The sequence below is a fragment of the Patagioenas fasciata genome, chromosome 5, assembly GCF_037038585.1.
Source record: "Patagioenas fasciata isolate bPatFas1 chromosome 5, bPatFas1.hap1, whole genome shotgun sequence".
Lineage (NCBI taxonomy): Eukaryota > Metazoa > Chordata > Aves > Columbiformes > Columbidae > Patagioenas > Patagioenas fasciata.
The window spans coordinates 35,962,990-36,251,347 of record NC_092524.1 but is presented as its reverse complement, the minus strand read 5'-3'; the positions used below and the strand labels follow the sequence as shown (position 1 = coordinate 36,251,347).

The 288,358-nt window shown below is 39.1% G+C and overlaps 3 protein-coding genes and 1 long non-coding RNA gene across 15 annotated transcripts; 2 read left to right on the top strand and 2 right to left on the bottom strand.

Moving 5' to 3' along the window:
• The first annotated feature begins 119,460 nt into the window (after positions 1-119,460).
• On the top strand, positions 119,461-135,481 carry THBS1 (thrombospondin 1). Its single transcript, XM_065838548.2, has 22 exons — positions 119,461-119,623; positions 119,779-119,870; positions 120,588-121,165; positions 121,721-121,796; positions 122,034-122,230; positions 122,393-122,518; positions 124,062-124,155; positions 124,480-124,653; positions 125,040-125,216; positions 125,539-125,712; positions 125,899-126,026; positions 126,152-126,304; positions 126,827-127,045; positions 127,618-127,725; positions 128,106-128,265; positions 128,612-128,730; positions 130,399-130,633; positions 131,002-131,229; positions 131,387-131,658; positions 132,065-132,162; positions 132,263-132,402; positions 133,097-135,481. Exons 2-22 carry the CDS (start codon positions 119,804-119,806, stop codon positions 133,102-133,104), a joined length of 3,531 nt encoding a protein of 1,176 aa, XP_065694620.1. The 5' UTR covers positions 119,461-119,623; positions 119,779-119,803; the 3' UTR covers positions 133,105-135,481.
• On the bottom strand, positions 135,472-225,847 carry FSIP1 (fibrous sheath interacting protein 1). 12 transcript variants are annotated; one of them, XR_011739365.1, is made up of 13 exons: positions 225,582-225,847; positions 224,370-224,501; positions 222,937-223,012; positions 221,836-221,934; positions 220,077-220,249; positions 219,060-219,144; positions 212,780-212,880; positions 211,951-212,058; positions 206,268-206,432; positions 198,637-198,774; positions 144,999-145,545; positions 141,145-141,996; positions 135,472-137,857 (listed from the first exon to the last, which is right to left on the bottom strand). XR_011739365.1 is itself a non-coding variant. In XM_071809333.1 (13 exons), the coding sequence occupies exons 1-12, from the start codon at positions 225,687-225,689 to the stop codon at positions 141,974-141,976; spliced, it is 1,755 nt and encodes a 584-aa protein (XP_071665434.1). In that variant the 5' UTR covers positions 225,690-225,847; the 3' UTR covers positions 135,472-137,857; positions 141,971-141,973. The 12 variants fall into 12 exon arrangements, 10 of the variants coding, with proteins under 10 accessions (XP_071665434.1, XP_071665432.1, XP_071665433.1 ...); XM_071809333.1 differs by having other exon boundaries at positions 141,971-141,996; XR_011739366.1 differs by lacking the exon at positions 135,472-137,857 and having other exon boundaries at positions 140,973-141,312; positions 141,393-141,996.
• Positions 225,848-226,027: 180 nt separating this feature from the next.
• On the top strand, positions 226,028-231,678 carry LOC139828105 (uncharacterized). Its single transcript, XR_011739367.1, has 3 exons — positions 226,028-226,165; positions 229,923-230,068; positions 230,307-231,678. It is a non-coding gene; the product is annotated as an uncharacterized lncRNA (long non-coding RNA).
• Positions 231,679-232,569: 891 nt separating this feature from the next.
• GPR176 (G protein-coupled receptor 176) lies at positions 232,570-285,214 on the bottom strand. The gene is made up of 3 exons (XM_065839986.2): positions 284,074-285,214; positions 237,227-237,479; positions 232,570-236,174 (listed from the first exon to the last, which is right to left on the bottom strand). The coding sequence occupies exons 1-3, from the start codon at positions 284,300-284,302 to the stop codon at positions 235,067-235,069; spliced, it is 1,590 nt and encodes a 529-aa protein (XP_065696058.1). The 5' UTR covers positions 284,303-285,214; the 3' UTR covers positions 232,570-235,066.
• Positions 285,215-288,358: the final 3,144 nt, after the last annotated feature.

Sequence of the window (288,358 nt, the reverse complement as noted above, 5' to 3'; positions counted from 1 at the left end):
TATTTGTTTCTCCTGGTGTATTACATGGGGCCTACCCAACCACATCATAGGTGTAGTCAGCCTGACGCTGACGGTACACAAGAACTAGATTTGTTGTCCAGTCGCAGACCAAATATCACATGCAGGAACAACATAAACTTCCTTCACCTTCTCTTTCCAACATGTTTCCATGGGGTTACACAGGCCTCATTTCCAAAAGAAATTTGGAAAAGTAATTCAAACTTCAGAACTTAACCTATCTTTGGCCTTTCTGCTGAGGACTGCAGCCATTAAAGAGTGTATTTTATCATGCAAAGACAGGGACCAGGGATAAGAAGTGAACCATTGCTTGTCTTCTTGTCTTCAGTCCTAACTGAAGTGGAATAATTCTTTTTTTGCCACACACATCCAGGTGTTAATCTTGAGCAACACAAATTGGACCTAATCAGCTATCCTCAGGTGACTCCATGATACCTATCCAGGCTGAGATCTGGTTGTTTTTTGCAGCTGGAGCTCCGGGGCACATCAGTTTTCCACAGTCCATCCACGTGCTATGGGTGCAACATAACTTTGAAAGTCATAAATATTTCCTGCTGGATTGACCATTTGACATTTTTCACCAACATAAGCCTAAATACATTCTTGTGTTTTCATGTTGCCTGTCAGCAGCTAATTAAACAGTTAAGCACCAGGAGGATGCTTTCTAGTGTCAAATTGTGTTGTTGAGTTCTGCAGCGCCGGCAACACCGCTTATTAGCGGCAGATGTCTCCTGTGGAATTTGGTCTCGTGTACTCTTTGCCAGATCCCGGGTTTATGACCTTCAGAAGGCAACATAAATCAGCACATAATGTTTTGTTTTCATTTGCAGCTATTTGGGAGGTTCTGTATTTCATCTCAAAGTATCTGCAGCAGAGCTCTGTGATGTTATTGCTGTATTATTCTTAAGCTATTTTAGTGCTTCTCAGCAGGAGTTGTCAAAGTATTATCTGGTAGAAAAGTAATGAAACAAATAAGCCGACCTGATTTTTGCTACCAAGATAACACCAAGTTCTTGACACAAATTTAGAAGACATCCTTTGAATGTGGCACAGCATAGCAGGTTTATAAACGTGCTCTGTGTAATACTATTTCCTGACAAAATAGTAAAAATTTAGGAGTCAGTTGGACCACAGTACAGAGTCCAGCAGCTAACCTCTAAAACTATAATTATGATTTTTTCTGCTAGAAATTTGACCACTGTCAAGGCACAAACAAACACCAGCCAAAGCCACCCTCCCTCACAAGAACTCACAGAAATAATGGTAGGCAGTCTTGCAATTGCACATGCATAAGAAAAAATTTTGTTTATGACTGCGGTGTTTGCCAATAGTCTATCATCAGCTCTTCATGTTGCACTATTGTAGTATTTGAGTAAATCCAGACCAGAGATGGATTCATTTATTAAAGGAAAATCTTCTGAATTCAACTTTTTTTAGCCACAGAAGAACAGAGATTTTTGTTACAGAGCAGAGATACCATTTGGTAAAATGAGGTTCTTGCTTGTTACTCTTCTGTGATTCCTCGTAGAGACAAACAATACACAAATTATCTCATTGCTCTTCTCAGAAATGTAATAATGTGGCCTCACTGGTGAGCTTGCTCTGTAGTATTCAACAAACAAGAGTTATTGATATACAAAATAAAACAAAGTGGCAAAACCACAGTGGAATCTTTTCTAATCTAAGAACCGCTGCTGTGGGCAGTAACAAGCTGTGGTTTCTAGCACATCTCAGTGCTGCTCATCTAGACACACCAGAGAGTCATTAATATTTCAGTTTAATTTCCACTACAAAAGAAAGTTTATGGGTCTCACGTGAGAACCTTATATGTCCTAATTAAAAAAAACAAAACACTGCACTCTCTCTCTAATTCAAGACAACTGTCTGCTGTTTTAAACACAAGATGGGTGGACTCTTCAAGCAAAAATTGCAGTGCTCTCTTACAACAGCATAGGCGTTTCCAACACGAGTGATCTTATCTTAAAGGCACCCTTGTATTGCTTTCATTTGGCCCTTATGGTGACCAGCCCCGGTCCACATTTCAGGAAATGTCTTAATCCAGTCATTCATCACACAAGCAGGGGAAGGCTGAATCACTCACCCTTGCAACACTGAGAAACACAATGGCATCTGATGCACTGTTCTCAACACAGAGTTCAGGCTGAAGAGACTCAGTCTTTCAAAAAAACCTGCACACAGAGCTCAAAACAAGTTTAATCTTATTTCACGTCACTGGAAGATTGCTCTGAATTGTACACCTGAAATAAAATTCGGTTTTGTGGCTTTTTGTTTGAGACTTTGCCTGATGACTCCTAATATTATTTCCTGTCTCTGATTTTGCACTTGTTTTTGCTCAGGTAAGGAAACAGCCTTTGAGGGACAAGCTACTCTAAGGTTCATCATTAGGTAGATAGGAAGAAACATTTTTTCTGTATCAGCTGCAGCATGAAGTGAACATGGTTTGCAGTTGTTGGAAAAGAGCACACTCATTGCCTCTGCCAGGGTGCAGAATTTTTTAGATAAAGTCTTGGAGGGGTTCTCAGAAGATGCTCATTCTAGTTCCTCAACCTGTAAAAAAAGAAGACATCAGCCATAGGGAGCTTGTCATTTTGGGCTACCGGTATTTCTGATCTGCAGAGCTGATCTCTAGAAGGAAGGAAAGATGAGTTGTTAGACAAGCTGCCTGTGAGCTGGGTACATTTCAGGAAAGAACTAAGGTAAAGATTTATCAACATTTCAGACAGTTTTTGTTTATATTTTATCTGATCTGAACATGGAAAACGACTAAGAATAACCTGGCTGTGCCATTAATTCTCATTCCCCAAAAGGTTTTTCATTGCTAATTTTAGAAAATAAAATTATTTATATTAATTCATCTGCTTCCTTTAAGTAATGCTGAAATTTGAGAAAATCATAAGCACTATCAAAAGGAAAAGCTATAGTGTTTGAGGAAAGTATGCTATATAAAAAGATAGATTCCATACATTACAAATATATATGTTTCAGTAATCATGTAAGGAGAAACACCATACTGTTCTCTGTCCCTCAAAGAGACCTGAAAATTAGGTAGGGTTTACTTTGCTCTGAGGCACAGCAGGGCAAAATGATGTTGTCACACATACTACAGAAACCTACACCATGCTGATGCTTCCAATCTGAGCTTCAAACTGAGGTTAATTTTAATTGTGCATTTAAACAGCATTTGTCAATTGAAATTTTAAAAGATGTATTAATAGAATTTGGTAACGAAAATAGCACATAATATGGAAAGAAGATTTTAAATTAACAAATTGTACTATATGTTCTATGGTAGAGGAAATGTAAACTTGAGAGAAGTTTACTTCTGAGAAGCTCTCATTGTAATTATTCAAAAAAAGAATAAGCAATACTGATGATACCTATACATTTTAGTACAAATATACTTTTTCTTCATTTCTACCTGCTAAAATGCAAACATCTCAGTTACATAAATGTTTTCAGTTACTTTAGTATAAAGTAAAAGCAAATCACAATGCCTTTAAACTGAAAACCTGATCAGAGGCTCTGTCACATCTGTGTGATGCTGTGTCCTCTTTACTGTGCTCTGGCCTTCCAGACTAAAAATGAAAAATCCAGTTATTTATAGCCTAAAATGAGTGAGATTTTCAAAGATGTGTACTTCTTCTGAAGATTAACAGTCAACAAAATTTGTATGGGTGTAAAGAACAGGTTATGACCCTGCATGTCAGCAAGGTGTGAGTCAGCCCAGAAGCCAGGGAAGTACATTAGCATTACACTGTTTGACCCAATAAATCCTAATATATCAGAGACAGAGAAAAAAACTACCTGCGTACATCTGTGTTGGCACATACAATCAGCACTTTGGAAAAGCCAAGCTCAGGCTTAAACACCTTTCAAAATGCACTCCCATGTGGTGCTCAAGTGCCTCCTCCCAGGCCCCTGGATGCCCTTTTCGCAGCAATAAAGTTATTCTGTAAGGATGAACTTAAGTCTTTGCTCTCCCCACACCTGCCATCCGTAGCGAAGGAGGTCGGCAGTAGCTATAGGTGGGCTCCGGACAATCCAGCATTAGACTCGCTCAGCATGTTCCCAGTTTGGGGTTATACAAGGTATCCATGTGTCCAAAAGGATATTCAGTAGATTGCTATCATAACACTAACAATAATTATTTGTAAAAAGCATGTTGTCAAGTAATTTAGGTATTTATCATAATAGATAAAAATTAAAAAAAAAAAAAAAAAAAAAAAAACAACAAAAAACCCACAACACTATAGCTAATTAAGTAAAAGGATGTTTTTCTCACACAGCATTTGTCAAGAAACAGATAAAAGACCAGGAAGCATGGATTGCATTAGAGATCAACATTCATCTCTGTCTGAATGGCTACTAAAAGGCTTATATACCACACAACAGTGAATGAAACCTTAGTAGAGGGCTTCTAACCCTCCCTGTCCTCCTCAAGAACAGTCAAGCCCTGTATTTAATAACATAGAGCAATGAACACACCTTTCTGTTAAATCAGTGTCCACTCCAGCTCTAAGCTGAAGGCACAAAATGGTACAGTATAAATTGCCCCAGCACTGGGCACTAGGTAGGGAAGTATGCATGTTCTTGGTTGGGATTTTGTGGCTATGCACAGATACTATTCTATTAAACACACTAGTTTCTCAGTTTATGGTTATTGTTCTGAGATAATATGATGTGACAAGTTCAGATGTTTGAAACTGTTGCAGCAATTCACAGACTGGGAGCAATAAATTATGATAAAGGACATATTTAATTCAATTTATAGTGGATTTGGCACTGTCAGAGGTATGGAATTTCTAACTGTGTATAATACAGACAACATTACATGCTTTAGGGAACTTTGGAAGTGAACTAGTGCAAGGCAGAGGACACTGCTGGAAAGCTAGAATTGTATCTTGCATTACTATCACATGCTGAATTACTCTAGATGTGCCTAATCTTGGGATAATTAACAGAAGAATTCTTTGTGAAAAATTCACCAGTGTTCTGTAGACTTAAGCTCTTTTCACTCAATTTTGAATTTCAGAAATCCAGATCACGTGAACCTTTCGAGAACATGATGTGGACACAAGACCAAAGACATTACATGTTGCCCTAAAAACAACTTTTCTAAAGAATATGCAACTTTTACATCCAGTTAATCCACAAAGACAATCTATCTATGTAATAATTTAACTAAGTACACTTCATAAACCCGTGCACTGTAGGACCAGAAGACAACAATTTAAGTTTCGTTGTTACTAAGACTGTAGAGCCATAAATGTGAGCTGCTTGTGTTTTATCCTGATTAACAGGAATTTTCAGTGCCATTTCTAGGACATATAATTATTCCTATATATACACCTGCATATGTGTACATATATGTCTGTTCCGAGGTATGTCACAAATAAGGGCTTATTGAAAATGCCAGATCCACATGCATGCCAGGAGACACAAGAAAGGAGTTTAATTTTTATAGTGATGATCCTGCCCACAATCTTATTCAGGATCTGCAGTATTTTAGCTTCTTCATTCCCAACAGTTGAAAGGCCCAGTTCTATCATACAGCTGGGATGGTTAGCAGCACTATTCTACAGACTTGTTTATATTATTCTTCCATCTGGAGGGATGGGTATTATTATGGAATGAGACCAGAATTGTTCCATTACCTTTAGAACTTAAAAAAACATCTCACCACATCTCCCTGCCCTCATTTCCTTCCTCTGTGTATGAAGTGGTATTTACGATGACAATTTACCCTTGTCATTCAATAGTTATAAAATATAAGACAGACAGTGAACTGCAGAATAGCAAATTCAGTTTGTTATTCTGCACAGCTTCTTAGGTGCAAACAGGTTTGCTGATATTTTTAAAGCACTGGTGCATAATGCCTTAGTGCAGATCATTCAGATGAGCGCTGATGTTTACCTGCCTCAGAATCAAACTGTTCTGTTTTCTTCAGGGATGAGCAAAACAGGAACCATCACAAGTCTCTGCCTTACCTCAGTTCCTTCAGTACCTTGTAAAAGGTTTGACATCATGGAATGTTTTAGCAATAGAGAAAGTACGTATTGGTATTTGGAGTTACCCCAGTGGATGCATTCTCTACCAACATTTTCTTTGTAAAATAGCACAAATATTTAAATCGTCAGTGGCATTCACTCCCTGGCCACCATCAAGAGAGCCTAGCTTGAGTTCAGTTTCTATTCCAAAGTTTGAATCAGCACATTCAAATATTGCTTAAAAATGGAGACTAACTCCCTGAAACACTCAACCAGTTTAACAGTGAATCCTTAATAATTTCGCACTGAGGCAGCTATGCAACAAAACTTATGGGGAAAATATACAAACCTGACTTCTCTAGCTTAATTCTGAAAACTGATGTGGCAATACAGAAGTTGTATTAAGCTCAATATACTATACCTGCATCTCCATCAGGGAATTTCCTTTTAAAAAACAGAAAAGGGATGTTTACTGTAATGTATTTTTGACAAATTCATGCTTTTTATCAATTTATTATTCTCCCTGTTGTTACTAAGTAATATCTTTTTTTTTAGCATCTCTCTTGAAATACATGCTTACAAATGCCTGCCATTTCCTTTGTTAAATCATCCAGATTTTCAGAGATAGTTATTCACACTTCAGAGACTAGTTTTTTATTGACTTAAGTATGCTGCACTAATTTTCATTAGGCCCATGCAATATGACCACATTTATTTTATGTAGGCAACCTTCAACCTGTCACTTATGTATTCAGCATTATTGTTCTGTCTCCTTTTCAAAATACCTACATCATAGATTTTTAAACTACACACAATGTCTGATTTCACCACTTTTTCAGTATCAACTGTAGTTTGTGCTCCTGCCCTTGTAAATGAGCATTCCTTTTTCTTTCTCTTATGACTAATTTCTAGAACTTTGTTACATTCTTTTCTCTTCCTTCTCTTAATTTTCTGTGGAAACAGTTTACTCTTATACTTGTATGACAGCTGCTTTATTTAGATGACAGACCTTCTTCACTCCCTTCTCTGTCAGTTTGCCTTTCTAAAGGCCTTTACCTATTAGCTTCTCATGTTTTCTGAAGGCTATATGGTTTCTCAAGTATTTTTTTCGGATGTGTTTTCTTTATAGCTTCCTTACTTTGGAATAATAAAATATTCACTGTATAATTTCCACTCAAATTATCATCAGTCCATTCCTAAAGGAGCAGTCCCACTACTGGCATTAGCATCATCTCAGTACTATGGAGTTCATGAGGTACATCATGAAGTTCTACGAGATTATTCAATAGGGAAGAATAAAGTGCCTTGTATCATCCTGAAGTTGTAGAAAAGGTATCAACCTAAAGTGCAATATATTTCTATGAGCATTCTTCTTATCAAACTGTAGAATTCGGTATTCCTCAGAAATTAACTGTGTTAAACACAACAAGCAAGATGAAACTCAGTTTCCCCTCTGATATCCCCTGACTTATACCTCAATGCAACTTCATGGTAAGTTACTTCCATTCTCATCCTTCCCACTGTTTATGAACAGTGTAGAAAAAAAGAGAAATTAAAAAATAAAGAGACTCTACAGTCACTGAAGCACTGATTTTTACAGAAAAGTATGACTAGTAGCTCAGTCTCTTCTTGAGTTCCCCAGCAAGCCTGGCTATTTTATAACCTTGCTATCTGTAGAGAATGGCATACACTACAAATCAGAGAAAACCAGAAGTTATTCCCAAGTCCAAATGGCCACATTTGCACACCCATGACCATTTTCTCTTTCACCATGAAAAAGCCACTTTCTGACTGAGAGTTCAAGGATCGTAACTTCAGCAGTAAAGATTTTCATGCTCTTTCTTCTACTCTTAGCTCTCTTCCCCTGCACACATTGCCTTCAGCAGCACTTCTGAGGCAAAGGCTGAGCAAAGCTGTGAACATAACACAACATACCACTCACTGCCCCCATTTTGCCCCAGGCTACAGGTTTCTTCTTATCTCTTTTCTGATTAGCAAGCTAATTCCAACTGGAGATCTAACTATGCCCTTGATTAACCCTTTCTGGACTAATTATATGTAGTATGTGCATTGATGTGGGCATGTAAACAGATACTACCTATCTTGATATGTGTACAAATAAAGAAAGGAGACTTATGCACCTTTTGTATTGCATATCTCCCCCTTGAATCCCAAAGTATTCTGAACTCAGCTCTACCACACAGCATTCACTGATGACAGCTGTTTAGAGGGAGACTTTTTTTACTGTCCTCAGTTATGTGGGAGTGAGGTTTTCATTCTGCTTTGTGAGGTTGTTCTTCTGGCAAAGCTCTTCTGAAGTGTTGTCGCTCTGGCGCTTTAATGTCACAATGCTGTATCTGCTCTTCTTTTCTACTATTTCAGCATGAAACAAGAATTTGATGTTTCAGACATGAATTAGAGAATATCATGGAAGCAAACCAAATGACAAGTATTTTAAAATGTTGTTAAATTGACATTGTTATGGACTGAATTGTTGCTGACAGGCTACTACTACGTCAGTTTCTCTGTACCCCCCTGAAATCACAGTCTGTGTGACCGTAGACATGTTTATTACCTTCTTTATTTGCAAATGTGAATTCAATATTCATGAATCTAATTATCTGATTTGTCTTGCAGCTCAGCAATGTAAGGTGCAGTCAATCACATTCACAATCATCTTCATTTGGAATGCAAAATGGATGGAATTCACCCTGTTCAGAATACACTTTTCTTCTTCCAGATGTGCACATCATTACATGGTTTCATTAGGACCCCTTTAGACTTAAATAGATTTCTAGTTTCAAGCCTTCTGACTAATATCTTTGACAAACATCCTTTCAGGCATCAATGAAAGAGGAAAACCTGAGCAGGTTAAAGATGACTATTGGGCTTTGGAGACAAAGCTGAGGGGGTCAAGGGCTCATTTGGTGTTATCTTCAGTCTTTCTGGTCAAGTGTAAGAGGCCAGGAAGGAGCAGATGTATTTTGCTGCCAAAGAATGCACAGCTACAGACCTCATGTTATCAGGAAAGATACTTCTTTGATCGCGCTGCTGTGTTTGAGAAAGGAGAAGGCTTTCCAAAGATGTTCGTACGCTAATGCCCAGAACCTGGGGAACAAAGAACTGCAAGTGCAAGTCAGCTGTGGGGCCACCACATTGAGCAGAATCTGACAGACCAGTGGGATGCTGGAGTAGAGACCTCCAGTGGTCCTTTCTGACCAACATTTCCATCATTTCCATTATAACTGTATGAACCTTGCATAACTTTGCAGATTTCTTCTGTTATTTTTTTTCCTTTGTCCTTCAGCATATTCTATCCAAAACAGGTCATTAGGCATACCTGATAATTCAGCATCTCAGCCAAGGGAATGAGAACTGATAAATTAATATCTGCTAAAATAATACCTCACTATTGTTTGCTTGGGTACAAATAGTTTTTTTTTTTATCCTATTATTTTTTCTAGCTTTTCAGAAAGTAGTTATATCATAGCAAACTGAATTAAACTACCAACACAATTTCCATGTATCAAACTCTAACATTTTGCTACTGGGCTATACCAAGTTTAGTTACATGAACGATAGATGTGAAAAGGGTATTACTTTTTCCTGTTTCATTATAGTAGAGACTATTTCTGCACAGATGTGTTGGACAGTGCTTTTCCCTAGGGAAGATGGGGTGATTTTTGTACTAGGCAAAATCAGAAATGTGTTTAGAAAACAAGACAGGATAATGTGCAGAAAGGACAAGGCTGGAGCCTTTTTTCTGGCTTCAAGGATCTAATACTGCAGAACAACCCTCATTAGTAACGTTAAGAAAGCAGAGATGGCTTATTCACAGTAAGCCAATAGTATTGGCCTGAGAAGAATGGCATCTCAGATGCAATTCCAAAATATAATTATGCTTATACATAACCTCATGCTACTACTAGAGACCATGACCTGAACTTTCGAAGCAGAGAAGTTCACGAGGTTGACATGACAGCCTTTCAGGCAATTTGGCCCTGAAAAAGCATGTGAAAGTCTGCTTAAGACAGAATGTATAGAGGAAGCCTAAGTGGTGTATGCTTTGAGAAAGCAGCAGCTTTGAGAAAGTCTCTGGTTTATCTGGTGGCTTAACTAACTGACGCTCCTGGTGCGGTATGTCCACTATGCAGGAAATTCCAGCTCACTGAGGCTGATACCAATGTTATTATTGCATCAGATGTGTAAAAGAAGCAACTGTTTATGTTGTTTTGCATGAAAGAAAATGGTCTACGTATCAAATAGCAGCATGGGCAGATTGTTAAAAAATAAAGGAAATAAAGAAGGGGTGCATTTTCTTGAAAGGCAAACATAGGTACTGATTTAGAATCATCACTGAAGTGGGTCTCAGATTTACAAAATTTGTGAGGGAAAAAAACCAAAAAAACAAAAAAACAGAAGGCACTGGAAAGTGGCTAAATCTGGCCCTTCAAATTACTTTCAGCAGGAAAATCCAGTTTTATCCGTCAAATTATAAAGTGCACACTTCACCTGAAAAATATGAGAATAAACAAGGAGCACCACAAATTAAATAAATGTAGAAGCAGCTTTCAGTTAAAATTTATTTTTCTCCTGCATTACAAATATCTTCTGCATAACAATCTGGAATAAATTCCTAGACAGGAAAAACCTATTAGTAATTTTCTTCCTTAATCTCCACTTCACAAGAAACGGGGCAGGACTGGGTGTTGTGCAGGGGATCATTATCAAACAGCAAAGCTGCAGAAATTATTCATACAGACAAATTTATTACAGTGGACTATGATTTTTCTCACATGTACTAATTAGTCTCCACTTTCCTGCCACCAAAAGTGCAATTCCTATGGAAGCTAATAATAACCACAGATGTTCAGGTTCTTTAAAAGTCAGGTTTTCTTATCTTGGATGTTTCTGTTTACCTCCACTACAGTAATTAAGAGCTAGATCTTCGAAGATATTCAGGCACCAACATGAAACTGATGGAACATCAGTGTCTAAATATTTTTGCAGATTTTACTCTAAAGTTAAGCCCACATGTTTCAAGAGCATCTGTGCTTCTAGCAGTCATTTGATTCCCTACTTCCAGCCTACCAGCACTAATAGGCCATTCAAACATTCCTGGGAGGGGAAAAAAACATCAAAGAATTCATTTTTTGGAGGCCAGTACAACTCAATGTTTTAATACTGCATTATTAGTAAGAGAACAGATTGCAGAACATGGAAATTCCCTCGGGAAATTCTGATAAATTTACCTTAGCTTTCAGATTCAAATGGGTCTTGTCATTCATTAATACTTGCCGTCATATTTAATTTGAACACATTCGAAAGAGCTTACCCCACCAACACCACTCACTGGCTTTGAAATGAGTGGATGTGAGTACACCTACTTCATGATGGTGAATGAGCTTCACCTGATTGCTGCTCCTGCATGAGGGCCTCTACGTTGGAGTGTACAATGCTGTGGGAGCAGCTGCGTCTTGTGGCACAAACATGTGCTGCATTGACTCATATTATTAAGCAGGCAAAAGTTTCCTTTGCTTCTCCCAGTAAGTCTGTATTTGCATGATAATCCCTCAGAATTTCTCTCTATTTGATAGTCCCACCTTCTCAACCATGCTACTCCAGTCTTTCTCACTCATTCACTGGCTCTGCTATAGCAAAACTCTTAGGCAAGTCAGCTTTTCTCCTCTTTAGGGTTTGTATGCACAACTTAACATGTGTGTCTAGCGCAGCTGAAGATAATGTGGAGTTACAAATCAAACGGTAAGATATCGTGGTGGGTTTCACCTTGGCTGGACGTCCAGTGCCCACCAAAGCCACTCTGTTGCTTCCCCTCCTCAGGTGGACATGGAAAGCAAAAATACAGCAAAAGGTTTGTGGGTCAACGTAAGGACACAGAGAGATCACTCAGTGATTACCATAATGGGCCAAACAGACCCAAACGAGAGTAGGGCAATGAAAAATAAAATCAAATTTTAAAAATACCTTCCCCCTACTCCTCCCTTCTCTGGCTCAGCTTCACTCCCAATTTCTCTGCCTCTTCCCCCTGAGTGGCGCAGGTGGATGGGGAATAAGGGTTGTGGTCAGTTCATCACACATTGTCTCTGCTACTCCTTCCTCCTCAGGGGGAGGACTCATCACACTCTTCCCCTGCTCCAGCCTGGGGTATCTCCCATGGGAGACAGTACTCCATAAACTTCTCCAATGTGAGTCCTTCCCACAGGCTGCAGCTTTCACAAACTGCTCCAGTGTGGGTCCCTTCCATGGGGTGCAGTCCTTCAGGAACAGACTGCTCCAGCCTGGGTACCCCACAGGGTCACAAGTCCTGCCAGCAAACTTGCTCCAGTGTGGGCTACCCTGTCCATGGGGACACAGGTCCTGACACAAGCCTGCTCCACCATGGGCTTTCCACAGGGTCACAGCCTTCTTCAGTCCTCCACCTGCTCTGGTGTGCAGTTCTCCATAGGCTGCAGGTGGACCTCTGCTCCACTCTGGACTGCCATGGGCTGCAGGGGACAGCCAATCTCATCATGTTCTGCAGGGAAATGTCTGCTGCTGCACCTGGAGCACCTCCTCCCCTTCCTCCTCAGTAACCTCAGTGTCTGCAGAGTTGTTTCTCTCACATGTTCTCATTCCTCTCTCAAGCTGCTGTTCTGCAGCAGTTTTTTTTCCCTTCTTAACTATGTTATCCCAGAGACCATTGTTGATGGGCTCAGCCTTGGCCAGTGGCAGGTCCATCTTGGAGGCAGCTGGCACTGGTTCTATTGGACATGAGTGAGGCTTCTTGCGGCTTCTCACAGAAGCTCCTCATTACCAAAACCTTGCCACACAAACCCTATACTTATATATTCTGTGTTGATGGTGTGACTGGACAAAATTCTGCAAAATTCTGATTCGGGCAGATCTCAATGGGAAATTTGCCTCCATGGACTGCAGAATTTTACTCTCAATAAACTCAAGATTTCTTTAATTTACAAATAAAGGTATCTGACTTTTTTAAGGTGATGACATTTCACTTGGTCCATGGAGGGCATTTCTACAGCCACAAGCCCTGTATGTTTGCCATCAGATGGTTCAACTCATCTCTCAGAATCACATTCAGCTCGTATTAAGACAAGCACTTTTGGAAAAGCTGAGAAGACCTAACAGAATACAGCATTCTTAAAGATCTCTTGCACTCCATCTGCACACATTCTCATCTCTTGAACCAGGATAACAAACATTAGAGAGGAAATTCTTTGTTGACAGCAAAGGTGCAGTAGCTTTCCCATATCCTATGCCTCACCCATCATGCCTTATAGGTTGATCTTCACATCAGATCAAATATGCTAATTTAGTCTCCCTTTAGGTCTGCTAACCTCACTGTTTCATTTTGGGGGAAAAGCTTCAGCACTTACAGCTGCCACATTTTCACATGTTTGGTTTTAAACATCCAGCTAGATTAATATTTCCTGGAACCTCTCAAGCGTCAGAACTTCTTAAATATTTGCATAGTAAAACATGCCATCACTCATTACTACAGAAGGCTTTGTTATCTGCCAAAGAATTCAGAACTTTGTGCAAGCTGGGAAAAATTTATGCAAAGACGGGAAATGATTAATGAAAATATCACTGAGACTAATTAAAATATATTTCCAATACTCATCAAAAAATGTTTGATCATTCTTGTATTTTGGGGGTTTTATGAGTCATAACCTTCCTACCCAGAAGATGAACTTTAAGAAGTCTTTTCTTGGATGGGTACAATCACAGACAAGAATTTCATAACAGATAAGTATATTATACTGAGTTTCCACTGATCATTGTTCTAACTCGATGATATTAATAGGATGTTCTAACATAGTTTTCCTTAACTGGGCAAACACTAAACTGTGTATTATTTTACAATATGAAAGTATTTAGTCAACGGTGAAATCCTATTAGATACAATTGTTATCACAAGAAATCTTATCTCAATATTTGGTGTCATCACATGCAATGTCTGAAAGTATCAGACACAGAAAATATAGAAGTAGTATGTATTATTGCTAATTCAAATTGCATGACTCTGGGACTAAAATTTTGGGGGAAAAACCGTTAATTTCATAGCTTTTATTCACTCCTTAGTATTTTTGCCCTCTCCTGAGAACACCAGGACTAGAACATCACTGAATGAAAGCGGAGATTTTTCCATATGCACCACATTTCGGGATGGCACTGCATGTAACATCTGTAAAAAGGATCAGAATTCAGGTAGAGTACATTCTAGGACAAAATATTGAATTTAAACAGAAATAAAATCCCCAGACCAGAACCACATTCCTAATTGCTAGTTCATATCCTTATCAAGACAAAAACAGCATTGGTTTTCAGGTGACAGTTTCTTATGAAAACCAGAACCTGCTCCTAGCCTGGAATTTACTAAACAAATCCAGTGATGTCAACGAAGAGAACTAAAACTTAGTCCAGTTTCTTTCTTAACTATCAGCAGTAAATAAAACCCTCAAAACCCTGAGGCAAGCCCTCAAAGTCTGTTTTGAGCTTAGCAGAGAAGAGACAAGATCCCATGTTTTGGGAGGAACCCTCCACAGCTCCTTTCAACAGGAGAAGTACCAGGAAATTAAGATTTCCTTCAGATTTGCTGGTGTTATCAGACCACTCAATGGCACACCTCCTGTCATTTCGTCCAAATTTGTTGTCTACTTGTTGACTAGCATCCATAGAAAACAGAGAATCACACAGTCCATGTCTCCTCACCTCACTATCCCACTCCCACTGCCCAGCATGCTCGCCTTTACCGCTTTCCTATGGAACTCATCTGCCCTTTTCTCTTCTGCTCCCACTTTACTCCTATTCACTTTTCCCCTTAAAGCGCTCCATTCCCAAGTTTGCTTTTGCCCATAGCAGATTTTGGAAAAATCTACATCAGTATTTGAGACCCATTTCTTTCCAGATCCCTAGAATACTCTTCTCCCATCATGCAGACCAGGGATCTGCTGAACTATGGCCCCAATCACCTCCCAGCCTATACACAGGGTCTCATTTCTACAGGAATCAAGTATAGGCACAGGGGTAAGGACTGATGGACACATGGATCTGGCCTTGACATTAAGGCTGGAAAATGGAATAGGTCTCACTCTTGGATCAGAGAATTAAAAAGTATTCTCATAACTATACATTTAGACATTATTTAGAAAATAATTATGAGGATGAACATCCACAATGCAAACCCAATGTATATACTGCCCATCAAGGCTGCTACATAATACCTTCTACATACTTCCACCTGGAGAAAAACCTTACTGGTAAAGGGACAAATGAAGCTGTGATGCCTGCTTGGTTGTTTTATCTTCAGCTGAGAATTTTTTCCAGCTTTGAAGTTTCCAAATCTGCCCACTAAAAATAAGACTGCAATCAAAGTGACCCACAGTGTTCAATAACCTGTCATCTTCCTACCTCCTAGTCTGCATTCAAAAGTCAAGAGTAGAAAATACTCCATCTCCTTACGTTTTTCACCTATTTCATTTGTACCTAGAAATGGGAAGCAAAACAAGGTATAGAAGTCCATGCTAAGAGAAGAGTTTATGTTTGAGATCCCAGGTAAGTTCTGCTGTGTTTTTATTTTCTCTCTTGGTTTCCCATCACTTGCTGAGACAGACGAAAATTAGCAAGCCAGAATTATAAGGTCCTGAAATATGGAAACTACAAAAAAGAGAAATTTTTACTGTCATCTAGTGACACAGACTTTGCAAATAATATTACTTTACCTCAATTGCCACATAACTTACAGAATATATGATAGAAAAGAACTCAAAACAACACATCATACATTATTTGATTCCTATTTCCAGGAATACTAAGAGATAATCTTAACATTGCCATGCGTGTTTCAGCATAATGAATTTTGGCTTGGACTAGGATGTAACTTCAATTAGACAGACGCACAAAATGATGAAAATAAATCATGTGAGCAGCTGACAGAAACTATTGCCAACCTATCTCACATGTACTCTGAAACAGATCTGTGATAAAATACCAGCTACTACAGTAAAAATAAAAATAAAAAGGAAATATATCTACTGTAATATGTGTTATAAAAAGAAACATTCAAGCCTTAAAGTGTAAAGCAACAACATACTTCTTAGAACTTCCCTCCCAAGTGAAATTTGGCACAAAGAATAATAAATAAATAAACAAACAAACAAACAAACAAATTCATTCCTATATGCGGCTGGGTTTTAAAAACTGACCTTGAAACACACATGACACCATTTACACACACAGCAGTAGAATGTTTGTAACCTAGGGAGACAGTCAGCTATATACTGACTTCCCATGCCCAGCAGGAACACTCAAAAAGTTGCTTCTTTTTTACCTTCTGTCTTGTATGGCAAACTCCGATTCATGTTGGCCTTCTGGAAACAAGGGAATAAATTCTGGGGCAAATACCAACATTTCTTTGCATCTGTATGTCCTGAAAATTAGTCTAAGAGCCCACGCCAAAACCCGTAATTGAAATGAAACATTTTCAGTTAATTCTGTTTTGTGGCTAAATAAAAACACTGACAAGTGAAGACAAACATGAGCAGTCTCCAACAGAGATGCTACTGACTTCTCACTGTGAAAAAAACTAGACTCTGTAGCTTTATTATTTCTCGTAAGCGTATGTATGTATAAACACACACACAGACAGAAATCTGAAAAAGCTGGAGGACAACATCTTAAATCTGTCATCGCAAACCATCCTAGTTCATTCCTAACCCATTCATGACTAACAGAAGAAAAACAAAACAGCAAAATCCTAGCTTGGTTACACAACCAGCATTTCAGCCAGAGCTCTGTAATAAGGTGGCTGCAAAGATCAGGTACATGAACTATGTTTCTAGAGGAGGATCCTCCAGAAGGATATTAGCTTTGAAAATATTAGTTCACCTTGCAGATTGCTAGTTTTCCACGAAACACATAACTAATATCATGGAAATAAGCATATGAGTCCAGCTCCTTTTGCATGATTACATTTGAATCTTTCTCAAGAAAAGCTTAATTTTAGAAACATTTGTTAGCTTTGTTTAACTCAGTGGCGACAGAATAAGAGCGTGTTCTTGTTAAAGCAACTAAATGTTCTGGCTTCCCTAGGTCACAGAGCGGATCATCTAAGTTGGAGGCTAGCCTGAGAACCACGAGTCTAGGAAATCTGTGGGGAAAAGTCAGGAGATAAGTGGCCCTAACACTACGATCTATTGCTCAAAACTGAAAAAATCTGGACCGCAGCTGAGGAAAATAGGTCATTTCCATTTCACATTATGGCACATCTTCGGGGAATAAAAACCTGAAGAGTTATTCTGGCTGAGTTAATAAAAGGACTCAAACAGATGATACTAGAAGCAATTTGAGAGATGAGGGCATCTTTTGAAGTAATTTATTACAGCTGCACTAAAATTTTAAATTCAGTCTAAAGTTATGAACCTTTGGTCCCTCCCTACTGTATTGTATGAATCATGGTGTTCACATGGCCTGCATGTTCTGTTAACACTGAGACTACATGAAACAAGAATTTTGAGTTCGATTTCTAACTTAATGGATGAATTGTCTCAGACCTCTCAAGCAGCATCTTGCAGGGGGTTCATTTTGCCAGATAGGAGTCTCAATTATATTATTTTATTGTTACTGTGTACATTTGGAATAATTTTGCTTTATGCTTGCATGGAAATGGGGATTTATAGATCCCCAGAATATGACAGACAACTATTTGAAAAAGTTTACAGCTAGAGTTAGATCTGAGTCCCAATAATCTGGATCTAAATTCACATGCTCCTCAAAAAGAGAGATGATACTGTTCTTGTGAAATGGATGTTAGCTGTGCTTCATTGTCCCCTTTAGGCCGTCCTGACTTCCATAATGTCTAAGTTTTGCAATATAAAAAAAATATTTTCAAACTTTGTCACTTATGAATTAATGCTAAGGAAAAGAAGACTCATAACAATTTGTCACCAAGGACTCTTCTGTCATCCTGGGAATTTTAAAGAAAAAAAAAACTCCCTGGAGAATCTGTGAAAATGAAAATAATAATAATTTTTTTAAGACTATTGGAAATTCCCTTACATGATGTTATTTTAAAGACCGACAAGTCCTATATTTGTGTGACAGAATCTTCACTTGAAAACCCTCGAAACACTTGAAAAGGAACAATCCCACTCACTCTTTTTCCCACTCTTCTGCTTTGTGGAAGTGCTGGTGAAGAATAGCTGCATCAGCACACAGAACCAAAAATAAGAGTATCAAATTCTGCACACGGTTTTGTCACAAATAGCTGTGTAACACCTGCTACAAATTACAAATTCTCCTGGGTCTTCTGGCCCGTAAAGAGGGGACTATAATATCTTACTTTCAAAGACTGATATGATTGACCACAATTAGATTCAAATTACAGAGTCAATGGCACTGTGAAGGAATAATGCCCCACTATTCCTTTGAGTAAGTACGAGTAGGAAAAAAATTACATTGAGATCACATAGCTAAAGGACAATCTGGTGTCTATTACATGTAACTGCTAGCCTTGCAACGTGTGAGGGATGCATGTGAATATCAACACATCTGTAAAGTTCAGCAGGTTGGATCCTTCTTCCTTGTCAACATTTTTGAATATTATTTTTATTGAATGCAATCTGCTCTGTTTGGAATGTAGAAGCTAACTGCTGCTGGGAATTAAATTCAAGATTAAAATCTTTGTTGTCACCTCTGCCAAGTCTTCTGAGATGGAGCTTCTGGGCAGAACTTTCTGAAGCTCACTGTGGGTTTTATTCAGTGATGCTCTGTCTCTCTCCTCTTCAGGAAGTGCCTAAAGGAGCTGCTCCACCAACGTAAGAGAGACTCCAAATATTAAAATTCTGACTCCTCCAACAAATTAATGTTTCAGTCTGAATAACAGCTGTTTGTGCCCTTGTTAAGTTGAAAGGAATTTATTTTACCTGAAGGTGTACAGAGCAAAAGGGAGAAAGTGTTGATTTAACACATTTTCTCCAGCATCATCTTTGATGAAAGTCCTGCATATTTAGAGGTTACAAGGACACTGAAAACTTCCTAATTTTGTATTCTCAAGCAAAAAAGTACTATTATTAGAATGATAAAATTAACCTAGGATTATCACAGTTGTAGCCCTTTATCATTACCCAGGACACCATTTCTCTTGTGACTTCTTTAAAGGACATTGTAAACCTTTTCTAGAAGGTTTCTCAGTCAGGTCAGTGCTTCTATATAGTCGGATCCATCTTGGCTCTTCTCCCTTTTAAATCCAGCTTCTTCCTACTCTTTCAGTGTTGGATGTAACTAGGTAAAGTGAAGATCCTTGTTCACTGGCCCTGTTCATTGAATTTTTTTCTCACAATTTCTCAACGAATTGTTCAAGTGCCTAAGATAATCGTACGAAAAAAATCTTACCAGTACTTTTATACTGTAACATAAAATTGTAACTTGGTAAATTGCAACATACATAGTTATTCAAAACTACATTCAGAGTTCTTTTCCCACCTGAAAATACTGCAATCAAAAAAAACATTTCCAGCACTTCCTCTGTACCTCTCTAGCATCTGCCTTTCCTAGTTTAAAATGTTGTTGTTCTCTTTGAGCACAGCCCCTAACTTCTTCACTTTCACATCTGTAAAATGCTCATAAAAACAGTTGTTTACATGTCGAAATGTCCTGAGATCAGTGCATAGAAGACTACTAGAAGACGCAACTTTACTGCCTGGCTCGTTCCATCTTCTCTGGTTCATATCATGAACATTCCTTGCAAAAGTTTTATCTAAAATTTAAAATACACTTAATGTTTTCATTAACAGACATACTCCATCTGACAGGATTTAGCCTGATTGAGTTTACCTGCTGGCTGATGCACTTAAACCTCCTGTTCTGAGCACAGTCTGGGAGCCTACAATGCCTCATTGTTTGGCTTCTTATAGGTGATAATGAAACTGGCATTCAGTTCCCACTCCTGAATGGTTTCCATCAGACTTTGAAAAAGTTGTTTGCTATTCCTGGTATTATATAACCATCTTAGTTTCAGCATGCAGAAAGGCATGTTCTTGTCAAATACCTTATCTCCAGGGCTGCATTAATAACTAAACATGAGTCACACTGGGCATCAGACATGTTTGTGTTTATACATGATATACACTTAGGACTTATTCTAAAAACCAAAGGCACATCTGTTAGTTAAACACATTGTCAACGCATTACCCTGTGACTTGGGCAGCCCTTCATTTACTGCGCAAGTGTCCCTGATGTACTTCTGTCTACATACAAGCTAATGTTACACTGGAAACTGAAGAGAGGATCATAAGCAGATTGCATTACCTGATAGAAATCTTGCCTTGTCCACCTAAGCTTTAAATTAAGATTTTAAAACTGCATTATTGATGCTTAATAAGCCAGGCTGCTAAGCACTGAGCTTTCTGATCTTAGTTCAGTAAAATACTGAATCACATGCATAACCTTAAGGACACAAGTGGATTTCAGTGGTAGTAAGTATTTTAATGCCTATCACTTTCAGTAGCAACATTCGGGTCTTTGCAAATTCAGTCACCAAAGGAAGCTCATAAGCACTGAGCAAGGGATACAATGACCTTGAGTATATATCTACCAAAAGAATAACAACAAGTAACTACAACATAGCACTCTTCATGTGAGATGTGAGTGGGTTGAAAAAAACGGATAATATTTTTTTAAACACAGTTTAGTCAGAACTAGAATATGCTACTAGGAAAAAAAGAAAGGCATCTTGTTCCAGTAAGCCAAAATAAGAGAAACAAATGCTCTGACAAACAACTTAAAATATAGATGCATACTTTCACTGCAAAATATCTGACATAATCACAAATTTATTTTGTCCCTGTCAACTTAACAGATAGAAGCTGTGTGTGTGGTCCCAATACACTGAACTGCAACTATTGCAATGCTCTGGACAACAACATTGATATTTTATTGTTCTTTTCAGTTACATTTATAAGCTGGAAGTATTAAGAAATGCAAAGGAGCTCCTATGAACATATTCACCCACACACAAAAATCTTTGCCAGGTATTTCTACAGGTGATGAAATAAATTAAACCTTCAGTAATTTATTTTCATCTAATATGTTTGATATAATACCTTACCAGGAAAAACAGCTATAATGAGATTCTTCTAATCAAGAAATATCTGAAACCACAAACAATTCATCTATCTTCAGGCCTTCTCAGAAGGACCTTATTCTTCCATACTCTTTTGTAGTTTCTTATTTTAATATGGAATTATCAAACGAAGCCCATGTATAAGCTCATGTCCTTTTCTGCTTAAAATGGGAGTTTAAGCTTCTACTGCATCTCAAAATATCTCAGGCAGACATCTACCTTGTGTTCAAAGTGCCTGAAAACACTAGCACATCCTTTCTTGGCTCAGAATTTACCTACATGAGTGCTGTCTTGTGTCGTTTGCATTCCTGAAATATTCTGGCCTGGCCAAGGGATGTTACTCCCATCTGAGATCTCCAGAAAACCAGTGATGAAGCCACGTGGGACCTAAACCCAATAGTTGAACTAAAGGCACGTTGAGTTACAGGACTAGGCTCCTTGCAGATACACAGTTATGGTGCTGACTGACAGCACTTTGTTAATTTGCTGGATGAGAAAGTATCACATAGGATATGGAAAACTGGGATCAAACCGCTCGTGTCTGAGTTCAGTGTCTCAACTCTGAATTCATGCCTGAATTGGGTCTCAGACTCATGTCTGGATCAAGGCCTCTTACCTTCCAGATATGCTTTCAGGAATCACTCAGGCCAAGTCTCTTTCAGCCTCCTCTGCTAAAGCTCTGCTAATCTGTAAAGTAAAACAATTAGATTTTAATCAGGATGGGGAGCAGAACTTATGCCACTTCTCTTACAGACAAGCCTCTAACTGGGCTAAGGAGCCATTCCCTACCTACACTCAATGAACATTTTACTAGTTTGGTGCAAAAAGAATTACAGTTTTTGAGTTGTTGAAATTTGCCTTTGATATTGGACTACATTCTTAAATAAATGTGGTTATGATGTTATACATCGTTTTCGAGCTTTTCTCACTTTGTTTCTTTTTTGCTACTGACTTATTACTTGCTGTTTATTTTATTTTAGGCTATGGAAATTATGTTAGGCAAAAAGCATATTCAAATGATTTTCTTATTAGAGTTCAAAATGGGTTGTAAAGCAGTGGAGAGAACTCACAACATCAACACCACATTGGCCCAGGAACGGCTAACAAACATACAGTGGAGAGGAGGTTCAAGAAGTTTTGCAAAGGAGACAAGAGCCTTGAACATGAGGAGCACAGTGGCTGAGCATTGGAGGTTGACAATGACTAATTGAGAGGAATCATCAAAGCCAGTCCTCTTACAACTACGTGAGAAGTTGCTGAAGTCACTCGAAGTTGCATTAGAATGCTCGATGTCAATCATTCTATGGTTGGTTGGCATTTGGAGCAAACTGGAAAGGTAAAAAAGCTTGATAAGTGGGTGCCTCAGGAGTTGATCAAAATTTTTTTTAAAAATCATCATTTGGAGTGTTGTTTTCTCTTATTCTGCACAAAAACAACAAACCATTTCTCAATCAGATTGTGATGTGCAACAAAAAGTGGATTTTATATGACAACTTGTGATGACCAGCTCAGCGGTTGGACTGAGAAGAACCTCCAAAGCACTTCCCAAAGCCAAATTTGCACCAAATTTGCTACAACATTTTGCCTCATCCACCACATTCATCTGACCTCTCGACAACTGACTAGCACTTCTTCAAGCATCTTGACAACTTTTTGCAGGGAAAATGCTTCCACAACCAGCAGGATGCAAAAAGGGTTTTCCAAGAGTTCATCAAATCCTGAAGCACGGATTTTTAGGCTACACTAACAAATAAACTTATTTCTAACTGGCAAAAATGTGTTGATTGTAATGGTTCCTAGTCTGATTAATAAAGAGGTGTTTGAGCCTAGTTATAATGATTTAAAATTCACGGTCCTAAACTGCAATTGTTTTTGTACCAACCTAATAAATATCAAATATAATTAATACCTTCAACAGCACACACTGGTGTGTGTGTGTGTGTGTGTGTGTGTGTGTGTGTGTGTGTGTGCGCGCGTTGGGTTACAGGTCCCCAACTGCCGCATGCCATGCCAAGACAATGGACACCCCTGATGGATTCCAGCACATGGGCCACCCACACTTGTCCATAGACACCCCTGAGGGGTTGCAGTGCACAAGCAACATAGACAAGGGAAGAGGTGCTAACTGAAAGAGCAGACCACTAAGAGACTCAGAGCTGCAGACCAAAATTTGCACACGTCAGCCTCCTGCACTGCTCCTTGCCTCACCAGAGGAATTTGTACAGACCACATGTAACTCTGAATGAAAATGAGAGAATCTGATACTAGGAAGTAGGGAGGAGAGGTGTTTGGCTGAAATTGAGCCTGGGGAAGGCAGGGGTGCAGAGGGAGGTATTTCTTTGTTTCGTTGTTTATGTTCTTTTCTTCTCAATACACAAAACATTGGTCAGAAGTTTCTGTTAATGGGTAATAATTTAAGTACAAATTCCTCAGGTCTGTTTTGCTCATGGTGTCCACCTGAGCCAAAAACCACAAATTCCTCCACAATTGTAGATCCAGTCACAATCTACCTCCACAAAGCACTATCTCCTGAATGGTGACCACCAAATTAACCATCACTAACACAGAAGCACTGATGTACGCATTCCTGTCCATACTTGTAAATTGAGAAGTATTAACTTGATATATTCCCATAACAGAGAGGTGCAAGACATGTAGTCTCACTGTGGTGTTTCAATCAGGGTTTTCACACCACTGGCAACAGGAGGATAAAAGTGGTGTGCTGCCAGGAACACCTGTAAAGCAGGCAGGGCCACAGTATCTGAACTTGCCTATGACTTGGATTCATGCATCTATAGCCCACCTTCTCTTTCAGAAAATACCCTAGTATTGAGTGACTTCAGCTTTTCTCGGCTTCTTGATAAGATTCTCTAATTAAGCTTTATTGGGTCCTTTATTTTTTCTGTAAAACAAGAGTCAGTTATGTTTACTAGTTTAGTACTGACAATCATGGCCTGGTTTGTTTTATACAGTAGTCAGTATCTTCAAAACAACAACCACCACCACCCTTGGCCTCTCAAAATAAAAATTAGTTCATAAAAAATGATTTTTTTGCATTGATAGGAAAGTTTAAAGTCATTGAGGCCAAACAGCGCCCACCCCTGAGGTTTTGGCTCCAGAAAGTGACTAACTCCTTTTATGCAAACAAACAGACATCTATCTGTTCTTGCATCTAGACCTCAATAAAAATCTGTAAGCAGCACAGCTTAAAAACTCCTGTGAAATACAGCACGAAGTTGTGAAAAGCAACATACTATTCCACTTCTTGCAGTAATTTCAACTGCAGACTTCAGAAGCCCAGCTGTCTTATAAAAAACAAACCAGCCGAAATCTGTAATACCAAAACCATACAAGTCTGATCTGACTGTGCAGACAGTAGGCAGGCACATGGCTCCCCTTAAAGCATATTAAAGATTCTTGGCACCCTGATGCAAACAATCTGCAGTTAAAAAATATCAGCATGAGCAATCCTCCAAGCCTTGTTTGAGAATCCCTTCTTCACAGTATGATGAGTCTTTCTTGCTTCTTGTTTTGAAATGTATACAGTTATTTCCGTAGGTCTGAGACAGGGAAGAAAACAAAACTCTCTCACTGACAATATTTTCAAGCAGTTTTTCAGAAGTTTAATGCAAGCACTGTACCAGCTGCCTTTGAACAACACCACTCATCATGTGCACCTGCAGCTATACACGTCCATTTGTACATCTTTGTTGGTAGCTACTTGTTCAGTATTAGAATTAGAACTGTCATTTTAATGAAGGAAATGACCAGGGCAGTCAAAACTGCCCCAGCTTGAATTTGCTAAAAGCAAGCAGAGAAAATAACAGTCTTCAGAATAAATTTTTCTTTTATATAAAAATAAAGTTTTCTCTAGTGGGTGATTTTAGCAGTGTATCTTCCCCTCAAAAATCCATGTCTCTGAATGGCTCTGAGAACTGCAATAATGCCAGAAATGCTTTTAAAGTGTAATTATGGACCTTATTTCTATCTTGTTGTGCCAGACAAGACTTTTGGTAGTCAGCAGGAGTCCTGTACATCTAAAATCACCTCTGCAAAAGAACACACAACCAGTTAAAGATATTCTTCCAAGTAAATTTGAAATATCCTTTAAAAAATTTATATAACTGTAACTGTAAATAAAATTTGAGCTATCTAAAATACAGGTTATTTAAATTGCAGTACATTTCAAAAAATGGTGTTAGTATCCTCAGTGTTGAAAGTTATAGCCTATTTCTTTATATTAATAGCAATAATTAGTTGGTAATTCCTGCTCATTCAAAATAGGATTTTTGTTGGTTGTGTAGCAAACACTGCATTGAAGACTCTGTTTCGGAAGTCAACATTTCAGGTTTCTCAATCACATCCATTTAATTGATGATTAAGCTGCCACCCTATCAAGACTCCCCATTCATTTCCTTCTCTTCAAATTTACTTAAAAAATTTGTCAGGTTATAAAACCAGTATAATTTTACTCCTTAACTTTTTTATTCTCTGATTTCATGTGACTGCTTCCACAGACAGGTGGATCAGATGTCCTATTGTGGCCTCATCTAAACTAAATTATTCTATGATTCAATAATTTTGTCTTCCCTGGATGAAAATTTGGATTAGAGACAAGATCCACCAGAATATCCTCCATCTGCTCACAGCACATTTGTGTATAATTTGTCATGACATCATAAAACATGGTAGACATTCAGCTTTGAAAATTAAACTCTCAGTTATTGTTGCAGTAAATGCAGATGGCAAGTCTGTTGCAGATAGTGCTGGAGCATACTCTTCTGTTGATTTTGCTTGTGTGTAACACTTTTTACTATTAATTAAATCACATTCTGTATCAAGCATTTATTTTTTCCATGGCAATTCCTGGAAATATCATATCTACATATGATATATACACATATATTATATATAACCTGCACATAATTATAGAACCTTTTAAATAGTCTCATATGTCTGAAACTGACTCTTTCCTAGCACTTGTTTGGGGATAAAACTTGTCTGTAAAAGAACATATCAAAGATTCCTATCTTGCAGCTTTCTGAATCAGTTTTCCTCCAACATCAAATCATGAGGATTTAAAATGCATAACACATATATGCAGCTACAGGGAAAAAAAAAAAAAAAAAAAAAACTTGGCAATTTTTAATTATGTTTGGTTTTTATCTCCACTGATACATTTTTCTTGCCACTTCTTCAAAATTACGTCTAGTGAACTATAATCTCTTTCTTCTACACAATAAGCAAGCTATCGTCATCACAAAAAATATTTAAAGTGGAGGAGAGAAAATGACATAATGTTGCAGAAATAGTTTCATGTTGAGAAGCATAGATTTGGCTCAAACACAGAACACTGACTTGACTACTTAAAGATGCTTCATAAACAAAACACTTCCCTAAGAAACATTTAAGATTGCAACACAGAGAAAGTCCCAGAACTCCCAGGAACTGTATTGCTAACGCCACACAATGACTAAGCTTTCTAAAAATGGTCTCAAAAGAATGAAGGTCAAAAGGAACAGTAAGAAGACACAAATATCCTACGTGGTTTGCCTTTCCTCATCAATCAGTGCAGCTATACAGGCCCTTGGCAGATACATGCCCTGTCCCTTGTATCTCACCATATGGGGACAAGTTCTAGGGACATCACTTTCTCATGGCCTTCCAATAACCTGTCCGGCTTGTAGACCTTGCACTGTCTGACCTCCCAGGAAATCTCCATTCTGCTCACCAAATGCACTCACTCACGTTCCCTCTTCTGCATTTTCCCTGGTTCTTCTGACAGGAAACAAATGCTTTTCCATGACCCAGCAGCTGGATTTAGAGAGATCAGTTCAGATCTAGCCCTGTTTATAAGGACAAATAATGCTACTTATACATCCAAAAACAAACTCTTGTAGCCTCTTAGCCTTCTCCCAAAATTGTAAATTTTCTCCTCAGCAAGTCCAACAACAAAATGTGACCAAGTCATGTCAATGATATTATAAAGTCAAGAACAGGACAAGAATTAAAAAAAAAAAAAAAAAACAACAAAAAAAAAATTATTGCAATGACATTTTCAAAATGCTTCAGTGTTTATTTCAATCTGGTTACTGACCAAATTTCCCAGGGAAGTCTAATACTGAAGTGACAGAAGGTGTGCAAAGTCGTCGAAAGTTTGTTTTCTTTCTGATAACATCAGGGATTGTCTGAAAATTGCTGGCATTTGATGAGCTTTGCATTGAGAGTTTCTCAAAGAAAGGACTGAAAGCAGCCATGGGAGGAAAACTAGGCCTGAGGTTAAAGCAGTCTAATGGGTCTAAGGAGAAACAGGGTCACTTTCGCAATTTAGCAGATACATAAAAATGTCATTTTTATGCATGATCAATCTTTCCAATCTGTAGACTGAGGAAAACAATAGATCATCCATATCACTTCAGGTTTTTGTACTTCTGATTATTTTGTATTACACTTATGTCAAGTACAAAGAGTTTACAATCTCAGTTGAGACCTCCAGGACCTAGTGAAATATACACACACACATATAACACACCCATCAGAATAAGGTACTATTAACTACTTCAGTAAAAATTAAATTATTGTACTGAGGTAATCATTTAATGACTGAAATTACTAAGGCAAACTTCTTTATGTTCCTTTAGGATTGTCAAAGTTTGAATTACTTCTTGAAATTAACACTCCCAGCATTTCACAATCCTCTAATTTTTCCAGAATTCGGCAGATATTAACTCTTCTGGCTGAAATTTTGGATGCTTGCTTCAAAATGATTAAATTCTTACCTCCTGAGAGATTCTGACATGTACAAAACTTCATTTGAATAAGGCCAGTCTAACCTCTGAAAAAATATTGATTTTCTGATGCTGAAGAGAGATTGTAATAATACAACAAATCCTTTCCTGAGGATTCAGTCTGCACTGAGTATGCTCAGTCCTCACAGAGCATTCACCTTTTAGCTGAATTATTGCACAGGCCAGTATACTCTATTTCAAGTTTTAACTAATTTGATGTTGTTCCCATGCTTGCAGTCAGTTATCACTGTGGGATGAGAACAAGCAAAACAAAGGCAACTAAATGTTCACAATACACTACTTAAATCCTGTCAATCCTAAAGCCAATGAGATATCATATAAATTCTTCCTCCCGGGTTTAAACCTATTTTCCAGTTTTTTAACAATCTCTTCTGAGACAAGATGGAGTGTGCCAAATTTCAGGAATGCCAAGATTCTCTTTCAGCAGGATGTAGTGGGTGCAGGGGCGGAGATGGTGACAGAGTGTCAAAATTCAAATTTATAACAGAGTTGTGGTACAACGTTCAGTTACCGAGCGATTACTGTCATTCCTTAGTAACCTACTTTCCTCCTCATGCTATGCCATTAACATTCTGGAATATTAATTAGTGGCTTTGAGGCCGTCTCCAGCACCTCAACTATGTAAGGATTCCTCAAAATTTAGAAAGAAGAAACATGAACCTTGTAACATCATAGGACCAGCTGCAGAAATAGATCTGTTTTGATGCAACCACATCTTGGGGGGGAAGGTATTATATTATTTGCTCTCAAAATCTCTACATTGTTACCAAATATTTCAGCAAAATGTATATTTATCCCTCAGGGGAAGGACATTAGAGAAGTGTCCTCTCTGGTATAGAGACCATAATGGTCTCCACTTCACTGTGTGATCTTCAGGACAAGTATCAGATGAAGTAAGCACAGAAAAGCAAAAACTCAAAAAAAAAAAAAAAAAGGAGATATGTAACATAGACTTACAGGAAAAGCATGTGCAGAAGCATTACATAGGAACTATTTACCCATTTTTGAATAATTTCAGTAACAAAAGTAAGCCCTTGTATTTTCTTCCCAATCTTTACTTAAAAATAATCTAACAGCTCATACTCTATGACCTGGAAGAATAAAATCAAGCAGGACACTAAATCTGTATGCTCACTTCAAGTGTGAATTAACTTTTTCAGATAAATAATAACCTGATTTCATTATTAAATATACATATATATGTATACATGCATGATGAAGACGACTTCAGCACTTTCTGGAAATGAATGTTATTCTATCTGCAATTATTTGAGCAATTTCCCAGAAGACAGACAAAATATACATGGGTATTGAGAAAAAAAAATCCTTATCACAGTAAGTTTTCCTTGTAACTATTCTATTCACTCCACCACAGTTTACCTGATTTGATTTCGTGAGATCTGAAAATGATTTCACTCTAGTGTAATCTCAGCTGCTGAGTTACATATTAGATATTGTCCTGACAGGCTTAACCACTTTGCTTTACATAATTGTCATGAAATCGATCTGTTTTGCTCTAGCACTGTAAAGCTAAAATGTCTTTTCATGGAAATTCAAGAGAACACAGCACGAATATTACAAGAGTATAGTATAGAATTAAAATTCTGCAGAATTAAATAATACTGACTCGGTTTAAAAAACAATCCCAAACTGGGACAAATTATTAATTGTAGTAACCTCTGGCATCTGTATAACAAAAAAATGGCTGGAACCATGTACACTGATTTTAAATATAAAAATTAAAAACCTTTTCTCAGCAAGAAGTTACAGAAGAGAGATTTGTGACTAATTCCATCTATAAAAGCACATAGCTGAAATCACCTCCAGGTGAGAGGATAAGTTTGTATCTGGCTGGGAATGAAAGGAGTAACAGTTTTGAGGTCTTCTACTCACTGCTGAACACTTGCATAGCTGTGATAAAACTGTACTGGGGTTATCTCACAACAAACCACTCTTGATTCGGTAAAACATGTACAGATATGCTTTATTTTTAGCATGGACTTAAACTGCTCTGTTTCAATGAAAGTACTTATCATATATATAAATACCCTTATCAGACTGAAAGACAGTGCTCTGCCGAATACAGATTCTGCTCCCTATTAAGATTGAATTTTAAATTACATGAAGGACATATGCTGCTGCTACAAAATAAGTTTACAGCCCCTCCTTGCTCCCTATATCTTACGTTTCAGAAAATCTGTTAAAAATGAAAGGTTTCATTGATGAGCTACCAGCCTGCATCAAGAGCTTGGAAGGAACTGTTTTCTTAACCGCTGATTTGACTCAAATTTTGGCAGGAGGATGCAGCATCATATTTTTCAACCACACTTTTTTTTTTTTTCACTGAAGTATTTGAAATAAAAATCTCCTGAGCACAGAAAAAAAACTGAAACACAGGTTATAAAGAAACAGGATGACCCAGCTAAAGAATCTGTTGGGCGTTTTGGATTACACCTACATACTAAGCATAAAAAGAAGGAATACAGCTTTCTAGAATGAAGGATTGTAGGGAAGATGGCTTGAGGGGCAAGAAGAAACATTTCTCTACTTATAGAATTAGATCATATGCCAGAAGGTTGAAAAGAGTTGGAGGAAGACTAGGATTCTCTATACAACGTTCTGCATCATCAACAGAATTGTTTACTGTGGAACAGATCCACAAAGAGGGTTGAGCATCATTCTCACAACACCTTTCCACCACCTCAGGGAACTGATAGCTGTGAACAAGACCATTCTGTTCCTGTTTCAAGGTGTTGCAGAGTTAAGCAACTAAACAGGAGTTCCACAAAAGCAGCATATCATTTTGAAGGCATTTATACTAAAATGAAATGCTTACTTAGGATACAACCCTTCTCCAGGACAGAGGCTTCTTTTTTTTTTTTTCCTAAAGGGAGAACACGATTCAGAGTTTTCCAAGATTTTTCTTGGAATTCCAAGGTTGTTTTTTTTCTTGGAGTTCAAATGTACGTTAACGATTTCTCACAAACCACAACTAGAAGAAGCAGTAGAGTAACACAGGAGATTTTTTTTTTAAATGTTTACACTTTGGGTGTCAAAATTTGGCTTTCCTACAGAACACGATCCATAAATTGCAATGTTACAGTGATTCTCACAATCCTGAATGAATTGACCTGTTTTTGGGGAGAAACACTGTAAACTGAGCACACTTGAAAACAACAGGGCAGTGGAAAAGATGGGTCACTTTTTGAAGCAGAGCCGTACCATTTGAGAAAGCCAGTGTGGCAGGTAACTTGTCTGAATGTTTGGAAGGAAAAGCTACTGTAAATTAGTCTTCAGTAAGTGCATATTTTAGAAAAGGTTCCTTTTTTAATATTCTTCTAATCAATTAATTACTGCCAATTGCTTTTCACATCAGGCTGGTTCTGGATTAGGAAGTATAATGTAACTCTCAGTTACAGTCTCCTTCATCATTACATTGGATGCAATTTAAAAAACATGTAACCTTCAGATACCTGAATAAAAGTCTCTTACTAATCCTCTCAAATTAAGACTTTAAAGATTATGGCTAGCCAGGACATGTAATTACACTGAGGAATAGTCAAAAACTCTCACTCCTCCTTCTGCATAATCTGTGCAACTTCTGTGTGTGATGAATCACCCCACTCGGCGTCTGGAAACCTGCAGGGAAAAAAAAAAAATCACTTTAACAAACTACAGGCTGCAACTGTGTTATCTTTAAGATGAGACATTGTGCATAACTAGCTCGAGTGGCTGGAGTAATTATATCCCACCACTCCACCACACATTTCCTGCAGCACTTCCTTCTATCACACTCAATGGAATTTGGCAGAGATCAAAATCAGGTCACCTTCAGCTATGCCAGACCTGGCTGCTTGAGCAAGGAGTGACAAATTAACGAAGGAAACTCAAAGAGATCACATATGTCTTTCACTAATCAGAAAACAAACATCCTCTTCACTGTCATGATTTCTTAGCAGACTGTGAGTACAATGATTCAGTAAATGACACATCAGGTAGAATGGAACTCGGGAATGTGTGTCAGCATGCCAGGGTAAATGGAGACTGTGGGGACACCTGGACACATCTGCTTTGACAGCACTTTCCCTTCAGTACTTCATCCTCATCGTCTTTGCTAATGCCAGCATACACCAGCAGTACCTTTGTGGGGAGCTATATTTGGCTAGCACTCTAATACAGAGATGCCTGAAAATACAGCTACATCACAATATGGTGAAATTCCATCTTTGAGAAAGAGAACGGACTTCATTCTCTGGGTTATTTAATCTTTGATACCTCCCCCAAACTTACAACTGCATTTTGATTTTAGATAATTCAGAGTTATGCCAGGTGTTACTAAGTTAGAGTTGGTGAGCTGGCAAGAAATACACAAGAGGATCCAGCTGTAACCCTACAAAGACTACTCTGACTATATCTTTCATCTGTAGAGGTTAATCCTTATGTCCGTGTTCCTCCCCCCACATCTTGCAAGATGTGTCTTACGTGTAAGCCAAAAAGTGGAATGAATAACCTTCAGACTAAATAGATTTCCATCAGACTACACAAATATGAGCAAGTCTTGCTGGAAATTCTTTTGAGCGTTTCATTATCCCAGTTACTCAAAATTTAAGGCCCTGTAACTAGACATTATTTATGGCAGGTATTGTCACTACCTGGAGATTTGCATATTGCACAACGAAACAGATACAATCCAAACATGGGGCAAGCATGATCCAACGCTGCTGTTTAAGGCTTCTTGCATGGAGCAGAAAACTGCTGTAATCCTTTGGCATGGAAATCAGTTGTCACGGAGTCCCGATCTCCTCCCACCTCTTTAAGCAGCTGTTCTTACAGCCTCTCCTATGGTCACTCATTTCATGGGGCAGGAAAGATGGATTTGGAGTAAATAGTTCTTTTCCACACAGAAACACCAAAAGGATAACTGGTAGTAACTAGCAGTTTACAATGAGGACAAAAAAGAGTAAATGTGATAGTTTTATACAAGATACACTTCTACACAAGATTAATAAGCACACCATGATACTAAATGACTCTCACATATAACTTATTTATCTCACAACGTTGCAGCTTGCAACATCATGTAAGGCTCTATATACAGAAAAGGGGGGGGGGGGTGGGGCTCATTTCAGTGAAAGATACAAGAGAAAAGCAAAAAAAAAAAATTGAGTATTGTTCAATTAAAAAAAGATCTTTTTCATGGATCGCCTAAACTACATTAAATTACTGGTAATTCTACTGGTTTCTCATAGCTATCTAACAGGAAGGAACGACCTTACATGACATACTGCAAAACTGACGGTCTTTCCAAATATCTTCACTGTTGCCTACATAGCTGATCAAATAAACACACAAAAATAATAAATTCGTAGGATGGGGGCGGGGAAGAGAGATCATAAATGTAAATAATTATTCATATCCAGATTCTCTGACTCAGCTGCTTACAGAGAACAGAAAAGAACAACAGCATCTCAGACACCAGGCTGGTTTGGAAAGGGATTAAAAAGTGACTGGATATTTAACTTAGTCTCTTCTCTTTTTGGATTGTAGTAACAGTCAAATAGGTACTATGTAGAAACTCTGCAAATTTCATCATCAGAAAGTATTACCAGCTAAAGTTTTTGTCAGTGAGCTAATGATGTTATATTCCCTCTCTCCTTCTGATTATGAAGTGGGAATCATGTTATATCAGACCACATAATATAGATTGTTTCAGATACTAAACTACCTTTGAATTAAAATGGAGTCAAAACAATTTGTGCTCATTTGAACAGGACAACTGATGGGCCTTTTACCAAGCCAGGTCAACATTTCCTTGAAATTTTCAAACAATAAGAAATGTTTTGGGCTGCAGTACGTGAATTTAAATGAAGGCAAGGCTTCATCCTATGCATACTGCACACCATTTTATGCCTATTTTCAGACACCTGGGTCCCTCCATCACACAAAACATGATGTGATAAGAACCAATAGTGATTGATGTAAACTGTGGGGATGGGACAAATTTGTGCTGGTGAATTTGTTTGCTTCATTAGCTAAGGTCTAACGAAGAAGTACATTTGAAATGAGTCACTACAGAAGTGAGTAGTTCAGCTTCTATGTGTGATTCATTTCAAAAGAAGCTGGATGTCTGTACATGCCAAGGCCTCCTTTGAGAAAATAATGTATTTTGTGATTTATATCATTTCTCTATGTCAGTATTGGGCAATATTTTAATATCAAACAGATCAGTTTTTCAGACGTTAATTTACATTAACAGGCCAATAGATGCAATTCAGAAAGCTGTCCACCACAGCACTTAACTCAAAACAGGAATGTCAGATTATCAAGTACTCACATGATTTGAGCAATACTGCTTCTTTTAAAGTGTGAGTTATGGCTGTTGGAAGCATCTGTTTACTAAAATACAGTGTTTGGTAACCTTAGCAATAGTTTATTTATTTATTTAATGTCCCACAGGTCAACCCCTCAAGCTTGCAAAAAAGCAGTTTCTTGAACTGTAGTACAGTCTTCTAATAAAGAAAAATAGATCAAGATTTTTGTGTTTTGAATGGTGGTATACATGTTCAATAACAAAAAACTTCAGTTTCTGAAATGATGTTAATCTGGGAGATTTAAGCAGCACTTAAAGAAAATACAAAACAAAACAAAAAGCCCTTGGAAACAAAATTAATTATTCTGCTTGCCTAACTGATTGATCTAGGAAATTCTTGCCAAACATTCATGTCTTATTGTCTCTTCCAAATCTCCAGAGTTTTTAATCTTTTTTAGATTACTCTATAAAGTGACAAAGCACAGCATTATGTTGGATACCTCATCAACAGAAGAGTGTTTTGGGAGCCACTAAATTTAAAACTGTTGCATGGCATTTTGCCCTTGACCTGTATCACTCAGAAAGCCAAGCATGCACACATGACTGAGAGGCCTGGCAGTAAAAGGAACACTGAGCAACATCTCAAAGTAAGCTGCCATGATCCATGACTGATAACAGCAGGACACCTGAAACTTCCTTCTCTTGTGAGACACTTCCTAAAGTGCTTGCATGCTGGTAATTACTGAAGCTTTGGCATCTTTCATCCACATGTTGTGGGAAATAAAAATAAGTTTATTGATTTGATCTGCTTTACTTATCAGGAAATTGTTCTCCTCTTCCCTGCAGTTATTATCTGACTTTTGCTTTCTTTTAGGGCTTTGAAGTTTTCTTCTCTTTGTAATAACAAATTCAGGACATTTCCATTTTATTTAAAACAAACTCTGACATCAGTTAAAGACAGCCTGCAGAAAGGCTGTAGTCTGCAGGGGGCCCTGGGGCAGCAGCAGCTGATGGCAACAGTGCCATCATCCTGCCCCAGCCTGAGGAGCAGCGGGGCAGCACGTGCTGGCATGGGACATCGGCCTGGCCCGTGTCCTGGACGTGAGGTGCTCCAGCTGCTCCTGCCCAAACTGCACATCTCTCTTGACAGCTGACATGATTCCTCCATTCAGGACTTCTGAGGCAAAGGTGTGGAAATAGCACTGGCTGGACAGCTGGCTTAGCACAGACAGCAGAACAAGCTGTGGCGGATGTCCCTACCATGACAGGAATAGACAGGTCACTCACACTGCCAGAAGAGTGGCTTTTCTCCTGCTGCAGGAGTTCCTCCACTACACCATACTCTGTCAGCCATGAGGGACGGGCAGAGGTTTTTTTACTCTTCTTCCCTACCAGGCCCAGGAGAAGCACAGCTGAACCATGAAGGAAAGGCAGAGCCAGAAAACTGAAAGCTCTCTCAGTTATCAAGGTTTCTTTTATGAGACCCTTTTATTGTGACTTACAACTGCATTTCTCGTAAGAATCTACTCAAATTCGGCCAAAATAAAAGTCCATAGTTCACATGTCCTGCATGGGAATGCATATAGGAACGCATAGCTCAGCAGACACACTCCTGGGTACAGTGCTCTGGACGTCTTCAGCCCTTGTGGGACCTGACACTGCAAAGGCGCACAGTCACTGAATGCAAACTGGTAAGAAAGGTCAACATTAAAATTGGGCAAGAAACTCAGCATGAGAATTTGGAAGTGAGATTAAACTGACCTGGGTGGTTCAGAGGGAGGTAATACATAACAAAAACAAATCAGATTGTTATGACCAGGCAAGGGCTGGGACCAGAACAGAGATTTGGGTTTGCATGAGAGATCTACAACAAGACAACGATGAGAATGAGACTGAAATGAAGAAACTGGAAAGCTGAGACTGGGCCTGACTAAATGAAAGGAATAGGACTGGACAAGGAGTTGTAGTAGGGGAGGGACTTGACTGTAATGAAGACAGGCAGAAGAAGATGAGCAGCAGAGTTGAAGCTATCAAACCTGCAGAGAAAAGCAAACATCTTCTCAGGAATGGTCCTCTACAAGATGTGCACTGGAATGCTGGCCTCTGAATACCACTGTTTCTCTGATTTCTGAACATACTAATCAGCAAAAAGCATGCAAATCGTATAGGTATTGAGATGACAGAATAAAACATTTCTATATTTCCACTCTGCTTTACAAAGAACCTACTTCAACCCACCCCTGTCAGATGAGGACTACATTCACCTGTAGGAAAAATGAAAGAACATGCCACGTTCTCAAACTCTGTGCCCAAAACAAGTGGAAAGTTCTGATCTTAATGCTTCTACGTTGCTATTTCCTTTCTCTAATAATAGCCTCCTCCCCTCTTATCAAGATACTGTGAAAACCAACGAAGCATTCCAGGACTACATTTGTAGACAACAGAAAAAATCCACTATGAAAACAAGCACTCAGTATACACAATAAGATTTCAATAGTGTACACTAAAATAACATGGGGCCATCTATTAAACCCCAAAGTAAGAGCAAAATTGAAAATAATCCTCTGTTAAAATGAAAGTCATTTAGATTTTACTGTGAATGAGACTGAAAGCTTCTGGAGAAAAGAACCCATTTCCATATGATTAAAAAAATGTGCATATGCCCATGCATTTGGAGATTGAAGCTTAATTCTGGCATCCTCTAACTTCTGCAAGTGTCATACTGCTCTTTAACATGAGACATTCTGCATATGTGTACATGTTTAGACTTAGATGAGTGACTGTGCAAGTCCACAATGAACAACACAAAGCCGAACTGTCAATCTTTTGAGGCCTTGTGACTAGCAACTAATATTACCTCTTAGTTTTCCAGTGGGGAAAAAAAAAAAAAACCACACAACCAAACAAAACACACACACAAAAACAACCAACCAAACAAACAAAAACCACCACCCCCCCAAAAAAAAACCAATAGCAACACCAAAAAAAATGACACTTATAACAAAAAGACCAAATGCTTGAAGTGTCAAGAAAATACACAACGCTGAAAAGCTTATGCTTACAAACAGATACTAACAAAGTGTTTGTAATACTTGTAGGAACCAAGTGACATTTATTGGCTAGTAACCTTTAACCACAGGCAGTTAGGATGGACATTCAAACAATCTGTGATTTTAGCACGTCATAATTATCTGCAAAAAGTAATCTTGAAGATGAGGATTTATTTCCCAAAGAAAAATATTAACTATTACAGAATAATAAAACTATCTATAAGCCTGGGGTTATTTTTAGCTGAAAACAATTAATTCTAAGGAAATGCAACCAGATATGCACCAAGAATGATAAATGGAATGGGGTTTTATATGCACCATAAATGTGAAGAAAAGATTGTACTCTGATGCGATAACGAAGGGAGATTAAATGACTATACTCAGATGTACCAGTAAATCCACTACAGTTTCCTGTACATTAAAGTTCAAAATATTCTAAGGTCATCAACCTTGACAAGATGAAGTAAGTTTTTCAGCATTTTCAGTAGATGAAAAGGTAACATCTATTAAAGAAATTCTTGCACCTGGTATAAACGTCACTCCAGCAATACAACATTTTTGATTAAGAATGTCGTATGGAAGCCATTCAGCCAGAATTGTATATGCTCTAGTGTAGTGTTTTAGATACATCTCTATAGCATCCTACAATGTTGATAAAACATTGTTTTTAAATTGATCTGCATTTTTTATTCATAGTGCATATTTAAACAGTTCAGCTTCAAAACATCACACTCAAACAGAAAGCTTTTGACCACACTGGAGTTAAATACATATTCCATAATTCTTATAATAAAAGTGTGGTATGAACTTTCATTACAGGGATAGTTCTACAAGGTCTGTTATAGTTGATTGGAGATGAAGGTGTTGAGGCATCCTCCAGCAAGTCACCCAGAGAGGGAAGGATGGAGGTAATTCCACATTCTGCACTCTCATTTCTAAACAGCCCCATCAAAAAGAAGTAAAATCCACTGTGCTCTTAATCTCCGTAAAACAGTTACTGTAAGGGCCCGGTTGAGGGCTGGTTTGTCCCAAAGCTGCTCCAGCTGCACCACAGCCTTGTCACAGGCTTACAGCCTGTACCTCTCCAATCTAGACCTCATCCCACCCCCAAGCTGACGTCCTGTCCCAGCCTCAGCCCATCCCTGTCCCCAGGGAAGTGCCCATGCCTGGGGCTGGAGCTGCCCCTGCTGTCCCACTCCTGGCTGGGGGACAGCCCTGCCTGCCACGTCCCGCTGTCCCCATAGGGACGCCCTGTGGCTCCCAGCTCCCCAGCCCATGGGGAGCAGAACCCTGAGAGCTACCACATAATCTCTGCTTACTTTATGCTTTGGGGCTTTTTTTGTTTGGGGTTTGTTGTGGGTTTTGTTTGTTTGTTTGTCAGGGCACTGTGAAGGTGATTTCGTTCCAATACCATATTAGTGTGAAATGCCAAGCAAAGCAAATATATGTTTTTCAGCGAAAGTCAATTTTCGTTCTAACCAAAAAGAAACATCCTTTTAAAAATGCTTCGTAGAAGTTGCCGTTTCAGACATTAGACCTCCCTTTCTCCTTCATGGCCCTGTTTGTTCTGCTTCCATGACAAAAGCAGCACAAGAGCCTCTTTCCCCTGTATGTATTTGTCAGGGGAAACAATAATTATAACCCATCATGGGAGACGCAGTTTCACAGGCAATTCTGGCCCAACAGAAAAAATGGGGAGATTAACCCTTAGACTTGCACGAGAATTATCCCGTCTGATATAAATGTTCCATTTCTAGATGAATAATGAACAACTGGTGATCACGTATCCTGGATTTTGAGACGGCTTTCCAACTCTTTGAAGTATTTAAAGATGTTAAAACCCTTTTCTTCTAGTCTTGAAAACAGCTACTCTGGTTAGCTAGTGTGAAGATGCACCACATCTCCAAGGATAGTGAAAACTCCAGGAGCCAGAACAACAAAAATTTTAAAAAGCAAATAAAAAGAACCAACTGAAGAAAGGAAGAAGTTGCCTACAGCAAGTTAAGATCACCTAAGGATTGCTGCCGCTGTTTCTTCATTCCATGTACAGAAATTTTAGCTAACAAACAAGTACACTGGAAAAGAGATTTGAAAGCACCAAAGTTGCAGAAGAGCAGCTAGTAGCAACCTAATGACTACACAAAATGCAGTATGCATGGAACAAGTGAATTTCCAGGTCACTGCAAGTCAGAAATTTGGGCAGGACCTTTCTGGAGGCTTGTCAGAACTTAAACCTGGGTTACCTGAAATAGCTGTGTCCATGGGCTTCCTTCTGAAATCACAGGTTCACCCTGAGAGGATTCCTTCAGGATTCAATAACTGAAAGATTTGCACTCCTGCAGCTTTTTTGTGTTTTTGTTAGAAGAGTTTTTCTCTTCTGTATCTCAGCCTCAAAATATAAAAGTGAAAGGAAGAGTGGAATAATGCTGGAATTGCTGATGGCTTCTGCGGTAAGATGGTGTTTGCACTTCTAGAAATTCCAATGTCACCATAAAGAAGTGCAACTCTTCAGCCAAACCTTCCCTCAAAAGTGCACCAAAATAGACCATGCATTTTAAAAATGTAAAGGGATCACCATATGCCTTTCAAAATACCAAAGTGTCCATGAATTAATCTGATATGGAATAAGTGAGAAAAAGGAACCTGATTTCTGCAATTTTTTGAATGGAAGAAAACAAACAAATGAACTTTTTTTTTCTATTTCAATAAACATCTGCACAGATGGTTAGAATTTTTTGTTTGGTTGGTTGGTTTTGGAAAGAGGTATTATCTAAAACAAAAACTTTAATTTTCCTATGAAAATGAGTCTTTTTCCATACAAAGTCTCTTACCTTTCTTGTTACCATACATGATAAAGAAACAAATTGAAACAAGCTTGACTTGCATTTTATATTATACACAATAAATACATAGAAACTCCAGATATAGGTGGTGGGGTGCCTCTTTCCATTTATCAATTGCTACTAATAGAATGCACTGATGACAGCAGTGGTATTACCCTCTACACTATTATCCTCTATTTTTTTTTTGTTCTGACTGATGACTTACTTTCATCTGTTTTCATTGTCTATGAACAGCATCTATACAGTATCAAATATGTCCTTGGCTTTTAAGAGCATCTCCCTCCTGGAGAACCAGAGTAAATTCTATCTATAGATGGCTATAATAATAAAAGGTAATGAAGAAATTTTGGACCTCTATTAGTTACCAATGGATTAAGTGTGAGATTAATAAAACCTTATCAGTTTCTTGCCACTGACTAATTTAATATACTTTCTTTAATTCCGTGAATTCTACTTAATGTTTATGAAACTCCAATATTGTACGCCAGTTACCTATGTTGCTACTTATATTTCTGCTATGTTTAAACTATAGTAAAATTTTTACTTGTTTCATATTTCTTTCATTTTAATAATAGTGAGGCAACAAACTGATTCCCACTGATGTCAGCAATTAGAATCCCCATTTGTGTCATCATAATATTTTGATTGTAATTTCTCAGCAATCTCCTTAGTTTTCGTTGCTTTGTTTTGCTAAGTTTAAAAATCTTGAAAATGCTCTCATTTGAAGCTGTTCTTGAGATCTGCTCTGCAGAACATATAAAAAGACAGGAGCAAGCCTTAGAAAGAGCTCTCTCCCTTCAGTCTGTTCTAACTGTATGTCCTTTCCCCTTCAGATCAAATCCAGATGAATTACACTTCCAGGAGTTCTTTCACATTCTACATGTCATACATCATTTTCCAAAGAACCATAAAGCAGTTAAGTCTCTGACTACAGGCTTCACCTACAAAACATGGATCGCCTTCTGAAGACAGCTGTCTGGGATTGTAACAGCCTAAGTGCATTTGCTCAGTTTGTAAATTTGCTAGCCTGGCTAGCGACAGATGTCATCAGTCATTGGAGGAAAGATAAATGTATTTGTAATGATATTTAAAAAAAAAAAAAACACCCCACAAAAAAAACCCTACTTTCACTTCTATAAAGAGTCTCAAAGAAGCAGTTTAAATAACTTCTTACAGTTTCTATCCCAGAAGTGAAAATATTGACTTCACTATGATTCCAAAGCCTTCAAAAGATTAAGAGGGCTTGATTCAAGCTGATCTGATCTTTAGCAAAAATGAAGGAAATGTGCCTAGAAATATCAAGGGCCGAGAAACATTAGCATCATCTTTTTTATGTAGGAGCTAAATCTGGCTTCAATTCCTCCCCCATACAGACTTTTGAACAGTGAGTGGGACTGGTCCACAGCTCTGCAGCTTAATTAGAAAGGGATGCAAAATATCACCAGTGACTTCCTGGAAGACAGTTATAAAAGCTGTGTACATCAAATTAAAGACAAGACCCAAGTGTTAGCAAGTCTGCATAGATGGCCTAAAATCTACATCCCCAAAGCCCGAGATAGGTAGATTCATGTTCTGCAACTTTCACCCAACTACAATCTGAAAAAAGCTTTTTCCTTTTCCAAGAATCAACATAAAACATTCTTGCTTCTCCCAAGATATCATCACATTTCCTGAATATGATTTTAAGTCTGATATCCAATCAAATTTAAAAGTATGAGAAATAAAAATGTCTCTCTTTTTTTCTTCCAAGTTTTACACATTTTCCACATAAAAACATAAGCAGATATAATTCTGTTTAAAAATGAAAAAAGAAAGAAAGTCACAAATTCTTACCAAAACTCAGCTTGGAGTTTTAATTATATCAAAACCAGGTTAAATGTAACCTGCTTTCATATTTTGCATGTGATTGTCTTTCTCATGTCTGATATTAAAAACCAAAGCAAAGACCTTCTTAAGCAATCTTAGTCTTTATGCAAAACACCATTCCAGTTATTTAATTGAGGAAGCAATCTGAGTATTTTACTAGAGCGTGAAGTGCCCCAATCTTCCTCCCTTATCAGAACCCTCCTGGTTTGAAAACCCAAGAATTTTTCTGAAACAGTTGACAATTTGCTTGAATTTGTAAGTGAAGAACGAATGATACTTGACCAGTGCCGTCCTAATGGAGTTGTGGTTGGATTTTTACTTTTGCAATCTGGTTGCACTTAGTTTTATTCTTCTTATTTCCAAATTTAGGTTTATGGAACTAATCTATTTCCAATAAGATCATTCACTGAAGCCCCACCAAGAATCCTGCAGGCTGGAACTTTCAGTGTTGTTTAAACTAAAGTCACCTTATTTATTACTCATTCCACAAACCACAGCTTTTTGTTGTGCACAAGAAGTTGGAAAAACATGTTGAAAAAGCATTCTGCAAGTCAAGTTAACTGACAGTTCAAAATTTCTGTTAGCCAAAATTTAAGCCCTTTGTAGATATGCTGACAATGTTACAATAATTTCACTTGTGGCTGTTGGCTCTGACAAAGTAAATTCAAAATATGCATTTTGAAATTCTACAGCCTATAGAGACACCTACATATTGTTGCACATTAACCAGACTCCCAGGTGTGCCCATACAAGGTAGATGGCAAGTCAGAAAGCCATGTCACGAACTCCACTGAGCACATGGCTTTGACCACTTTGCCTGCCTTCTGCCAACAAACCCATTTTCTCTCAGACTTCTTCTGCCATTCCAGTCCTCTGACCCATTCTAAACAACCATTGTTTTCCAAACATCAGCATGCCACAAAAATGCTTTCTACTTTCACTTAAACACAAGATTTCTCTCAGAAAATAATCCTGGCTTGATGATGACACTGAGCAATATTTAGTCTTCCAGATCTAGAGATCTACGATGCCATTTTGTGACATGAGTGATATTAAGGCATTCAAGTGTAAGTGACAAGAACACTCTGATTTTCCAGTCTCAGAAGAAGGAAACTGAGTTTTCTGTTAGAGTTCAGCTCCATTAAAAAAAAAAACTATGACAATGACTTCAAATGAAAACAAATTCTCTTTTGCTTCACTGGGGCTATTTTTCATCCAGGAGTTGCAGCTCATTAGAACACAAACCTTATTAACAATGGTTTACATGACAAGCCTTTTCCACAAGCTGAATTCACAGAGGATGTGGCAACTCCTCAAGGGGTTTTGTCTACTGAATTATTCAAGCAGTTCACAGTTCCTTGCTTAATACCCTGTGGTTCTAAACCTAGTTACAGCCTAATTTGGTCTTGTTGAAAACACTGCTGTCAACTAATTTAGGCACATACAGAGAAAGATACACAGTAAATGTATTTAGCTGGAGAATAAAACAGCTATATAGTCTGTCGCACTTTTTAAAAATCTGCAATTCAGGTATAAATCTAGGAATTCAGTGTAGAAAAGAGGTGCCATAACTAGGAAGTTCACATCTACCAGTTTTATTACACCTGTAAATGTAAAATTGCAGACTATGGCACAAAGAAATAAGAACTAGGGTAAATGAATATGTTTTAAAGCATTTTTAAAAGACTTGGATTCTGAATGAGCTCTCTGACACATCATCATGAGAAAAAAATTAAAGACCATGAGAAATAAACAGGTATTGTCAAGGAGGTATGGCACAATCTTAGGCAAAACAATTAGCAAGGGAGTAGCAAATACCTTGTAGAATTGCTACTCCTGTAGTAACAGGGCTAGAAACGTTTAAAAAAAAAAAAAAAAGTATGGAATCAATATAGCTTTTTTGTTAAAGATTGACAAAAACATACTCAGGTTTCAAGGCCTGTACAGAATGATAGTTCAACATCAGGAATTTGGCATCAAGAAATTCCCTAGGCAAAATAGCCTAAGGTAAAGCAAAGTGCTTCCAATTAAATACTGAAAGACACACACAAAACTGAGCCATGTTACCTTCAGTCTGCTTAGTCTAATGCAAACTGGAAAATCCTAGCTTGAACATAAGAATTATTGAATATTATGGCCAGGCTAACGTTTATTTCTTCCAAAGTGTTAAGAATATAAAATAATAATGTCTTCAATAACAGCACAAATAGGTAACTTTCTTTCAAAATATACATCAATCCAAACAAACACAGTGAAAATGGCTGTGGTTTATTAGAAATGTGCACTGTTGGGAGAATGCTCTTCAAAATAGTTCAGAGTGTAGAGACAGCACAGTATGGGGATATTCATTGCTCCACAATGAGGAGAAGTAGATGTACGATACCATAAAAATGTCAGGAGACACTGCATAGGAGGTAGCGCAATGAGAAGGAGGAAAATACTTAATACACAGAAAATAAAACAATGAGATATTTTTGCTCACATTTCTTACAAAGATCACCCTGAAAAGCAAACGCAACATCAGGAAAATTCAAACACCAAAAAAATATCAAAGTTAGATACTAAATGTATAATACAGACTGCAACCCCTGGAATAGGTTGATTGTAGAGAAGGCCCAAAGAGTCTGACTTTTCAGAGCTGAGGAGTTATTCTCCCAAGCAAAATTAGGAGGGGCAAGATGGGCCTAAGTCCTTCCTAGTAAAATCCTGTCTTTTTCACAGTGGCTGGTTAAAAGGGGTGAAAGAGTTACCAGTCTGTAAATTAACTAGATGTTTTAAACAATAAAAATGAAAAAACAGTCTAATAAAAACATTATTAAAGATACAACATTCTGTGGTATTAGTGTACGAAAACAAACATGCATTTAAGAGCAAACTACCCTCAAGAGATTTAAAGAATATCAATAAAAAACAATGGATTAGACCCCGAAGATCCTACTTAGTTTGTCCTGAGGGAAAACTTTGAACAAATTTCATTAGAAACTCTTTAAAATACAACAGTTTAAGTAATAAGATCAAACCTGGCACTAGAGTGAACCAGTATTTTGACAAAGTTTTCATTTCAGAACAAAAAAGCAGGAACAGAAAGACTGTCTATTCTGTTAAAAGTTGTCCTTCATGGTTTCTGATTTTCTCCTCTATAGCATGGACAAATACTTGCCTGTATTTTACAGATGAAAACCTGAGGCATATGAAGGAAAAAGAGATAGTTTTCAACACTATTTAGATATTAAAAAGGCGGACTGTTGTATAAATAATATTAAAATCTGTCTCTACATGACTTGCTGTCAAATGGCTGTGAACACCGCAACCACAAGACCATGCCTGCTTCCATCGGCTCATCTCTGAGAAGAAGAAAGGAGAAGCAAGGAATAGCGACAGATGGAGATAAAAAGTAGATCTTAGCCTGCCTTTTTTTTTTTTTTTTTGCAAGCAAGTGAAACATGGAACATCTGGAGCACCCATCCTTTCCTTTTATATATATCAGTGTAGAAGATATTCTGATGACTCCAGTGCTGGATTGCTAGATAGATAATCGCTAAAGCAGCCAAACCAAGGCATGAGTAGCTGTCCAGGGAAAAAAAAAAAAAATCATCACACATTAATGCACTTGATATCCAGTAATAATGGTAAAACTTTTGCAAACATCCCTTTGTTCTTCAGCAAAAGAAGTGGCTTTAAGATTTTTGCTATATTTATTTCAGTAAGGGTTTCAACATCATCTCATGTTCAGGACTTTTTGGATGCGAGCCAGCAATGCGCCCTTGCAGCAGGGGCGACCAACAGGGTCCTGGTTGCATCTCCAGCCGGCTGGATGAGGTGATTCTTCTCCTCTCATCAGCACCAATGAGACCACATCAGGAATGCTGAGTTCAGTACAGAGTGAAACAGGAGCTAGTCCAATGAAAGGCCATGAAGATCATGAAGGAGTTGGAGAATCTCCCATACAAAGAGTGGCTGAGAGAGCTGGGACTGGTTAGTGTGAAAAAGAGCAAACTTAGGAGGGCATCATATCAATGTGTACAATCACCTGACAGTGCCAGTAAAGTTGACAAAGGCTCAGTGAAAGGATTTGAGGTAAATGCCACAAATTGAAATCTCCATCCTTGAAGATATTAAGAACCAGATGGACACATCCTTGAGCAACCTGCCCTAGTTGACCCTGATTTGAGCAGGAGTCGGACTAGATGATCTCCAAAGGTCCAAACTCAGCTGTTTATGATTTTTCAGGGAAAACAGCAGCAGGAAGGCACCCAGATCACTATGAACATATAAGTATCTTGGCGAGTTTCTTCACTGACCATCTAAACCCTTTGTTCCCAAATGACCAGCCTATTCCAGCTGGATGGAGCATTATACTCATGAGCTGTTCTATAAGGACAAAGCTAACAATAGAGGAAATCTTTATCAACTCCACAGCATCACTGGATAAGAAAAGTTGCTATTGATGCCAAGGTGGTAATTTCATTACATGAGGGCTGGATGTAGCAATTCTGTCTTAAGAGAATTCCCACACCTCAGCCTGCAACAACTGGTGTAACTTTTTGTGGGTCAACTCTATAAGCTGTTCAGAGAACATACCCAACTAAAGAAAACTGACAAAAAATAGGTTAAGCTAATATAGGAGCTGAATTCTCTTCATTGCACACACTGATTTCGGTCAGAAGCTAAGAAAATCACCACTGGTACACGCTAAAAGTTTTTCATATATAAAGAGGTATTATGGTCTTTAACATGAATGTTATGTGACACCTAAAATGTTGTCTAGTGCTCTGGAATTTAATTATGGACTTCTACTTTATTTTTTTGTTTCCCTCCCCCCATAATTAAGATATTGTCCCCCTTGTTTTTTCCTTTCCTGTCGTGCATTCCCATGGGGGAAAAAAAAAAAAAAAATCAGTAGAACTGAACAGAATATGACAGAATTTTGCAAATATTTGGTGACATCTTGTCAAATTTAAGAATCATATCATTGTATAGTACTTATAAATGGTGTAGGAAATGGCTCCTGAAGACATTCGAAATACTTAATAATGGATATGTACAAATAGAGACTTCATTATCCTTTAGAATCACTGAAGCTAACTCTTATTGCTGCAGCTGATTTTACAAGAACTATTTCCCATTAGTCATAACATCTTTACCTCAAAATATCACAAGCTCTGGAGTTTAAGATAGCAAGGGTATCAAAACAAAAATAGAAAGGAAACCTCAAACGAAAAGCAAAGCTCTGTCTTTCAAGTCACAATTAATTCTGGCTGCCCAGTGATACCCTTGTGTACTTCTGACCAGCATGAATTGAGTGAAGTTGCTCTGATTCAGTCATCCTTATCTCAGAATTACTTAGCTTTTGTTAGTTTCAGTCACCCCTATAATGGTTTTTTAAATTTTTAGAGTTTATTTTTGTTTAAAGAAAAAGCAAACAGACCCTTTTTTGTCTAGACAATATTGTATTTAACTAATAGCATCTGCTGAAATAATAGTAGCTATTGGGGATATATACTGAAATTGGCTTGTGTATAGCTTCTTGCATTTGGCTTTTTGCTGGAAGTGAGAACTAGGAAACAAAGATAAAACAGATTTATGTATCAATTCCCAAGATGTCTAAGCAAGGCATTCTCTTACCTAATGCACAGAGCTGAAGCAAATGAGTTCAGCTCACCAGGAAGAGTTGCCAAGTGAAAAAACACTCACTGCACACATGATTAGTTTCAGTATGCAGAACGACTAGGATGCTGCAGTCTGGTGTGTTTGAAAGTGGTTTTGTGGGGAGTTTGCATTGATTTAATCTCAGATTTGGTATGATTTGAGGGTTAAGAAGACTGTTGACTCTGAGAAATAAACACATTTAATGCCACCTACTAATTATGGTTTCACTTTCACAGGGCTGCCTGCTTTTGCAGCACAAAGGCTCTGAGCAGAGCCTTGACTTTTTCAATGCTGTTCTGTGAGTGGCTTGTTAGCTACCTCAACAGTTGTTCCAACAGACCTGGCCAGGGACAAGTTGACAAAGATTATATGATCATGTGAACATACTCCAAAGCAACACACTGCAAGAATTGTAGTAACACAGGTTTAGGAATTCTAAGTCCATCAAAGCCCACATCCAGCAATGTAAGATTTTTATGTAAGGCAGACTATTTTCAAGTGCAAATTCATGGACTCTTCCTATGAAAACATTTAGGATATAACACATCTTCATGTTTCTATCAAAAACTCATTGTTTAATGAAAACAAACTTAGAGCACGAGGAAGCAGAAAATGGTGGTGGAGCCTTGGCTCCACTGACTGGACTAACTCAGAGGCAGAGGACTCTGATCATACCTCTAAAAACAACTTAAAGATCTTCTGTTACTCCACATTATCCTTTCTTCACAGGGTTTTTAAAAAGTCTCACCCAACAACACCCAACAAGAGCTGCTGCCTGTCTACTTATACTTTTTTTTTTTTTAATTGGCTTAAATCTCCATTTCTTCCCATAATTTCAGGTGTTTTCTGCAGTGCTAGCACTACAGGAAAAATCAGGACATTCATGTCTTAGATAAGTAACTTATACCTGGATAAAGGTATCAAACTTTAGTTCCCTACTTTAGGACTAGGTTTTTCATAATCCCCTCATAATTTAAAATCCTACTAAACAATGAAAGCAGTAAAGGTAAAAGAACCAATAGCCAAAGGATTCTTGTATAATAGGTAAACAAGAGTGCAAGAAGGTTATACATAAATAAAGCACAAGGATCCTTTTAGCAATATTCTCCATTCAAGAATTTTGCATTTCCTGAGCTGTATCTATTTCTGTATGAGAGAGTCAAAGACTCCCCTTACTTCAGTAAGAGTTGGATTAAGCTCTCAATCAGGAGCTCAGAGCCACATCAAAAATACCAGTGTGAGTTGGTTTTAAAAAAGTATTTTTTATTGTGCAATGTTCCTTTGGACTTATAAAAGGAAAATGCTTTGCATTTTTGTCTTCTAAAAGAATAGGCTCCAGACACTTGGAAAATATCTGTTCTGAGTCACAGAAGTCTGCAAAGTACCCCTTTCTGCAAAGACACTCACCCTTCCAGTGTTATATGCATGTCAGTATATCAGATGCACTATTTTGGGTGTTCCATGGGCACTCCGAGCTCAGACACAGTGTTGGCAAACTTTGCAAATCATGTCTCAGCCTGACCTGACACTTCAACCTCAAAGTTGGAGCTCCTAAACGTTCCTATGTCACTGAGTGGGGATCTCAGCACAGACTCGAACACATCAAAGAATCCTTTGACTGCTGAGTTATGAGGAGACTCCCTTCTCCTAAGCGAAGGGGCCAGGCAGAGAGACAACATATTTGCTGTGTTAGCTTTAGAAGTCATATACTGTTTGCAGAAGGGGTTATCTTGTGTCCACACTCTCTGATCTAAGCTAATGTTTGTTTACAGAGACTGTAAAGCAGGAGGGTTGGAGAGCAGGAATGTTTCACAGTATTACTTGTGGTCTCCTCTATAAAGGGGTCTTTGAGTCAGCCTTTTAGGGTGCGGGGGGAGAAGTCACCTGTAACAGCCACATCAGGAGATGCTTATTTCCAGGAAAGAGTCTAACTTCTTTTGCAGGGTCTGAGTGATCATTTGGATGTATATTTTGCTTTCAATGCTTTCATACAAAAAGGAAAATAAACCATGAAGAGTATTATAGCTCAGTTCAATCATTTTTACAGCTGGTGAGCCCAATGCTCAAAATCAAACACTTCACGTCATCTAATGGTTCAGTGGCCCCTGACTAATTTTTTTGCTTGCTACTACTCACCTTAGGTAGTGTCTGGAATTTTTGGCCCATGTTTTCAAAGAAAAAAAAAAATCACACCCCAAAAGTCTTGAATAAGAAAATAGTGATACTTAATTCAAATGCTACTAGTATAAATGATTTCTTGACCACAAAAAAAAAATACCCTGCGCATTGTGATTTTCAGTTTCTACTTCCATAAAATCTTTGAAATTACTCCTTGCAACAGCTAAATTATATTTACCAGTAGCATGGATGTTATGTTGATTATTGTTAAATTCTAAACTCCTAAAGCATAAGACTGCTCAGGCTCCATTGGAGAGAACCTTTGGATCACTTTGAATTGTATATAACAACACGTGTTGAGTTCCTGAGATACTGATTATTCTATTACTGTTAGCCTGCATGCTGAATACAAGAATTAGAAAAATCTGTTAAAAAAATTGAGTATCAATAGCAGCTAGTCAAGAATATTAGAGCAGTTCTCAACTATACTAACAGGTAACAAGAATATTTTTGGAGTGGGGAGAAATAATGTTTTTACTCTAGGCTACCTTCCATTTTTGAGGTGACTTCCAAGCATCCAGCAAATCTGTGATATGCATAGCCCATTCAGTTTGTCACCTGGAAAAGATAACAAGGAAATGCTGCTTGTCTTGATTTATCAGTGATCCTTTACACTGAAGTGCAACCTGGAATACAGGTCCAGTCACATACTGGATGCATCGGGGCATAATAGAGCTCTCATGTGTATGGTTGCTTATCTTGCAACTGTATAAATCACACTTGACAGCCCTCAGAACCAAGGAAAGGCTACCATTTTTGCAGGCATGTGTGTTTTAATCAGGGCTTGGGGCTATCCTATTCATAAAACATCAATCGATGCCATGTTGTCCTGCAATTTTATATGTCTGTTCATAGAGGTTTAGTGTGCACACACCATGCTTCTCATAGCATGTGCTACTATTCAATCAGGCATAAACTTATAAATAGAGCAGGGGGGGTCTCAGTACTATTTTAGCAACGGTATTATTACCTGCTAACTGCTGTTTGTCTCTTTGGAATTTTTCTGTATTAGCTTCACTGGCTAGTTCATGAAGTATTCTGTGTGCTGTATCTTATTTGCATTGATTAGATTAAATTTCTCTGTGTAATAAGAAAAAGTCAGGTTACAATCTGTTGCATTTAATGATATTAAACATGGGTTCTTTACTTTTAGTTCTCCATGTCTGAACATTGGGAAAGCACCCTTGCTTATAAAAAATATTGCTTTGAGAAAATAGTAGGAAAAAACTGCTTTAAATTTTGTTTTACTCACAATAATGCTACATAAAGTTTCCAAAACATTTCCATTACTGTGAAGTATTTCAATAAAATCCCTGTAAAAAACATCATGAGGAGCTTCTACAGTTTCCTTTTTCAAGGACCATGCAGGCGCCATGCCCAATTTGGGTATAACACACTCGCAAGTCACTGAAAGGATGAGAATACAGCCACATCCGAGAACACTTAATACATTATGTGATCTCTTTATACTTGAAGCAAAGTTTTTGTGACAACTCCAACTTCGAGAACTGCAGACCACTCAAAGGGACGTGTCTGACAGTGCTTACAACAGACCTCTGATACGTATGGAAACTACCATCTCTGAAGACAGAGGGCTGGGGAGCTCCTCAGCAGCTCCATCTCTGGAGCTGTAGCCCCTGACTGCTGTTGACCTCAGGGCCTCTGTGGGGCTGTACATGTTCAGTTCATTACTTGAATCAAACCCTTTCCACAGACAGTGCTAAAATTGAATGTGGTACTCAGTTTTTCAGAACAGGATGCCTTCCCTCACACTTCCCTCACACTTCAGAGAAAGAGGACAACAAAAACACTGAAGATTTTTCCCTTGGCTTGTTTAGTATTGGTTGCCATGTAAATGAACTGGGAGTCCTGCTGTAATATAAAATTTAAACTGCAATAACGCAAAAATGCAAATGAAGTGTTAAACAATATTTCTCATTGCCTCTCATAACCTCATTCCCCACAATGAACCAGACTGTGTCCTCATTAGACAAGCACTCCTGTGAGACTTGGTGTTTTAGAGATTCCATAGTATTTTTAAAAATGTCGCTGACATCGCTTGGCTCCCAGACAGTTCTATTCCTCCTTTTCATCGGGATTGTAAAGGACACAATTTGAAGCTGTTCATCAACTTCATATTGCAGTCCTTCTGATGTGAGAGCAAGAGTGACATTCCTATGGATTTATAGCTTCTCCAGACTTCTGTGAACAGCATGCTTCAATTTTAATTACACTATTAACATAGTAACTGAGTTGCTCAGAAAGCCAGCTAGTATAACATGGAGTAAATTTATTGAAGTCAGTAGAGCTGTACTCATTTATGCCAATAACTTCAAATTTCATCATCGGTGGAGAATTTTTTCATTTGTTCTCTGCTGTCAGACATAATTTAACTTGAGAATTTCTTTATATACATTCAATTTTACACACAGTCTTTTGTTTTGCATTTTTTTTTTCCATTACTGCCAGTGTTCAATTTATTTACATGTTCCTCTATCTGTCTCATGACTTTAGAGTCTGAATATCTTCAGTGTTGGATGTCCTGGTGGTCCATGGTGCCCATGGCCCGAGTTTCAACTTATTGGCTAGATTTTGTTTTACTGTAGCTTTTGGTTTTCTCAAAACACTAACCCTACTCATAATCTGAGAACTATGCCAGGGGCCCCATGAGTCCTAGAGTTGAGGGCTGCTTGAAGAGGAATTCTAGAAGTATACTTATTTTAAGAAATTGAGAAAAATACTCCAGTAAGCACTGTCAAGATGTGAGAAGGCATAGAAACATCAGGCACCAGGTTTCTGCAAGAGTCAAGGCCATCATTCAACAACTAGCTGCAGCTGGTTTTAGCAGTCCTTGCAACACTGCTCCACATATGAATCAGTTCCTTGACATGAGTATGGAAATCTAGATTATGTCATCTATTGGTTTTCTGGGTGAAAATCAACCTCTCCTGTACTCACCTATTTCCCAAGGCTGTCTCAACCTGCATGAGTTTGATGATCTGGAACGCCACACACACGTACAAAGAGCTCAGCAAGCATAGTGCAGAGGCTGGTGGAGAGGTAACACAGATTAGGTTCACAGCAACTGCTTAGGTTCAGCCCCAAAGATGAAGAGCCTCGAGTTGTGTCAGAGAGTTTGGGGAAACAGGTGGGAATTATTTAGATGTATATGCAACAATAAATTTCTTCAGCGCTTTAAAGATTCAGTCAGGGAGGTGCAGTGGGAGGCAGGGAAGTCCTATCTATACCTCAACAATAACAGGTTACACTGGTACAATTAAAATTTCAACAAACAATGAAAAATAATTGGCAAATTCCTAAATCTGTGCTCTCTAGAAATAATCTATCATTCTTGAACTACGATTTAGACACGGATTTGGGATCTGGGGTAGAAAGTTCATAGGATATTCTTAATTCTAGCATGCTTTGTAATGCCTTTCTTTCATCAGCGGAACCCATGCCAGACTGAATGAAACATTCTTAATAAGCAGTAAACTAACAAGCCCATTTAACTAGAATCCTGTCCCTTGAGCATCCTCTCAATTCAAACAGAAATCTTTGAACTGAGGAGATATGTTTTCTCAAGCGCAGAGTGGAATCCTTTATAAAGCAATGCTGATAACCAAGGTGACTTGAATAGTTCCAAAACCATAACTCACAAAGGAAATAAAAAGTTTCTTCTCTTAAGAAGAAAGTAATGTTTTCCATCAATGGGATAAAAAATAAGACAAATGTATCCTTTACAAAAGTAATTCCTGAAAAATCCTCATACAATACCAGAAGGCATTTAATCCTGCCTTGGATATATCCAATTTGATTTTTTGGGAAAAAAACAGAATGATATTTAATATGGTTCCAGGAAAAACATGTCTGATGCTGTTTCCATCACTAAAGATCAGGGATCTACATTTAGTTTATAGTTCCCTTCCATTTTTCCAATGTCCTACTTGTTAAAGATTTAATGTCATTCGAAGTGCAGGAATACTTACACCGGTAAGCAAATATCATTTTACATGCAGTGTAACAATTCAAAAAGGTTATGTATTTGTTAACAGTTCCAGAACATTTATCCTAACTTTCACTCTTGTGTAACAGTATTCTTGCCTTTTCTGCATAAAGCTGTAAAGTGATTATATCCATTTCCATGATATATAAAGTAGTTCTGAGATGGAGGTTTCTGTGGCTTAAATAATATGACAATTAAATAAACTTTTTGCTAGGCCCACACACAGCTTCCTAGCTAGGGCTGCTTTTCCCAACATTATGTTTCCGTTCCTGCAAAGCTTTTAAGCATGAGACCTGAAGAGATGTATGAAGTCCAAAAAGATGTCTCTATGTTTAATACTTTGAACTTTTTTATCCCTGCAATTTCTTTTTAAACAATCAATTCTTATTTCTCATTTTCTTTCATCCTTGCTTAGTTTCCATTTTTCTCTTGTTAAAATCTCCATACGGACTAGACTGTGGTTCAACATTTTTAAAGTTTTCTGCTCATTTCTGCTCATAGCCTAGTAGGAACTGGAAAAGTACTCCAAATTCACTCAAAGTTATTGGTTTTCTACTAAAAACACTGGGGTTTAGCATAAGCAAAATTTCAGATAAATTTTGAATACATTAGTTTAAATATACCAGGAGACCAAGCTACACCTCTGTAATTCATCCTGAATTCATCTTAACAAGACACAGACAAAATATATGATGTTGACAGTGAGTTCAGGTGTATTTTATTTAATTTCAAAAATATTTTACCCTTTTACCCAATCACTTGCAGCCCTGTGGAGAAGGACTTGTGGGAACTAGTGGATGAAAAGCTGGACCTGACCCAGTAATGTGCACTTGCAGTCCAGAAGGCCAACGATATCTTGGGCTGCATCACAAGGAGCGTGGCCAGCAGGTCAAGGGAGGTGATTCTGCCCCTCTACTCTGCTCTGGTGAGACCCCACCTGGAGTCCTGTGTCCAGCTCTGGAGCCCTCAGCACAGGAAAGACACGGACCTGTTGGAGAGGAGCCAGAGGAGGCCACCAAGATGATCAGAGGGCTGGTACAGCTCTGCTGTGAGGACAGGCTGAGAGAGTTGGGGTTGTTCAGCCTGGAGAAGAGAAGGCTCCAGAGAGATCTTATTGTGGTCTTTCAGTACTTAAAAGTACTTAAAAGACCAAAACCAACCAAACAAAAAAAACCACAAAAGACCCCACATGGATCTGTGGAGGGGAGTATACAGCCTCATTGTGATAGGCCACATCACATCATATCATTATCTCTGAAATACAGTTTAGGATTCAAGAATAATCAAGTTTAAAAATGTAATTTTTAGGCCTGTTTCTAAAGGCATCTGCAGAGGCAAGGCTGAAGTTTCAATAATGAATTAACACAATGAATTAGCTGTAGATTATTGCCAAAAGTATTCCTACCAGTCTCACTGTGTTGATACTAACGAACTGCAGCTGCAAATTTTAGTATGGGATTAGCATTCTGACAAATCTGCAAAAGTGGGAGACGATGGATGTTGACCAGTTTATTTGGTAGCATCCCACAGTTAAACTGGCATAAGCTGGTGCTGAAAAGCTTCTTTTGGCTGAGGACAGGATTAGATTAATTGACAGGCTGAGAGAGTTGGGGCTGTTCAACCTGGAGAAGAGAAAGCTCTGGGGACACCTTACTGTGGCCTTTCAGTAATTAAGAGGAGCCTATAAGATGGGGACAGACTTTTTTAGCAGGGCCTGTTGTGACAGGACAAGTAGAAATGGTTTTAAACTAAAAGAGGGGAGATTCAGGCTAGACGTGAGGAAGAAATTTTTTACAATGAGGGTGGTAGAATACTGGAACAGGTTGCCCAGAGAGGTGATAGATGCCCCAGAATGCCAGGCTGAACAGGGCTCTGAGCAACCAGATCTAGTTGAAGATGTTCCTGCTCATGGCAGGGGGCTTGGACTAGATGACCTTTAAAAGTCCCTTCCAATCCAAACTATTCTATGATAAGTTGTAGATAAACATTCCCAAGAAGGTCATGTAAGAGCAAAGGTCCAAAGCACAAAGTAGCATTTGCATGGTCTTCATCTTAACAAAAGTGAGTGTGCATTTAGGCCAACATAGATGATTTGTGTTGAAACCTGAAAATCTTTTGTTCTTAAATCCATCATTTTGCTCAGAGGTTTTTTACACTATGCAAGACCTACTTTTATTTAGAAAGACAGTGTAAAACAGTGCCTTGGGTTCAATAAGCAAGCTCTAAACTATAATTAATGAATAGTTATAGAAAATTGTATCTGTAACTGGTGATGCTGTAAAATTAATAACAACATTGTTCATGACCATACATTGCAGTAAATTGAAGAGTTAACTGAAGAGATTATATTTATTTGTTTTAAAAACAATGGCAAAGAGGTCATTTGTCAAACATAAAGGCCAAAATGACAAAAAAATAGTACCCATTTCTAAGAGTACTATAAGTATAGGTTGGCTTTAATGTAAAGGACTGGGGAATAGTCTAAAAATGGAATGTGAATAGTTTAAAACATTATAAGAAGGAGAAGCTTAACAGTGAGAAATGTATCGATCACCATTTGTAAGAAGCATTGAGATTAACAGACGTTTTCAGAAGTTTATAGAGTTTATTAGAAATACATTAATGTATGCTGAAGCCATTGTACATGGATTTAAAGACTTATTTAAATATGCATTATTCATGCTCTCATTGTTCAGCTCAACAATCACCTTGGATTGTACAGAAATCTCCATGAATAAAGTATTTTAAAAAGTTTCTGTTGTTTGCAAGTAGGTAGTTACTAGAAATTCCTAGATCTAGAAAACTGTTAGGAAATTCAACAGGTCCAGCCTTCTATAGAGATCTCTGTAAAAGGTTTTGGATTTTTTTTTTTACTTCACCTATGATTCAAGCAAAGCCTTTCTCACAGTGTTTCAGCCATTCATCATATTTATTTGCATTTTTACCATAAATAAGACTTTAAAGAAAAGGCCTAGAAGTCCTTATTATGAGCCTTGTGAGAGATTCTGCAAAAGGCTTAAGTGAAACTGCAGTATTCAGAGATTTATCATTTACATAATGAATTCTAGATTACTAATGTCCGTTCTATTTTTCAAATATTTAAATAGTTTCCATACAGACTTGCTCGAAATTTCTGAAAAGAGAGTTGATCTCTTTCCTGTTGGCTTCTGTAGCACAGGGCATTCCTGGAAAGGAGGAAAGTGGAGTAAAGCAAAGAAACATTTACTTCTCCTTAGTTCAATTTGGAAAGGGAAATTTGAACTGCTCCTTAACTTTCCCAAACTGATTTGTTCATACATCTTTGTAGTAATTTATACTATCTCGGTGGAATATCTTTTTCCTTACCCTATTTCACAATTGGTACAGGTAGGTGGTCATAAATTATTCTCTTACTATGATTATTGCGTACTTGAGGTTAGCTTTCTCTAGCTCAAGAAGTAGCCAGATGTCTTTAATTTGCTCTTTTTAGCCTTTTGTTTACATCTCTTTCAAAGTGCCTGAACTTTACTCTTTTTTTTTTTAGTCTTTTACAGCATGATGCTTCATGCTCTGAAACTGTGATTAACGGACTTTGTCAAATCCAGATTAGGAGTTGTCTGTAGTATTGCTGAGATCAGAAATGGAAATCTTTATTAAATTTATACATTCATAATGTGTACATATTCTGCAAGGAATCACAAGACCTCTGTAAAATATACTTCTGTCTCCTTTTTACTATCAGCATCTTCCTTCTTCAGTTATTAGTGCTGTTTTCAACTTCTTCCTGAGATGATCAATAATGGTTTCACAGAAAGGAGAACTGAAGACTCAGAGGCCCTCAGAGGCCTTTACACAAGTCACAGAACCTGCTGCTGCCATAGAGCCAAAGGTTCATTAGTTCAATGGGCAAATTGTGAGTCTCATTTTTCAGCACACAGGGATAAGACTCACAGGAAAACTTCATTTTGCTTCACTTCTTGGGCATGCACTCCTCTTTTCCTCTGCAGTAGCTGGACCAAATTTCCTGTATTTTACCCTCAGCAGCTGAGGATGAAAGCACTCCAGACAGTCTAGCTGATAGCAACAAGAGTTTCTCAGAAATAGCTTTGGTTTTATTCTGGAGAGCAGCCAGAAACCACTTCTGTTGCCTTTGTCTCTAAAGGGCAACATTCATACCATAACATGGAAGTACAGTTAAATCACTAACACTGTTAAATCTCATAAAGAAACATGTTAAAACACAGTTTAAAAAAAAAAAAAGTATACAGAAAAACCCATCTTTCCACAAAACTGTTTTGCAGGCAGTAGAAAAGCAAGTCTCCCTAAGCTACCACACCCTTAGTATGACAAACCACTGCTAACCTCCTACTGCACCAGGTCCTTTCCAGCACCAGTGCACGCCTCAAAGACCTTCTCCAATGGAAAGCAGCCTACGGTCTACGTTCTTGCCCAGGAAATTTGTCAAGAATATGCCAGCTGAAACATCAGTACTTAGCATTGTAGACTGTGGTGCTTGAAGACTGAACAGAGAATATCAGCTTAATCATTTTGAGATTAATTCAGCCACTCAGTATGAAGTCAACATCTCCCCCACATCAAAAAAATAAGGAGATACTTCCAGAATCTTAAAGGTGGCATTCATGGATAAAGGTGCATTGAACATCTGGGTATCCAAAGTCAAAAGACTTTCCATATCTTCTGCATTGCACAATGCTCGTTTAAAATACATTAGTTTGAAGTGTAACGCATGTCAATGGTTCAGAAGAGAGTATCCATACTGCTGTTTAATCTATGTTGATAGCTGCTTGAAGTAGTTCAAACTGAACTCAAGGAAAGGGTTTTTGCACTTTTTGTTCAAAGTACAGAATGTACTGGGTACATCATCAAGTTCTGGTGTGTCACTCAACCTCCACACTACCCCTAGCCAAAAAAGGGAATGGCTTATAAAGGCATGAGGTTTCCGACTGACAGCATTACTGAAATATGCATACCCTTTTTACATCACAAAAAACCCCAACTAAAATATATCACATCAGATCAAGTCAAGCAAGGTCACAGCAGGAGCAAAATGCTCAGTTATTAGCTTACATTTAGTATGAAAAAGCAACTTATTCTAGCGCAAGTTTCTTACGAAACTTGAGCATGTGAGATTTTGTATGCATACTTTCATATATTATACCTCTTTTGCTCTTAAATCTTTTCCAGTTTCTAGACGCTTCAACTTTTTTCAAGAAAGGCAAAAGTTTACTGTTACGATAAATTTAAGCCTTCTAATAGCAGTTAGGTGAGCTGGACTATTCACTAAACCAAACTCTTGCAGCATGAAGGACAACTTGGACAAGAATTCACCCAGCAGCATACATGGCAGCCACAGGCATAGCAATGAAACTCCTCACTTTATGACCCTAGAGTTGATCCTCTGTTTTCTCCAGAGTTCTGGTAAGCTCCATGTGAGACCATCTAGCATTGCCAAAATCCAGAAAACCGTAAGTAGAGCGAAGTGGCACTGCTAACTTGAGAAATCTGACTATGAACACACAGCCATTTTGAGAATGGGACATTCACAAAAACAGGATCCCAAACAACTGGGATATCACAGGTGGTACATGGTGAGTTTTTGCCCCTAGCCCAGATTTTCACAGAGTTTCTGTCATTGCAGTAGCCCTGTTCTTTCTAGTGTAGAAGTGTTGGCTTGGGCAAAAGGAGCAAAATCTGAGCAAATGCAGCACAACAGAAATGAGCTGGACCTGGATGTAGATGCGACTTGGTGAAAGACGAAAAAAAAGTGAGTGTGGGGAAATGTGAAGTAGTGACATCTTCAGAGTCAAGCATTTGGGTTCCCAGGGAAGATGACTCCAGGCTTTGGAGAAATCTTCCCTTGAGTGCAAGTGGACTTGATGAGCCAGAGCTGACTGGATGCCTTCTACTTTGAGCAGGATCAGAAAGCTGGTCCAAATTCCACAGTTAGGCTTTATTATATGCCATCACACGCATGATCCACATGAAGAGACTCCAATGGGCTTGTTCACAGGCTGATAAAGGTGAGAGATTATTCAGTTCCCACAAAGGTTTTCCCATCACTGCTGGTCAGTTATGAATGCAAGATATGCACACCCAAGATACCCTTACTATTAATTACAAGCCAAGGACAGATCACTCGTGCGGATCCTGCAGATCGAGAGAAAGGAAAAGTAAAATCTCTTTGGAATTCCCTAAAACTATTTCTGGCAATGGGTGAATGCTGAAATGAGTAGGCCTGTCTATATATTGTCGTGTACATTCTTAAGGAACATTGGCACCTGCAAACCAAGCATTGGTAATTACAGATCTCATGCCCAGCCGTCCCCTTAGTACATCCACTCTGGAGAGGAAAAGAGAGCACAGCATCACAGCTTTTAAGAGCTTCATCATCAGTCAATTTGTTGGTCAAAATCAAGCAATGAAGAAGCAAGGACATAAATAGCCATCACACCACGAAAGCTTAAAACAAATAAAAGAACAATTTATGGCCTGCATCAGTAAAGAACAAGAAGGAAGAAACATAGTTCAACATAAAAGAGGAAATGGTAAAGCCTAGTCTCATTTTTTCTCCTCCTCTTCCACTTGAGCTTACCCAGCAGTTCCCTGTTTAACCACACAGGTCTCCTGGCTCCCTTCTTTGACTTCCTACGTGTCGGGATGCTCTGATCTTGAGCCTGGTAGAAGCAGTCCCTGAACACTAACCAACTATCTTGGGCCCCTTTACCTTCAAGCAGCCTTGCCCATGGGATTTCCCCTAGAAATTGTTTGAAAAGGCCGAAGTTTGCCCTGCTGAAGTCCAGGATTGCAATTCCGCTTGCTATTCTGTTCCTGACACACAAGATCCTGAACTCCACCATTTCATGGTCGCTGCAACCAGGGCAGCCCTCAACCTTTACCTCTTCAACCAGATCCTCCTTTTTAGTAAGGATGAGGTCCAGCAGTGCACCTCTCCTAGTTGGTTCCTCCACCATTTGTATCAGAAAGTTCTCATCAAGGCACTGGAGAAACCTCCTAGACTGTGGCTGGCTGGCTGAGTAGTCCTTCCAGCAAACATCAGGGAAGCTAAAATCCCCCACAACACCCAGGGCCTGTGACTGTGAGGCTGCTCTCAGCTGACTGTAGAAGGCCTCATCAACTTCCTCAGCCTGATCTGGTGGCCTATAATAGACACCCACAGCAGTATCACCCCTGCCAACCTGCCCCTTAATTCTCACCCACAGACTCTCAACTCGCCCCTCATCCGTGCCTGGACAATACTCAATACATTGTAGTTGCTCTCTCACGTAAAGAGCAACTCCACCACCACGCCTGGCTAGCCTGTCTTTCCTGAAAAGGACATAGCCATCCATGACCACATTCCAGTCATGTGTGCTGTCCCACCATGTCTCTCCAATTGCCACCAGATCATAAACTCCTGCCCAAACACAGGTTTCTATCTCCTCCTGTTTATTCCCCATGCTGCACACATTGGTGTACAGGTATTTCAGAGAGTGAGCTGAGCACACCGATTTCACCCTAGGGGAGTGGGAGGCCTCCCAGTCTTCATCAACTCTAGAGTGCTTCCCCAATGGTGCAAGCCCAGCTGCAACTCCATCCCCCTTTGAGTCTAGTTTAAAACTCTCCAAATCAGTCCCGCTAATTCCTGTCCCAGCATCCTTTTGCCCCTGCGAGATAAATCTTTCCCACTTATCACTGTTCAGACTGGTGTCTTGTAAAACCAGCCATTATCAAAGAATTCAAAGCCCTGCCTGTAGCACCAGACTTGTAGCCAATCGTTTATGGACTGAATTTTTCTATTCCATCCCACAAGGTCCAGAGAGGTTCTCCTTCTCCTCTACTCTGCCCTGGTGAGACCACATCTGGAATATTGTGTCCAGTTCTGGGCCCCTCAGTTCAAGAAGGACAGGGAACTGCTGGAGAGAGTCCACTGCAGAGCAACGAAGATGATTAAGGGAGTGGAGCATCTCCCTTATGGGGAAAGGCTGAGGGAGCTGGGTCTCTTTAGCTTGGAGAAGAAACTGAGAGGTGACCACATTGAAGTTTACAAATACATAAAGGGTGAGTGTCACGAGAATGGAGCCAGGCTCTTCTCGGTGACAACCAATGGTAGGACAAGGGCTAATGGGTTCAAACTGAAACACAAGAGGTTCCACTTAAATATGAGAAGAAACTTCTTCTCAGTGAGGGCAACAGAGCACTGGAACAGGCTGCCCAGGGGAGTTGTGGAGTCTCCTACTCTGGAGACATTCAAAACCTGCCTGGACACCTTCCTGTGTATCCTCATCTAGGTGTTCCTGCTCTGGCAGGGGGATTGGACTAGATGATCTTTTGAGGTCCCTTCCAATCCCTAACATTCTGTGATGCTGTGATTTTTTTATTTCCTTATGGTAATAGCTTTTGGGCTTCCCAATACATGAAAGAGATTGATAAACTGCAGCAAGTTCAACAGAGAGCCACCAAGATGGTTTGGGCTGGAGTACCTGCCAGTGAGGAAAGCCTGAGGGAACCAAGCTTGTTCAACCTGCACAAGAGATGGCTTGGGGCAGCGGGGGAGGAACCTAACAGCGGCCTGCCAGTACTTGGAAGGGGAAGTCAGCTATCAAGAAGGGGTACATAGAGGGAGGACAAGAGACTTGAAGCATTATTTGAAACAAGAGAGGTCCAAACTGGATATAAGGAATGTCTTCACAGGACAGATGGGAGGACATCTGAGGACAGATGGGCAGTGGAGCAGGTTGCCCAGAGAGGCTGTCATCTCCAGCCTCAGATGATTTCAGGATGAGACTAAAAGCCCTGAGCTATTATACTTGGTTACTGATTTCATAGTTGATCCTGCTTTGAGCAAGAGATTGGACTAGAGACTTTCTGAGAACCTTTCCAACCTGAGTTTTCTTACACTTCCTTAAAACATGAGGGTGCATTATTATGCATTTTCAATTTACTGTGTGTGATGAAACACTGAACATCTATATGCAACACAGCTATCCATAATGTAGAAGTAAATTCCAAGGCAAATATGTTTACACGAATACCTAAAAATAGTAAGTGTTCTTGCCTTATTCAAATGTTCTATATTATTACTATATTTTTATAATATCTAATCCCTCCCCTAATTATTTTATAAAGACAGTCTTTTCTGAGATCTAAATCTACATGGCAGTTACCTCTTATATTGCTACTCAGTCGAGATTAAAACGTTCCCTCTGACTACTAGTCCTCCAAAAAGACTGAAACTTCTTTACATGAAAAAAAAACAAAACAAATCAGTCTCTATTCTGGTCTGGGGTTTGTATGTTTTGTTAGGAGGTGTTGTTGTTGTTGTTGTTGTTTTTCCCAGCATTTGGTTAGATCCAAGCTATGCCCTCAAGTTTCTCAACACTCCATGCTTTGCCTGTCAAATGCTTTAAGCACACGGATGAAACACAGGCTGCAAAAATGTGAAATTGAGTGAAATTTCCCCTTTTGACTATTCCAGTAGCTGGTTTTGGATACTATTGTAGGAAAAGTAAAACCAATTAGGCAAGCCAAAGAGAAGACTGTTTTTTTTCGCTTGCCCATTATCTTACCTCCACCTCCCTTCCCACGTCTCTTCTGAATAAATACATTAATAAGATATTTAACCTCAGCAACATATAACTAGGAAATGATAGCAGAAAAAGAGAGAATTTCCAAAGCTTCAGCTTTAGATGGGAGATTTGAACTTGCCTCATGACAAGAGAAGAGACAGCAAATGATCTTCTATTCCACTTGCCTGACTCCCACACTGGACTGGGACTTCCTTCAGTGTATTTCCTCACATCCACCCACACACAGAACAGTTTTGATTTGGCCCTCCATAGAGGGTTTGATATGAGAAGACATAAAATTTACTTGCAATCCACATCCAGATTCCAATGTCACACACACGTGCGCGCGCACACACACACACAAAAAGGGGGGTGGGGTGTGGGGAGAAGCAGAAAAAAAATAGCTGCTATTTGCAATCTATGTCCCTAAAAATAAGCAGGACATGGATTAAATTCCTTTTGCAGAGTGGGATGCATGGCAGCAACCACAGGTTTAAAGATAATAATTAAAGAATGATAATTTTTTAAAAAAGCTCTAGATGTTTCTTTTTTATTTCAGATACCTGTCAGTGCTTCTTTACCCTGAAATTCCTCAAAACAGAGCAAGCAGACAGATGTTGCAAAATGTTTTCAGCAGCTAGATGCTGTACATGCAGTATGGCTGTTAATTTTGCAAGGGACAAGAGAGAGGGTCTCTCAACTCCATTACTGCAATCATTTCCATTTAATGTCAGGGGCATAATGTGATCTTGAATATAAAAGTGAAGTTATCAGCCTAATGAAGGAGAAACACCAGCTAAGGTCTCAGTCAGGCTGTACTGATCTACACATCTAGAAAATCAGGCAATGGTATCCAGTTCTGAAGTTGCTGTAGTGTTTGCCAAAATCACATATACCTTACAGGAGTTGAAAACATTTAATCTCCCAACCACTGTCATAATGGGATCACTCAGACTGGAAATGAATACAACTGGGCTTTTAATATACAGCCTGAGGTGAATCACAGAATCACAGTGTTAGGGATTGGAAGGGACCTCAAAAGATCACCTAGTCCAATCCCCCTGCCAGAGCAGGAACACCTAGATGACGCAACAGGAATGTGTCCAGGCGGGTTTTGAATGTCTCCAGCATAGGAGATTCCACAACCTCCCTGGGCAGCCTGTTCCAGTGTTCTGTTGCCCTCACTGAGAAGAAGTTTCTTTGCATATTTAAGTAGAACCTCCTGTGTTCCAATTTGAACCCATTAGCCCTTGTCCTACCATTGGTTGTCACCGAGAAGAGCCTGGCTCCATCCTCGTGACACTCACCCGTTATATATTTGTAAACTTCAATGAGGTCACCCCTCAGTCTCCTCCAAGCTAAAGAGACCCAGCTCCCTCAGCCTTTCCTCATAAGGGAGATGCTCCACTCCCTTAATCATCTTCGTTGCCCTGCGCTGGACTCTCTCCAGCAGTTCCCTGTCCTTCTGGAACTGAGGGGCCCAGAACTGGACACAATATTCCAGATGCAGTCTCACCAGGGCAGATTAGAGGGGAAGGAGAACCTCTCTCGACATACTAACCACCCCCCTTCTAATACACCCCAAGATACCATTGGCCTTCTTGGCCACAAGGGCACAGTGCTGGCTCATGGTCATCCTGCTGTCCAGCAGAACCTCCAGGTCCTTTTCCTCTATGCTGTTCTCTAATAGGTCATTCCCCAACCTATACTGGAACCTGGAGTTGTTCCTACGCAGATGCAATACACTACACTTTCCCTTGTTATATTTAATTAAATTTTCCCCCTCCCAACTCTCCAGCCTGTCCAGGTCTCGCTGGATGGCAGCACAGCCTTCTGGCGTGTCAGCCACTCCTCCCAGCTTGGTGTCATCAGCAAACTTGCTGATAGTACACTCTATTCCCTCATCCAAATAATCGATGAATATATTTTATAGTACTGGTTCCAGTACTGACCCTTGAGGCACCCCACTAGATACAGGTCTCCAAGTGGACTCTGCTGCACTGACCACAACTCTCTGGCTTCTCTCTTTCAGCCAGTTTGCAGTCCACCTCACTACCCAATCATCCAAACCGCACTCCCTCAGTTTAGCTGTGAGGATGCTGTGGGAGACTGTGTCAAATGCTTTACTGAAGTCAGCGTAGTATCGGTTAACATGTGTGCCCTGTACAATTTGTAGAATAGCAACCTACCTGATACAGGTTGTTGTAAAGTGATCTCAGATCTGTAACACCAAGGAAAGCCAAAAGACTGCTGAAATACTTGGCTTTATACCCACTGGAACTGGTTGCTGCTGTCACTTAAAAATGCTGAAGTTCCTCTCAAATAGATTATTTGAGGAACATTCTTTGTAGCACTCAGCCACTCAAAAAAATCACTGTATACTACGTAAGTACTGAGTAAACAGAAGCCATGAATCATTTATTTGACGAATGCTCTGACATCTGATTGGATACTATATAAATTGCATCTACATTGATCTGTTTCCTTTCATCTCTTCTTTTGTACGAAGATAACTGATGTCATTACTTTTTTATTTAGTGAGTTACAGTAGAGACAGAGATAGTTGGAGGAGATTGTCCCACGGTGTAAACTGGCACAGAACCACTGAAGGCAATGAAATAATGACAAATTATATCCTCTGGCTACCTAGCCATCTTGAGTCAAAAGCATAATTCTTAAGCTATTTAAATTGGGCAATGTTTTCACACTAGAACCATCTTCATTTGACATCACTAGTAACCTGTCTAGCTACAAGAGTCCCTTTACCTTCCACACAAATACTACTCAAAGTTTATATTCATTCCTATTAACACTTAGAGTTCTGTCAAAAGACTCCAATCTCCAACACAACCAGGGAGATTTTGTATTTACCCAAAAATGAGAAAAAACTGAGGACAACATGAGAACAGAGAGACTTAAAAGTGATGCAGTAGGCTTGTTGTTTGTTACCAGAGAAAGAGTTTAGAAAACAATTGAAAAGATCATGCCAATTGTGACAATGATTGTCTTCAATACGTCTGCTGCACTTTGTGATGGTACTGCAAGTATATAAAATGAAATGGGAAAAAAAAAATGGATTCTGGAAGATGAGAAGATTTCTTTCTACAGATTTACAGTGGTATTTGCTCTTCATAAGATCTGTACCATATGATGGTGCTCAGAGGTATCCAGTTCTGAAACACTTCTGCTATTGTGCCATTTTAATGTCTCCTGAAGGAAAAGCAAAAGTGATGGTCACGGAAAGAAATTAAAGATTCGTGTTTTCTCATAAGTTAGCCATTTATGGAGGAGTCTTACAGAAGAGGTATTCTTACTAATTGCTGCAGAGCATGGAGACAACACAAGAGGAGCTGGAGGCTAGGAATACAATAAAACGGTAAGACTAGTAGACGTGAAAGAAATTAATCTTCGCAAACCAGAAGCTGAAATGTTATTGGGGTAGGGTGGGGAAGAGGAGGGAAGTTGAGGATGTCATGGAAAAACAAAGTCTGGTGGTCAGAACTGAACACGACCTTGAGGATGTTTTTGAGGCACTCCTCCCAGCTGCAGGATGCAGCACAACAGAAAGCATGAAGAGCACTGTATTAGGAAACCATTTATTGCATTGACTTATTTTCCAGTATACTTAACTAAGCCACACAAGAAATGACAGATGCACCTACTGCACTTCTGGCTGCTACTGTACTAAGTTGGCAACACATTCAGTACTGCACAAATATGTGTCTGGCTTATGCCATATAGTTGATTTTGTCTTCCAAAATGGAAACAAAGATAGTGAAAATTTCTCCAGACTACTACTAGATATTTACTAGCATGGAATTTGGGGAGCCAAACACTCTTGATCAAGTCAAAATCTTCTCTTAAATCTGCATTTAGGTCAGACTGATGGAAGGTTAAAGGGAAACAGTATTAGGCCTCAGTTTGCTTTTTCTTATTATTCTTAAGGTCACACAGGAAAGGAACATCAATATAAAAGGGTGAATACTTATACCTCCAGTGAAATAAACTTTCGCACCAAATACCCCATCTTTATTTTTACACAGCTGTCAAGAATGAAAACATGCACTAAATCAGAGACTCCCCTGCCAGTTGACAGCAAATTACTGGAGATTATCACTGAATTTAAAGAGATATATTGACATTTCTTCTAAATATAAAATGTGGTACAACACAAAAGATAACTTTCTGCTTTCCTCAGATATCTGAATCCTCCCTCTTCCAGTTTTATTCTTTCCAAACACCAGTTTCATGAAATACATGAGCTTGTACAAAAACAGACCACAGCGGTTTCCTACCAGCCCAACATTATTATAAATTTTTCAAGACCCCTTAGATACTAGGTAACATATATCCTGGATATCAACGTGGTTTTAGTAACAATCCTGGCAAAATTAGGACTTCTACCTCACCCTGCAAAACGAGAAACTCTTCAACTAAACCCAGCCCAGACCTGTTGCCACCAAAGTAAATATTACTTTCCTTCCTCTTCTTGAAAGACTGGACTGCTTTGTAAGAGTAGTAGTGACATCACCTTGAGTCAAAGTTCTTGACAGACAAGCACTAAACTCACAGAACAAGGAGGGAAGAAAGAGAGATAATATCAAAGTTCCAGAATCCTTTTACAGAGTAAAACCTTTGCCTGAAGCCTCTCCAAACAATCTGTTTCACCAAATTATTTTTAAACGCACATGAGAGAACATCTGACACAATCTCACATGCTGAGAGCACGTGTACAACATCTTTAAGATGTTTGGTCTGCTCACCCTGCTTTGTCATTCTTTGTAGACTCACTTGGCCTCATCACTCTCGCTGTCTGACACAACCCTGTGCCACACCATCTGCGTGCCAGACTCGTCCAGCCACGCTGAACCACAAACGGGAAGGACTGCAAGTTCTCCAGCGAGTGTGCTAAGGCACTGGTCCTCTGATGACCTACTTCAGTCAGTTGCTCCTGGAAATTATTCATTTTAAACAATGCAATGGAATCATAATGTCATTCATACAATTAGATAAAAGAACATTTCACTTCTGGGAAATAGTTATTTTACTCTTTGGTTAGGCAAGAAAAAAGGAGGAGTTGGATACTGGAAAGAGCTTGACCTATTTATCACAGCCTCTGTTTACTGCAGGTCACAGACAGAAGACTGAGTGTTTTAGCCATCCCCCATCTGGTTAGAAAGAATTTCCAGTATACTAAAATTCCTGTAAGAATTTTGGCATTTGTCTATACCTTCAGAAATTTTTTCAGTAAGTCTTACTGACAGAAAATTAATCAACAGACTAAAACTGAATATGTTCCAGCATAAAGGCAAGAATAGTCATTCAAAGGCAAGAGTCACCTCCGATGTCATCACAATCATCTGTCATGATGTCAAGACAAACAAAATTGGTATAGTTAGTGGAGAGAGAAGTTACCAATAACGAAGCCATGTGCTGTAAATCAGCATGGGAGGTACTTCCGAGAAGGGAATTGAACACAGAATCTGTTGCAGCATGAAGTAGAAGACATACAGATACAGCTGGTTGCAGACCAAGTCAGACAGTTTTAATACCCATATTACCACACAAGGTCTTTTTGAAGTGCAAAAACACACTAGTAACTTCAAAAAGTCTCACAAATGCTTCTATTATGCATGAAGGCTGCCCAGGGGGGATTGTGGAGTCTCCTACTCTGGGGACATTCAAAACCCGCCTGGACACATTCCTGTGTAGCCTCATCTAAGTGTTCCTGCTCTGGCAGGCGGACAGACTAGATGATCTTTTGAGGTCCCTCACAATCCCTAACATTCTATGATTCTGTGAAGATGGTGATCTTGGAGTCTTCTGTACACTCCTAGCGGTTAATCTCACTAGAATAAAAAAAGGTAACTCTGCAGTCTTTACTCGTTATACAACTTGGCATCAAGCCATCCAGGACCAAAGAGGCAGGGGAAGGCTTTGAGAACATTAGTGTGAAATGGACTGTTCTGCTGAATAAAAAGAAGCAAAGTTTCCCAAAATAACTTTGTTATTTATACCTAAATTTTTATGGTCATTCACAGGTGAAGTCCAGGTCCTACAGACAATAATTGTTAATTTTCTTTTCCCCAGCTACAACATGCAGTTACAAGGAGTTCATCAATGATTTGTCATGCATTGGTAGTCCCAAATATACAGGGTGTTTCAAAAAGATGGACCCAATTTGACACTAGGTTCATCTTTTTGAAACACCTTGTACATCTACATAGAACATGGATAAGTCAGGCCACGATGCATTCAACACAGATGAGTGAACACATTCAGCATCTTAAACGATGTATGTGGAAAGTTCTTCCTGTTCATTAATGACTAACATTACTCAGTCCTAATAAGCAGAACGAACGTAAAAAAAAAAAAAACACGTTTGTGACAATTCACTGCCCTTATTTATCTATTAAACAAAGGTTTCTTGAGTTCATGCTGTCTGCATGACATTGTTTTAGCCTTGGGTATAGGATTTCTTGTGGTTTTGGTTTTGTTTCTTTAAAATCACAGCTGTGATAATCCACACCCAGGAATTCACTAAGTCATGTTATCATACCTATCACTTAAATAAAAAGAGTATCTTACTAAAGAAAGCTGCAAGCAAAAAGACCTGATTTATCAGAGCATTTTACTTCTATTAAGTCACATTTTAATAAGCCACTATGAATCTTTTCATTCAGCAGCTCCACATTAGCAACATCATGCAAATAACAAAGATATCTGGTGAACAAATTAGATTCTGGTCACCACGCTACTCTAATGAACTACAGAAATTGTAGGAATCGGATAGTAGAGAATAAAAGATAAATTCAGTCTGAAGACTCAAATTTTCCATAGAAAAAGGGCTCTTCATTACCTCATAACTATATCACAGCATCATGTTTTGTTCAAATCAAGGTTAACATAGAGAGATATTTTACTACTTCAAATGATCATTCAAAAGTTTTACTACTTAAGGTCACGCTACATCTTGAGCTGCTGTACTTTTGTACATGTGATTTCTTCGAAGTCATGTTCAATTTACCAACTAAACTCTATTTTAGGATGTTTGGTAAGATTTCTATTTCAAGACAGTAATTTCCCAACGAAGTTGCATTGTAAAACATCCATGAAACCATTAAAAGATGCAGCTGTGCTACCCAGAGAAGAACTTTACTTAGTCACTGATATTACTAACATACAATGGTAAATTTTAGGCTCTGTATCAGATAAGCAATTAAGCCTGACTTTGATTAAATATACAATACCACTCAAATTGATTCAAACAGGACTGGGCACTAGCTGGAGTATCATTTTAACCAGGAGTGCTTTGCTGAACCAGACCTTGACACAGAGTGACAGTCCAAGCAAGCACAGTAAGGGTTTCTTAGTCTTAACACAGGACCAGGTGAGCTCTGTCAGAGGGAGCTCCAGCCTCACGGCCGTGCTCTTTCCACAGCAAGTGGTGGAACAGAACGTGAGCACTCACTTCAGCTTTCTCTGTATAAAGTCTGGCTGTTCCCTCCAAGCTGCAGAACTACATCATTCTCTCCCGCTGACCCTATTATCGAAACAGCAACTTCCAGCAGGCAATGGGAGCACTAAGGCTTTAATTTTTTAAACCACCAAGCAAGATTTTCTGCAGCTCATCTGTCAACACACTTATTCCTGTGACATTTGGGGTGACAAATGTGGTGGCCAAGAATTTACTGCAGCCTATTTCCACTGTTAGGCCATTCACTTGGCTTCAACACTTACATCCAAAGGAGTCCACAGCTAATATTTTCTTCTATTTTAAATTAGTAATCTCTTACTTCATAGATCCTTAATTAAAGGTTCTAGAATACCAACACTGCAGACCTAAGTCCTCTCTAGAGGCAGCATTCCGAGCCAGAAGTTTTCCCCATGGCATCTCCTTACATTTATCTTCTCTTAGCAGACAGGTTTTGCCTCTGGGGTAAGAGCAGCGGTTCAACTGTTTGGTCATCCCCTCCTTCTGAGCCGGACATGAAGAACAGCAATTACTTCCAGCTGAGAACAGACTGAGCGCTAGGCAGAGGTCATCAGTTTATTAGCTCAGCTCTAGGAAAAAAACTTTAAGACAATCAGACTGCAGTGAGATGAGATTTAACTAGTTCATTTGGAAAACACATCTAACTGAAGGAAAAGGAAATCCAGCTGCTACTTATAAATGACAAGCAGTCATCAAATCATTACTGTTGTCCTTTTATTCTTGCCAGTTCCTCAGTCACTAATCATTTCCGATCCAGTACAACAGCTGTAATATTGTATATAAAGGCATTAATGCTCTAGGGAGATGTCCTGTTTGGGAGAACACATATTTTTACACAGCTAACTTAAATAATCTTTTTAGGTTTTCTTTTTGTTATCTCAGTACTGATGATTTACAGATTTCGCAGGAAACCTCCTATCCGCCAAAGCATTACTGCACAACCAAAGAATCTCCATATTTCAGGGAAAAGTGTAGGCCAATTGTTTGTTGGAAAATGTACAGATGTAATCTGGGAATGCTCAAAGACTCAACTACGGTTGGATTATGTTTAGTTTTTTTGCAAATACTCTGCTTCCACCGGAACTGTGGCCTTATATGGAGAAACTTGGGCTGTAACTTCCTATGACGTACAACACGCTACCGTACATGCTCTCCCTTTAACTCATCAGGTTTTCCAGGCTGCTGCCCACTCTCTGATGAATGGAATGTCACTATGCAAACTACACAAATTCATTCCAGTGCTTGAGGCCTCACCAAATCTCACACCTACAAAGGCTAACACTTCAGTGTGTACTGCAGGGCAAATATTGCCATGGATTTAGGCCAGGAGAAATTTTTGGGTTTTTTTTGAAGATCTGATGCCTGAATGAGATATTTAAATATGCAGTCCCAGAGTATACATATCTCTGAAGGCTTCTTGAGTATGCTGCACTAAAAATAATGAAGAAAGCTAGCTCAGGGTATGTCTTATCATGATGATCAAATGATTCCAGAAGGGAACAAATAAAAATAAAAATAATTTTTAAAAAACTTCAAAAATAAAATCAAGAGCTTACAATTTGTAACAAATGAAGTCTATAATAAAGCACATAATTTTTGCTTTTTGCTCATTATCCTAATAAACACAATATTTCATCATATTCTGCTTTGGTAAATATTAAGGAGGACATTCTAATGGTAAATTCCAGTGGCTTGCTGTTTTAGTGCAATGCAGAAACAATCAACACATGCTGAATATTCATTTACTATTCAACTGTTATCTATTTCAAGAGACAAAGAAAGTAAACAAGTAATCCCCATAACACTTTATTACAGTATGATACCTAAGCTATTCAATACCGCAGGGGTGAACAGTCCTGAGAAGTTACAGACTTCAAAGCCATGCAGCCTCACTGGAATTCTACTATGCTAATTAAAAACATACTGGAAATCTGAACCTGTGAATGAGACATTCACATATGAGAAAGAAAATAAAAAATTCCGCCAGTGAATTAGAAAACAGAATTTAAAAAAAAAAAAAAAAAGTTTAATCACTGGTTGTTACATCATAAGCCTCTCAAATCAATACCCAAGGATACCCCTTCCTCTCTAATTTCCTCTCCAGACAGGATTCTTACCAATTCTCCTTCCGTCTCCTAATTATCCCTTTTCCTTTCCAGATTACCATGTCCAGATTACACATTTTATTTAAATCTTAGTGCAGGCTATTGGCAGTTCTCGAATGAACAGGTCAACCAAACAATCTTTCATGATTCAGCTCTTTGGCTTCTGCATTTTCTTAAATCAGGGTTCTGTAACCTGAGGGTTTTTTTCTCTCTCCTATAACTTCAGTTGGTTACTTTATTCCACATTAGCAAGACAAAACAAAAGGGCAGGTAAAATTTCATGATGTCTTTGTCATTCTAAAAGCAGTGAACTACTGCAGCCTCTCAAGTGCTGAGAATGAACTATGAAAACATAATGCCCAATAATTACTTTTGAAAGTTTAGATAGATAGAAAGACAGATAGATAGATAGATAGATAGCACTCAATCACTGAAGACTGACAGGTTCTATCTTGTGGAGCTCTACCTAATCCTGCATTTTGACTTAAAGGGGTGCTAAATAAATAAATTACTTAATTAATTAATTAATTAATAAGCAATTTGCACTAGACAGAAGTCTAGCTTGACGTTTCAGGCTTCCTGACACTGCAACTATTGGATTTTTGCAGTTTCTCCTCCACAGAGCTCACTAGGGAGTGTCATCAGATTTGTTCTTAATATATTCAATATAAAGTAACAGTAAATAGTTACTACTTATTGTGACAATTCTTTCTGTTCCTGGTGCCTCTGTTGGTGGTTGTATTTCAGAGGTGAAAGGATCTCAGGGTGAAGGCTAGTTCAGCTTACCCCATAACTCCACATAGAGACAAAACAGCTGTTGCAGATTTAACTTAATAATACCTTCACCACCATCTCACAGAGTTCTGGCCTTATTACTTATAAAGACAGTATTAGTTTATTTGGTTTTAAAATCTCTACAAGAGTAGGAGATCAAGGAGAAACAATTAATAGGGTATAAATTTTGTTTACTGAAGTTTCTGCAATTAAATCATACAAAATTTCTTACAACCTAGAAAACACTTGGGTTTTGTCCTTACAAGTCCCTGTTACTTTGTCTTGGTCCTTTGTCTGTATATACAGTGAGAGATGTAACCACAAATCCAGTCAGATAAAACAACCATTAAAAATACATGAAAGAGTACCTTTTTCTTCATGTTCTTAAGCAAGAAAGAAAGAACTAGAATGGGGAGAAAAAGATCACATAGCATCTATTCCAAAACATGATCTAGAGAAGCCATGCATCTTCCAGACAATATGAGGGAAAGAGCATTAAAGGAAAGGATTTTTTAGAAATAATATCACTGGTTTCTATGTCTGTTCCTCCATGAGTTCCTTCAGGCTGGAGCCTGAGGTGACCATATGAGACAGCAGACTGTGGTTGAGAACACAAAATCAAAGTTGTTGCAGTCTTTGTGCAGAGATACAAAAGCTGCCAGTCTGATGTCTGTGAGGAGCAGACAAACTGGCAGTCGTAAAGCTGAAAGCAAAGGACAATTCCAGTGAAGCACTGGTTGAAAAACAAACAAACAAACAAAAAACACCACACATGGTAGGGCTGCTCCAGGGCCCATGACAGGCTACTTCGTGCATACATCCCAAATCTAGCTAGATCATATGTTTTTCCCTGAAGCACTCCCCTTTCTGCTATTTGGCATTCCTATTGCATGCTTTATGATGGTTTAAATACATTAACTTCTGTTCATACACTTTTCTGTGAAGCAAAAACCACCTCGTTTAGATACCATTCAGTGCATCTCACTGTGTACTCTTATCTAGTAAACCACAGCTTCGAAGTTTTATGTTGAATTAAAAGAGGACCTTCCAAAAACTATGATGTGTCTCTTTCCTGCACTTCGCACACAGATACCTGAATGATGAGAACCCTGAAGGAAATAAATTGGCTCAGTTTAAATTCCCAGAAAATGGTCTGGACAGAAGATGATTACTTTCTGGTTAGCACATCACATTCCAGTCTAATCATTAACAGAAAAAGGGTACCTAACCACAAAGCTTCTCAGGTTAGGCAATAGCATAAAGAAACCTCTCTCTTGCATGCGCTTACATACCATTTCCTTGAAAATACTAAAACTTTGTTCTACATGTGTCGAGGTTTTGATTGCGGGGTGACAATAAAACCCTGGTAGATGTATTGTTAACCCCATCTCCCCCTGTTTCACCCTTCAGTCCCTCCCTCTCCCCCCTTCCTACTCAGGACAGGTGATTGGGAGGGAAAAAAAGACCAAGAGAAGAGAGTTGGAAAAGTTAAAAATGTTTTACTAATGCTACTACTAAGAATAGAGAAAATAATACAAAATACACAAAGCCAATCTTGAGAGTCGCAGCAACTGCAGAGCCAGCACCCAAAGCTCTGGATTGGACTCTGCAGCCAACCAGACCTGGATTCAGTCTGTCACTAGGCCTCAGTTCGCAGGGACGACCAGCAAGGTCCTCTCCTAATGTTGGCCATAAGGAAAAGAGACGAGATCCTCGTGATCTCCCACTTTTATATGAAGTATTCACGTGACTGGGATATTATACTCCGTTGGTCAGTTTCTTGGTCACCAGTTTCTCATTGCCCCTCTTGCAGGATGTGCATCAGTCCTTATCAATAACCTCGCATTCCATTGCTAGGTTTACCAAAACATGTATCTGGTTCTCCAGGAAAATGCAGCTAATATGAAAGCTTTAGCTGACAGGAAAATTCACTAAAAGAGAAACTTGGTTTTTAACATAACCAGGACAACATGTTAAACAGGAGTTATTTTCACTCTTAAAAAAAAAAAAAACTGAAAAACCATTGTTTTCAGAAGCACTCTGGCAAAATTTTATCTAGCACTTGACTCAACTTGTATCCAAAATTCAAACATTCTTTAAGGTTTTGTTCACAGGCTACTGCTATGAATGCAGGTAACCAATTCATAAGTGTCTGCCTGGAACTGCAGTAAACCTGAAACAGCTCCCTATACAATATTTATAACTTTATGAACAATCATCACACTGAAGTGACCAAGCAGTTTAAAATAGATAAAAAGCCACTTCTCTCATAAAAGTGGCATAAACTCCCTTCAGTTACTTGAAGTGGGTGTTACATGCAAGCAACGACTACCTGTGAACAGGCAAAGGCATGGATTTACCAAAGGTGAATAATACCTGATCCATCTGATCATGTTCTATGATAAGGTGACTGGACTTGTGGATGAGGGGGAGCATGGATATCAGTTACCTCAACTTTCACAAGGCTTTCAGCATTCTCTCTAGCAATATTCTTGTGCCCACGTATCACACAGAATCACAGAACATTAGGGATTGGAAGGGACCTCAAAAGATCATCTAGTCCAATACCCCTGCCGGAGCAGGAACACTTAGATGAGGCTACACAGGGACATTACTGTGTGAATAAATGGATGGGTGAACAGCAGAGGTCTATCCTGGCATCATCCTGTTTGACATCTCCACCAATAACCTGGAGGACATGATGAAATGAACAGGTTTATTGTCAAATTTGCAGATGGCACCAAAACAGTGGAAACCACTCAGCATACTTGATGCTGCCACCTGGAGAGACCTCAGCAGGCTGGAGGAAAGTACTCACAGAAACTTCATAAAATTCGGTGAGGACAAATGGAAAGACCTGCAGCTGGGAAGGAAGAGACTCTTGCACTGATGGAGGCAGTGACTGACTGACTGAGAACCAGCACTGTTGAAAAGGATCTGGTGGACAGGGAGGGGGCCAAGCAGTACAGGAGCCAGCAGCATGCTCTGTCAGCAGAGAAAGGCAACAACACCCTGGGCTGTATTCACAGGAGCAGAGCCAGCAGAGCAAGGGAAGCGATCACCCCCTCTACTCAGAGCACTTGTTAGACCGTACCTAGATCCTGCATCCAGTTCTGGGCCCTCCAGTATGTGAAAGCCATCAACAAGCTGCAGTGAGTTCAGCAGAGAGGCAGCAAGACCACTGGGGGCTTGAGCACTTGACCAGCAAAAAGAGGCTGAGGGAACTGGCCTTGTTCATCCTCTACAAGAGATGGCTTTGGGGGAACCTAACAGCAGTTACACTCTGTGTACCTCTTCTGAAATCAAGCTAATAAAATACTTGTGATAAAGACTAAAAAAAAAAAAAAAAAAAAAAAATCAGCAATTAACAATAACAATCGCATTGATTTTACAGAAAGCCACAAACATTCTTTGTATTCTGAGTACTAATTCTGTGAGTTCACAGCCAGACATGCACAGGTCCACCCTCAGACAACAACAGGCCCCCAATTTTATTACCAGAATTTTACCTTTTTCTTCTAAATTAATTTGCTCTTCCCCAGACCCTCAGAGTCCAAGTTCAAACCAGGACAGGGACTTCTTGCCACATACACCTATCTGAAAAGGCAGACACCAGTTGTTTTCAGCTCTGCCAAACCCCTACGAGGGTATGTGGCAGAGCATGAACTAGCTGTACCTGCAAGTGGCAACAGGTCAGTCAGCCGCTCCCCGGTTCCCGCAGCTGTGAGACACATAGCCTGCAGTCACCACAGCCCAGCTCCAGCACAGTACATGACCTCAGAGTCCCATGACTTTCCTCAAAAACTGGGCTCTGTTGAATTACTTGGGTCACCTACAACTGCTAGGATTCCTCCCCTTCTACACACAGGTCCACTTCCCTCCTACCATGAGAGTCACATAACAAATTTCACTTTTCCACAACAAGAGGACATAAGGGATAAGCAAAACTACTCCAGTCCACCTATGGCCCAGTGAAAGCATCACTGCAGATTATCCACCTGTGCAGTGGGGTAGGACCTCAGAAGACATAGATGTTCCTGGAAATTTCCAGGTGTGTCTAAGATTTCTCTTCCAGACAAGAAAGGCTGGACCAGATGATCCTTGTGATCCCTTCCAACCTCATATTCTATGATTCTTTCCTTCAGAAACAAGATCCCACTTCAATTCACCCAGGAGTCTCTCCTGCATACTGGCTGTCATCAATACTAGAGAAGACAGTAACTCATCCCAGTAAGCGCAGGCACACCTGCTCCCCCAGGTATCCCCAGCAGCCATCTGGCCCCTCCCCTGCATGCATAACACCTATGCAACTACCAGCCACAAAAACTCAGTCAGAGACAGGAGCTCATGGGAAATCACCAATATTTATTAAATCTTGCCATTTGTGTCTTTGGTGTAGAAAATTAGGCTTAAATCAGGCAAAATTTTCTCTCTGCTGTGATTTGTCCTATATAATAAAAAAAAAAATGCTTGGGCAAAATTTGTGCAGGGCACCCATGAATGTAAAATAGACAAAGGATAAAAAGTAGAGATCAGTAGCAATCAAGGTCTATGACTGGGCTCGTGATTGCCATCTGTTCTGCCTTTGTTATATTAAACAAAGGAAAAAAAGGCATTTTCACCAGAGAACAAAAGGTGCCCTGAGGTGTGCTCAGAGGATTGTTAAATCTAAGAGGGATTTTTGCATGTGTTTTCATCTGCACCTATTACAGAGGTGCTCTTTTGTTTCCCCAAAAATTACTTAATGTATCATAGATATTGACATTTGGTACAGGAATCCTGCTCTTGGGGCACTGTGTATCTTCAACTCTAGCTAGGGTAAGGCTTTGCCACTGGATTGTTTATACTATTTGTTGGCCTGCTGTTACTTTGTGCACTACAACGACATGTGTTTTTCCCACCAGGTTATATGCAATTTCGCAACACCATACTACAAGCTTAAGGAAGGGTGTATTGAAACAGACACCTCCTACAGATATGATCTGTTTCTCTCTTGATTTCTTCGCATGGATGTAATATTTTATTAAGGTTCCTGTAAGGAACCAGAGGACCTTGAGGCACACTTTCATGTTGTAATGACCTCTCAGAATTAAATCCTAGTGATCAGATGTTTGAAAACTCATGGGAGGGGTCTTCAGATAGTGTCCCTCCCCGTGGCTCCACTGACCTCAATAGGAAGCCTCCAAGTCTCCAAGAAACAAATCAAAAAGTTGTTAGGACCACACAACACAAGATGCAAACCCAGCACACTGATGAAAATAGTTTTAGAAAACATGGGTGCTTTTGCAGATCAGTGCTGCTGGGGCTCTATCTGTTATTCTTTTTCCATTTGATCCATCTTTTTCCCCTTTTCCATCTGTCTTTTAATTCCCTCCTCTCCTTTTTTTAGCCTTTCTACTTATCTCTTTCCCCATTCCTCTCTTCACTGCTTTCTCAAATCCTTACCTTTTCTACCAGCTGCTTGCCAGTGAAAAGTGACACAAGATGGGAATCCTGGATGACAGAGGCATCTTTGATCCTTCTCTTGCTAATTCATTGAACTACACACAAAGAAAAAAGCCCACTGCTGTTCTTGCCACAAACTCTCTAAATCTGAAGAAACACTAGATCTTAACAAGATTATTATCTCAATAGACCTACTCATTCATTCTTTGTTCTTGCTACCATTTTTTTTTCTTCACATTTATACACTTCAGATAAAGGGTTTGATCCTGTTTTCTATCAACAGAAATAAGATCAGAGATTTCCTTCCACTTGTATTTCCTCCTGAAGCATATTCTCAACACCTTCTTTCACCTTAGCCCTCGACAGATATTTTGCATTCTTTTTTACAAAGATTAAAAAAAGGAAAGGAAAGGAAAGGAAAGGAAAGGAAAGGAAAGGAAAGGAAAGGAAAGGAAAGGGAAAAGAAAAGGGAAAAGAAAAGAAAAGAAAAAAAGAAAATAAAAGAAAAAAAAAGGGAAAAAAAGAAAAGAAAAGAAAAGAAAAGAAAAGAAAAGAAAAGAAAAGAAAAGAAAAGAAAAGAAAAGAAAAGAAAAGAAAAGAAAAGAAAAGAAAAGAAAAGAAAAGAAAAGAAAAGAAAAAAAATCCCATCACTTTTGTTCAACTCTGTAGACACTATTGTTCTCATGTAACGTAATTTTTTTTCCTGGAGTTCAAAAACTTGCCATTCCTCAACATGCAATAATGCAACACCATGGATAACTCATTTTCAGTCTCTCCCTTGATGTTTTTGGAACAGTGTGGCAGCTGTGACTGGCATGATCTGACATAAAGAAACTTAAATGAAAGCTCTTTCACTCTTCCTTCATATTTCTCTTGAGTTTTTTAGTCAGCAAGGTCAGGGCAAGACATATGCTGTAAATGCTGAAGCTCCATTACCATACCTTACAGCAACTCATGTGGTAGTGAATAAATAGCAAACAGCTACTGAACAACCCATCAGCTCTGCGTGTCACATAAGTGGGTGAATACTTAGCTGAAGTCTCTCTTCAGTACTGGATGAAGTCTTTGTTCAACAGCGCACAAATTGAAAAAAAAAATCACCCTGTTCATAGGAAGCTGGCAAGCAGGAAACACGACTAAAACCACTACATGAAAAACCTATGTAAGATAGTTTGGCTCGCTGTTCTCATGATGCAATCGCAGCCAGTGGAGTAAAATCCCTTGTGTGCTGCTCTGTGGTCCTGGTTGTTTCTGATAAGTAAAGTTCTTAGCAACATCCAGTCACCTATTACACTTGTGCAAATATAACATTCACCACAAGGTTGGAAGCAGGAGGAGGCATGCTAAGGCATGTTAAGAATGTCGGGCAAGATCTGCCTCTTCTGTCCTTGACACTGTCTTTTCTGCCAACACAGGTGTCTCAATGGACCACAAGCATACATGTAGGAAAGGGCTATGTTACACACTTACGCAAACAAGCCGTGTCACACTCCAGGAAGAACGTCATCCACACTGGCCTAAATGCTTAGATCAGAAGGCTCTTAAGACATGGGCTATTTAATTTCTCAGCATTTGTAAAATATTTAATAAACCAGGCACCCAAATAGTGTCAGATTTTAGCAGCTTTGTAAAGCCTGTACCATAGTAGTGTGTTATATTTTTTGTTGCAATCAGTTTCATGCAATTATATGACTTTTTTTTCTTGAACACTGTTATAAGAGTGCTGCATCTATCAATTAATATAAATAAGCTGAACAAGAGTTTCAAATATCTGGTGCTATATGTTCAGTCCTAAGATATTAATGTGTCCAAACTACAATACAAACAAGTTTTTTAATATTCATTATCATGTCAATGGAAGCTTTGCAGTGATTACTGTGGGCTGCTGCACTACAGAGGAAACTGTTTCCACCAGCGTACCTTGTCTGAACTGTCTTTGGTGCCCCTTTTTATCAGTTCTGGCTCAAAATCGCCATCAAATTTGAGGATTACTTCCAGACAGTATCACAAAATCTACAAAGTAATGTATAATGAAATAAGGAATTATTCAGCAATTAGGGTTCTTGATGCCTAATACTATCTCTTAAAACAGTAATTTCCTGTGTGAAAACAAACTGCTGAACTTTGCTTCCCTGAAGACACAAATCAGGTTTTCTGTTTTTTTCTTTTTAAGGTGACAGTTTAAATTGTAATTATCACAGTAATGAAAACAAACACACAGGAACATTGGAGTCCTGTTCTCTTTTACAGCTGATCCATGTTAAAAAATAAACAGTCAATAAAATACAGAAATTTTGTCTTTCTCATTTGCCTTATCATATATGTGCCAACGCAAGGACCCTTTTGTTATTTATCATCTATTGAAACAGAACACCACCACTTTATCCCAGTGAAAGTGTACAAACTGTGGAATGTTTTGGTTATGTTTGTCTTTATTCATTTTAGTATCACTCTGGGATATTAGCTTCTAAAAATTAAAACTTTGTCCTTTTTTTTTCAGGTATAGCCAATTATATCACTGCAGAGAACAGGAGTGTGCACAGAAGACTGGATTGATTTGTGGCCCAAGAATGATCGCCACAATATTCAAGCCTGTTAGCAGTATCTACTGAAATTTCCTGTAAGTCATGATCAAGATCACCTGCAAACTTCCAATGTAAGTGTGATATAAGTAGGCTCAAGGTGAGACTGGGGGCCCCCTAGATATGACACAAGCATGGCAATAGCAAAAAAACAAACCAAGAGTGATCACTGGAGACAGAGCTGGAAATGTAATCCAGAGCTCTTGAGTCCCCTTCCAGCATCTCATTCACTAGAACATGTTGCTTCTAAAAAACTTGGACCAAACACCAAGATTAACAAACTATTGGCAAAGAAATTGCTGGGCATCTGTGGAGGAAGTATAAAGTTCAATGTTATTCATCAAGAATAAAATCTATAATTTTGATATTTAAACCAGTCTATTGGTTTAATCTTGTTAAGTGTTTATCACAGGTTGATGAATGCTCATGAATTGTTTTCTATCAATAGCCACCACTAACTAATAATCTCCAGAGTGAACAGTAACCTGACAGTGTCTTTGATCTGGTTTTCCAGAAAATGGACAATTAAGTCATCAAGATATTTCACTGTCTGCACCCACTCCAGGAACTTTCGATACTTCTGGCGGACATCAGCCAAGTTTGAATGTGGAGTGGGTATCTTAAAGACATATAATTTTTTACAAAATCCATTAAAGTGGGAGGAGAGACTCAAATTAGTGCCCTGGGAGAGACTGGCAACCAGATTTCAGCTATTTTGTGTTTTGGTTGGCAGCAAATAATAAGTCAGTCAGCAAAGGGTTTGAGACCAAAATATTCAGCACACATGCTGTCACTAGGCTGTGGGCTGCACTAAGGAATGCAGGAGAAGCTAACATTAGTTGGGTATCAAGGATTAGGTTATAAACATAAACTAGAACAGAAACCTACATGAAACTGTACTTCCTTGATTTCACTGTGTGTATAGAGCTTTTATATTCCTTCCATAGTAGCAAGAATGTGCTATGCAATTTTTCCAAAAGGAAAAAAAAGAGAAGGTCACAACCTCAAAGATTTCCTAAGCTAGAAAATAACAGCAATATCACAGATAGGTTAGAATGAGATAAATAACAAAAAAGTAAAGATTGCCAGTGACAATCATTAACTGCTATTTCTGTTCTATCACTGTACATTCTACTTCCTTTTTATTCACCTTTCATTCTGTTTTACACAAACTGCTCCAAAGCTTTCTAAAATAAAAGTAAATAAGTCAGCAAACTTTTCACTTCTCTTTTTTATTCTGTGTAAATAAACCTGAACTTTAGCCACAGAACTTTCACCTTACTTGGCTTTCTGATAATTCTTTTTCAGTTTTACCAGCTCACTCCAAGATGACCCCTACAGTCAGTCAGGAAATGTCTGGAGATTATGAGCAATCAGTTGCTTTGACGCCCTGTAGACCTGGAACCAGTGGCAAAGAACACTAGTTTTTATTTTTAATCAATTTTCAGGGAAATAATGTTTTTTAAAGAGAGATTACATGCTCAGTCTGGCCTTTTTTATAGGCTTGACTTCCAGTGACTACAACTGGATGCTGCATGAGCAGAGAACTGGATCCTTACATATAATTCACACTATACAGCATTTTTTTACAACAGCTTCGTACAAGAAACTCCTATGAGACAGGTACAGGCCAAACTGGAAACGAAGCAGTATAAGCCTGTTCTTGCATATCATACTTCTCTCACTATTGTTGCTCTCTTACCAAAGTAACAATAGAAACCACCTTTCCAAGCCTGTTGTTTCTCCCACACCTCACAGATCCACATTTATTGCTTCATGCTCTTTGCCTTATGTTGCAACAGTTGGGGAATTGCAGAGTTAGGGCAACATGAGTCTTTCTCCAGGTAGTACTCTCACTGCTTCAAAATCTCCTTCACTATAGCCTTTGAGCCCCACGTGTGGGAATGGATTGTGTAGCTGGTCCATGTGCAGAGCTCCCATCGGCATCACAGGGACTATCACACACCGTTCATATGCAGGATCAGCTTGCCAGTCCCAAGGAAAAGGAGTAGTCTGTAACTACATGATTTTTCTTTTTGTTGGACAACAGTCAAAATAAAACTCTTGATCCTGCTACTATTTTGTTTGTTTTAGTCAATACTATTTCAGGATATAAAAATCTGGAATATTTTACCTGCTCCACCAAAAGCAAGTTTTTGATTCTGATGTGAAGAAGACTGCTTTCTCACAGATGTGGCTGGTTAGTTTACCTAATGAACACCTTTAAATACAGAAGTGGTACAAATTCTTAAAACAATTTGTGGAGAAATCTCATGAATCAGCAGAAATGCTTTGAACTTACCATTGGTATCCATGTTCTGGTAGTTTTGCTCTTGAACAAAAACTGTAGACTTGCTAAAAAAATATCAGTCTTCATGAGGAATGAACAGCTCTTGGTATAAATAAAGCACATGGCACACTTTACACTTTTCAGGAAGTCAAGGGGATCACTAACATCATGAAAAGCCTGACCTCTCTCAGCTTCCACTTCTAGTCCTGACTATATGGATTGGGTAAATCTCCCACCTGCATTTGAAACAGTCTGCATCAAACATTTGTCCTCCTACTGTTCCAAGGTTTTTCTGTTGATCAGGTTTTGGTTATTTTGCCCTAGTTTCTCACCAATACCCTGCCCTTTTTACCTAGGCCAGTCTGTTACCTCGTTTCGTATAGTGAAGAAACACCTCACGTGAGTCTGGAACTGACACACTTGTAAGGCAGCTCTTAATTCTTTTCTCTTATGCTCACATGCCCCTCTGCTGACACAACTCTATGCTCTGCCCTCATGCGTTAGGCAGTATGGAAAGTGCTGATAAGAGGATTAGCTAATGAAAAAAATCTCAGCCAGCAGACAGCATTCGTGCATATCACCATGAAGGCTGGGTCCCTGGAGACTGATATATCTCACCTAGATATTGCTATCTCAAAGCGGGCCAACCAGCCTAGGTTTGTCACCTATGCTTCCTCTGTGTCAATGGGGAGAGAAGCAAAAGTCATCTGAGAGGGGCAAATCCGTCCATCTATCTTTGGCGCCTGCCTTAGGAGGAGATCTCATCCACCTACCTCCACAGACAACGGATGCCTGCTTGTAAGATAGCTACAATTAGTCACTTCAGGGTTAAAAACAGAACAAGTGGAGACTTCCACCCTTCCAAGAGGGAGGAGCAGCAGCATCCCAGGAAAAGAGCAGGTTGTGCTAAGGATCATTCTTGCACTTAGCGTCAGTTATTGCCTCCCTAGATCTAAACCTTCAGAGCTGGACAGCAGAGGAAATAAACAACACAAACTTCATTGGAACTGTATGGGGTGGCTGTACACACATTAAAAGAAACTGAAAAAACATATGGTACAGGGAGCCAGAAAAGCCATCTGCAGAGGAAGTGTACAAGAAAGCATGCGAAGTGGTGAGTGGCAAATGCTCCTGAGGAGCCACGCGTGTCTCACACAGCAGCACGTGACACAAACCACATGAAAGGGGCCCAGCATTCTCGGCCATCAAAACTGCCAAAACAAGCAGATGCAGGGCAAGCAGGAGCACTAGTATGGTCACAGGGACACATCGCAATACGCTGGGAGAAGGGGAATGTCTGATCTGCAACAGGCAGACAGAAAATCACAGTGGAGCTTTGAACTCCAAAAGTAATGTTTGCTACCCAAAGCTACAGTCATTTTTGTTGTCTTCTGTTTGCCGATGTCTGAACTACATTATAAGATCTCTGTGTTTTGTTCATGGCTGGGAGTCCCAAGTAGATCCCAACAAACCCAATGTAATAACCCTGCATTTCTCGAGACAGGAACCTTGCAAAGACAAGCTAGAAATAAAGTTAAAAGTAATTTTCTTGTGCCAGCTCAGTACATCTAATAGTTCCATTTGAGTAAAGAAGAGGAGGAAGGAGGGGAGAGGAGGAAGGAGGGGAGAGGAGGAAGGAGAGGAAGAAGGAGGGGAGAGGAGGAAGGAGGGGAGAGGGAGGGGGAGAGGGAGGGGGAGAGGGAGGGGGAGAGGGAGAGGGAGAGGGAGAGGGAGGGGGAGGGGGAGGGGGAGGGGGAGGGGGAGGGGGAGGGGGAGGGGGAGAGGGAGGGGGAGGGGAGGGGGAGAGGGAGAAAGGAGAAGGAGAAGGAGAAGGAGAAGGAGAAGGAGAAGGAGAAGGAGAAGGAGAAGGAGAAGGAGAAGGAGAAGGAGAAGGAGAAGGAGAAGGAGAAGGAGAAGGAGAAGGAGAAGGAGAAGGAGAAGGAGAAGGAGAAGGAGAAGGAGAAGGAGAAGGAGAAGATACAGGTGACATGATACAGGATAGGAAATTATAACTTTACAAGCAATAAAAAAAATTCTTAAGACAACTGAACACTTGCTTTTGTGCTTATTTTACTAAGATATGTCACAAAGCTAAAAGAAAGGCTTAATTCTTGCTTTTCCTCAAAGCTTAATTGGTGAGACAAGTTTTCTCATTAAATAAGGCTTAAAAGAAATATATCAGTCTGCTCAGTGGCATTTCCTTTTGTCTGTGCTGCCTGCTCTTCCCATCATTGCATAGGTAGGGATCAGTGACCTGATAGTCAGGGAGAAGGACACCGGGAAGCGCAGTTTAAAGGTTGTACTCAGACTGCAAAGAGAAGTAGTATTTAAAACTGAATGGACAGCTTAAATGTAGCAGCATGCAGGGCTTAGAACCCTCCAGAATACATTTTACTTTTTTTGAATTCAAAGAAACAAGACATTATGTTTACTTCTGTCGGCTGCCAAACTGAATAAATGCTGAGATGCCTGTTTCTCTTCCTTATGTGGATCAGTACTCTCCAGTACATACAAGTGCTCTGCAGCTCCTGAGTAAAATTCTCACCCTTTGCTATGTTTGTTCTAACGTCAAGCATGACGTGCTGTGGTGACAGCAGGGTGCTCCCCTCAGCATTCCAGCTCTGTCTCCACTGTGGGATCCTCTCAGCAGCCTTGTCCCAGGCTTCAAGAGAGGCTGCAGAGAGACTGGCCTCTGACTATTAACCACTACTGTAACGATTCCCAAGGAAAAAAGTCCTTCCTTCCTTTATTTATTTCCAATATTTTTTCATTTGTCATTGAGTTCACTAAGCAGAGTCAAAAATATTAGGATTAGTATAAACACATAAAAACCTTGGAACTCAAAAAAAACTCAATACAAGTAAGAACAATCAGTAACAGGGTTAAAAAGTAAAATGAGTTGGGGGGGAGGGAGGTCAGAGAAATATGAATAAGGTATTTTATTGAATAAAATACCAAGTAGCCATTGCTTGGTTTACAATGTTTACAATGTACATCTGTCCAAAGAAGTGACTGTGAATCCTTGCCATGGCCTTATGCAGTAAACTTGTTATGGGAGTTTATATTTATACTTTGCTGACTCTCAGAAATAGCCAAAAGTAACCCTAACCAATAAACAAACTTCCCCTCATCTTTGTAATCACAGTGATAAACACATATTTCAGTACCTCTTAGAAAATACCATAAAGATAAAATCTTTGTGTGCACCTGGTTTGAGCAGCCACTGCTCCTTTCACTGTTTATACCCATGTATCTTTTGGAGCAAGAATTTTTTTTTTTAAATAACATGGGCAGCCTCATGTCTGACTGACTGTCAGTAAATGTTTTATTCTGATCTCAAAAGTTAATACATTTTAGCTAGAAGAAATATCTGCTCTTTCAATAAGAACAAAAACACTTAAAAAAAAAAACTCAACACACACACATTAAAAAAAAAATCAGCATGGTTCTTGGGTTATCAAATGCATGCATGTCTACAGTCAATCAGTCAATGGGATCAGTGTCATTAACATCTGAGTGGAGCAGCAAAACAAAATAAAGGTTTTGTATACTGTAGATTGTGTACACAGGAGAAGACTGTATACTGTAGATTGTAGCTCAGTTTACACCATTTAACAACCTAACTTCAATCCAGTTACATTTTTCTAATGAAGCACTTTTAGGAATTTGATTTAGATTTTCCAGTTCCTGATTCTCATATGTGACATCACCTGTCAGAGATCCAATCAGAGCAAAGTGGTCAATATGAAAGCATCATTCTACAAGGAGCTACTTCATCATCTCACAGATTATGTGGGGATTAATGACTGAATGGGATAGTAAGTAACCAGTGAGAGCACAACAGTGGGGAAGTTTACACTGCAGAGAAACCTGACAGAGAGATTCGGGTTTCTACTTCATAAGATGTTCTATAGCGTCATTACCCAGGAGTGGAGTAAAATTTGGGCCAGTATGAATAGGATACTGAACTAGGAAGAAGCTGCACAGAACCAGCATTGATGTGCCTTTGCAACACCCCTTCCTCTTTTCCACCCTTGGTAGCCATATGCTGGACACATATTTCAACTGGTTTTTCAAGTTCTCTGGATTAAATATTGTCACAAACCATGCAGAAAATATTTCCCAGACCAGTGATTTTTTTTAGAATTGTTGGCTGCTTCTGAAAACACTGGAATGCTAGTGCTTGGTTAAGAAGCAGCATGCTAGCATGCATATATTTTCACAAATCTTCTTGTTTTCCTTCCCACTTCCACAGCTGATGATAGAACTTAGTTTGCATCTTTAACATCAGTTTTCCATACATTGATACCAGCTTCTGCATGCATGCTTACATTTATTTGTTCCCAAGAGAAATCCTTCCTGGCTTGAACCTGGGATGCAAGACTGTGCTCTCACCCAATATCAGGTTGTTGATCCCTTTGCAGTGACCTAGATAATGCCAGTTTGTTCCTGTTGGTATACCAATAAGGTGTATCTCCAGAGTTACCTCCTGCATTCTGTTCCCCCTCCATGTTTACATATTTAACTCGATGCCCTCACGATGCCGTGGTAACACCCAGCTCCCATCACAGCCCAGAGAGGAGCACCTTGCAGAGCTACTGGATCTGTTCCTGTGCAATAGCTGCAGTTATGCCTGTATGGGTCATTTCTGGAGACACACCTTTGGGACAGGTACAGGGAAGGTTAGATGAGATTCAGTATATACTAGTGCACCACAGGAGAGCTGGACCTCTTCACGTGCAGATGAGAGTCATACCATGGTCAAGGATTTCTGCCCCAAACTCAGGGTCTTCCGCCCTGTTTTGTAGCCGGTAACCTAAAGGAATATTTCTTTACTCGATTTTATATTAAAAGAAAATGTCCTGACTGGTTACAATATCTATTATGTTTGCAGCAATACACTGCATGCTGCTTTGAAAGATTAAAAATATACAAAATTTGAGCAAAACCTTTGAAAGCAAAATATCTGCACATCAGTAAGATTCTGCAGTGGAACAATAACCATTTTCACTGTCAGAAGTTCCCTCTCATGAAACAAACAAGGAATCTCCTTTCAGCTTTTGCCATTGGCAATGAAAAAATAGCATTTTTTTCAAATAAATATGCACAAAATGGCCACACTGTGGTCTGACCCAAAATCTGAGGCAGATTTTAATCTACATTTTTGAAAGACTTCCAGCAACATCTGACCTGATGCTCCTAAAATACCCAGTTTGCAAAAAAAAAAAAAAAAAAAGGAAGTGCTGTGTGTATGATATAGTGCTAGAATAAAACAGGTTTTTAAAACAGTAATCACTGATGTTTGCCTAGTAGAGAAAAAATATAGTCAAGATAGCACTCATTATGACTTTTCATATTTTACTAATACATAGCATTTCTACAATTATTTCTTTGGCATGTAGGCACTACAATACTATACAGGACTATTTGGCTTCAGCCACTCTACAAAAATTTGAAGACAATCAGTACATTAGGCAACCTAATAACCATAGGATCTTCCAGCCCTTATCTGCTCATGTAGCTATACAGTTCCAGGGAATCAGACATAAATCCCTGTCCCAATGTCATCAGGTCAAAGTTTTTGAAGTAAGTGCACTGAAATCTCAGTTGGGAAGCTTAAATGAAGTTTAACTAACCTCTGAAATTATAAAATGCATTATTATTATTATTATTATTATTATTATTATTATTATTACTACTATGGCAACATTAAACTTATATTTAGGTCCCATAGATGAGGCTAAAGCATATCTATGAAGCATTTGTTGAGCTAAGATACAGGAGAGAAAAAGAGTAAAAGGGAGAGGGAATCTAATAGAGAGGTAAATAACGAAAAGAAGAAACAGCGGAAGGTCAGAGGGAAAGACAGACAGACAGAAAGACAGACCGCACTACTTGTGCAAGAAAGTAAAGTACTTCAGAAAGAGAAAGAATGAGATGTTATTTACAACAAGAAATTTTTATAGATAATAAAAAATAAATGAGTCACAGTGACACAACGTGATGGAATTTAATCCAGCTGTTTGTGTCCTATGGCAACCCCAGATAAGCAATATCAGAAAAACAAATTAGGAAATCCAGATGGCAATAAGTATTATTCTCATCAATAAAGAACAGATGCCAAAAGTACTTCTGACATATAAATATTATTTTACTGTGTTCCTATCCTTTGGTTATTAACACTTTAAAGCGAAAGGATGGACAAGACATTCTTTATTTTTTAACATTACTTCACATGGTACTCTTATTTTTTCGTATACTTATGTTACTGTGTTAATCCTCTCCTGCAAAATAAGTACCATACGTAGGTACATCCTTTATTTTATAATAAATTTTCAAATGTAGTGGCTTTAAAATTCTACAAGGTGCAATTTTCAACAAATACTGTCGTATTTCTAAAAGGGTAAGAGTATAGTAATTGCGTAGTTCCATTCTGGAATCCAAACACATTAATGGGCATTCTGGTCATTTTTTTATCTCTTTGAAGCCCTGGAAGCATCAGGCTGGAAAAGATAATTTTCCTCAATATTATGTGAGAGACTAAAGAAATATTTTCTGATGTGAAAGCTAAAAATTACAAACTAAATTGAAAAAAAGAATGGCTCCCATTTAATCAAAATCAGGATTCAGAGTCTTATAAAATTATATTCAATAAGAAAATAAAACTCAGCTCTCACCAAATTCAGAACTAACAATGATGTTTTCTGTTATGGAAAGGAGGAAAATTCCTTTCTTTATCAGCTACTGAAAAAGTACACCCTGGCCTAAGATAACATCTATTCACAGTTGCTTCAGAAATAGCATTGGATATTTTCTTTCCTGCAATGTTATTCAAGTACTTTTTATTTATTATTTTGTTAGCAGTAAAACGAAAGGATAATGAGCAATGATGTAAAACTTTGGAAATGCATCTGCAAAAAAAAAAAAAAAGAAAGAACACAAATTAAGACTAAAGAGAACACCAGCCGTAAATGCTGGTATTTCCTAACAGGTATTCAACTTCATAACCCTAATAGTGTTGACATATGGGCAAAAGGGAGTTATGCATAGAATTCAGTAGATTAATAACCAATCTTGGAAGCGTTGTGTTCTTCCAGGCAGGAAAATAAATTACTTTCAGAATGCCCTCACTTATCCATTGTTTAAGTCTTTATTATAAGCCTTATTTTAAGGAGTAAGTGGGCATGAAGAGGTGCTTGGTTACAGCACCAAATGTAAACATTCAGTCTAGGGAAAAAATAGCTGCCTGTACCATCCATGCCACTAGAGAAGAAGTACTGCTCTTGCTAAATTCCAGCTTCTATAGAAGATGGAGGAGTGTCTGGTAGTTATGGTAAAATATTACTGTGGAAAACCAAAAGACTTTCAGCAGTGGCTAACAAAGCTAGCATGTTGTACAGGTTAAAATGAAACAAGACACCTCACTGCTCCTCCTGGCAATGCGCTGGCATTCCTGTTTAAAGACAGGTCAAATAATAAATCTCAAACTGAGAAATTACATCTGCATTGGAAACACTTGCTTAAATGATAAATCAAATACAGAAATAAATGTAGGCTTGTTGCCTCTTCCCTACTGGAAGTTCTCTAAAGGGAAGTACCTACCTGTGAACTATGTATGCAAGACTGAGAACTCGCCAGTGACAGCAAGCAGTGTGTTAGCATCTTTCCTCAGACATTGGCATGTTACCCTCTCTGCTTTGAAACTGTGCCTAGCTACCACATAGGTAAGATGCAACAGTCGAGGCCTGCACCATGGAAATGTACCAGAGAGGCGGCAGTTGAGATCCAGCTGTGGAATATGCCACATACCAGTATTTACCAAATCCTGGTCTTCACAGAAAAAAAAAATAAAAATAAAAATAAAATAAAAATAAAAGGAGTGGAGGGGGAAGCACACAAACCCAGTACAAGCTTGTCTTTCTTTTGACTAGTCTATAGTAAAAGTGCCAAGTGATAAACAGAGAGGTCTATATGGTACCTGAAGAGCTCTTCAGATGGTTTCCAGCAAACTGATTCAGCACTTAAGCTTCTGGATAAAACCAAGTTGAACTAAAGGATATTCTCAAGAATGGGCCATGACTGCTGTTGGTACGAATCCATACCATTCTGCTTAGGTCAGCTAAAGCATGTCGATATTCAAAAACTTGGTTAGATTCAGTCTGATGGGTCTGTCACATCAGTATTTTCTCCATACAGACAAAACTGGTGTCTAAAAGCAATCTCCTTGGTGAAGGACAAGATCTATAGTCAACTTTATATAAGGAAATGCAAACTATTTTCTAGGGAAAATTGGTAACATGACGATGCATCACTGTAATTTGCTACCTTTCCCAGCTGGCTATTTTGTATTTGGAATCTTTCTCTTGACATTGGTGAGATATCTCATTGCATTTAGAACTGTCTATTCCTTTTATATTGGGGTATATTTATCTCTCTAATACTGGCCATTTGGATGTAACAAACTGTGTGTTCCTGTGATACTCCTGCAGTGCTTGCAAAGGAATTTCAAAGCATTCACCAAAACTAGCCTTAGTTTTACCAGAGAAATTCTACTTTCTATCTCAACTTCCTGCCTTTGCCAGCAGGAAACTTCCCTTGCCTAAGCATACCAGATGCAATTTAATTCATATATGCCAATGGCAGCAGGATGCGTGGACAGGCATCTGCACACACAGAAATCTAAGTGCAAAATTATCAATGCATATTTAAACCCTGTTCTAAGAATACAAGCAACCAAAATGAGGGAAAAGTGGTTTCCTTAGCTTAAACTTAATGTAAAATGTGCAACACAGCTCAACCCCATTCTCAGAAAAAGACTGTGGATCAATGACATACATGCAAGCGGATCAAGACTGGTAGGGGTTTGAAGGTTGAAATATGTAGCTGGGCTTATTTATTTGCATTTTGTGTAATATCTTCATAAGACAGGTTCTGAGTGCTACAGTGTTCACAAGCCAGCAGTTCAGTTCTGCTGTCATTTTTAGGCAGGCAGAAAGGGGCAAATGCACCAGAAGCATATAAGAGGCCTATACACACACTGTATTACTACTTTGCTGAATTTAGATGGCTATCTGGGATATTTGGCAGCAAAAAAGTATCAATTATAGTCAGGTCACTGTAGCATGAGTGAAGTTGGCTCTGGCCAAAAGGGAACTGTTCCAACTTCTCTTTAATTGTTTCTGACATCTCACGAAGGAAATAAAACAACAGAGCAAAGCATTCTACAAAAAACATTGATTCTGTTTATATTTCAGATACTCTGGGGAGAAAGGGAAGGATGAATTCTCACCTGTTGCTTATTACCAAGAAATATAAAAAAGTGAAGAAAATCAATCCCTTCAGTATGCATCTTTTCTTGTTCCTTACACTCCAAAGCTGCCCAAAAGCCCAAACTCTGCATAAATGCCCTATTTATTGAGACAACCTTGTTGATAGGCCCTGAGGTTGGTGACTTATGATGATTAGCGTCCACCAAGGGGCCATGGGTGACAATATTACAAGTTAAATAAAGACCCATCAAAAGTATAACAAAAAAGTATTGTAGGTACTTGTAGATCAAGATATCTAAAACTGTTAGTTAGACTTCAAATGACATGGCACCACTTTTAACCATTACAGCTGCACAGTTCTGAGGAATTTAAAGTTGCTGTCACTCAGACAGAAGTGTGCTTCATACTTCAGTATGGCACTGTTTGTTTACCTGTTTGGACTTCTTAAGTGAAATATTGAGTGTTGCAGACTTCGATACAGAAACGCTTAGACCACCACTCCTGATTAGCTTGGTTCAACTTAACACCTTGCACAGCATCTGTATCAACTGAGGCACTGTCCCTCCACACCATGATGGAGAGAAATATAGGAAGGGATTTACTTCATCTAAAATCTAGGTGTCTAGACTATATTATTAATAGTTTTTCATGTGTACCTCTATAACCACTGTAAAGAGACAGGGCACCCAAAAAGTGAATCTTTCCAGCTATCTTAGGCACTGTTCTTCCAAAGAGGTGAGTCAATTGCTGCAAGTGTCTCTCTCTCTCTACTGTGTAGAATAGATGCCCAGGCAACTAGATTAGATTAGATATCTAACTTTTAGTTGCCTAAAACTAGATGTGATGAATCCCACTTCGAATGCACTACTGACAATTTCCTAACACACCAGTAGACTACCTGCTGGTTTTTTGTATTTGAAGTTTTTTTTCCAGAATCCAAACTATTTCCTCTCTGTGGCTATGAGCAGATGGATATGTTGCCTAGAAAATGTGTTTTTAAAGAGCCCATACTGTCCCAGATGGAGGGATGGAATCAGTGGTCTCTAAGCACTAGACTTATAATATCAAAGCCAGATCTCCATCTGACTAAAAACACCAGGATTGAGTGTCCATTAAAGGATCTTTAAACTTCCTTTTTAGATGATGTTTTCATGTTTCCAAATAACTACCAGAAAGAACTTGTCTGAACTCAATCTGATCTTTCATATTACTGTACTGAGATTCCTTAGTAAGACTGCTTCTTTGTTCTAGTAATGCTGTCCCTTTAGAAACTCCTGAGATATAGAAAGGGACTTCATAGCTTGGTAACATCCACTGGGGAAAATGCTGTTTGTGTCTCTGCTCTTCCCAAAAAGCGTCTGTTTCATGAACAACCACAAATGTCTATGCATTAACATCCACCACATCCTTAACCTTTAGGAGGTTGCAAATAATTGCTGTTCTCCAGGCATGAAGATTTCTGCACAAAATGCCTGTTATTATTCAGACTACTTCTGCTGCTGCTGTTTTCTGCCTTATCCTACAGCAGGAACACTCATCTCTCTAAAAACTCCAAGAGAAGAAAAAGGAGAGCAAATGTCACATATTTGCTATATCAACTCATAAAACCACAACACAGACAAGAAATGGGTTTAAGCCAAAAAGGCTGGAGCCACAACCTCATGTGAGCCCTCCCACAGAACAAGAAGACTGAGATCCTCTGTTCTGGTCTGGATTCAATTCTGCTGTAGATGGAAATCAGCTATACTGATTAAGAAAAAACTTGCCAGAAAAACATAACAATGCCGCTGAGTTCGAACTCACTATCTTTATGACACTCCAAGTCCATAATGTGTCTAAGGACACACAAAGCTGACTGTACACCTTGCAAGTAAGCCTCTGAGGTAGAAGGCAGTAACAAGCAGACCTTACTGTAGAACTGCTTAGCTACCCACTGAGTTGACAAATCAAGTCATTGACACCACCCACACACTGCTTCTACCCTAAACTTTGACTTCTTGACCTTGTGTGATTCCTGGTTCTCAAACTGGAGTTCTGGCTGCTGGTGGTGTGATGGTGCTGATGTTGCGGGCTCTGAGGGCTCCTTCTCCAACCGGCTGGTCATTTGCTACAGGTGTATTTTGCGCCTCTTAGACTTTGAACCTTGGAGGGAAAAAGGATTTGTATTGGCCTGTTCAGTCTCCTATTTAATATATTTGCAACAACTCCAGGCAGTTCAGAACTACCTCACCTACCATCACACAGAGTCCATTCAGATGAGAGCGTGTGCAGCCATCTTTAGAGATCAATGACTAGTTCTATTTTTACCACTTGGTGATAACAGATCTGTCCCAAGGGAAAGAAAACATTATTCACACCATAACAGCCATTAACTGTCTACCTTTATTAAAATTTGTTTGTGCTTATTCAGAGGTTCCATATGTGAGAACCCCAAAGACTGTCTTTGGATGAAACCCAATATTCTAGAATACACCTGAGTTAAAAGTTTCGTGTTGTTCCTGATGCTTTCTCCTCTGGCATCTACTGTTTGACTTAGGAGAAGGAAAAGAACTGGGTCAGGACATTTGAGGGAGCCAAGAAAGTACGCTGGAGACTCTCATACCATGAGGTAAAATTCTACCTCTGACAGGCAGGTACTTTCCCATGGCATCAAGGAATTAGTAATGCCAAGGTCTGTGATAAAGCAGACATCAAAGCTACTGGACTCTAAGTCTGTCTCAAAACACGAAAAAATTTATGAGAACAAATGCAGAGGAATTGTTCTTCATCAAATATTTATTCACATGCTAAAACCAATGTTGGTTCTACTATTGCCTAGGTTGCCACTCTCTCATTTTTTTAATTCTTTGTATAGGTTTTTCATGGGGGGGGGGGGGGCTGGGTGGGGCGGCAGGAGTCTTTAATTATTGCAGATCACAGAATCACAGAATGTTAGGGATTGGAAGGGACCTCGAAAGATCATCTAGTCCAAGCCCTGCACCAGAGCAGGAACACCTAGATGAGGTTACATGTGAATGTATCCAGGTGGGTTTTCAATGTCTCCAGAGAAGGAGACTCCACAACCTCCCTGGGCAGCCTGTTCCAGTGTTCTGTCACTCTCACTGTGAAGAAGTTTCTCCCCATATTTAAGTGGAACCTCTTGTGTTCCAGTTTGTACCCATGGATCTGAGTGGACCCCCTAAAACACCCAGCATCACTATGAGGAATATTCACAGAAAATGAAGACTAAACCACTCCAGTATTATCTAAATTTTAAATTCACTTAATCTTTCAAAAAATGGAAAATCACAGTGCACTGGTTGATCCCACAGTTACCACTTCAGGGAACACAAAAAGCACCTCCTGCCTTAAATAAAGTATTGACTCAGGAAAGTCTGAATAGTCACATCACTCACCCTCCCCATTAACCCTCAAAATCAAATCCATATACAAAACTATAGTATTGGTGGTGTACATTTTACTCTCAACTGACTCAACTGGAGTCTCAGTGGACATTGCAGGAACCTAGATCCACTACAAGGGAAAGAGTAGCTTGTCTTATTTATTTACATTAACATCTTCTAATTAAAATAACTATGAAAATATTTATTCACCCGATGCTACAGCCTGATTTAATGGAGCAAATGGTGACAAACATAGAAAAATAAATCTGCACTTAACTTTTCTGTATACCTATGAAAACAATTACACTATGTAAAATGATTACTCTGGCCATACAAGTTTATCTAAAGTTCCTATATCTCCTCTGTTGAAATCATGTAGCTGTCTGGTGTTAACACACTGCATGACAGACACTGGGGTATCTCCAGTCATCCTTCCGCTTTAGATATAGGATATATATGGGGAAGCCATAAAACAACAACCAGAAAACGGGCACCGGTGCAAGCAGATGTTGTTCACTGATAGCTTTTCCAGAAATATGAGGCCTTACGAAAGATTGAGTTGACTCAAGCACATGTAGGACTTTACTGGGCCAGAAAAGGGTTGGGCTTTCTTGAAATCCCAATGGGAACTTTTGACGAGTCTTTTGATGCTGAATGTCCTCAAGGAAACCTGTAACCTCATCTCCTTTTTTATGATGGTGCAGATATTCATGTCTTGGAAGTGTAAACTGACACAAGGGCTAAGGTTGAACTGCACTCCAAAGCACTACATGGAAATACTTACATCCCCTATTAATGTTTTTCTGCTTTTTTTTCAAATAGAGGGGAGGAAGAAAGAAAAAAGACAGTACCAAGCCAAACCTTTTAATATAAAAACAAGCAGCTACTATGGCAATTGGACTGAAACAGAACTTGGAATTGGCTTGTTTGTTTTCATCTTCTGCCCTCCAACAAAGAGAGCCCTACAGCCTCTTAGCACTGCAAGTGCTGGAAGTCAAATGCAGGTCTGATGGGAGGATCATCAACAAGTTGGCTATGATTTTTCACTGCTATATGAGGAATCAAACCCAGTTTGCCCAGACAGAGCTCCAACAATCAGTCTGCTGCTACATTTTGCTTCTCTAAGGACTCTGAATCATCCTGTTCTTTTGTGTACTCCTCCCACATGCAAGTTCTCATGTGGGGTAGCCTATCCTTCCTAGCAAGAAAGGCTGCACAAGATTCCCTCATGAGTGTGTGTAATGCTGCTGCTGAATTGGCTGAGGATGTAACGTGGAGCACCAAGAGACCCAGCACAGAGCCAGCCTGGGAGCAAAGAGCAGAGCCCTGAATTGCAGTTCCACCAAGCCCCATATGGTAGCATGGGACTAGGTCAGTTGTAGATCAGATTACTGTCGCGCTCTACAGACAATGGAATGCCAAGCAGGCAAACAGCCTTGTTTTCTTGCATTATGTTTTTCTGCCCTTTGGGGGTGGGGGGGAGAACCCAGTTTAGCTCAAAACATATTTTCCAACAGCATTTATCATGCCAATTTCAATGATTCTTTGCTTGCTTAAAATTACTCTGGATCATGTTTAGAAAATGTTTCTGAAATTATATCTGAGCTGAGTAGTCAGGAAGATGTACAGATAGGGTTTTTTTCAATTTTCTAAAAGTATTTTTGAGCATATCAACCAATTATTATAAGACAACTGTGTTGATATTATCATTTTACATTTCTCCTAAGGTGGCACAGGCTCTTCTATAAGTATCTTTAAATCATTCGGGAATCAATTCATTAATCTGTGAGAGGCAGAAAAGATGGTATGGAAGATGGTAGTACTGCCTAACGATGCACAGTAATGGTATTTTCCATGGCATGGTAGTATCGAAAAACAATGCATTCTACCGAACCTTAACATTTCATGCAGGGATTATGCTCAGAAGTTACTCATTGTCAACTGTGAAAACAAACCACCAGAATTATTACTCTTTCCTTATTAAGTGCAGAATAGCATCTTTAAGGACTTGCCAAATAACTGAGATCATGCTTTTGTTTAAAATCAGAGGAAAAAATGTTGTAGCACCAAGGGAAAAACATGTGTTAGCCCTACGAGGGCCACTGTTATAAGGCATTGTCCATGGATAGGGCAGAACCCACTGGATTTCTGCTCCATTTTGGTTTCAAACCTGTGGTCTCCAGCATTGCTGGCTGAATCACTCATCTGGAATTGAAGGTCATTAACAATTTTCAGAGGACACAGTTTAATTATTTTTACAACATTTGCTTTAAAACACACTGTATTCACAGATGAAGTGATGCCTACGCATTTTCAGTCCAGGACATATAATTAAAAAATTGTCTTGAATTTTCACATTTTATGGAATTAGGAAGTTTAGAAGCAATAACAGAAGCAGGTAAGACTTCCTGGCTTAGGAAAGCTTAGTTCTGTTGTGTTCACTTAGTTTTTCAAAGGTTTGTCCCTACTCAAGAGAGTACCGAAATTCAGGGACACCTGCTAAGGTTTAGGGAATTCATTGTCTGATTTTTTTAATACTTAATGTAGTATCCTGAAAGGGAGACAATGAATGATCTCAGCATTATGGTGACATGTTGAATGATGATCTTGTGCCACACTAATGGATGAACTCAGAGATCTAGTAAGTCATTTCCATCTGTCATTTCTATGATTCTTGCATTTTCAATGTGATGCAGTTCAAATGTTGCTGTCATACAGAGAGAAAGTAATCCAGAAATAAGTTTATTAGCTCTTTGGGGAGCAAGAATTCATGAATATGTGCTGAAGACTTGCATTAATCCATTCTGGAAGGCCTTTTATATGACACAAAAAGAACAGCATTTTTGCCTCCAGGATATAAAACAATGTTAGTTAAATTATATACATCAGAATGGAATAATATTAATGAATCTTTCATAGATTTCTTTTACTTTTTATACCTGCAGAGATTTTCCAATTACTTTATCATTTCCCAATAACCCTCTCTGTACCAATGTACAGAGCTAAGACTTGGGCATAATGCTACAGCTGAAGCATATGGTCATGTCAGTTCTGATGAGACTGCAGGAATACGACAATCCCATTTCATATATGTCAATGTATACACATTTAACCTTAACAAGAAAGGAAATCAAATTTAAAATAGCTTCCATCTAAAATATTTTCAGGACAGCATTTCTTCTGAGACACACTCAATACATCTGAATGCATTTAGGCTTTTAAAGTCTCACTGAGAAACAGCAGTAACAAACTATAGACTTCTTCAGTCTGCTTAGAGTGACAATAGACAAAGGCATGAAGGAATGGACATTTCAGGACTTGAACTTTTGTTTTGCCATCTGACTGATCATTAACAGCTTCAGCATTTATTTAAAAAGAAGCAGATAGGGAAACGGAAAAAAAATACCCCGAGTGAGTAATCTAACCTGAAGGGTACCATAAAAGCTGTGAAAGAAAAACATGGTAAGCAACATTTCAGAATAGTGTGCTGGATTATTTAAACCTTCAGCCAGTGTTCAGTGTAGACACTCATTTACTGATGATTTGCAAGGGATCTATCCTAGCTACATCTGGTTACATTGCATAAGTGAAAAACAAATTTAAAAATAAATTCTATCACATGCTATTGCCAATAGCATCCCTTCTTGTCCCTACACCACCTCAGTGACTAAATTATCAATGGACCATCATGTGTGATTGCTTTCTCCCAGCCCCTCTTCCCAGGGATGTGTGAGTTTGTGAAAACTCAGGGAAGTCTGTCTGACTGATGAGCAAGGACAGGGAAGCTGTGGGGAAGAAATGCCTGAAGCCAGAAGGACCTTGTTCCCCTCAGAGTCCAGCTGAAGTGCCTGGAAGATGCCGCTGGCTCAGCAGAGGTTTATGAGATGCTGTCTGTAGAAAGTTTTCTTTGGTTTTGTTTGGAAATAGAGCTTTTGCATTGACTTTGATACCTGCATACAGAATTGGCACAGGAGACATGTTGGTGCAGATGGGCCAGGTTATATTTCCTCCACCGAATGGCTCAGCTCAAAGGGACAATGTGCCCTGATCCTGCCACACAAAATGTTATCTCTTCCAGCTCTTCACAAATTCTGAGGCAAATTTTCTGTGATTTTGCCAAGAAGTGAAATTAGCAGATTTCACTGAAATATGTGAGCCAGTTGCTGATGATAAAAAATGTTGATCTCACAGAGAGAAATCACTAATGAGCAAGACATGAATCGAGCCAGCTACATGTAAGGTCAGAAGAGTGCGAGAAGAGACAGAGCTCTGTCAAACCTTTTGCAAAATTTTAACATCAGTCTAAGGTTTGTTCACAGATGCCATATAACATAGCAGCTGCTTAGAAAAGGACAACACTGGAGCCATACTAATTATTACTATATAGTTTGTAATTTTTTCTTTGCCTTGTTCTTTCATAAACACATTGGCTGAGAATCATTATTTCGCAGCTGCCAGATGCACTAAACCTCCCAGTACACTCGCACTCCCAGCTTTAGCTTGTTCTCAAAGAAAAGGGAAACACTGTAAGATTCAGTAAACAACTAGCCTGCAAACTGAAAACGCCCCAAAGTCCAGCCTGGTAAAGTCACTCACACAGGATTTAAATGAATTTGAGAGAGCAGTTCATAATTACATTTTTTGATCAGAGGAGGAAGCTGTAAAGTGTGTATTTTCATTGAATTTTCTTGGGCAAAATTAAGATTTTTTAAAATCTGACTTCTGAGTTTGTTAGCTTTTCCTGTGATACGTATGATGGCAGTGTTAGTCAATAATACTGCTCTTCCCAAGACAGAGGGGAAAAGATAACGGTTATCACAAAAGGGAAGGGATTTGGGGCAGCCACTGGACAGGAGCGCTCCTAAACTATAGGAAAGGCTAAATCTGGATCTGGCATTTATGGTTTCGGCTCATTTCCGGAACAAACAGTTCTGCTGTGCAGGCTGTAACAAAGGGATGAGTGATTAACTACAACGTGCTGGCCTAAAACAAAGCCATCTATTCTGTTTGGAAGTGGAGGTTCACTCAGGAGCCCACAGCAGGACAGGCTCCTGATTAAAAGCTGATCAAAGCCAGTGAGAGATTTCCAGTGGCTGTGGGTGGCCTTGAATCCAGATAAATTCCTCTCCATGCTTCAAATATGCCTTAGCTTCCCTCCAGACTTGCATATCAGCAAGGAGACATATTGGAGAAGCCCAGAGGAGAGGAATGAGACTGGTGGGGTTCAGCAAAAGCTCTGGGAGAGTCCAGTCTGCTTCCCCATCTTGCTAGCAGCATTCCTTTTCTCCTCAGTGTTGAGTTTTCCCCTTGCTCTCCAGACCTTTCTTTGGTCATGATATTGGGATTTAAAACATGCTGAAATTCCAATCCTTCCACATTTTTGCCTTGAAGACAACTATAAACAAAGATATGTTAACAAGATTCATACTCAAATGGATTATATGAGGAAATCATGGGGGAAACTGTGACAGTGATGCAAAAGCCTCTGTGTGAAAATCCACTGGGTAAGATGACTTTCAGAATTTTCTATGAATACCTCAAAACTATTCTTAAAACTAACGCTTTCAACCAACAGCTGCTCACAACTGGGGAGTTTATAGGTCTATTATAAGCCTGCCAAAAGTACTGTGGTCACAGTAAAATCCAAATAGCCTCTCAGAAAAAAATCCACATTGGGACAAAATGAAATAAGCTTGGTTTCTATGACATTTGGAGGGAGAAGAGTGAAAGAAAATTCAGTGCATAACTATTGCCATCTGCCATGCTAGGAGTCAGTATTTTCACATCCAAAGATAAAGAACAACATGCTGATACAAGGTTCTTACTCGTGACTGCAAGTGGCTATTTTGAGGAAGCGGTTGGTTGTGAATTTTAACATTAAAATCTAACTTTAAATTAGATCACAAATCATAACTTTCAAGGTAAGCACCCAAGGACATTAGAGAGGGAAGACGCAAGGTCCTGACTGCACTGTAGGCCTTTGCACAGTTCCCAGCAAAGAGGAAAGGAAGAAAAAATAAAAAAGTAGGGGGAAATAAAGAACTACACTATGAGCACAGGCAATGATTCAGCCCAAGGATAAATTTATACTGCAGCCCAGAACAGAAATGGGATAAAAGTCTCACACAAACACCCATATTTCCGCAGTTGCTATTAGAACTTATAGTATAAACCTGACTCCATACTAAGGTTTCACAGTGAAAACTACCTGGGATCTAAATTTTCAGGGATGCTCCCCAGGCTCAGGAGCCTGGCAGAAGAGGAGGGGGTTCACCTAAGAAAAGAGCTTTACATTGATCTCTGTTGTGCTGAAGACCATTTCTCCTGTTATCCAGACCACAATAGGACAGTGCAATCTGAAGAGCTATTTTCTTCTGCTGTTCAAAACCAACTGGACTGGACTTTGAGACCACTCCCAGTATCTATCACAGGACAGATGAACACCGCAGTTTCCTCAGGCAGGCCATTCTGATCTTTTGCAGACGTTGGTCTCTGCTGGTTTTTTGGCAGCAGCTCTGAATCTCTTGCCAGGTCAAACAACCTGCGAGCAGCATTTCTCCATTGCCATTCCCTATGCCAGGCTCATGGTCCTGATTTTTTGTGCTTACTGCTCATCCCAGGCCATTGTGCTCTCTGACATTGCTGTGGGACTCAGCTCAGGCTCAATGATTCTTGCAAGGTAAACAAGGGCATAGACAATATACTAAAGAGTTCAACTAATTCAGGAATAACCCCACTATTAGAGCTGTTTGTTCACAATGAAGGAAAGGATGTGGGTAGAGGTTAAGAGCAACAATGAACATCTAATGAACACAGTTCTGCCAGACTGATGTGACATGCTGTGTTGACTCTTCCGGAGAGTGTGGGTATGTGTCTCTGTGTGTGTGTGTGAGAGAGAGAGAGAGAGAACACACACATCCTGAAGAATTCTGAAATACAGAACCTTTATGGCCCCAGAAATTTCACTGTAAAAATATGTATACATTGAAATCAGAACAAAAACCCATGGGGCCAAATTTCTCCTTTTTCTGGAAATCTCAACCTTGACATCTTTGGCATCTCACCAAGAAAATATTTACTTTGTGTATGGCATGTTGTGATCCTAATCCTTTAAACCTGATTTTGACCAGTGTAATATACTGCATCAGTCTTCCCTGTCTACATAAACACGTAGCTGAGGTCATATTTCTTTTGAGTGTACATCAGAATATATCACTTGCTTTAACAGGGACAAAAGCCAAGTTTCTTTGCTGGCCAGTGACAAAAGCTGCATGTAATTTTCAGACACTTAAAGTGTAAATGCTCAGCTGGTTCAGAGTGTCACACGGGCCCCTGCTCTAAAAACCAGTCTAGGTAAGAGATTAAGATATCTTGTCAATTCATATACAGAAGATTCTTACAAGGAGCACTTGCTGGTGTTAACATATTAAGAAATTCTGGTGCAAGACACAGTTAGGAAGAGTCCTTTACTGCAAGTAGATTTTCCAATGGCAATATGATGACTGAACCAAAGGATGGCATTTTGACAAGGCTATCAAAAAGTAACATGGCTAGAAAAAATTTTAAAATACTATTTATCTTTGCCACATTGAGTGAGAAGTCATAACATTTGAAATAACTACGAGTGTCGGTGTGTATTTGTCAGTTTATTTCTAGGTAAGCAAGGTCAATGACATCGTAAAAGAAATGTCAAAGGCCTCCCTTGAGGACAGTATACAACTCTGATCATTTACATCCAAGACATACAAATAACACAGAAGTCAGAGTGGCACTCTAGATCACAGGTGATATTTGACAAAACTACCTAGAAAGACTTCAGAACCAAAATTCTCATCTCCAAAAACATTCTGACCTTCAGTTTTTACATGGTTGTGCAAGTCATTGGATTAAAGCTGTAAGTCACATTAGACCATCAATGCTATAGCAAAATGCCACCAAAAACCAAGGTCAAGCAATGTTTGAAGTTTTCTTATACCAAAAGCTACAGGTGAAAAAATTAGAGGAGGTTTCACTTCAATGAATCCCTTGTGCGCCTAGGACACTTCAAGCATGTTACAGAATTTTACTGTCTTTCCTCATTGTATGTGTTCCCATCTCCTTTGAATGGATACCAACTTCTGACTCAAATGGAACTTCAAAACAGACTTTTATTTGGAACAATAACTTTGCCTCAAAAAGCATAATAATATCTTGCTCAATTTACTCACAGCAACAAAACCCAATTAATGATTCAATCTGTGCCAAAATGAAAAGCTGGGTTGGTTGAGGTTTTTTGTAGAAAAACCTGTTAAGGATTTCATACAACTGCAAAGAGTTTTGCTCTCTGTAGCTACATTTACTCCTCAAATTATCAGAGATAGTATGAGATTCTAAAACAGAGAGAAAGAAAAAAAATAGACCATCACCAGAGGAAAAATAACTAGTATTGTTCTCTAGCAACATAGCAACTGTTCGTAATTCTGGTCATTGCAACACACAAGTAACCACTCTACTCTTCATACGATATGACACACTCATACTGTCAGTGATACTCCTCCCATCTCAAGAGGATTATTTTGTATTTCTTTCTGAGGTCTTTTCAAAAGCAAATATTTGTTCCCATTCTGCACATCCTGAGTCCTGATCTCAAACTCTTTTGCTAGGAAAGCATGTTCTGGTGTATGTTCTTTTGTATGAATAATTTCTACAGTAATCTACTTTCCTTTCCCCACATGACTGGATTAAAGTTTTATGGGGCCCAGGGTAAAACCAAACAATAAGAATAATCTTACTGTCATCGTCACCAAGACTTACAGTGATTCTGTTTTCATGTTTTCCTCAGTCCAACCTTTTCCTCCTCCCTTTTTAGACAATTAATTTCTCTACTTGCTGTCCCTCAGTCTGAAGTCTTCCCTGCTGCTCACATGAAAGAGTGTGAGTTACTGACTGTTGAAAATTTTAGCTGAAATGCAGCCAGGTCAAGATGAGGTTATATAAAAGTCTAAAGGCAACTTTTTTAGGTCACATTCTCAGCAGTGCATATTCCAAATGTTTCAGTAAGCAGACTGCACTTAACACTCTAGCTGACAGTATTCATTAAATTAATACAGGGTCTATAGACAGTTCTTAAAGTGCTTTTCCACCATTCACACCCTATAAGCACATGCTGTACTTGTACCATTCCCAGGCTACCTATACAGCCAGGAATTTATTTGTACTCAGGCACAGGAAAGAAGAAACTTTAAAGTAGTTGTTTTTCCCAAAATTATTTTACAACAAAGCTATGTCTTTTGTTTTGTTTTTTTTTTTTTCCCCCTCTCTCTCTATGGCAATTAACTAGCCTTTCAAATTATAAACAAAACTAAAAGCCTTGTCATTCTAAATACATTGTTTGTTTTCCTTTCCTAACACCACTGCATGTGCTAACTTTCATCACTGCAAAGAATTCCCAGTACACAGAAGGAGTTTACTTGGTTTTTTCCTTAGTAAAATGGCCTTTACAGTATTTTTGTTAAGCATTCTTATGATTAGAGATTTATCTGAACATTTAGATTTTAAACCTCTTGGGAATGTATTCAGTTTGTTTGCAAGTCCTAAGAAAACACGGGCATTTGCTCATAGCTTCAATAAATTAAATAGAGCCTATGAGTGTAGCCATGAAAAGACCAGAAAAGACTAGAGCAACAATATAGGTCTAACACTAGCTGCAAAATTATCCTTCCGCAAAAATTACCACATTTTCCTTGTGCACTTCTTCACATAATAAGCTTATGTAATCCCATACCACATGGCTGCAGATATTCTTTTTTACCTAATGATCCATATGTTCATGAGAATATTACAGCATTTTATGAGTTTAGGGTGCACAGTCTTACTTCAGACCCAACTATACATCACTCACTGTTCTGTGGTAGGTTTTTCAGATAAATTGGTCTGACTACAGTTTCACATGATACATATAGCCAAACTCTTTTCTAGAATTTCAATAATGAGTTCCATTTCCAGCTGAAGACTAAGCTCTGAGGAACAAATTATTTTCTCAGTGAAAACTTGGAAAGAGAACGTAACCCAAAGCAAAATACAAATAACAGCAAAAAAGTGAATTCTGTCACTTGATCATCAGGTCAAAAAAGGTCACTACAACCACACATATCAGCTTTCTGGTCTTACTAGATTAACACTCCAGTATCATTCCCTATAATTTTCTTAGCATCACATCCTATATGAGCACTCAAAAAAGAGGAGACAATAACAAACAGCTCCTGTAAGCATGATTCAGATTGTCCTTCGGGATCACATTCCAGGCTGCTGGTTACAGCTGCTATTCCTGTCCTCATTGGTAACTCTCTGAACCCCTAAAGATATACCCCAAGAGGGGGCACAGTTAGTAGCCTGGCAGTTGGAGCTGAGCAGAGAATTCAGAATGAGAAGCCTGCAAAACACCCAGTTGAATTCTGGACTGAGTATAGAAACTGATTTCTGCCTTAAAAATATAAAGCATGCAAAAAGCTGCAGGCTCATCACTATTGTCAAATATTTAATCAAAAGTATTTCCCCGTGCAAGGTTTTTGTGCAAGAGAGGTAGAGCATTTCAAAGTACAAAAGAGCTTACATACAAATTTTTTTTACAAAAAGGGAGGTGGGTGGGAAAGGCTTGCTCCTTTCCCTGCTTTCTGAAAAGTCATCTTCAACTCTCCCACCTCCCAGACACCTCCCTGAGCTTTCAGTTCTTGATCATGTTTCATTACCTCACTCCAGACATCTACATAAGGTTTAAACTTTGCAGTGCAGTTCAGCTTAAGCCTCCTCACTCCTTCCAATGCCAGCAGCATTGTTTTTTAAATCAGCTTTGTAAAGAACCCCTACAACTCATTACCCTCTTTTTTTCTGCTGGCTTTTGACAGAAATGGAAAAATAGAAGTCTGGTGGAATCTATAAAAGTGATGCATTATTTGACAAAGAGATAATTTTTCAACCTCTTTGAATTCATAACAGCATCATATCTTTGATATGCTATGTGTATTTCATGACTATTCTACTGTTCATGCTATGGTACTCGCTGCAGAGATGGGTAATCTGAGGTATGGAAAACTGACTCGGCTTGCCACACGGCAGCCAAAGCAAGGGAATGGCAGGGACCAGCCGTGTAGGATGTTCATCCTTTGTACTCCCACCAAATCCTCCCATAAATCTTCTCCCCTCTTCCCTTCCTTTTTCCCACTCAATTTCAAATTTTTCACTGCCTACCTGACTTTACAGTTACTCATATTTAACCGAAAACCTCTGAGGTGGTTTTGCTGCTAGACAAGTTTATGTTTTAATAATTGGCTATGCAGAATTGCACAAGCTGAACAGACAAGGAATTAAGTACAGAAACAACATTCCAAAACAGAGTGATCTTCCCACTGTAGAAATAAAAATGGTAATTAAAGAGGAGTTTTGCAATTATAAAAATGCTTTTACTATGAAAAGGAAATAAATGAAAATACTCCTGGTGTCGCTAACATCCTTGCATGATGAAACAACAAGCTAGAGTTCTTAAAGCATTGTTTACAGGGAGAAAGTAATAAGCCAACAGGCTCTACAAGCAGATGAATTACTATACATGAGTTAGCATCCCCTCCATAAATGTATCAATGCATGCATTATAAATACTGTCAAAATTTCCCTTTTGTGGTTGCAAGTGGTATGCCAATTAAAAACCCCACAACATTTATATACATACTTTCTGCATTTCAGTCGTATGTATTCAGTTATACAGTGTTTTTTAACCTATTAATATACTCAATATCTTGTTTACATATGAAGTTCAAAACACAGAACATCTTTTTTGAATGAAGAAAACTTCTCATGTTTCCTTTCCACCAAGGCAAGATGTGGTTAGCGATAAGTTCCTCTTAATAAGGATGTCATTTCAGACAAAAAATAGTGTTTTGACTGACAATCTACCATGCATGAAAAACATGTGGGTCATGATGTAGTCAATAGCAGTTAGCTCATTCAGGGTCAGGTGCCAAAATCGTGGTCATAACTGGTACAGCAACATCTGACAACTATCACATTCTAATTTGTTAAAGCTAATCCTCCCTCATAATCTTATGGTCATGCACGTTAGGGTGCAAAAAGGTGTGCAGAAATCCCTGTTTCCAGTTTAATTTCATATATTCAGTTTCCTGTTTCCAAAATCCAGAGACCTGAGCTGCTCAGAGAATTCCTCCACAACCATGCCTTTCCTCAACATATTATGGGCAATGAGGTTTGGGTTTGTGCGTGTTTTTTTTCCCTTCAGCCTACATGGGCTACCTGACATCAAACATCTCCCAACAGAGAAAAAAAGAAGATGTGAAAGAAAATGGCTATTTTTTCATACCAATCATATATTCCACTGACTTTTCAGTTTCTGTCTCCTGAAAGTTCTGATTAAACATGACTTCCTACTTGTTCGTGCAGTGGTTATGTTGTATGGAGTATCACTGGCTCAGAAATAAACATCTTGTCAAACACAGAGCAACACAAACTGATTTATTCAGCAATACAGGGGCAGTTTCTAGCAAATGACAAACTAAAAAGCTACACACAGATTTATTAACCCAAGAAAATAAATGCCTTCCTGATTTTAATATTTTTTGTCTATTTTTATCTAAAAGTAGAAATACTCTTTATCTCTCCCTGAGGATATATACTTTATTAAATGCAATATATCCATACTTTATTTGCTTATGTTTCTGCAAGTGAATTGGAGGCTGTACTTTATCCCTGGCTTGTGAGTATTGTTCATGTTCTGAAATACGTTCTAGTAGTTCTGGTTTTCTTGCATCTGTATGTTAAATAATATTATCTCTTTAGCATGGCAAAAAATTTGTTCACAGTCACAAAGTCAGCATTTGGTTTTGTTAGGGCTGTTAGCGTATGGAGTATACGAGTATATGGAGTAGGAAGGGCTGTAAGAGGAAAATATATATACTGGAATTCACACAGTGCCTACATTTGTTTCTCAATAGGTAAACTCAATTACGAGAGAGAAAACAGGAAGATAGAATTAAAAATGTCCAAAAAACAGATAGGCCCTTTGGATCAAGAGTGACGTCTTTTGAATCTGTACATGCCTGTGAATGTGAGCAAGGATACGAGATGTGCACACATGCATGCCAGAGTTAGCAATCTATGGGAGTATCTCTGCATTGGTGAATCAGCTCTTTTAATACGTACATTTAGCACCACTCTGCACAGGGAAACTTCAGGCAGGTAAAAGCTCCTAATAGAAAATTGCAGTTGGTATCTTCAAATCTTGATGCTTATCGCTTGTGAAAAATGTTAGGTGGCCAGCGTGAGGCAGTACCGTGCTCCATCTACCCATCGAGGATAAGACTGAAAACAAAGATTCAGTGTTTGCCTAAATGGACAGTGGCGACAATCTTGTGTTAACTCCTCTCACTGCCTGAGCCAGCCAGACGTGCACCAGCTGCTCTATAGAGACGCTGCCGGTTAGTGCTGTGCCTCAGCTAATAAGCATTGCTGCAAGGCTGTATATTTTACTTCAGACCTTTTGCCAAGACATAAGATAGTGTGTACTTGCAGATACAGACACTCAAATTACATTCCAGTTTCTGCTCTGGCTAGATGTTTTCAGATAGGTTCCTTTGGTCAAAATTTTCCAGCCAATTCAAGCTTGGACGCCTTCAACACTGCAGAAAATCAGGCTTATTCTTAGGAAGCAAATCACTTACATTTGGCTGATACATCCAAGCCTGTTTTGCAGGAACACAAAACCTGCACTGTCTTGTTTTGAAAACGTTACTGTCAAAACCTCCATGTCTCTAATTTCCACCTCTGCAACTGAACACTATAACACTCTACAAATATTTAAAGAATATTCTTGAATACTTCTGTAATAAATGCTGTAAGACTGATAACCATTTCCAAGCAGAAGGACAGGCTTTCCTGGCTTGCTCTGTGCAGGTATATCAGATTCTTGGTCTTCACTTACGTTGACAAAGTTGGCTAAAACCATGTTCACATACAAAGAGCTCTACCCTATAAGCAGTCTTGTATGCAAAATAGCTAAGGTAAAATTAATCACAGCGAAGACCAGATAATCAAATACAACATGAAAATAACTGGCAAGACAACAAAAATCATTGATAGGTCTTGAGGTCTGTTTTAAACCACAGGCAGAATACAGACTAATGATATGACAGTGTTGTAAAACTAAAATTAAAGAAAAAGTGAACCACTGTCATGCCAGCATATGACACCAGGAATATTCTATATAAAAGACAGTATTGTATTTCTCCACTAAGTCTTATTAAGGCTGAAACATTGCATTGCATAAGAGGTTTGGTTACAATGCTTTTTAAAAAGCTAAAGAAAATCTGGATAAAGTCCAAAGTGGAGGAGAAGAAGTTCAGAAAATATGACCTATGAAGAGAGATTGAAGAAATTGGGTTTGTTTAGTCTAGGAGACTGAGGGGAGATACGATAGCAGGCTTTCATGTGTGAAAGATTGCTTGTAAGGGACAGTAACCAATCTATGTCTACTGAGGAAAGGACAAGAAGAAATCAGAGCAATTTGCAATAAAGCAAGCCATGTTGGGAAAGTACTTCTACAAGTAGAGAGATGTAAGCAAACTGCATATGGAAGCTGTGGAATTTTATTGAATAAAAGGTTTACAAAAACAGATTGGTCAATTATCGCTTTGGGATAGTCTCTTATACTTGAGCCTGGTTTATTGTACAAGACTGGATGAAACAAATAATCACCTGAGATCTCAATCCCATTTTTCTGTTCTTTTCCCTCACATTGCTGCTCTCATTCTAGAATACTGTCTACAACACAGAATTTTTACAAAACCAAGTAGTAGTTTGGGTTCATTCATACTTGTATGCCACGTTGCATATCTTCTCATTTCATATCTTTGCGCTCTGACATGCCATTTGACAGCCCTAGTTCCTTCTCAAATTGACAGCCTCATCTGTCTACTCTACATCCTCAGTTTCCTGCTAACTTCATCTGCATGTTGTCTGGGCATAAAGAAGCAAACATCAGGGCTGTTTAAGAGTGCGTGCAAATAAAAAGCATGGATGGAGCAGCTGAGTGGCCACCTGGCAGCTGACAAGTTCATAGAAGCTGCTGACTGACACCATTATCTGTGTAATTTAGGTTGTCTTTCTTTACTCAGCTGCCAATTTTCATGTGACTTGTTAGAACTTCCTTAGGATTTCTGCTCCTCTGCCAAATTTGTGTTTGACTGTGTTTGAAAACACATTTAAAATTATCAGGTGTGGAGAAAGAGAGAGGTCGTTTACACAGATACAGTCAAATAGACACAGAGCATGATCACGTATGTCTCATTTCCTTACAAAATTTAGGAAAAAAAAAAAATCTACCCCTACTAACTCCATTCAAATCAAAGATAAAGTAATTTGGACATCTATGTTCTCAAGTCTTAGCAACTATTTCCACTGATGCATTCATTAGACATCTATGTTCTCAAGTCCTAGCAACTATTTCCACTGATGCGTTCATTAGACCAAGGTGCTTGCTCACAAACGGAGACTGTAAAATAATATGCTGGGCTGTGAATTTAAAGCCCACATGTCCCACATTTCCTAGAGGATTTCCCTAATACTGAGTGAAAGAGTCACTAGTCAGAGCTGTTGTGGAGCAGTGATTGTGCTTTAGTTCTTTTTGTAGACCAAGCCTTTAGCCTCAAAAGAGCCATAGGAAGCTTTCTTCACTAAAGTTAAAACAATCAGGTTTCTCTAATGTTACTGGGAATTACCAGATTGTCCTGTTTCAGATATTCAAAGTTTTGTTTCAGTGAATGTAGAGGCAGTTGGGTAGCAGGAAATATTAGTTGTATTTTTTCAGGGGAGAGGAGGAGGTATGTGCTACACATCACACTTGTTTATCTCCTGGATGACTCTCTCCAGAACAGCTTACTCTACCCCACATGCTGTGCAGCTAGGCAACACTAGGATATTAAACAAACGGCGAAGACAACTTTCGCAAAATTTCTTCCCACTCCCAGTAGTAATACGACACAATTTGGGAGATGACTGTAATTGCTATAGGTACTATGCTATATGTGATTTGAATTTAGAAGGTGTGAGTCACAACAGGCTGCAGTTCTAATAAAGCAGCATAAAAACCTGATTCTGAAGAATTTTATTCATGGCAGTAGTCTTCCTTTATGTAAGCAATTCAACAGGGCTAACAATGGATCTAAAAACTACAGGACTGAGAAAGGTTTTGCAGGATACATCATGACCTCTGGGATAAAGAAAAGGCTAGACATAATCTGAAATTGCAAGAAATGTGTCTATATTTCCTATGCACTTTCCATCTCGTGTATGTACACTACACAGCTTGCAGTTCCATTAAGTAGCAAACTGCATGGGAGTTTCAACTGGGGCGTGTCAAGGATTCTTAGTCATAAACTTCACAGATCATTTTATTTGCTCAAAATAATCTCTTGGCAAGACATCTTACTTCCCTGCCCCCAAGGCATTGTTTGTAATAAAAGCCTGCAAATAACTATACCAGGCAATTCTGTTATTCAGTCTCCTTCCTCAACATGAAACAGAATCTCTTCCAGTCTGTGTTCTTCCTAAAGTGTCTGCTGTTACTCTGTATGTGCTTGTTGTGCAACCACTGCTGTGTCAAACTGCTGCAGATACTAGTGCAGAATAAAGGAATTACTAAATGTTCATACTTTTTATTCGCTCAGGAGTGAAGCTCAGCATTTGCCCTATCTTGTTAATCTAGACCAAGTTCACACAGATAACCTCTAGTATATGATGTTCTATCAGTTTTTGTGAAAGTAGAAAAAAGCAGACAGCTACATATGTTGTGGTAACAGGGGGAGGACTTTGGAAATTACAAAACAGGCTTTTTATTGTATATTTCAGTCCCTTCTAGACACTATATTTAAGCAATCTTAGAAATTCTCAGGCACATCACTTCCTAGCACAAACATAATCTTCCTTCTCAGGAACACATTACTGTTTATTCATCACTACTCCTGGTTATTTTAAATACATACCTTTCAAGTTGTGTAATGACAGCACAGTCCTTTTTTAATATACATGTTATTCACTTTCTCTACCACATGGCTGCCAGCAACACCCAGCTATGTATTGCACAGATCTTTCAATGCCTTTTACCCTGATGCTTAAAAGATATTATGCAATATTAGGTAATGACATTATTAAGACTGATCTATTGGACCCATGAATAATTGATTGCTTGTGCCTAATTAAAAGAAGACAGGAACAGAGTAAAGGTTTGTATGTGATATGGCCTGTTGTTCAAAAGTGGTTTCATGTTGTGGTAAAATGTCTACGTTCTGTCTTGTGTATAATCAAGCTTTGCCTGATTGTGTAATAAAAATTAAATGCTGGAGACAAGAGGTGCTCTGTTTGATAGGTGAATGTAAACTTAAGTCTCTTTTTTACTTCATCTGTGATTATCTTGAGAGCAATATAAACTCTGCAGATGCTTGTTTACAACACACAAAAACACACTGCGACACAGACTGTGAAGAGATGCAAATGAGCAGCTTTCGTTCACTTCAGGGGATCAAAGGCCCCACTATATAAATGTATAAACATATGTACTTATGCTCACCTCTGCTGAGTAAATCATTTGAAAACGCATGTCCACAGGTATGCTCTGAATTCTAATGAAAACCGACGAAATTCTACCATGCACTTGAATTTGAATGCATGCTCTAACAATTCACTGACTGGAAATACCTTACTGGGGCAGAGACAAGGTGCCTATATCTAAGGTTACCTTTGATCTACTACTGACAAAGGAAGTACATGAAAAAGCCTTTTGATAGGGAATACTAGTTTTTTTCCTCTTTATTCCTTCTTAGACAAAGGAAACACACTCCAACTTTGAAGTACCACAAACGTTTATAGTTTCAGGAATAGAGTGTTGGGGTTTTTTTGCTTCATATTGCAAATCCTAACTATTTCTTAAAAAGAAATGCTTTTTCATTCTAGGAAAGAAAAGCTTAAAAATTATTGAACGGCTTCAGTTTTTCTCTGGTATTACCATAGCACAAAGCTGTATGCAACTCCTGTAAGAAAATCCTATCACTACAGTTAATTCCTTTAAAGCATATTCTTCTCGTCAAACTGAAGTACCTTTTGCCAACCCCTAAATCCATCTAAGAGTAAACAAATGTGCTGTGCACTCTTTGTAATTCAGAAGAAATTCAGCTACAAATATCTCTGCTTATTAAGGGGTTAAGGCTCAGCTCAATAAGCTAGCTGTCCATTAATCAGACATCGCAATTTCCCACACGTTTTTTGATAGGAAAAAAAGGTCTGCATTTGATGCAAAAACTTCAAAGACAAAAAATATCCAATCTGATTTGTGCATGCATGCAGCTTACAGCCACACTCTGCATAGGGAATATGCCTGCAAAGAAAGAACACAGATACGCAGGGCATCCTTGTCAAGCACATACACACAAACATATTTTTAACCATAATTTGTGTAGAGTGACCCTTTCACAGACGTGACATAGATTTGCTGAACAACGATGACCTGGATTCCACCCCAGGGGAAACGGGTACTGCCTTGCATTCAAACCCACGCTCCTCCAACAGCTATCGGTTTCCTCTGTGAGCAAACCATTGGTGTCTTTCCTGCAGCACAGTGAACACCAATAGAGCATATGCCACAGAAAGTCGTAAATGGTGAGGTCTCTCTCATCTGACTTTAGCCACTAGAACTATACTAGTTAGCTGTTCCTTTAGGAAACACAGAGCACCTCTAGGAGGGGATTCATACCCCGAAATAAATGAGATCTTCTGAAGATTCTACTTAACAGAGGAAGGACCTAAGCCACAGATGTGGAAGAAAAAGTCTACCTTCCATGTGGCAGGCAAAATGAATTCCACCAAAAAAATGCACAAAATTGTTTTGGCTCATTAAAAACCTATTAGGTCTCTGCTAAATTGTAAAATAATAATAATAAACAACTCAACTCTCTGTATCTTCAATGCTGTGCCTTGAAGTTGATATTTCATATATTGATATGTTTCTATACATATACTTTATACCTTAATAAAAGGCATATTATATACTTTTAAAGTTCTCCTTCTATGTGACTAAAACGTGATAAACTGGTGTGAATTGTTTTAATACCATGCATTTCGGTAGCATCATTCCAATGTACATTGTCCCTCCTATTACCCCTAAACTACAGTTTCACCATAAGTTATTGATTCTTTTTTCTATATGTAACTTTAAATTAAAAAAAAAAAAAAACTCTTTCTGTGTGCTAGGGGATAACATTATAAAGACATTCTAGATAGCAGGTCTTACCTAGAGAAAAGTTCACTTCTTCTGTTATAGCTACTTTGCATTGCTTTGTGGTTTGCCCTAGAATCAAACCGTACTTGAAACCACACTGATTGATTCTTTTTCTAAATTTACGTATTATCGTCCTGACAGATCTACTATTCTTTCTTGTACTTATGGACATGAAATACTGTGTGATATGATACAATGTGATATAATATGATACAATATCATGTGATGCATTATGATGACATGATACAATATATGATATGATAGCACATTCGCTTTGCTCTTCAGCTTTCCACTGAGATTCATGGAATCAGAGAGTCATTTTAGTTGGAAGAGGCTCTCACAATCATAGAGTCCAATGAAGAAAGAGGACATGGAAGGGAGCAAAATAATCTCAACTAGTATAAAATGTGAGCTATTACTGAGTTCAGACAAGTTGAAGATCCAGCTCTATGTTTCTTCAGATTTTACTTCCGACATTGGCACTTCAGAAGCCATACTCTTATCAATAGTTCCATCCCAGCCCTCCCACCGAAAATTAATCTGTTTGTTCAAGTTAATAAAGAGTTTATAAAAAGATTGGACATTTTTCACTTAAGGCTTTATGCAGTAAGCAAAATTATCCTGTGCACAACAACTGCAAGAGTCCAGATTACTTCTACATATATCACTGATTAAATGCATGGCACTGCAATAGGAATTAATTATTCGAATTCTGAGGGTATCATGAACACATTAACGAAGTCTGAGACAATGATTAAAATGGAGTGAGACCACATTTACATTCACAGAGATGAAACCATTTGTTCCCCAAATACTTACTGTATGTCCATTACTTTTTTCAACTACTTTACAGTCTTGAAGCAATACTAAGAAACTTTGGACGTCTAAATACAATCCGCAATGAATATTCAACCAAAATATAAAAGGATCCTGAACTCAAAAGAAAGTAAGGAAAAGGACGTGACTCCGGAATTCATGGCAAGAGAGTGAACCATAGATTAAGCACATAAAACATCCATGCACTCCCAAAACCTGGCTACCAGTTTTAACAGAGTTCACTTTCTTGAACACATCCAAATGACAACAGGTAAGTTCCACTAAAAGTGTTTCAACAAGTCAGTCATCTCTTGCCTACTAATGTCAAATTCTGGCATCAGCTACATGGGTATAAATTGGCGTTAGATTCACAGAAGTCATCAAAGCCAGGTTTACACACTGTGATAAGAATTTGAACTTGGAAGTGTAGGATGTGCTGAAATTATAGGTCAGATTTTGACTTCAATCATTGTGGTGTATTTCTGGTGCAATGAGATAGTTCAAAATTGAATCCATGTTTTAAAGGCATTCTTTAAAATTTAAAGATGGATCCAAGTTACAAAATCTCACAATACCCATCAAGCTGGAGTATTCTGATAAAAGATTACAGATTCATCCACACACCTTTGGATGAAATAAAAGATAAATTTTGGACATGTTTTTTTCATTTTGAAGTGGATGGTTCCTGGTTGCTGGCCCAAATCTCCTGACTTAATATAAAAACACTTCTGAGGTTCTCTCACTGCCTTTCAAATCCAACCTCAACTTGACTTACTGCCACATGAAGAAAAGCCTGAACACAACATCCCTGAACACAACTCACTGGTATGTAAAGGGCTTAGTGAGCTAACCACTGAGAATTACCTGTGAATTAAACCTGTGAATTAAACCTGGCCAGGTAGGAGCAGTCAGTGTCTCTTTGTTGCTCGCTCACTGATTTTTTTTTTTTTTCCTGACAGGGTTCTCATCATCACCATCATTTCTCTTCTCTCTCAGTTTTTTATCTTGAGACACTTAAAGATTTTCTTCTATGAATCATTATACAATAAAGAGGCCTGCTTCAGATGGTACACTCTATCTCTTAAGTTAAAAGGGTAGACAATCATCTTGGCTTTACCCTAACATACACAACTCTGCAGCTATCTCGTTCTTTGGGTCAAGAATTTCCCAAGGCATTTCCAGGGATAATCTACAGAGCAGTAACACCTTCTCATACATTAGCCAGTCCGATTGCCTGATGTGTTTTACAAAGTTCAGTTTAGAGTCCAACTCAGTCACTGCTTGGGATTGCCAAGCTTATTCCAATTTTCCCTCCCCACACACGCAATCGCCTGACGAGAGCCTTCTCATTCGCTGACACTCGGCTTTCCATGGGAGCACATGCCAAGAATACAAAGGCTGGGGAATGCAGAGGAATTAACCATTTTTGGAATTTGATTACTTCAAAGCTGTTTGACACACTCAAGTTACTTTTGGTCACACAGAGTATGACATGACGTAGAGAACCTGCCTTTTTAACCTTTAGAAGCTTTCCTCTTACCTGAAATCGGATTACGTGGGAAATTCTTGGCTGAAGTAGCATTAATCATTTTGTTCATTAAACAAAGCTGCTGCTGGAGATTCTCAGCAGCAGAACAGTGTTAGTTACTTCATTCCGTGAGGAAGTCGTTAACCAAGGGTCATCCCCATGCGCCACTCCCCAGTGACCAGGAAAAGTGGGGTGGAAAGGAAAAGGTGCCAGGCTCCCCTATTCTCAGACTCTCTCTTCCCCCACACCCGGCCCGTGCCCTTCCCAAGACTGGACACAACGGGCTAACAAGAATTTATGTTATTCTCCCTTTCGTGGGCGCAATGTCTCGTGTGCTGTGCGTTGTCACCACTGGGCCGGAAGAGCAACTTCTAATTAAGCTAATTAAGTTAATTAAGTGAAGATTGCTTTCGCTAAGTGACTCGGGGCAGCCGGAGGCAGCGGTGTTGGGCACAACCTCCCTGCTCCCCGCCGGCCGGCGGACACCTGCGCCCGGTGCGCCCCCCGCCAGCGCCGCTCCGGGGTGCCCGCCGGCTGCAGGGCACGGAGAGGGCCCGACAGGCTGACGCCGCTGCGCGGGGCTGGGGCCAATGCGAGCGGGCAGGAACCAAAGGGCCGGAGGGCAGGGCTGGGACGCCGGGTGGGCAGCGGGGCAGGCGCGGAGCGAGTGCCAGATGCGGTTCACCGCAGGTTCGGGGGTCCAAGACCCCTGACAGCCTCGCCGCGGCTCCCCGCTGCTGTCGGGGAAGGCGACAGCGGGGGGCTAGAGGGCGGCCGACGGGCTCCGCCAGACAAGCGCTGTACGAGCTCGCGGGGCGCCCCCAAGCGGCGCTGCCGCCCGCTCCCCGGCCAGCGGGGCCAGCAGCAGCCCCATCCCGCCCCTGTGGAAAGCCGTCTCTGGCCGCGGAGCCACCGGCGCCCGGCGCCCGCCTCCCGCTTCCTGCCCCGCCGCCGCTGATTGGCCCGCCGCGCGCCCAGGAATGCGAGCCACCCTTTAAAGGCGCGCGCGGCAGCGGGTGCTGGCAGTGCCCGGGAGCGCTCGTGCTGCTCGCAGCCTTGCAGGACCCGCGGCTCCGCCCGCCCGGACAGCCAGCGCCGCCCCGGGATAGTAGTTGCCGGTAGCCGGAGGTGTGGGAGGCCGGCCGGCCCTGCCCGCCCGGATCGCTCTCCCCGGAGGTAAGTGCTGAAGAGGCTCCCGCCGCTCTCGCTGTCCCCTGTGGGGAGTGGGGGTCAACTGCCCCGTCCCCGCTGCACAGCCGTCCTGCCCGCGGGGAACGCTGGGGTCGGTGCGCTGGGCGGTACGTGACCTTCTTCCTTCTGTCTGTCCCCAGGCTGGTTCAGAGACAGACCTTTGCCATGGGGCCAGCGATTGTTCTCTTTCTCCTCCTCATGCTCGGCGTCTCGGAGACCAAGCGCACCGCAGGTAAGCGCAGCTCTGTGCTGATACTCGGAGCGGTCAGGGAAGGAATAAAAAACAGACAAAACACCACTTCTTGATGTAGGCAGTGAACTTGTGCTTGGTGAAGAGCTCCAAAGCTTTCAGTGAACAAAAGCTTTTTAACCTGAGCATCATCTGGTTGGGGACAGGAGACTATATCTGGTGTGGCATTTGTGTAACTTGCAGAAAGAGAAACATAGGTCTTGAGCACATAGTTTGTCCACCTCTGTGCTGGGTACAGGAAAGAGGAATGCAATGTAGGGGCTGGCTGAAGAAAGAATGGGGCAGTAGGCTGCTGTCATGGTGCTAAAGTGAAGCTGCTACTGTGTTTGCTGTTGCCCTGCTGGAGTAAGCCAGCTCACTTTGTTGTATTCAAGCATGGGAATATGGCAGTCTGGGCTACTGATGTCTGTTTCTACTCTGCTAGAGTCTGACGAGGTGCTAGAACGGCCATGTCAGTCAGTGGGTACCTGGCACTCCTGTGCCGACTGTTTCCTGTACAAGAATGTACATGTACTGCCACTCAGCAGCTTCTGGTGGGACTGCTGAACCACCAGAGCTACTGGCAGCGCTCTTACATGAGGCGCTGTGCCTTGTGTGGTGTGTGCCACAAGCCAGTATGTTAAGCAATCTTGGGAGAAATGTATCTGCTCAGACTCTTCTTGTCTCTTGCTCATGATGCTTGTTCTGGTCTCCCTGCAGAGTCCAGGAGTGATGATAACAGTGTCTTCGATCTCTTTGAGCTCATTGGTTTCATCCGGAAGGGAGCTGGGCGCCGGGCACCTGGGGTGCACCTGGTGAAGGGACCAGAACCCTCAAGCCCTGCTTACCGCATTGAAGATGCCGGTCGCATTCCTGCTGTCCCTGACTCCAAGTTCCAAGACTTATTAGATGCCATCCATGCTGAGAAGGGCTTCATTCTCCTGGCCAATCTCCGGCAAGCCAAGAAGAGTAGAGGCACACTGCTGTCTGTGGAGCAGAAGGATGGCTCTGGCCATGTCTTCAGTCTAGTATCAAATGGCAAGGCAGGCACCCTGGACCTGAGCCTTTCTGGTGATGGCAAGCAGCAGTTAGTGTCAGTAGAGGATGCCTTGCTGGCTACAGGACACTGGAAGAACATCACCTTGTTTGTGCAGGAGGACCGGGCTCAGCTCTATGTGGGGTGTGAGAAAATGGAGAATGCTGAACTGGACATCCCCATCCAGAACATTTTCACTAGGGACCTGGCCAGCAGTGCCAGGCTCCGTATTGCCAAAGGAGGAGTCAATGACAACTTCCAGGTAAGATTTTCACTTATGTTTTTTCCTTGTGTTGTCAGTCATCTGCCTTGAAGGTGTGTTAGCTGCTCAACCAGCCTAAAAAACTACAAAGAAATGGGTACTAGGGAGAAAGGGTTCCACCGCTGTCTTATTTGTGTACATCTGATATGGACCACTTCTAAATCTACTAAACTTAATAATGGAGTTTGAAGGGCGAAGCATCAGATTTGCAGGGATAGAACTTTCTGCAGCAATAAGAAGGCACTGAAGCTTCCAGACACGTAGTTGTAGCTTCATTGCTCAGCTTCCTATATGAGGTTCAGGAATTCATGTTTTTTTCCCTTCCTGCCTGGAGAGCTGCCAGGTCCTTGTGGTCAAGGATGAGAATGTTAGGAAACAGGACTTGTTATCATTAAGGAGAATAAAGCAACATATTTCATTTTGCCATCTGTCTGTCATGCAATGACTTTTCATGATCTTATGTGACCTTAAATGCCTACAAGCTCTCTCCATGCAAGTTGAACCCCTTTCCCTTGCAGTCGCTGCAAGTAGCTGTAATTCTTCCTCTGTCCACAGGGACTGCTGCAGAATGTGCGGTTTGTGTTTGGAACAACTCTGGAAACTATCCTGAGGAACAAAGGCTGCTCCAGCTGTAAGTTTGCAATCTCTTGAATCCAATGACCTATTAAAAATAAGATTCCTCATTACCTTAGAAAGACAAGTTGAAACAGAATAGAGAGGTATGCTGACACGCAAATCCATGTTGCGTAAGAAATAAGATTCTGCAGGCACCCTAATGAAGCTGGTGGCAGCTGCCTAGCAGGTGTTAACCTGGAATGATAAATGCACATGGTAAAAAATGCATTTACTTTATGCTTTTGTCTTTTAGCCACTAATGCAATCATTACTTTGGACAACCCCATCAATGGTTCCAGCCCAGCTATCCGCACTAATTACATTGGCCATAAAACAAAGGACATCCAAGCAGTCTGTGGTTTTTCCTGTGATGAATTAACAAATATGTTTGTGGAACTGCAAGGGCTCCGATCCATGGTTACAACACTTCAAGACAGAGTTCGCAAAGTGGTGAGTGTTGGTTAAATGCATGATACCTTTCATAACTGGCAGTTAGCGAATGAATTAAAACCTGTACATTGACAACCTGGATAAACAGTAACAACTTTATGACTGTTGCGGAAAAGGGTGTTTTCTGTATTAACTTCTAAATTTCTTCTCTCCTCCTGCAAGACTGAAGAAAATGAACTCATTGCCAAAGTGGTCCAGATCACTCCTGGAGTATGCATTCATAATGGAATCTTGCACAAAAATAAAGAAGAGTGGACCATTGACAGCTGCACTGAATGCACCTGCCAGGTAAGATTCCTTACATTCATAAATCCTCTGTATATAACTTAATGAGCTGAAACTAACAGATATTTCTAAATTACGTTATTTGTTAGAGTGAATCCTACACAGGACTGAGCATACTAAAGTATCCAGAGAATTATTTAGTTTAGTCCTACTACATCTCTGGAATAAAGGCAGCTTTCATACAGTGTTATAACATCAGTGCATCGACAGCTGTATAAAGTTATGTAAAATATCACTCTGATACAGCTGTTAATGCACATTTAGTTCCTTGTTTTGCGGAATGCCTGTAGTCTTTATATAAATTCATAAGTAAACTGGAAGTCAGCATCAACAGAACAAATTTATAGTACTATTAGCTTTCCCTCCTGGAATACTTTGGGTCCACTTTGTCCTCACTGAACCTCCTGCTGGCTTAGCAGGAAAAGACATTTTAGTGCTCAGTAAATGCTCTTAAACTTACAAGGTGTTTCTTTGTCTAACAGCTGCTTCTAGCTGTGTCCTATTAGTTGTTACAGATTATATGGAGCAGCAATCCCTTCCAGATTTCAGTTTAGCTGTTTAAATCCTAGGATCACCTGACAAGATACTTATGTTTTGTGTTTTGCTTCTGTGAAAGGTCGTAAAAGCACACCAAAACATACAGTTTCAGAGTTTCTTTAAACTCTTTGCTTGCTCCCTTTAATTATAAGCATATGTTAATAAAAACATCTTGGAGTACCAGTCTGCCAGTATGGGTTAAGTAGCCTGCTGCTGCTTACAAACTAAAGGCTGAGTATTTGTACATGTGCAATCCACAGCACCTCACCAAGACCTGCTTTTGCTTTTACAGGTCTCTACTTTTTTTTTTTTTTTTTTTTTGTCTTGTAGTCAGCAAATGATACTGTGACTTCTGTGTTTGCTTCTTTCCAACCAATGTTAGCTGTAATTGCCTTAATGTAGTCTTTTGCTTGGGGAGATTAAAATAGTAATTATGAGTGTTCTAACCAAGCTGCTACCTTCAAGAAGCAAAACTCCAGGCTGCCCTTTAGCTCTCATTGAGATTGGAGGTGGGTGTTCTTACCCAGCCTACTTGGCTTAAAGATCAAAGTCCTCTAAGTATAAGTTATAGATTTCATGGCTTTTGAGCAGAGTCCACTAAACTCATTTTATCTTTACCATATAATCAGCTTAAATCCATATTAACTGAAAAGAAATTTGGCTTTTCGTTCTTGTTTCATTCCCTTGAAGTCTGACCTTATACTTTGGGTATCACATGATAGTCCTTTACTCTGGCCAGCATCTGGTAGCTACTCTTGATCAACTTATGCAAAACCAATACTTCTGCTCTTGACTGAAAAATAATGGGTAAAAATTGGAATGAGATCAAGTTTGATTAAAAATACCTGGGAGGAGCCTTGAGTTGTATTAGCTCTAAATACAAGAGTGTCTGTTTTAGATGTGCTATTGAGTCTTTAAGTGCTGCAAAAAGATCTCTCTACCACTTAACCGGGCTCCAGACATCATTTACATTCCACTTGCTTATTGTGGTTCTCGCAATTCTTTATAGAACTCTGCCACTATATGCCGGAAAGTGTCCTGTCCTCTCATGCCTTGTTCCAATGCCACTGTGCCTGATGGGGAGTGCTGCCCCCGATGCTGGCGTAAGTACTTAACAATACCTTCATGTTTCTATAGCATTTGTTTTCATCTAGATAGACACGGGCTGCTCTAAAGTGTGCCAGAACTGGATATAACCTTGCATCACTGGTGTAAGTTTAGCCTGAATGTCTCTTTGAGGTTAATCACTTAAGTGATGCATGTGAGCAATGAAACTTTTGAGTTTGTGGCCTTTATCTTGTACAAGAAAGGAAGATTCATGTGGCTTTTGGGGACAGTTGTCCTTTTTGGTGGAGGGGGTGGGGGGGAGAAAAGACTATGGAAAAATGCATACTTGGATTCTTATTTGGAGCGGTATCCCTCTGCAGCTAGCGACTATGCAGATGATGGATGGTCTCCTTGGTCTGAATGGACTTCATGTTCTGTGACCTGTGGGAATGGGATTCAGCAGAGAGGCCGATCCTGTGACAGTCTCAATAACCGCTGTGAAGGGTCTTCTGTACAGACTCGGACATGCCACCTTCAGGAGTGCGATAAGAGATGTAAGTACTTCATCTGCTCACACCAGTAATAAAACAGAGACTGCTTTTGTTGGCTTAATGTTAACACCAAAGGTTCCCATGTAGCCCTGTCACTGGGATGGAGCACTGGCTTCTAGCTTTAAGAACTTGTGTTAATTAGTTAAAGGGGAGCAGATAGTTAATGCAGTAAATGGGCCTATTTGGGCACTGCTTCCAGGAGAAGATTTGAGGCCAGTTTAGATATGCAGTTTCTCTAGTGACAAAACAACTTGAGCTGTGATGATGCTGAGGCTATCTGATGTATATGGAGTCTTTGCACAGTTCTCATGTTGGCTATGTCCTAGGTGCCATGCAGCTGGAGTCTGTTCTTCAGAAACTCTATCAATAACAGAATCTCTCTCTTGTAGTTAAACAAGATGGTGGCTGGAGTCACTGGTCACCATGGTCATCATGTTCTGTCACTTGTGGCACGGGCATTATCACTAGAATTCGTCTCTGCAACTCTCCAGTACCACAGCTGAATGGCAAACCTTGTGAGGGTGAGGCAAGAGAAAACAAATCCTGCCAGAAAGATCCTTGCCCAAGTAAGTGTGTCCAGGTGGTAACTACTATTTGGTAGCTTAAACGGTGAATTTCCTGAGTAGTTGCTATATACTCTTTCTAGTAATCTTCTCTCTTTAAACTTAGATGTGGGCTAGGTGAAACATCAAGGATAGTTTCAGAGGAAACTGATCTGTTTAGATGAAACTAAACTGTTTTCTATAACTCTTCCATGGAGTCCATTAATTCTGTCATTTATGTCTGAAGTGCTCTTACTATAAAAGTAATAGTCATTAGTCAGGTAGATACTATTTGTACCACCAAATTTAAAGCTATACATCTCTCCTACCTTCCCTCTTCCTTTAGTTAATGGCAACTGGGGACCATGGTCTCCATGGGATGCTTGCACAGTGACATGTGGAGGAGGACTGCAAAAACGTAGCCGTCTCTGCAATAATCCTGAGCCTCAGTATGGTGGGAAGACTTGTGTAGGTGAGGCTAAAGGCACTCAGGTCTGCAACAAACAGGACTGTCCAATTGGTGAGTATCCATTTTCTCATAAACATCTGAAGGTCGTGAACAATCTTGAAAATACTGATTGAAAAAATTGACATAAGTCTGTATAATGCAAGTGCTAATATTTTAAACCAGCATATCAGCCAAATACAGTAGTGTAGCACCATACTAAGTGTCCATCATCTTGATGCTCTCTCCTTTGTTTCTCAGATGGGTGTCTATCCAATCCCTGCTTTGCGGGGACTACATGTACCAGCTCCCCTGATGGCTCCTGGAAGTGTGGTGATTGTCCTGCTGGCTACCATGGTGATGGTGTCCACTGCCAAGATATTGATGAGGTAAGAAAACTAGAATTTGGCTCTTCAAAGGTAGTGAAAGAAAATAGGAATCCTAAGAGAATAAAATCCCGGTGTGTTATAACACTAACTGTTGTTCTCCTTTATCTCAAACTCTTGCATTTCAGTGCAAAGAGGTTCCTGATGCCTGCTTTGTCTTCAATGGAGTGCACAGATGTGAGAACACTGACCCTGGGTACAACTGTCTGCCTTGTCCACCACGTTTCACTGGGACGCAACCGTTTGGTCGCAGTGTTGAGGATGCCATGGCTAATAAACAGGTATTGTCAACTTGAGAACTGCTCTGGGTTATGAAGTCTTAGAAGGTTTCTAGACAACAGAAAGCATCTATGCATTTCAGGGAAGAACAACATCGTACATTTTACAAAACACCTTCCTCTGTGATTCAGAATAGGCAGAGCATTAAGTGGTTCCTACTGGAGTTCAAAATGAGTTTTAAAAATCAACCATGGCAGGTTCAGATGTTATACATTATTTTAGGAGAGTAATTCAATCAGTATTCACTTATGATCCAACAATATGTGCCTTAGAGGTATTTTAGTGATTAGTTCCATTTGAAGATAAAATACAGTTTGAACAAGAAAAATAAGTGCCAAGACTGCTACTGGAGTTGGAGAGTGGAACAAAGTAATGTATGAGGGTTTTCCTTTTTTCTTTTTTTCTGATTGAAGGATCTCTGATTAGCTCAAGCATGTATTCTCCATGTCTTATTTGAATCTCTGGGGAAAAGTGAGGGATAAAAAGATGTTTCCAGTGAATTTAATTTCTGTGTGGTCTCCTAGGTCTGCAAGCCACGTAATCCATGCACAGATGGAACACATGATTGCAACAAGAATGCCAAATGCAATTACCTTGGGCACTTCAGTGATCCCATGTATCGCTGTGAATGTAAACCAGGCTATGCTGGCAATGGCATAATCTGTGGAGAAGATACTGACTTGGATGGATGGCCAAATGAGAATCTTGTTTGTGTTGCCAATGCCACTTATCACTGTAAAAAAGTAAGTTTACCCATTTTTCTATCTACCATTATTACAGCCTAGCTGAGAAATATACAAAATACGTTATGTTTGAGGTATAAAGTGAGTCTCTATCTAGTTAGTGCTATTAAGCTATCCTCTCTGCAAATAAATCTGGTAAAATACCCTTGTGCATAAGGATACCATTGTCAAGGTTTTGCTAGGAGGTTCTTGCTATTGATTTAGATATTCTAGCAATATGGGTAAAAAATGAAGCCTGACACAATTATCAGTGTTTTTTATAAATATTCTAGAAATAATCTAGTTTAGGCTATACTTATATCAGCTTTATCCTGACATATCTGTTTCTGGGGGAGAAAACGGGGGTAAGATTCTCAAAAGGAACCAAATCTTTGTTTTAAAAAATGCTTTAAATTATGTGGCTTTCCAACACATACCCTCAAAGTAGTGACTAGATAAAACTGAGAAAGCTGCAATAGGATAACACCTATCTGACTGAGGTGTTATGATTTTGCCCAACAATTACATTTTACCTGCTTAAAACCCTATTGTAATCATGCCAGGAGTAAACGTGTTTGCTTTGCCCTTTCTAGGATAACTGTCCTAATCTGCCCAACTCTGGGCAGGAAGACTATGATAAGGATGGGATTGGTGATGCCTGTGACAATGATGACGATGATGATGGAATTCCTGATGACCGGGTAAGATAACACAAAAGAACAGCTTTTGATAATGTAGCTCTCCCATTCCCCTTCCTAAGGCTGGGGTCTAGCTTCTGACCTTAAGAGAGGATCATAGGAAATTTCTGGCACTGACAGCTATCCTAAAAAACTTTAAATATGCATAACTATGCAGACAAATGTTCTGCAGCTGATTGAGCTTTGGAAGTGAATCTTAATCTTTATTCGGTCATTCTTAGACTTGTGCAGGCAATGGGGCATTTTGAGATGAAAGCTTTCTAGTTTTAACACTTTTCTGCCTTTCATTTCTCCTTTCATATAGTGGTACAAGCATAAGCAGAATCTGGTTAAAGCTTTAATTTCATGCTTTTCAGAGCTTAACTACTTTCTTGCTCTTGCAGGACAACTGTCCATTCATCTACAACCCACAGCAGTATGACTATGACAGGGATGAAGTGGGTGACCGCTGTGATAACTGCCCCTACAATCACAACCCTGATCAAACAGACACTGACAACAATGGAGAAGGAGATGCATGTGCGGTTGATATTGATGGAGATGGTAGGTGGCCTCTGATCACTCCTTTAGGTCGTTTTCATGGGTTGATCATTTATACCAAATGTACCACTGAATTTCATCCTTGAACACACAAAAGGTGTTGTTTGGTTGGTTTTTTGTCTGGTGGTTTCAGGACACAAGACTACTAAAGCAGCAGTTATAGCTAATGGAAATTCACTGTGCACTTTGGGCACAGTTTGGCAGATCTAGTGATGAGTCAAGGCGCAAAGCTTTGAAAAGCTGCTCAAAATGCTTTCAGAAATTTACTTAAAAGTGTGTGGCTTTATACAGTCCTTTGCAGTATTTAGATGTTTGACTTAATGTTCATGAATTCTCTTTAATTTTTCAGGGGTCCTTAATGAAATGGACAACTGCCAATATGTCTACAATGTAGACCAGAGGGATACAGACTTGGATGGCGTTGGAGATCAATGTGATAACTGTCCTCTGGAACACAATCCTGACCAGGTAGGGGATTTGCATTATATAAATAGAAGACAGATGCTATAAAAAATCTAGTATATTGTAGAAAATATTTGAACAGGTACAGCTTTATTTTGACTTGTCACCAATCATTCTTATTAATTTGCCAAATGATGCCTGTATCAAATAACATGACCTCACAGTTCAAACAGTCGTTAGGTATTTTCTGAAAAGTAACTCTAGTGAAGATCTTGGAGACTACTGCATGTACTAGTCTCCTAAACATTTCGTAGGTTTGCCAGTTGAAGCAATTCTCATAGTAAGGATATGAAAGCCCTGGGAGCACTGTATGAAATCTAGGTAGCTAGGAACTACTGTTCATAGCCTACGGTGATGTGTTCACTTAAACACAAAGTTGCACTTTAAGCTTTGTCCTTAAGTCTGAAACAGCTGCATTTCAAAATACGACATTTCTACTGGTAAACTGAAGGCAGCACAGGTTGCTTTTTTCCAAGGAAGAGGTGTATTCTGACACTTGAAAAATTCTCCTTCACAAAATCTGGGGGGAATCCAGACTCTCTCACAAATTGCTTGTTCAAAAATGTCTGAAGGTAGAGGTAGATACAGCTTTGACAGGATGGCACAGGCTTTAAGTTTAATAGCTTCAGGGACATAACTGGAATGTTTGAAGGGTTAGAAAAGCAGTTGCAAATTAGTGGAATCTAGTGTAGTATGGTCATGTAGCCTAAAAGTGTTACTTGAAGAATTTAAACAGGTAATAGAAAATGTCTTAGTCTTTGTCTCTTGCTTTACTACTTCCCCACCTTAGGGTGGAAAGCGCCTGAAGATCCTTTCTATTTTCTTCTCTATGATTTACAGGCAATGTTTCTCGTAACACTTTGAAATCTTAATGTAATTCTCTAAAGGTTCTCAAACACTTTTCTAATAAAGATCTAGAAGTGAAGATAGTAGATTTCAAATGGCAGCAGGAGTAGCTATTGAAGCTGAGTGGTATGCCTTCTGCCTACACCAACACCAGGGCCATCCACCAGTGATGACAAGACTACTAGACTAAGCCTTGGAGCAGCCTTAGGGATGACTGGATTGTTTTTTTTATTTCAGAAGCTGCCTAAACAAATGGCTTGCTAAAATACATGAGCAGAGAGTACAGTAGTTCATGCCATCTTTGGCCACTAAAGGAATAATTTGTCTTGACTGAGTCAGGGGGCATGAAAAGCATTAACCCTTTTATGATAAAGAAAATTATGGTATGGTGTGGTAGCTGTAAAATCAAGACTTGGTAGACTACATTTTAATGTTAGTCTCTACTGGCTAAGTACATAGTAGCATTTCCCTTATCTGGCCCTTGGAACCAAGGAGTTGCTATAGAAGGTGAGAGGTAAAGGACCCTGTGTCCAGTCTGGTAGACTAGTGACAGAAGAGTCACTTGACAGAAGGGAGAAGCTGATGACCACTCTTTTTCTGCTGCGGCGGATCCAAGCTAAAACCAGGGCAACACTAAAGCAGCCCCCAAAGCAGTTAGCACAGGCAGATCTAAGTAAATGTGTATTAATCCTCATACTTCACTACATTCCTCTTTGCTCTTGCTAAAGCAAGCAGAAATCCCAAGTAATTCTAGCTATTAAGGCTTGCATTTTGGACTTTTTTTAACTGGGTTTTTTAAATGTTTGTTTTGGTGCTTTTTCTTTTTAGGAAGACACTGATTCTGACCTCATAGGTGATCAGTGTGACAATAACCAGGATATAGATGAAGATGGCCATCAAAATAATCTTGATAACTGCCCCTATGTGCCCAATGCCAATCAAGCTGACCATGATAAGGATGGAAAAGGTGACGCCTGTGACCATGATGATGACAATGATGGTATCCCAGATGACAAAGATAACTGCAGATTGGTTGCCAACCCAGATCAAGCTGATTCTGATGGTAAGGTGGTCAGTATTATAGTAATGTTTTTAAGAGTATCTTCCAATAGTTTGATGCTATATTTTTTGACACTATTTAGGGTAGGAAAAAAACTTTTAAGTAACAAAAATAATTGTCTGTACTGTTGTTATAGTGCTCCTCAAGTGTAAAAAAACAATGTAAAAATGGCCACATATCCAGCTTATTCCTGAGTTACTATCAGCAGCTGGAGTGAAAGGACACTGTATACAGTAGCTATTGTGGCTTCTGTAGTGCCTGCCAGCAGGACCTGGGCAGTCAGAGATCTGCAATTAAGATTTCAACTTCAAGTTGTAAGATTTGAAAGCAAACAACAGTGATATAATGGTGAAATTACTTGGGTCCTGCAGGTGATGGACGTGGAGATGCTTGCAAAGATGACTTTGACCAAGACAGTGTGCCAGACATTGACGATATCTGCCCTGAAAATGTGGACATTAGTGAAACTGATTTCCGAAAATTCCAGATGATTCCCCTGGATCCCAAAGGAACATCCCAAAATGATCCAAACTGGGTGGTTCGTCACCAGGGCAAAGAACTGGTTCAGACAGTCAACTGTGACCCTGGCCTTGCAGTCGGTAAGAGAAAAATTTTAACTCTAACAGGAATTACACTGTTGCTTGTTTGTTTGTTGAGGTTGAGGGGAGGGGAGAACCTGAGGCACTATAAAGCAATTGTTTAATAACCACAAAAGAACTGTGCCTAAAACTTTCTCCTTTAATGCCCCCCTCTCAGGTTTTGATGAATTCAATGCTGTGGACTTCAGTGGCACCTTCTTCATCAATACAGAGAGGGATGACGATTATGCTGGCTTTGTATTTGGCTACCAATCTAGCAGTCGTTTCTATGTTGTCATGTGGAAGCAGATCACTCAGTCTTACTGGGACTCTACACCAACCAAAGCTCAAGGCTACTCAGGTCTCTCCATCAAAGTTGTGAATTCTACCACTGGTCCAGGAGAACACCTTCGTAATGCTCTGTGGCACACAGGCAACACTCCTGGCCAGGTAAGAGTGGCACTTTGATTACCTACGCTGTGCACTGTAAAGCAGGCTGTTTTTCCAACAAGTTAGACACTTACAGGGGCTCTGCACAGGCTGATCAGAATGGCAGAGTTTTCTTGGCAAGACCTGTAACTTTGTAATGATCGCCAGTCATGCAAAATACGGTATAAAATTAACAGGATTGCATGCTGCAGACAGGCTTGACAGCATCAGTGAATCAATTGTTTCTGGAATTATGGAGTAGTTTCCTATTTAAAAGTAAATTTAAGTACAGCTGATTTCAAAAGACCAAATTACAGAGCTTAATGACTTTAAGCCTTTACTAGTCATGATCATCAAGGCACCTTCATGTCAAAATAATAGCTGTGTTATCGCAGCCCTTTTGTTAATAGAAACTATCCTTTCACAGGTGAGAACTTTGTGGCATGACCCTCGTCACATAGGCTGGAAAGACTTCACTGCATACAGATGGCGTCTTAGCCATAGACCAAAGACTGGTTACATCAGGTGAGCATCATCCTTTTAAGTAACTATCACAAGGAAAGTGGATGTCTGTAGAACCTAACAGAAGCTTATCAAAGATGACTGACCTACTGTCTCTTTGTAGGGTTGTAATGTATGAAGGGAAGAAAATCATGGCAGACTCTGGACCAATCTATGATAAAACCTATGCTGGTGGTCGGCTAGGATTGTTTGTCTTCTCTCAAGAAATGGTGTTCTTCTCAGATCTTAAATATGAATGCAGAGGTAAGGGAGACACTGTATTTAAGAGATTCTATATAAATGAATTGGTTCGAGAAAGTTGCTCTCAAAAAAAATAGAATGGATCAGGAAATAAGAGCTAAGAGGAAAAGTTCATCTATGATCTTTCATGGCTTGATGTCAAGCAAGTTCTGCAGGCAGAAAGAGGACACCTTTTTTTATAAAATCTTCACAGTTAGAAGTTTAAATGTATAAAATCTAAGTATATTACTATACTGTTATTTCAACGTATCAGAAATCCATGTTAAGGTATTTCATATCTAGAACTTGAATCTCCTTTAAAATGCTGACTAGAATGAATCAACATGGCTGACAAAGTCCAGGGTGAAAATACAAAATACTGACTTTAGCAAGCAAGAGAGTACAGTCTGACATACAGAAACCTGATTTCCTTAAAAGCAAGCAAAGTAGAAGGTTGCCCATATGTTGCACTCTTGCAGTTCATTGGAGATAAGTATGTATGACCAGTTCCAGGTGCCCCAGTCTTCTTAAATTATTATTTCATTATGTAATGGTTACATAGGCTAGATCCTGAAGTTAACTCAAGAGAGAGTACCTCAACACTTTCTGTTTTCATTACCAGTATGTTCTTTACAAATGTCTCTGGTGATTAATGTCTTAGACACAATCATGCATAATACACAGAAAAAAATTAAATATTTTTTTTTCTTTTTCACAGATCCATAATCACAAGGTTATTGGATCCAGGGACTATTTTAAAATGCTGGTATTGCACCTTCTGAAACGTTTAGCCTTACAAATCCTGGGACCGTTATATTATTCCTTCCTTTCTTCTTTCTGTGTAAATGTGGACTCGAAACACATGACCTGCCTCAAGAGAATGCTTTTGGGAGAATGAAAGTGAAAACATAACTGGTATCTGACCTCTGCTGAAGTGGAAGGAAACAAATGTGTCTTGCAAATGAGAATTATCTTCACTGAACAAGCACACTTCTTTCAGTAGGAAGGACATCTGTTTGCTGTTTATCACAGTGCAGTGTCACTGCCTCTCTAACTGGAGGTCCCATGGAGTAGCATTTTGTAAAAAGAACATCTTTGGATGTGCTATGGACTACTTAAACTGAAGACCTTTCATTGTGTGGGGAAAAAGGGTTTTGAGTGGGAGGGTGAACTCCAAGTCTTTTTATTTTAAGGGGGAGAGGAATTTTTTTAATGAGGGCTGTGCTACCTTGGTTTACATCCATTTAACTTGGAGGAATTATTATTGCTTTATATGTCATATCTTTCAGATGAAAACACAGGCTTTTACTCTGTTGATAGTGAGCTAGATCAGCTGCTCTATTACACAGGACAAAAGAGAGATCCTAAAATGGATTACAATGGTGGGAGGGGGAAAGAGGATAAAAACTGGCACACTGGATCACACCAGCTTTGGAAGAACTGGGATTTACAATTAGATTCTGTTTTTTCCTGATTAGATGCAGATCTTTCTTACCTTTAAATGTTTTCTTTCAGATATGGTGCCAGAAAGCACCACCATCTCAGCCAGCACTGTGCTGACTTTCAGGAAACCAGCATGTGCTTCACTTTTTATGGTTAAAAAGGCACAAAAACAATAGTAATGAAAACATTCCTTTTCTACATGCCATAGATGCTTTAAACCCCTCACTTCTTTGGAGGGGAGGGGAAGGGGCCTGTAGATAAAATACTGAAAGTAAAAAATATTTATTTTTACCTATCCTTGATGTTATAATAACTGAGGGATTGATTAAAGTAACAAGAAATGCGTCAAGACTATCCACCTAATCATTGTTACAAGTCTTTATGACTGTAAGATTGTAAATACAGATTATTTATTAACTCTGTTCTATATTGAAACTAGAGGGGGTTTAGTTGAGAGGAAAAAGAAGAATCTTGTCTGGAGCAGATAGTGGTGATGTATTTGTTACAAAGAGCAACTTTTCCCACAAAGGCTTTGAGGTGCAGGGAAAAGTGGTGGTGTGGGGAATGGGATGTTTGTTTTTCTCAGTCTGAGCTCAGCATTGACTTTTCCTTTCTTTGTGCGAGGCAGTCGGTCGCCTGGCAGGCAGCCGTTCTGCACGGCAAAAATGCAAGTCCCTGTAGATGGTGGCAGTTCCTGTCGCCCGTCCGCAGCGCTAGAGACAAGGGAATGCCAGTCACCAGCGGAGCAGTGATTTAGTGCTGGGAGGTGTCTGCAGTGCTTGACCACTGGTCAGTGGGCCAGACACAAAACCAGAATTCCTGCCCTGAGGAGCCTGCGGAGAGAATCATGATGAGTGTAGTCAGTGACTGCTCAAACTGGATGTTTGTGCTGCTGCACGCTAATTGTTGTAACTAGCAATGTGTAGCCACAAAAGGAATTCTTAATGGACCAGATAGAATTTCAGGAGCATCTTGCAAAAGAGGGAGAGGGCTTGATGTACATTGGCAGAAGACTGGTTTCCCCAATGGAAGGGGCTGCATCCTTATACCTATAATATCTCCTTGTCTCTTCAGAAAAGGAAAAGAAATGAACACAGTGAAAGTTTTACATACAAATATTACCTCATTGTTGTGTAACTGAGAAAAATCTTTGGATTAAGCAGAGTTCAAGTGTCTAAGAAACTTTAAAGCTACTGTAGTACTAAGAAGTTAATGCTGTACATAGTCAAAATTTCTTTGCAGAAAATGTATTCCCAGTAAGGAAATGGTGTTGGAAAAAGAAAAATGTCAAATGCGGTTTCTAATGTTGTGTTGTATTTTTTCCAGTCATCCTGTATACCATTGCTTGTATTTTTATAAATTATTTTTCTCATTGCCATTTTAATAGTTAATCACATAATTGTGTAGATACGCTATTTAAATAATTTATCATGAAATGCTACCTGTAGAGTTAGCATTTCTATTTTTATAAAACATTTGCACACTGAAGATTTTTTTTTGCTTCCCTCCTCCCAATATTTTTGCTAGCATAATTTTCTAAGAACATGCTTTTTTTGTAAACATTTTTAACCATTTTCCAATTTAAAGTTGTGTAAGTTGTATAATAAAGCTTCTTACATACATACAAAGAACAATAAACCAACAAGGACATTTATATTTACGCCTTGGTGCTTGAGTTTTATTCATGTTTTGTACTACATTGATACACTAACATACAGCTCAGCTATTCCTGCCAGCAGGACTGGGGCAGTCTTGACCCATTTTTTTCCAAAATAGGAGCAGTTTCTGAATTTCTGCCCTCGCCAGTGACAGGATTGTCTGTCTCACTTCTCTGGGAGAGATGTAGTGGTCTCTTGTAGGAGTGCACCAGCAGTGTAAACAGTCTGATCTTATCTGGGACTGCTGTACCAAATATCCTGCAGTTCTGGTCTCAAACTCTCTTCTTCCCAGGGACACCAAGAGTCAAAAATGATGAAAAACAAAGTAAGTTCCTACCTGGAGAAATCTCTTTACTGTACTTGCAGGAAGTATGAGATGATACTCTAGATGTACAAAGCAAATCAACTGTATGAACAGATATATGTACATATGGATATATGTAGATGTGAGTTTGAAAAAGAGACCTGTTGCTGATGAGGGGGAAGATACCCTTGGCAGCCCATTCCAATGACCTTCTCCAAGCCCAAGACAAACTTTCATGCTAATTTATTGCATGCATTTGTGTAACTTATATCAGTGTAATATCTGAAATGAGGCTGATATATGCCTTAGAATAACACAGGCAATCCATTATGCCTTGTGTTAACCCATATGTTAAGTCCACCCGCTTGTTGCTTGGGCCGTATGAATACAAAGGGACACAAGATGTACAGGTGAGGTAAGCCAGCCTGTACTTGCCCAAAGAAACAACTGTCGAAGAAAAACTAAATGGAAGAGCACGGAAAACAGCTGCACTCCACACAGCAAAAACTCTGTGGGTGAAGTCTGGAGGACACATGCTGTTCCCAGCTCCCTGGTGGGACACGTGAGTATACCACCCAATGCATGCCACTGCTGGTGTTATTGGTAACTTGGTCAACTTTTTCACATAAATAGTCTTTGAATTTCATGCTATTGGAGAGTGCAATGTTTTCTTACCCTAGCACGCTCTTCTCAGATCCCGTGCAAATACAGTAGCTTAAGTTTTCAAGTTGTTATCTGCATCAAACCTGTGTTCAAGAGGTGTAGTAGTTTAACCTGTATATATTGGTAGCCTATGGAGATAACAACTGAGATAACTGTAGCAAATCTGCATCTTAATGACAATAGGGTACTTTACTGATATTGCCATAACTTTGTAGTGAAGTCCATAGTATGGTAATTGGTTGCTTTTCAACATAAATACATTTTCGAAAGGACTGCTGAGATGATAGAAGAGAGCATCCTAGTATAGCCACAAGGTGATTTCTAGCTCTTATTTCTTGTCTTTCGCAAGAGAGAAAGAGCAGGTGCACAAAGTTGTATGAATAGTTCAGTGGAGTTATGAGCAGAGGAAGATAACTCATTAGAGAAGTGTTTGGCAAGCAAAAGTCTTAAAGATAAAACCTTCCATAGAAAATCCATAAAATTAGGCAAGTATCATAAAGAAATTTGGATTTTCAAATTTAGACAGGAAGCACAGTCATCATTTGTCTTTAGTTTTTCAACTGCATTCAAATTCAAGAACTGCCAGCCTAGGCAACACATACAAGAGCTAAACTGAGTGCTGCTTAGATGCTGCATCAGTCTCCCTCGATGACTCCGCTCACAGAATGCGTATGAAGAGACCATTTTATTGTTATTGCAAAATTAGGGTAGGATGCCTCTGGCAATACCCTTCCCACCAAAACTATGCACACCAAATACACAAAGCAAACAACAGGAAAAGAATGGCATAGAACAGTACTTCCAGAAAAAGACAGCAAATTTTCAAGTGGAAAAAAATAGTTCTAAATACGGAATACCTGCCTATAAATCAAAATTATTAATGCACTTTAGCACTCTATAAATTAATACACACTTGTGAGCGTTCCAGTGTGGTTTTTTATATAGCATAATAGATTAAGAACTGCAGATTCAGTTGCAAGCAGTGAACTATTTCACATAGACTTAAATGACAGGGAGCCTTTTTTTCTAACTACTGCACCTGGATGCCAGCCAATCCCTCAATGAAACGTATAATTGGATAACTGCAGTTATAGCATTAGCAGTATTCAAGTGCCTCTATTCTATTTAAAAAAGGAAACAGTTTTCCTGACCTTTAAATCTAGCTACAAATAAAAGAGTGATTATTTTGCAATAAATAAATCTGTTCAAAATTAAAAAAAAAAAAAACCACTGTTATTATTTTTCCCAGATTTCAAAAACCTTTCTAATTTAACAACTTCCCAAGCATCTGCCAAACCACCTTGTCTTCTGTGTCTGCCCTTCATACCCTGCGATTCCCAGAGGTGGGGTCTCTCCTGCAACGGGGGAGGACGCACTCTTGGAAGTATAAACAGCGTAGCAGGTTTTGCACCTAAAAAGCAAAAGTGAGAGAATTCATTTAAAGCTGTGTCTAGAAAGCCTTTTCAAGCAGCAGAAGAGAGGAGGTGCATTCTCATATTATTTGCTTCAATTTGTCTAGAAAACAGTGGGTTTTAATAAAATATAAAATTTCTCCCCATTGTTGAAACTACAGAAATTGAGCTGCAAACAACAGCCTCTCACATATCCCTCCCCAATTTGGGGGTAAAATTGCAGCCTTTCTAGCGCATGAATTACTGGCATACTTTTTTGCACTTCCAGACCAGTCCTGGCTACGCTGGTGACATGTTTAAGCAGCCCTTTCCTCTCTGATCTGTGCAGCAGATAATTTTTGCACAGCCTGTTTTCACTCTGTGCTCAGCATGTCCACTGACTCTGCAGGAGCTCTGCTGGGGAAGTGAGAGGGAAAACAAGCACTGCAGTGCCACAAAGCAGACACCAGCCATCGTCTGGCTTCAAAAAAAGCATTTGGCTGAGAATTTTGTGGGGCTCTTTCCTCTTCTCTTCTTTTGTTTTTGATGGAAGTCGAAGTTTTTATACATCTTGATACAATTACTTTAATTTAAACTCGAATTCAGGACATATAAGAATAACTTTACTCCTTTTGTCATTGTTGTTTATAGTCAACAAACTTTTTTCTTTTTTCCTTTTTTTAAATCGGGATATTTAGTCTGTCCCTTCTCTTTGAAATGGAAAGGATCCTCAGCTGTCCAAAACCTGCATAATAACTGTAAATTTGGACTGAATTTCTCATACCAGTACAGTATACTGAAATCAACACTATAGTTCTTTAAATCATCCTACTCAAATAGATGTATTTATAGTATATAATATATACTATATATATTAAGATAATACATACATGTTATACATACTTATGCATATACACATACAGTCCATGAAAATAATTGAATGACCCTTATTTCCCTCTTTCAGAGGAAAACACAATGGAGTTTGTCACTTAAAAGGGCAAATCATGAAACCATGCAGCATTAAAACATACACACTCGAGTAAATCAACATCAACAGCTGCTCCAGCACTGTGTGTGTGGGACTGAGGAGTCTCAGTGACAATGGCAGAATGGCTCAGCAAATAGATGCAATCACACCAAAATCTTCTCTTCATGGGTATGATGCTTTCACAACTATTAAGTATTCGGAACAAAATTATCTATCTTGTGCTGTAAATTCATAGTGGGAACTGAAATAAGGAACACAAATCAGCACAGACCTGCATACACACAGGAAATTTGTTATTCCTCAATACAAAACACATCTCAAAGCCCCAAAGTCAGAGCGATAACTTTAAAAATCAGTTTCCTGTGTTCTGCTGTGTTTTAGGATGAATAGGGCTGGGAAAGATTGTAAAGAAGCAAACTGTCAGAATCTTTTACCAAATATAACTTATGCTGAATGAAGGTATGTATTTTGGAATATCTGTTTCCAAATCCTGAGGTAGGCTACAAATAAAAATTCATTTAAATATCTTAATCATCTCTGCTGCATCAGTCCCCCAGGAGCAGCCGCCGCATTCCAGTGCAGCTGGAATTCTAGTGTCGAGGCTGACAGGGGTTATTGCAGGTCACAACCCAGAGACACTGGAAAAATAAAGAAAAACCTATGAATCCTCCTGGGCTCAGCCTTCCTTTTACCCTGATATTGGTGATGTTTCAGCAAATTACTTTATCGCTATATTTTATATAATATCTCCATTATTCTGTACCTCATACCAGTGAACAGGTTTTACAAAATCATTTTATTTCCTACAGTTTTTACTTAAAACTGAAAACAAATAAAGGAGGGCTTAAGTTGATATTTCATCTGTAACATCAGGCAAGAAATAAAATCTTCCTAGAAAACCTGTTACTTAATATGCAGTAGAAACCAAGCACAGATACATATTATGTCACTAATTTTTGGCATGGTCTCTGGGTTTGGATATTGACCTGAGCACCTCTGCAACAGCATTTCATGAGCGGCAGGTCCCTGCAGTTTGCAGTGACGACAACTGGTGCAGGGTGCTCAGTCCTTTCCAAGACCTGAAGCGAAGTAATAAGAGTTCCTGTTGGGATATACTTTTCAAGTCAATAGCCATTCAAACTTGCCTGCTTATCCCTGGAATGCCAGATGTGAATAAAAAGTTGTATTTCTGGCTTCAGGAATATTGTAAGGCTGAGTCAGCAACAGGCTCTTCCTTGAGGGTGCTGGGAAAAGATTTTTGGTAACAGTGACAGATTTAAGATGACAAAAGAGACCAGAAAAGTAAGAACTAATTGTTATTTCTCTTAATATATATTATAGATAATCTATATAATCTTAGACAGAACTTAGAACTTCAAAAACTATTCGAGCACTTTAACACTGTTTTGAGAAGGGCTCTACAAAACTTGAATTCCTTGTGAAAATAACTGGCCTGTGGAAAGATTACAGACAGTGGACAGTCCTGCATGAATATCATACAGGCACAGAAAATGCTCTTGGAAAACCTTTGTCAGAATTGCTTTGATTACATTTGTGGTAAAGAAATTATGACACAGACTTAATATTTTTAAGGATGATAAGAAATACATCTGGTCGAGATTTGCAAAGCTCCATGAAATGTGCTTATAGCAATCCTATGCAGGGCAATGGGACTATGCAGAACATCCAGTCACCATGGATTTGTTACTGCTGTTGCAAAACAAGTAAAAATACCAGAAAATAGAACAATAAATAGCACTTGCTTGTTGCAAATATAGTATCCCATTTACATTTTTAACTAAAAGAAAGTAGGTTAGATTCTGACCACTGTTATATCCACATGATTACCACTTCCTCAAGAGCGTACATCCAGTCACACTGGCAGCACCACAAACGAGATTAAAATCTGGGCCAATATGTGCATTAACTTAAACATTCAGATCAAGAAAACCCTGTGCCACAATGCAGCCATTATTGTATAGTAAACATTGTATTGTATCCATCCTCTTCTTGAATGTTTAATGTCTGGTATAGTATCTGAGAGAGAATTTGTCCTTTTAGCTTCTGTCGAATGAGAGTTTTGCAGCGGGAAGATCTGTTCTGTTTTCTTTGCTAGACTATCTCCCTCCCCAAGGAAAAAAAAAATGTTTACAAGAGAACCATGGTTTTTTTTAATAATTCCTTCTTATTCTGACAGTACAGTGCATGAAATAAAGAACTAACCATCAGCTCAGAAAATAAGTAGAAAATTCAGGAGAAATAGAAGTTGAAGAGAAGACAAGCAAAAACTTGCAACGAATTTTTATCTTAAATACAAACCAGCTGTATCAGCCTCCCTCCAGCTTGTCATTACTATAAGGTTTCACAATCCAGTAGCTGCTAGGACAAACTTGTGAACTCCTTCACTTTTACTTGCAGCAAACCAGCACGAGGGACCACGATCTTTCATCACTTGGTTAGGTATTTCTTCAGCAGAGGATGAGGTGGCTGCAGGACGATCACAGGACACAGATGAGTGGAGCGATGCCAATGTGCCCGTCCAGCACAGGACTTGAGCAAGTCTTTACCTTTAGTCTACCCAGACCCTCAGCAGACCACCCCAGGGCAGGGAACTGAGTCCGAATTTGGGTCCTTCCCTGAGTCAGGCTCAGCGGTCAGACAGGCTGCAAGACCCAGCAAACTGCACTGGGATCACGGAGGTCAGAGTTACACTAACTTCATGGAAAAAAAGCAGATCATGGGTAAAGGAAGAAAATTATTATACATCTATCATATCTGCTCTAATGAAGTCTCATCAGTAGAAACCTAACTTTGCAAGTTTTATTTTATGTTTTCTACTAACAAAGACATGCATGTTTATCAGACACACGGCTACACAAACATGTATGTACATTTATTTATTAGAACAACCCCAGGAAATTTAATGAACTGCAAGAGTTTATTTTGAAATCAAACTGCAACAACATAGGATAATGACAATAATCATTGTCTCTTAAGAATAAATCAGCTCATGGAATAGTTTTCAATGATGATAATTCATTCCCTTCAGGTTACCTGAAATGATAATATATCAGTATACTATCACTGACAGGTTTAACCACACTTTCAGAAAAACAGCTGTGTAAAGCAGCATACAATCACTCACCCTTCAACTTTCGATCTTCATATCATCTGCAAAAAAGAAAATAATCATGCTGAACTGCTGCAAGTACAATATTATTTGCAAGAGGAAAAAGCAACAACAGTTTGTGATAAAACTTCTACTAAAAACTTAACATAGGCCCCAAAAGAGCTGTAAATAATTACCAATTGGCTCACACAACTGAGAAATAACAGCCTTTCCATACCTGTACGTGGGCAAGTCTGGCTTCTGTTTATCTCAGTAAACATCACCTACATTTATATGCGTAAGTTACATATATCTGATGTAAGTTACTGCTTCTTTCAAGAAATAGGAATTACTTATCTCTCAAGGCACATGGGAGTTTCCTTCAGATATATACACAAGTATATATATATATGAGTTATGTTAATAATTATGCTTTCCTGAAAAAAATACATAATTTAATGTCTTAAAGTAAATCTGTATCACAGACTACAGGACCATAATGATTGCAAAATGGAAATTCTGCTAAACCAGTTTCAGACAGACACAGTTTTGTTTGCTTACACAGCACTGTACGGAGTTTAAATCACATGTAACCGGCCAGAAAATCAAAACATTTACAGAAGATTATGCATACATGTTTAAATGCCCTTTCAAATTAAGACCATAACAAAACTCAACTATGTACATGTCTCTTAAAAGTAAAAATAACATCTGACACTTCTCACACCTTCATCTACAGATGCATTTGCCTTAAACTGGATTCCAGTGGGATCTCGATTCCTCAACACAATTAGCACATCTAATCATGTTTGAACTAACAACAAGTTACCTATAGAATACATTAAGCAACTTTCAAATTTGATGAACATCACAACCTTTTGCTTATGGCCAGGCTTAATTGCTTAATACAAAACTGAATCACCTTCGTGGGAAACAAATTAATTCCATGGAAGGTATCACGGTTTTCTGTTTTATGCTGTACACATTCTCATAAGCAGTATATTGAAAAAAAATAATAAGAACAGATCGATGTCTATTTAAATGCTAATTTTGCATGTATGTTTTAGCATTAGAATAATATTCATGAAATGCAATAAATCCAAATATAATTAATTTAAACTTGAGCTTACAGATAACTGCAAAATATGTAAAAACAATTACAAACCTCTGAAGTAGGTTTTATTTTGCACTACTGAAAATAGATAATCAAAACATCTCATTGCATTACTCTGACACAACGCATTATTAGGACTCAAATATATTTAAATTATTATGTGACAAAGGTTAACAAACTCACTTTAAAGACTTTCACCATGAGATTCACCACATGGAAATTTACTTAATAGTTGAAATCTCCTTCCCCTCTTGTGCAATAAAATGACCTCATCCTGTAATGGCTACCACGACAGGTAGAAACAGTTACCTGCTCACTTCACTACCTAGTGGCTACAGTGTGTGGTGTTTTGCTTGATTTAACACATCCCATCTTAAAATACACCCAGAAAGAGAGAAGGTAGTTGGGGCTGAGTCACACTTGGCTCTGACTGTACTACATCTATTCGGACTAAAGGAGAACTTTGATTCATGTGGAGGGAGCAAGATAAACTCGAGTTTTTCTCAACTGGTTGCTGAAAAAGACTGGTGGTGCAGCATGTAGTCCTGTTAAACATGCATGAGATGAGACCAGGTTGCCCCTGGCAGAGCTGCTTCTCTGTGGTGTTCCCCATCATCATCACTGCCAGTCCGCTCTTTGCTCGGACAGACCACTTTCCTTCTTCCCTCACTTCACTCTCCTGACGCTTGTATCTATGTGAAGAGCAAAGCTGGCATGTGAAGTTGTTATCGCTGAAAACTAACCTACCAAAAAAAAAAAAAAAACCACCACCAAACCTTCTCTCCAAGTATTGTATTTCTACTTTCTTCCTATTGCAGCTACGGCACAAATCTCATAACGGGCAAATATAACAGGTGGGTGCTGATACTAAGTTTGTCTAGCAGTGTAAAAAACATCCATAAGCCTTCTTGCTTTCTGATGGGTAGAATCACTTAAAAAAAAATAACATTCCTGTCGCTGTAGGAAAGTTAAGTATGAACAATCAAAGAAACAGCTGTGATCATAATTAAGAAATCATAAGACAGTAAAGAGGTATTAGGATGTTCTTCTAAATTACCAATGAATATGAAAAAAACGCTTCTCAAAATTCAGAATAGATTACCAGCACAACAAAGATCTGTCTTGACAAATCTAGCAAAACTTGTTGATTTCTTATACAATTAAACTACAGCACTTCAATCACAAGCAACTTCATACTGTCACAACTTTTATGAAAGAAAGATATAGATGGACATATCTAAAATCTGGTTTATTTAAACGGTTTGCTTTCTAAAAATAGAAGTGGGTTTAGGCTAAAAATCTAAATGTACATTTAGATTACAATATCACTATATAGCACAAAAACTACCTTTCAAAATCTTTTTATAGTAGTGGATAAATATAATTTTTTGCTGGTCAAAGTCTATTCTTTCTTTTACTGAATTAAATGTAATGTATAGAAATTATGCGGTATTTATTAATTTTGTTATCTTCCATGTGTAAATTCGAACTCCCTGAAAGCAATTTATTTTTAATATAGCTAGGTCATTTTTTTTTTCTGTACTACCTAGTTTACCTTATTAAAAACATTAAAGAAACACTTGGATTTTTGTGTAAATTGTTATACCAACTACTGGGAGAATAGTTTCTCTCCACAGAACACCGAGCATGACTTTCTGCTACTGAAAAGATAATTCATATGTGTTGTCAACACAGTTTTCCAGTTGACAGAATTAATCAATATCAGTGTTATATTTCATAAGAGTCTTATTCTTATAGTCAAGCAAGGGTTTTAATAAACACTCTGTTATTTTGTGTATATTATTTCTGGCACAGTTGTATGTTTTATGAAGTACATCCTTGCCTCACCGTAATAATCAGTGTGTATTGGCGCATACCTTTGGTGAGAACCTGCTTGGCTTTTTTCATCGTAATCAAAAGCCTTTTCGAAAGGGCTGTTAAGAGTCTCACCTCCTTTGGTTTGCAGTGGTATGCTGAGAATGTCAGCCTCTGCGGATGCCTCATTGTTCACGCTGATGCAATATAATGGTTCACCCAAGAAAGAAGGTTTCTTCAACCTTTCTGTGTTGAGTGCTCTTGACATAAAGTAACCTTCAGTAATACTTTTATCTGCCATCTTCTGTAAACCTTCTAGGTCATCAGGCTCCTCTGTTTGGGCCAGTGAGTCCTTTGATAAGTGACTATCAGCCAATGCTTTGCTGACATAGTAGGCAGGGATTTCACTCTCTGCATTAACACTTAAGCTTTTGTCTGCAAGTCCAGCCTTTTCCTGAGCCGTTAACATCCCTACAATATGGCCTTCAACTAACATTTTGGAAAGAGTAGATGTGGAGTGAAGAGTGGAGTCTTGACTTGTGTAACAAGGGAGACTTAATCCACAAGAAAGAGATTCCTGAGACTTTGGCATGGTAACGTTGCTTATTGTTCTCCAAGGCTGCATACATTCTTCCAGAAGGGTCTTAAGCTGCTCTTCAGAGAGGCCCATTTGTTCTTCAGTCTGAAAAAAAAAGGCCAAGAATTTCTTCTGTCAAAATATAATTAATGAAAAGCAGGGCCATAAAACAGTTTGAGAGATATAAAAGCACTGGCAGAGCTCTTAAACTGGTATCAATATTTTTCAGTTCAAACTGAGTTTAAATACATATTTAAATAATTACATCATATATGTAACATCTTCACTAGGTTCCAGATAGATTACATGCTGAAAGTTACGAAAGAAGTGTGATGTCCACAAGGCACTGAGAAGCCTTTGATTTTGCTTAGTCTTCCACCAGATATCACTGCATTTCAATCATGAAAGCACATACTTTTTTATAGATCTTGGTCTGTTGTGTATACATAGAGACACACACAGCTGAAGATTTTAGTTACTGAAAGCCAAACAACACACTGGTAAAAGACTTGCAGTTGCTGGGTGTTACAACTGGAGTCAAAAACTGTTTTGGACAGCACCAGCCCACAAAGATGGTCACGTACTGACTGAAGTATTCTCAGCAGCTCACGGCAGAAGTGCAACATTGCATTTCAACCATGTGACAAAAAGCAAATCAGTCACTCAGCTACAGGAGCTATCACATCAAGCACATCCCATGGCATGTGACAGAAGAAAGCCCCATTTTTATGATGGTTTTACTGCTTTCTTAGGCTGTCACTGCTTGGATAGCTCGCAGATGTATCTTTGCAGTCAATGTCTTATTCAGACAGTGGCAGACTCCCAGCATTTTTATCATGCGGGTTTCCTTTACTGGGCATTTCTTAAAACTTAATATTAAACATAATGACTGATATTAGCTGGTAATGGTAAACAATAGCACAGGACATTTTGCTGAGAGAGCTTTGCAACGGGGAGTTACTTCTGGCCTTTACAGTCCTTCATGCTGCTTGGTAATAGAGAAGCACAATACTCCCTGACAATGTAAAGATTATAATGAGAAGACATATTTTAGATACGCATAATAAATTTGCCCATGAAATATGAGATAAAAAGATATATTACAAATGTTATAGATACTATGCTACATTTAATGGAAAAAGATGCTTTCCACAATCAAAACCTTGGTTTTACCCAGCCTCCAGGAGGCAAAGGATCAGCTGACAATCTGAGGAACTGCCTAACGCTGCAGTGATTTATGTCAAACAACAATTTTATCCACTATGCATTGACTGTTATACAGAATTTACTTTACATTGTGCTAGAGCATGGAGCTACTGTCATTTCAGAGGCTAGATAAACATTAGATGCCTAGCTGATTTTTTTTTTCCTGAAGATCTCTTATCCAACTAACAGGCCTGAAATGACACTGATGTACATGACCTGATAAGATTGCAGCCTAAGTAGCACATGGTATATAGATTACGCCTGAAAACTGATTATTAATGTTCATGAACGGGGACAGTTTTCAGTCAGGAAGGAAACAGCATTTATTTGTAAAACTTCTTGTGGCTATTAAAATTTAAAAGGTGACACTACAAAGTGAACAAGAAAGACATTTTAGGTTACTTTCAGTCACCATTCTGTATTTACATGTTCAAACATTACTTATAGCTAATAACTGCTACTATAGACTGATTACAGTTCAGGCACTGGCTGATACATGCAAACAATTTTATAGGTTTATTCAACCTTATTTTCATTAGTTGTTTCCTGCACAGACTAATTTCCTTCCGAAAGACACTTTGAGTTCACTTCCAACACACAAAAGAAGACCACTGCATTAAAGAAATTGAGACATTAAGGGCTTTAAAACAACAACAAAAAAAAGAGCATCAACAAATTACCATTATGTGTGCAGAGAGTTTTAAATAGATGACCATGAAATCAGGTAATTGTATCGAGATTCAGCTAATCTTGGTATCAATCAACTTACTTTTGATAACTAAAGATGAAACCACAATCTTAAGCACTTATTTAGATAACAAAAAAAAAAAAAAAAAAAAAAAAAAAAATTATGACCTCTTCAAACTTTTCTCAGGCTTTTAAATGTTAATCCTAGAGCAGAAAGTACACACTGATGAAAAAAAAAAGTCAGACAGGGAAAAGCAGTGAGTAGCAAAACACATGACAAATCAAACATGAAACATGGCATTTTTCAAATTTTCACTCTCAATCTAATCTACTGGCCCAGAGTGAATTCCTTACATTTCTTGAAGGAGCATTGTAACTTGCAGGACAATGTCTGTTTGCAAGTAGTCATCATTAGAACGGACTCACTCTAAGAAACAAAACACATTCACCCAGGCAAAGCACCATGGTAACACAGTTACAGCACTACTGGCAGCACAGCTGTATCAAGTGTATTTCCACAGAGCAGAATATTATGCTACATGAACAGAACTATATGTGTAGCACTGAAGATTCTCACATCTGGAAACCCACATGGATTCCTACATGTTTTGAGTGTGTGGTTCTATAGCAACATATTTCAAAGCTCTTCGCCAAGATCATTTGGAGCTAATTTTATGTTAATGACAGGGCAATTCACCCACTGCATAGAGGAATTCTACATCTGGTGTAAATGGAAGACCAAGTACAAAATGTATGTAGTGAGGAAGATCATCTGTCCCAGCCCATCTATCTGCAGTCTGCCTTTCCTTGTCCTTTTTTTTTTTCCTTTCAGGAAAATCATATGGCTTCTGTTGACAATTAGTTCATAGATTATATTGATTATTACCAGAAAGCGAAGTGGTGAGATTTAGAGCCTAAGGCTATAGATTGAAAAGGTTTGGTAAGTTATGGACTTGCTTTCCTCCAGAGTGGCTGCCCTACAGGCAAAGCAGACTGCAAAACATCACTTATTTTTGTTCTTTCTTTATCTCTTCCTCCCTTTGGATTGCTTTGTAAGACACACTTGCAAGGATGCAGAAATAAGGAAGAAGAAAGTATCTAACATACCTCTCAAAAAATCACATTTTAAATTATTAAAGGCTCGCTGATTGCAATTTTCCTGTGCTAAAGTAATTTTAGGGTTAAGGAAAAACACACGGTAGAAGAGAAGACAGCTCTTAACTCGCCAACAGTCATCCGCTCAGCAGCAAGAAATCTTCACTGGAATGAAAGCAGAAAGGCTGCTGTTGAAATCAAAGGCCATACGTTTGCAACCAAATGAGCATTTCAGCTCATGAGATCACGTAACACAGCAACTGCATTAGGAGTTTGCAAAGTACACATTCGCACACACCAGAAGAAACCCTGTCACAGCTAACTGCACCAGCTCACAGACACAAGACTTGGAATCAGTAACACAGTCTTAGGGAGACACTAGTTTCTACTTCTCCCAAGGTTTCACTGCCCTCACTGTAAATAATTTACAACTCCTATACAGAAAAAATACTTCAAGATATTTGTTTAAAAATACAAGGACATAAAATTAATGTAATTCAAAATGCAGAAGCAGCCCACTAGACAAAGGAAAATGAGCTATTAGGTCTGGATCCCATTAGAAACTGGAAAACCTTTTAATTGTTCTGGCTAATTTTTAATAGGACACTGAGTCCTGCTCATTTCCTAAGCTTGTTACCATTAATGATCCAAAAAAAAACTAATTCCTAGCCAGGAGTTTAGGAACCTGCTAATGACCTTTTCTGCTTATGTGGGGCTGGTTTTTCTCACACTTGTGGCCCTTCTCTGACTGAAGATTTCTTGTTCCTTGCTGCATTCCTCGCTGACATGGGTCTATAGAGAAAACCTTACTGCATGTGGTAGGAATGCAACCTCGTAGATCGCTGTGGACAGACCTGCTGTGACCAAGGGCTTGCAAGTTCAAAGCTTTAAGTTTGTTTTCCACAACTGCAGAGTAACAAAAACAGACTAACACTGAAAGGCCTTATCAGATTTTAGCCTGGGGAGAAAGCTAATATGTCAGGATTATTTCTAATTATAGTAAATAATACTAAAATGACACACACTAAATGAATAAGCACTAGAAAGCTAAGAATATTTAAGGACACATGTAGCTGGCATGTCTATAAACACATATATTCTGTTGCTTAATATGAATGTATTGCAATCAACAGTTCTCATGATACTTTATTTGCTTGAAACAATTTACTTGGATGCTCTAAATTACTTAGATTTTTACTGATGTGTAGGACTTCAACAGTCTATTCTAATGTAACTGCTCTGTTCCTGATAAAAAGGCTCCATTTTAAGAGTATACTGATCTATTGAGGCAACATTCAGATTTTTGACATATAAGCATAGGAAGGTTTTGCAAGTTTTAGTTATTTCCTGACTTTTTCCTCAGATAACCCTATTCTGCTTTGAAAAGTCAATTCATGCCACATATCTCCACACTCCTCAACATGCACCATCAACTCCAAGGTCTCACCTTTAAGCATCACACCAATGCACTTGTCTATGAACAATACTAGTCAGTGCTACTGTGGAATATTATTACTATGCTGCATACAAAACCAGACACATCGTGTCATTACGGAAGCGTTTCTTACAATTTCCAAAGTTCTTTTGCACCACAAAAGTCAGGATTGGTGTCCATATCTTGTAAAATAATTTAAATTATGGGAATATGTCCTTATGAGACTGTTGTGGGTTAACCCCAGCAAGCAGCTGAGCACCACACAGCTGCTCGCTCACTCTGCCTCCCAACCCCTCAGTGGCACAGGAAAAGAGGAAAGGAAGAGTAAAAGGAATAAAACTTCTCTATCAAGATAAAAATTACTTAATAAGTAAAGGAGAAAGGGAAAAAAAGAGAGAAAGAAAACAAAACAAATTATGCTAAGGCAATCACTCGCCATCTCTCATGGACAGACCAATGCCAAACCAGTTCCTGAGCGAAAGATGCGTAACTTTCCAGAACTCCCTGTTTTCAGTTTTCATCGCTGTGCATGATCTCATGTGGCACGGAACCTCTCTTTGGTTAGTTTGGGTCATCTGCCTCGTTGTGAGCCCTCCCAGCCTATTCTGCATCCCCAATCCATTCCCTGGGAGGGAAAAGTGAGAAACAGAGAAGGCCCTGATGCTGTGCAAACTCTGTTTAGCAACTGCTAAAACACAGATGTGTTATCGGCATTGTTTTGGTGACAAATCCAAACCACAGCACCATACCAGCTGCTGTGCAGAAAATTAACTCCATCCCTGCCAGACCCAGTACATCCACTTTTAAATATAACTTCTTCAGTGCCCTACACATCATGTTATGGCTTTTAGTGCTTGCTTGTTTTAAAAACACTACATTACAAGAAGGAGCTTAACACACGTGAAAGAAAAACTTAATATTTTCTCTGTATGCTATTTCAGAATGTAATGGGAGAAAATTTAACTAGAGTAGATAAAAAACATGCTTACAATTCCATGAGCATGTTTCTGGAGAGGACAGTATCATTTAGCGATCTGACGGTGTTAAAAATTAAGACTGGAAGCTGAATAATGGATTCAGAAATTAAGAGCTCCTTGTGCTACAATGATGATTTACCATCTGGTGGTTCTGTGCTTATGTCTAGTTTGGGTGGGTTTGAGGATTTCTGTGTTTTTTTCAGGAAAGACATAAACCTTTAAGAATGAACGGGATTCCTGAGCCATAGGAGAAAATTTCCTGGTTTTGCTCTTTTCCTCTTCCTGCTGTCTTTCCTTCTGCGGTTACATTCTCCCTTCTCTTATTTTTTTCCACTGTTTCTGTTTGTGTAAGGGCAGAATGAAAAGGCCTGGTAGCCAATTTTCTGTAGCAGATGCTGCTGCTAAAAGCCAGAAAGCAGAAAGGACAGAAGCATCAGGGCAAGAAAACAGGAGCGCCAGAAAAAAAGATATCGGTGGGCATCTGGCAGCATCACTGAAAGGAAAACATCATGAGCCATTCAAACCACAACATCAAAGCCATTATCAGACTCATAGAATCATATAAAACCTCCATTTTAAAAAAAAAATATGTATATAAAATTAACTTCCTTAGTAAACTGGAAGGAAGAAAAAAAAAAAAAAAAAACAAACCCACACCCTGAAGATTTTTTTCCCCTTTCTCTGACAAAGTGAAATCTTAAAATAAATCAAAAGGGGACGTGAGTTCATACAATTTTGCTCTTAGAGTAGCAAAGTAGGCGAAAATTGTGAAGAAGAGACATGGTAATTGCAGTAGTTAATTTCTTTTTGATTTTTAAGATAGCCTACAGGTTACACAAGCAAAAATAGTTATGACAAGTTCTTGCAAGCAAAAGTAATTTAAACATGCATATTTCAGTCATTACAAAAAGGCATAATGCTTGTTATTGTCTTTCTCAAAAATATCTAGTCAAATGCTTCTGGTTTGAATGTGCAAATAATGAAAAACTGCTTCATCAGCTATGCCACACCCTGTAAAGCTAAAATATGTTTTACAATCTCTTTCTTCTCATTCAATACCATAGACACTAAGGTACATTACTGACAGACAGAGTTTGCATAGTACGACACTAGAATATAAGTGAAGAGGTTTTGATGGTTGTGTGAAATTCTTCCTGGAAACATATGGAAATTATTTTATAACTTTTAAAGATCCAAAAAGCTTTATTTCTGAATTGCTACAAGTCCTACTTTTTACCCTTCATTTTCTGAAGCTTACTTTCAATCTTAGCTTCCTTTCTTAGTAGCTTTTGATCCACAGGCCATCAACATTTTCTAGTCCCCTGCACATTAGCAACAAAGTTTTCACCCATGGACACCAAAATCTAAATTTATACATCTCCACCAAAGTTTTGAGAAGGTAACTTTAGGAAACAAAATTTGAAAAAGTCACGCAGTGACAATATTGGAGTCAAACCTAAACAGTTTAAATATCAAATATAGCTCATTAAAAGACGTATTTCGATTAGCATGCTGGCTGCTTCTGTCATTTTAGGAACTAATATACATAAGACTTATGCACCACATTATAAAAGAAACCTAAGGGAGTTTTGATTTACTGTTATGAAACAGTAAAACTGTTTAAAAAAATTATTATATTTTATTACCCAATTAATTTATGAATAGTAGGTTTTACACAACAAAAGATGCAGTTGACAAAGAACACCAAAGGAAAATCTTAATATATTGAATATACTACCTAAATACAAGAGCAAATAAAGGGTAATAGAAATTGTTCTAAATTAACTTAGAGATATTTTTCCTATTTAACTGATCATTCCTAAAATACTGGTGAATGTGAAACTGGCTAAATCTGGTAAAGTCTGACCTTCCTAAAACATAAACTATTACACACAAAATAAGAAATTATGTGCAAACAAAAACAATTTATAAAGAGTTCTTTGTTAGTGGCTGAGAATTGTTATTACCTAAGCAGCCGAGCCCGCTGAGTTAAATGAATTGATAAGCCAATTTCTGATAATTATAGTCTCTTTCAGAGGTACTAGGAGATGCTTCATGCATTTGAATTTACTGTTTTCTTTATTTCAATCCTGTTTCATCTGAATTTGAGAAACTAAATAGGAGCTGGAAAAGCAAGCAACTAGTTTTGATCTTCTGATGACTAACAAAAACAAATGTGAGATCTAGTATTCTAAAATCACAGAGATTTTTCAAGCAATAGGACCAATCCACTAACTGCAGGTAATACTTCCTTTTAAGAAGAAAACAAGTAGCTTTAAACAGAGGTGTTTTGGTTTTGTTTTAAACATTTCAAACATCATAATGAAATCTGGTTCTGTTCAAGAGATGTCCTAAAATGTTATAATGATATTCTATTCTTCTTCCTAACTGCAACCAGTGTTCGTAGTGTTCTCATATCTCTTGCCCTAAGATCCAAAACCTAGTTATAACTGTACAGCATATTTGACTTTTGTATATATTGTATAATATAAAATTGTATTAGTTAAAGCTTCAATAGTTTTCAAACATTGTTGTCTTGCTAATGAATTATACTCCAGCCCCCTCATAAGCAGCAGGGCACAAATTTCTAGCAAGCAGGAATCAACAAAGGAAGAAATTTTATTCCGGATCTTTAACAGAACAAAAGCTAAGAACTACAGTTCTAAGTACACATACATTAAACTATGTAATTTAATGTGCATAAAGTATCTTTTCCTGGCTAGGAGGAAGAGGTCACAACTTAATGTAATGGGCATATTTAATTGAAAATCAACATATCTGAATACTCACTAAACAATAAGAGTCAAATGTTCTTCAGAAAAATAATTTAAAAGTTTAAGAATTTTAAAAGCTGCACAAATCATTATGTAACACCCCACCCACCACCCCCCCCCCCTTGATTTAAACACTAAACTACGATAACAGTCTCTGCTTTAAGTCATTTTGAATTTAAAATCCATCTGCTCCAAGGTTGTCAACAGATGTTTTGCAAGAATTTAGCTCTTCTAACTTCAGATTAATTCAACGTTTAGCTCATCTAATCTACTGCATTTGTAGACAGAAAAAACTAAGCATTGTACTGTATCTGAATCACTATATAATTTTTTTCTCTCATTTCTAAAATCTTTCTCAACAAATGGATTGGTCCCTGGTTTTAGAGCACTTGATTTCATGCACTTTCAAGTATTCTTAGATTAGAAAGCAAGTTTGTTTTAACTGAACACACTGAACGTGTGCAAAAACACAAGACACAAATTCCTCAGCTGGCATTAACAATCTCTCATTCTGAATAAGAATTTCATTTTTCCAGTCTCTGCTGAAGAAGCAGAACTTCTGCAATCAAGGCTCTTTAGCATTCAAAAAGTTTCCTAAACATCATGGTTTGTGTTTTTAACTCTTTGTTATTAAGCATTTAACAGATTTCAGTCCATAAAAATATCTTCTGTGAATATTATTAAGTTGTGGCTTTAATTTTCTGCAAAGCCAGTGGAGTAGACAAAAATGCCTTGATGTGGTTGCAGCTGTTTTCTGTTACAAAAACCGATTTATTTTTTCTCTTTTCGGGCATGTTGGCTTTTATTTTTTCCAAGAAATAGATACAATGTAGCATAATGGTACCAGAGCATCATCTTAGAGCAATTTCAAAACTCTGCAACAAAGTATCTTGATATTTTAAGAACACTTGCAGGTCTACACCCTGGTACGCAAACAGAAAATATAAACAGGAATAATACTAAGAGCACGAAGATTTGCTTCTTCATAACGTAATAAACTTTGCTGCAAGTGCTAAAACACCAATAAAACTAACAAAATGCCTCCATCCAATTAGAAGGAAAACAGGGAGGCCACAAACGTGATCGAGATGACCCAAGTAGTCCGATGTGAGCTCAGCCTCACTGAAAACAAGGACTGGCCCAAGGAGCAGTGAGCCATAAAGAGACATCAAAAAGCGACTATAGACAGAAGCTTAAAAAAGAACAAAATAATACCTTATGTATTCTAGGCATTCAGACCATATTTGCTGATATTCTTTAGGGACACAGGTACCTCTGAATACCAACTTGTTCTATATAACATACATATATAGAGAGAAAACCTGACCTGGGATATATATATTTTGGAGATGGAAATCTTTTCTTCCCATATTTGAAGTATGATATGAAGGAAGTTCTGCTATATGTGGAATAACAAGATACGGAAACCCACAGTGAAGTAATACAGATAGTGTACAATCTCAGTTATCCAAGTTAAGGAAAAAAGCATGCAATTTCTTTATCAATGTGGTTTTCTTACAGCGTTTTTGACTTTCCACTAAATACAGATAGCATTCCCCTCTCTGTTTCACGTTCATGCCACTTAAATCAAGAGCCTCAGCCCAGTGCTAATGTCAACTCTTGTTCCCCAGGGCCCTCCCAGACAGCGGAGACACCGGCACCTCACACCATAACACAACCCAGCTAAAATCTAAAGAAAGTATACTTAGAATTTTGTTTACAAATCGCTGTTTTAAATCTGAAGCCTTTCTGACAGTACAATTCAAAGGATACTAAGCAAGAAGAAGTAGAAATCACTATTCCAACAGAAATCGGTTAAATCACAGAAGATTAGAAAAAGGTATATAAGACACTACTCTTCAGAAATGTGTTTCTAATAAATCTGTTGAAGTACGGAATCGTAAAGACACCTAGCTTTAAATAACAACACCCCTAACGTATCACGCTGGCTTGCTGTTCATTGTCTCGTTGTTGTAGTTCATCCCACAAGCTCAATAAAAGAGCAAGTACATATTGCCATGTACTGGCAAATGCAAGCACTCAAACACCGAGAGCCAGGACACCTCTCCAAAAATAGCAGGTCTAGCATATCTGAAACTGTAATTTTTTTTCTTGTTTTGATCTTTTAATTCCTATAGTTTTAAAGAAAGGCTTGGTTTTGTCTTTTTTTAATAGAAGCAAAGATTCTACTGCAATTATGGCACTGCAAAAACCTACAACTTATATGACACAACTTGTGGGAAAAAAGACAGAGAAGTTGGCAATATCTGTAGTTATGTGAATTGCAAATATGGAATCCTGCCTCACAATGCAGGACTATTGAGTCTCTTAAAAAAAAAGAAAAAGTTCCATTTACTGCTCATTAAATGCTTCTGACCCTTCCAGTTCATGGCATGAATAATTACACACACTAAGGAAAATCCCTTCTAAAAATCTACAAAATTGTCATTGCCTTTTAGAGAAAAATAACTGTAAGTAAGTATAGATGAATGAGTAAGGGTAGGAATAGTTTCACCACCTCCGCTTATAGGAGGCCAGCGAAAGAACTGATAAAGAATTCGGTTTTCTTTTAGTGTTTGGTGGGGCTTGTTGGCACAGGGCAAGTACAAAGTTTCTACAGGAAATGTCAGGTTGCAGCTGTGCTTGTCAATGTGGACAGATTTTATGGAGTGTTGAAGAAAAAATTTTTTAAAAAGGAAGAGAATAATGAAGAACCTTTTTCTTTTCTAAAGAATGGAAGAGTATTTTGAAATAAGATACCTGCATCTGGCTCTTCTGTTTCCATTCAGAACGAAAACCCAAAAGCCTTTAGGAAGAACATGATGAACCATACTGCCCCAGGGAAAACATTTGATTTGGAGTTTCAAGCCTGCCTGCACTCGTTCCTTATTTGCGGGGTGGGGGACAGATATCTTTTCAGTAAGTACAAGAATAGGAATCAAACCTTGAAGCATTCAAATATACATCACCAGAAAATTTACATTTACCATATCACAATAAAAAAACTAAAACTGAGATAAACCAGTGCTAATCTATTATTACTATTTGATGTTTGACAGCTGTTTTTTTAAAAAATCAGAAATACAAAACGATAATACTTATTTCTTGCCTAACTACAAAGTTCACTCTTCAGATGGACTAGTTGTTAAACTAAACCTTAATTTTGACTGTTTATTAAAACCCTTACAGTTTTTCCTGAGGCTTGTCTAACACATATCATAAACATGCAACAGTACCAATGACCACATTTCTGCTGGCATGATAAATTTCCTGCATCATTATAATAAAAATCCATGCATTTTATTTCCTTGCCAAACTAGAAACATTATAAGACCAGGTGGGAGAGCCAACCTCCTTTCTTTTCTTCTGGGGTGATGAGGAAAAACCTCACAGTTACTCTCTGCCACTAAGTTTATAGTACTTTTCAGTTCTCTAGGCCTTAGAAATAAAACCCCTTTCAGCATCTTCTGTTGCTTTTTTTCTCAGTGTGAGATTCTTTCTCATGTTCCTGAACAAAGACATCTGGAAAAGTAAGAAAAGTTGCAGTTCCTCATTCTTATTATCCTGGTTTGTGTAATCAGTAGCACAGGTAAAAAGACAAAAAGCAAAAAGCCTTCACTCACTTTACACAGACAGGAGGTTGATTTGAGTGTGGAAGCTGTGGGCCAGTAGGTACCTAACACAACACTGCAATCCACCTGATTCTTTCCCTTCACTTACTCGTTGCGGGTCAACCCACACCTGGTAAACAAGAGCTGGCTGCGCGTTTGGAATCAGGGGCAATGACAGCATTTGGCAGGTGACACAGACACACTGGGCAGGCTCCTGGACTTGCTCCTCATCGACAAAGAGAATGCCACAAGCCAAGCGCCAGACGTACGGCAAAACAGGTAGCCCAAATAGCATTGACTAAGCGTACCAGCTTTCCTGCACCTGGGACATAAAATAATTGTGGTCATGTAGAAATCTAAAGGTTTTACAGTAAAAAGACTCACAGTTTAAAAAAATGATGTCTTGATGAAATACTAGTATTTTAGTGCTTGAATATTTCACACATTTTCTGCAGAACATGCTCATACACAAAACATGATTTAAAACAGCTGTGTAAACACTGGTTCTAAGAAATCTTATTTTTAGGGAAATCAATACAATTCTAGAAACAAAAAAACAAATTAGCAAAATGTAAAATGGTACAGCTCCACGTAGCTCACAGAAAAGTTAATGTTTTGCAGTTTCACAGTATCACAGTATGTTTGGGATTGGAAGGGACCTCAAAAGATCTTCTAGTCCAATCCCCCCACTGGAGCAGGAACGCCTAGGTGAGGTCGCACAGGAACATGTCCAGGCAGGTTTTGAATGTCTCGAGGGAAGGAGACTCCACAACTCCCTTGGGCAGCCTGTTCCAGTGCTCTGTCACCCTCACTGAGAAGAAGTTTCTTCTCAAATTTAAGTGGAACCTCTTGTGTTCTAGTTTGTACCCGTTGCCCCTTGTCTTGTCATTGGTTGTCACCGAGAAGAGCCTGGCTCCATCCTCGTGACACTCACCCTTTATATATTTGTAAACATTAATAAGGTCACCCCTCAGTCTCCTCTTCTCCAAGCTAAAGAGACCCAGCTCCCTCAGCCTTTCCTCATAAGGGAGATGCTCCACTCCCTTCACCATCTTTGTTGCCCTGTGCTGGACTCTCTCCAGCAGTTCCCTGTCCTTCTGGAACTGAGGGGCCCAGAACTGGACACAATATTCCAGATGCGGTCTCACCAGGGCAGAGTAGAGAGGAAGGAGAACCTCTCTTGACCTACTAACCACCCCCCTTCTGATACACCCCAGGATGCCATTGGCCCTCTTGGCCACAAGGGCACAGTGCTGGCTCATGGTCATCCTGCTGTCCACCAGGACTCCCAGGTCCCTTTCCCCTACACTGCTCTCTAATATGTAATTTCCCAACCTATACTGGAACCTTGAATTGTATAATTGCTGTAGGAATAGCTAAAAAGTTTTCTTAAATGAAGTTTGGGACAATCCCATTTATACTCAATTACATACTCCACTGCACAAAATGGAAAAAAGAAACTAGTAAAAGATATGAAAGCATCAAGAGACTCACGTTTTTCAAAAGAAAGTTACATAAATTTATCATGCATTTGGGATCCAGGTGACTCTACTGGAGCTGGAGCCTGTCTTTTGCCCATGAAGTCAAAGTTCACATGTCACTCATAAGATCTGAAAGACTAATTTACAAAAAGTCTGTGTGATCACATTACAAGGTCAATGGCTTAAACACAAAGCTCGGTCCACCCCAGTTGCTTGGAACTTTCTTTACTGCACATTGGAATGTTTTTGGCTGGTTGCTTTGGTAAAAGAAAAAAAACAAAGATCACAGCTGTGTTTCTGATGTATTAATGATGACATTGTTGGTTTTAGAGGACACTACACTACCCTCAGTTATGTGGAATCACAGCTACTGAATCAGCAGGCAATGGCACAATCAAGTGGTTTGTGTGCATCTTCCAGGCAGTTAGCAGAAAGTTCCTTGTTCATTAGGCTAATTCAGACAGAGAGTTCCTGTTGAAATACACTAAGAAATTAATGGATCATATTTTTTCAAACAAAAAGTAGAAGTTTAGGGTGAATGATAAGTATTTAGAAGTCATAACTTCTTTAACCAAGGACACTCACTGGTTAACATGGTTTTTCATTAAGCTTTTTAATATTTCAAACTTTTAAAGTTTTAAACTTTCAGGATAGATGGGCAAATTATTCGAGTTTAATGTACTGAGGTTCTGATTGAAACGCGGTTAATATATAAGGCTAAGACAAGTATAAGAGATACCGATAGAAAGAGATACACCTCTGAAAACAGTTTAGCAGCATTCTAGCATTATTATACTGTATAAGATGCAATACGAGCATACTAGAAGAGGCAGAAGTTCTAAGTATCTGATTTTTTTAATGCTAATGACAATAATAAAAACATACATAAATATCTAACCTGTTGTTGTTAGAAACACAAAAATCTATATAAATATCAAGATCAGATACAGCTGCAACCTGAAAGAATGTTGCTGTGTAGTAGTATGGTCTCTGCAATGTGATCATGCATGTGCATACCAGCCTGACTGGCACAAATTGAGAGCTATATCTAAATGTTAAATGAACAGGTTTTAATTAAGAAAGACATATCATGATTTTGAGTGACACAGTGGATATTCTGTCCTTTTTAGAGACCTCAGAAACCCGTTCCTTCTGGAATTTTAAGAATGAATTGTTGTGGATCTCACTAGTCTGCCTGGCAGGAGACACAACAAACTTGTTCCTGCCTTGTGGCTTTACAAACACAATAGAACCCAGAGTCAATGACAGCCATGAATAGTACCACACTGAATATATTCTATAGCTTATTAAGGGCGGATGGTTTTCTCTTAGAAGATCATAGAGGTAGTTTGAACCAGTGGGCTTACAAAAAACTAAATTTAGTTCTACCATTGCTAGGCAAATGTTTGAACCACTAGACACAAGGAGAAATCAGAAGAACTCTTCCTTGTTTGAAACAGAAATGTTTCAAATGTGCCTAGCTTTACCAAGTTCCTCTGGGTTTTAGATCTGAAGAACATGAAGGCACCTGACTGGATCCCTCAAAAATACCTAAGTTCCAGAAAGGGTGAGCGTCCAGACAGGTTTGTGGTTTTTTTTCACTCTTATAAGTTAGCCTTAGGCTTTTCCCAGATCAGTAAACTGTCTGCTCTGAATATTATTCTAAACCACATAATCCTCACCCTGAACTGCAGAGAAAGCCCAGGAATTAACATACATTCACTCAATATAGCTTTAACTGACTTGCCTAAAATGGGAGGGCAGAGAGCTAGCTGAGCCACTCCACTCACATTTCTCTCACGATGTTCCTAGAGCTTACTTGGTAGTAATTCATATGTTGTTTGAACATTTTTTTTAAAGTCTTCCTAATGAAAAGGAATCAGTGATTTAAGTATCATCTCTTACTCACTTGCTTTATATCTATAGACATTGGGTGGGGGTGAGGATGTGCAAGGGGTGAGGATGCATAAGCCCACCACGCACCCTAATGAATTTATTCTAATCGTTTATTGTTTTATTCACAAAACCAGAAATATCAGGATGGGCACAGGAAGAGCCTGCAAATGAAAACAGTACAAAATAATAAAGCATTAAGAATAAGTTAGTAAGTGAAGGGGATGCATATAATGCAAAATCCTTTCTGCAGCATTAATAGTCGATTATATAATAAAAAAAACACACCAATATTTGACTCTACGACATGAAGAGAAAATCTGGATCACTGCATCTCCTAAAACCACAAAACAGACCCATATGTTCATGAAATGAACCATATGGAAAAAATTCATCTTTTTAAAAAATTCAGGAATAATAAGAAGACTCATCAAAGAATCCTGATACTTTCTACAATGAGGAACTTAAGATTTATTTTTCTCATGACACAGGAAAAAAGTTCATACTAAAAACTTCAAAAGGTTACTTTGAGGAGGAAAAAAAAGAGAAAAAGAAAAAGAGTGGTGGATATTTGTTAATACAATAAATAAAATGAGATAAGAACTAAAATGACAGCTTCCCTTCTCTAAATGAAGCCTCTGCATTTCCAATGAGCAGAACTTGGTTGAGACTTCTATCTGGGGGGATCTTCTGGTTTTTGGACAGCCCCAAGGGCCAGGTGCTGCACTGCCTGGCAAACAGGGGCGCATCCGGACAGAGACGGGAGACACAGCCTTGCCCTGCTCCAAACCCTCACAGCTGGTTATAGGTACGGTATAAAACCAGCCTGTCTGAAGTCAGAGCCCTGCATGAGAGATGCCAACACACCTTGGGACAAGAACAGTTTGAGAGTCAGGGAACTAATAATCTGCTTTATTCAATCTCTTGTCCTAACACAAAAGTGAACCTGGTCCTGAATTTAAAAAACACCTGTGGCTATTCTGAAGTTGCTGCAGATTAAACAGGAGGAGTTTAACCTGCTAAACTTCATTAGCTACAAAAGTTCTATACACAGCTTCTATCATGTATGAAATGAAGACCAAAGATACTGTGCTCACAACAGGGCAAATTATGTTTACCATCCAAATTATATTCCTGGCTTTTCTATTGAAGTTTTTCTGTTCAGCCATTTATTGTGTCCCAGTTTGCCCATCTGAAGAAAAATTGCTATTTAAGGGACAAAATGGTTCAGTCAAAAAGCTTGACTCGAAAGCTCTGATTCCTTAAATAAAAAAATATCATATGATGGCAAGGAAGAATGCTAATATGGGAAGCTATGCAATATTGTAAGTGCTCAGAACAAGAATTCAGACCTACAAATCACTTTGCACAATGATGTGCTTGTATTCATACAAGTGATTGCAAAATTGAGATTACAGGTTAAAAAACAGAGTTTGAGAAAAGTAAGCACAAAAAAAGTCAAATAATGAAGAGGAAACAAGATTCTGTATTTCTTCTGAAAACAGAAATTAGAAACAGTAGGACACCGCACATGGTTAAATGTTACATTATTTGAACATTAAACATTTTATTGAGAATCATGTAATGGTAAGATTGCTAAAAAATAATGGAAAGAGGAAAACATTGATGAACAGAGCTAAAAATGCGAGGTAACATACATCATAAAAATGAAGGAACTTTTAATTCAACCTCCTCAGTTATTACTGCCTTCATAAAACATTTCATATAATTTAGGACCATATACTTACATTACCATTTTCTCTTCACTTATACAAAGAAAAATAACATAAGCGAATGGACTAGAGCCTGTTCACCAGCACATATCTTCTAATCTCTGCATATGCATTGACACAGACTGTAATCACATCTGATTTGTTAGTGCAGTTCAGTGAATCCTTTATCGCTATTTTATCCTGACTGCTGTATATCCTATGATTGCCAACTGTCTACATAGCCCTTATTGCACAGTATGTCTGACACCATAAAAGTACAGAACTATCATTAAAATCACAGCATTACTAAACATACTAAAATCATTGCTAAAGACGAGTGCCAAAGCAAGCTTTCTGAATGCAATTAGCGTGCACTTTTTCCAGTAGTATCTGAAGAGAAAAGCACATTTTGAACATATGAACAATTCAGATGATAGAAAACACCATGCGGTAATGCTGTGGTATACTGATGCGCTCTTTGCAACTGCATAGTTCAGTATTCTTGTCATATAGCTACAAGGAGCTTGAGTAGAGCCACAGACAATATCCAGATGTGAGATTATATGATAAGCCTTTGAATAGCATCAAGGAACTCATAGCCTGCAGAAGATAAAAGGCAAAAGGTTTTTAAAAACTTCTTTTCCTTTCTAATTTTGGCTTGTTCAAGGGGTTGCTTGTGGGCAAGGTCCTTCAGAACCATGACAGAGTGACCCACTGTAGTTTGACCCTCCTGCTCATCACCTTCCCTGACATCTACATGTAAAAGAAATTCTTGTAAAGCAGTATTAAATATCTACTTGTATTTCCCTGCTTGAGGGGATTTTTGTTCCTGTAAAACACAAAACCTTTGGGGTTCATATGTATTCTCCAGCACATTTACCTAGAGTATTTCCCCCAAAAAATATAAACATGCCTAGACAAAAATCCACTCACAATTTTCAGACCTGCACCTTATCCCAACCTTGTCAAAAGTCAAGGACTAATATCATAAGACACTACCATGATGCAATTCGTAGAAATAAGATGTGAAGTATGCTGTCTATATGCATGGCACCCAAAAGCCTCATATTCGTGCTTTTAAAGCATTTCCTCCTTTCCTGAGAAACATAAAGAATACTGGGATTGTTAGTTTTTATTCAGAATGAAACAGTAAATCAATAGAGTATATCTTTCCAGCTATGCAATAAAACAACGAAAAAGTATTAGAAAATAGAGAAATAAAAAAATCTTTTGTTTCAAAGAAGCTAATGTAAGTTGATATCAAATATTTAGTCATATTCCTTCAAAAATATGAACACATTTTATAAGATATAAAATCACAGAATCACAGCATAGTTGAGGTTGGAAGGGACCTCTGGAGATTGCCACATCCAAACACCTTGCTCAAAGCAGAGTCAACTGCAGTAGGGTGCTCAGGGCTGTGTCCAGTCAGGTTCTGACTCTCTTTGAGGATGGACACAACCTTTTAGCCAGCTGTTCCAGTGGTCAATCACTCTTACAGTATTTTTTCTCAGTTATGTTTAAAATGAATGTCATATATTTCAATTTGTACCCATCTCTTTTTTTTTCCTTCATGAAAAGATATTAAAATAGTGCTTGTGAAGCCTCCTTTGTGAACTGGTTTCCACTAATTGCATTCTGATTCTAGTTAAACTACAATAAACTTGAAATACTTACAAAGGAGTGCCTGAAAAAAATTCACACAATGCCAGGAATTTAATACTCTTAACCACCACAAGATTTGAAAGCTCTTTCTTAAAAAACTAAAACAATATGTGCCACCATCAATAAGAAGAAGGGAGACTATCTCACATTTCATCTTCTAACACCAAGCGAATTAATTTTCCTTTAACGGTCTCAGTAAATCATCATAACAGTTTAACAACACTTTGTTCACAAATATTTACATTCTTTTGTGAGCTCGCTAAAGTTGCTATTTGCTTGACTACTCTAAAAAACCAAAATCATCAGCCAATTGCTGGGTTATATAAGATGGGTAGCAAAACAAAGCTTAAAAAAACAGACAGACATCTTAAATTGTAAGCACATGAAAGAGTGGATGAAATTCATCTGAGTTTTACATTGTAATTTGTTGTCAAGTTAAACATTCACCAAGAACTTTTTAGTACAAAACTGCTCAGTGTCAAACATTTCAAATGCATATGCCAGTCTGAAGTCGTGGCTGGATTGCCATCCTATGGGACAGTTGCTGTTTGTCAATCCATATACAAACTATCTCAAAAACAGCTACTAGCAGGAAAACCCTGGCAACAGAGAAGTCAGCCCAGGTCAGCTGATACGGAATCTATTCAGGGCCTCCCAGACAGCATTTGCAGGCCATGGTGACTCCGTTCTAATGACAGCTCCACCATCAGGCTCAGCACCACTGCTGCAGTCAGACCCCTGGGCTGTCTAGAGTGGGAGCTGGCACACAGTGATACAATACACATTCTTGCTGTTGCATTACTCCATACAGACACTGCATACTTCGGCTTCATCTCCCAACCCACTCAGAACAATGCCAGTCTTGCTGATCACTACCCTCAAATATACTTTTTTTTTTCTTCCAGAAGGTTTTAAGGGCAGCTCATTTACAAAGCACTCACTGGATTTGTGCTAAATATCATGTCTGTTCCTGCAGTGTACAGGCAAGTGACTTAAGAGCCACAACTTCCTCCAGTTCAGCGTTTCTTTTTTCAATCACAAAAAAAAACACCAGATTGCAAGTCAGGAAAAACTCCAGAGATTTCTAGTAAAAGAGTGTAGACACATGACATCCGCGCAATAAAACTAAATTGATGGTTGCTATATCCCATCATGAAATCCAAGTGAATCATATAGCTCAAAGATCATTTTAAGCCTCTCAGCTTTGACTGAAAGCTCTTATTTTATTCACAAAACTGTAAATTAATACAACCACTCAATGACTTCTTTGAAGTCATTGTCCCTATTGATTTTTCTCCCTATCTCCCTTGCTAAATATTGGTACAAAAATGAGGAGTTTGTCTCACTGATTACTAATTCTACAAGTTTTCTTTGATAATGAGAAATTTACTAGTTGTGCCTTAGTAGCCCAATAATTCTATTTAATGAATCAGGAAATACTGGTCTGTACCAAGGTGGGGAAATACTGTTCTGTACCAGGGGCACATTTTTTCATATATTCACATTATGAAACCAATTCCAGGTCTCAGGTTAAGGTAATACTGCATCTCCTGAGATGTAAAGCATTTTTAACTTTTATTGAGGCTTCATGACTGCTCAAAGAATCAAATCCAGACTTAATGCTTTCAAATGCAACAGAATTTGAAATGGAATAAAAGACAAAATACATCAAAGAAAAAATTTACTTGGCAATGTTAACATGCCATGAAAAATAAATTACATTACACAGTGCATATTGATCTCTTCTTTTAATGAAAGTATGCTTATCTTAATTCTCTTCTTTACCACCTGAGAATGTTTTACACAGACTTCACAGGTGACTGTAATTGGATTGCCTTCAGGTGTACAACGGTTTGTATTCAGCATTTTACAGGTACACAGGTACTGATAATCTAAAGGATCTGTAGCCTCCCCATAATAAGTGTTATGTGGCATGTTCACTCCAGGTCTTGTAACAAGTAATTCCCATGAGGACTGCAGTTTCCCTGTTCCTACTGTCTGCCATGTTGTGACTGCATCCAGCTCTAACTTGTAAGAAATTCTGTGACATCTCCTTTTGCCCAACATAGAAAGTTAAACATTTTGAAAACAAACACAAAAAGCCAAGTAGAACACACTGCCAGAGATAACGTATTCCAAGCCCTCCAGAAATATTTAACTATACTCATGCCATTTCAAATATAACTTCTGTCCAATCTCTTTTCAGTTCTCTGGTGTATACAGGTTACACGAAAACCGCAGCCATTTTTTCTTTTTCTTAATATCTAATCTGCTTGGGTTTTTTCTTCAAATCAAGTACAATTGCTCTTTTGTCTTTTCAACATGGAAACAATTTCTTCCCTTCCACTTCGCAGCAGACTGTTACCACGTCCTCCCAAGAGTTCTCATTCATGCCGACTCACCCCAATTCCTTCCATACTGGTTTAGGTATTTTCTAGGTCTGTGATCCAGCCCTCTAGGCATTGTTTGATGCTCTCCTCTGCACTCTTGCCAAACAGCTCTTTTACTAAGGTTCGCATAACAGAACGTGGGATTCTGAGACCTAACAAACCTGTGTAGAGCAGAAATATATCTTAATTTTCATACAGCAGAGTAGGATGTTCCACAATTTCTGCAACGTATGATGACTCATGCAGTTCATGCTCTGCTATAAACCTGAAAAACTTTCCACAGTTATTTCCCTTTGTATTTGTGCTGTTATTTCTAATCACAGCACCTTGCTGAACTGTATCCAAACTTTTTCTAGACCATTTCTATACAATCCTGATTTTTTAAGATATTGATGGTTCTGTCAACTTCTTGCTACCAAAAATTAACAAGTGTACTGCTCATTTCAATTTCCGAGTCATAAACGAAAATTCAGGATAAAACTGAGCCAAGGACAAACCCCTCCAAAGCCACATTTCACTAACATTTTGAAGGAGAATCACTAATATTTCTCACCTGCTTGTGTAAACAGATTTGAACCCAAATTCAATCTATTGTTTCTATTTAAATGGCCCATCTGCTATCCTGTCATAGGAAGAAGGTCTTTGCTTGATACTGTTTTTCTTGACAAACCTGTTTGCTGTTGCATTCCTGTTATTTTTTCCTTCTTTTTTAAAAAAGTAAGCACTACTTTTGCCCTTTTCAGTCTCCTGTGGCCATCTTTCATTTCAACTATTCATATTTCTGAGATTTCTTCACGCAGTAATTGAAGTCTGATAATTTGAAAACACGCAGCCTATGCACAGAATCTACCCAGGGTTTTTTTTAGTTATGGATAGAGATGCTACTCCACTGCTACTAGAAATAGTAAGGCTAGCACTTGTAGACAATTTTTTTTAGCAAAGACTAATGTAAAAATGAAGCATTACAAATGTTGTCCTTACCATGGTTTTAAAGAGATCTTTACTGAATGATGGGGTTTGGTCCTTCTTTTCATACAAAGAATTTCTAACGGACACATTGCTTTCCTTGACATATCTTGCTCATATGAGCTTTTTGAAACTATGAGCCTTTTGGAAACGATCTCACTAAACCAACATTTTTCCTATATATTCAGCCTTCCTGCCTTATTAATGCAACATTATTAGCCCTCTTTAAGTGCCCTCTTAGTGTGTTTGAAGTCAATAAGCGAGTCCCAATTCTTCTTTTGCAATTGGATTACTTTTCACTTGTGACCTTTCTATTTTCAAATGAGTTTGAAAGTTGGGGGTGAGGGGGTAAGGGAAGGTTGTTGTTTTCTAAAGAGCTTTCCTTTCAAACCTTATTCTCCTGAGATCTTTAGTTCTATTAGTTCTCTGAGTCTGCCTCTTGACATCCAGTGTTTCTATTTTGTTTTCTTTGCTAAACACTGTGAGTACCATCATTTCACTGTCACATCAATCAAGTTGCCTTTCACTTACCCATTCCTAGCTGGTTTCTCACTATTTAAAATTACATCCATAAAAACTTGCAAGTTGCTTTCTTTTTCCTTATTTAAAAAAAAAAAAAAAAAGAAAGAAAGAAAGAAAGAAAAAGAAAAAAAAAGGAGGGGGGAGCACGATGACACTACTAAAACACAACACTTCTTAAACTATATCTGTTATACCTTTCTCAAAGGATATCTGGGTAACTAAAAATTTCTTCACACCACCAAATTCTAGATTGTTTTGCTAACTGCTCACAAAATGCTGCATCCATTTATTCATGGTTGGTTTATTTTAAACTTCTTTTTAAAACATCAGCCATACCCTGGCTTTTTTTTTGTGATAACACTCACATCACCTATTACTACTGAGAAAGATGCCAAAATAGTTAGAAAGACTAAATCACAGAATCGCAGAATGTCAGGGATTGGAAGGGACCTCGAAAGATCATCTAGTCCAATCCCCCTGCCGGAGCAGGAACACCTAGATGAGGTTACACAGGAAGGTGTCCAGGCAGGTTTTGAATGTCTACAGAGTAGGAGACTCCACAACCCACCCTGGGCAGCCTGTTCCAGTGCTCTGATACCATCACTGAGCCTCAACCTTTCCTTATAAGGGAGATGCTTCACTCCATCATCTTTGTTGCCCTGCACTGGACCCTCTCCAGCAGTTCCCTGTCCTTCTTGAACCGAGGGGCCCAGAACTGGACACAATATTCCAGATGTGGTCTCACCAGGGTGGAGTAGAGGGGAAGGAGGACCTCTCTCGACCTACTGACCACCCTCCTTCTAATACACCCCAGGATGTCATTGGCCCTCTTGGCCACAAGGGCACAGTGCTGGCTCATGGTCATCCTGCTGTCCACCAGGACCCCCAGGTCCCTTTCCCCCACACTGCTCTCCAACAGGTCATTCCCCAACTTACACTGGAACCTGGGATTGTTCCTGCCCAGATGCAAGATTCTACACTTACCCTTGTTATATTTCATTAAATTTTTCCCTGCTCAACTCTCCAGCCTGTCCAGGTCTCACTGGATGGCAGCACAGCCTTCTGGCATGTCAGCCACTCCTCCCAGCTTCGTGTCATCAGCAAACTTGCTGACAGTGCACTCCAGTCCCTCATCCAAGTCACTGATGAATATATTGAATAGTACTGTCCCAGTACCGAGCCTTGAGGCACTCCACTAGATAAATGGTTGAAGTGATAATAAATTATACTCATATTTTTTCCTAAAGTAAGTTACACATGGATATCACAAACCTCAGGATACCATCAGAGGGAATACTCAAATTAAAAGATTTAATATCACTTGACAGAAATACAGCAGAAAAGAAACCTACCATCTGTGTGATTTTGCATGCTATAAGCAGAATAAGCTTCAACTCTATTTGTACAAGAGAGATCTGATTAACTCCTAGTTCATGACTCAGCTGAGTGTGAATAAATAATAGATCTTTGTCCTACAGAGACATATAGACGTTCTGTAATATGACCCGTCTTTTCTAAAACTGAGGTTTTTAACAACAGTGCTAGAGAGATCCCCTGGCACCTTAAGCAAACAGGTATTAGGTTTACCACCTAAAAAACCAAATTCTACTTTGGGTAATATTCTTTCTATTTAAATTCTTCCCATAGTTTCCACTGGAACAGATATTTGCCCTCATTTCCTGCAACAAAGCTGTTGCTGTGCTCTATTAAAACAACTGAGCTATAACCCTGCGAACATCTGTGAAGGGTTACATTTAGTGGTTGGTTTGGTTTTTTTTGGTTAAATGTAGTAAGAAACAGTAAAAGTCATTTTTAAGTGCCAGGCATGAAGCCTAAGCAAAACAGAAGTCAGTAGGGTTTAGAAGTATTACAAAACAGAGTTGGGGGTAAATCTTTATTTATTATAAATAAAAAAGTGATAAACACATGAATGTAGTCATGTGAGGAAAGATGTTCCTATTCAACTTGGCTCTCATTTGCTAGATATGTTTTCACCTTCTTAATGTCCTAGGGCTGACAATCACTAGCGGGGCAACTACCAAGCTTGATTCGAATTTAAATAGGGCAAGAGTTGATTTAATTGGAAAATACCCTACATGGGTTTCAAATACCTGTACAGTCTTTTTTAAATAGCACCTGCAGGGCCTTGCAGCATTCCTCAGCAACTACTTATTGACAGATTAATGGGCAAGCATTCAAACATGAAGTCTTTCCTTTGCAAAACAAAAAACGAAGTACCGTGGACTGACTGACACCTTGTAAACACATCTTCCCTTAATTAAAGACATAGAAATTTAGATTAATAGGAATTATTTCTGAGAGAAAGGCAATATTTGCCTGTGAAGTAATCTCAGTTTCCAGTTAACATGCTGAAATGCAGCAATATATTTTATACATATACAAGTTTACCCTCAAAAAGGAAAGAAATTTGCCCAAAGTTGGAAAAGCAAAAAACTGTAAAGTGGACAGTAACAGTAGCAGTATTAAACAATGCCCTTACTGTTTATAAATACAAAGCAAGATAGAAAATTAAGATCAATCATTTTAAACAAGAAAATATTAAACAATTGTGCAGAGAATTTAACAATTATTGTAAACAAATCTAATGTTGAAACTATTTTCATATCAAATTAAATCTCCAAATAAACAAAGAAACGAACTCTCATTTTAGAAATAAGTTGAAGAATATCAAATGTTTAGTTGCTCAGTGGATTTCAAGACCACCCATTTATTCATATTCAGATTATGTGAACACTTGGAGAACTGAATCCTCCAAAAGGCAAATCCAAGACATTGAAAGAAGCAGTTGTTCAGTTCCTCAATTGGCATTTAACATGTGCTCAGAGTCCTAACCTCTTGCTTCTGGTTTTAGCTTTGCCATATTAGAGGAGCTCTCAATTTGACCTGAACTTCATCTAGTTAGCAGAGGTGGTCTGTCAGCCCTCAGTTACTCTTCAGGATATCCAGAATCATCTTTCATCTTTGCTCTTGTTGAAATGAAAATTAAGACGAGGTTACTCAGGGTTTTATCCAGTGGGGTCTTGAAAATCTCCAAGTATGCAGATAGAAAAACTTCTCTGGGCAACTTGTTCCATTGCCTGACTGATATCATTATGAAAAACCTCTTTCTTTCATCCAGTCTGAATCTTTATTTTCACATTTTGCCCATGGTCTCTTGTCCTACCACCATGAAGAGCCTGGATTCTTATAGGTGCTGGTAGGTTGCTATCAGGAGCCATCTCTTCTCCCGGCTGAACAAGTCCAGTTACCTCAGCCTCTCCTCACAAGCGCAAGTGCTCCAGCCTCCAGATTTCTCTCTGTTAGACTTTAGCGGTCTTTCCTGAAGTGGGGCATCCAGAACTGTATAGAAAAACCTAGATGTGGTCTAACAAGCATTGAGCTGAGGTGTTAATCACTTCCCTCACTCTTCTGGCTCTGCTCCTGTGAATACAGTTCAGGACGCTGCTGGCCTCCTTTGCTGCCAAGGCACACTGCTGGCTCCATGCAACTTGATGCTCTGTCCACCAGGCCCCCAGGTCCTTTTCAGCAGAGCTGCCTCCCATCCCTTAGGTCCCCAGTCTGTCCTGTTGTTCAGCAATTCTTCTTTCCCAGGTGAAAGACTTTGCTTTTACCCTTCCTGAATTTCACAAAGTTTCTGTTGGCCCATTCCTCCAGCTTGCCAAAGTTTCTTTGGAAGGCAAACCTGCCCTCAAGAGTACTGACTGGTGGTGTGTCATCTCCCCCTGCTCCCAATTTGGCATCATCTTCAAACTTGACAAGAATTCTTTTTCTACTGTACTTTATAATCACTACGAACAACATTAGGTCACCTATGTAAATAATGCTGCACAGATTCATCCTGTTCTCTGGAAATATATTATAAAAGTTAAGAAGCCCACAATTAAATAAAATCTAGATTCTCAAGAAAGTGTCCATTTCTACTCCTATCTTCAATTAGTAGCTAAATCGTGTGTGTGTGTGTGTGTGTGTGTGTGTATACATATAGATAGATAGATAGATAGATAGATAGATAGATAGATAGATAGATAGATAGATAAAAGTGATGGAATTTTATGCATTAACCAGAACTTTACATCAAGTTTAAACCAACTCTCACTATTGCAACAAAAGAACGTGAAGTTACATGTCTCCTCTGATTGGCTGGGTTTCTGCCATTCACGCTTACTTTACAACACAATACCATCAATTGATGTCAGAGTAGAGGAATTTTCCTCCCCTGGAGTCACATATTCTAGAGAGGGGAGCATTCAGTACAAATACCAAATTCAGTACCCGGTTGCAGGTTCATGGCCACAAAGACTGAAGAGAAGCAAGGCAAAATACAGCTATATTAATAATCACAGAAGTACCCAAAAAAAAAAAAAAAGCTCTGTAGTTCATACAATACTTTCTCACAACATGAAGTTAGAAGTGACAATGGAGCGAGCCTTCCTCATTGAAGGGAACTTGGGCAGAAATAACAATGTGTGGTGCATTGAGAGCAATAATGCAAGAAACAACAGGGGTTGAAGGATTAAAAACAGTTTGAATTTAGACAACAAAGAAACAGACAGAGATACCAAAAGAATAATTTCACATATTTTTTTTAGTATTTCTTAAAGCATTACTCAGTGATCACTGTGCACTATTTAATTCTTAATTCAGTATGAAAAAAAGAATCTCATCAGGGTAGGTATTGTGATGTGGAATTCAAAAAGCGTTGTTCACAGACATTGTCTATTCATCTCTGCCACCTGGTTTTCGATCCAGTCTCACTAATGGCCACTAAAAACTTCCTGAATGTAAAAGCTTTGCAGCCTACAAGTGGAGTAAATGCATACAGCCTTAGCAGATCTTTAACCAAACAGGGATTTGTGCTGTGTTTTAAAGAAACATGGAAAGTGGCGTGTTTGGATCGACCTTCAGTGAGCATTTTAAATTTTAATAATTGCAAAAAGACTGTTCTACTATTCTCAGAAATCCAGTAGCAAACCAATTACATAAAATATGATTGCAACAGATAATGGCTCCGATTTATTAGATACAAACGCTTTCATACCTTGTTGAAGGATTCAGTAATCATAACTTCTATATTTAAACATACTTTTTTATTTCAAGTCTTAAGTTAACTCTCTTCCCCTTTTTACCACAGCAACAAATATGTTGCCATGTATAATTTCAAATAAATATAAAGATCTCTAGTGTCAATGACAATTAAGAAAATCATCCAGTTGAAGGGCAATAAGGAATATTGAGAGCAATATTTATAAAAAATCATTGCATAAAGCAATTTTGAGTACCTATGTTCTGGCCTGAGTACAGGGGTCTAGATGACTTAGTAAGTCAGACCTAATAGAATCATTATCGATTACACAAAGAAACACGTTTAGAAAACAAGTTCTTTAACCCTACACAATGAGATTTATAAAATTTAAATAACCAAATTCCAATTACTTCAGCATGAGTTGTGTGTTTTAATTACCCCAAAGAATCTCCAGTCTCAGAAATCACATTTCTCCTTTTGAAACAGTGCATACATCTCATTCCTACTTCTTCAGTCATGAAGTGTTGGAATTTAGACATACAGTGGGCACAGGTTAAGTATCGTTCTCCCACACTTTTAGTCCTGATGTTTGTAAAAATCCCAGATGTTATCAAAAGAATTCCCAACAATATAAACATTAATAGAAGACAGAGGGTTTATGTACTCAAATATTACTAGAAATTTGACGCAATGTGCACTGCAGTGTATCATGATCCTCTACTAGCACTTCATACCCAGGGTTTACAAGTAATAACACTGTAAATCTGAACGTTCTCTCAGCATGAAAAAAATGCATTTGATAACTCTATTTCATAGAGACTTGGGATTTTTCAAACTGTTAGATGTCCTTAACAGATTTGCATTGTGATTTCTACAATCAGAGGGTTGTAGAAAAAATAAGAGCGAGTACTTCTGTGCTTATTCAAAACAAAAACTGCTTCTGAAGCTTTCCTTCTAAATTTAAAAAACATCATTATGGGTCGGGTATTTATATGGTGTACTTCTGAACAGTAGTCAACAAGTCGCCTTTCTTATTTTTTGTCCCTTCATCATTGATATTGAAAAAAAAAAAAAAGGTGCTCAAAAGTTTATATATAGGACTTCAAATTTAAAATTGGGTATCTGCTAACATAAAAATTGTGTTCAATTAAATATTTTTGTTAGTAACATAAAAAACAATCATATCTCTTCACCTGCCAACCCAGGTAATTCATTAAAGAAGAAAAGTAAGAGTTAAATTCATTATAAAAATAACAATGATTTGCTAAAATCTTCAAATCCACGGGATGCAGTCACAGAGTTCATTTTGATATTATTCAAAACCCGCATGACTTTGAAAACACGAGCAAGTATTAACTACAGGGTAATTGCTGTTTTATTACAGGGTATCTCCTTCACACTGAATAATAACTTGAAGGCCTTTTAAGGTATTATTTCCAACATCATCATAATCTACCATATTTTTCCTCTGAAAGAAGGCTGAAAACTAGGAAATAACACCAACAAAATGCTATCAATGAAATAGATGTCAGGGATTTTGCTGGGTAAATATCAACTATCATCTCCTTAAAATAATGAAAAATGTCTAGTTCATAAGAAGAGGTTATATATGCACTGCTTATTTATATTACAGTTACTGATGCAAGTGGATCTACATTTCTGACTTGCTGTTTTCATAAGTGCTTGATATTTAAGCCTTAAGAACAATGTATTTAAATTTCCTAAAAATATTATAAAGGTACATCTTTCAACAAGTTTCTGAGCATCTCCAGTTTCTGCTGTCATCAACATACACAAAGCACATTCAGCAATGGTTTGCAATGTTATGTGCAGAAACACCTCAACTGGGTAAAGTCATAGAAGCTGCAGTTGCATGTAACAGATGCTTATAAACAGCAACAAATACATAAAATCAAAAATGCTAACTATACAAGCAATTAAAATATTTAAATGCATTACTTTTGGGTCTTCCTTTTAGAATTTTTTTTCTTCAACAGAAGATTAAGTTACATCTCTTGAAATTAATCCTGCAGTCAGATGTACTCCGTATAGCTATGTAATTTAAGAAACAATATTAAATCTTGGCAGTAAATCACCTTCAATATTTTGCATGCCTTTGGTATTGAATTTTACATCTGCAGTTAGGGAAAAAAAAAGACAACCATCTTGCCATTACTCAGCAGGATACAGATTCCTTTTTGTAAGTGGAATTCCAGACATTCCATCTGTTTCCCATAAAAGTAGAAAACAGTTGGTCTTAGAGTAGATCAGTAATAGTACATCTAAATAGTGCAGGTAGAAACCACATCCAGACAAACGATACAGCTATAGCAAAAAAGTTTCTTATTCTTTTACACAAAATTCATGCAGATGAACCATTTCTTAAGTAATGATACAATTTACATATCAGAAGACTGATATTTCTTGACCAGTAAAAAGATAAAACAAACTTTTTAAAGTCAGATTTACAAAACGACTGAATAAAAAAGACAATCACCAAAATGGGAACAAATTAATATCTACCCTGTTTTCACTGTCTTTTTCACCATTTTCACTGGCTGTTTTCACAGCCAGGCATCTCAAGGGGCTACAACTACCTTGCAATGTCTCATCTAGTCAGGCAAAAACTCTTTTCACATGATTAGAGTTATGCATCTAATGTATTATGCATACAAAACGGGCTCTTTCCTATTGTGAAAGCAAATCTCCACGTTACTATGTTAAAAGCAGCAACTGCATATGCAAACGTTACTTTGCATGAGAAAATGACTCTGCACACAGCATATGATAGAAGAGTGTTTTGAAAATTCAGCCCTGGTTTCTGCTGCCCGCCTAGGCGAGACAGCATTCTAAGCAAGCGTATGCATCTAAATGCACACATACGTAAACAAGCCTCATGTAACAATAATTTTAAAATCACACAAAACTCAAACTTCACACATAGGCCTATCATATCATTTCTGTCCAGTTTTTAGTGTAACAGGAGTAAGCTCATAATTAAGTTATTGTCATAACGAAAAAGCAAAAAATCAAAGTATTCCACTTACTATATGCAACCATGAATTGCACTTTTCTCCTAGAAGTATATATTTTTGCTATGTTAAGAAATATCTGAAATGGTCTAAAACTTTTGTTGAAGTACTTTAAAAAAATTTCTCCAGGGAAAAGGCCACAATTATGAATTATGTTATTTTTCTGTCTCTTTCATAATTTCCAGTAATACAAATTACAGGTCTAATCCTCAATGCACACAGAATGAAATCCAGTCACGAATATTTATTTGAATTCATATTACAAGCATGGACCTGCAGATTCAGGCTTCATTATATCAATTTAAATAGTGAAGACAGAATGACAAACCCTAAAAATATGAAATAAATAAAATGAACTTTGTGTACTTGAACAATCTTAAGCATGTGCATATGATTATAATAACCATAATTACTTCCTTTACCGGTTCACAGTAAATACAAGTACAATACATCATGGAAACATCTACATAACAATCTACACCACAGAAGCATCCAAATACACAAACACTGACTACATATTTTAAATACAGCTATTATGTTTGTACTGGACAAGGAAAACAACTGAAAACCAAAGTAAGGAAACTATTATGTTTAGAAATATTATAAGATGTTACTATATATCTTTTGTATATGATATGAAAGTAAATTAAATAACATTTCTCTGAAGTAAAAGACTTTGAAATCCAATCTGAATTCTTAACACTTAATCACCTTCACTGTTTAGTCTACTTGTCACACTAACAAAACCCCACTTACAGCAAGGTTTCACATCTCATTAAAGACTGTTGTGTAGATATATATCAACAAACCACAGTCACAATTAAAGTATGCCAAAAAGCTAGAGATGAACTACTGACATTTCAGGTGCCCTGAGACAAACCATCATCCTGCTTTTACTGTTAAAGAGAAGTGATTCAGAAGCAAAGAAGGGCAACAAAGCTGGTGAAGAATCTGGAGCACAAGTCTGATGGGGAGTGGCTGAGGGAACTGGGGCTGTTTAACCTGGAGAAAAGGAGGCTGAGGGGAGACCTTATCACTGTCTACAACTACCTGAAAGGAGGTTGTAGCATGGAGGGTGTTGGTCTCTTCTCCCAAGTAACAAGTGATAGGACAAGAGGAAATGGCCTCAAGTTGCGCCAGGGGATGTTTAGATTGGATATTAGGAAGAATTTCTTCACGGAAGGGGTCATCAGGCATTGGAACAGGCTGCCCAGGGAAGTGGTGGAGTCACCATCCCTGGAGGTGTTTAGAAGACATGTAGATGTGGTGCTTAGGGACATGGTTTAGTGGTGGGCTTGGCAGTGTTAGGTTAGTGGTTGGACTCAGTGACCTTTAGGGGCTTTTCCAACCTAAATGATCCTATGATTCTATGAAAGTCTTCTCAATCACAACCATACCACAGGGAACAACCAATTTTTTTATTTAGTTTATTTCCATTTCTTTCAAAACCATGCATCTGATGCTTTCTATGTTGAACTAAAATATTTGCAATGTTTTGAACAAATTGTACATTAGCAGCTCACTAGATCAGTCCAAGATACAAGGCCACTGTTTCTATTATTGTTAGTTTTCTATTCCAGCATTCATTGTGAAGATACTGTGGTCAAACACAAGTTATCTACAAAGAGGAAAAAAATTAAATAAATGTTTTCAAGAAAATTAATGTGGTTTGTATTTTTTTTCCAAATAGACATTCTGTTCTTTGTCACAACAATAACAAAAACATAACAAAGAATAAGGCTCTTGATTCTCCAGCTTGAACATTTATGATAAACTCTGTCCCAAAACCCATAAAGATCATAATTCATTCAACAGTTAGCTGGTATACCTGCAAAGATTATTATGCTTGTAAGTTTATATCTAAATAAAATTCTTGGTTTTCAAAAAGAAGTAGTAATTCTGAATAACTAACTTACAAAGTTGTAAGAAAGCATAAGAAGCAGCAGGGTATCAGGGTATCAGGATATCTCTCCCCACCCCCCTGCCAAGAGATATTCAAGATGATCTTATTTTAAAATCTGTGCCATAGGTAATGTATTCCATTTGATTCATTCAGGATTTAGACAGGCAATAGATGCTGAAGGAAATTACCACATAAATGACATTCCTTGAAACTAGATGGGCCTGAGAATACAAAAGTTGCTTTTTTATCCAAGCAATAATACTCATCCTGTACTCAAAATATAGAAGAACAGTATTCTGCTCAAAATGAAAGGACAGGTCTCTACTTTCTACTTCTTCAAAAGGTAAATTGGTAAAAAAATCAGTCTAACAGACTTCTTCATGTTACTAACAGCAGTCATGAGCACAGATGGTGACCAGCTTTACCTTAGAAACCTAAACTGACTTAGACTTCAGCAGGGCCCTTAAACATTTCAAGCACAAACAATGAAAGTGCATGAGGTTTTATTGTACCTTTTAGGCAACGTGATGTCCAAGCACAAACACCCTTCACAGACAGCACATGAATGTACATGCAGGACTATAGATACGTTAAACTACATTAATTCCACTTTTTTGTATAGTGCAGTTGTTTACATAACATCAAGGTTTTCTATACTGATCGTTCTTGTAATGATTTAAATGCTTATATGTATCTTATCTGAAACAGATGTAGTGTTTTAATAGAATATGAGTTACCATATTATTCAGGAAAATAATCTTGATTATCTATGGAAAAAATGAATATATGGACTTATAGTTGATCTCATGCAAGGAATCTCCCTCTCTGACCTTCTGACAACTGCCTAACTCTGCATCTACAGTGAAAAACTTCAAAGCAGAGCAACATGCATAAGCCACTTTGTTTTCTGCACATAGAGATTCTGTGAAGGAACTGGAAGTATGGAAAACTTGGGGGAGACTTCCCCTTCTTGACAAAAAGAAAGTCAAAATGCTGAGAGAACATCAGCTTTCAAAACAGTGATCTTGGTACTATAAGAAATCTAGTTTATTCTTGTTTTAATTATTGTTTAATTATTTGCAGACTGCATTTTTTTGTGCAAATGTAATACCAGTTCATCAAGTTGAAACATAAATGCTAACTGCTTTGAAGCATTTTACACCAGGCAGCTATGCAAGAATGATTCAATGAACATTCCTGCAGTTTCAGTCCAAATTAATATTTAAATGTGATTTTTAAGAATTTTTCTTTTTTCTTGCAATAACGAATAACCAAGAATTGAATGTTTTGCTTCAAAGCAAAAACTACCTACAATTCTCAGCCGTGGCTGACAATAGGCTGCTGTGTAGATGAAACAAACTCATTGCAGGAGGCATTCATTTCACAAAGTTGTGTTAATGATTAATCAGGCTGCATTTGAAATGCTGCCCCACAGCCAATGTTTAGCTAGTTCAGCTGGACCAATTTTTAAAATCACTAAACTCTAAATTAGTTCACTGTACCATAAAACCAACAGGAATGGACATTTTTCAATCTTGCATATTATATCCTTCTTATGTCATATTGTTTTACTTGCTTCTACCCTCTTAAAAGTTCTGTTAAAGACATTAGCAGCTTCACTGTATTAAAGAGCTCAAAGTCATTGTCATCTTTACTTTGTGTAGTTTGCTTCCTTTTATCTGCATCACATTTGGTCACATTTAGAAGAGTGTAGGCTTTAAGGCAACAATTTGTCTTTTACAGTGAAAAATGACGTAGTAAGACCTAAAGATGTATGGAGACAAATTAACACATAACCTGAATGTTCTCTCTAGCTTTCATCAAAATATAAATAAGTTCACTGCACTTCTGCATGAGATTCTGCTATCCTGTACCAAAAGAGTATATTAACACTACTTAATTTTACCTAAAGTTTATACAGTTAGTGGCTTTGCACATCACATGGCAGCTTATAGTTTCAAATAAGTCATTACTGGGTAAACCACAAAAATGGTTTAAAATGAAGATTAAGAACAAACTGAAAATGTTTGCTGCATGCTGTGTTCTAGAAACAAAGTGAGGGAAAACTATAAATCAAGATCAAAATTGCACATTAAAATCTGTTGTCCTCACAGCAAAACTTGTTTCCAGTTATTTGCATGCTCCATAGAATTTATAAAAGTAAACAATATTACTCCATATTCAAAACTGACTGGAGGAACAGCACAGAACCACAGGTGGTACCATCCTAACTCTACAAGTAGAGGCTGAGATCTGCCATACCCTGCTTAGTATGGTTAGCCCACTTGCACACTACGAAATGCAAAGTGGAGCACTACAAATAATAATAAACCAAACAGAAACAGAAAGCCTGAGAGAGAGCAGAGAAGAAAAAGCAACAGCTAAAACTGTGAAGAGCACTCACCAAATAATTGAGTCTCTGGAGTTACTGTAATAGGCTCAACCAATGTCTTGGATACCCGCACCAAATATTCATTGCCAGTGTCAGGCATAACAAGTATTTTACTTGTATTTACAAGTCCTTTTGGTAAAGGAATGACAAATAAAGTTGTGAATTAACATTTAAGAGTGGAATGGTGGTGGAATACAGTTTTTCCATAAGCAATATTAAGTTTGCCAATACTCAAACACATTTTCCCCATTAATTTCCCATGTTTTTTAGGTGTTTGTTTTCTCCTCCATGGGATTACAGGGAGGTCAACTGTGAAAGTACAGGTAAGACTCAGCCTAATCATTTTCTACCTGGCAAAAATCCAGAAAATAAGTAAAGTAGTACAATATAATTAGTAGCTTGGCATTGTTTTATTGTACGTATTTGCTTGTGAAGCAAGCTCAACAGCATTTCAAACTTTAACTGTGACACATGTCCAATGGATAACCAAGGTCTGTATTCCTGTACTCTCAGCATCAATTCGTTTTTTTTTATCCACTGTTAGCTGTGTTCTCAGATGATTTCTGTCATGCACAGAAAATACTTCCGTGAAGATCTTACCGAACCAGACATTCCAAGCACAGCTGCTAAACTAGGCAGTTACTGAAAGGTCTGAGTATCAAAACCAAGCAGTAACTTTAGCATTAAATTTTAAAATTACTCTGCCCAGGCAGATCCCTATAACCTCTCATACTCCTCCATGAATCCTTTGAAGACTCTGTGGGACTACAGCATGTCTTAATTAATTCAGCCTCGTAAGAAAATGCAAACAGAAAAGAGCCCTAATGAAGGTAACTATATAGTAAGAATTAATAACAATGCATAGAGAAGATACACTTATAAAAAATAATTATTTAAATAGTTTATCTAACTTTCTCTCCTCTCCAGAAAGGACTTAACAAAAATGAGAAAAAGATAGGATTTATTTAATGTCATGTACGATATGTCTGGTAGATTGGAGGTGCCTCTTCTCCTTGTTTAACTATATAAAAATGTTTTCAGCATGTTCACATAAAAATTACCCTAATATTTGGCAATCCAAATATTTGACAATTGAAAATCAAGCTATTCAAATAGCAGCTTATTTTTACGTAGCACCTTTTTTTCTAAAAGACATTGAAGTGCTGCATAAAACTACTTAAATTGCTAGTTAGAAAAATAAGTCAACTGCTAAGAAACATATCTTTAGAAAGAAAAGAAACACACACACAAAAATAAAACAAACAAAAAAAACAACCACCCACCACACAACACCAGCAACCACACACACTTATAAAAAGAAATACCAGACATCAAACAGAAGTTTAAGTAGGAATAACGAAATTAGCTGAGCTGGAATTTGTTCTGCCATTGGTATTAATTTCTATTATAGTTAAATACAATTCTGATGTTTAAAGATTAAAAATCCTGTTATTTCAGTTCTATTTCACTGTTTACACTGCCAGTTCCATGTCGAGAATGTTAAAGGAAATCCAAATCTTATACCTGAAGAAAATCACCAAAACAGGGGAAAAAAGTTTTATTCCAAAAGTACCTTAGAAATTGAGATGTGAACTCTGATTTTTTTTATTTTGGATATAAAGATACTTTCTATAAATGAAATAACTTGAAGTAATATCTTGTAACTTATCCATCAGAGGTGGAAAGCACAAGAATCAAAATCCCTAATTTTACTTTCCATCGTATTGAACGTTATCTCTGAAGCAGTAGTTTTGCAAATTCACATTTTAACTATAAAGAAAATAGTCTAGTAAAGCAAAAGATAATTAACTGTAACTTAACACTGACGGCACGAGTTTCTGCTCTAGTTCATTCCACGACACCAAATTTAAAAGAAGAATTTAAATCAAACTATGGCAGTGACATCATCAGCTTTATTACCAGCCCACCAAGACCCGGCCATATTACTTTGTGTTCATCACATCATTCATAACATATCCAGCTCTATAAAATGCTTTGATTTCTGCAATGCAATACTGGGGCGGGGCCTGAAATATGCAACACGCTATTTTCCTTTAAGGCTTTTCTTTTCTATCACAGTTTTTCTGATTTTAAAAAGCATTGGTTGTCCACATCATCTTTATTTTCTTTGCCCACTCTTGACTCATGCAGTTACTTAGCACATGGAGGAAAATATCTGGTTTATCCCTGTTATCTGAGGAATTTGCATTGAGACTCTTGATTTAAAAATTTCTAACACTTCCCAAATGAGCAGAATTAACTGAACTAGGAAAAACACAAAGCAAAAGAAAACAAATCCATCACTCATTTCAGCTCACTTTCCTAGACTTTCCATAGTAGTTTAATCCCATAAAATCCAAAGTAAAGCCTGTTAGACATAAAAGAAAAGTGCAAAGCTCCCAATTTAAGGACTAGTTACAACTCATTAAAGTAAGGACACATATAATTTGAAGCATTAGAATGTATGCTGAAATATAATTAGTGGCTATGAATCAAACCTGGATGGATTAAATTAATTCCTGGAATGCTATTATGGAGAATACCTTGTGTAGAAAGAATGATCCTTCTGTTTGCACAGCAAATAAACAGCTTCAATCTACTTTTAAAATTGGCTTGAATGGAGATAAAGGCCCAGTATTTCAAAGTGTGGCCTTCTAAATACAATCAGCCTGAATTATGCCTGTTTCGCACCCCAGTACTTGCAACCTGGTTACAGGCAGCAGGGATAAGGCTGCACTCGGCTTATTTCACTGCTTAATTTATATGGTAATTACCGCAGCCAGAATGGAGAGCATCTGCCAAAACTGAAGGCCCCAGAATAATACGACTGACATGTGCTGTGATATTGTTGAAGTGCTGACTAAGGAACTTCTTTTATCTCCTCTTGAAGCTATAAAATGGTATTCATGTTATTACTAGTCGGGAATTTTAACAGCCCTGCATTGACAGCAATTATGTAACACATGCACAAAACAATAGAGTTTCACATCACTTAATAAATCCTTGAGCTCTCTTAGCTCCAGATCTCTCGCTGGCTGGATTTTATGGTCTGGTAGTTCTATCCGACCTTCAGAACACTGAAGTATACAAACCACAAAAGCACTAGAAAATTATTAGAAACAACTGGCTTCTCTCCCTGTTAGATCTATTTAATGAAGAGGGCATGATGCATAATCATGGAGGTTAATGAAAAGATTTGCCCACTCATCTCTGTAGCTAAATGCTGTTGTGAAACCCTGGCACTAAAACAAGCAAGATACAGATATAACTTTTCCTACTTAGTACATCCTCTCATTAAGCAACAATTGCATTAAAAAAAAAAAAGAAAAAAAAGAATTCCTATAGCCGGTAACAATAGAACAAATTCAATCTAATTTATGTTCCATTAATTTTTATGAGAATAAAAATGTCATTAATAAAAGGAATCTAAATTTGCAACTGATTTTCTTGCTGATATTAACAATTCCACTTCCAACACTGTTTTATTTGTTTAGTTTTAATATATTGCACCTGAAACTCTAAGATTCAGAACCAAAGCTTCATAAACAAAGTAGAAAGATTCTACTCTAAGGGTTTAAAAAACAAATTGTCAGATAAGGAAGAATGTGTAATTGAAAAACAAAGAATAAATAAAAGTTAAAAGGTCATTTCTTTATCAGAACTTATACTACAAAATTAATTCACATAGCACAAATTCTCCCTCTTCCTCCTACAATCAAAAATTATTTCATAGCTGTATCACTTCAAAACTAAGAAACACTGTTTCACCTTCAGAAACTAGACAGTCACTGAAAGTCACTTAGTAATGAGAAAGAGAACAAACCAGCTGTCAAACTTAGCCATGCAATAATTTCAAACACTGCAAATTCAGTTTTCTTACTATTTACAACTGGAAAGATGTTTATCTGCATGATTGTTTGCATTAATTGATTACACACCAGTTATTTCTCTCCATGCTTCATATCTATTCTCCTGATCTATTTACAGGTTACACTCTACGTGTATCATTCATAAAGAGTTTTATTAATATATGCATAATTATTATTTCTACTCTTTCTCCACAAATCAGCCCATACTCTCTATGTTCTATACACAACTAACTTTTGCCATTTCTTGAATTCACATAATTCAAGGTTATTATTGTTATTTCAGCTCAAGTTAAAGACACATCTTTCTGAGAGAGTACCCTGAATCCATACTCGAGCTGTACTTGAAACTTCTCATACAAACATAGGCCACAATACCTTCCCTTATATACAGTACCAGAAAGGTCACTGTTCATTTGTGGTTTTATTACACTAAAAATTCTTAGCTGCTTGTTTCTATCATTTTGAAGTCACTTTCATCATTACTGCTTTCTAGCTTTGTCCCTAAAAATACTAGTAAGAAAATCACTTGTCCTTTTTTTACATTGGATTTTATTTCCCCAGTCAATTATCTTGAATGAAAAATAGTATAAGATACTGCACATGAGTGACAATTCTAGCAATAAATTACTTTCCCAATTACACAGGTATAGTTGTTAAATAGATTATAAGTCAAGAAAATTTTAAAATGTGCTATATTTATATGCAAATTTTCTTATTCTAATATCTGAATCTTTGTTATTACAAAGAGCACTAACTGCAAAAGTCTACATTGGCAAGAGCTTCTCTAATAAAAAGATTCTATGAAATTGAGAAAGTAATACACACAGCTTTAACAAAAATGGTGAAGTCCTGTGGACCGCTCCTCACTAAACAGGAGCTTCCAGCACTCTCCTAAATAAGCTTCTATTACCCTCAAGTCTCTAGCAGACGACAGGCACAAAATGTTTGTTTCCTGGACAAGGAAGGCTCCCCTGCTGAGAGACACCACTTGCCCTTGAGATTTGTTTGAAGGAAAGCTTTGATTTACAGAAAGAAAAGCAGCTAGGAAGAAAAAAGGTCTGCTACAACCACATGTTCGTGTTTGCATAAGCAGTTATCCAGTTTTAATCTTTTTCTTCATGAACACTACAGAAGGTGAAACCTTTCAGACATTTAAATATTCATCTTAGCAATGAATGTTGAGTGTTCAATACATATATATACCACAGTATAATTACACTGCTTTGCAACAAGGCATTAGAGAAGATTTCACTTAGAAGAAAAGTGTATATGCTGTAAGCAAACACATAAAGACTATATGACTAAGGCAGAAAAGACTATATGACCAAGATATGAACAACACCTAGATGCCACCAGAAAGGGAGGGGGAGCCCCTAGCATTTCAGAAAGTAAAGACAACCATGTGAAGAATGCGGAGGTGCTCTAAAAAAAGGGCAGTTGCTGAGGGCATACAAATGAAGATTCTTAGCATGGAGGTGTAATTTGACTGCTTTTTGCATTTGGGAAAATGAATTTACTACATTATTCAGTTTGCTCTTTAAATTACATATAGATTAAAAAAAACCCAAACCTAACCGTGAAGATATAGTCCAAGTACTCTTGAAGCCATAATTTTAAAGTATAGGACATCTTCTACAGAAGGAACTCAAACCTGTTCCCTCCTAAACATAACTGGCAGAGTACAAAAATAAGAGTGGGTCATATTAAGAAGTAGAGGAAAACATTTCTAAGAGAGTTCAGTCAGTATCCTCACTGCCAATTTATTATAATGGGCTTCTTTCTTAGGTACTACCTGAATAGGTGAAACTACAGGTAACACATCAGTTAGTAAGCATATCTCCATACATAAGTACTCAAGAAGTGAAAACCTGTAAAGAACGATCACTGTCATGCAGTAATTATGCAGCAATGTACATTTTTCAATATTTGTAAGCAGAACAGTGCCAAAATGAAGAGATAAGGCTGGGGGGGGGTGGGAAATCAAAACCAAAACTAAATCAGACAGCAGAAAAGAGCCAAAGAGAAGAACCTACAACCTGGTTTCTTTCAGAATCAGAGAGGACTGTGTGAAAGATGAGGATTTATCATAACGTATGTGGCCATGGCTCTTAGGTACACACAATCAGCTTGTGTGATGACAATTACACTTGCCACTCATAGTTGAGAAAGTACATGCCCAGAAAGTGATTTCTAAGTCTCAATTTCCCCTTTCTATGAGAGACTTCAATGGGAAGGATACGAACAGAATGGCAAGTATGAACAGAAACTCTGCTTACCACCAGCCTGAAGCAAAGCACTAGGAAAAACAAAATTCATGGTGTTAGAAACCATTACTTTAGATAAACAATGAGACTGTCATCTGCCAAAAGGAAGTTCCTGGTCCCCACACAATAATCTGTTTATGCATTTTGGATAAGAGAATCAAACTCTGTACAAGCAGTGTTCAGAATGTTATCTCCTTTTCCTCCAGAGGAGCACTGTGCCCATCAGTGACACAGAAAAATATTGTCCTCCTAATTTATGCTAGTTTGGCCTGAATTTTGTGTTCCTGGATGAATATCTTAATTTCACCACTGGAGAGATTATGTCCTCCTTCCTCTCAAACTTGCAAAAACATTATATAGCAGTTAGGTCACTCTATTGTATGAAGGAAAATGGAGACGAAGCTACTGAGATGAAATTGTTGAGGTTGAAGTAAATGGGGGAGTACTCTAAGATGGATGTGTTTCTAAAAGAAAATCAGCATAATCTTGGTCATGACAGGTAACATGCTTTGTATTTATGGCTGGTTGGGTGTATTGGCATGCTTTGAGAGTGTTTAGCAAACAGAGCCCATAGACAAAGGAATGCTCAGTCTGGGAAGGAAAAATACAGACTTAGGCATGAGACAGGCCACGAGATGCCCAACTCTGCCAAACTGGCAACTCATATGAATAGTCCGTAGTAGAATGTTAGGTGTCTATGTACTTTTTTCATCAAAAGTTTATACACCCTTAGCTCTTCAGATTGCTAATGAAGTGGAATATTTTAAGCAAAGATCTTCTGGAAAAGGGATATCCCAGCTTCCTAGGCATTTTTGACACTGGCCTGCACTGTGCAGCCTAACTAAAAAATACACTCTGTAATCAGACTGAGGGAACTGGGGCTGTTCAGCCTGGACAAAAAGAGGCTGAGGGGATACCTTCTCGCTCCCTACAACTACCTGAAAGAAGGTTGTAGCCTGGAGGGCATCAGTCTCCTCTCCCAAGTAACAAGTGGAAGGACACGACCTCAAGTTGCACCAGGGGATGTTTAGATGGGATATTAGGAAACATTTCTTCACAAAAAGGGTTGTCGGGCATTGGAACAGGCTGCCCAGGGAAGTGGTGGAGTCACCATCCCTGGAGGTGCTTAGAAGACATGTAGATGAGATTCTTAGGAACATGGTTTAGTGACAGCATTAGTTTAACAGTTGGACTCAATGATCTTAAGGGTCTTTTCCAACCAAAATTATTCAGGCCATGATAGTCTACTGTTAATCTCCACTCTCCATTAGATTCATGCAAGGGACTGGTAAAGGATGAGCAAGTCCAGCTTATCACTCCTTGGTTCTCCAGTTGATGAACCAGCTTATGGATGGAAATCAGGGAGTCTCACTTAGTGTGATATTGCTACTAGTGCACTGCTGCGGTAGCAATTGGCACCTGTTCTTTGACCTGGAACCCCACAACAGAAGGGTTCTCTGAGACACCAGGTAGGGTCAGCAGCTGTTTAGTTTCCTCCCTCTCCAAGTCTGCTATACCAAAAGCCCACTAATAGTCTTTTGGGTTCTTGAAATAACCTCTACTGGGGCATAGTCTATGCCAAGGATGCACAGAGCCTCTGGGCCAGTCACAGTGTGGTGCTTTTGCCACTCATTCCCAGTTTGGCTCACGTGGGCCTCCAATGCAGTCAGCTGTTGGTATGCCCCGTCACTCCAGAAACACAGACGGGTTCTGCCCTGTTATAGCTTGATGACATTAGGGTACACTCTGCACTGGTGTCAGCTAGAGCCTTGGACTCCTGGGGGTCTGATGTGCCAGGCCACCAAACCCACACAGTCCAACAAACCCAGTTATCCCTCTCCTCCCTGTGGCTGGAGGCAGGGCCCCTCTAGGCCTGATCATAGTATTTGTTACTTCTTGTAAATACGAAGCAGAAGTTCTTTCCACAGGATCAGATAGAAAATCAGCCCTTCTACTCCATCTGGGGAGCTGTGTGCTGGGACCTGGAGTGACGTTTTTCCTGGAAGAAACCCCTTTTGTAATTGTTTTTCCTTGCAACTCACATACCTGTGCCCCTAGGGTCGAGGTAGATTTTCCATCCCAGTTCCTCATGTCCTCTCCATGGTCACACAGGTAAAACCACAGGGTGGACTGTGGTGTGTACCCACTATATCCTCTGTCTTGAGCAGAGGAATGTTTACACCTAATAGCTGAGATACTGGTTCATATAGGTGGGGAGTTGTGCATATCCTCTTCAAGTTGTTGGACCTCCCAGGACAGTTTCTCCTCATCTGAGATGCAGGCCAATAACGAAGAAGATAGACTTTCTTCGTTGCCAGAGTTGTCCAGCTAATTCATTCATTATTTTTCCCTCTCCATCTTTCCAGGACATTAATGCCAATGAGCTGGGATACAACGATGACGTGCTTTGTACATCCTTCCACCACATGAGTCACATGCACTTAACTTCATCTAGATCTTTGGATACCTGCTTGTTGTTCAGGTCATCATAGAATCATTTGGGCAGAAAGAGACTTTTAAGATCATTGAGTCCAACCGTTAAATAAACAGTGATCATACATCACCTCCAGCACAGCTAATTTCCCTCAGGTACTGGACACATCTCTCCATGGTGGTCCACTTGCCTGGGTGACAGGTAACATCTTCCTTGAAGGGGTATCCTTCCTTCATACCTTACAGGAGTTACGTCCAGAGGCTGAGGAACTGTGCACCTTTTCCTATCACTTTGTCAATGCCCCCTTCCCCGGCAAAGTATCCCAGCTGCTTGGTTTTCAGTTCCAGACTATTGGCCCCATTACCCCAGCACCAGAACAGCCAGGTCACAATGTGTTCACCTGGACAATGGTCAAAATCTTTTCGCATACCTCACAGCTCATTCAGTGATAGTGTTTCAATAACAAATCAAGGTCAGTGTTTTCATTACAAATCTCCCAGGCAAAACATCACTAATCATTGCAGAGCACAGCAAACTGCAAAAGCCAAAACCGATCTTTAACATATACAACAGAGACATGAACATGGTGCAGATCAGATAAACTAATATCGAGAACAAATGAACCAATATCGTGGCCCGCCCACAATTGTTAACAGATACAAACCCCAGAATGCACTCCAGTTAATCTGCTATTATCTCAAACCCATTGAGCCCTATGTTGGACACCAAAAAGGACTGTAATTGTTTAGCCCAGGCGGCAACTAAGTACCATGCAGCTGCTCAGTCACTCTTCCCCCTAACAGTGGGATGGGGAGGCAAATCAAAAAGGAATTAAAAAAAAAATAAAGTAAAACTCCTGGGTTGAGATGAAGACAATTTAATAGAACAGCAAAAAGACAAATCCTGCTAGGACAGAATCACAGAATGGTTTGGGTTGGAAGGGACCTCTGGAGATCATCTAGTCCAACCCACCTGCTAAGGCAGGTTCACCTAGAAGAGATCGCACAGGACATTTTAGATGTTTTTAGCTTAGAAGCCCCATGTTGCTGTCAAATAGTTTGATGTAGTTTACAAGAGTATCAGCACCCTGAGCATCTGCTACGTGCTTTACATCCTTCAGAGACACTGTTTGACTACACATCCAGCCTGGCCTAACAAGTTAAAGTGTTTCAATAAAAGATTAAAGCTTTACTACCCAGTTTGTACATTCAAACATACAGACTCACATGTATAAGATAAATTCACAGCCAAAAAACCTTCTAGGTTGATATTTATCACAAACTCTAAATTACACAACCATCAACCCTAAGACGGAAAGATGCACTTATATGCTATTTATCGAAAGATCAAGATGTTAATACTCACCACAAAGGATAAATTACACCTAAGTACATTTTGCGGGTTTCTTTTACAGCAGTCCTATTTTATTCTTCTCTTATTTTGAATGTATGACCTTATGGCAAAGTAGAAACATAGCCTTTCCATACACCACTTGCAGAGAAACAGAGGCTTTTTCCCAACTATTTCTCTTTAGTACACAGAGTGCAAGCAGGCCAACAAAAATACGGTTTCTTTCCTACAAAGATTAAAGAACAGTGCTAACTGGCAGCAATGAGGAACTCTTAGGTTTGCCACTAGAGATATGCAACAATAAGTAAACACCTCCTTGCCTCAAAAGGGCATGAATACTTCAGTGATGAAAACCTTACGTTGTGGACACCTGTACTAACCAGAGGAATTGTTAATCTTTATTTTAATATCACCGCAGCTACAAACCATAGTCATTGCATTGGATTGTGATGATAGATGTTGTACAAACATAAGAAGAGAAAGGAGAAGAGAAAATCCCAAACAAACCTGTAAGTACAGGGTTTTTCAAATAGATGGACTCAATTTGAAATCACTGTATCTCTGCAGCCACAAACCATCCATGGATGAAACTCTTACCACTTGAAAGGACAGGGCACACTGATAGTGTTCACCCTCTGGCATCCCTTACTGGGAGCGTGCATTCCAGCAGCTAAGTATAGCTCTGTGTATCTGTATAGCTTGGCATATTTTATGATATTCACATTGTTACTTACTCTAATTATTATTCTATTTAATCTGTTTCCATTTCAACCCACGAGTCTTTCCTCCTTTTCCCTCTGGGGAAGGAAGGGTGACAGAGAGCAGCTGGCTACTGTTTAGCTGCCATCCAACAATCAGTTTTCATAAATTCTGTCATCGTCTAAGATTAAACACATTTCCAGTAAGAATCTACTTGGTGTCAAATGCCATTTATAAATAAAGACAATTAAGTAGTGCAGTTACAGTTAAATTTAAATCATATTAGAGACACAAAAAGAAAGGAGATCGAACAGCGACTTTCAATAGCACTACATGAATTTCAAGATATGTGAGTAGTCAAAGATGGTCTGTTTGTTATTTTAAGATGGCAAACACTGTAGTATAGTAAAAAGTTGAGAAAGCTCAACTCTACAGAAGAGAATGAGAGCATATGCAAGATACGGTGAAAGAGAGTGGGAACAAATATAGTGGTTAGAAGAATAATTTAAAAAGAAAAAAGCTTCCTTTGTTCAAAATTAGCTGAGAGAAGGGAGATGTTTCTCAGTTTTCTCCTATGATTTCTCATGCAGAGTATCAATGTAGTTCAATTTAATTGTCTCCAGTATCTACATAAATATTATCTTAGTAATTTTCCATATAAACTAGAAGCACCATCAAGATTTTAACTGATTCATATTTTAATATAATTTGGTATTGAAAATTTAATGTTTATACAAAAATATTTAATTCTATTAAGTCTTAATGCAATTTAAAATTTTCAAATTATTTATTATACTTTCAGCAGCTGCTTCATTCTTGTCCACAGTACTGTGAAAAACAATCAATAAATAGGATATTTATTTTAATCATGAGTGAATTATTTAAATTCTATCAGTCTGTTATTAATCTTATTGCCCTCTCTATGTGTGTAGTAGCTGTCATACGAAGAAAATAAGGTTCTCACACTAATATTTTCTCCCAGGTGGAAATGCTAGCACATTTCATTCTGAAACCATTTTGTACAATCACATAATGAGAACAAATTCTTGTAACAGTTGAATAAAAACAATCAGTTTGAAGTTTGGCAACAACTTGGCAATCAGCTCTAGGACCTGGCAGATAATTTCTGAAAGAATAATGTAGAAAGTGGTAAACTTCAACTTTATTTAGATAGACTGTCCTTTTTCCCTTTATTTGGTGCCATGAAATGTGTTATGAAAATGTTTTATTCAACAAGTCCTACTTTCATGGACAAGCATATGCTTATTCAGAAGCCACCCTCTACATGATATTATGTGAAGTGAAATAAAGATGTTTGCTATTAATATGTCAGTGCACAGCATGTCAGAAGAATGTAGAAGAACCACCACTGCACAGTGTAGGCAAAAAATATGGGTATGTTCCTGTGTTCAAAAGTATTAGCAATTAATTTCTGCAGAAACTGTAATGAAAGCCGTATTACAGAATTGCCTAGCTGACAAATTATTCTCCAAATATATGGTAGGATTTTATCTTGCCCTCTTCTTCCCTTTAAGAGGGAAGAAAGAAATTATGGTAGAAGTCAGGAACAAATTGCTCTCCTTTTCTGGAAGTTGCCTAATAGAGACTCAGGATCAGCTGCATTGAATTCAGTCAGGTTCAGGAAAAAAATGTTAATAATGTCAAACAACAACCCCCCTCATCATCCTGATGCATAGTAAACTATGAAATGGTTTGTGACAATTTCTCCAGCATTAAACAACAATTATTTTTATCCTGAGGTTTCCTTCCCCACAGATATGCATTATCTTATTCAAGAAGACAAGAATCATGTCTTTTGGAGTAAGCTCCTACAGGTAACCAAAGCACTTTGACAGCATAGATATATTTACTATTTTTGCTCTGCATCATCCACACCAATTGCTCATTTTCCTGCAAAGTTCAGGTATTCAGATAACAGAACCTGTATTTCATATTATGTGATACAAAAAAAAATATCTCAATAGTTAACAATCACACATTGTGCTTGGCCACTAGATTGCATAAGCTTGTGAAAAAATAATTCCTAGAGATGTATGGACATCTGATGTTAAATTTAAATTTAAGACTAGTGAAAAAAATATTTAGTTTATGTTTTAAAAGTACTTTCTGCAAGTAAGCAGACTCTTTTATTTTTTAAAGTAGATATCAGTATCCACCTCAGTCATGCTAAGAGCTAGCAATATTTATACGTGTGTGTACACACAATTATAGGTATATATATCCAGTATGTATTTTAAATATTTTTGAATGTATATATTTAACCAAAACCCCCAAAACAAGAACCTGTGGCTAGATTTTGGTTGCAAAGAATCAGCCTCCAGTGTAAGACATTTTAAATAAAGACACATACAGCCAAAGGTGAAACTATCTTACTTAACAGCTTGCTTGGATGGGCATTTAAACCTACTGTCTGCCGTGAAGAAACTCAACACCTCAAACTTGCTACTGGATTATCACAAATGGGCAACTAGTAGAAACCACCATTGAAAAATAACTACGTTTATTATTCTTTCTATATAAAATTCTTTTCATTAATGCACAGCAACACGCATTTGGCAGCTGAACATTATTTGAAGCGGCAGTTAACAATGCAATTCACAAAACAAAGATAAGCTCAATGGTTTCCAGGAAACTGAAAGATGAAGGAATGTGCAGAGAGTCAGCCATGGTTTCAAATGAAGAACAAGTGAACTAAGGTCAAACTAAAACCTAAAAGAAATTCAGCAAGGTCTCAGAAATCACAGTACAGATACATTTCTGTTGGATTGAAAATTCACAATGCATACAATACATTCTTTAGTATATTAATTCACTGGGGACCATTTTTAAAAATAAAGGAGGAACTCAGATTCCAAAGCCTATAGTTTCATTACTTCAAGCATAATACTTCACAGACTTTCTGGTTTCAATATCAGTTGTAAAGTATGTTAAAGTCTTATCTTCCAGCTTTGTTTTGTGTGCTCAGTTCCAGACTTAGCTGAAAGCATGAGGTCCCACAGCACACATGAGGTAAAGAGTAGTGGAGAATCCCATAAATGTTATCTTTCAGAAGCCTGCAACTACTAAATAGCCTGTTCCAGAAATTTGATTAATGTATTCCTCCCCCTTAAAGAGAAGGTCAGAGTAAAGCTAACCTTACACAAGTCTATTTGAATAATTCATTTTGCAGTAATGGAAGAAATACAACATTCTACCATACACATAACTATTAATAAAGTAGCCTTTACACCTATTGCAAGTTACTCCCTAACACACAGAGCTAAATTCTTCTTAGATAAACTATCCATAATTTCCACCTACAAAACCTAAACAAACAAAAGAAACAAAACCAAGAAAATATTTTATCTGATTGACTTTTTTAAAGTACATTTTTAAAAGTCATCTCTTAGACATCTTTTAAAATTATAAAGCCCAGTATAACCATGCATTCAGAAATAACATTCCTAAATGCTGACAAAACACCTCCTCCACTCAGAGCAGAGAATTTATTTCCAATTTTATTCAGCAAATTACATTTGTTTAGGAATGAGTAACACAGAAATTTAAATGCAACTTGAATTTTAAAGAGACAATTTAATTAGCTAACCTAGAAAAACAACTGAACATTAAAAGCTGCACACCTGGAATCTTGCCAAAAGTGAGAGTCAATCTCTCACAGCCTGTGTTTTATACCACAGAAATCGCAACGTTTTCACCAGTAATAATGTCCCCTAGAACCACGGCTGGGCATTCTCCCTCTGACATACAGTGAAGAGTGCCACCTACTGAATAACACACAGTATTTCCAGATACCGCTAAATTATTCTGGAAACATGCCGTCTACGTACTCCCCTCCTCAACCCAAGAATTCAGTTTAGCTTTTCATCACACAGTCTCCTGGCAGTTTTGCTGCTAACACTGCTACAGAATTGATGGTCAAAATGTTACTTTGGTATAGAAACAAGGCACCCAAGCCACACCGGGTAAGAGGTATCTGACTTTTAGACATTCCCACACCAAATAAGAAAAATTTATACAATTATGTATGTTGCATCACAAGGAGATATCATGGCGGTTTTTTCCTATCTTCTCTAGTAATAACTCTGTTTGGCAGAAATAACATTAGAAGGTATCAGGTACATGAAAATATTCATTTAAAAAAGCAGTATTTTCTGAAGGCTGTTTTTTGTTCACACACACAGAAAGTATATTTCTATATATTTTACTTTACTGTTAGAAGAAAAAAAACTACTTTCATTCAGAGTCCAATATTTCTTGATTTACACTGGCAACCGAAGTATCTCACAGATAACCTAATACACAAATATTTCACATCCATAGACTGTGACCTCAGAGTCACACTACAGAGCAGCAACTGACAAGAAGACACAGCACGTCCTCCTGAAGAAGCCTTACCAGGTGCTGCCTGGCTCGCAGCAATGCCAGTCTGGCCACGAGCTACACACTGATATAGGTGACATATTCTATGTTTATCAACACTGTAAATTAACCTGACAGTCTATCGATTTAGAGTTCTAAATGCACACAATCTAGCCAAAGAAAAACTGTGTGGTATGTTGCAAGAGTCTGCATGCAATGTGATACCAAATGATACTGTTATAATCCAACCAAGACTTGGAACTGACCCATTTATACACAAAATATTTGAGTGAGTCAGCAGTCCACTGCATTTCCCAGGCCTGCTGTAGACATCATACAGTTCCCAGACGCATTTCCTCAGATTGTGTTTGCCTCATGAACAAGGTCAGTAGTGACAAAAAGTGATATAAGGGTCAATGACTGGGAAAATCTGAGAGTACACAGATATATTTTATCTGTTTACCCATTAACCTATTCAATATACTGAAGTCCACAGAATTCCTCTATTTATTGCTCTCCCATATTTTAACTGTTTACTAAAATAGAGCAGTGTATCAAAATGAAGTTCTATTATTATTTTGGTACCGTGAACAGATAAGAGCTAAATATGCCGCCTTACTGTAGTCACACACACACAAGTGAACAGCCTCTAAAACAATCACTGTCTCCTTGTCTGAAGTCTTTGATCTGCACTGGAGTTCCCTTTTTGAGGGTGACAAAAGATACCTGGAACAGTGTTTGTCGTAACCCTGATCAGTGCAGAAGCCTGCTGCTGAATAAAGATGTCCACAAGCCAAAGGTAGACTACATGCATTTTTGGTCTGACACAAACTCATATATTTTTGTTTCTATGACTACATGAAAAACACTCAAATCACAAGAAACAAATTTCTACAATGCACAGCCATGAAAACACACTATTTTTTCTTCAGTGTAGCAATAAAGAAAGATTACCATTTGAGAAATGTAGAAAAATCCTTAATCTTTTCCTTGTAGAATCAAAAAAAGATCATCAGCCTGGGGAGGGGGAGTGTCAGGAAGTCTCTAGTCCAATCTCTGGTTCAAAGCAGGGTCAGCTATGAGACCAGATTAAATGCCTCACAGCTTTGTCCAGACAGGCCTCCAAAATTTTCAAGGATGGAGATTTCACAGTATCTCCACACAACCTGTTTCCAATTCTTAATTACCCTCCCTCAGAGGTTTCTTGTTTGTTTTTTCTTTAAATCCTGTTGGAATCTTCATATTTCAGTTTATTAACATTGTCTCTTTCTCTCCCACTATGTAACTCGGTAGAGATATGACAGCTCCATCTTCTCTGTAATGCATTCTCTGCTATTGGAAAGGTACTCTTAGGTCCACCTGAGCCATCTCTTCTCCAGGTTAAGCAAACCAAGTCTCCTCAGCCTCACCGGTTAAGTGCTTTAGCCCCAAATCCTATCATTGGGCCCCTGGTGAACTTGCTCACATGTATCATTTTTCTTTACTGGGGAGCCCAAAACTTGGTGCAATACTTTAGACACAGTCTAATGAGTGCCAGGTAAAGTACATTAATTCTCTTAATGTACTAGCTATGCTCATGTTGATACAGCCAAGCATGCTGTTAACCCTTTCATCCCTGTGAGGCACACTGCTGGCTCATGCGTAGTGTATTGTCCACAATGATGCCAGGTCCTTTTCAGCAGGGCTGCTCCCTGGCCACCCAGGCTCCACCTTGCACTTGTAGAGGGGGTTGTTCCTCTAATGCAGAGCTCTGCATTTGTCCTTAACAAATTTCATCCAGTTCTTGTCAGGCCCCTGCTCCAGCCTAACTCCCAATGCGTGGCAGCCCTGGCCTCCAGCCTACAAAGCAGATGCAGTAATTTCAAAGGCAGCAATCAGGTTGTTCAAGCATGACTTATCCTTAAACCCATACTCACTATTCCCAGTCACCACTTTCTTTATTTACATACCTCTTTTATGTCCATTACCTATACTGATGCCTCTTGCTAATGTACCAAAATACTTGGTTGTTTCCAAGTAAAAATTCAGCTTCATCAGGTTACCTGTGCCAGCTGTCATCTCATCTCAGTCCCTCATACTACCATACTAGTTAGACTTCTCCACATAGCACATGCTATGGAAAAACAAAAGCTTTCTCATCTCAAAGCAGAAAACTAACACTAAACAAAGATGTTAAAATCTTTAAAGTATGCACATATATCCAGGTTTAAAATGCTCCTGACAGCTCAGTAATGTTCTTCTGAGTTTTCAGAAGTTTCATTCCTGACTTCACCTGAGCAAGGCAAACCTTTAGACTTCTGTAGAAAGTAATTTGGAAAACAACAACAACAACAACAACAACAAAAAACCACAACACAACTAAACAAGGAAAGAGCTTTTCTTCCTGTGGTCTTCACTCATCCAACATAAAAACAAATACCTACATTGGCTTTGAGGCCAAACAAATTACAACTGCACCATCTTAAGACTCTCCTTTTTCCTTTTGAATTCCTTTTTAAAACGTTTTATATATTTTCTCCTTACTTCTCTTCTGTACAGGCTGCTTTGTAGTTCTTCCAGCACAGATGAAACAGCATGTTCACAATGTATGTTTAAAACTGAGTAAAAAGATTTCTGAAGTCCTTGAGGTTCCCCTGTCCCCAGTTTTTAGTTAAATTTCTTTATTGTAACTTGAGAATAATGTAATAAATTATACTTACTGAAAGACAATGGCAATATATTACTTGAGAGAGGCATGTAAGTTTTAGGTTGTCAGTCCTGGCTCTCTTAGAAATAAACATAATTTCTGCCTACTAAGTAAACAATAAGATCCTCTTGGATTTTTAATTGCCTTTTCCCTACCAACTTTTACTCCCAGTAGTACTAAGTACGAGATGTGATGCACTTATTCTAAATCAGTAAAATTTTCTACTACCATTTAACTTATATGCTCCTTTTTTAAAGGCCCTTGCACCTCTGAAATTCATGTATTCAATGAAAACTAAGTTACACAACTATGCTAAATGAATTCACCAAAACTAAATCACACAATAACATAATGTATACAACATTCCTGCCAGACTAAGTCCTTCAAAGAACACTGAATTATATAAGCCACAAAAAAAAAAAAAAAGCATTTTAGGATGTATTTATATATGATTATTTATGGATTCCCCTTTTGGCAGGAAAAGAGGAGAATATATTCTTTCACTCTGAAAGACACTATATTAATAGGAAACATGCATTACGACTGAAAAATATGTTTTCCAGATTAAGAAAAACTATTTGAGACTTTCGTTTGTATAGTTCTTTCGGAATTCCTTTAGGAATTTACACAAGGTTGTTGAATTCAATTTTATTTTAAGATATGTGGTATGATAACTTCCAAAGTTTTCAAACTGAGGGGAGAAAAATACAACAAAAATAAGAGACTTACAGGATTTCTCTCTAGAGATTGCAGCTGATGATCTATTTCTCTCAGACGATTTTGTTGATCACGTTGTTCCCTGTTGTCTCGCAGAACCTTTTCACCTGGAACTGTTTCTAGGCTTCTGTTTGCATAAACCAAAGACTCCTGACAAAAGGAGGAATAGGTAGAAGTTATATTGCTTCAAAGCCAGATGAATGTTCTTTGGATTTCTATTAGGAAAACACTGAAATGTTTACAATAAAGTGACTATTTCACATTTCTCAAATTTATAATTTTCATTATGCATATTTTAAAATATAATAACTAAACATAAAGCTGTATTTATTTCAATAAAAGAATTCTTCCCTTTCACATTTTAAGAGGCATTTCTTAGCCTTCAGAGCTAACACTTGGATCCTTAAATTCTACAACAATAAAAATGCACTGAGAATTGGGGAGACTGAATGAGGGGTTCAGAGCTTGCTCCTATTAACCACAGTGGGATCAGAATTAGGCCACAAGGGACAGGAAGAACTGGAATTACTGTAGGTTTTGTTTACTAGATATCATGGTAAACTAGAAGTAACTCTCTCTCCGTAAGCTGGAGTTAGACGCACAACCACTATTACAGATTTGTGTTAGGCATTCTCACATCCTTCGGTAGCTTTGCATTGGATTCTAAAGTTTGTATCAGTCCTGAATACATTCAGCATTCAATATTACACATAATGATAATTCTTAATGATCTAAATTATCAGTAAAACAGTGAAGACGTAATTGGAAAAAAACAGAGTTTTCTCTTGCAAATGAAAGATCCTATGGAAGAACCCAAGGAACCCAAATAATGGTAGAGGGGGGAAAAACGTCAATTAAAACCAAAGGAACATACATTCTTATTTTCAGAAGTAGCTCAAGTAATCTTAATAAACACACACAAATAAAACAATTTTCCAGCAGTGTGTCAAACTGGAAAGAAAAACAACCTTTGCAATTTAACATTCAACAGAAAAATTTACAACTACATTACATATGAAACTGTGAGCATGTGAAAACAACTTTTTCTACACATCAGATAAACCTCGGAGTTCTGACATTTAAACCAAACTATTAGTTGCCTGAAAATAAACTTATTTTAACACAGTATGAATCTTTGAATATATATTTACATTCATCAATACCTGGCAGTACCAAAATGCCAGTAAATTTCCCTGTAACAGAGAGAGATATAAATAGTATCACCTGTTAATGTCTAGAATCTCTCACAAATGAACTGAAGCTTAATCTGGGCCACCTAAGGCCAAATTCTTAATATTGTCTAAAGCCAGGCTTCTAAATACAGAGAGAGGGGTTTTTTTAATTAAAAGTCACGCCCATTGGCAAGAAATCTGTATAACCGACATCTATGCAGAATAAATTTTAAAAAGTCTTATTTAAACTTGTGCTTATTAATACATGAAATAAAGATACGACCTTTATATCTGCAACATAAATATAGAGTTGGCAAAGCAGCTTCAAGTATAACAACTGAAGCTCCCTCTAATAAGAGGAATTGCTTTTCTGTAGCTTTGTTCTTCCAGTGATTTTAATACAAGATAAATTGTTCATGGAAGGGTAGGGAGGAAGATGATGGCAGCATATTCTTTCTTCTTCTTAAAAAAAAAAAAAAAAAGACAGACCTATTTCTGCAATTACATTTCTAGATCAAATCCTTTCATCTGTGCATGTATAGAGACAATGACACGTGAGCAGTTAGTGGTCAGCATAGATCAGAGCTGCAGTTATGGTTTAAAAAGCAATGTTGTGAATACACCTATATGAATATGCAACTAGTGGTACTGAGAAGTCACTAAGCACTGTATTATACTCCCCAGTATTTTATTTTGGGGTTTGTATGCATGAACTACGGTTTCATATTTTTGTATGAACTCAGCCTTCAGTGATGAACAGACCTCAAACTGCAAACAGCATCTATGAAAACATTATTGTAGCAGTACCAGCTAGATTTAAAAAGGTGGCAGTGAGAGGAGTTATAAAATCTTAAAAATCACTACCTTCAAATTTTTATTTTCCTTTTCACACACATTTTTGAAGCAAAGTTTTATGCAGATCTCTGTCCTAGTCTTTCAAATAGTTTCAGGAATACACATTTTATTTGACAGACAGCTCAGCTGCTGCAAGCACCTATGAGCAACTTCTTCAAACTTTAGGAAAATTATGTGTCATAATTTATTTTTCCTTTTATCACGCTCAAAATTACTTTAAGCTCAGTTGCTTCTCTAGTAAGTCAATATAGTTCTACCAAAAGCATTTCTTAACTGGGCTAAACATAATGACTATATTCTGCAGAAATTTTTCCTGAATATTGATCCTTGCCATGATACCTAACCAATTCTTATCAGAGTGTACTGGATAAAAGTTGAACTGTGAACATTTACCAGAAAACAAAAGTAAAAAGTATTTGTTTTAAAATCCACAATGCATACAAGTCTGTTTAGATGAGATGCTACCAAAAAAAAAAAAAAAGTTACTATTTATTCTCTCAATCACATTTCAATCATATTCCCTCTTGTTCCTTTTTCCAAGCTCTGTGTAAGTCCCTCCTTGCACAGAAGCCCTTCTACGCTTCTGAGCATTCTGGTAACCAGTTCTCTAATTTTTCTGTACTGGTTGTGAAATCCAGGGACAACAACTGCACAAATGCGAAGCAGATGTGTACAGCAGCACAGTGATACTTTCTGTTTCATTCTGCACTCCTGTCATAACTGTTCCTAATACTCTATTTGATATCTGCCCACTGTGGAGCATCATGCTGCTGCTTTCACAGTCATTCTTGCATTTTCATTTCTCTTATCCTTGAATAGACTTTTCCCCACTTTATAATGTTTAATATTTTTCTCAAGATGTCATTAAATAAATGCAGGAAGTATTATAACATGGAAAACATTTCATTGTTGATGTTTTATATACTTCAAAACATCTTATGTTTTAATTATATAGCATGTGCACATAGTGGAAGTCCATTTCAGATTAAAGATCTAAAAATCTTCAAGATGAGGTAGAAAATAAAACTGTTAAGATACACTACACAAGGGAAGATATAAGTACTTAGCAACAGCCAAAGCTGTAAGGATAATCGAGCAAAACAGAAATATCCAGTATTTGAAATGTCTAAAATTATTTTATGTGTTCCCTTTTCTCCAAAATTCTATAAATAAATAAAAACAAAATCCCACCTAATGAAAGTGTCATACAACCTGCTTGAGACACAAAACTGATTGATCAATTTATTAACCTGCTTCTAACTGTGCCCTGCAAAAGAGATACCTGTCAAAATCTTCCATATTGGTGAAGTGGAGGCACAGTGTATACGTTATCAAAGAGTTCTTTAACTGAAATAGTAGCACATCTTCAGAATTTTGTATCATTTTGAGTACTTATTTTTAAACTGTTAACTACAGTCTACTGCTATAGTTGAAAAACAGAATATTTCCCTGATAAAAGAAACCAAATGAGGTATGAAATAATCATAGTAATACACAATATTAAAGTAATGATCTTTATAAGACAATCAAGCAGACAGATATTATTGTTTCTTAAAACAACATCTCCATTTTCTTTTATTTGCAGGTAGTTTTCCAGTTTTTCAAGTTGGTAAAGGTCCTTATTACACACAGCCTTGCACTTCATATTTTTCATCCTACCATTTTCCTGTCTCTTCTGGGATTACATTCAACTTAATTTGTTCTTCTCCAAAAATATTAAGTAAGACAGAAGCATTTTTAAATATTTAATTAAGTTGGCACTGGAACAAAGAAAGGTTTCCGAGAGAAATACAGTTCTGATGAAAAACATTTCGATGTAAAAGAGAACATTAGTCATGGAAAAGCATTTTGAGTCCAGCTGGGCTCACGGCACAAAAAGATGAATCTGTATGTGCCTCTGTAACAGCTCAGCTATGGCAGGATAATCAAAGCCAGTTGCTAAAGATTTCAAAGTTAGAGCATAGTTCCTATAGCCTGCCAAAGTATCTACCAGTGGCAGAAAGCAGCCCTCCCACTGAGCCAGTGGTGATTAAGTGTTTGCATTTGGAAGTTATAGCTAATGCAATTCGTCGAAGAAAAAAAATGTGCAGCTTTATGATATGCAACTCTAAGCTAATTTTGTTTTAATTACTTCTAAAATTCCAAATGAATATCCAAGCAGATGATTTACATGCTAACAATTTTTCCCAGAGTTCCCCATCACTAACGCATGATACCCTACTCAACCGCAACAGATGAAATCCACATCTTGCGGAAATCAGAAAGAATTTCAGTACTGATTTTTAGAAGAACGATTAATGTCACTGCAATCAGCCTCTTCTCCAAAGGAAAGGATATTCTATTCTAAATTAGACTCCCATAACAACTAGACTCATCAACATCCCATAACAACTACACTCATTCAAAATAAATTCTGTACTTTCAGAAGTTTTTTAGCCCTCTCCTGCCACCTTAATTGAAAAACAACAACAACCACCACCACCACTCCTAAGAAATAAGTATTGCAGGACATTCAGATTTGCATTCCATAGCACCTGCGCCAACATCTTTATCTAGTAATTAAGTTTACAGAATTGACCTCGGTTATGAGAGAAGCAGTGATACAATCTAAGCTGAAACTCTGAGTAAAATAAATTATTTGAAACATCTGATCCCTACCAGTTTTGAATAATACAGATCCCCAGTCTCACCAACAAATATTTCACCTCTCTTTAGAGAATATGTGTGATACTTAATAAATAAGGTAATTCCTGCATATTTCTTTCACTCCATTAGTAAATTAAATGTGTTCCACTTTTGACCAGTTTTACACAGGACAACAGTCTTTCAGGGCTGATAGCCAGTTTATTTCCTCAGTTAGTTGCTGTGGTCAATTAAAGAAGCAATTGAAAATCTTGTCATTAAACACTTGAAATTAAAACAAACAATGTGTGGACAACCAGAACTGCCACTGCCTTTGTCTTGCATGTGGTATTCATCCTGACATATCACAAAACAAGACCTTTTTTTAGCAAACGCATAATTCAGTTTATTTCTTCAGACCCTTTCTGGGTAGGTATCAGTTGCCTTTCATCAGGTTCCAAAAGACATTCAGTACAAAAAATCATGCTATTGCTCTGTGACTCACCCACACCCATTTTCTGATATCAGAACTCATGCTTCAAGAATAATAAGTTTTTTAAAAAGCAAATTCATTAAAATTTCCAGCATATAACAATATTAGGTTACATTGACTGTGATAGCCAAGGTTGTTTTAAAAAGACCATGAACAGCAATGAACTTCAAATAAGTACTTGTATAAAATTTAAAATGTCATTTTTCATGCCTTCTGACAGGAAGTTCTCTAAACTCAACATAGCCACTAATTTTCCAGCTACTGCTTCATGGGTTTTTGAAAAAGCAACTGTTGAAGGAATCTGAAAACAAAATGTATTGAGAATGAACTCACGTAACCAAATTCAAAACTTGACCTATTGTTATTGCTATGTATGCACTGAAGAGTGATTTTACCTACCGAAACAAAAATAACCATAACCAAGAACACAGAACTAAAGGCTAGACCTGGTACGAAGCCTCCACAGTAAGCAGCCAAGTTTCTAAAAGCTGAGACAATTATTTTCTCTCCCACTTACCATAAAATTAAAAATAGCAGCTGAAATTCTATGTAAATATAAACAAGCCTGGTTGTGTCACAGTGCCAGACACCGCACAAATCAAATCAGGCTTCTTAAAGAACATAACACTGACTTGCCCTAAGTCTGGATCTCAATGAAATTACGGCAACCACTGGACATCCTGTCCTCTGCTGAGAGAAGCAGCTCTGGACACACAGAGAGGTGGGAATAAAGGCACCTATGGGATTTTGGAGTCAACTCGCACCTGGAAGTTAAGACACTTGTGGAATTAGCTGCAGAATGGGAGCTTTTGGTTTTGTTGTTTGTTTCGTTGGGGGGGAGGGGGGAGGGCTAATAATTTTGCATTTATGCAATTAGAGTCCTAAATCCAGTTATAAATAACTAAAGCCCCCTACTTACTTCAACTGGTATTTATTCTGTTCAGCTCTTTCTCTAAGTTTCTAAAACTACCTTTACATAGTCCTATTGTTTGGTAGCTCTCATTAAAATTACTCGTATGTTTAAGTTTAACTGAACAAAACAAAAAAATGACAAATGGAATCCTGTAGGTGCTTCCCAGAACTACAATGTCTGAAAGCCTTTTATAGGCTGCAAGACAAAGTTCTTCAGAGAGCAACTGCTTTTCACTAATGAAGGGCAATTTATGGAGACTCTCTCTTTTTGGTTGTTAAGATTAATATTTACTTGAAAAGAGAACGCATTACTCTTCAATAAGCATATATATAAACGCAAGTTACTATTCAAATACTTCTGACCTTTTACCTGAAAAGGAAGCTACAACCACTTGGACAAACGTTTGCAAACAGAGTGTTCACTGTGATAGGCAGTTACGCTGACTTCAAGCTGATGTTTCACAGCAGTGGACAAAAGATCCAGCAATCATTGGAAACTCAGTCCGTGAACCTTAAGTTACTGGGTTATAACTTCATTTGTGTGATTACCCGCTAGAGGGAGTAACTATTTCACATATTAAAGCCCAGTTAGTAGAATAAATTATCAACATCGAAATGTGACTCATCTGGAACTGTCAGAGCAATAGAAAGTGCTACTATAGGTAAAACAAAACCTGAAGTTCAGAAACAAGTCAATACAAAAAAATGACATTAAAGTACTCTCTAAGGAAAAAAAAAAAAAAAAAAAAAGGAGAAAAACCCTACAGTTATTTTAGGCATTCAAAGAGATGTTTCTCATCCACTGCTAACTGAAAACATAGCTTTGCCAACATAGACTCTTACAGAGCCTCTGTCTATAAACTGTAAATTCTACAGAAGTAAACAAGTTTTGTGCAAATTAGTGCAAAATAGGAGTTGTGGTATTTTATGTTGTATTTTCCCCATTATATCAGGAGCAATATTACTGAGGCATGGCATAAACTGGAGTCTTCTACGTACAAAATTCAAACAATAGTTTCTCAAGGCAGAGACCCCAAAGGTTCTTAATACTGCTGACAAGGACAAAAGACAAAGGCCAAAATAAACAAGCAACATACAATTTCATTTTATTATCTACAGTTTTTAACATTGCTTACTAGTAATTTCAGATCATAAATTAAGAGGCATTTTTGGAACCCTGAGGTAAGAAGAAGCTTAATTCTAATTCCTGAAGATGAATTATCATGGAAAATGTGTTATTGTGCTGACAGAACCACTGAGGCCCTCACACAGTTAAAAACATCCAAGTTACCAATTCCTGCATATGAAACTTGTTGTTGGAAGTGTGGAATCAGCAAATATTAAAAACAGGACAGTCCTTGACTTATATACCACTCAAAATAGCAACTATTTCTCTGTATGATTTCTATAGCCAAAGATTTCACTTCATTCTTTTAACACATATATTTTGAGAACAAACAGATGATAACTGAAAAAAAATGCAAAAAATACAAATACAGAGGCATGCTGTATTTTCAATTACATCAGATCTCAATACACACTTCAAACAAGAGACCTACAACATAAGCTGTGTTCTGTAATATATATACCTGATAAATCTGGCTTGGAGATTTTGAGCAAGAGCTGGGAATGACAGAAAAATCCCCATCAGATAACAGTAAATGAAGTTTCATGTCTATCTCAGTGAGGTGATGAAATTCCATTGGTTCAGGTGTGTACCCTTCCCCTGGTGCTAGCCAGGCAGATACATCCTCCTATTGAAAGATACAGAAAATAATTAATTCTTACTCCCAAAGGAAACAGACTCTAAAGGCAGTTACACATCAAATGTATTTATTTTTCAAATAACCATACTTAAGAATAAAATGTAAGTTTTCATCCATCTTAGTATGCAGTTGAAATCTGCCAATATTCATGTACCAAACATACTCAAAAGCAGATATGGACAGAACAATTGGAGACATTCTTTTTTCATTTTTAAGTATAACCAAGCAGTAACTCAAATGGACTTAAAAATATATATTTCATTTGATTTTTAGAAAGCACATGCATCTACATGCATTTTTAAAATGTAATAGCAAAAGAGGTGTTGTGTTAACCTAAACAGACTTCTGCTATTATTTTACTTATTCCCATAAAAGTCAAAAGCTTGTGTCATCACTGACTAGCCACTCAGAGCCCTGAAATAAAATTGCTTGAAGCCAGATGCTTCGCCTCCATGCCAGTCGGCCAAAGAGCAACCATCCAGCTCCCAGATTCCCCATCCACTTTCTGAAAGTTATAAGTCTGCCTTGATAAAGTTCTCCTTATGCCTAAGAAGCGCTTTGGACAGCTAACCCCGTTTCCTTACTGATGCATCTCACTTTATAGCCTCTTAACTAAGTTAGTCAAATCTTTACGAGTCTCATGCCATGCCATGCCAACCACAGCTCCCTGCCATCAATGCAAGCTCTTCACTTGATGCGGTTTCTGAATTTTATCAATATAGGAGTCCTAGCTCCTTTTTGAAGGGATAATTTCTTGACATGGTCTAACTTGCATAAAGATCGTGCTGTCCAGTGCTGCACAGTAAGTATCACTTCATGATGCCACTGACAGGAAAATCAATTTTAGGAGTGTTGTGCTCCTTGGCGAGATAGTGCAGAGGATAGAGACAAAGAAGAAAGTGTCTGGCAGACACAGATCTACCAGTCCTAAGACAGCAAACATAAAGAACATGCTGCAAGCTCACGTTTTCCACACTAATATTGAAATGGAAAAGCACAGCCCTCAAACTGCACTATAACTGTCCTCTTATTGTGGAGACGCCTTATTACAGCTTAAGTCCAAGGAAGTGTACAGAGAGTTGACCATATAGCAAACTTGACACAGCAAGATATTTTTTTTACTTTTAAAAAGAAAAATGCAAGTCAAGAGGCATAAAAGCGAGACTTTCTCAACTACACTTAACACTTCTTGTCAAATTCCCCAATGAACTCACATCTCAAAGCCTGGCAGCAAATGCAGAGAGACATCTCTTCTGGGATACACTCAATCACACCTGCACAGCAGCACATTAGAAGTCCAAGTAAAGTGGAACTTACTACACTACTCTCTATCATCCTCTGAAGGAAGTGTGAGCAACAGACTCCTGTGCAAGTCAAAGAAGGAAATACAATCAGCACCTATGTCTAAAGGGACAACCACTTTCCATACGAGTGAAAAGAGAGAAAGCCTGACCAAAACTAGACTTGGAATGGTTGATGCCATGGCAGAAACCACCTGTAGCCAAATCTCAAAATCACAGCAGGGTTGAGGTTGGAAGGGACCTCTGGAGATCATCTAGTCCAACCCACCTGCTAAAGCAGGTTCACCTAGAGCAGATCACACAGCAATGTGTCCTGGCGGGTTTTGAATGTTTCCAGAGAATGAGACTCCACAACCTCTCTGGGCAGCCTGTCCCAGTGCTTTGTCACCCTCAAAGTAAAGAAGTTTCTCCTCCTGTTTAGATGAACCTCCTATCTTTCAATCTGTGCCCGTTGCCTCTCGTCCTGTCATTCGGCACCACTGAAAGGAGTCTGGTCCCATCCACTTGACACCCGCCTTTAAGATATTTATAAGCATTGATGAGATTCCCTCTCAGCCTTCTCTTCTCCAGGCTGAACAGACCCAGCTCTCTCAGTCTCTCCTCATAAGAAAGATGCTCCAGACCCCTCATCATCTTCGTAGCCCTCTGCTGGACTCCCTCCAGTGATCCCTTGTCCCAGAACTGGACACAGTACCCCAGATGTGGCCTCATCAGAGCAGAGGAGGAGGAGAACCTCCCTCAACCTGCTGGTCACACTTTTCCTAATGCACCCCAAGTACTATTTGCCTTCTTAGCCACAAGGGCAAACTGCTGGCTCATGATCAACCTGTAGTCCACCAGAACTCCCAAATCCTTCTCTGCAGTGCTGCTTTCCATCAGGTCCACCCCTAACGTGTACTGGTGCCTGGGGTTATTCCTCCCCAGGTGCACGACCTTATACTTGCCTGCGTTGAACTTCATTAGGTTCTTCTCTGTCCAGTCCTCCAGCCTGCCCAGGTCTCACTAAATGACAGCACAGCCTTCTGCTGTATGAACCATTCCCCTGCAGTCTGGTACTACCGGCAAACTTGCTGAGGATGCACTCAGTCTCTTCATCCACATCATTGATGGACAGGGTGAACAAGATTGGATCCAGTACTGACCCCTGGGGAACCTCCCTAACTACAGGCCTCCAAATAGACTCTGCACCATTGATCGCAACCCTCTGAGCTCTGCCATCCAGCCAGTTCTCAATCCATCTTACTGTCCACTCATCCTACCTGCACTTCCTCTGAGGATGTTGTGAGAGACAGTGTCAAAAGCCTTGCTGAAGTCCAGGTAGACAATATCTGCTGCTCTCCCCTCATTGATCCAGCCAGTCATACAATCATAAAAGGTTATTGGGTTGGTTGAACATGATTTCCCCTTGGTGAATCCATGTTGACTCCTCCTGATAACCTTCTTTTTCTCCACATGCTTGGAGATGACATCCAGAATGAGTTGTTCCATCACCTTTTCAGGGATGGCCTGTAGTTTCCTCGGTCATCCCGCATGAGGGTAAGAGATGTAATATGACACTTGCAATATACCACCAAAGAAAACAAGGCATCCATAGGAAACCAATGGAACTGCTCTGGAGTGAGCAGCTGCCACCCTTCTAGAGCCCCAGTGTGTTATCACAGAAGCACTGGGAGAGACAAAGAGCACAGAGTTCTTTTCCTGATCTTGATTTACATGACTTTTTTCTATTGATAGCAGTAACATCTGACTAACCAATATAACTAAGTGCTGATACTACAGAGAGCTGCATATTATAAGTGAGTTTGTCCCATGTAACCCAAACCAATGAGCTCATATTCACAAACAGATGCAGGTTCTCCACAGTAACCTGGTAGTCCTGTCTCACCCTCAGGGAATCAGGTCTGCACAACCACCACTCACTGGGAATGACACTAGTAGATTCTATCTCTGTCCTGACAACAAAAAAACACCAGGTAGGATCTTAGGAGGGCAGGGCAGGTACGTAGGGGAGGACAAGAGTCTGTTGCTGGTTTCCTTTCTTTTTTCTAACAAAAGAGGGCCAGCACCTTGCCCTGAGAATTCAACATCTGTCTTGCAAGGGATTCATGTCCGCCACTCCCTTACAGGTTCCAGATTAGTCCTCTGGCTATTCAAGCAGCCACATCCACACCAGAGCAGGAAATACCAGCTTCCAATTACAATACCACTCCTATGAGGTCATCCCTGGTTCATCCCCATTACCCTAAAGCACACCAGTTGCAAATAGAAAAAAAAAAAAAGCCCCAAACACCTGTCATAAACTACGCCATACTAATTTTTTTTTTTTTTTAAGAGTAATTTCTTTTGTCAAATAAAATCAGTTCTTCTAATGCTTTCTCATGCAAGTATGATGACACAACTGGTAAGCCTGACCAGATATGACCTGACTCCAGAAGAGTAACTCAGAAATATCTCTACAAGCTTGCCAGCTTTGTGGAAGTGACCATCACAAGTGTCCAATGTGGTACTACACTTGTGCCATGCTAACCATCTCTAATGCAACATTGAAGAGCACAGTGCAAACACACAGAAAAGACTCCCCAGGAGTCAGTTAAGCTGGAACTGGGCTCATTAGCTGCAGAACAACACTTTCATAACTGCACAGTCAGTACTTATTACTGTGGAACATCTGAAACAAATTATACCCCTGCAGCTTTGACAATTAGATTAGCATTAATATGTACTTCTAAAATACTTTAAATACTCATAAAACCCTTTTTCTAAAAAGTGAGAAGTGCTGTTTGTATATTTGACATATTTAGTAGTGCGAGTCAAATGAAGTTATCTAATCCCCATTACATTATACAAAGGAATTCATACAGCATTGCCAGCTGTACCTTGATTGATAACCTCCAAGACATTTACTTTAGCCAATGTAGCTTCACCAGCTTTTAAAAAGACAGAATGAAATACAATGAAAGTGGTCATCAGCTGGACAGTTACCTGGGCCAGCTTGAAGCAGTCTAGATTACTCATTAGCTGATAATTTCCTCATGATCACTGTTACAAGGCAGCCACAGGAAATGCCTCACCCACAATATAATTGGAATGAGAGGAAGACTCCATTTCCAGACTAGACAGGTTTAAATAACTAAGTATTATCCTCTCTTTTATTCTATTTTGGCAGTAGATTTAGGAGCTGTTTTCTTTAAAGAGATTATCTAGTACAGACTAGACCACAAATTACCATTTCCAGTCTTGTTCATTGTATCAAAAATTGGTGAAAAAGTAAAAAAGGTGCACATTGCACCTGCACAATGCATTTGCATTAGCTATTCTGCATAAATGCCTCTAAATTTTGTGAAGTACACTAGCTTAAAATAAAAACCCAATAACTACATATTGTGCGAGACGACTTTTGCAATCATTAAAATAATAAATTCTTAAAAAAAAAAAAAAAAGAAAAAGGATTCTCTAGGCCAGAAGGCAATGATGTTTACTGACAGAAAGCTGTTTAAAACATCTTCCTATCTTTAAATGCTGATGTTTATCAAATGAAGGCCCTTCTCCTCAAATGGAAACATGGCCTTGATTAGGAAAGAACAGAAGAGACAGTGTTGTTAATCAAACACCAACCTTTCCAACAAGAAGAGATAAACAAAAGAGCAACAAAACAAAAATCACACAACGCTCTCCCTACAGTTTCTTCCTGTTCCAAGGCTGGATAAAGAATTGTTTTAGCTAAACATTTTGTCACCCTTATGTCAGATTATAAAGCCAAACCTGTTACAAGCATATCTAATAGAAGAACTTGAATCTTTTCTTAAATGCACAGACAAAAAATAAATTAAATAATGATCCAGTGAGCTTTAGCTTTGTTCTTCTAATATGCAAGAAATTAAAAGTACAATAAAAATCAGTTCTCCTAAGCAGCATATCAGCATTAGACCAAAGGGCCTTCCACTGCATTTTTTTAATGCTAAACTATGTCAGGGGAGTCAAACATCTCTGTGCAATATCATTAACTGATGAGTATTTTACACAGATAAATAAGTCAACCTGCAAGCTTGGTGTTCAGCCTTGGAAACAAAGCCAATTGGATTTGTCCAGCTTTTTTCTCATGTCTCAGTAGGTTGCTCATGGTAGGACTAAAACCAAATCAAATTCAGATTTACTGTAAAAATAAACCAAATACAACAGGACAGTACAAATTAAAGTTACCACACCTCAAGACTTTGCAATTCAATTCCATCTTCTGTATCTTTCAATAGTTCAATTAGCCTTTTCCTTTCTCCCTCAAGCATAACAATCTGGTTTCCTGAATCCTTTGCTAGCTGAAATATTTACAAAAAGAAAAAATAAACAAACTTTAGAACTCCATCACCTCAAACAGAACCCAACCAGTTTTTAAACTTTGTGAAATTTACATCCAAATCTTGCTTATTGCCAAATTACTGCTCTGACAGAAAAGTCTAGCAGCCTATATATAATAAATTGATAATCTTGTAACAGTCTTTGATACAGCAAGGGGAGGGGGACAGATGTCTTTCATTGAATGAAAAATCTTTATCACTATGTCTTCACAGGAAAAAAAAGGGGGGGGGGAGGGGAGGCATGAAAAATCAAGGCATCTGTTTCTGACAGAAAGCAGCCTTCTGTAAATAAGGGTCCCATGCAGGTTATACATGAACAACCTGCATACCAACTCCTTATCTATACCTAAAAACATCTTCCTTTAACCTAATGGTAAACACATTTAAAGAAAGTCTTAGGAAATATTTGCCCTCAAAACAAGCTACGTCCAGGCACAAACAGAACAATTCAGTTTCCGGTACTCTTTAGCAAGTATGTAGAAGCAGTTTCAATATAAGCGTTCAAGATGAGAACTATCTTATACAGTATCGTGCCATAAACAACACATTTAACAGCAAGATTTTTTAGTTTATGCCTAATTAGCTTTTAGTGTTCCTGATTAAAAAACAACTGTCTCCAGAAGTACTATTTTTTACTTACCATTTAAAAAAAATGTTAATAACGTTATGCTTTAATGCTTACCTCAATGTTCTTTTTAATTAAATCCTCGTTGCTTTTACTTTTGCTATGCATTTTTTCTGCTTGATTAAGGATTTCATTTGTTTCTAATTCCCTTGGATAATCTGAAGTTTGAAGAATAAAAGTGCTGAGTTATTATCATTCTTTTTCTGATTGAATGAGAGCTGTAGTAAGAACAACCTCATTTAAATCTTTAACAAACATATAAAGCAGATAAACAAACTTTGTATATGCTCTTTTCATTATTTGTATAAACTACATTGCTATATTTAAAGCATAACTATTGTCAAAATCTGATCTCATTTTTCAGTGTACATTATATGAAATCAATCAATGTTGCAAAGACTAAAATACTTCTGGATTTCTGACCTCAAAAATGTTAAACATGGTGGCTTTAAAAGCCACGGCATTCCTTCAAACCCTATCACTGTTTCAGTTTTACCATCAGTACAAAACCAGACAATAATTTTTTTTAAAAAAACCACAGAACTATTTGGAGACATATCAAGTACATTTTTTAAAATAAAACAGCTGAAGAACAGATGATATAGTTGATATTATTATAACACAGCTTATAAAACAAATTTTGTTTAAAAAATAAAACTTGCCATAGAGCTGTAAAGCTATTAAACAGTCACATGATATTCTGACAGTATCACACGTACATTTTTTCAACAATGGATTTCTATCCATCATACAAAAATGAGCACATATTCAGGTTTAAGATACTTTCACCAGTCCAAAAACAGCAGTTGCTTTATGAACAGCAAATATTTATCACATTAAATAACAAGCCTAAGCAAATACAAGCAACTTCTAAGTACCAAAAACTACTTCAAAAGTAGGCATGGTACTTTTTGCTTTTCTGGAAAGTAGAGATTCGAAAAATGCCTGGCCTCTGCCTACAAAAAACTCCAGTTTAACATGTGAGATGATAGAAGATAGCCTGTGCAAGTTTACATGGAAGTAAATATTTTTCTAAGTGAGTACCCTGAAAGCAAATTGCAAAAAGTATGAAACAAATTCCATACAGCCTTTTACACACTATGGAGGAAAAACTCTGCAGCATTCTTATCAATCAGACTTACCATCAAATTGCAAATAAACCTTAAAGGACTGAGGGGCTGGAAGAAGAAAACCCTGTCACTGTTCAAATGCACAACTGTTTACTGAAAGCATCCCAAACTATCTTTAACATTACCAGGTAGCATCTTGAATCTATGAAGGAACTGGGCCATATAAGAATTTCTGAATCAATATAAACATGACAAGTTGTATCCTGAAATGAGCAAAACACATCAAACACCAACATAACATGCAACATATACAAACCATTACTTTTAAGCTACATCATTCTCTATCTGCAGAATAAGCATTTTTGAGAGGGAGCTATCATACAGAACATCTGTGAACATGCAGGTAAAGGAACAGACATGGATCACTGAGACAAAGAATACACTGAATATTTCCATGGGTAAGTAAAAGAGAGACTGCAGCTCAACAAATTTTGCATACAAGTTTTGGTAGATTTGGTACAAATCTTGATGAGACTGCTAAAGTAATATAATATAACTCCATACACTCTTCTTCACAAGTTAAGCTCCTCTTAGTTAGGGTGTGCCTTTAAAACAACTGTTACCCAGAAATCCAAAAGCAACCAAAACAATAAGTCTTAGCTATTCAGAAACCATGCCAAAAGCCTCGAGCAGAAACATCAAATGCCATTTAGGTAATTCATTGTTCTTAAGTTGTAAGTGGTCTCTATTTCATGCATTCTCAAACTGGGAGAATGTAGAACATCTCAAAAGAGTGCAGGCACCAGCAGCTCCCAACTGTGCCTGTACTGGGAGCTTCAGAAGTCACTGCAGTCCTGAATACTGGCAGTGAATCCTGCCATTGCTATTCAAGGACTCTCCAGCACAACTCAGAAATTGTAATGGTGGAAGCTGAGGTCCAAACTTCAGTTTAAGGGAGGAATGAAGACAGATGGTAGGAAGACAGAAATCAAAAGCACCGCACTGCTCCAACCCAGTGTGAAGAAACATTTAATAACAGAAAGTTAAGGTCGGATATTGATGGACTAAGACAAATGATAAAATAAGGGAGCTGAGGTCCAGGTTTACAATTTTAAACAGAGTCACATTCTAAGAAGTGCAGAGATTCTGCTGCCATCAATGGTTCAACTTTGAGAAATACCCGTTTATTATGTCCTCCTCATCTTAGCCAGTCACCAGGAAGACAGATTCCTTCTGTTTACATAGAATGGTAGATGACAAAGAAATAAACAATTGCAGCTGACAGCAAGGGCAGCTGAAGCTACTCTTCTTATGTCACAACACATGTGAGAAGTTACTCAACCATACAAATTTGAATTTCAAATAGGGAAAGGACAGAGGCACAAAAGCAGAGTTCCATTTATTTTGAAGTGTTGGACACACTACACTACTACCAGTATTTGAAACCTCTATACAGTGCACATAAAGAGGTGATGTCTAAAAGAATCAGCACAGATGTTTGATTTTTGCCAGAAAGTACTTAATCCATAAAAGCAATGCACCTTTACAATAATCAGCATAACAAAATATAAAATTAGGTGTCTGAAGATTAAAGTTTGTCACAACATCCATACAATTCCTCCTGAAAACAAAAAAATTACAAAACAGTTGAAACTGCATACAGCACCACTCTACATTTTTAGATGGTTTCTTGACTATAAGCCTACTAATGAAAGTTACAGTACCTTCGAATAACAGCAAAGACTAGTTTTTTGAAGAATTTTTATGAAGAACTAATGATACATTTTACAATTAATCAGTTATACATCTCACCATTTTGCAATGAAAGAAGTTTTATAAATCCAGCAGTAAGAATTTTCTTAGTGTGTTGAGTAAAACGTTTTAGGTAAGTCACAAATAAAATTATTCTCTTTTATAATTTGTTAAAAAATAAGAACTGTCGCCATTCCACTAAGCAACCTTGTTTTCTCTGATTTCATTGGCCTAGCCACAAAGGCCAAGTCTTCAATACCCACCTATTGTACATGTTGTTTTGCCATATCTAGAAATACCAACAATAGAATTAATAGACCTTACCCTGATTAGGTTGGGTTTTATGGCAATCATAAACTTCTGGATTAATTTGTGAAATATTGAAGTACATATTTCACCTTCTTTAGCATGGAAGGCAACTGCAAGGAATTTTTTCAGTAAAATTTAATTAAAATGTATTTAAAGAAGATCTAGTCTCATGTGTATCATACTATAAGATTTCATACATGGAAGTTAAAGAAATTTACTTGGATGAGTTACATAACTACCATATTTCTCAAGAGATAAAGAAGAGGGAAAAGTGTAAGATGTGTCTTGTGAATAATTATGCTGTTTCAGAGGGCTGTGTTTTTGTTTTTAACAACTACTGCCCATACGGGACAAATAATTACATTCTAGAAGATACAGCCCCAGGTTTTCAAGTTCAAAAGTCTCTGCAGACACCACGTAGCAAGTCATCTAGAACTCTGAATGGGAATAAAGTATCCAGGTTTCCACAGCTGGTGTCTGCTTGTGAATGAATTATTAGATTGCCAAGTGGCTTAGGTCAAGGGTATAGTCTAGAATAAAAGTGTTCAAACATCCTAGCATGTGAGAACTGTTTCACTTACTCCAAGGAAAAAAAAAAAACCAGACATAGTATTGATATACATCAAGTAGGAGTACAAGTTAGAACATTAACTCACAGTATATAGATTTAGCACTTACAGAAAAGGATTTGTATTGCAAAGAATCATATATATCATGTATGAAAAATGTGTTTTTCCACAATGAAAGAAACAACATCCTGGAATAATGAAGTTTAATGGACTCAACTGAAAGTATGATTTTGTTACACAGAGCACAGGGGAATGAATTTAAGGCCATTTAATTACCTCCTGATCTCCATTTCTACTGTGAGTTTACCAGAGGATTTTTTGTGCCTGAGAGGCTGGGACACGTAAGTTAATTAATGATTTTGTACCCAGAAGATGTGTGCAATTTCACAGCCACATTAAAAGCTATAAATAAATACCTTTCCTATATAATTTAGTTAATAAAGCTCTTTAGCAAATTCAGGCTCTGAAAAGCAAAATATATGAACTGCATTCCATTTCACTATCAACTGGGGCATCTATTGGGGCACTCATTAAAATAAATATAACCTGAAAAGTAAGGTACTAGCAAGTCACAGAAAGTTCCACATAAAGATCAAGCTGGAGGAAAAACATGAATCTAAACTATGCAGAGTTTTACCAGTACCATACACCAGAACCCATCCATTCTGTGATTCTGTGTAATGCACATGACCCCTACAACAAGGTGTTACCTTTGAAATAAGAGGCATTGAAGCTACACAGTCTTGCTGGCCTACTGGTTGCTTACTATATCCTGACATCTACTGGAAACTTTCAAAATATCACCCATTTGAAATTCTGTGTTCTTCCCTTAATATTATAAACCAAACGTTAGTATAGAAATAAAAGCAGGTTACCTTGTAATAATAAGTTCTGTTGAAATTTTTAACCACACATTGCCACCATTATCGTGCACGTACTTCCAACATTCAAGCTGAGATTTTTGCTCAGCAATAACCATTCAGACCTCAAATCCTTGTTCTCTCCCCAACAAGAATGCACCACAATTCTGTTTCCTTTCAACTAAGGTATACAGATGAGAGACAGGATACAAAATGTACAGATGATTGACACATCTCTGAGAACTCAGCACTGAGAGTATTCAAATAGAATTTAAAAACAAAACAACAACAACAAAAAAACACAAACAAAAACAAAAAACCCACCCAAAAACAAACAAACAAAAAAGAAACAAAAACAAAAAACAACCACAACAACACACTCCTGAGCCATTTTGACATGGTATATCTTGAGAAATTCAGTCTGGTTTTGTTCCCCCTGTCCCCCGCTATAAAGACATTGTGAGCAGGATGCCTACAGTTTCTTCCAATGTCACCCCATCACCCCCAGTAAGAATCCAGCCACAGAAAGAAAAATGAGATTTTAAAATACCAAATATTTTATTTTTTCAGGTCCGTGAGAGCATGCACATCCTCTGTGCATTCTTTAAGAAAACTGCGGATACTTCAGAATATCAACCATTTGCTTTAGAATTTCAACAGAATTGTGTCCTTCTGATTCAGCAGAGAAAACATTTCTAAATAGTTTTTTTAACTTTTCTTTCCCTATTCTACCTACTTTACTGGTGTTCACTGTAATTTTGATCATAGTATTTTTTGTTATGTATCACATTATGCATTTCTCTGTATCATTAACTATTCATTTACCTTTCCTGTTAAAGAACTATATCCTTCATTAGTCATTTCTCTACTTTTAATGGAGCTATAAAATCTGTTGTTTTAAATGCTACTTAAGATGGAAGTGATATTTATTAAAAGACTAAAATGCAAATGTTCATTCTTGTCAGTGTGTTTATTTTCACCTTGACTACTTTTGTCTTCATTGTCATATCATGATGAAACTCAGAAATTATCTTATTAAACTTCCTGGTCTTTTCTTCCTGAGAATAGTCTGCTAGCATGTCTTTAACATAGTTTCACTTTTTAAAACCGACATCTAGCCTAAATTTTATTCCCTAGAACTCTCAGGAAAAAAGCTGATTGAAAGAACTAAGGTCATGTTTCATATTTGTGCCTTTCCATAGAATCACACTCTGTACAATCCCTTTTGCTCAAATTCTCTCTCACGTTCAGAATCTTAAATTCTTTTAGAAGTGAATTAAATGTAACATAATCAGTATCAAATTTGACATAAATGACCCATACTCCTTTTTGTACCATCTTGCAAGACCTTGGGTTGTGCACACCTCCTCCTGTATTGTTTTCCAACATATAACTCAGTACCACAATTTGGTCCCATTCCTTCAGTTCTTTTGTTAACAATTTCTAAAAAGGCTCAGGATTTCCCTCCCTCTGGACCTATCCTATTATGACATCCTTACCATGGCATTGCCTTTGTTTCCTTCCAACTCTCTCCCATTCCCACATGAAAATTTTCTCCAAGACGCACATGTGGCCAGGCCCACATCCCTTGAGCTTCTAGGTAACATTTTTACACCTCATATTTTTTAACTGCCTGCCTTTACTACACTAGGTATATCAGCCTGGGGAATCCTGAAAGCTATTAAAGCTTTATTTTTATAGTAACCAACAAAAATATTAATAGTAATCAAAATACAGGATAATTACATCAGGGTATTTACTACTCTTGCTTACTTACCAGCAGTATCCTGCCACGATGACATCAAAGTTAAAAAAAGTTTTGTGTTTTCTATCTCCTCATGGCTTCCAGTGGTTCCGATAAACTACTCAAAAGAAATACAGCAATAATATTCAGATACAAGTATATATTTACTCTAAAGTAAATACTTTAAAGCAAAATACGTTGTCTGCTTATCAGGCCTAATGAACTTCAGACACTATTAAAAATTCCATGCTCAGTGGCAACGTTTACTTGCTGCTTTATTTTCTTCTTGAGGCTACCTGAACATCTCCTAAGTTATGACAAAGGCATGGTGGAACTTTAAAGCCTCTGTTACATATTATCTCTTACATGGAGACACATTTCACCAGACAAAGAAGTTTTGTAATGTACATATGGTTCTGAATCCAAATTAAATTAAATTACGAGATGTAGTCAAACCAAATGCAATCATGTCTTTTTTGCAACTGATTTTTGTATTCATGTAAATTATACAATGCTTAACCTCAGAGGAAATACTCTCATGTTTCCAGGCATCAAGTGACATTTAACTGCCAGAGACCAGGACAGGTATAATGTGAAGGAATTTGTGCTGTAGGTTTCTTATGCCGTCCTTTTGGGGCATCCCTGATTTCCTCAGTAACAGACAGTACTGAAATAGATGGGTCTAGGAACAGTCACACTAGAGCAGAATAAGCACTTTTTAGATCTGGGTTCACAGACATTACCTCTTGTCACACCTTTTCATACCTGCAAGTAGTGAGCTCAACCATAAGATTGTGCTAGTAAATCACAACGATACAGCTGTGTATTTGGATATTGGTCATATCCATTTTTAAGGACCACAGCCTTCTTTCAAAGACTGCCTAACCAACAGGTATTAAAAGCTATTCAAAGTTACTTTTTAAGATCCATTTCTTCACTTTCATCAGCCAACTGTGAGTTATTTAATGAAAAATGTCTGTGAAATACTATAATTCTGCAAGACAGTACTCTAAGATACACTATTTATAAAACAAGCAGAATGCTTCTAACCTTAAGTTCCTCCCAGAGCTTTGCCCTTATTTCTTTGCCTTGTTTTTTAATTGCTCTCTCCTTAAAATGTTTTTTTGCCAGTATTGTGTCAAGTTTCTTCATTTTCTTTATAGCTGCTTGAATCTGAGGATCTACATCTGTTTCTTCAGAATATTCCAAGTTGGAAGAGTTTGCTGTAGAATGTATTTTAAATTAACATTAGCCTGAAGCATTTCAAGTTAAAAAAGAAACAAAAAAACCCAAACAAACAAAAAAAAAACCAACCACACACACAAAAAAAAAAAACACAAACAAAAAAACCCCACCACAAACAAAACACACATCACCACACACACACACAACAGCAGTACAAGTAATCTGATAACAACCACAGACAAGAGTACAATTATTCTCAAACATCTATATAATTTTCATTTCTAAACCTTTTCATAGCAGGGAAAAATATAAAAAATTTTCTAACAGAACTCTGAATCAAACTCTGAGATGTAGCAGTTGGACAGAAGGGTGTGGGGGAGGAAGAACCCCAACATTATGGGCAGGTTGTTTGATTTGTATTGGAAGAGTGACAACATCTCCACAGTATCAGCAAAAATCACAGACAAAATAAACTTAAAAATCAAAAATAATTTCTTCAGCCTCACTAGTAGAATACATGTTGAAATATCATTCATTAAAATTAATAATTCTGGGGTTAAGAGAGACTCTGTAGTATCTCTACTTTTAAATGTTACAGAAGTTCTAGTCTTGACTTCTATTTCAGTCAAATTACATTCTGAGACTAGTTCCAGAAAAATGTTTTTTAGAAAAATAGAACTTGTGAAATGTTATGGACACTAGCATTACTTCATTAAGAGAGATTTTTGTACTGTCTCTTTTTTCCTAAACATGCAGATTACAATTTCTGATTACTTTCAGCTTTGTCCCTTCCTATAGTATCCTTATGCTCTACCCTCTTTTCTGGTCAAACTTAGCTTCCATAGCAAGAGTAGAGGAAACACTTGCATCACTGTCCCCATCTTCCAGACTTCCAAGTTTTGGAGCCCTCCAATATTTTTTCATTTTCTAATCTTTTGAGGTCAAATTATTTATACACCCGTTGATCCCGAGCATTTACTGTGATGCATTGGTCTCCTTTATGCCATAAAAAGTGACGAATGAAACAACAAGGGGAGAACATAAAAATCTAACTGAGCTCCAGGGAAGCTCCAAAACCAGAAGATTAAAAAAAGCGCTTACTTCGACTGGCCCAAACCCAGCGGATGGATTTGAACCTAAAACTACTGAGTGAAGTTTTGAAGTTGAGTTCTATCCAATTTCTGTTCTCTTAGGTGACTAGCTCTGCTGCACTAGTTACAATCACCCCTGGAGTCTGCCTCATTAGATATATCAAATCTATGTAAAACTCAAATGCTATCATATCACTAGAGGAAGTGTATATCCTTTAATAAAATAATATTTAAATAAAGAATTAATCCAATACCTCCTGAATTTCACAATGCATATGCATTTTAAATTGGTAATATTTCTTTCTAACTATATAATATACACATAAATACACTGTGGTCCCAACCTCTCCTAGAAGTATAACAAGGGAAAAAAAGGGGGAGAAAAAGGGGTGAGAATGAGGGTGAGAACGGAAGGTGGGAAATGGGAGTGGGGCAAGGGGAGGAAGCGGGGGGAGGGGAAAAGGGGGCAGGAAGGCAAAAAAAGTGGAAAAGTTTTATTGCACTGTTTACTCTAGACACCTGAAAAGCAATACCTGCTTTTGCAAGACTTAGTGTCCCCTGGGAAAATTCACAGAATTTTGAAGTCTGTGTTTCAGTGCTCTCATCTCCAGAATCTGAACTAGAGATCAATCCTGAAAAAAACACAGGAAAAAGCCTTTCACAATAGATGTGAAATAAATTTTTAAAGATACTGTATGAAATGTTAACAGTTAAGAGATCAAAATACATTTTTATCAGCTAGGAGTCACCATGGAGCCTCTGCAGTGCTTACTGTTTAAACAATGATACCTACTAGTACATCATGTTGAACATGGGAGCAGGAATCAAGTGATTTCTTTTGCCTCCAACTCTGTCATGAAGGTACCCAAATTTCCCACTGATTCTCATACTGGCCTTTGGATCTCTGTTTTTAAATAGCCAGAAGCTCTAGAAAGCTAATGTATTACCATTTATAGAATGCCAAAAGAAATGCCATCTGAAGCACTTACACAAGTGCTTTCATTAAAATGAGATTTTGCATATTTATATTTATAGTATGCTACTAGTATTAGCATTGTTCAGTTGTTAGATACCGTAACTTACAACTATAATTTCAACTTTTTTTGGAGTGATGGGCCAGTATTAGGATAAAAAGTGATTAGGAATCTCTGTGAAAATTATCAGTATATCTGTGAAAAGTTTGTTAAAAACACCTCCCTGAAAACACTTTCTAACATGGTCCATGAAACATGTGCAGATGGTTTCTCTCGAACACTGAGGTCATTACCAAGGTGCACATCACAGCTTAGAAGCCATGAGACATACACTGTAGTGGTAATGGCAGCGATAACACATTTCTTTCAAAGATGGATTCAAAATAGTGAAAAGAAGTGAAAGTATTAATTTTGACACCTCCTTCTTTTCTAGAATTTTACCTATTTGCATTCTCTTTTCTCTCCACCAATAAAGTTTTACCCAAACTATACAAACATGATATTTGGTGTAGCCACAACACAAGCAAGTTTTAGTCAATCCCACAGCTGACAACTCATTGGGATTCAGTATACACTTCTGAAGAAAGAAGGTCAAACTCTCCTTTGTGGTTTGCTGATCTGTTCTTACTTCCTTGATATCAGATTTTTCTCTGTCATCACCTTTGTTTTCTTCTGGACAGCTGTCTTCTAGACTGTCTCTTTGATAACTAGCAGCCAAACTGACAGGTGAATCATCCTATGAAATGCAAATTAATTACTATAATAAAAATAGAAATTTTGGAGGGGAGAAAAAGATATTCACAACAATCACATACTATCTCAAAGGTTAACAATGATTCTATACGAGACTGCAGAGTACTTCTTAAATAAAATCACCATTTTTAGACCTGATCTGAGCCCTGTTTCCTAGATATCACATTGATTCTCAAGCTCACTTTTCCACAGACTGCCAGATTTGGGACTGCCAGGCTAGGAAGTGATTCCAGGGGTTTATGCCACTTCTGCTGCAGCAGAGGATACAGCCAACCAGCTGAGTCTGTGTGTACAACAGCCTCATCCATTTCCTGACACTGTGGGTGCTCTGTACCAGGTCGCATCCCAATCACTTGCTCATACTACAGAGTTTTTTATAGTCTTTGAAGGGTTGAAAAGCTTATACTTAACTCACCGGTCTCAAGAGACCACAATTTTCATGCAACAGCCAGAGTGATATTTAGGTCAGAACCTGGATTCAGAGTTACCCGATGTCAACTTTAACACCTAACTGTCAATCTATTAAAAAATATTTTAATACTTCTGTGAAGCACCCACGTATGATCCCATTCTACAGACAGGTGATCCGAGGTACAATACAACTGGACTAATCTAAACAAATCAATCTAGATCTCTAATTCTCAGATCCCAGTTCCTACATCCCAAGAACTATGTCACATATCCCATTCCCAAAATTCAGTTAATTCCCAATATTAATTTTCTCAGAGGATGGACAAACGGCTACTTCTGATGGATTTTGTTGAATCCCTGGAGCTGACATATTTCTTGGAATACTATGCTTCTGGGTTTTTTTAGACTTGATTCAAACATATCCCAAGAGAGCCTTGTAGTCAAAAATTCAACTTGTGAAATGTTTTCTTCTAATAAGGAAAATAATTTTAATTCCAACTTAAATTTAAAAGCACAAATGAGATGGAGGTGAAATTCTGCACATACTGGCTCATCCATCAACAGCCTGTATCTGTGTGTCTACACATTACTGACAGAACTTTGAATGTTTTTTGCTTAAAAATGAATTTATTTAATAATCTGACTCAATACAAAGAGGAAGACAAACAAGTTTTCCAGGTTGTACTGCTGAATAGCCCTTTTTGTGGCAAATATAAAAGTAACACATATTCCGAAAAATGAAATTAAATGTAAATCCATGCATGCATAAAGAGTAGCCCACATTCATGAACTTCCATGTAACCCCTCAGCACACCTCTAGAGCCCAGAACTCTATATGAAGCTAAAAATGTAGAATCTTACTTCTTCAGCATTCTGCTAAGAAGAATTAGGCACAGAGTTTCCAACCCGCTAAAGATGAAAATAATTACCTTTGGTAAACATGGCTCTGGTGTTAATAACTCCATAGATGTATTTGAAGATCTACCATTAGGATAAGCTCTTGAGCTAGATGCAGGTCTTGAAATTCTATCCAAGCTCCCCCTTGTATTATCCATTGTGACCTAAAATCAGGAAAAAAAAGAAAAAAAAAAGAAAAAGAAAAAAAAAAGAAAAGAAAGAAAGGAAAAAAAAAAAAGCACAACAACCTTCCAAACTGTGTTTCATAATAAAGCAACACAAGCCCAGTCACATTTCAGATGTAGACTTATCAAGCTTCAAATCCTTCCTAGCAATACAATGTTGAGAGGTCTTTTCTGTATAGACTAGCTTGCCACACAAGTAAACACTTTTTAATACATGTACAAATATATATTTATATCATTTAGCCAGCCAAAGTGTTCAAACGTGCTTATTGTCAAAGAAACTTCAAATGGCTTAAATTTGAAAAGTAATATCACAACAAAGGAAATGTCACAGCTCATTTTTTTTTCTTTTTTTATAAACATAGAAGCATAGAATAGTTTGGATTGGAAGGGACCTTCAAAGATCATCTAATCCAACCCCCTGCAAAACACAGGACTGGCAAAGTTGGCGTCAACAAAACAATTAGGGCATTTTATAGACATCTTGAACATATCAAATAAAGCAGCCAAAAGCTTTTTATATTCAGTAATTCTAAATGAGAGAAGTTCCCAATTCCAAATAGTCACACTCCCAGTCCCAATTCGAGTTTTAACAACAGAAGTGCTTGGTTCTCTGCAAAAACTGTGTGAATTCACAGGACTTAGATACCTGAGCATGTGACATGCACTGGTAATTAATCTCAGAGTCCCCAAGAGAATTCGACTTATTTCAGCACAAGAAATAGGACAAACTGAGTCACATACACAGGCCCATCACATCACGACACAGTCTAAGGGAGCAAGCAGAGAAGAAAAAGAGCAGTTTATATTAATTCACTCATTTCAACTCATGCACCTCAGGCTCATGCACTGCAGAAGCCCGTTCACACCGTCCACCAATCTCACGAAGGGCTGGTGCTACAGCCCCAGCAGCGGCGGGACCTCCCGGGCGCGGCACAGGGGGGTGGAGGCCCCGAACTGGGCCCCGAAGCGCCGCCGCCCCTCGCCCGCCCACAGAACCAAGCGGGAAACCACAGAACCCGTGGGGGCGCCGGGCCAGCACGGCCGGGCCGTCCTTACCGCGAGGGGGCGGCAGCACAGGAGGCAGCACAACCGCCGCCGCCGTTCCCATGACGACCAATTCGCCGAACTCTCGCGATAATTAGCTTTCAATTGGGGAGTTACCATCGTCAGGACGGGGGTGACAATGTTCGAGTTCTTCTTAGCCGTTCCCAGGGATGCAAATATAATCGGGCTCTCACGCGGTGACGAGACCTGAGTCGCCAGGTCAGCCACTGAGGCCTGTCTCCTCCGTTCTGACAGAAAGAAATGCTGTATGAGCAGCGCGCCTCTCCTGCCCCCGCCCTGCAGATAGTTGGGCTGTGCCGAGCCCGTGGTCGTGGCGCTGCCGTGTCCGCGTCTGTGTGGCGAGGCCGCGTCGGGCCGAGCCGAGCTGCGCAGCGCCGAGGAGCGGGTAGCTGGGTTATGGGTCGGTCTCTGAGCCCAGTTAGACCATCACCGGCACACGGGGCGCGGCGGTGTCGGTGTCCTGGGGAGCCCGCCCTGCGCTGGCGCCGATACCTGTGGACTCCGAGGCGCTCAGCTGCCCGGGCGCGGGGAGGCGCGCCGCTGAGGACGAAATAACGGAAACAGCATCTGAAAGGGTGGGTCATAGATACAGAGCTTAGAGCTTGGGTTTCCCAAAATCTCAGGGAGAAACGGTGGGTGCGGGTGTCCCGGCGGGTGTGCGGCCGCCTTGGCTGAGGCCCCGAGCCTGGGCGGAGGGCGAGTCGGAACGTGGGGCTCCTTTAGAGACAGCGTTGAAACCTGTAGGTTGTTGTAGACTGAGTTGGAACCCTTCTTGTGATAGCGTCATTCCCATAGCTGTTGTCTTTCCCACTTCGGTAAAGGAACAATTTTAGAAGTGTTTAACAGAAGAAAATTATTTTATTGATTCTTTTAAAAAATATATGTCTGCTGTGAATTATCATTGGTCATTTATCATTGGTCAGTTATCAATTATCATTGGTCAATTATCATTTGGTACTCTGGAGTCTACTGAATGAATTGCATCATGTTTACTTGTAAACAAGGATAGTTGAATGACTTTTAAATAAACTCACTGAAACTAATACTGTGGTGACTGCTTTGTACCTGAATATTCACTGTTAATAAGGAATTTAGTTCATAAAGGGAGTGTAATTACCTTCCTAATGCCATCCCCTTTTATTTCTTTTCCACATTTAAATAGGACGTGAAGATTAATTCCCGTGTTACAATTAACATGTAAAAACTGTAGAAACCGTTACTGGCCCCTGTGATACTTCCTATGATACCCATAGATGTTACGATCAGGCTTTCACTGGCAGCAAGCTTTTACAAGAAACAGTTTGAAGAAACAAACTACATCTCGTTCAAAATAAGGCTTTGATTGACAATTTTTTCTGCCAAAATAAACCTTACTATGTTGGGGGCATGTACTTGCTATCTGCAGTAGAGTTTTTTATTGATGTTTACAGGGTATGGCATTTCACTGTTACATTTCTGGAAGTGCCAATAAAGGAAGAACAATTTTTCCTGGTATTCAGTGTAGTAATGATGCACTGTGGTTTATAGTTGAGAGCTGAGGACTACTACTGAAGATACGCTAGTGAACCACGTGTATTTTATGCTCCTTCCTAAGAGTGCTGCGCTCCAAGTATGTTAAAATTCTAACATAAATCCTGCGATTGCTAATGCAACACCACAGTGGTGTTTGGAATGTGTGGTGCTTTCCAGACAGTGCAGATCATGATTTAAAGCAAAAATAGAAGACTGAATGTTTACATTCACAAGTTGAGTATTTAAGGCCAGTAATGACCATGAGAAAGCAGTGGAATGGACAATAGTTCAGAACTGGTGAAACTAAAAGCTGGCTTCTGCTGTATTAGGAACAATATTAGCTATGAATAATGAGGTATGGAAAGCAGCTAGGAAGAACTACCCCAATATTTATTTCTTTATACAGCAGCATGTATGTGCTTAACAGCTGACAGAGTTTGACTTGCTCTCAGCTCCCCATGTGACAGACTGCGTACAGCCTCAGAAGAGCTCATGAAAGGAGAGTGTCCAGCTCTGCATTTGGTATCAAATGGACATAAGTCTCCTTTGAAAGTGATGCAGGAATAGGCTCCTTAGTGCTGCTTGTCCACACAGTATCAGTGAAGGTTTTTGATGAAGCTGTGACACCTCAGAGTTTATAGAATGTCCTGAGTTGGAAGGATCATCGAGTCCAACTCCTGTCCCTGCTTATGGCAACCCCACAGTTCACACCATGTGTCTGAGGGTGTTGTCCAGTCTCTTCTTGAACACTGTCAGGCTTGGGGTCATGACACCTCCCTGGGGAGCCTGTTCCAGTGCTCCACCACCCTCTGGGGGAAGAACCTTTTCCTAATGTCCAACCTAAACCTCCCCTGGCACAGCTTCCTGACATTCCCTCGGGTTCTGTCATTGGTCACCAGAGAGAGGAGATCAGCACCTGCCCCTCCTCTGCTTGTGAGGAAGCTGTAGCTGCCATAAGGTCTCAGTTTCCTCCAGGCTGAACAAACCAAGTGACTTTAGCCACTCCTCAGACAGCTTCCTCTCTAAACCCTTCACCAAGTTCATAGCCTCTTCTGGACTCTCTCCAGTAGCTTAATACCTTTTTTATCCTGTGGTGCCCACAACTGCACACAGTGTTCCAGGTGAGGTTGCACCTGTGCAGAGCAGTTAATCACTTATCAGGGATATCTCAAACCATTGTTGATCTTATGATCTGTGGGTGCTATGTGTCCCAGAAGACCCCGAGAGGAAAACAAGAGGTTCACAGACTTCACCCCAAATCCTGTAAACTGGACCATGAGAGTCTTCATCTCCTATAAGAGGAGTGAACTTTGTAAATATGATTAAATATTATGGAATCTCAAATATTGTTACAGGTGGCAGGTGTATTTATAATGAAGTTTGAACTAGAAAAGCAGAAGAAAGGATGTAATTTCCTTTTTGCCTTTCTGGAAACAGGTCGGTTTTGTTCTATGATAAACTAGATACTTCTCTGAAGTATGATGAATTAGAGAACACTCTTGTGTTTAGGAAGGTCACAGCAAGAAAAGCACTCCAAGATGTGCTTTTCATCCTAAAAGATAGGTTACAACATGATGAAGACACACACAGACAAGTTGTCTTGATACTCAGAACACAGTTCACCATAGTAACAGAATTCATTTATTCTTTTCTCCCTAATCCAAGATGCTCAGATCAGGACAACCACAACTAATTTTCATTATATTCCCCTAAATGTTAGGGGGAATAAATGGACCCTTTTATTGCAAAGGACAGATTATGTATCAATATCTTTTGATTGGCATGTGCCAACAAGGGCAAAAAGACAGGAATTTTGGGCCATATTCTAACTCTTCCAGAAACCCTCAGTGGTGAGTAGAGTTCTGTAGTGTGCTCCATCAGTGACAGTGAAACAGTGTAGTAACGTGTCATTTGAGGACGCAAGGCTGAACTAAAAAGCTAAGTCTAGAGTCAATGGTAAAACTTCAGTTGTGTTTAATAAAGCCAGGTTTTCATGCTTTGACTCGCACTGTGAAAGGTCCTTCCATGAGACGCCTGTCTTCCGCCAGCCAACAGCAAAGTTAAGAAGCAGGAGCTCAAAGCAGATGGTGTTGTGCTGAAATGTCTCAGTGTTGTGGGGTGCAGTGTCAAGGTTTGCAACCAGACAGGTGCAAGGGAACCAGAAGACTGAGATCTTACAGGTGTCTATGGACCTTCTTTCATGGCTTAGGATATAATCCACACAAAAAATAGAGGGTTTAGTTTTACAGAAAATTGAGGCAAAAAAGAGAATACTGCTTACGTAAGTACTGTGCACAAAGGAGCTTTTGGAGTAAATCACCATCTCAGTGCATTATAGGGGAACCTCAGGATGCAGAAGAACAGTCATGCAAAGAAATCCTGGTTTGTGTTAACAAATGTGTATGCAGGAATAGGATCTGGCTTGGTATTTCTTATGCTTTCTTTAAAAAAATAGTCCACTTTCTCCTCACAGAGAAGCAGCAAGAGAATTGCTCCTATGCTCTTGCAGAAGGGCTTTCACTGAGATGATGAATGCTGCTGCATCCCGCTCTTGTATTGTTGTCCCTGAAGAAAGCAGTCAGAAAAATCGGCCCCTGCACAGCCTTGACCGTCTTTGGCTGATTCAGCAGCTTAAAACCAGCTGTGGAACAAAGATGGCTTGGGGCTGGTTCCCACTGTTCCCCCTCTGTGACCTCCAGGGGAGGGGAGGAACCAACTTGCTCATGAGTGCAAGCACCTGCACCTGGACTTCTGCAGTTTTCTGTAAGATGTGTTTTGTTTTGTTGTGCTTTGTTTTCCTAAACTGTCCTTGAATTACAGATTACTGAAGCTTGCAGTGATTGACCTTGTGGCCCCAGTTCGTTAGTTAAGACATCCTTGTAACTTGGGTAGAAATCCTGCTGATATCCCTACTTTGGCACACAGAAAGTCACTTCAACTAAAATGAGAAGCAGTCCTTTGAAGAGGTAAGAATGTTTCAAGTTTGAAAACAATGACTACAACCATATCTGGGGGTAAGGGGTGGGAGCAGCAGGGAGGGCATACTTTCTAGCCAAAAAAAAAAGAAAAAAAACCTAAAACCATTATCTCACACTGACTCCTGCATAGGTTAAAGCACAGTTACACAGTAACGTATATCAAACAAGGTTAGAAGGCAGGGATTTTGCTTTTTGTATGCTTACATTCTTTATCTAAATTATGCAGTGCAAGGTCAGGTGACATGAATGAGAGGAACTACCTGAGTTCATGGGACATGTCATCACCTCCAGAGCTGGTTACCTTCACAGCAGCTTGTGGGAGAGCTCTTGTTTAGCAGGAACCAGCTGCCAAGTCCCAGTCCTGCTGATCTGGAACCACAGCCTGACTTTCTGTTCTTCAAGACACAGCCCACTGGCACAGGAATATTTTCCCAGGTAACAGGGAGCACGATAGAAGAAAACTCTCTACAGAAATCCAGCCAGCCTTTTCTGCAGAACATTATCTATATGTGTATTTTAAAACCAGAAAAAATGCATTCATTAAATTACTGCAGCTTAATAACAATGAGATCTGTTATAGAGTAGGATACTTAGGGAGTTTCTAGAAAACAACTGCTTTTCCCTGGAAGTTTATCCCGTTGTGCAAAATACATTGTTGCCAAGTAGCAAACCAAAACAGCATTATTTGGTGCTGAAGGACTGTTGCGTTTTGGTTTTTTTTCTTTTTTTCCCACGATGTTTGTTTGAATTTAAAAATATTTCTTGAGGATATCTATGAACAGTAACTTGACATTGTCCTCATCATCTTTTCACCCTTTTAAAAGGATTTCTTACTGTGTTTAATATAAGCTCCATTTTCTATTTTTCTCCCCTGAGTGCTACAATAATGAGTTTTAACTTTCCTTCCTCTAAGTTTATTCTCCAGTAGTAAGGTTTAGCCTTTGGCACAGGCCAAATTACCTCAGGCTTTCATTTCTTCAATTCCCACAGCTTTACTTTGTACTTCATTTTCTTTCACCAATTATCTGTAGAGAAAAAAATTACCTTACCAACACCAGTGGTGGTTAAAAATCATCATAACAAAAAAACCCAAACACAACAACAACAACAACAAAAACCCCACAGCACTTTTGCTTATCTTTAATGTGATGATAAAGAACAAGTCCTGATTTTTTTTTTTTTTAATATTGAATGCTGGAGAACATTTTGCCCAGTAGAAATCATTTGAACAACAAGCCAACAGACAGCAGCAGTGATTCAAAATTACCACTGTCTTAGATGAAGTTAAAAAATGAAGCTCTACAAGTCATATATTCCATCTTGCCTAAAGAGAGTCACAAATTACCGTTTCCTGATGACAATTCTGGCACAGAAGCTGTGCTATGAATTTTACACAGTTTAATTTTTTTGTGCAAAGATGTGCTTCTGTGTATTTTTTCCACATCCCTTAAACATTCACATGGATGAGCTGTTGTAAGAGGGAGTGAAAACATTCTCAAATAATTCTTCACGTATGAAAAAACACCTTAATTAATTTCGTGGTGAAAGGTTTCAATGTTGACAGACACAAACTGCTAAAAATAAACAAGCAAATTTTACACATGTCCTCTTTTAAATAAAAAGGTATTTTTGTCTCAACAGTCAAAAACCACCACAAACACCTTGCTTTCCAGATGGGATCAAACTAAATTCTATGCAATTTGGCTCTTTGAATTTATCATTGGAATTTCATTCAATGTGAGATTTGAACGGGACAAAACTAGGCCTAACTAAGCCTGTGAACTGGCTAAAGAAAAGAAGCCAGAGAGTCATGGTCAGTGGGGTAGAGTCCAGTTCGAGGCCTGTATCTAGTGGAGTGCCTCAAGGATCAGTACTATGGCCAATATTGTTCAATATATTCATCAATGATTTGGATGAGGGAATAGAGTGCACTGTCAGCAAGTTTGCTGATGACACCAAGCTGGGAGCAGTGGTTGACACACCAGAAGGCTGTGCTGCAATCCAGTGAGACCTGGACAGGCTGGAGAGTTGGGTGGGGAGAAATTTAATGAAATATAACAAGGGGAAGTGTAGAGTATTGCATCTGGGCAGGAACAACCCCAGGTTCCAGTACAAGTTGGGGAGTGACCTGTTAGAGAGCAGTGTAGGGGAAAGGGACCTGGGGGTCCTGGTGGACAGCAGGATGACCATGAGCCAGCACTGTGCCCTTGTGGCCAAGAGGGCCAATGGCATCCTGGGGTGTATTAGAAGAGGGGTGGTTAGTAGGTCGAGAGAGGTTCTCCTTCCCCTCTACTCTGCCCTGGTGAGACCGCATCTGGAATATTGTGTCCAGTTCTGGGCCCCTCAGTTCCAGAAGGACAGGGAACTGCTGGAGAGAGTCCAGCACAGGGCAACAAAGATGATTAAGGGAGTGGAGCATCTCCCTTATGAGGAAAGGCTGAGGGAGCTGGGTCTCTTTAGCTTGGAGAAGAGGAGACTGAGGGGTGACCTTATTAATGTTTACAAATATATAAAGGGTGAGTGTCACGAGGATGGAGCCAGGCTCTTCTCGGTGACAACCAATGACAAGACAAGGGGCAACGGGTACAAACTAGAACACAAGAGGTTCCACTTAAATTTGAGAAGAAACTTCTTCTCAGTGAGGGTGACAGAACACTGGAACAGGCTGCCCAGGGAGATTGTGGAGTCGCCTACTCTGGAGACATTCAAAACCTGCCTGGACACCTTCCTATGTAACCTGATCTAGGTGTTCCTGCTCCGGAGGGGGAATTGGACTAGATGATATTTTGAGGTCCCTTCCAATCCCTAACATTCTGTGATTCTGGGTTTGCTTTCCTTAAAGGATTTCAGATCTGAGTAACCACTTATCCACATGCATTAATCACAGAGACTTTGATTGGTGCCTATGTGTAAGTGGACCATAAATATTTAATTTAACCATAATTCATAAGGAAACTGTAACTCCTACTTTGCTTTTGAGGTTTTCAGGATTTTTTTGAATGACATCTGTTCTTTCACTAACTTCGGAAAAACAAACACTCCATTAAATTACTTTTTATCAACACTTCAAAAAAAAGTCTGCTATGGTACTTTTCTACCTCTGCCACAGAAGAAACAACTTTTCCTGGAGTATTTCTCCTGTCTGATTTCAGACAAGCTAAGTCTGCCTTCTCATCTCTGCATCTAATAACAAGAAGTGAAGAGCACTGAAACCAAAGATGAAATGGAGAAAAAACATCATTTACACAGTAATTGATAAACTTTTTTTTAAATACATTTTTATTAAAACATTTGCTTTTAATGCCTTGTAGAAATCTACCACCTTGGAGCCATTGGAAACTGCTTTCTTCAAACACGTCAAAAGTAGAACAGGTACATCTACAAATTCTGCTTCAGCCGAATTTTTTTCTCACTTTTAACATTAACCGGTTGGATTTAGTAAATTACTGTGAACTTGGCAAGATTCTTTACGTTGTCCTTTTAAAGGTATGCTTTAAAGAAAACTACTTTCATAAACAGGCAGTAACTACAGATAAAGGTTCAGCATGCACCAAAGAGCTAAAGTACAGGAGAACCACAAGGAGTACAAATGTTACCACATTGTGCTTTTAAGAAGCTACCCACAGAGACAACAGTTACAATAGCTTCAGGTCATCTAACAGAATGATATAGTTTGAAGTTCACATTCAGTATAAACGAGACAATATGCCTGTGGTGATGCAGGAGGACAAGCTGCAGGCAGTGCCTGAACTCTCCTAGAAAGGCTGGTGAGCTGATACAGGGATGGCATGACTCCCATTCACTCGGGAATTAGGCACCAATCTGTAAGTCTCATGTTCATACGCAGGGTGGTCTACTCTGGGAGATGAGTGGAGCAGGATGGTTGGTATCTATATCTGCGAAAGCAGAAGGAAAACCTCCCTTCATCTGACAACATCAGAGCAACAGCATGAACAAACCTTACCTTTTGGGGTCCCTTATCAGCTTCCTAATTCGGCACTTCAGTATGAGGCTACCAGCGTTTCTGACCCACTTCTTTCATTTGCTAGCTTTCCCATAAGAAAACAGCAGAGTGCCCCAGCAGATGAGTCTATTTTATGGTTGACCCCTTCGTTCCTTACACAATACATACATTACACTGTTCAGACATTTGTATTTGCCCTTTATCACAGGATTAAAGTGTTTTATTTATGCCCTTGGCACATACATACTTGTTTACTGGAGTCAGGATTTGTCCTGCATGGTCTCCAATCCAGTTTTTACTTAAAACTACAAGAATATATGGGTTGGGTTTTTTTTAAAAAGGGTCTTTCTCAGGTTTGACACACGTGACCAATTGGTTATTCTTGGCTTTGCTGAAGTTTTAAGCCAAAAAATAGTGGTTTGGGTTTTAAAAAGGTTTACATGTTTGGCAGACACTTGGTAACTAATTTGTGAAAAAAGTCCAGCAAGTTTTTATTTTTAACATTGATTTAAGAAATGGACTTAACAGACAACAGATGTACTTAATAGTCCATATTCATTGATGAAATGTGCAATATTTAGCTGTGTCCATTTACAGGAGGGTAGGACTTACCCATTTTGCATGTCTTCCGCCCCCCACAGCCTTTCCTATTAAGTTACTTTGATTCCCAGTCCATTTTAAGACAACAGGAGTTTTCCCAGCAACCTGGCTACTGTATTTCCATCCTTCAGCCCCCCAAAGTGTTCCCAAAGCCATGTATACTTTTTGGAAGTTAATCAGGCACGTATCATTGTAGGGATTTCACAGATAAAACTAAGAATTGCCATCTTTTGATACATTATTTTGATGAAAACAAATTAATAAGGAACACTTGTATATACGTTTCCCTTTTGTTTGTTTGTTAAATTACATTTGGCACCAAAGAAATCAGCCTGTAACAAATTTCAGTATACCAAAGATCCATGGGATCACACATATAATAGAAGGTGACCTTCCTCTGTCACTTAAAGCTCCTGCTCTTCCTAAGAATCCACCTTGGGAAAAATACTGACTTTATTGTTTCTGCTGATTTTTCTTTCTGCTTTACACTTAGGCTGTTTTGTTTGGATTAGCTCTTCGGGGGTATTCCCCAAAGGAGGCAGGAGTCGCTTCTTACTGTTTCGGTTTTCTGAGAGCCACTGTGGAGGCAGCTCAAAGGGTCCAAAACCAAACTGCATGGCATACTTGTCATTTACCATCTCAGCTTCTGTGGGCACAGCTGGCGCCACCTGAGCTGCAGAGTCTGCAGTTGTCTGCGGTATAAACTTGTGAAGCGAAGTCTCTCCCACCTCTACGCTGGTGGTAGGAATTTCTTTCTGCTGAAAGTCACCAGAGCCAATGGATTTGGTCTCATTCTCCTCATCTTCCGTTGGCTTAAAGATTTGTTGTTGCCCGATATGAAACATCTCCAAAAGCTGGCTCCCCGAACGGACATGGGGCTCCAGATGAGCATCTGCAACGCCACCCGAGCTGACCATATTTCTCCTGCTATACCTTTGGTGCAACTGTACTATAGTCCCCACTAAGCACTTCCGTACAGATTTATTAACAGTTAAAAATAACAAAGGATTGGCCAGCAAAGAGACCTTGGGCAACCAAATGGCAGTGAGGAGCAAGAAGACTGAAATATCTGAAATATTGAGTATGGTGCGATAAATCACCAAAGTCACATAGGGGACACTGCAGAAAATAAATATCATAACCATGGAAAGCAGCATGGCATGAAGCTCAGCTTCTCGCTGGGAGGCATAAGGGATAGAAATTGTATTCTGAGGGGTCCTTAAGGCAGCTATGATGACTTTTTTCTTCTGGCTGGCACTCAGTGCCCTGCGAATAAGAATCATGAAGAAAAATACCACAGCCACTGGTACAATCACAGTGGTGATGTTGTAGATGATGACGTATATCAGGTGGCCAAGGGAGTAACTCCAAGTTTCAGAACAGGTGGACATGGCGTAAATATCAGACACATTGGTCACAGCAAACACCGGAACACTGGCCACTATTGCATGGGCCCAGATGTAGATAACCAGGTCTCGGGATTTTGCATCAGATATTTTTCTTTCCAGAGGGTATAAAACAGAGTAGTATCTGTCAAAAAAGCCAACAAACAAACAACAATTGATACAATGCAAAGGGTGAAGTCTATATAGTAAAGCATAGCACTTACAAGAAGCCTCTCAGGAGCTGTCTAAGTATAATGCCCCAAATCCCTAATGGGGTTGCCAACTGACTACCTGCTAATGAAAGAAAAAATCTTCAAGTGTCTGCCTTTTCAGGTCTGTCTGTAAGAAAAAAAAAAAAAAGAATATTCAAACTTCAGGATCACATTATTAGTGGTGAACAATTCTTTCAATACTTGGGACTATACAATTTTGGCTGATATGCATGAACATTATTTTGAAGATTTGATCATTTACTTACTTGTACACTGGGCAGTATATTGCACACAGCACAAAATTTCAGAAAACGTGACGGAGGCATAGATATGCTGCACTGAAAGGCCAGACCATAGTTAATTTGAAAAGCTGTTTTATGATAGATTTTTTTCCTCTGAACATTTGGAAAAAGCTGTTGGTCACAAATGACATGTACCCATCTGCTGGAAGTACAATGGGGTTTTGTTTTGCACAAACTCTGGTTGGCCAGGCCCTGAGCAAAAGAGTAGTCAACACTGAACATTCTGTGTGCATTTTTTAAAACAAAAACAAACAAAATCTCTGACATGCACTTCAAATTTCAGGCACTGATTCACTGTTTGCTTACTACTGTGAGCTTTTAAGCTCACAGACTTTTCATGAGGGACCTATCCTTTTACACTTACCACTGTGAGCAGTGGTTGCGCTTTTTGTGAGGAAGATCACAAGCTTTACTGGTCAAGGGCAAATGATATGCTGTTCCAGGGACATCAGAATAAACTGAAAAATAAACTTTTCCAGTGTTACAGAGAAGAATATTTATTCCAGTACATCTGGGAAAGAAGCTGTATACTGTAAGCAAAGCACTGGAACAAAAGCAGTCCATGTAATGGCGTAAGGCAACACTAAATAGCATTTACAAGACTAATATGAAAGGAAGAAAAGGGTTTGAAAGGCAGAAAGAAGAAAGAAAAATCAAGGATCCTGGCAAATTGGATCTCTTACCTGTCAAGAGCAATGGCTGGAAAACTAAGGATGGTCACCGAGCAGAAGACTTTGTGCAGAAACTTGGCAATTCTGCAGAAGAGCATGGTATAGATCCACCAGCAGCAGTGTGGACTGGCACTAAGAGCAATGTCAAAAGGCACACAGACCAGGCTGGCACAGATCCCCGAGCAGGCCAAATTCTTGATGAACCGGTTTGTTACAGATTTAAGTACTGATGTTCTGCAAGTTGACCACAGCACCATTATGTTACCTGTCAGCAGAAACAGGGAGGTTAAATAAATAAGTAAATCAACCAACCACCCACGCACCAAATCCAACAACAATAATCTTAACAGATTTGAATGTTCATTTGTACTGTAAATAAAAATACTTGCTTGGAGTTTGCCAGGAGTCACTGATTTGAGCTACTGCACTGCCCAAACTAAAAAGTCTGTGTAATGGTTAGTGGCTTTATAAATTAGATGACTGAGAACAATTACTCCCCAGCTATCTCCCTCAGTGTCTAGTAAAGAATGAGTTAGGGAATTTCAGAGACAAATACCTAAGCAGGATATCCAAACCATGGTTTTAGATGCTTATGTTGACTCTTGCATTAAATAAGCCATCTTGAGTATATAAATATATCAATTTGCTGAAGTGCTCATCTTTTAATAACTAGTGCATAGTTATTTTAAAGATAAAAATACACTGTAAGCAAACATAACAAAAACAATATTGTTTTAATCTGTTTCTGTGAAAGTGGATCACAGCAGTTTGCTTTTCTTTCCACTGGTCACTTCAATGGCACTGATAGGCCTGTGTGAAGCCACATCCAGAAGAAATTAGTCTTTATTTTTTACAAGAGATTCTATACATACATCATAACATGTAATTAAACAAATGGGACAGGCAAAAAGAAAAAAAAGACTTGATGAACATAACTTCACAAAAGTACACAGAGAATGCAAACATTGTTTTGGATTTTCAAGCCCTACATATTAGTTCCAAATAGGGTGAATGGGTGGCAGTGGAGTAGAAGTACAGAGAGAAACCAGCATTAGCTCAGACACTATCTATTCCCTATCATTGTATCTTAGTCTGTGCAGATCTCAGGAAGAAATATCAGACTGTAGAAACATTTTTTTTATCACAAATTTCCCTACAATTCTAACTCACGCAGCAAAAGCACAAGAGCAAATGAAGCAATCTGTTCTTACGGCCTGCAGCTCTGGGCCCCTTCTAATGCATACCAAGATGCCAGAAAACTCATAATATCAAATGTGATCTCTCCTTTAAAAACCTGCCTTAAGTAAGATGTTTGCTTAATTTTTTAAAAAAGCGCTACCAATTAAAAAAAAAAAAAAAGGCTTTCTAGAGCTGTGCAAAAATGAATATGAATTTAATACTGAATTCTGAATTTTCATCTTGAATGTCATAAAACACCCACAATCCTCAAAGCTTTGGTCACTTAAATTAATAAAAGTTAAAGACATTACTACGGGTGAAGGAAATGCAGACACCCACTGTATGACCACAGAAATGCTTGCTTGTTCAAAGTGCATTTCACACACACAGGACTGCCAAAGACAGGGCAGCCCAGGGTGGCTGGTGGTGGAAATGGCCCATCTGCACTTAACCACTCGCTGCAAACCACCCAGTGTGCACTCAGCTCCACGGACCCACTGCCCGTGGATCTGCACCACATCTTGTCTCAGCGATAGCTTCGCCCTGTTCTGCCTTGGTCTGCTCAGACTGAGGTGTCCCTTTCACCAGCTGTCTAGTCAGGCAGAGGGGAGTGATGCTGAGGATGGAAAGGGCGGTGAGGAGCAGACAGCCTGTTCTGCTCCCTGCCTTCTTGACTCTGGATTTACTGTCCCAGGGCAGGTGACACGCAAGTGGCAGCAAACTCTTAGGCTGATCAGACACTGTGGCAGACACTTTATGTGGTACCCAGGTGGATGCAGATGTCCCAGTGCAGAGCTCCAGGGGCAGACGGGTCCCTGCTCACTCAGCTACACGGGACACACGTGTTCGACATCACCTCACCTGGTCCCAGCTTCCCAGCCCCTGCACAGGCACCGCTTTGGCTCCAGCTCCAGCACCCACCGCTTGAGCTTCTCAGCACCATCCCCAGACAGAGCGTTTGAAGACTCACTGACAGCAGCGGGAAATACAAACTTTCTGCGTTAGAACTGGCAGGCAGCAGGTGAATGTGCAAGGCGACCCAAGTAGGTTAGAAGGACACATTTTTTTAAAGATATGCACAGATTATTTGTTTTTGAGTTGTCCAACTGAAACTGAAAGCTGCCTATTGTTTCAGCTAAGTGTTTGTCACATAAACATCATAAAGCCAGCACAAAAACATGCAAAGTTTTCTTGAGGGTTTCACAAGCATTCTTTGTAAACAAAGCATCACAGTTATTTTCAGAAAGCATTCATCCTTTCATGAAATGATCTGACAAAGAAATGAAAGCTAACTATACAGCTCCCCCTAGTAATCATTCATGGTGTTTTTAATGGAGAAAAATCTCAAGTGGAGCACATACCTCTTGATGATACTGTCCCCCAGCTAATCAATTCTAATGCAGTTTATTTAATAACTCTTTCCATAAGACACTAAGCAATAGTCATTAAATCATCTTACCAGACAGCAAATCCAAGGCAAAAATAAAATGTAATAGCTCAGTGCATGAGACTTATTAAGCTGTGTTCACATTTTCATCTTGAAGAAATATTGCAATAATTCTTTGTTATCCAGTTCACTGTGCACCAAGCAAAAATTGCCCTGCATGACAGGTATTAGTGAATTAGTAACATTCTCAGTAGTAACCAAATTATGCAGCTGTGCTCAGTGCATAGTCTGTGTGTGAGCTAGTTGTTTAGCACTAGCATTGACTAGCTGGTAAAGGCTAGTATCATCTTGATAAAATATGATCCTCCTCTATTTTATTTCTCCTGGAGATACACTGAGCAGTACCACCAGATCAACCACAGCATAGATACCAGCATAAAAATATTATATTGCTTGATGAGACAACTCCATTTACTCTGCTGCAGTTGGACAGCATGCACAGTAGAGCTTAGCTTCCCACCTCCAAGAAAAGTCATTTTCTTACTGTAGACTATATCAACAACAGCATGTTGTTGATACTATATATCATTGCCACTTAGAGCAGCTCTTTTTACTTGAAGTCTAATCAATTTATGAGGCAGTCAGATCTGTTACTGATTTTGTAGGGTACCTAAAAACATACACAATGAGAGAAAGCAGCATCTTAAGCTGCTGATTGATATATAAAAAAGCAGCTGCAGTCCCCCACACTTCTCTCTGTTGACACTGCCACTCTTTGGCTTGATTTTTTCTCTAACCAATGAAAAACTCCAAGCTTTTATTTGCCAAGTAGAGTATTCCTATGGTTGCCCACATAGAATGTCAGCAAGATCATATTCTTGTTCACGTGGCCAATGTGTATTCCAAGGGCAAGTACCAAGGAATACCAGAAAGTCAAGTTCTTGATAAAACAGTGCACCATTTCAATAGAAACATGCAGTATTAACTTTAAAATCTACCTCACGTACATACTATTTAAGTTTGTCATACTTGAATGTCATTTGGAATTTAATTTTCTATATATGGTGTCATGTCTTGTGCAAATTGCTTTCTGGTAGCTGACAAAATATTGAGTTACATATTTACTATGTGATGTGTTTTAAAGAATGGAATCATCATCTGGTTTTGGCAGGTGCTTTGGGCTTGACAATATATTCCACAGGCAGTAGTCAGTCAGTTGTATTTAAAGCTTCCTGTGTTGCTAGGAGATATTCAGTCATCAAACCACCTGCTTTCAAAAATATCTCTAACTCTCCAGCTGTTAAAGAAGTATTTCTCACATAGCAATAATATATTATTACAATGCTCTGGAGCATGGGAGAAGCTGGAGGGTTTTGCTGGTTGTGGGTTTATTTATTTATTTAGAATTTAAATCTTTCATTTAGTTTGAATTGCATTGATTTTATAACCTTACTTCCAATGCAAGTTGCAACTCCATTAGAATGAATATAAATGAAGAATGGAAAAACAAAGAAATCGGAGGGTTTTTAATTAATACTTCAGAAGCTGCTAGAGAGCTCCTGATCTCTTCTTCATGGTCCTACAGAGGAGCTTCATTCAAGACTCCAGATTCTCAACTGTTTAATTACTTCTACAAATTATGTCATATTGTCATTTATACATCAGAGAGTCACAAGGAAATTAAATTACCTCTGATGCTGACTGATCCTAAATGGAGATGGAAAGAATAAAGTGTGGAAAAGATACTGGTTCTAAGACGAGGAAGAATTCTCTAGAAAGACAAAATAAAGTCAGAGCCTGAAAGTGGGTAAAAGGGTAAGCAGACACAGCTGTCCCCCTGAGACATTGGAAAATTAGTGAGTAAATATCCTTCAGGGAAACATCATTTTCTACTCACAATTGTAAATTGTAAATTAATAAGCTGCTCTGATGAACCAGATCAGCTTCAGTTTAGATTGGTCATTCTTTCTGCTGATGCTTTCAAATCAAATATTTCCCTTCACACATCTCAAAGCCACCCACTCAGAGAAAATTTACACCAGAAACTTCGCACAGCATTAAATATTAAGAAGCTTCAGAACAAAACTGCATGCATTTCCCATTTCATTGCCCTCACCTTTCCCCAGCAACTCCTCTCCATGGAGGAGGATAACAACGTTCCAGGCAACAAGGTAATTGAACGCGCATTATAGCAATTCACTCCAAATCTTTTCACATCCAGAGACACTTTTCTGTTCCTTATGTATTAGTCATTCACTGCTGAACCCTTGAAACACACTAGTCTAGTACCAGTATTCTCCTGTGCTTATGACTGTATGAGGCTGTTGCACATCCCCACAGTGAGCAAAACTGTCATTTTCTACCACGGGTAACTTTTTGAGGTGTTTCTGCTGGACAACTGGTCTAGGGCTACATGACCTTGGACTCAGACTTTTGTAAATTACCTGGGATTGTACTGGTTATCTGGGAGGCATCCAGGGAAAGTCAGAGTGAACAAGCAACTGGAAAACAGCCTCTTGCCATTTCTTTAAGTCATTACTGCCTGGACATGAGTGTCACTTAGAAAAAATCACATGTGACAAAGCACATCCCATACCAGTTGCACAGAATTCCACCACTAAAAGAAAAAGATGAAGTGTTTTTCATGTGAAAAGGAAAAGCGTATCTCTGGTCTTCTCAGAGAATGAGCTATGTCTACATAAAATCCTTACTGCACCTGACATCAGTTGGCAACCTTGTCAGTACACAGACTGAAGGAGCAGGAGGTAAGTACCCAGCTTCTCTGTGCCTTTGAAAATTTCTCCATGTAAAAAAGATGAATAGGATATATTAAAGGTAACCACTGCATGAGAAGCAGCTCTTTTTTTTTTTTTACAGAAGAAACACACACATTTATAAAGCCTGCCAAACAACACCAGTTTTATCCTTTGACTTTATAATAATTATCAACATTCAATAAAATCTCCACGTACTGTATACTAATTCCGCTGTATCCAGGTTGTTTCCAGTCATCCCCTACATTTTTTTTGAATTTACAAATATCACAGGTAAGCAGCCATACAGTACATGAAGCTGCACAGAAGCACACTGAGAAAGTAAATACAAGAACGATCCAACACAGCACACTGCCCAGACAATGTCCTTCAAGCCTTTATAGTGTTTCAAGTTCACTGTACCTGCAAGGAGTAACAGTCTCAGAGCATTAATGTTATTGAGTGCATTAGCATAATTCAAAGCAAAAAATACTTTCGCTCCCTTTCCAAGTTCTATCCTCCTCAGGTTTCACTGCCAGACATGAAGTGTTGACGCACACATCAACAGCTGAGATGGTTTTGAAATAATAGCTCATAGCAACGATTCAAATAATGTGAAAGATTCTTAGTAATACCTTTAACAAGCAGAAGGACAAGCCCCATGGAAACCAGAGACCGTTATCAAAAATAAATGCATCGGTCATGCCGTCATCCAAAAAGAGGATATATTGCTCTTTGTCAATTAACTCAGGGAACCCAATCCATTAGCTGGGTATAACATTCATCCTACATTTTTGTTAACATTAATCAGCGAATAATTGAATCAAAACAAAGCCCACGCTCGAGCTAAATCCTCCTCCTCACAGCTTGCCTTCCTCTGCTCGCTGACTTCCCTCCCACCCCGAGTGGGGTTCCCGGGATCCCCCCATCCTTTGTACCCCCCTGCGCTCATGCAGCCGCGCCAGAAGGGAGCTGCCAGCCTGCAGGGAAATGCAAACCGGGAACCAATGAAAAAGTTTGGAAACTGGGCTTTAGCCATTGAGACCGTCCACTGAAAACAACTAACTGAAAAAGTCACAGGTTCTGTCAACATGATGAATGGGAAAAACTTCTCTTGTTGAAACACCAGGGTGATTTACATCCGCAACTCTCAAAAATCTCTCTTTTTTATTAGTTTCTGAGGTATTTTTAAGTTCTGCAGAAAAGGTCTTCTTTTTCTGTTAAAAGACAAACCTCACTCAAAGGTGGTTCACTGGAAATGTATTTGGCAACCCATGATCTGTAGCTAGCAAATACCATTCTTATGTTAAAATGTGTGTTGTTTACTTATTCATCTCCAGACGGAACATGTTGGCTTACACATCTTCAAGAAATGTGTAACTTTATCACAGAGTCATACAATGGTTGGGACTGGAAGGAACCTCTGGAGATCATGTGGTGCAAACCCCTGCTCAAGTAGGATCAAAATCTTGTAATTCTTGTATGTTTTAGTTTAAAAAAGAGCCAGAAACGCCGGGGGGGCGGGGAGGAGGGGAAAAGTTATCTTCCTGAAACCAAATCCAACCTTTTTAACATTCTATCTACCGACTTCACAATTCAGCGATAAAACAACAGTTGCACTCCAGTGAAAAAGAGTGGGTACTAGGTTATTTTGCTGCTTTAACATAGTTATTTCATCTTCAGTTTGTGCACATGGGCAACTGAATGTCTTCTATCCAAGATGAAGTGTCTGCTGCAAGAGAACGGTGCTGGAACAAGGTTTGCTGTACACTGAATCTTTTTTTGCCTTCATAAACGAGTCATCTCCTTAATTTTAAGACAATGTTTCTCATTCCTCATTCACATGTTCCTCCTTACACAATAAGTATCGATTTAGAAGTAAAATTAGCAAGAGATTTATCAGTGTGGTGCTCTGGTCGCCAAACTGAGCCCAAGTGAACTACCGCAAGCACGAATTTGCCCAGTACAGAGTAGTTACTTGCAGAGCGTTTCAGCATAGATGTAAATTATATTGGAAGTCCTTCAATTTAGAATGCGATACTTGTCTATGTAGTTTCTGCTCCCAAGAAAGTGTATAGTTACAGGGCAGAAAAGATTTCAGGGAAGGAGCTAGTTCACAGCAGCTTAGGCCCAGAAAGGCAACATAAGATTTCCTTGCAGGTACAGGTTAAGCTATTGACTTTTGTTGGGGTGTTGCCTAGGACAAGTCCAAGCCCAACACCTGCCTCTGCAACCCACTGGGAGCAGCTACTGCGACTTGTTGTGAAGACTGTTGTGAAGGTGGAGTAAAGTTAGGAAACATATACAAAGAACTTTAAAGTTGTTCTTACAGCAAGCATAACTTGGGTGATATTATGGTCTTTGAAGTGTCAAACTCTCTATGTGAAATGATCATTAATATAATTCAATTTGTATGTTTTTTTACTCTTGTCCTTAGTATTTTATAAACCTATTGTCTGTAGGCAGATTCTAAAGTAACTGCATCATAGTAAAGGTCTTGGATACACACTTCTATTTCTTTCAGACACAGCTGTCTGAAGGCAGAAAAGTGCTGCACCAATAATTCTCCAGTTCTTCATATCCACTGCCTCTTTTTTCCACTTCACTTTTTGCACTTATTGTCCCACTAAAATGACAGAATTTCTGGCCAGGAACAATCATTTTCTCCCTTTCAATAAACTACACCCTTCACAACAACGATCATTTCAGCCAATCAAGGAAATAACCAAACCCACTTACTTTGCTGAAGTACACTTGACTTGTCTGAATTCCTTGCCTCTATTTTAAAACCAATGTCCTCAAAAAACTTGAAACTCTTTAAGCTCCTTGGAAGGAAAGAAGTTTGAAGAATATTGCGTCTGCAACTTAAAGACCTTGGATTGTTGCCAGGTCAGGAAAATATGACAAATGTATAGCACTACCTTTGAAACCTAAGCTAGGAAATTAAAAACCTGAAAAAAGAAGGTCCAGATTTACTGTTCTAACCACAACAGGAATATACATCTTCACGAAGTTATTAATTTTTTGAATCACAGTGCCTAAGAGACCAGCTTGTTTTACTTATTGTAAAAATATAATAAAAAAATCTTTAAACCCAAGGACTTTACATGACCCCCATGACAGTCCCCCATAACATTGGAACCAATGCTTTTACCTCTACTATAAAGGAAGCAAACAAAAATTAAAAAGGAAATAGATATAAAAGATGTAAAAATATTGGTGTCCACTTCATCAATGTACATTAAATCATTAGTAGAAGTACTGGATCCTACATCTCCTTTGCCAACCAAGTATCATCACATCTAGTGAACCATCTGGTGTCTCTTATAATAGGCTTTGTGCCAGTCACCCCCAGAAAGCATATCTGGTGTTGTTACTGAAACACTACAAGGCCTGGAATACAAGTGAAGCAGGTAATTTTTCTAAACAGCCAATCTGTCTGTTCTTCATGGTACAAGAGGAATAGCTTTTGTCCCTTTGTTTTATAAAGAACTCAGAAAAGGGCCATTTTGAACCTATGTGTCATGAAACAGTGGAGGGGATGCAAGAGTAGCACTACTTACGCAGGGTGATGTCAAGCAACACAGCGATGTACTTGAGCTCTCCTGACTGCTGTGCTGAATCTAATTGTAAATAGTAGTCTCAGCACACGGAACAAGTACAAAGATTTGTTTTAAAATAATGCCAGCAGCTCCTTGTGGAGAGCCTGTAGCCACTTCTGTGGGTAGCCTTGCTATGCATGTCCAGTTGCATCCCTTCAGAAGCTCTGTTTTTGTCTTACTTGGCCCACACGCACCTGCAGTTCATACACAGGCAGGTTGGTGTTCTTAAGGAGATGTGGTCACTAACAGGTGACTTTTCACATTGCAGATGCGGCTCAACTTTGCTTCAGTCCCAGTCCCTACTAGGTTCTTCCAGGAGAAATCTGAGGACCCCTGTTCTCTCTGCGTGACACGCTGAGATCAAATCCAGGAGGAGACCGACAGTTTCACACTTGTGAGGCTGTAGAAAAAATGTGTGTCTTTTAGAGCAAGTCCAGCCTTTGGCCTGGGCTACAAGCTGCCACAGCATCCACAGCAGGCAGGAACCACAACCTCCCACCTGCCACTCTGGACCTCACTCCCTCCTGCCTTCCCCCTCCTACCCATTCAAAATGCTACCAGACCAGAACACAACACGGACATGGCCCAACAACATCGTGCTTATGCAAAGGTATTTTTTCTTTATCTAATACTTTTCCAGTTGTTCACTCAAGATACTAAGACAAAACTTACAGCAGAAATTAGTAGTTGTGCCATACTGCAGCATAGTGGATATGTGAGATCTATACTATCTAACAGTATACAACCAACTGGACAATTTGACTAAATTACTGGTTAGCTGATTTCCCCTGGCTTATTTTTTGAGGAAAAAAGCAGAAATGCACACAATTTAAAATGAATGATACTTAACAGAGGAACACAATTTTAAAAGCCTGTGGTAATTACTAGCAGTTAGAAGACAGACTATATTTTCCTTGGTAATTGAGGCTATCTTGCACTCTTGATTAAAAAAAATTATTCCTAACCATCAGCATCAATTTTCATCCTCAGTTGCAGCTGAAATGATAGAGTTTGCAGCTGAAAGACACCATAGTAACAGCTATTTCATAGAGCAGAAATTATTTTCTGGTCTATCCAACAGTCTTGTGACTTATTTTTTTGCTTTATACAACCAAGAAAGATCTCATATCATTTCTGCATCAGGTTGACTGTGCTTCGCTTTCTCCAGTGTGCCAGGTTATCAGAAACAAAATTTAATTCCTTATATAGTTTTACCATGCAGCCATTCACCTGGTCACCAGCTGGGCTTATTTGCGTTGATTCTTTATACACAGATGTCTTCAGACAGAGATTACGCATGTTTAATACGTCCTATGCAGTGCAATTAATTTCTGTTATATTTAGAAAAAAGCTTGCTTTCCTTCCTCCACAGCTGACTGAAATGAAAGGCTCTTTCCACTCCTCCCAGCCCTGTGAATGGACTCAGACGCTACTCACTAGGAAGAAGAAAGCAGAGCTTGGGACTCGATACATGTCTGAAACATCATGAGTTATAAACTGAAAAAAAAATCAGTAGGACTCTTGAATCAAATACTACCAAAAAACACAGAAAAATATTCTGTCTAGTTTAGTTACCAGAGTGAGGCGTTTCTCTGAGGAAATAAGAACTTACAGAGCCAAATCAGATTTATTCCAGCTTACTAATGGGAAGAGGTATGTTCCCATGAGATACCTCAAAGCAGGCAAGGTGCTTCACTGTCAAGATCGTGGTGACATTTCTGTCATCACTGAATGCAAGAGGTGGGGTTTGGTTTGTTTTTGTTTTCCTTAAAACCTACAGAGCCCTTAAGCAAAAGGTGAGATTTTGTTGATCAAACTTTCACTTACAAAAAGGTATTCTTGACTGTCCCTGTATTTCCTCTCATTTTTCTACAGTCCCCCATTTATAACAGAACTCCACTACAGGGCTTCGATGACGTCCATTCCAGTCTGCTTTCTTTCACAGGTCTAATAACTGAGTCCCCTTTTCTTTGCTCAAAATCCTCCCCCCAACAGACGCTGCTGTTACCAGGTTCAGTCTCTGCAAGACAGAACTATTAAGCCCAGAATGGTATTTGGCTTAGTGAGATAGGCCACTATCATTCATCTTTCAAATGCCTGCACAGAAAACACTATGAAAGCCTAATATTATTGTTTGCCCTTTTCCTTTTATTAAAAAAAAAAAAAAAAAGGGCCAGAAATTAAACTTAGCCCACATTCTGTATTTCCTCAGCAGGGCCAACAGGGAACAGATTGATCTAATCAGGACTGATGACTCAAAATCCAAAGAGACACACAAGTGTCCAGGATCCACTGAAGTGAACCAGATTCAGTTACACAAACTGAAGAAATACTGAATTTTTTCTCCACTTTAAGAATAAAAATACATTTTAAAATTCTAGGTCTGGCCATCCTCTTGTAACAAAATAACCCTGAGGGCAAGATGAGCTGTAAAACTGTAGAACATTCAGCCAAAATACACCCCTGATGTGAAGGAAGAATTTTTAAGTTTTCTTTTAACCTGTCAGGAATCCAGATGACTGCTCTACTAGAAAAGACAAATAACATGCTCGTTTTTACTCTAAGTCTCCTTTTCTTCTCCAGTGTTAGAAATACAATTAACCATCCATATTTGCACTTCCTAAGTTGCTGGGCACAGCAGAAGACACTCTACACTGAAGCACCTCGTGACACTACCAAAACCTTGCCATATGTTACCTTGCACTAGTGTGACACAAACACCCTCATCGGTCATCCATACGCAGTATAAAAATTTTAACTTGTGTTTTGCTGTTAGGTGCAGCTGAAGAGAATCTTTTTGCTGATATCTGGCATTTTTAGGTCTATTAGCATAATACAATCAAACTGATTTCAGTATGATTTTTCAATATGAAGACATTTAATACAAAACTGGAACAACATAGCCTAAAACTAGTTTCTAGGGTTTTTTTCTTAAACTAAAAAATTATTTCATTGGTTTTTTAAATATACATGGTCTACCATGTATTAGCCATATGCACATACAAATTAAATGAAGCTAAAACACATGTAGCATACAACTAACTCTATAAAAGACAGCAGCTGCCACCAGAAACGAGAGAGAAGAACAATATATGTATTTTCTAGCTCTTCCACTGAAGAGGACTGCACACAGGCAGCAAATTCTTTGACTGGGGCAAATCAGCAAGTGAGTCTATCAAATCACTTAGAGCTTGCAATGTTTACCTGTACACATACACAAATACAGGCTCATTAGCAAAGCTTTCCAGATTTCTTGCATCTCTCTGCAGTCGACTGCAAAACAACATCTCTTGTTGTGACACAGGCAGTAAATCCACAAATAACCAAGATGTTAATTGCTGTATCATTGACCTCTGCTTAGTAAGCATTTAACCCACCTACCACTACTAAACAAGGTATGTATTATTGATATTTGAGGAACTGTCTTTTGTATTTCTACATTTTTAACCCACTTCTCTCTTATGTTTTCTTACAAAAAATTACCATGTCACAATGGGTAGGAATGCTTGCACAATACGTGTGTGTAATTACCCTGCTCTTGTACTGAATCACCCACTGTCAGTGTGTGAAAATGTTTAAGATCTCTCTACAACATACGGAAACAAACAAACAGAAAATAAAAACAATCCAGCAACTTCCCCTGACTTCCACAAAGTAGCAACAAAAATGTATGCCAAAAATCTATAGCAATTACAGCTCTTTGATGACAAAACTGAAAGGTGTCAAATGGACACATTTACAGATGAAACTCTTTCTGGTTTGTAACTCTGTTGACTGGATGCAAAATTTTCATTTCCAAGTAATAGCTACATAACTAGTCCTGATACCTTAAAAAAGGAACATACACACATTTTGCACTCTTTAGGGTGAATACGAAGAGCAAGATAAAGTTTGCATATTTTACTAGTCCCTGGAAAATTGCTATTACAAATCCAAAAGGAGAAATCTGAGGATGCTCCATATCCATGATCCATTGACATCTTTGTGCTAACACTGTGAAAGTGCCACAAACTATGACACTGCTTTAAAAACTTTAATTTATAAGAAGTGCCTTCAGAAGAAGTCTCTTTTCTGAAAACATAGTAGAGGAAGATTTCATCAATGAAGTAATAAACTTGGAATTAAAACAGTAGATGTTCAAGATTTAAGGAAAGAAAAAATAAACCCCCACAGGATTTAACTGAGAGCCTACAATCACCTCTGGAGCCTACTCAACAAAAAATTAACTTCAAAAATCAGCACTATAGTTGTTGTGGTTCAACTCGAGCTAGCAATACAACCACGATAGCCACTCACTCACCCCCTTCCCCACATCCCCCAATAGGGGAGAGAATCAAAAGGGAAGGGAGAAACTTGGATTGAGATAAACTCAGTTTAATAAAATAACAAAATACTAATACACAACTAGTAAATATATATATGTATATACAAAACAGAAACAGAATATAAAATACAAGATACTCAATGCAATCCCCATGAACTCCATCCACACTAAGCAGCCAGTCCCAGGAAGCTATACCCCAGTGCTGAACAGCTGATCCAAGGCGAGAAAAAAGGAAAAAGGCAGAAAAGCCCAGAGGCCTCTGCAAAATGGCAAAAGGCCGGGCTAAGCATCCCAACCAAAAGCCCCCTGGCTGCACCCCAGAGAGATGGCGAGAGAGAGAGAAAGATCGAAACTGAAAGGCCCTGATTCCTTTAATCTGGAGCGTGGACACTAATTGGGATGGAATACTCTCATTGATCAGTCTGGATGTCACTCAAGCTCTGCCCCATTCAAGCCCCGCTTCCTCAATACTTCACACCTGTGGGCAGAGCGCTCAGAGCGTCCTTGGCTCTCAGACCAGTGCAATTAAAAACATGAGCTCTGTGCTGGGGTGCTATCGCTTGTTCTCAAACTAAGTCCAAATAATGAGCATGCTAGCTATGAAAAAGAAAGGTTTCTAACTGCACAAAGAAAATTAACCCATTTTCAGTCAAACCAGCACAATAATGATGCAAAAAAACCCATTACATAAGAACTCCAAGACATGTTGTTAAATCTGGATTCATCCTACCATTGCTTGTGTGAGTAACTCAACAGACCACGGCAGAACCTGCACTCTGAGGAGAGCAAGGGTGTCCCACCTGTATCCTAATGCAGAATTTATATGACGTAGCACCTCCCTGATTCCTGTAAATTTATATTTAGTGGAGATTATTCATTTTTTGTTCATGCCTCAGTGTTCCAAGAGAGAATAAATTCAAACCTCCTGGTATTTCAAAGATGAAATAGTTAATTCACCATTTCAAGCTTTATTGGTAAAATATGCTAAGAGGGAGATGTAACCGACAACTACAGAAGTTAGATAAATATTTCTTAAAGTATCTAGTGTATACGTAAATGCCAAAACCACTATTGTAAGATTAGTATTTGAGTTGCATACACATTAATAATTACTGTTATTGAATTGCTGTTTAATAGGCTAGTTAGAAGTCTTACTCTGGCCATACATAGCAGCAAATATTGCCAGCATGTCAACAAGCCTTTTCCGAGTTTAAATGGTTAAACTAAAAAAAAAAAAAAAAAGCACCAGTTATTTTTTACGTAATCTGCTAAATGTCTGGGTTTGTTTTTTGTTTTCAAAAAAAATGAAGGCAGCCCTCCTCCAAGCCAAATACTTGGCCAGTGATTTCCACCACACGGCTTACTGCAATACTAATGGCAGTCATGTAGCTTTATCTTCTGCAACGTTTTTAAACCACGTACCACGGCTGTGGCTGCTGGTGCACAGAAAGCTCCCTTACAAACGTCGGTGGAAGGCACTACGCTCTCAAGGCTGTATGTTTTTCATGTGACTTGATAACAATACTCTGCAAAGAGAATGGAAATTCAAAATAAATTTTATAATGCCATACACTAAGAGAATTGTGGAATGACCCAAAGGACTATTTCCATTCCTTGGAAATGATCAGACTTAATTGGGAAGCATTTTTATATATCCTTTTTTTTGTCATTCCACTGATCCCAGGCTGCCTGATTTATGAATTAGTTGTGAAATATTTCATAACTAGTTTTCCTTTGCTGAGATGATGGAGTCTCTGCAGCACATGCAAGGAGACTTATAAATAAACCTACTTAGAAAAGCTAAAACCAAAACAAAATGCAAAACTGATACCTGAAGCCACTTTTCATCCTTCTAGTGGGCTACTGTCAGTGAATGTGGCTGTCCCAATACTAATTTAGATGAACATGCTCATGAAGTCACCTTACTGCCTTCTCAGCCCTGCTAAGGCTACGACAAAGCAAGGACAGGAAAGCAGGACTGGCAGGTCATCTCCAGTTCTCCCTCCTGTGGACAGCTGAATGGAGAGGAGAAGATGGACAGTTTTCCTCTGCTCTTTCAACCCTGTCATCAGGTTAGTAAGAGTAATGCCACCCATAAAAGAGGGAGGCAGGTTTTTTTTCTCTGAAATAGAAATGAGGAAAAAAAGGAAGAGATAAGACAACCCCCTGTATGTGTATCACACATGACAAGTTCAAGTTCTTCTGGGAGTATAGAAGTGGAGCTTTAGCCTCCCAGAGGTACAAACTCAGAGACTGATCTGTACTGATCTGATCATCATTTTTAATTCTCTCTGCAACACAGGACCGAGCCCAGGTTGCGAGCAGACCCTCCTTGTGTTGACAGTTCATTCCTCACATCACCGAACATCAGCTTGGTGTGATCAGTGTTAATGTACCCCAGCATCCCTCTCCACAGCCCAGAGGAACCAGAAGCCATTATCTGGTTAAACTCTTATTTCCTTCAAACATCACATCTAGATGAACACCGATAATAAAATTACCAGATTCACACTACTCTGAAAATACATTAAAAAACTGTAATTCAATGCAACTGGCACTAAAATTATTCCCTTTCCTCTATTCTAACTTTTCTTAACTCATTAATTGTTTTATCAGTTTCATGTTGCTGGGTAACAGAAAAATGTTGAAGAAGAAACGCATGCCTCCTCTTATCTGTCCACATATATACTATCAGGGTAATTTTTTTGTTTCTAAGACTTCTTTATCTCATTTAAAAACACGGAGACTGTATTACAAAGACTGGTTTCGTGCTGTGTTTGTTGGCTACAATAGATACTAGTGGGTGGCTTTTTTTCTTTAAAGGTATCCTCTTTCTGCCAAGTGTTATGTTTGCGAACATTATTAATTCCATTTAATTATTAATTTCCCATTTTTACTCTATTTGAATTGTTCATGGTTGCTTTAAAAAAAAAATAAAACACATTTTCAACACTATTATTAAAGCTATATTGGAGTAGTTATGCATTTCATGGAATGGCTCTAAAGGTGAGGTTTTTGCATCTTTTCCGAGCATGAAGCAGAAAAAAACCCCTAATCTCACGTTACCATTTCAGTACAACAAACACCCACAAGAACCACAACTCTGCAAAGTAATGAGAGGTAAAGACGGTGTGGGAGGCAATACCTTTTATTAAACCAACTGCAGAAGTTGGGGGTGAAGAGAAAGAGAAGCTTTCAGGCTAAAGATAGATGCCTCTTGGACACAAGAGCTGTTGAGTACTCTTTGATCTGTATTATTATTTACAAGAGCTCTTTTTAATCTGGTTTAGCACAAACTGAAATGCAAGTAAACAAAATGCAAAATAAAGCAGAGTTTATGACAAATGTGAATACTAAGTAATCTTCAAAGCTGTTTTGTGACTCTAATGATGCTGTCATTGAGACAAATACTGCATTAACACTGTGTACACAGCTCACCTGTTCATTTGGGTGGAATAAAAGTACTTAGCTATTTTCATAGGCATTTTGCCGCATATTTACCTAAAAATCTTTACTCATGTGCCTTTATTTGGATTGTCATTACACTCGATATCACAGAGCCTGCAATCAGAGCAGGTAGAGGTAAAACTCCAGTAAAATTGCAGATTTTTTTTGTTCAGTATCGGTGGCAGTATCATCTGGACTCCTCTGTTTTGCTTTCTGTGGACAAAATTGATTTACATTTTTTTAATCTTTAGCAAAAAAGACATTTAAAGAACATGGGGTAGCATATAACGATCAGGTATATTAGGTAAATCTCTCACATTCTTCACTCTGCACCTTTCAAAATAAAATCTTGGCATTTTTACTGGGCCAAGAGAGGCTTCATTCTAACCGTGCTAACTCAACTGAAATAAGGATAAGACACAGGAAATAAACTGATTTGATTAAATACAACCTCTTTTTTACCCTGGAGATGCAACAACTTTACAAATTTACAGCTTTAACAATGTTTTCTAAAGAACAAAACTTCCTTTATCATGAAAACCCTATATAAATGCAGAAAAATGCTTTAACAACACTAGAAAGGCAGGCCAACATTTCTTTTTTTTAGAATCTTTAGGCCACCTCAAACTTCATTCATCTGCTGGAACAAAAGAACCTCACAAAATGAGCTCTCTCAGTACTGCAAAGATGCCATAAAGATTTTGTTTAGCAAGAAAGAGCCATGAGGAATTTGAATGCTTGTTTTTTAAGCACAAATCACATCTGTGACGTCAAACCTTTGGATGCAAAGGATGGTAAACACTTCAGTATACTTCCATCCTACCTTGAGTCTGCACAAATGGGACAGAGCAGTCCCAATGCTACAGGCATGACAATGATTTCCCTGATACCTACTCATTTGTGCAAGGAAAACCAAAGCAAACACCCATACGTGGTTTGTTACAGTTCTGAGGTCCAAGTTGAGCCCATAAAAGAAAACTCAGATCTGCAAACAGGTCCTGAGCTCAGCTATTACAAAAAAATACAGGCTGCTGTTAGCAGCAGTAAACAAATAGAAGAGCCAGTTATAAAGTCACATTTATAATTCTTGAGTGCCTTTTCTGTTACATTTGTTTAAAAATTTTGCTCTCGTGACTGACTTCCCTATAAATCTTTCTAAGAAAACCTTTCTGAAAAGTAACCAAGGCCTTTAGCATGAACTAGATCAATACACGCCAGCGCATATGACCTGGTATAACATCCCATAAAATATGGAGGCTAGCAGCTTTATTTACCTAAGACAGTCACTCATAGTAATAGCTGACAGTAAATCAACAAAATGTTTATTTTTCAGACAGAACAAAATACAGGAATCTCCCTTTTTCCTGCTGAAACGTCACCAATACACCGGGGCTCAGAGTAACAACTGCATCTGCTCCTCTCCTACATAGACTCCTTCGCAGGAGCCTCTTCCTCTCCAACACCCCTTCTCTCTGCACCTCAGAATAATGCTCCCCTTTCTGTGTCACTTGTGACCTGGTGTAAGACACTGCTCCTTAGGTCACACAGCACAGAAATGTCTCTCAGCCCTCACCCTGATAAATCATGACAAAGCCAGGCAAGCACCAGGCACTGGTTCTCTTGCCCATGGATGGGAGATTCAGCACCCACATCACCCCCTCAGCCCTGCCAGCCTTGGCCCCAGCAGTGCAGCTTGTGCCAACAGCCCCAGAGAGATTTCGGTGGCTTTCTCTTACCAGCTGCCAGAGGGTGTGAGATGCTGCAGAGAACAGAGTACATTTCCTTCCTTTATTGTGCCTGAGTGACCAGAGTAGAGAGAGGGAAGCATATTACAGATCTGGTTGTGCTGCCTGACGGGTTTTCAGCAAGCTACCGCACCTCTCACCTTTCTGAGCTTTTTAAGTGGGGACATAGAGTGGGCGAGAAAGGCAGAAAGCAGGCCATCCTCTGTCTGCCAGAACGGTGTTCAGAGAGGCACTACCTGCTGCCAGTAACACCCAAACCAGGGTTACAGACATACCCTCACACAGAGGCAACATTGAGTACTGACATTCATCTTGCACGTATGTTTTTTACAATTAGGTGCAGAAGCAAATTTCACACAGGCTGAGGGTGAGGGCTTCAGTGACTCCAGCTGGGCCCCCCAGCCCCTGTCCACAGCTCTGGCAGCCGCCTCCGAGCTCAGACCTGGGCACAGCCCTGCCCACAGCCGCTCCTCAGGGCACCGCCTCCTGTGTCTGGGGTGCGCCTCACACCGCTGCCACTTCACTTCCCAGTTAAAGAGATGAAACATGGTGCACTGCCACCTTCCCCTCCTTAAGAGAGAGAACATTAAAAAGATAGCAAATATCTCACGCAGATCTGCTCTTAACCTATACGTAGCTGCTTTTTTTTTTTTTTAATTTTGACCAGAGAAGCACCCTCTCTATTCCAGCTGGGGCAGCTATCTCTATGGCTGGTTTCCTAACATAAAAAAAGTTAAATACAACAAATCAAAAGCTCTCATTTATCCTTAAGATTAAACCAAGGTTCCCCACTGCTTCACTGAAATATATGGCACTTTCTAACGTGTTTCTTGGGTAAGTGTTGCTGCAGTACAGGCCTATAATTTAATACTCCCTGCTGACTACTAACACAATACTAGTATCTGTGACTCCTGTTACATGCTGTTGTTGCAGTAGTTACCACGCCAAAAAGACAATTCTCAAAAAAAATCTCTCTGATTGCACTCAGGAGGTTTAGAAACAAAACAGAGTCAAAAGGTTACAGGAAAAAGGAGATGTGAGGAAACTCTTCAGCCTGACTGCTGTCTTCTCCATAGACCAAAGTAATTTTCTGTAACTTACCTCCATATCTGCAGATTGCAGTCTTTATTCCAGTTCTTTAGAAGCTTTGCAATTGTCAGAGTTTTAAAAGCACAGAATTGTTTTTTTTTTATTGCATGCTCCTGTGATGGTGTCCGTTTATAATCAATTTTTTGGGAACCCCTGAGCAGCAGCAAATTGTTCAAAAGACTCCCCAAGTCGTGGCAGAATTATTCCACACAGTGGTAGTATCCGATTAATCAGAATAACTGAAAGCACTCAACAACCAGCAGGGATTTTCTAATTAAGACTCTTCCAATGTAGTGAGTAATTCACAAATCTAAATTTATTTTAAAAATAGCTTAAGCTAAGCAAAATAGAAGTGGGGATTTTTGTTTGTAGTTTGGGGTTTTTTTTAATCAAAAGTATATGAAAACTTCCAAAGGTATAGCCTGGCTGCTGCCGAGAATGAGAGACCAGAAATAGGAGTACTGAGATGAGATCACAGGGTTCCCTAAGTAGCCATGTTACCTTTGGAAGTCACTCATGGCCCAATTTTGCAAAAGCAGATAATGATTCTGCTGGACAACACCCCAAACCTGTACCCCTGAGACCCCGGATGAAGCCAGGTTAATGGAGGAGTTTGCTTTAGTTGATGAGGACTGGGTTAGGGAACAATTAAGTAGTCTGGACATCCATAAATCCATGGGTCCAGATGGGATGCATCCGCAGGTGCTGAGGGAGCTGGCTGAAGTCATTGCTAGACCGCTATCCATCATTTTTGCCAAGTCTTGGGAAACGGGAGAGGTGCCCGAGGATTGGAGGAAAGCAAATGTCACTCCAGTCTTTAAAAAGGGCAAGAAGGAGGACCCGGGTAATTATAGACCGGTCAGCCTCACCTCTGTCCCTGGGAAAGTAATGGAACAGCTTATCCTTGGTGCCATCTCAAGGCACATCAGGGATAAGAGGGTCATTAGGGGCAGTCAACATGGCTTTACCAAGGGTAAGCCATGCTTGACCAACCTCATAGCCTTTTATGAGAATGTAACAAGGTGGATGGATGATGGCAGAGCGGTGGATGTGGTCTACCTTGACTTCAGTAAAGCCTTTGACACAGTCCCTCACAGCATCCTCACAGCTAAATTGAGGAGGTGTGGTCTAGACAGTAGAGTAGTGAGGTGGGTTGCAAACTGGCTTAAAGAGAGAAGCCAGAGAGTGGTGGTCAATGGTGCGGAGTCCAGTTGGAGGCCAGTATCTAGTGGAGTGCCTCAGGAGTCAGTACTGGGGCCAATACTATTCAATATATTCATTAATGATTTAGACAAGGGAATTGAGTGTACTATCAGCAAGTTTGCTGATGACACTAAGCTGGGAAGAGTGGCTGACACGCCAGAAGGCTGTGCTGCCATCCAGCGGGACCTGGACAGGCTGGAGAGTTGGGCGGGGGATAACCTGATGGAATTTAACAAGGGAAAGTGTAGAGTCCTGTATCTGGGCAGGAACAATCCCAAGTTCCAGTATAGGTTGGGGAATGACCTATTAGAGAGCAGTGTAGGGGAAAGGGACCTGGGGGTCCTGGTGGACAACAGGATGACCATGAGCCAGCACTGTGCCCTTGTGGCCAGGAAGGCTAATGGCATCCTTGGGTGTATTACAAGGGGGGTGGTCAGTAGATCGAGAGAGGTCCTCCTTCCTCTCTACTCCGCCCTGGTGAGACCCCATCTGGAATATTGTGTGCAGTTCTGGGCCCCTCAGTTCAAGAAGGACAGGGAACTGCTGGAGAGGGTCCAGCGTAGGGCAACAAAGATGATTAAGGGAGTGGAGCACCTCCCTTATGAAGAAAGGCTGAGGGAGCTGGGTCTCTTTAGTTTGGAGAAGAGGAGACTGAGGGGTGACCTTATTAACGTTTATAAATATATAAAGGGTGAGTGCCACGAGGATGGAGTCAGGCTCTTCTCAGTGGCAAACAATGATAGGACAAGGGGCAATGGGATCAAGCTGGAACACAAGAGGTTCCACTTAAATTTGAGAAAGAACTTCTTCTCAGTGAGGGTAACAGAGCACTGGAACAGGCTGCCCAGGGAGGTTGTGGAGTCTCCTTCCCTGGAGACATTCAAAGCCCGCCTGGACACATTCCTGTGCGACCTCTCCTAAGCGTTCCTGCTCCAGCAGGGAGATTGGACTAGGTGATCTTTTGAGGTCCCTTCCAATCCCAAACATACTGTGATACTGTGATACTGTGATTCAGGAGATGGCAAACACTCATCTGTACAGCTTTGCTGGACAAACAGCCAAATCTCACTTATAATTTCTGACAATTTCAGCTGTATGGACACATATGCAGATCACAACCATTGCTCCTTCTGCTCTTACACTCATGTACTCTAGCTTCTTTTAGTTTTCCTTTTCTCTTTAGACTTTAGAAATCTAAATTATAAGCTCTTCAAGACAACACCAGGCAAAATGTAGAGTGACTTGTGCAGATATGCTGAAGACTTTCAAATGCCAGGGAAGCACAATTCCAAATATTGATCCATAACACACAATACAAGCTCATGTGAAGTTTAAAACTTAACTAAAATGATTAAGTCAGGAAAGAAGAAAAGAACAGTAAATTAGTTCAAGACATAACTAAGGAAACTACTCTAGAAATTAGAAGCATTACAGACATGAAGTAAATTGTTATGTCAAAAAGCCAAATTACATAGTCTTGACTAGTCTGAGCCTGGCCACCATCTAGGATGAGAGACCAGAAATAGGTTCAGGAATTCTCTGGTGTCCGAGCATTTTCCATTCATCACCCAAAGGATGTTGACATTGGTTTAAAGGCACAAAAAAGTATTAATGGGGTCCATGGCTGATGGCATAAAGGGACCTCAAAATTAATTTAGAGATTAAAATACAAAGGAGAAAAAGTGAGAGAGAAAGGAAATAGGAAAATCTCTGCCACATGGTGACAGAAAGGGGAAGCAATGGGGTCTCAAGACAAATGTCATCCCCTTGATGTCCTTGCCAGAGCAGCTGCTGGTGATGGTGAAGGCAATGAGGCTGATGATGACTTTCACTATGCTTTTCCCTAGTAAGAACAGTACTCTTCATCAGGACCCACTCAAACGCCCCGTTTCCCCCACACACAACACCCAGCAATGCCTGGAACACACATCAGGTGCAAGAGCTGCTCATCACTCATTGCTAAGCTTTGTGTATATCTACAATTGGGTTATGTTTATCAGATATTTAAAAAGCTACTACGTACTTCGATATTCACCAAGTCTTGTTCTTCCTCCATTGTTAAACTAAAGGTTTAAAAAGAGGTCAGAGAAGGCAGAGGAAAGAAGAGATTTTTTTCTATTGGTGGCAATCACTTGCGTATGTGAAATTAAAGATGTTAAACAAGTTTAATGATAAAAAGCATCAAAGCTCAAGACAAATGCTTATGCTATCTGATTAAAGAAAGTGGTTAAAGCAACTGCCACTTACAGGCACCAAAAAACCTCAGCACACTATGCCAGTATCCTTGTCCCCAGGGAATGGTAGTTCAATTCAAGTGTCACCTCGGCACATGATGGCTGGAACCCCGTGACCAGGTGAGAAAGATCAGTTGAACATTAATTTCATTTTATTCTGAATAGAGGTGCTGACACTGAATAAGAGTGATCATTTAGAGCAGGTTTTTGTAAAGAAATGCAAATTTTTGTGTTAGACACGGCTTACAAATGATAACGTATAATTAGGTAGTATATTGTCTGAATGAGAAGCGACACCACATGAAAGCTTTGCTCTTAGATATGAGAGGTAAATCATCTCAACTATTACATAGAAAAGCAAAACGTGTACAAAGATGGATAGTGCTTTGCTTTTTTTTAAGCAGGAAGGCTGGTCTTTTGCTATCTCTCCCAAAAAAAAACATCTTTCAAAGATAAACAGATTTCATTTGTGGTACAGCAAAAGTAGGCTCTTCTTTAGTGTGCTTGGATAAGTCAGTGGTAAAGACAAACACATCAAGTCCATGCCTAATATAAAATGAAGATATTTGAAAAATTATATTCCTTAAAAGCAAACAATTAAACAAAAAATACTTCACTTAAAGAGCTGCTGCTACCTTATACTGATCATGCTGTACTTTATGCTAGCAACTGAGAATATATGGAAATGCAAGAGTGTTTTAGCCACCCAAGGCTCCAACACAGACTACATAGAGCCATGGACTTGCAGTATGATATGTGTAGAATCAGTTCATGTTCAGACTATTCTTATTGCTCTCTACCCTGCAGCAACACAAGACAGACACCTCACCACAGGCTGCCACACCAGTCTCAGAGATAATCCACTTCCACACTAGAGCTGGATATGCAGCACAGAAAGTCAGTTTTCAACAATTTAAAAAAGGAATGGTCTTGTTCTTCCAGACTAGTATTATTGGACAGATATGACTATACAGCACATGAAGATGGCCTTGACCAAAAACTGAAGCAGACTCAGAGCCTGCCTGTCTCCCTGTCCACGGGAAAACCTTGCAGGCAGCCTGCAGGCAGCCTAACTCACCCCAATTCACCCTGGGACAGACCTGAACCACATCTCTCTCCACCCCTCCAAATAAAAACCTACTAAATTCTCTTTCATGTATCATATTCTCAGGACCGCAAAGTTACCTGCTCTCTGAAAATAGTAGAATGTATAGACAGAGACTGTTAACAATGCTTCATCAACATGTAACATTATTAACAGACTACTATGCAAATAGCAACCATCTTTGTTAGCTCTCTGCATTATATTAAATGAAGAAAAGACCACTTACTTGCAGTTTATATACTTAACAGAGGCTCTCAGTCTCTATCTGCCCTTCCTAGACATTTCCACATATAATTTCTTCGGTTTAGACCCTATCATATAGAAACATCTTCGACCACGCAACCCTCATTTTCGGTCACAAAGCAATCACCTCTGAGCATTGGATTAGCCCCAGCAAATATAAGGTCTTCTGAGGCAGCTATGTATTTGGATCTGTCCACATTATGCTCTAAGAAACTACCAGAGAAACAGAATTCAAAGCGCAGTTCAGTGTTTTCAGCTCTTTTGGAACCTGAAGTGCAATTTTACTTTCTTAAATGCTTAAAATAATGAAAATAAGTCTCCAGAGGCTGGTACCACATCACGCAGTATTAGCCTTTGCCAACTGCATGGGTGTATCCCATGGGTATATCTTTTAACCAGATTATTTTCTTCTGCTGTTCTTTAAAAACTGAATAAAAAAAAAAGATGTCTTTGCTGTCTTATTACAGAGGCTTGTTATCGTCACAAAATTTTTAGTGTGGTGGCAATTTGTTTCTTTTTTTTCAAATTAAATTGCAGACATAATACTGAACTTAGCCAAATCTAGTATGAACACTAGAGAACTGCACCGGGTGAAAAAAACGATAATAGATAAAAAATTTTATAAGTGAAGAAAAAGAACATCCTGTAATACACTATTGAGTTCTGCAGCTGTTTCTGTAAGTATTATAGTAATTCTGCTGACCTGTACATGTTCCTTGCAATGTTCCCTTTTTCTACTAAATACATCAGCATTTGGGTGAAATGGGCAAAATAAGAACTGTATCTTTTAGAAAACGTGTTCCAAAAATATGGACATGTTAAAGACCAGTATACATGGCAACATCTCACTATAATTTCCTGATGATTAGCAGTCATATACACAGTGTTACTTTACACATGTGTAGTTTCCCAGACTTAACCTATACAAGATGGAGACACAATATATCTGCAAAAACCAGATGGATGCTACAACCAGTCATCACAGGGTTTTTGTGCACTCCAAACAAAATTGCATGAATGCTTATCTCTGTGGTGGGATTACATACAGCAAACAACAGGCAATCAAACAGGGCAAGTAGCAGAGCTGTTTTGCCCGGAAAGGCAGAACAGTGGGAGGGCAAGCAAGGCTGGTGAGATTGGGGCTGGCCTGCTTCCTTTGGTGGCCAGGAGCTTTGGGTGAGAAGGTGTTTGCTGAGGCTGCTCTGAGTGTTTGCCAAGAGACTACTGTGGAGTATATAAGAGGGTGGGATGTGGGATGTCTGCAAGGTGGTCCCTCCATCCTGACAAGGGGGCTGAGCATATTCAGAGCAGAGGTAACAACAGGACAAAAGGCAGAAGCTAAATAACCAGAGGAACATAGCGAACAGGTGAAGCCAAGATGGATGAATGCACTGGGAGCCTGCACTGGCAAAAGTACAGATGAGTTTGCTTCTCCACACATGCTCATTCATACATGCACACACTCTTCCGTTTATCTCATATAGGCTACATCTTACTTCACTGCTAAGCATCTTAAAAAGGCTACAGGATGGTAGGATAGCAAACTTACTTATTGAAGCAAAATACAAGCTAAGCTAATAAAATTTTTAAAAAACTAACACGTTAAGCTCAACATGCCAGTCAAAGTCCAGGAACAGACAGTGCTACTGGCTGGAGTGCAGCACATGCAATTACCTGTTCAGGGGCAGGTTTTGTGTGTGTGTGGAGAGTGCAAGGAGCTCCTGGCCCTCATCTTCTTCAGGTGGCAGTGGCTAAGCTGGAACAGGTAGGAAAAACAAAAAGGTCCCAGATGAGGCCTACAGAACAGTGCTGCACAGCCTCATCTCCACTGCAGCCGCTCTTGCAGTGCTGGGGCCGTGAAGCTCAGGGGAGGACAGGATCCATCTGGATAAGGGTTTCCTCTTCCATACTGGATGCACCTACAGTAGAAAGGACTCCAAGGAAAGGAAGCAGCAGCAGCAGGAGGTCACTTTACCAGGCAGAGCGCCAGCTGGCTTGGAGACATCAGGGAGGAAAAACTGTGGGTAACTTGCCTGTCAGGTGCAAAGGGAGCAGACCTCCCGGCATCTCCCGATAGCCCACAAGGAAGGGCATGGTCAATGGTCAGTCTGTGTCAGTACTGGTGACACAAGGAAGTGTCAAAGGGATGTTCTGGAGGTTCAGTTTGGGTGAACAACCAGGATACTGAAGCTGAGGACCTCCCTAACCACTGTCATTAAGAGACTTAATAAGAGCTCTTTACATTAAGGCAGACATCTGGTGTCCCAATGCACGAATGAGATGCTGAGAAGGAGATTTTACACACATTAAGAAAGGAGGTACCTTTGAGGCAAGACAGACCTGCAGAATAAAGACAGGCTGGCTGTATCTTAACCAAACTGGAATCAGGCTGAAAATTGCAGGAAAACATTTAAAGTAAGAGCTGGGGAAAGCGAAAAGGCATGAGAAGCACCTGATTCAGACTGACACAGTCCAAAGAGGTTGTAGCTAATGCTTCTTTGAAAAGGTCATGGGAAATAAACAGCCTAATACAACAAAAAGAAAAGGCACACCACATTACCCTCTCTGTCCTAGATACTCCTTAAAACTACAGATATGAAATTGAAATAACAACAAAACCCACCCTACCTCAATATTTTCCATCTTTTTCCAATTAATTCAGGCAATAGTGATAGAAAATGTGTTTTATCCTCCTGTATGGCTGACTTTGGTGCTTGTTCTACAGTATCAGAAATTATCCGGTTCTGCCGTAAGAAATATATTAATAGATACACAACAAAAGTACGGCATGCTGGAGTCTGAACACAAGACAAGTGACACAATATATGTAGAGAAAGGTAGAGAAGCAATATCACTCCATAACAATTCTTCCAGAAGACTTATAAATTGAGTTCTTGCATGGAATTGCTTTGACAGATAAGAGAGTACGTCAAAGGTGTCAGAAAAAAAACAGACTAAAACTACAGTCTCTGCCCTCCAAAAAATTACAGGTGGTTTGTGTTTTTGTTTTGTTTTTTTTTTTTCCCCAATAGAATTGGCAGAACAGAAGGAAGGACCCCATTTGTCAAGAAGTAAGTCAGACTATTCATGATGGAGAAGAACATAAATTACAGTGTTGAATATCATAACTAATAAAGCATTTTAAAAGGTAGCAGTCCACAGCAACCTCCCAGCAATCCCCAACAACAACAAAGGACCATGAACAGAGAATAAGACAATTGGAGCACTCCCTGACATCACCACTTCAGCTTCACTACCACGTTTGTTACTACCATAATTGCCATTTGCATTGTCAGGCAAATCTAATGCCTTACTCTAAGAGGCTATGTGATTTCTTATTCAGAGGGCCTTTCAACACAGGATGTTCTCCTTATTGCAATGTTTCTATGGAAGCTGGCTGACTACAAGCCACCGGTTCTTGTCTCTGCTTCCAGCTGCTAAATCTAATTTAAAGATGCTAAAAATAAAAAAGGTTCACATGTAGCAGTACTGTTTGGAAAGCATGAGGCTGTACTTCCTACAGGGATAGCACTTAATCGGCAGTGAAATGAAGAGAGGTACAATACAATAATTGTTTCTGGGGTATTTCTGCCATTTGCAAACTTTCTAGCAGTACTTAACCCACTCTCAAAACATTTTCAGGACACTTTCTTTGTTATATATTGAGACGGCAAATATAGGAAACATAACACAGAGAAGTCCAAAGTCTTTGGACTTCCGGTTCAGGTGTTGCCCAGTGACCACCTATACTAGACATCCAAAAATGCAGAGCCATTTACAAATTCTGTTATGGGCCAGGGAGGAAGGGAGGGGGAATCAAAAGAAGTGCAACAGGAAAACAAAACATTCTCTTGATAATTTGGGAATTTTTCCTCAAATGTATATAGGACGTTTATAAAACCCATTTTTGTTTTTCTCTGCAAAACACTTCACATTGATACACCCACTAGTACACATACAATTTACTGTATGATCTCAGAGCCTCAACATACCCAAATTAGCAAAAAGAATTGCAGTTTGTAGCTTATATTAGGAAATGTGATTACAGGCTCATCTCTGTGAAGATGAAGGAGAAGACAGGCACAACAGCAGGCAGAAGCTACTCATAGAAAGGAGTCCCTGCCCCAACCCATCCCTGGGCTGTCTCAGGGGAGTCTCAGCCCCATGGGCCAGGGTGACCCCCATCGTGAGCCTGTGGGACGGGCTCTCCAGGGCTCCTTTCAGACTGAGGGGCAGCGGCATGGGAGTCATTGTGGATGCCGTGGAAGACCATCTGGAGATTGTTCAAAACTTATTATGGGATGTTTATGGTAGGCAGAAAAAGGTAGGGAAAAGGAAAGTTCAGGGTGGTTTGGAGAGGAACAAGTGTGGGACTAGAGGGAAAAGGGGGCAAAAGCCAACTATAAACTGGCATCTCGTCAGTGCACTTGTCTGGCCATGCAGTCTATCCCATCTTCTCATTGAATTTCATTTCCAACTCTTGTTGTGGCTGGGCGGCTCTCTACTCCATGGCCCTGTGTGCATACAAAGGGCCAAGTGCAGTAACTAGAGTCAGACTGTAGACATCAGGGCCCACACACCAGGGTGTCAACAACTGGAGAGACTGGAAAGTGTGCATTTGTTTGAGTGTGTATGTCAGTGTGTAATCACTACTGAACATCCAGCCAGACTAACCAGCAAGCAGGGTAAGATGCTTAGGAGACAAGTATTGGTGTGGCTGTAAGACCGGGCCAGATACCAGAGTGGACAAGAGGGCTCTAAAAGTCAGCTAGTGGAGGACCAGAAGGTCAAAGCCAGTAACTGGGGAGACCTTGGGATTTAGAGGTCAGCTCCTGGTGAGGCCATAGTTCTGGGTCAGCAACTGGAGAGACCTGTCCTCGTGTTTGCGTGTGTGTGTGTGTGTGTGTATGTGTGTGTGTGTATGTGTGTGTGTGTGTGTGTGTGTGTGTGTGTGTGTGTGTGTGTGTGTATGTGTGTGTGTGTGTGTATGTGTGTGTGTGTATGTGTGTGTGTGTGTATGTGTTTGTGTGTGTGTCTGGGAGACCAGGCAATCCTGGGCCAGCTACTAGGAGTCTAAGACCAGCTACTACAGGGGGATCCATACTGATGTACGTATATGTATATGCTCATGTATTTTGCACTAATGGGCTTTCACCCTGAGCAGCCAGACAGGGGAAGAGGACAAGGCCATTGGTGCTCTTTGTGTTTGCATGAGCATTGCATTTTCTTTCTGTATCAGTTTGTGTGGCTGCTCCTGCATATACGTACATATAAGTACACATGTATTGTGTGCATGTGTGCTGTGGGGGACTACGGTGGGTCCGTGGATTCCCTGACGGAGGGCATGGGAACAGAAATTAGCCTTGAAGATATGAAGGCCTACCCATGAGAAAGATGGGAGTAAAGGAGTATCCGGAGATATTAAGGATGTACCCGTGAGAGAGAAGGGAATAGAAGAGTAACACTGATGATAGCAAAATTAGCCAATGAGATGTTACTGCTGTAACTTGTAACCAATAGTGAAGAGACACATGAATTGGTAAAACTGTATAAAAATGCACTTGTGGCAATAAATGGCATCTACTACTTTCATCCTGGAAGAACTTGGTCCATGTCGTTTGTCCGTCTCAACCACGACATATGGTGACCCCGACGTGATCCTGCCTGAAGAGGATCTCGCATGAAGAAGGGGACAGCGTGAAGCTGTGACAGCCAAAGGAGAGCTGTGGAGACGGAGCCCGGTACAGCTGAGAGAGCAGCCGAGGAGAGCTGCCGAAGATCCGGATCGTTGAAAAGACACCTCGCTAAGGAGCAGGTGAGCTACCGGGAACAGGAGGGGGTGGAACTTATCTAAAGAAGAGGGTATTATATTATCTACATGAAAGTTGCTTCTGAAGAAGCAGGGTATTAGCCCTCTGGAACTGACTTTACGAAGGAAGGACTGTGTTACTATGGCGCAAAGCACTAGTGAAAGATGCAAAGAAACAACTGAACTGTTAACAACATGTCACTTTTTGCTAGAGACTTTGAGAGGATTAAAAGAGCAACGGGAACATGCAGAGACAGCGGGGAGGGATGGTCTTCCTGGCTCTCCTGGGCCAGATTCAGAGGAAAAGGCGAGATTAAGTACTACTCCGACCCTCCCTGTTACTAAAGGTTCGTCAACACTGCCCAAGTCCATATTATCTGATATGGATAAGGATCCACGACACTTTCTTGGAAAGTTAAAAGGAATAGAGGAGGAGCTTACGTATGTGTGGCCCCGAGATCAGATAAAAATTATGAAAGAGTCGTATACATATGTATGGCCCGGAGATCAGATAAAAGCTATGAAAGACTCACATGAAAAAACAGCGTTGGGTTATATACAATCTCGGGAGGGGCCCCCGGAGCACCAGTCAGAGCAGTGCGTTCAGCCGATTGCTCCACTGTCATCAATCGCGGCTCAAACGTCTGCTCCACCATCATCAATCGCGGTTCCACTGTCTACGTCACTGCCATTAATCACAGTTCAACCTTCTGCCCCGCCGCTATCAGTCGCAGAAGGAAAAAGTGGACATTTTTTTTTTCCTATCCCCACTTGCCTGGAGATTTAGGTGGGGAGGATCCTCCCGTGGTGAACCAGACTGAGCCAAATAACGTAATTTCTATAAATTTGGGTCCCCCCAGCCTGCCCCCGCCCCCCTCCCACGCTGCTGCAGAGCAAATTCCTGAGGGGGGGGTAGAGTTTCAGAGCGTAAACCGAACTTACCAAAAAGCTGGGATTTACCCCCCAACTCTTGGAAGAGACACTAATTGGCATACCACAACTACAGGCACGATAAATTCCTGAAATCCTGAGGCAGTCAAGAGACCTCGCATATAAAGCTATGATAAAGGTGCCTGAAACTGACAAAGCAGCCAAATCATTTGCAACTATTAATCAGGGTCCCAATGAGAATTCATTGACCATCTTCAAGAGACCATCAATAAGCAGGTTGAAAACCTAGAAGCTAAGGAAGCACTGGTGTTGAAATTCGCAGTAGAGAGCGCTAATGTTCGCTATCAACATGTTATCCATGAGTTTTACAGTACATATTATGTGTTTCTGTGTATTGACTCTCTGAAAATCAAGCAGCTTGTCAGGACTGTGAGTTAATTGTTTCACTGATTGTTGTTAGAAGTGTTTCTTTGTGGTATAAGTGCGCCGTAAAACCTTCTCCCCACTTTTCCCATTTGCGCTGCAAGCAGCCCTGTGCTTTCCCCCCCTCCCTCCCTCTTCTCGTAGTTTCTACTTACGAGATGGGGTCAGGAATGACTGTTTTCAGTCGTGTTCATAAGAAATCGGTATTGGGAGGTGTTTTAGAACATAGGAAAGCACTTGGAAATATGAGGAAGGAAGATCTTGTGAAATATTGTAATTAATGGTGGCTGCTGTGTAAGTTTGATGATTGGGAAAAGTGTCCGGAGAATGGAACCTTGAAGTATAACTTTTTGTTGTTTCTAAAGTGAGAAGAGCAGGACAAAAATACAACTCTACAAGAGATCATTGAATCATTTCAGACAGTTTTACAGCTGGAACAGTTTGAACTTCAACAAGCTGAGAGAGAATTAACTGATAACACACAGGTCACAGTAAACTTGCTGAAGTCTACAAGATGCTTTCCTCATTAAACTGTTTTCTTTGTGGGTATCTGTTTAAGCATGTTGCAGTTTTAGTAGGCCTTTTGTTGTGTGGTCCAGTGATTTCACAGACTGTTAAATAATGAGAATGAGACTCAAAATGTGCGTTTTGTGATAATACAGAAGATCATGAGTAATTTCGTTCTTTCCTGCGTGAATGTGACGGTAAAATTTTGTGTGTAGTAGCTGTTATTTTTCTTTCTAGCATGCTAGCTTTATTCCGGCATTCAGACTTGCACAACTCTGTGATGGGCTGTGTTTCATCACTGTGTACTAAATTTGGCTCTTGTGTATGCACACCAATTAAAGAACCCTGGTTTTGGGATAACAGTTGTAGCACCCCAGATGAGACACTATTGAAAGCCTTGCCCGGTCCAGCTTGCTGCTGCGGCGGGGGGGCAGATGCCGATGGGGCTCCAGCGCGCACTGACCTGTTTTGTCAGGGAGACCCAGCAGCATTGCTACCTGGCTGAGCAGTAAGTGGTTCAAAGGTGCAATGCTAAAATCAAGATATTGTCTTGAATAAGTGTAACTCTGATCTATCTGCATATTTGAACTTGGTATTTGGTTTTCATATCTGAGCTCAGTATGTTAATTTGCATATTTATATTTGGTACCAAAAGAATTTTGTTTGGGGAGATAATTACAAAATGGGAACCGGTTCCACTGCTGAAATTCCACCTTGCTCCCCCTTAGGATGCATCCTTCCGCATTAGAGTAATTGCTTATATTGTTATCTAGTAATTTTGAGACCAGAAAAGAATTTAAATTGTTGAACTCTACTTTGCATTGGGAAAAAAAAAAAAAAAATAAAAAAAAAGACAAGCACTTAAATGGTATGATGGATGTGAACTTGGTATTGTATGAAGTTGTATTTAAAAGTTGCTAGAATATGAACTGATTTGAATGTAAGAAAATGGAATAATGCATTGATGTTTAATATGCTGGGTTTTGACATCTGTAAAGTGTGAAAGGTAAATGGGGCTGAGGAATGTAACAACTGTTGAGCTAATTGGAATTGTTTATAAAACTAGCTCATTCAACCGAGGAGTTTGCCAGAGCCTCCTACTTCATACCAGCGATTACACCAGCTGCGTGGCCTTGGTACATCTGAACTGCAGCAAGACAAGAAAAAAGAAAAAAATAAATAAAATGGAAAAACCTGTTTTCCTGCTGCTAAGCGGAGAAAGAGGGGCTTTACTCCCCCCGCTCTGTCTTTTATTTTCCCTGGAGTATTGTCACCCATCCTTGTTTTGGCACTGTCTTGCTTCTCGGCTTTGAATCAGGGGTTGTTGGTGTTGTTTCTTTTTGCTTCTGTCTTATTTCTTAGGTTTTGGCACATCTGAGGAAAGAGCTCATCATTTTCCCTCCTTGCTGAAGTCAGTCTTTTCACACTGGTCAGCTTTTGGGGGTAGTGTGCTCAGTGCTTCTCTGGGTCAGACTGGTACTGATTTGGGTGTGGAGTGGAGCCAGGCTGGTTTGATGTGGAGTTCAAACTGATTTGTTTTCATGCTGAGCTGGACGTCTTGCCATCTCAGACGGGGGTGAGAGGGAGGTTTTATTCCCCCCCGCGCCCCTCCCCTAAGCAATGTTACTGCTAGAGACCTGTAATACTGCATGAAGGAGTCTGAGGGTGAAATTTAAAGGCATCACCAGTGGATCCATAGTTCTAATGAAGCTGGTCAATTAAACAAAAATATTATATATATGTATATATAGACTCATTCTGTGGTAACTGGTTGTAAGAGACTTCTTAGTAAATTCACTGTGTTAGTTTTTGAGGTCATGAAAGAAAATGAAAGAAAAGCTGTTTTTTGAGACTAATAGAATGCCAAATTTGGAACAAAGTTTTAATACATGAATTCTTGTATTTGCCAGAAAGCCCTGTACCTCTCTTGGGTCAAGATCTGTTAAGTAAATTGTAAGCTGAAATAACGTTTTCTGAGAATTCTGTTTAGTTGCATGTCCTACAAGAAACTGCTTAGATGGTGCAGATCTACTTGTGTAAGTGAGAAATCTTCAAGGAAATTTCGAATGCTGTATTTCCACTAATATTAAGAGCCAATGTTTCGATAAAGCAAACACTGCACTGATAGATCTGAAACAGGACTTCGATCCGGTAAGGGAAAACAATATCCAATAAATACGACAGCCAAAATGGAGTTAGAGATTTTGAGGAATAAATTTATGACAACCTTACAGGCTGACTGCATTCGATTGGACTTGCAGATTTGTCTGTTTATAGCTACAAGATAGAAAAAACCTGTGGCTCTTGTGGGACAGTATGATGAAATTGCTAACAGACTGATATACTGATTGTTACTCTGATCAAGAAAAGCAGGGAATGAATTTAAGTCTCAATAGGCCACGATCCTTTTGTCCTACATGTACCATTTGTGAAGTTTAATTTTTATTTTTTTTATTTGCAATCTATGTCTTTGTAAATTGCACTAACTGATTTTCTGAACAGCACAGCTTTTGGCATGCATAAATGTAAAATGTAAATTGCTCAGAACCTGCAATTCTCTAACATCAGGTCATAGGCCATACTTGTATCTGGTCTGATTCTACATACTTGCACAGTTTTTGTTGATGGTTCTGGGAAGTCTCATAAAGCTGTAGTGGTTTGGTGTGAAGATAACAATCGGCATCATTCTGTAAAAATTATTGAAGGTTCAACCCAATTAGTAGAACTTGGCGCAGCTTTACATTACTTAGAGCTTTTCAAGGAGGAACCTCTAAATTTCATTTGTGATTCTGAGTATGTAGTCAAGGTCCAACGTACGTATCTGATTCTGAACTGTGTTTTTGTTTTTGTTTTTTTTTTCTTTTTTTAAACAAAAAGGGGGGAGAAGTAGGGAAAACATCACAAAACCAATTGTCAAAAGTATTGTATGTGATGAAACACTTTGCAAGTATGACCCAAAAACATGCTGAGTCAGAAAGAACCTACATTAGTTGTGGTCAAATCACTAGTTAATGGTCAATGGAAAAGGCCGCATCAATTGATAACCTGGGGGAGAGGCTATGCTTGTGTCCTTACAGATCAAGGACCACAATGGTTGCCAGCATGAAATGTGAAATCTGTGTTATCTTCCTGACAATGATTGCTGCATCTGCTGCGCTTTGGATGCCTGCACAGACAAAGACTAATGTGGATTACTTTAGCCAACATGACTGGCCAGGACTCTACATGCCTAGCTATGGCATCTCCGGAAAACCTGTTCCACACATGCTTGGTTGGCATCCCCCTTGATGCCAACAGCAGCATCACATGACTGTTTCAAAATAGTGGTCGGTGCAGAGGCATTGCAACGAACTGTAATAATACCAACATGGTACTTTGGATTAATTGCCTCCTGGAAGCAGATATTGAACCACAGGAACTGGAATTGCTGGCATCTATGTCCATGGACGCTTGCATCAAGCTGGTTTGTGAAAAGTGTCAGAACAATATACGAGAACATGAATGGATAAGACTGCAAAATGTTAATGCTACCCTTGGTGACTATAGAAATGAAACTCGATGGTGTAACGCCTCGCAGAAGAATCCAAGGAGTGTCATTGATAACGTGGGACAGAGACCCCAAAAAACCTCCTGTATGGTATATTCTTGATCTGTGGAGATAGAGCCTGGCCAGGAATTCCTTCTAATGCTGTTGGAGGACTGTGTATTTTGGGACTATTAACTCTCTTAATGCCCAATGTATCTATGATAATAGATCACAGAAGAGCAAGACGAGAAAAATACTTTTTGCATGTATATGAGTCAAATGTGATGATAATGTAGACTTTTGGGGATCAGGGTTAAGGGTTTTAGAACCTCATGTATCTGGTGTTGGCACAGCTAAAGCTTTAAATACTTTAGAAAAATTAGGATGCTGGTTAGTTAAGCAAACTAACAGAACTTCTAAGGCTTTAAGTGGACTTTTGTTAGATGTAGATTCTGTAAGACATGCCACATGGCAGAGTAGAGCTGCGATAGACTTCTTGTTATTAGCATTGCTTAGTGGTTGGGGGTTTTTAGGATGGTTGCTATCAGTAGTGAAAATGGAACTGACTGTTTTGATGATTGTTGTGGTTGTGTTACTAATGTTGCCATGCATGATTTCTCTGCTGCAAAGGGCCCTGCAGTGGACAATGAAGGCAATCTTTTCAGCACAAAAACAAAAAGGGGGAATTGTGGGGGACTACGGTGGGTCCGTGGATTCCCTGACGGAGGGCATGGGAACAGAAATTAGCCTTGAAGATATGAAGGCCTACCCATGAGAAAGATGGGAGTAAAGGAGTATCCAGAGATATTAAGGATGTACCCGTGAGAGAGAAGGGAATAGAAGAGTAACACTGATGATAGCAAAATTAGCCAATGAGATGTTATTGCTGTAACTTGTAACCAATAGTGAAGAGACACATGAATTGGTAAAACTGTATAAAAATGCACTTGTGGCAATAAATGGCATCTACTACTTTCATCCTGGAAGAACTTGGTCCATGTCGTCTGTCCGTCTCAACCACGACAGTGTGCCTCTTGGGAATATGTGCTCAGCCTTTCTATGGCTGGGCCTGAGGACACAGAGCTGCAGGAGTCTCACCTCTATCAACCTACAACCTACAGGATTCAGCAGCACCTAAACACTTAACAGCATCTTTTCTGAGTGGGAGAGAAGTCTACGATTATCTAGATCTTGAAAAATGCTTCAAGTAACTGACAAACTTACTTTTTCCAACACCACACAAATAAGAAGTTAATTATTAAAGATGAGCAGAAGAGAATAAAAACCTAATTTAGAGTGCTCATTGCACCTGCTCAATAGCAAGCCAATAAATGAGATCAGTAAGAGAACACCATTTAAAATTCTTCCTAATTGCTTTGGTTCATTCATGCTTGCAATGATAACTTACTGTCCATAAGATCCAATACAAAATCTTAATGTATCTAAACTTTCGCCAAAGTTCAAAACAGTCAGTGATATATATACCAGCTGGCACTTGAGCAAATGTAACTCACAATGAAAAGCAAAACATGACATTCAGTCACTTAGTTAAACAGTTCTGGTCTGCAGCTGTCATTAAAATGTTCACATGGGGACTACAGACAGTAAAATGACTGGTATCAATCAGTTTCACCCTAAATAGGGATCAGTTTAACATCCTCAACACAGATGAGTTTAAAGACATTGACTAACCCCCCGGCACAAGCCTGAGGAATGCTCTAGCATACAGTATCCCTAGAGTACCAGGCACTTGCATTACAGGTATAAATCATTGCATCTCCCACATTTCCAGACCGGGTAAATCATTATTTTTCCAATGCCTCTCTCCTGAATTCCAGCAGTGCCACCTGAGCAGCCCCTTGGCCTCGGCCAGGCCTGGTGCCTGGGCTGAGGCACAGGGAGAAGAGCCATCTCCATGGCAATGAGTCTCACCACCCCGCTTCTTCACCTGCTCCCCAAACTCAATTTTTCTTCTGAACAGAACTGCCTAGTAGTTCACCTGAAGGTACACAAAAAGCAAATGCATGACAGCTGTTCCAGACAGGTTTTATCAAGGGTGCAGCCTGACCTGGGCTTACAGCTGCAGAGTCCATCATTCCTGAGGCTTGGAATCACCCATAGGAAAAAGCAGAAGAAAATTATTACTCCAATGTCATGATACTATGTTATTACTATGCAATTATTATTACATGAAAATATCACCACTCATATAATTACATTTTCTGATGCTTTCAGTGACTTTTTGCTCTGCCAAACTTCAACTATCCCAGCTGATCAGCAACAAAGTCAAACTGTGCAAAGTGCCTGGTTTAGCAGATTTCACCTAAAACAATCCCAATGTTTTTAAGAGAGACACCAGTAGTAACAAAACATCTTCTTTCCCGTACTCAAACCTTTGGTGCACTTTTTTTTAGCCTCACATGACTCTACCCTTTTTGGGGGCAGGAATACAAAATTTTGCTGGAGATGTGCAGATGTGCCTCTTTTTCTCTAAAAATTGGCTCAGTCTAGCCTTTCATCATGTGCCTGCAGTATTTTTTACTGCAAGATTCCCTGCTTCATTCTTTATAGAAGATGCTTGTGGCAAACTTCACTGGTAGCCATTTCAAAATACGAACATTTATTTCTTATGCTGGTATGTATTTGCCTTTACAAACACTGACTGCCAGTTAATGTAGGATTGTATCCCAGAAGAGGTCTATCCCTTTATAAATCAGGTGCCATAACAATTCCATTTTACATCTGCTGTGCACAGGTGTCAAGACATGGAGATGACAGTCAGTTTGAAAGGCAGGGAGAGGCTGGGGCCAAACAGCTCATGGGAAGTCCTCAGGAAAATGGTAAATCCTCAGCAAAAGAGGTAAGCCTGAAGTGTCCTGCAGGACACAGGGAAGGCAGCAGGCGTTCACTTTTCACTTGGAAATCTGTTATCAGTTTCAAAGCCTGCTGTTTCCTTTCAAAGGACACCTCCCTTTGGATATCATCACCCTGTGGTTAGAAACCAGGAGGTAACCAATCTAACCAACAGCTTTCAAAGGAGTGCCATAACCACTAGGTTAGAGTTCAAAGTGTATCACAGCACCCTCAGCCTTTCCAGTGAAATTTCCTTCTGTACAAAGCAGATTTGGGAGAACAAAAGAGCAAGTAGCAGAGAGGCTCATTCCCCAAACCCTAATGAAGGCATTGATTCACAAGGTTTGGGAAAGTTTCCTGGATTTGGGATTGAGATTCATTTAGTACAAAATGCACAGAAAGTAAGATGTACATTCAGTCTGAGGAGTAGACACTGGGATTGAGGACATCCCTTTCTCATTACAATTTTCATCCATTGCTTAGTGTGGTTTTTTTTTTTCCTATATTTCTGAAACAGATGATTTTTAAAGTAGTAGTTCATGCGGTTTTAGCTACATGGTTAACATGAAAACTGTGAACAGCCTCAAATAATCTCAGAGCACACGCAGCCTCTCAGATCTGGGAAATATGAAAAGAACAGAAACTACAAACCATGATAATGGCATATAATCTCCCCTAAGCCTAACATGACATGAACATTTAGCTATGCCCATGATACAGTCAGTAAAAGCAAAACTCTCACAAGCTCCCCACTTAACTGCAGTTATGATAGTATAATATGTAAATTTGTATGTAAATAAGAGAACCATGGAAAAATCCACATTAAGATTGACAGAGCCCACATCATGAGCTCCCTCACAACCATTACTCCCTTTTCCTGAGAATAATGAAGGTGCTATTGTACAGTGCATTCCACCCATCAATTTTATCTCCCTTTCAAGTTAAGCTCACTGTGCATGCCAACTACAAGTGCTCTCTGGAGATCCTCTTCTTCATTCCAAGATCTCCTCCCGCCACTTGCACTCAACGGAAGGCAGTCGCAGTCACCTACCATCACCGCTCCCAGACACAGCTCAGAAATAATACTCCTTATTTCTGTCAGAGGGTTGGTTGCAGTGCTGAAGTAGTAATTAGTCTCTGCAGATCGGTTATCTCTAATAGCAAGAGAAAAATATCCTTCATAGAGCATTATTGCTGTATTCACTACAAATCTGATCTCAAAAATCTTTGATAAAAATGAAGCTATTAAAAATTTACTCACTTCAAAAAGGAGCCCTATGTCATCCCAAACCTCGGGGAAGCGGGGGGAAAACCAGCTTTAATTTGCCATTCAGTAGTTACATTGTCACTTAGTTAAAGTCATTGTCCACATGTATCTTTTTTCAAAGTTGTGACAGAATCACAGAATGTCAGGGATTGGAAGGGACGTCGAAAGATCATCTAGTCCAATCCCCCTGCCAGAGCAGGAACACCTAGATGAGGTTACAGCTACAAGCATAAAAGCAGTAAGTTCGTATTCTTCTGAATCACATAGCTAATATTTTTTTCACAGTTACCATGTTTGAATACTCCTGTTTTCATAAACTGTTAATTAATTTTTGAATAGCAGCCAAGAATATACTAGAGCTTTTTGCTGTTGTCTTTTCATGCTGGAGGAGGGGGTGGTGGGAAGAAATTATCTGAATTAAAAAATACTATGAATTTCAGGTTACAAATGTAAATTCTTAAATCCAATGAAAAACAACTTATAAGCTTTGCTCTATGCCTCTGGCCTCAGACTGAAAGATCTGAAGCTTCTATTTCTTCTGACTGCGAGTGTGCAATGAGTAACACCAACAGCATTGGTGCTGTACTGTGCTTTACTGAAACACAGGGCAGCGCTAGTTGCAGTCCTGCCATACTGTAGTTAATCCTCACAGCACCCTCTATATATTAGAACCCCAAACAGCCTGAGATATGCCCCAAAAAAAGGAAGAGTGAGATCACTGCATGAGCTCCATCTCACTATATGGTCTTCACAATGAGAGAATAAATGAGAAAATCTAGAATGTACCCAGTTTACACAAGTCTCAGAAGCGGAAGAGTGAGAAATAAAAAACAACTAGGGTTATATAACACAACTGCTGCACAGCACGCTTCGCGAACGTCAGAAATTTCTTTACCTTAGGGTCTTCTTATCTGTAAAGCCAATGCAGACACACCTGCACAGCCCAATGTAGCTCTCAGTCTGTTAGTCACTATGGGAGGTGCCCGCCAAGTCTCACCTTCCTGGCCCACTGATTCCAGTCAGTCAATCAGAGTCTTCTCTTCACTGCAGCAGGCAACAAGCACTGGTCTCCCCTCGAATGGTTCCTGAACATCCTGGTTCCTCACCCTGTCCTGTGAGAATAGGCCATGTCCACTCATGGCAGAGGTATAAACAAGCACAACAAGCAAGCCACAGTTACCTGAGCCATGCATTGCTCTGGAACATGCCAACCATCAACTGACAACAAACCATACAAAAGCTGATTCTCCATTCTATTCTCCAGCAAGAGGAAGCAAGTTCCCACGGACATGGGAACACTACAAATCTTCCTTCTCTACCATTTGAATGGTACTTGTCAGTCCTCTTCCAAATAAATCCCTACTCAATCAGCAAAACTCAAACCTCTCTTTTTTTTACTTACAGAGGAAAAAAAAAATTCCAATCAGAACTTTACTCCTGCTCAAAGAGGAGTAACTTTAGAAACTGCATGAAAAACTGCGCTTTTGTTGCTTAGTTGTATCACTGATGGCACTCTGATGCTGTTGTAATAGGTGGCAGAACAACACTACAAAGTGGACAGACTCAGAGGAAAGACTCTGAAACAAGAACCCAGAGACAGATAAATAGGACAACATGCCAAAAAAAAAATAATGAGAACGGAGAACGTGGTCTCCGTCTTCAAAACTTTATTTATTTGACAGGGCAGTAGCTCTAAACCTAAATTTTATGTTATCCTTCCTTTTATCAACCTCACATGATCACCACCATCCCTTTGATAGTAGCCACTTTAACTTGCCAGCGAAGGACCTGAGCCAGTATTACCACAAGCGCAAACCATCATTCACTTCTACAAGTAATCCTGACCTTGTCATCTTAGCCACATCCATTTGGTGGCAGGTGGAGGGAACTGGCTCAAAACACAGGTTAGACAAAACAAAACAATTTCTACAGTTCTCACAAGGCAGCAAAAAATTATCTAACCAGAGTCAGGCAGAATACACAGGGGACCACACAGCAGACAGATCTGTGTGAGATTAGTGGAAGTGCAGCAATCTCAAAGCAAATCTCTACCACTCTTCCACTGACAACTTCCACATCCTTTCAAAACAAGTTAGGACATGCAAAGCTCAAATTGCTTGACACCTTTCACCACATAGATTTAAGCCAACCAAAGGGAATCAGAACAAACAGCATGTGTTGCTTTTCATTATATATTGCTCCCATCTGCATCCTTCCAACAGCTAGTAAAATCAGCTACTTCTTCCTATCGCTGCCTTTCACTTTACCTCATATTTTAGCTTTCCTTATGATAAACCAATTGGGGCAACTGAGGGGTTCAAAAAACAGTCATTCATATGAGAGAGTTGACAGAAGCAATGTAATTATTTTGGCTTCTATTCTGCTATAATAACTTTTATTTGAAGCAAGAGATTTAATCATACCATACCTGCACGGCTATGGCCTAAGCAGACTACTGAGCCCAGTTCACCTGACCCCACACCAGAAACACCTCTCTACACATGTACTTATTCCACAGCTCTCGAGGCACCTATTCTCTTGATTTCAGGGAGTACCAAGTACACGTGTGGATCAGAAAAGGGAAGTGGTAACAAGATGCATGGTTCTTTTGCTCATTCTTTTCCTAATGCTCAGCATGCTTCTATTTTTTTTTCTCTAACATGCTTCACATTCCCTGATCCAAGTACAGGTTAAACAGTGGAACATGAAACATTAGTGGCAAGCATTTTCACTGCTTTATTCTACCTATGCTCTGAGTTCACGGAATCATAAACAGCTTGGGTTTGAACACATCTTCAAAGCTCATTGAGTCCAACCCCCTGCCATAAGCAGGAACATCTTCAACTAGATCAGGTTGCTCAGAGCCCTGTCCAGCCTGGCCTTGAATGTCTCCAGGGATGAAGCATCTATCACCTCTCTGGGCAACCTGTCCCAGTGTTTTACCACCCTCAGTGTAAAAACATCTTCCCTACATCTAGCCTGAAACTCCCCTCCTTTAGTTTAAAACCATTACTCCTTGTCCTACCACAACAGACCCTGCTAAAAATTCTGTCCCCATCTCTCCTATAGGCCCCTTTTAGCACTGAAAGGCCACAATAAGGTCTCCCTGGAGCCTTCTCTTCTCCAGGCTGAACAACCCCAACTCTCTCAGCCTGTCCTCACAGCAGAGCTGTTCCAGCCCTCTGATCATCTTGGTGGCCTCCTCTGGCCCCTCTCCAACAGGTCCGTGTCTTTCCTGTGCTGAGGGCTCCAGAGCTGGACACAGGACTCCAGGTGGGATCTCACCAGAGCAGAGCAGAGGGACAGAATCACCTCCCTCGACCTGTTGGCCACGTTCCTTTTGATGCAGCCCAGGATACAATTGGCCTTCTTGCCTGCAAGTGCACATTGCCGACTCATGTTCATTCTTTCATCCACCAGCACCCGCAAGCCCTTCTCCTCAGAGCCGCTCTCAATCCCTTCATCCTCCAGCATATATTGATACCAGGGGTGGCCAGTATCAACGCTGGGGAGCAGACAGTATACAGGCTGGGAAATGCCATTGCTATGAAAACTGCCATTACTAGCCAGGGAGCTGCACAGGATGACAGCGCTAATAAGGCCTCCCAGTCTCATACATACTTCATGCCTCACCTTGTGTAAGTTCATCAACATGTGCAAAGCATTTAAAGCTCCCCAGATAAATTCCCCAGTTCATGTACTCGGCTAAGCATCACAGACATATATGCCACATCTTGAATATACTGCAAATCTGTCCTTCATGGAAGCAAACTGAGCTGCTGATCAGAACTAAACTGACCAAATTTCTCCCTCCATTGCCTTGTGCTGAAACCTTGCAGTAGGCTACAGCCAAAGCACTGCATAACAGGTACTAACAGTACCAGCTGCATTCAAAGTATAGAGATGCTGATTTACCCCATTTTATTCCTCAGTCCTTGAATAATTAGATCATAAGTAGTTCACTAAGCAAGAGCTTTCACAAAAGCAGTGGAAGAGCAACAGTAGGAAGTTTCTGCAAACAGACTCAAAGGCATATGAACAGCTATTTAGAACTGTAACATTTAGGCACATCACAGCTTAATTAGTAACTCATAACTAAGTTATCTGAAGAACTTTCATTTCCAACTGCCCATAATTATAAGTGATTTTCAGACTAATAATTATGTTTTGTCCATTCCAAACATGGAATAATCTGATTATCTACAAAATCTGAATTTTTTAACAATGAAAACTTTCTACAATCTAGGACAAAAAAATAAGAGAAAAAATCTACCAATGAGCAAGCTTCTTCTTGATACTTCTGTTAGATCCTCTGACATACATGTTAAGGTCACATTCAGGTTCAAGCTTCGGCAAACTTGTGACAACTATCTAATCCTTTTTAAAGACAGAGAAAAATTATAGAATCTAGTATCATTTTTATTCCTACCTAAAATAAATAAATAAATTGAGGATGTGCTTTCAATATATTGTAAAGTAATCATAAAGAAGAACAGTTTGACTCTTTCTTGTCCTTAGCAGGTATCATGAAACACTCACCATAGCACTGTCCTTTTACAACACAGAGAAAACTAACACAACAATTTCTCCTACTGTTAGAAGTCTCCCCATAGGTCCCAGACAAGGGTCTTAAATAGGAGAGAAAAACATAGTGTACACTTCTCTCACAACTAACCATCACTATCACATTTTTATGTGCAGCAGGAACCCAAATCAAATTCAAAACCTCGAATGTGATACTTGCCTCTTGTGGGACCTGGACCTCTCCATGCTGCAGACTGCTGCTCATGTCTGACCCCAGTATTCATTATCAAGACTGAGGCATACACGTTTGTTCCCTTTCAAGCTGGAAGCAGAAATCATTTATTCTTTTTAAAAGGGTAGTGCTATTTTATCCAACAGCAAAGTGGCCTGGGCACACACTGACATTGTGGGATGTACAAGCTGCATGCCCTTCTAAACCAGAAAGGATTCAAACCCACAGATCCTACCCTTGAGGAGAGTGTCCCCCATCTCATGTTTTAGGGGGAAGGACAGTCCTGATTACCCTTGAAGGGCTTCCCCTCTGCAAACAGGAGCCCAAGACTCACTGGACTGAAGAACCTGGTATTCTGCAGTTCAACTGGGGTGTTTACTTGAGGGAGAGGAGAGCTGAATGCCACCCATGCTCTGCGGACTGTGGCAGAGAACAAATGAAGAGGAAAACTTAATTAACAGCATTTGTGCAAGCATAAGCTTGAGGTAAATACCAACTTCTTCTCCCCTGCTAATGCAGACATAGCGTGCAGCATGTGCACAAGTAAAACTTCTGGCACTTGCAGACACCAAAACCCTGAGACCTTCTAGAAATCAAACCTTCAGCTTCTTTGTGACTTTGTTTCCATTCATTAAGGGGGAATAGTAGTACATTCATAGGCATGATAAGGGAAGACATTTTTTAAAGACTCTCAGGTTTTCAGCTCTTAAGATAGCATGTCATAAATGTTCTTAAAATAGTGTTTTGGGCAGCAGGGAGAGTTAAAAAGAAGGCAGTTTCAAAAAAATTAGTTAAATCAGTTTATTTCACTGTAAATTCCTTCAGCCCACTGATAGCATTTGTCATTATATTACTACGTTTGCATAAAACCAAAACAAAACAGGAAAAACAAACAAACAAACAAAACCACACACATTATTTCCTCTCCTGTTTTGCTCTTTTATAGGCTTGGAGAAGTTACTGATCCTGAAGATTCATCAGCCTCCCAGGCATCCAATCTGTAGATAAAGCCCTTGTAACAGGTCCAAATCTCTTCAGAGTCCACCTCTCGAAAGCAAAACGCAGAAGTGCCAAACCATGTTTTACAGTAGCCTTGCAAAATTCATTGTTATGGTATTTTTTGTTCAGTTAGTTGGCTTTTAAAAACTCCTAACTGCTGAAGGCATGATTACATGACAGTGTTGGTTTTCTTCTTCCAATAAAATTTGAGGATCTATGCTCATCAAAATTAAGTCTGGACATACAGACCAAAGGTAGGCTCCTAAGGCTTAAAACCCAAAAGATAAAGAACTATAATCCTGACTTTTCTCATACAAATGGGTTACATTTAGGACACTATTTGCTGGCTATCATTTTGTGTCAGGCACTATCCAACACATGGAAAAAGAGAGCCCTTTCCCCACACTACGTATGCACTAAATAGAAAAACAAAAACAAGAATCATAAAGATTATCCCCACTGGACACAGGAGTAATTAGGCCAAAAGACTCAGTGATTTACAGTAATTACCAGTAAGTGTACCACTGACTGAGCCCAGAGCTCAACACTGTTCCAAGACTCTGCTTACCATCTTCTTAGAAATTATTTAAATTATATTAAATATTACCAAGAAGAAATTGATATCAGAATTCATTACCATGATTTTAGCACTACTCAAGATCAGGAAAAACAAAAACAAATCCTTGGTAATAAGAACCAGTGACCACCAGCAAAGTCCTACTGAACTCATCTTAAAAAACCAGGGACTTTATCAGTCAAGCCTTGTGTGAAAAGCCTCATCATCATCATTTCCAGTAACTAACTTTGAATGACTTAGATAGTAGTGGGATTTTACTGAAATCCAGCTTACTGATCTCTCAAATAATGCTAATGTGACTGACAATCAGGTTTGTTTTGCTTGGGTTTTTTTTCAGGGGGATAAGACATTCACATGTATTCCTAACAAAACAATGTACTATAAGCACTAGAAAGCAAAAGTACACACATTTGTAAAGTTAAACAGCTGTATATTATTTGTTTACTACCACATATCTGAAATGTGTGATTCCTAATTTATGTAGAACAAGCAGGCAAGACTGTATATGGTGATACATAAAGTACTTCCAAAGGATTCATCTGAAATCTGCAGGACAAAATGTAGAATTACTGCAGTGTGAAACAGAAATTCAGTAAAACTTGTTTAAACCACTCCACACAATCTTCTATGGTAAAGAGAATGGATCCCATTATACTTGAAAATAAGGGTACAATCAATCTGTTACATTTTGCCCATTTAAATTCTGATAGAAAAGTTTACTATGTAACACATACATGAAGTGTACCAGTTCTCATCTGTGATGAATAGTTAACCTATTATACTAACAGCTTTTACACACTAGGAACATGAAATCATACACCCAAGGACCTAAAATGCAAAAAGAAGAGTCACTAAGGCAGCAAATGATGCTAGTTACCTTTTGGTCTGCAGTCCCTGACCATAACGGCATCAACAAAAAACTCTAGCAACATGAACTCACCCAGCAAAGACCCCACGAAGATGACGATTTGCACTGTGGTGGTGAAATGCCGGTAGGTCTGCTCTTGGCCGTGCTCCTCGCTCTGGGTGACGCCAGCCTGGCTGCCGTTCCCACTCGGCCATGCCATGTGCCCAGCCGAGGTGTTCCTCATCTCCAGAGCTCTGGTGACAGCCTGGTACGGGGCATGCTCGCTTTCGTTCCTCGAGGTCCAGTTTTTGTCGTACCCCATGGTGAAGTTCCCACCTTCCTTGCAGCTACCTAACAACTACAGGTTATGGAGCCCCTGCCTTCGATGACTGAACAGAGCCCACAGGCAAAAAAAGCGCTTCTGAGGACAAAGCCCCACCTCTGACACCTGGAGGCATCTTCACATTTCTGTGTCCCTGAAGGCGGGCTTGGCTTATCACGTTTCTACCTCGTAAATCATGACAGCCAGCAAAGAAAAGGAGAAAATAAAGCAGGCTCCTCCTTGAATTTAGCTGTCCCATGGTTCTTGCTTCACAATAACACAGCATTTCCTCAGCATGTTTTACTGCAATAAACGTGAATGAGGAAATTACGGTCCACACCACGGCTCATCCTTCTAACCCTGCCAGTTCACCGTGCGCCCGCCGCGTACATGCCCGCACACACACACATTAACACCGGTTTGGAAAAGTTGATGGACCACAAGCTCGGTCCCTCCACTCCATCCTCAGCGTTGGCGTTAGCTCTTCTCAGAGCCCTGAGAGAGGAAAGCCATCTCTTTCCCACGGCACGGCTCTAGCGCTCTCTTCTCTGCCGCCCGCTCCGCCCGTGCTGAGCCACGGCTCCGTGCCTGCGCGCTCCGCGCCACGCTGAACGCCAGAACACCCTCACACACCGCCCGGTGGCTTCCACTGCACTCCAGCTATTTCTCGGGGAAAATTAATTTGGTTTTGAATCCCCAGGCGGGGGGCACTGGCGCCTCCAATGAATCAAAAAGCCTCCGTCTGATCCTGCGTGACCTGCTCCGAGCGCGCCCCGCACCCAGCGCGGCTGGCGGTGACACTCCTGCTCCTACGCGCGCCAACATCCCGGGCGCCGAGCTGCGCTGCCGCTGCCCCCTCCACTCCGCTCCGCACCGCGGGCAGCCGCCAAGCCCCGCCGCCCGCGGGAGGCGCTGGCCCGGCGGGGCGGGCCGGGCCGCAAAGCTCCCGCCTCCGCCGCGCTCCCGGCGTAGGGGAGCGCCGCCATCACGTGACCGCAGCTCTCAGCGGGGCGGGCGCGCCGCCATTTTGTCGGGGAGCGCCAGGGAGGGCGTTGCTGCCGCCGGCGGGCGGGACGGCGCTTGTCCTTGTTGCTTCCTAAGCGCTGTCTGGAAGCCAGAATCTTTAACCAGGTGTGTTATAAACGGGTTCGTCATTCTGAGGACAGTGTTTCAAACGACAGTGCTAACTTACACATATTATTTTCTAAAAGAGATATTTTTAACACATTATTTGCCACGGAAGCTCCTCTGTAGGCATAAGTTTGGGTTTCAATTGTGCAACAAGTGTGCATCCATCCATATAGTGGGTGCACATTTGTATTTAATTTGAAGATTTTAGGAGGATGGCTAGTTAAGAATCAAGCCAAAAAAAAAAAAAGGTTTTTCACCCACTGGCCAGTGAATGTGGCAGTGCCCTGCAGAGCAGGTACCTGTGAGTGTGACCCCAAGGCTTGCTCTGGGACCCCACACTGCAAAACCTGTTATCTCTGTCAGCTCACCCCATCTCCTGTGAGCTCAGATGACAAAGGAAGAAGCCGAGAACCCTGCCATGGGTTCAATGATGTTGCTGACCACAGGGAAGGACGGGCCCCCATCCAAGGCACTGGATGCTCTTGGCCAAGCCTCCATGTGTTTGGCCTGGCTCTCCCCAGCCAGTGAGTGTGAGTCTCCCAACCCACTGAGACACGTGGAAACAACTTTACAACCTATAAAATCATAAAACTTTACAACTCGCAAGGTTATAAAGCAGGTATGTTTATTCGACGTCGGGCGTAAAGGGGATCAATCCACCATTCAGGCGCACCTTCTAAGAATATGAAGTGTGTTTAAATACAGTAAGGTGTTACATATTCATAATAACGCCAGGAACGCCTATACATATCCCTAACCTTTCCCCGAGAAGGCGGTTCGTATTAAAATGAGCCCCAGGAAATAATTTCCATAGTCCCCTCCTTGACCCCTCCCTGTTGCGCCTGCACAGTGCCACCTGGTGGTCTTGAGAAGGGGTCTTTGGGGGTCTTCGGATGAAGGCTCCTTCAGCTTAATCACGGTGAACTTTTTACCTTTGGCTCATCATGCTGAATTGGCTGGAACTCAAACTGCCAAGTCGGTTGAAAACAGAGTGGTGCCCCCCTTTTGCTGAAAATCTTTGTTATCTCGTCTTCTCAAGGATACAGGTGTGTGCTGTAAGACTTCTCATCTTTGCATTCAATGAGGCCCTGTTTTTCTTAATATAATTGGTTACATAAAGCTCTAAACTAGGCACTCATTATGTGGTTAACCTTTAAAGTGTTAGTTTGTTAGTTCCCTCTATCAATTGCTCTGGGCTATTTCCCAGTAATCTGTGTCACTTGCCCACTCCCAGCCTGTCCCCAGGCTAGCTCAGCCTCCTACCCCTTCTTCTCACCCCTACTCCCAACCTCTTCACCTTGTCCAGCCAGTCCCATTTTTTTTTCCCACCTTCCCCAGGCAATATTCAGCAGTTTGCACCGTGCTTTCTCCTCATCTTTGTTTCCTGGAACTTCCAAATTGGCTTCTTCCTCCTTTTTGGTCCCCCAGCATTCCTGTGGCCATTTTGGCCAGTCTTTCTGACTATGCTCTGACCTCCTCCCCTTCACTTCCCAGCTGCCTGCAAGGTGCTTTTCATGTAGTAGCCCCTTTATTCAGATCCTTTCTCTGGGACCCTTCCCTTCTCTCCTGCACTTCATATACAGTCTCACTTCCCCTCAGCATACACAGTGGGAAGTGAAAGCACACTCTCACATCATTCAATTTCAATGGCTAGAATTAAATTTCAGTGTTGTGGGATATGAGAGTTTTAACTTTTGGAAGGGAAACTTCTATCCAGATACAGTCTGGCACACGTTCAGGGTAGGTGGACTCTTCAGTGATGTTCACTGTACTCCAGTAAATCTGTGCAGAACATATAAATATCCCCCCCCCCCCCCCCAATAATATAATTGGATTTACTTTATACAGATTTTCACAAGGCTAGCTAGCAAAGCACTGAAAAAGGTTGTCTCTTCCATCGCACCCACCAAATTTTCACACTTCTCCTGGGGTATGAGACTTTTAAAAATAAATTCTTAGAATGTTTGTATGTTATGTTATTTTTCCCTGGCTTTCTTCTTGGTGTATGGGAATGTAGCAGAAGATTGGCAAGGAGGTTGGTTAAATGTAAATACGCTCAAGTGACTTGCACATACATCACACTAATTGTTTTACTGACCTTGTGTGCTTCATGAGTAGAACCTCTGTGTTAGATAACATAGGCCTGTGAGAAACTCTAGGCACCTTATCACTATGTCTGAGATTTCTGCTTTGTTGTGAGAAAGAGCAGGAGGCTGCACCTGCCTGAAGCCTTGAAATACAGGTAAACTCAGCAGGCCCAGTGATCTTCTTAACAGGGCTGAACTGCTGCAGTGCCTGCATCCCCGATTGCGTTCCCTCTGCCTGGGAGCTCAGGTGTGGCTTCGGAGATCCCCCAGTAGAGAGGTAACTAAAACAAAACTCACTCTTTGCAAACGCATTTGTGCCCTTTGGCTCTTCTTGGGATGTGCCTGCATATGTGCACACACTTGGAAACAACAAATCATTGTAGAAGAAATTAAGAGCAAAAAGTGAAATAGCCTGAGGTAGACATCTGGTCTAGAACATTTCATCCCAACTGGTTAAAATTTTGCCAAGTCACAAAGAACAGGAACGCTCGGGCAGCTTTAGCAATGCGTAATGTTACCTGACCCACCTGTCATTACACAGTGTAACATGGGAGAAGTTTCCTGTGTACTGGGCTGCGAGCCCCACTCAAAGTGCTTGGAAAGTGTAAATCCATAATTTCTGTTAAAGAAAATTTTACTGAAGTTTCTTAATTACTTATTGCATCATATCTTCACATTGGCTATTCTTACTATGCCTTTGTGTGGGAGAGAAGATAATTCTGTGGCCTGGAAACTTATTTCTAGTCTTTAACACAGAGAGACTATTTATACCAATTGAGAGATGAGCACATCCAGCTGCACCAGCAGTTCAAATACAGCAGTTACTTCTCAGAAGATG

Excerpts from the sequence above, each read along its gene's own strand:
- FSIP1 (XM_071809324.1), bottom strand. The coding sequence starts at position 225,689 with ATGGTAACTCCCCAATTGAAAGCTAATTATCGCGAGAGTTCGGCGAAT. Across the intron at positions 219,145-220,076 it reads AGCTCTGGGAGGAACTTAAG|TTTATCGGAACCACTGGAAG; the intron begins GTTAGAAGCATT and ends TCTTTTGAGTAG. Across the intron at positions 206,433-211,950 it reads TTGAATTGCAAAGTCTTGAG|GAGGATGTATCTGCCTGGCT; the intron begins GTGTGGTAACTT and ends ATCTTTCAATAG.
- GPR176 (XM_065839986.2), bottom strand. The coding sequence starts at position 284,302 with ATGGGGTACGACAAAAACTGGACCTCGAGGAACGAAAGCGAGCATGCC. Across the intron at positions 237,480-284,073 it reads CTTCGTGGGGTCTTTGCTGG|GTAACATAATGGTGCTGTGG; the intron begins GTGAGTTCATGT and ends TTCTGCTGACAG. Across the intron at positions 236,175-237,226 it reads CCAGCCATTGCTCTTGACAG|ATACTACTCTGTTTTATACC; the intron begins GTAAGAGATCCA and ends CTTTTTTGACAG.
- THBS1 (XM_065838548.2), top strand. The coding sequence starts at position 119,804 with ATGGGGCCAGCGATTGTTCTCTTTCTCCTCCTCATGCTCGGCGTCTCG. Across the intron at positions 121,166-121,720 it reads GAGTCAATGACAACTTCCAG|GGACTGCTGCAGAATGTGCG; the intron begins GTAAGATTTTCA and ends CTCTGTCCACAG. Across the intron at positions 130,634-131,001 it reads AGATCAAGCTGATTCTGATG|GTGATGGACGTGGAGATGCT; the intron begins GTAAGGTGGTCA and ends TGGGTCCTGCAG.